Source organism: Anguilla rostrata, chromosome 3 (genome assembly GCF_018555375.3).
Source record: "Anguilla rostrata isolate EN2019 chromosome 3, ASM1855537v3, whole genome shotgun sequence".
Lineage (NCBI taxonomy): Eukaryota > Metazoa > Chordata > Actinopteri > Anguilliformes > Anguillidae > Anguilla > Anguilla rostrata.
Window position 1 is genome coordinate 18,446,656 of NC_057935.1, and position 288,358 is coordinate 18,735,013.

A 288,358-nucleotide genomic window follows, 5' to 3' on the forward strand; every position below is an offset into this window, starting at 1 on the left:
ACACGCAATTGGGGGATCTGGATCCTCATTTCAGAAGAGGATTTACAGCCTCATATCAGATGTACATTTATATAATATGATTTTTCGTCCTGTTTGAAACCCACCATTTAACCACCACATTACAGCCAATTTCCTGAACAATAATGAAACTCCTCAAAACTGGGATTACTCAAAGCTCTCTTGTTGAATTGATAGTTAATCCCCTTATTTTATGTTGGTGTGTTTAATATGGCACGCCATAATGGAAGATGAGTTATGTATTTTTGATTTGTTAAGCATACAAAATATAGAAATATCAGTTGAAGGACACAGTCTGCATGGGAAATGATAAATTAATGTTTTTTTTGCTAAGTAAAAATATGTTGCAAAGAATTTGCAATCTAAATATGCTTTGTTCAGAACAAATTCCAACTTTAGAAAATGTATTTCTGCACTTTCCAAACTCTGCTTTCTGAACAACATGCACAGTTCTAACCTCACAACTGGGCAAAGCAAAAGGAATGAGTCTTCCAGTAAATGTTCTTCCTACTCCAGCCTAACTATCTAAAAATGTGTTAAAATATGAAAGAAAACATCCTGACCACCCGGAACCTGCAGCACAAAACATGGTAGCTGAGAATTGTAACACACAAGGAAGCAAAGGGAGTTTTTAAAAAGTAATCTCAACTGAGTTGTCTTCAGGCTTTATCCGCTCGGCTTCGGCCCACATCGTTCATGAAACAATTAAAAAACAAAAACAAAAAAAAATAATAAAATAAAAACATTAAAATACAGCAGTGTGTAACCCAGGTTCCTTTCTGTTCTTTAGACATTTAAGAGGGGAATGTAGTTCATTCTAAAGTCATTTTTATGCTGTTTTTAAACCTTGAATTAAAAACATTCATCAATGTAGCCGAGTGAATTGACCACCATCTACTAGGTTATATAGGTTTGGCTTTTTATTTAACTTTTTGAACTTAACTTTAGCTCTCTATAATAATTTAGTAAGGCTTCTGTCTGGGTGGTATTTATTGAAATGTCCAAGCTGAGCCCACACAGTAAAGAACTTTAGCAGCATGTCGCTCTGGGCAACAGACCAACCTATCTGCCTCTAATATGGCTGTTCAGGCCTGCTTTAAACCGTTCCTATTTTAATAGGGTGCTGGCATCTACTCGCCAATTTCGGCCTTTTAAAAATTGATTCTGATAAACAGTTAAGCCCAGTAAGTCTGTCTCAGCTTTCAGACGGCTGCATTCTGTGAACGATTCTCTCCCATTCTCTTATTAGGCTTCTATGAATAATACATGTTTTAATGATCCAGTGAGATTCAAATCGGTGGCTAATTATAATCTGGATGCACAATGATAGCACGGCAAAGCACTCATGAGCAGACAGTTAACTCAACCTTCAATTTTCTTGACTCTTCCTTAAGTTTTACCCCCCATCTCCTTCTTTTTTGAAGGTAAGACTCAAACTATGCAATGTGGACCATTCAAGTTCTTCTGATTACAAATAAATGCTGTTTATGCGTTCCTGAAAGCATGGCGTTTAAAGTGAAGTGTAACTCATGTCGCACTATAATGCACATTTTCTCTCATATGTTAGAACATATCTTGGTTGATCATGTGCCCCTGACACATGTTCCATCCCTAAAGCAAGTTTTACTCCCTGAAAGCGAAAGCAAGCATTTGAGTGACAACCATTATTAAACACTATTAGACCACAAGAGTCATATTGTACTACAAGCAAAAAGGAATACACATCTGTTTATTCCTCAGACTAAAGTAAAGTCAAACGCACACTAAGTGTCAGAACCAGGGGATAACATTCTCTGAAAAAGAGATTTAAGCACTAGGTTAAGAAAGGATTGTTGATTGAACACTCTCAGCACGCCTCTCTAAAGCAAAAATAAAATATAAATAAAAAACTGGGCATTCAATCAAACAGCAACTGCAGCTTGCATCACAAAGGCTACAACACACAAATACATCTTTCTTATTTTGTGGCACAAGAGGGAACTTGGTGGTGTGTGGAATGCTAAAATGCAATTCATCATTTGTCTTCAGCTCCGCATTTGTCTTTCACTGTTGCGAAACTGAATTGCAAGTATGAATTTGAACATTCAGCCCTAAAGAGAAATGTGGAAAGGATTTTTATCTGTACTGTGCACAGGTTTAATCTCTGCAGTACATTCTCATAAATGCAAATCCCATGACTGTAAACCTAATAGTATAACATCTAGAACTGTGTAGCTTATACTTACAGTATAATTATTTCATACATCATGTTGGCAGAGTTATTTTAATGATAAAATTAGTGATGTAATAAAATAAAAAAATACAGTTTTCCCAGCCTTTCATTTTTTGTTTTATGTATAATTGAATAACCAATACCTATGTAGCTACACATAATGTTGATTCATGTAACATTTAAAAATGATTCCCCTGAAATATTAATGTGGGGTTGTTTTTCCCCCCACAAACCCAGGCAGGCTCTGTAGTTTGGATGAACTTGACTGAATTCACTGCAGCACGCTTCTCCTTGGGCCACTTTTTAACCTGATTAAAAACAACCCTCCTAAGCTGCTTCAAATGCATTATTTAAAGCACAAATTCCAGTCTGTATCTTCGCCTCGTAAACCCCTGATCCTATGATGGATGATTACTTCTTTTTTGTCTTTGAAAAGGTAATAATGCAAGCAGTCTGAATGCTTCAATGGATGGGTTCATTTTGCTGTCTCAGCTATAATGCGAATGACCTCTCCTTAGCAAATTTTATATTGAATAGTACACAGTTTTAAAGCTGGTAATCACTTGATGTGACACAATGCACAGTGTTTTTCTGCCGTTCTTTTCTTGAAGTCAATGAGTGTCAAAGGCATCATTTCATTGACAAAAACCAAAGGCTCATTTATAAAAAATAATAACACAAAAAACTATAAAAATAATTATAAAGACCAAACACTCCTGACTGCAATACAGGCATACACACAATAAGGTTTACTTGAATTGCCTGGAAGTGTATCCCACTCTGTGAAAATGTGCAAACACTGTTACAGTATGTAAACTGACAGCTCTGAGAGAGGCATCTCCGCTTGGACATGGCAGATATTCAGGATCAAACAGAGGCAGATCTGCCCCAGGTGTGAAATCAATCTGATAGGACCGCTGCATCTCATACTTCAGCAGAATCATGCCAGATCAAACTGGCCTTATTGTCTCTTGCGGATGGGGTTGAGGAAATGTTATGGGGGCTAAGGAGAACGTTTGTGTTTCTATGGGAGAGTTGTATGCTGAAAGCATAAGGTTAACCTTCTTTGAGCAAAAAAATAAAAAAGCCGCAGGACTGTATAATTAAGTGCAATGACGCAGACCCACTGAAAAAAGATCAATTATTGAACTCCATGTCTCATCTCTCCAAGTTGGAGAACGTCACTATTCCTTACCATTCTGAACCTGTTTTTGCCTGAATGATTAACAATCATTCCTTTAAATTTGCGATAGGCCATTTCAGTGCAGCTAGTCAGCTCAGCGGTGCAATAGTTTTGGTCTCATCAGAGGCAATTCAAGAAGATTAATAGGTTTTGTGTGGTAATACTTATTTGAGCATCCTGGGGCAATACAAATGACCTTCCCTCGGTTTTGTTTTTTACCTCATGATTCATTGTTGAGCTCACTGAAAGTAAGTAGCCTAAGTAATAGGAATGGCTTGAGCAGCTGAAAAAAGCCAAACTACTGACGTCACAACCTAACCTGTTTCAAGATGGCTGCGCCCTAGTTCTAGTAGCTTTAAAAAAGTAAACTTGTTTATTTTTCTAGCTATTTCTGATTTGAATGCAGGGCAGAGATAACATACAAATAACCAGAGCCATATATAATTGTCTTATAAACTTTCACATATACTTGTCTGAATTTCATGAATCATGAAAGGAGCCAGTTAAAGTTAAATGTTTTCTGCTGCCCAGTTCTTACTCACATGATAATAGTGCTCCTGAATTATATGTGGTCTTTAAATACATGCAGTTTATTTTCAATAGTTGCATTATGTTTTTTTTCCTAAGCTTGAGTGACACTTCAATGCCCTCAGAAATGAAAACCTTTGTATATAATTTCTTCTACCTAAATGGGCATTAATGCCTCATTTTGTTGTAGGTGGACAATATTATTTTTTTTTCAGCAGTAACACCATACATTCCACACAAACACAATCTTCCTCACTGTTGTGGCATCATTGAAATAATATTACTTCAGTTGTGAATCTTCTTTTTTATTCTGAAAAATATCAACCAGATTTTCTGAGAGTGCAAACACAGTCAGTGTGTATTCTGTAAAGGAAAAAAAATGAAACTGAGATATTTATAAAACCATAATTATATAAATAATTGGTTAATATGCGGCTTATTTCAATTGATTTAGTGGCAATATGAATTCAAAGCGACTTTTCTTCTTCCTCGAGGGATGTTTGACTTTTCATCTGAATCTTGGCCGTTGTTGATAGTTAAATAATTAAACAAATAAATACCAGCTTGGAGAGGAAGGAAGTCAGCCTTCTGCTAATTAGAAACTGTTTTCATCAGGCAAATGAGGTCATTGTTTAATCATAGGATAATAAAGTGGTTGCGGGGACTTGCGTAAGATGTCCATTTACATACTTGAGTGATTTGTTTTCCTGTTATCTGTTTTCAACAGTATGGTCCCCTGCAATACAATGAAGAAGAACTTATTTTGTTTTTTGGTGTAAAGAAATGCAACTACTGAAAGCACTGTGCATGGATGAGCCCCACGGTCTGGTAACGAATCTCTGCCATACCAGTGCTGACTGTGGCTGACAATCCCACAGGGTGACACAACTGTCTCTTGCATTGCCCAGAGAAAAGAGGGTATCAGTTGCAGGCTAGCCATCTTAGGGGGGTCAACTGGTCACGTTGTCCCAGGCACTGGAGGAAGGGGGCACCCGATAGCCCTGACCAGTTGGCCTGGATGACAGCATCTCATCGCATAGTGGCAATCCAGACTGTCTGATTGGGTGCCTGCCATTTGACGTGTTGCAAGAAGAGTCTTCCTCCGGCTCATGTCTGTATGTGCCCAAATTTTGACGTACAATGTGATAAGGTGGTACGGAGGTGGAAACTTTATGTTCTTGCCATCAGTCTTGTCTTCAGAAAGTAAAATGCATGTTCAATTGGATTCGGGACAGGTGATTGCCAGTCAAGATCATTCCACTTTTTATTGCTGAAAAACTCATTGGTTGCTTTAGCAGTGCATTTGGGGCCCTACTGCAAGGTGAAGTGCCGTTCAATGAGTTTTGAAGCTTTTGGTTGGATCTGTTTCTGCACGCTTCAGAGGTCATCCTGCTGCAATCACCGCCATTTTTTCTCCACAATTTCTTCTTCCCATCACTTTGGTAGTAGTTAATAAGTCTCATCTGTCAAATGGCTTTGTTCCATGTATGTAAACACCCTCAAAATAAAGCCGGTCTACACTTTAACCTAATATTCATTTTTTTATTTCAAATGTGTTGGAGTACAGAGTTAAAGAACAGAAATGTCCCTGAGGTAAAAGACTTTGCATTTAACAAGCTCTAATTAGGCATTCCAAACTGGGGAGAAGGGGGGTGGGGAGGAGCATTAAAAATAGGAATTAAAATGGCAGAAATCACATAATGCTTTGTCTGCCTGTTTTTCTTCACATTTTCTGGTTAATGCTTCCATCCATTTGCTGTTCAATACATGAAAAATCCGTCCAGCCTCAGGCACTGCACTTTCTTTGTGTCAATACATTCCTGTCAATGGAAATGGAACTTTTAGTTCAAAAGGAATTTTTTATTTGGCTTTTAGTTGGAATTACCTTTACAGGAATAAATAAAACATTTGCCCTCCAAAATAATACCGCTGCACTTATTTTTAATATTTCAAGAATGAAATGAAAGTCGTGATGAAGGGCACTTCTCTTCAGCTCAAGCAGTTATCTCAGGGGCAGCCAATGAAACAAATATCTGGCCGTAATATTTCATATTTCACATTCAAAGTCTGGGCCTAGCTGGTATTTTTAACTGCAGCTTGGCAAAGTTGTTTCTGCTCTGATTCTTTCCAGTGGTGATCAGAGACCCCCCCCCCCCACCAATGCATTCGTGTCACCACTGAACCCCACCCTCACTGGCTCCAACAGCTGCAGATACTGGTGTCGGTGTGCACCACTGGTTAGGGCAACTGAACCAGAAAGATGCAGGTTTCAGCTTTGGCACATGATGCGGAATATGTCTGTGTAAATGCTACATTGCTAAATTAGCATTTGCTAAGCTATTAAATGTATTAAATGTGCAGTAGCAGATTGGACCACTGAAGTAACTGCCATCTTTGTGATGCTTAGAGCTATGACATTATGTCTGATAGAGACCCTAGTGGATGTTCTTGAAAGACAACAGTATTAATATGAAAAACCCAATAATTATCTGATATAATCTTTGATAGTATTACAAGCAAGAAACATGGAAACCCTGAGATATATTCACTTTAGATTGTTCAGTAAAGGTATCCTTTTGGAAAGAAATTAGAGGAAGATGATAAAATAAATGATTTCAATTAATCTATAAGAAAGCATTATGTTTTAAATTTAGCAGATGCTCTTATCCAGAGCAAGTTACATTTTACAGATATTCTATTTATAAGGCACTACATTTACTCAAGCAATTCAGGTTAAGCAACTTGCTCCAAGCCACAACAGCAGTGCCCCACCTATGAATCAAACCTTCAAACTCCTTGGAGTTGCAACCCCAGTTCCCTAATTTTTATGCTACACCTCCACCACATAAAAAAAGAACTGCCCCAGATACACTCAGGAATATTTTTGTATGCCATTATGTGGCCATATTCACATCATTAAAAAGCACATTTCTACACAACTGTAAATCTCTTCCCAACTGCATTTTACAGAGGTAATCTCAGAAATATTAAGGTGGGATGTCATATAACAAGATGTTACAGGGTCAGTTGGCTGTTTCTATTCATTTTGGCCTAGTTAGCAATTGTAAGGCTTTTATTATAACCTAGTAATGGCTAGGCATGGATTTGTGTTTTTTTGCGAATTGGCACGAGTTTGTGCTATGAAGTTTTACCTTCTGTATCAAAAAAAAAAAGAAGGAATGCAATTAGAACAAATAATGGATTAATATCACATCATTCAAGAATATAGAGTTGTAATAGGATGTCTGTTCACAGTAACATAATGAACAAAGAAGCAATGCACAGTTTCCATTTTTTAATGGCCTTGAGCCAGTTTTAGCATTCTGAAATGTGTTAATCTGACAGCTCTTATGACTATTTCACAGCTTGTAGGCTACAGTGTCATAGGTCCTCCCATGGCTCTGGGGTGTTGCTGTCCTGAGTTGGAGTCAGAGCGGAGATATTAGGCTGTCAGACTTTCAGGTGGAAAACAAGCTATTTAAAGTCATGAGATGAAACGTGGGGGGTGTTGAAGAGGCAGTGCTGAAGAGGCTTGCTTTGGATGGAGCATGTGCCGGGTACAGTAAACTGTCTAGCTTTGAAAATTTGGATTTTTAAAAACCTTTCAGCCGTGGAATGATCGTTAAAGCAGAAGATGGTGGTGGGTGAAGGTCCCCTTTGTGAAATATCTGTATCTTTGACAAAGCTCGGTTTCACCATCACCACTGGTTGCCTGGTCAAGAAAGAGAGACCTTTATTAATTTTTTATTTTATTGAGAATAGTTTCAAAGTGAGTTGACTTTTCTTTTCATCTTATTTCACGTAACGTTCGGAAAGGCATAGAAGAAAACACTGAGTTCCTGAAGAGCACTGTAGAACACAGAAGAACCTTATTGTTAAAAACATATACTGGCACTATGACTCTGAAACCTTATAGTTTCAAACACATACTGCTAGTCTGGTCCGACATGGGTTTGACAATGAAAACCTTCATGTGGAGCTATATTTCCTTGTAAGTTATTGCTCAACTATGTTGTAAATTTAATGTGACCATTGAATTCACTGTGAATCGTTTGTAATGATTTGTAAGAAATGTAACGTATATTAAAATTAATTATAACTGTAAAATGACTGTCAACTTCCACATGTTCCATTTTTGTTCAGACTGTAAGTTAATGTGAGCAATTTACGACAAAAAGAAAAAAGGAAGAATTTGTTAATTAGCTCACATTCACCTTGTTGAATATGCCCACACATCTCACTGTTTTTACTTGTACAGGCTGTGGAATATTTAGGAGCTTTCCTTTTCACCCCTTCCAGTCACACATGTGCTTGTGTTTTTTTTTAAGTGCCACACTGCTCTTCAACTGCATTATTCTTGGCATACTTGAATAAAAAAATGTGATTTTAAGATCAATATGTCTCTTTGGTGCCATCATAGCCACCATACTTTAGTTGCACTTGTGTGGGAAGTCAATTAACATTATGCTTAATATCACAGTGATGCATTTTTGTTACCAGGCAATTGAATTGAATTGAAGCAGAAGGCTTTTATTTGAACTTTTATGGTTTTTCTCTGGGCTATTATTGGGGACTTGGAGGGTCTTTGTTATAGACGATGCATCTAATAAAAGTTTTACATGTTTCTGTAAATGTTTCCTTTCTACGGAGGCACTTAAAAAGCACCATCACACATTCCAGGGAATAATAGCATGAAATGTGATTATACCTTAAACAAACACAATATCCCAGAACTTGCACATGCTGGTATACAACCCTCATGTTTAAAATGGATTGGGCATTGAAACAAACGCTGGTCTCAACTGTTTGTATCAATATGAGCGGACTTCAACCTTTCTGCAAAGAGCTTGAGGCCAGGCTAACCATTAAACTTGTGAGAAGTTTCAGTCACAACTGACCTTTATGGTCCAACTTTCCATGAAGTCGACCGTGATGGAGTCTTTAAGGAGAGGCGTAGCCAATGTATTTGAATATTTTCAGGTAGAAGATATTTGAAACTCCATGAAGCAACCTAGTCGCCAGTCCTTCAAGTTGAAAGGATGAAGTCTGATCATTGTGACTGGAATTAGATGAGACCCTGCCTTCTGATAACCCACAGAGAAAACAAGCTCCAAGTTTTTCACACTATAATCATTAGAGATGTAATTCTGTAGGTTTGAATTACATGCAATACATTTCCTTCTGAAATATAACTCAGGGAGCCACATTGCAATGAAAGACAAATAATCCTAATACATTTTAAAGGCAATACTGGTCATGGCTTATGAGTATTAAAAAACAATAGGTAGTTCCACTAAACAATATAATTACAGATGATGACATCACAAAAACAAAGCGTGGCAGTGCCAGTTGTCTCAAGAACAGATTGTGAGGCACAAGACACTCCAGTGCACAGCCATTTTAGTCTCTAGCATCAACGCAGAAAATGCAGATTATGCTCCCAGAGCAGGTAACTGTACGTTATTTGATGTGTTCATGGCACTAAGACCGTAAGGCCTTTGTTGGTTTTTGAAACCATTTCTGGAAACGTGGGACATGGCTAATACTTTGAGATTGACATGCGCTTCTTCAGGTCCTTGCTTGTTCAAGCTCAGCATATCCCTACGGGCCCAGTGGACACCTGCAGTTGTCTGCATTAAACACAACCCATGTATTGCCTTGACTACCGTTTTTATGCTAGAGGGCGACATCTTCACAAAGGAGACAGTATCTTTAATACAGGAGACAGTGATATTGACCGCACCGCCCTCTGCATAAAATAACAATCACATTACATTTATTTTCTTTATTTTAGGTTTTTCCAGGAGTGACTGACCAGTGATGGATTAACTGCACAGCTAAGACCCAACACAGGTGACATGCTCCCCGGTTTTAATTGTGTAGCTTCCAGTTGGCAGAAGAGGAAATAAATCTGTTGAATTAGACTAGGATGTGATCCCAGGCTTTTCAGAGAGTGATGGCACACTGCAGTCTTGGATCTCCCAGTTTCCTGTTTTTGAGGAATAAAGTGTCTCAGCTAATGTAGGCTGGTTACATATCATGGGTTTATTTTCCCTGTGGTAAAATGAAAGACATATTACATAGGGGTTTGCACTAACAAAAGATGTACAGGTTAATAGAAAGTTCAAAATGTCTTTTCATTAAGCATCACATGGTTCTTAGCTGCAGGTGTTGCGGTTCGGGGGCAGGAGAAGTGCACAAGGCAACGGTTTCCACAGTAACCCAGGCCGAGTGGCAAGCGTGGGCTCCCTGTCGGGACGTCCCGCTTCAGATGAAGTACTCCTTCTTGTTCTCGTCGACGGCATCCTGCAGGGACGGGTCATTCTTGAGCGCAGCGTCAGCCGTCTCTGCAAACTCAGTGCCCTTGGCCTCGTTGGTGTGGTAGGTCCCCTTGTGCCGGTACATGTAACGGAGCACTGTTCCCACCAGGCACAGTAGAACCAAGATCACCGAGGCAATGACACCTAAGAAAAGGTGCATGTATAAAAAGGGCTGTAATTTCCATGTGGTGAGATCAAAATGTATAAAAATGGCCTTCAATGAAAGCTGAGAATCACTTTACCCACATGGGAATTGTTTGATTAAAATTTTGGAGTACAGAGCCAAATCAAGAAGGAAAGAAAAGTCTCAAACATTATGGAGCTCACTGTATATAAGATATGCTTGTTTGCTTTGCTTTGCTTTAGCCCAGGGTGTACTGGGAAGTGCATTGTGATAAATTATTTGTAAAATGTTCTATCTAAATAAAATTCAATAGATTTATTCATATTTGTCTTTACATTTGAATTATCTTAGTGCTCCTTATCAAAGGTGACTTTCGATTGCAGCTGCTGAGCTCAGTCTGAAAATGGTACTGAACCTACTTTTCATCATTAATAAGATAAGCACAATTACCAAACATCAGTAACTGATTTATTTTTACTTGTGAGCAATGGGATAGCATTGCCTACAAAGGTGACACAAGCACAGAGAATGAAGTTAAGAAAATATCAGCAGCTGGAGGGGGATGCTCTTTAAAAATCTTGCACCGTTGTTAACCATGTTTAACAACCCAAAGTGGGTTAAGGTAATATATTGGATACATTCCCCACCTTGTCACATTATAAGGCACTGTGGGTGAAATTTGATTATTCGTGAAGTAATTGGGTTAAGCATTTTGTTGCGTATGAAATGGAAGCATTTTTCCTGAAGTAGAACCCACAGCTTCTTGAAACTGGCATTGTCCAGTCTTATAAAAAAGGGTTGATTCTGGGTTTAGGTTTTTGCTTTAGCCCAGCACTTATCAAGGTTTGATTAAAGACCACGATTAGTTAATTAGTTGAATCAGGAGCCAAAGTGCTTGGCTAAAACAAAAACCTGCACCCTCATTGGTCCTTTTCGGATAGGAGAAGATCAAATGTGACATTGCAGGCTATGATATGACTGTCGGGGTGGTCTAACAATTGAATTTTTCTCACTTACCTCCCAGAATGGCCTGAAAGGATTGGTCGTTCGCACTGTTGCCTGTTGAGATACACGAACAGCCAATTAGAAACTAGGAACAGGAGGAAGCCTCAACACACACACACACACACACACACCTTTGAACATAAATTCATTTTTTGCCTCTTGCCAGCTTGTTAACATGCAGAGAGCCTGCATATCACCAGCAGGAGTTTATTTAGTCTCTCAGACAGATCTCAATTTTCCAGGCCCTGTGTAAGATCAGGCTTGTGTGAATTATTATTTGATTGTCGTTACAGGGGACATTTTGACTGAGGTAAAACAGGCTCGACAGCTGGTCCCCCGCGTGTGATATGTGTGGTTCTGTATATCCATCAAAAGAAGAATAGCTGCTAATTAAAGAAAGCAATTAAGGTGTGGGTGATCATAAATTAAAACGCAAGAACATCTGTCTGCCCTGAGTCTGCTCCCTCTGAAGGACGGTACACACTCCTAAGTGCGCGTATCATTTCTCTCCAGTACCCAGACTCTAAACTGTAAACTTTGGCAACTCATTTCAGGTGCAAAAAAACAAGAGCTGGCTCCTTCAAAAGTGCTGCAAGACTCGACACAATATGGTAATCGATCCACTAATGCATGCAATTATAGCATACCTCATTAATGCTTAATTACTTGTAACACCTAGGTGTTAGGCAATCATTAAAGCTTCATTAATCAACATTGTTTAAACCACGACTCCCTCACGGTTTAAAGAACCCATGTCAGTTACAGACTTCTTTCAGGTGCAGATAGAGAGAGGGAGCGCACTGGGATGGCTGGCAGGCGAGAGGAGATGTTGACTGTAGGACGTGCGGTAGCATGGTTAGGCCAGTACACAGGTGCATCGTTATCCAGAGCGTGGGGGCGGGTCCCAGAAAGGCCTCTGTCCAGACTTTCCTCACCTCAAACACTCAAGCCTCATTTAATTTGTCTTCTGCTCTGCGTTTTCCTGCGGTTTCCTCATTTGCATGCTTCTCTCGGTCGTTTCCTTCTGAAGACCCAACGCAGGCCTCGTTATCCCTGGTATTCTGCTGTCTTTACGTTTTTTTATGTAAACGCGTTACTTCAGGTGCTTTTCCGTTTTTAAATTCTTTTATAGGTCAAGGCTGAATTGCCAATTGCCACAGACGTTCTAGTTATATAATTATATCCATATATTTCAGTAATTTGTAATATAAACATACACTCAATATTTTCCCTGTAAAAAAAGTTATATATGCAAATCATATACTGAATAGTCATAAATCGCAACTAAACTTTCACCAATGTGTTTCACAGCAACTAATCAAACGCTATTACAAAGCAATTCTGCCCAAGTTTTCCAATGTTGCTTCAGGTCTTTTCCCCCTCTTCATCTTGGCATCTCAATAAACTAGTTTTAATATGTGCAATCAATATGTGCTAGTGCACTAAAGCTGCAGTGAAGGTCTGTTTTAGGCCGACATCATTGAAAATGTTCACAATTTCAAAGTCTTTCCAGGCAGGGCCACAGCTATGAATTCTCAGACCAGGGACAATATATATTGGGAGGGCTCCCACCAATATATTTAAATATATATATAATTTAGAATATAAAGTGCACATTCCCAGTATTCAACATTTACACAAATAACAAGAGCAAACAAATGCAGAACATTTACTTTTCCTTTTACAGCATTTATAGCCTTAATTTTATTACATTTATAGAATTAATGAAATATGCATTCAAATGCAAGAAAGCAAATTACTTGTATTATTTATGAATACATTTTTCATTAACCTCACCAGCTCAGGTCATGACAAAAGCGATAAATGCTGTAAAAAGTAACCCTATTACCTCTATTTAAAAGTACAGAAAAAGTGAACGATATCAAATCTGTCTCAATTTTACATCAGTTATGATTATGTTTGTGGAATAGATACTGTACATTCAACCTCCTTGAATGGGTGCAGGCGAGTATCGAAGAACAGAGTACATAAGCCCTTGACAGATCTGTAGCAGGATACACAGGCACCATCTTGCCCTAGAGGGGCCTCTTATTAGCCTGATCTCATTGTGGTTCTTGGCACCTGGACTGTCTGGCTGCTGACCAGATCCAAGCCTGCTCCACTCTGGGGGGAAGGATGTCCTGGCCTTTGGCCGTAGCTGAGGGAAGCGAGCACGGGGGAAACGGTGTCACGCTCCAGATAGCTTTTTGGCATCGACGGTCCAGCAAATGGACGAATGTTCGTTTCGCCGCTTTATAGACTGCGGGCTGTCAGTCGGCATGCGGGAAAAAAAAGAGAAAAGACACGCGCCCGGGGGTTGAGTGTTTGCTTTCAGTGCGCTCCCGGAAGCGGTGCTAATCTGGACTGAATGCAGCGCAGCACTGAGCCGCGCTCATGAGTTTCTCCCAGCAGGACTGAGTCCCAGATTAACTCTGCCTCTTTTAGCCCAGTGGCTGGCATCCTGATGATATGATTTTTTTGAATAAGAAATTAACACTCGGTCCAAGGGAGAAGGAAGAGAGATATTTTTGAGTCCTCGGGCGTTTCAGAGGCGTTGGGAAAAAAAGAAAAAAAAATCTGGAGCAGAGCAACGTGTACTGCAAACAATTATGGAGAATCTCAGCAAACAATTATTCTCCATGAAGTGCTCTATAGAGTTTTCTGCCTTTGCTGAAATGTGCTCCTAATGGCTGGGCAACACAGACATGGCAGTGTCTTGGTTGGGGTAGAATCACAACCCATTTGCTAGTGGCATGGAACTATGGCACATGTCGACAGTTTGCCCACTGCACCTGGTATGGAACAGAAACCTCACCCTCCGAGAAGCAACAGTTTTTTAATATTAAAAGAGCAAACAAGACACCCTGACCTAACCAACCTGGCCTGAAAGCTAGAGCTAGCGGTGCTGCAGGTGCAGCCAAAACCCATCTGGAGAAGGTTCCGGTGCTTGGGGGGTTCTGGAGAACAGAGAAAGTAATAACTTTCCCAAACAAAAATACATCCAATATAAATAATCATTTGTAATTTGTTGTTTATTCAGCCAGTGGAAACATCAACTGCACTGATATTATCAATGTTTTTTTCCCCCACTAATAGAGGAAATATGTTAAGTTATGTAGAATTGCACCAATAATTTAATAATTTCACTGAATAGCACATTATAAAGTTTTTGTAGGAATGATGTTCTGCAGTACTACATATCAGCGACAGCTGTAGACCAGAATTTTTGGTGAAGCAAATAAGATCAGATCGTTTTGAATCGTGGTAGGGTGCATCCCATTGCTTGAAAAATGCATTCTCCTTTCCTCCGCTGCCATCTCGTCTCCTTATGTGCCCCGGAAACTAATCTTAGTGTCCTCCCTCCAATGTTCCAATATTGGAGGAGACAAGCGAATCAGCTTCAAATTGGGCTCCTTGCCTCCTCCCAACGAAGAACACATCAATGTATGCTACCGTGGACGTCTTTTCACATTTTAAGGTAGCATCATCGTGCTGACGGCCACACAGATTGAAAGACCATCCCACAGAATCTGGCACAATCCAAGCTTTAGAAAGCATAGATGGCAGAGCACTCACATTTCCCCAGACATGCTAGATATTTGCCAAATGGGTGTGTGGTTCTGTAGGTAATATCACACATCATATCTGTAAGCTGGATTACCTATAACAGAAAACAAAATGTCAGTTTGTTTTTGAGGCTCATATGCTACAAACAAATTTGGCATTTGTTTTTTTTTTGCTTTTATATGAATATTAAACAAGCACGACTCTAAACATAAACAATGTGCACCTTCATCAATCAAATGATAATTCTGACATTTCCCAAAAGACTCGGTCGCACGGTTGCACTGACATGCTCCTTCCATTTTGCATGAATTTACAAAGCCATCTTGCAAACACACATGGCCAGAAATACATGCGATGTGTCAGCAAGCTCCCTGTTAGCTAGCCACTCCACCTTGTTGGACCATGAGTTTTTCAAACTCTGACGTACTGGGCCCACTTGCTCGAACAGGCTGATAGGAGGCATCGGGTTCCCCTCTGCCTTCACTCGCATTCTTTCTTCATAATTTAAGGACTGAAAAGAATCCTGCAAACTGGCAGAGAAAACTAGTTGTTTTTTTTTTGGTGCATGAGCTTTGTAATCTTGGGCAGGGCGGAGGAGGCATTTTTGATTGTAAACACAGGAGAGAAGGAAGGAAAGAAATCCTGCATAGTATGCCTTTAAATTCAGACTGTCAGCTGTAATTTGAAGGCAGTTACAACTATAAAGGGTGATCACTAGGAATTACAGTCATTTTTATACATGGTTTCCCCCCACTCCCCAATGCAAACAATTCCTTTGTATAGTTTTAAGTATTAACCAGTTGTTTAAGGAAGGATTGGAAACAGCTATTGCTTTCACGGGGCTATACACAATCAACTTCAGCACTATAGATCTGAACAGAAAAAATATTTTTCGAAATAAAGACATTGTTTTATGATGGTGTGCCAAAAGAGAAAGTATTTATAATTATACGCTTGTCAGAAAGTCTTTCACCTTGTCAAATTTATACCAAACATTGCTGGAGGTCTCCTAGATGACTAAAAAAAAACAGAAAAACTGTAATTTGCCTATTTTTATGTTTAACAAGGTATCTAATTTTCTTAAATATACTTTAAGCCTTGTTATTTGGTCACATGGCTGCACACGTCAAAATCTGACCTGAACATATCTATAAATAATCACCTAGTGTGAGGTTCAGTACTGAGAAAACAGTAGGTAATTTAGCTATTTTCAAAGCAATCATCACATTGACAAAAGTGTCAATAAAAACATGTTCTGTAGATTGTACACAGTGGCACTTTTGAATCAAATTAATGTAACTTTTCTCTGCCTTGACTGTTAACCTCTGATAACATTGGGAATTGTGTATGGTGTTTGTTGTGATTTCCTGTTGTCTTTCTTTTCCAAGTTTGTGCAAAACTGCAAAAAAGATACATTTTAAGAGCAAATCCATTGTACCTCATGGTGCCAGTAGGAGGCAGAAGGGACATTATTTCTCTTCCTATTTTTATTCACTCCCATATGCAGTACTGACAACAGTGGTTAGCGTTCCTGGTGAATTTACTCTTTGCCGTTGCCTTCAGATGCAAGACAGAGTGCTTTGTTGTGGGGACATATATATCCATTTTTGAAGGACCATAAATCAGAAATGTTGAAATATTGATCTTGACTTTGGCGGTATTGCTGAGGGCAGACACATTGTTGGAGAGTCAGGAACTTTAAACTATTGCAGTGTTTCCCCAAGAACATTTTTATTAGTGGGTGACGGTGTTGACCTTGTGTATACGGTCCAGACTGGGGTGATTGCACCAGCACAAAACATATATTGTACAGTATACAGTCTTGTCCAGAATCAATGGTGACACCACCGCTTAGGTGTGCAAACAGCTCACAGAAAAGTTAGATGAAATTAAGAAACAATGGTAAATCTAGGTCCTTGCACAACTGTGGATAGGGCCCTGTGTACTGGCTGCTGAAGCACCTATGGCCACCTGCAAAGCCTGGATGTTCAGCTCTTAAGAAGCCTTGCTTTTATTAGCAATACTGCTGCTACAGCAAGCATCTCACTATCGCTACTACTTTGGTCCATTTACGTTATATGGACCGAGATATTTGCCAGACGAGTATTGTAACCAACAAAGAAGTAACTGTAAACACGGAACTGGAGCGTCATTGCTATGGTACCCACAAACAGCATCTCATGTCCTCACTTTGAATCAAAGTTTGATGTGAACATATCAGTTTTAGAATTTTGTAAGCCGGTTTTGTGAAGATTTGCCAGTTACATGTTGTCACGTGAAATCTACGGGAGTAGATTTGAGGGACAGTTCAAGTGCACATGCATTTCACATGTAGTGGAATATAATTGAGACTGATGAGATGTAAACTACACATTTAATCTGAGATCCAAAAAAAAAAAAAAAAAGAATCGACATTTACTGGGAAAAGGAAGGATCTCAGTGTATATTTTCTTCTCCTTTAGCTCCAATTTATAACTGATATATGCTTGCCACTTACTCTTGGACAGGGCAAATACTGATTTTTGGGGGCTCTTCCAAACTCCAAACTATGTTGCAGAATTTGGATACTTTGCTTTTGCAGGCTATTTATGTTTTTTTTTTAAGGCACAGAAATCTCTGAACGCTCATGTTGAAGAGACCAAGGCTATTTCTTGCAGTCTAATTGATTGTATTACTTTTTCAACATTGTTAATTATTTATGTATTACATTTCTTGGTAGGGAGAACTAGGCATTTCAGGCACTACATATTTCTATTATTGGTTCTTACATGTCTTATGTAAGAGTGAAAGATGAAAACATTTTTTATTTATCATTTGAGGTAAAGAGAATCACAGAATAACTACAAATTTGAGCTGGAAATGGCTGTTGCTATTGCTTTCATGCAGAAGCAAATACACTTGAACCTTGAGTAATGTGACCATTAGGGCTGGTACTGAACCAGTATGTTGACCCAGTTTCGAAATGTGAATCTACAGAAGTGAAGGATTTATATTTGGACAAAGGCAGATGACCCAAAACCAGCAGCAGAACAGTTTTTTTGAATTAGTAGCAGGTTTTTGGGCTAATTCCAGGCCAAATATATATATTTTTAAATAGTTGGGTTATACCTTGTGTAAAACTAAGGAACAGTGTGATTACAGGGAATTCTGATTGGTTATCTACTATAATCCATCTTTCCATGGTGAAGAGATATTCATCTGTCTCTTTTTTCACATTAAAAATGTAATGATTTCTCATTGCTCAACTGCATCCGTAGTGTCCGATAAGCCAGCTATTGCCAAAGACAGTCCAAAGGATGGGGAAGGGGCTAAGTGAGGCACTCTTGACTTGACTTTGGGCTTTGCCCATAGCGAAAGGGAGAGGGCTTTACAGTACTGAGATCATTTTGGGGCTCCCGTCATTTTGGAGAAGTTAATGGGGTGCAGATGGGCATTTGTGAGTTGCAGAGCTGCACCACATATATCTCCTCACTGCCTTCCAGTTATGTCCAGGGAAGAACGTCTTCTAAACCATATAAAGAAACACACGAACATTCGCATGTGTGCACACACATAGACACAAACATGCACATGCACACACACACACACACACACACACACACACACACATACTTTCCTGTTACTTTCTTCTAGGAAAACTTGTGATACCAATCAACACATTCAAAAAATATTACATTTTTTTGTTATCACAACTGTGCTGAAAAGGTGTGCCATCACAGTTTAAATATGTAGTGTGAGGAACATAATTTTTATGTACTTTCTTGCAGTGGCGTTCTGCTACAAACTGAAGGGGTACATGCCCTCAGATTTCTCAGATATACAATTAGCATTGATGATGACTACTGCATATTTGAGTTAAATCATTCTTCTAAATATGTCACGGAACACACAACGGTAAACCCCTAATGAGGGATGCCTTTTGGAGGCATGCAGACACACACACAGTATATTGTTTGTACAGTATAAATCCACTAATTCTTTCAATGACTTTGCTAATTAATGTTATGATTGTTCTCATGATTTACAGCAACACCATTTAGTACATTATGTTGTTCAAATATTTAGTGTGTGCTGTTACTGTTGGAAGTGTAATACTGTCACTATTGGGAATAAAATAGGGGAAACAAAAGATTGAAGAAAAAATATTTGTATTGTGGACATACATTTTACACATTTTTTGAGTTTGTGTTTGTGTCCTCTCAAAAATTTAGAGTGCAAAACGGACATGCTTGCTTGTAACTTTTAGAGATTACTTCTGGGCAGAGAAATCTCAATCAGTCTTTTCAAGATCAGATAAAATTCCTCCTATGCATCCGCCCTTTCACACAGAGTCATATGCATGAGGAACAGAAGGATGTGAGCCATTTAAGATCCACTCTACACCTACTCTCAACAGACCCCTCTGTTTATGCGGTGGTCGTAATGAGGAAGTCTTGAAGATATCCACGTTCAGCTGTGAGAGACAGCTGTCAGCTCAGTTTTGCAGCTAGATCAAATACCTGTACCAAAACTACGTGTGAAACCCTTCTTTACAGCATGTGAGAAATGTTTGTATGTACTTTGATTGATATATCAACTATTAAATATACAATTATTTAAAAATTATTTTTCATATTATTTACAATCATGGAATGAGTTCATTCCATGAATGTAAATACAATTGTTGTGCTTGCTTCAGTACACATATAACTTTTAAATTATATAAAATTGTTTCCCCTTGCTGGGACACATCAGTTGGAAGTTTAAAATTCTGTAACATTGTTTCCCTGCTGAGCTGATGCTCTGCCGTGATAACTGCTCCCCAGCATGTTCTCCGACTCTCCAACGCCCAGTCTCTACGGACTGCTTTTCTGCTCCTTCCGCCAGAGGTTCTGGAAGCGATTACTCTGTCCTCTGATCACAGCACAGGGCCCCTCGCTCTCCGCTGACATCATGTTCAGCTGAAAGCGTGGGACGCTGTAGAGAGGCTCCTTTCACATCCCTGGCCCCTTATGGGCTCAGTTGGAACCGTATCTGCCCTACCCTCTCCAGTCCTCATGTCACTAACAACTCCCACTAAGGTCTGAATTGCACATCTTGGTCTGAGACTGCGTTTTATATTTAGGTTTTTCTGTTTTCAGGTCTCTAAATCCTAGCAGCTTGGTGATGCACCTGGTCTTTACTGTTTGTTTGTTTTTTTGACTTTGTGAACTCAAAAGTGGGGCTGGTGATATCCAGTCACAGTGTGGATAAAGTGGAGCACATCCAAAAGATGAGTGGCTCATTGGTGTCAGTGAAACTGTCAGATGACAGAATATGGTGGCTCCACTCACTTTGGGATTCATGACACCTCTTATCTCTGCTATTTGGAGAGTACTGCCAAGTGTCACCAATCACACTGTGGTTTACCACAGTCCACTCAGATAAGCCACTCCCACCTAACCCCTTGTTAGCCAGAACTGTTTTTCTTTGATCCTGCCATTTTGGAATCTGAACATAAAATTGCTTCAGGTCTTTGCATGGAATGCATGACAGAGTAAAAGTGTGGTGTATGAAAACTGATCTCTTCAATGGAGTAATGTCCTCAAAGTTTTTTCCAGGGTTTGCACCCTTGGGACAATAACGGTTGGACACAACAGCTAGTGGTTGCCATGGTTATAACTGAGCATATCTGAACTTCATGCACCTAGGGACGCAGTGTTCTGTTGGCGCAGTCTGCTGTTTATTATCAAGTGAACCATTGCAGCACATGTGCGGCCTCTCCCTCTCCCCTAATGTCATTACACAACATTTCAAATATTTGGCAGCGCCCTTGTTTTTTCTTTCTCTATCTGGCTCTCCACTTCCTCTTTCTCCCTCATTCTCTGTTCCTTTCTGCCTTTCTCTGACAAGTACTGTGAAAATGTTATAAAACTATAGAAGTGGTTTTGCCATTACCTATGACTACATCAAACTTTAACTGGTATTGAGATGGGTGATATGATAATATATCTATATAAAACCACAAAGGAGCCCTTGTTTGAGCTGATAGTCACATTTAGGCTAGTCCTGTGCAAATATAAAGAAAGACATTACAAACCTACTGCCAATCCTGCCCTTAATAAGACTGAAGACATTTCTGCTGATTTCCCAGCTGTCATTGTGGGTTTCCCATGCTGCTCTCGAAGGGCATGACCCCCCTGCTGGCCTCCAGTTTTGGGGTGACCCCCTTGAGGCTGACTGGCCCGCAAGCCTGACAGACGCTCTCATTCCTTCCATTCATTAACTTCTGAGATATAAAGAGAATCAAAATCTCATTTGAAATGGGTCTTGAACAGGGCTCATGCAATTTTAAACACAGCAATCTCACAGAGTCCCTGAGTTTGACCCAGAATACTGGCAACCAGCTGATAAAAAAAATACAAAAGATTCTTTGGCTTAATAAAACCCGACATAATGACAGCACTTTGAGAAGTTGTTATGGGATATTTATTGACACAGAATCACGATAACCTTCCATGCATTCATTGATATTTAGCATTCACATATGCAACCTTCTACTATCATAACATAACTCAAATGAAATGTGTGGAGTATCAATAAAGAATGTCATTTGAACAAGCATAATGTGAATATAATAAGACCCAGGGGACCACTGTGTTTTCAGGACCTCTTTCACCCTCTTCAAGATTCTGTAGAAATATTGTACAGTACAGTTTAGAACAACAGCAGAAATTAACCCTCGCAAGATAATTTGTTAATTTGGCCAATTCAATATTTTAACTTAAAATATTGTGCATGTGTAAACCCTTCACACAGTCATGTGAATGGGTCTCTGATGTGTTATATTAATTGGGTGTTTTTCTGTATTTGTGATCAGATATCTGATGGCTATATTAGTCCCATGGGCTGAATGCTGAACAAAGCTGTCATCATCGCATGACAGAACATTCAGTGCAAGACAGTATGCATTGCACTTTGCATCTCTCTCATTGGTTTGCTATGCTTTGACAGATGGCCAGGTTGTCAAAATGTCACCCTTTCCTAAGTTTATTTTCGGGGAGTGAAAGCTCATTTAGAGATGGCAGCTGGTTGCTTCCAAACTAAGACTAAGTTGCTTACACTTGGGAACAATTATATAACCGCATCGATAAAATACCATCAATTGATTCAGAATTGAATTAGTTACTGTTGATTTTTGTTTTGTAATGCGTATGTTTTGAGAGTATTTTAAAAATGGAATGGATACATTTTGATAGAATGGTATTAATTGATGCATTTTGACAATGAGAAACTGATAGTTTCATGCCAGTATTATGAAAAATTGACACTTCATCTGAGAATAGACAAGAGCCCCCTATGTAAATCATTCACAATTGAACAATAAATAATTTTATTTGGTTTGTCTTTTATTTTGCATAACTGCGTAGTAACAGCAGTTGTCTGAGTAGAACATTATATTGTACATCATTTTGTACCTCTAACTGTGGTTCAGCTTTGAAAGAAAATACCTCATGTTTGGACTTTGTTTTTCCATTTCTTTGAACAATGAACTTGCTCTTTTTTCCCGAGAAGTGAATTTTTTCATCTCCATTTAAAGACATTTCTGTGTTCACTTCTTAATATTGCTGTCATACCCCTGGCTAGAGTCCACTGTTTCAAAGAATGATCAGGCATTTTAAGAAGTGAAAGATCTTGGAATGGAAAATTGTAACAGCGTTTTTTGCCCAGAATCGTAGACTATGTAGGTAGGACCGCTACCATAACACTAGACGCTGGCCTTCCTGAATAACTTGTGGATCTCTTCCATTGCGGTTCAGCTGGAGAGATACGTCTGTGCCATAAACGTTTGCACCAGAAGCTTCCGGGCCGCCTGACAGCTCCTCAGTTAAGATGCGTCTCCCTGGACTCTTTTCTGTTTTTCTAACCCTCTCTGCAGATGGGTCTGTCAGCCTCGCGTGACGTCTCCCTTCGGCACCCTGTCAGTACGCTGTACACAGACTCCGTCCCCGCCCGGGTCTGTCCAATCAGCTCCTGCGCATCTGCATGCAGGCGGCAGAGCCTTTGTTGCAGACGCACCTGTTTCCCATCTCTGCGTGGGGAGGAGGAGGAAGGGAAGGAGGTCTGGGCTGGGTCCCGGTGGCTGCGCATCCCTTGTGACGCTACCCTTCTGACATCCCTCATCAAGCAAAACCGTTCCTTGCCAACCAGACCTTCTGTTCTTCAGTCGAACGCGCTTTTCTCATTTCCCATTAACTGATGGCCTCTGCCGCATTATTAAAGACCCCTGCTGTTCTTTTACATAGCGAGAATAATCAATTTCTCCATTTCACAGACACAATGAACACGCACACACAAATGCATGCACACACAAGGTTAATCAGAAGATTGGAGGACTGGAAATTAATTGGGAAAATTCAACACCTCACCCTCTGTATAGGATCTTGAATGATAAACTAAAGGGGGGAGGGGCAATATTCACTCCTTCAAATGTGACAAATTGGGTCACTTCCCAGGTCATGAGTTTTGGCATTGGGCATATTCTGTCACATGGCCACTGTGCCTCATCCAGTAGGAACTTGAAGAGAAAATGCAGTAACTTCAAAGCGGAAGCAGTATGGACACAATTAATGATTAAATGTTAAAATTGGAACCAGGAAGCGGGTATATGTAAAATTGTTTCCTCACTCATCTTGTCAATTATTCCTGCTCATCTAAGCTGGTTCAAAGGCGAGCAATCATGACCCATATTAAATAAGGAGCTGAAATATAATTGGAGGCAAAAGGTTATTTGCAATGAGAGAACCATCTCTTTCTATCTGGGGAGCTTAATAGTGCCGTATCTGAAGAAGGAGATAAGCCCAATACATGTGATATAATTTGACTAAGACAGTTACTCCTTGGACTGAATTCATAATTCCCAGCCATTCATTGTGATTCTACATCATTTTGTCAGAGAGCATGTCAATAAAATGTTACAGCAATTTAGCATGCTGTCATTTTCTCACAGAATGACAGGAACAGCTCCATTCTTCATCTAATTTAGTGTGTACGCACGCATGCATATGTGTGGTAGAGGTGGAGTTTAACACACCTCTAATGTGTTAAAACACACACAGACGCATGCACGTGTGCACACACACACACAGTATGACAGATGCATACAGCTTTACAGCACGGTCTCTACAGCTGCGAGACAGGCACCTTTAAGGTATAAATTGAGAAATACTGAGAGAGGATCGAAACACATGAACAGAAGGATGTTTTAACTGCTGAGAAAGACTGAAGCACCGCTAGCTAAAAGAACACACTTCTCAGAAACACCTTAAAAACATGTAGGCAGCGCACACACTGCGTGGATAGAGGCTGCCGGCAGGCGTTGGCACAGCCGAGCATGCAAAGTGACAAATCCAAACTACCGAGGATGCCTGCCGCACCCGCCCCCTTTCTCACGGTTCTGCTGATCATTCGCTGGCACGTCAGAATCATCAGCGAGCTCACGGCGCCGCACTGTCGCACCTCTTTCACTAGCGCTTGCGTTCATCAGAAATACGGCCGGTGCGGGCGGGACTGGGCCTTAAGAGATGGCTCCCGTAAATTTGGCGAACGTCTCTGACTCGCTGGGCGTTTATCAGCGCGGAGCAGACTTCCTCTTGTAGGGCTCGGGACTGTGCCCAGACTGGGAGATGGGCTTCAAGCACAATAGCAGGAATGCTACACACCCCCTCCTCCCCTACACTTCCTGGGCTTCAGCAGAAAATCAGACCTTTCTCTTCCTCTCTCTCCCTCTGGCTCTCTTTCTTTCATCTTCCCTGTCCTCTTGTGTTCTCTATCTCTTTATCCCCTTCTCTTTTTCCTTCCTTCTCTTTCTTTCAATACCAACATCAGTTCATTTTACAGTTCAGGGATTTAGCATCCACTCTCTACCAGAGTGACTTGCGTAGCTTACATTCATGGGGCGACATAGCTCAGGAGGTAAGACCGATTGTCTGGCAGTCGGAGGGTTGCCGGTTCAAACCCCGCCCTGGGCATGTCGAAGTGTCCTTGAGCAAGACACCTAACCCCTAACCCCTAACTGCTCTGGCGAATGAGAGGCATCAATTGTAAAGCGCTCTGGATAAAAGCGCTATATAAATGCAGTCCATTTACTATTTACATTCTGTACCTGCAATCCATTTCTACAGCTGGGTATTTACTGAAGCGATGCAGATCAACTACCTTGCTTGAATACAATAGCAGTGCCCCACCTGGAAATCAAACCTGCAACCCTGGAGTTAAGTATTAAATAACAACTTATATGTTACTAACCATTATGCTGCAAACAGGAAAAATATCATAAGACATTTAGAATTATATTGAGATATGGGTGATCTAAATGTATGGCTGAAAGAAAAAATCACCCAAACAAACATAGCTGCATTACAGGCCATGCGGAGCATCACCAGGCAAGATACCCAGCATCTGATGATGTCTATGGGTCATAGACTTCAGGCAGTCATTTAATGCAAAGGATTTGCAGCCACATATTAAATATGATGACTTTATTTAAGATTATGTTAATTTGTCTCATTACTTTTGTTCCCCTAATTCCTACATGGATTACTAGATATGGGTGTAAATATCCTTAAATTACAGCAGACAGTCTGAACTTTAACATCATATTCATTGTTTCATTTTCATTCCAATGTGCGAGAGTACAGAGCCAAAACGGAAAACATTGTGTCACTGTCTGACTGCACTGCATAATATGTATGAATAGTATGCAAAGGCATGCAATATTTATTAGCGTTATTAATTCAAATGAATATCAAGACACATCTTGACATCTGTCTTACTACGCCATGGGTCGTAGCAGGCTGGAGTTTTGAAAAATTCAGTGAGAACAGTTAAAACAGAACCCCTTTTGCCTGTGATTTTCATCCAATGCTGGTGTAAGGGTGCCTTATCATGCTCTTGATTGGTCCTGGACCACTTTGTTAACTGGCGTAAAATTGTGTGATGGAATCAGATGACCTGCAGTGGTAAATGCAGGGTTGACCTCACTGTATCTGGTGTTGCCAATTACTCCCTCTCCCCATCTTCTGATACTATTCGACCATTTCAAAACAGGCTCTGTTTTAGGTCTTCACTGAGAAGTTGGTGCTGTAAGTAAATAAGTTAACATGTTAAATATGTTAATTAATTGAATGATAATAATGTATTTCATATACTGTAAATAGCGCCTGTGATGAATTTCAAAGCTCTACAAGAGCTTCACTCTCATGGGGAGAGACACACACACCTCAGAAGTCCTAGGCTAGCACCCATCTGGGTAATTGTTGGTCAGCCATTTTTAATCATTAGGATTTTATTTAGAATAAGTACAAATATAAATATAAGTTTAATCTTTGTGAGTCAGGTTTCCTTTTCCAAAAGAAAACATATCCCTGCATGTCTTTGTCAATGTGCCTGATAAGTTGTTATTTTAATCGGCTGAGAGAAAAGACTGTATTCAATTGGTCAGTCAGTTGATAGAATGCAGAGAACTCCCTTGACATTAAATTCCACCCATCACCCCTTGATACAAAAAATGTGACCGTTACTGTCTTGCAAGCTCGGGTTGATCCTTAGATTTCCCATGATAAACTGATGTGTATTTCCAAACGCACTGCATGAAGGAATGCTTTGCACATGTAGGGCTGGGAAATTACTTCTTGAGTACCTCAGGAACCCCATACTCTCTTGTAAGCACAGGCTTTCAAACAGAGAACATTGCGACAGTCCCCTTCTCTGAACAGTGGGAAGACGCGTGGCAATATGTCATTCCATTAACGGTGTAGTGAGACCGCACCACAAACTGCGCTGCGGGATGGGAATGCAATTATGCTTTACCATTGCCATATGCACTTAATTACACATGGCTGAATCTCTCAACATGGTGGCTCCTTTTACAACGAGATGGATGTAAAATAAAATAGTTTTATTTCTGAGTGGAATGGGTTGAATGGGAATGTAAAAATGTATTCACAGGTTTCTTCTAAATCCAGTAAACGGCCATTAACATCCCTTTCAGATCATGCCCACTGCACGCCCTCAAGACACATGCATACACACAGGCACACACAACACAAACAAAATGTACATCTTTGAGATATCCTAGCAGCACTAAAGGCAGACTTGAATGGTGGAATCATTAGAGTGCCTTTGTGCTTGAGCGCTGTACATATCTGCGCAGTAATTAATGTACCTATCAGTATTTCCTGGGGTTTTCGCTTAAAGAAATAGCAAAAAAAAATATTTCCCCTTCAGGTATAATGAGGAGTAACAGTCAACACAAGTACACAATTAACATCAGAAACAAATTACCCTCATCGCACCTTGGGAAAACATTGGCTGCTGAGCGTGGGATTAATCTGTGCTTCTTTAATCACCCACATTCAGACAAATAGAAGAAACAGCAGCTCAACTAGTGGGAGGCCCAACGCTTAGCTCATGGAAACTGTAACAAACCGTTTACTTGATAAAATTTAACATTCAGTCATTGTATACTTTTCCTGTTTTGCTTAAATAAATGAAAATCAGTTTTAGGAAATCTCCTGCCACTGACCCATTACTCAGGCTGTTAGAATGCTACAGTGAAAGGCCAGTGAATATTGACATAAGGTGCAGTGCATGGCAAATGTTTTAAATAATGAAACAATGGCATTCGCAGCCTGATAACTGAGAAAACAAAGGCAGGAAACACTATGTGGAGAAAAAGTGAACTGCACACAATCCCAGTCGCCTAGTTTTTGCAGGTATTCTAACTCCACAGAGGGACCAGCACTGGATTCATTCCATGCACTGGATCCGCGCACCCTTCCAGAACATTCTCCAGAGTAAACAAGGTGGCATTGTCAAGAAAGAGGCCATCTTCATCCTTTTTGCGATCTCATGTTTTTAGGTATTAGTGTACCCGGTTCAAGAAGCAATGAATATGGCTCTTACATTACAAGAGGCTCAAGGATATGATTTCAAGCTTCAAGTGCAAAACAAATTATGAAGATCATCTTTTCTCTGTCAGTATATTATCATGGGTGTAACTTATTCAGTAAATGAATAATGGGTTCTACATGCAACTAGAGAATACAGAGGCAGAGCAATACTTCAAGAGAACTTTAATGATTTTTGTTATAAACTTTGTGAAAGGGAGTAGAATTTAATTGCAAGCATTTTTAGACGCATTTCTCGGAAAACCGACAGGTTTTATATATATATATATATATGTGTGTGTGTGTGTGTGTATACAGTATATACACACTAAATGGTCAAAAGCATGTGGACACCTGACATCCAACATCTCATCCACAATTATGGGCATTAATATGGAGTTGGTCCACCTTTTGCTACTATAACAACCTCCACTCTTCTGGGAAGGCTTTATACCTGATGTTGGAGCATTGCTGCATGGATTTGCATCCATTCAGTCAGAAGAGCATTAGTGAGGTTGGCACTAACTGGCTCAAAGTTGGCTTTCTGATTGATCCCAAAGGTGTTGGATGGGGTTGAGGTCAAGGCTCTGTGCAGGCCAGTCAAGTTCTTGCATATCAATCTCAATTAAACCAATTCTATATGGACCTTGCAGTATGCCCAGGGACATAGTCATGCTGAAATAGGAAAGTGCCCTCCCCAAACTGTTTCCACAAAGTTGGAAGCACAGAATCGTCTAAAATAGAGATTTGCTTTCACTGGAACTAAGGGGCCTAGTCCAAACCATAAAAAATAGCCCCAGATGAAGGGGTGTCCAGATATACAATATATGTATATATCAAACAACAGGCATGCAAAGCCTTGCATAAGCACTAATGACTTTAACTTTTTTCTTGAAGGAAGTTATCACATATAAATCCATACTCTGTAGAGTTTAGAGGAGAGGCCTCATCTGTTCAGCCATAACCTTCACCATTTAACCCAGCTTAACCCTTGTTCTCATCCTACCTGCCCTATAGAGTGGGTAACACAGGTGAAGTTAGGACCTTTAAATGGAAATACAATGAGGTTCTGTGCAGTGTAGCACACGGCAGTGAGAGAGGTGCATTATGTGTGAGGGCATAATGGCGTGTACTCACTGGGGATGACAGCTTGCGTTGCAGATTCTTGATGCCTCATTGAGTTATTTGTTAAGGTGGAGCTTAGATCCATGGTAATTGGCTAATGGGCTTCCTTGGGAAGGACGGACCGCTGGTTTGGAGGGGCAGGAATGGGCAGAGAGCTCCACTGCGGGAAGTCAGAGAGGGCCGGACTGGGGTGTGGGGATACTTTGCTCTGGCATCAGATTGCTACAGAGAGGCGGGAGAGATAAGGGAAACACCATGTGTTATTCCTTCAATCCATCTCTCGCTCTCTGTCTCTCACTCATTCACTCTCTTTATTACACACACACACACCGTCATTCCCTTCAAAGGTTCAAACTGACGTAAGAAAGCCTTTATGACTTCATTTGGTATTTTGAAGCTGGTTGCATGGTTAATGAAACATAAATTACACATAAACAAATGTGTGCATATTTTGCCATAACAAGCAAACGAGGGACGAGAGCACAAACTGACAGAAATGTAACAAGGTAAATATAAAATTATTCTAGCTGGAACCAGAAGAAAAGTAGGCCTGGTTTCATAGTCTTTCAGTAACACCATAAACTGATAATGTTGTTTTTTTCTCAACAGTGACTTGGTAATGCCGTGACCCTCCAACCAACAGGGGAGGATCCTGTGCATAACCGTGCTCAGAGCTGGAGTCACACTTTATCCCTGTCAGGCACAAACCATTAAAGAACACCACCCAGCACCGGAGTTCCCAGACCCCCACCACCAGCACTACTCCCCACCTCTTACATTCTTGGCTCACTCACTTTCTCTCCTCCCTTGAAAAAAGGAGGTTATCTGCAGCTGTGTCTCACTGTATGGAGTCAGGAGTGTAAAAATACAAATGCATATATGTGCATGCTTATGGGCAAGAAGAATCAGCAGGATGTATATGCCTTGCATGATTTATCTAGTGCATCAGGTGATACCGAGGACTTTGTCATTAAAGTAATGTAACACAAAGACTGTAATATCTCGTCCTCAAAAATCTGGGGAGGGTTTTCAAATGGAAGTCTGCAGTTTCATTAGAAGATTAAATGAGGCTAGACCCTAAACAAACTTCATCCAATCACTTTGACTTGAAAGAGAAGATTATGTGTTTACATCAGTGACTATTTGCTTTTTTTGCCTGTCAAATCTTAAGATAATGATTTTGCCGAGAAACAGCCTTTTAAAAACAGATTTAGCATATTTTATGTACTGTTTCAACACAGTACACACATTTTGGCCCTCCCTATAATATATACACAAGGGAAGTAGATCCATGAAGCCTTTGTAGTCCTCATCATTGCTGTTCTCTCAGTTCATTCAACTATGGGCTAATTATAATTTTTCTTCAATTCAGAATTTGCAAGAGAGGGATAGAAAGAAACAAATACTTTGCATTGAATAATAATAATGTTGAGGTCAGCGATGAAACATTTTGCATCTCTGGAATGTGATTTTAGAGCCGAGAGAAGATAATTAATATTTTACTCAATAATTCTCAAATTTGACAAGAACAGATATAGAAGCAAATGACAGTGATGACAACAAGCATGTGTGGTTTTTCAACTTGATTGTCATTGCTGCAGCAGCAGAACAAGCTTGCCTATTAGTCAGTTGATGTTCGAACTGCCTCCCACATTATTCCCCACTGCTATGCAACTTGGCTGCCCAGTATGTGGGGGGGGTGAGAGAGAGAGAGAGACCGAGAGAGAGAGAGACAGAGAGAGGGAGAGAGAGAGAACACTACATTTCAGGGAAAGCTGAAGCACTTAGAAACGGGAGCACTCACCAATGTTTTTTACGCGCCGTGGAGCAACAAGTTTCCTCTCAGCCAAAGTCTATCTGCTGTCTTCAGGAAAATAAAAGTGGGAAAGATTTGGGCTGTAGTGTGAGAAATAGGTCCACTTTCTGAGTTTATGAGACAGTCCAGGCTTCTTTGTTGAGGAACTGTTCTGTGAGCCGCGTGCAGCATGTGTGTTTTCTCTCTTCTTTAGTTGAGGTGTAGAACTGATCTGTTGCCTGCAAACTTCTCTGCATGTTCCCATGCTGATCATCTCCTCCCTTTGGGCCAATGGCTCAGCAGGCCCCTCCCCTGCTATGCAAATGACCTACAGCTGTTGTGTGAGAGATCCAGAAAGAGGAAGAAAGCGCACTGGGGTGCTAGAGAAATTGCAGGAAGACGAGAGGGGGAAGCGGGCGGAGCTTGGGGGTGGTGGGTGTTCTGGCACTGGCCCTCAATTTAAAAAAAATAAAAACCATGATCCAAAAATCATGGAAGTCTAGGAGCTTTGCCCAGTCACACAAAGGTCTGAAGAATGACGGAACATGGAAGGCCTGTTTAGCTTCTTACTGTCATTCTTTAGCATAGCAGGCGCTAACATCAAAGGTAAATTCCCCCAGCATCAATTTCTGCTACTTTTATCAGCACATACAGCCGGGTATTTGCACAAGAAATTCAGCATGAGTTCTGTCCTCCGTAGGGTATAATGGCTGAGCCCAACGCGAGAACTGGACCAAACAAGCAATCTCCTGGTTACAAGCCCAGGTTCCCAACAGCGCATCTCAGTTCACACCGTGGTAGTCCTCTGAGCCTTGAGCTCTATTCTGCATGTGCACATAATCCCAAAGCTCATGAGTAGAATACAAGATTTTAACAATGACAGGTGGGGTGGACGCACTGAGCAGCTTGAGGTTCAGGTCCTGTTGCCACAATGCTGAGTTTGTCTTACCTCCTCACGTCTGCCTAATTTCAGGATAGTAATCAGATGCCACAATACACCCCAGACCAATTTCAAGCTATTGGAGTTGCTTAATTAAATTGGAGACTGTTGCCTTTGGCCTGACACTATTAGAAACTAATTTCATTCTTTAATGGAGTTCTGCTTTGTGGTCAGATTGTCTTCAATGGAACCTCAGATTTTTATTTTTTTCAGCAGAATTTTCCTGTGAAGCAGTGAGTAGGTTTCTCTCTGGCCATGTCCCTCTGTACACAAAGTCCAGATGAAACCAGGCTTTCATCCACTCCCTGAGAATTATCTCAACAAATTGGTAATTGGTGTCAATTATGTCATCTGAGAAGAGAAAAGAAACGACAAGGGAGGAACAGACACCAGTCTGCTCAAGATACGAAGCATTTCTCAGTTACACTATCCTTCACAAAGACTGCATGAAATTAAAATGTATTCATATTTGATTGTTCCACAGTGAGTAAATGACTACATGGTACTCAAAAAGAAAAAAAAAGAAAAAGGCATGCTTTGTTACGCTTCGCATGTCTAGTTGAGAGATGGATTTATTATATGTTCACCCAAAGATTGATGTCTGTTTTTCTACCTGTGTGTACATGCGGGGTCATGTGTTTAGCTTTTAATGTTAACCTGCCTGAGTGTATATTGTGTGTAATGCATGCAGGTGTTAGCGTAGGTGCTCGTGAGTTTTTGTGTGTGTGTGTGTGTGTGTGTGTGTGTATATGTGTTTGTGTGTGGTGTGCATGTACTCTGTGTGTATGTAAAACACATTATTTATGTCTCATGTTATTCATAATCTGTTCTCCAGCCTGTCAGTTGGCGATGCTTTATGTATGTTGATTATAAATGATAGGTCTGAAATTACAGTTATTACATTTATCATTTTTAGTGGCAGTGTACAAACATGTAGATGCACCACAAGAGCTTGAAAATAAGAATAATCAGTTCAAATGTAGATGGAATATTTTTTTAAACAAACTTTACATTACACTTGAATGTCAATTTGCATACACTCATATTTTTTTACACGTTGGCTACTGATTAGATAGCCATCTAAGGGAACACCCTGTTAAATAAGAAAACAACAAATGCTAAGAAGTCATAGAGCATACATTTTGCATGAATAAAAGAAATGGGCAATGCAGCAAAATTAATTTTTCTCAGCAGAGACAAACAACCCACGGAGCATGCCTCAGTGTGCCTTGCAACTCAAATTAAGGCCACATGACTTCCTGGCAAAGGGACTGCCCGAACGTCACATTAAAACATGTGATGACTCCAGCTTCAGAGCATATGGGCTCTTTATAGAACCAGACAGAGAGGGGGGAGACTCCATTATATATATGTATATATATAATAGATGTGTGACAAATTAAAGGAAAAACCTGAATACATGAGTGAAGACACATAATTAATGCAGATGCTTCCATACAGGTGTACTGCATGATACAATTCAGCAGTTAACATACTATCATGCTCTGTGGCATGTAGCAAAATGCTGAGCAGGCCCAGTTGACCTCAGTTTTGGATCAAGATGGCAAAAGGAAAAGATCTACAGTAAGAGAGTTTTAAAGAAGTGTCATTATTGGGGCATGGCTGTCTGAAGCTTCAGTCACAAAGACTGCTCAGCTGGCTAGTGTTCCAGTAGGAACAGTGGCTAAAGTGGCATCTGCTTTTAGATCTATGGGAAAGATATCTGTAAATGGGGTCGGAAATTGTGATTGAGACTTGTACGATCTATGCAAAGGCGCATTGAAGTGACTCTTGGTGGTCCAACACCTTACTAAGACACTTTATGTTGGTTTTTCCTTTAATTTGTCACTCATCTGTGTGCACACACACCCTGTGCAAACACACAAATTGCCCAGAAACCTCTTCTAAAATCTTAACACAAATCATACACAGCTTTAAAGGCCACATCATATTTCCAGTAACGCTGTCCCCCACAACCACTCTCCAGGATTTCATTCTTACTTTACACTGTTAACTTGCACATCTGACATGACAAACACATTTCTGACAGCAGGCATAATCAATGAATACACAGCAATATTCTTGGGCTTTTATGACAGTAATTTTAATGAGACTGGGACATTCTTGAGTAGGACACCCACCAGTGAAACAGTAACTGGACCTCTCTGACCCCTCTAATGGGAGAAAGCAAGCATCTAAGAATATGTTTGTTATTTTTGCTGTAAGAAGGCCAAAACTAAAAGCCATTTTCAGATTGCACACTGGTTCTTCATTAAGGAGACAAAGCATCCATTTATCATTTTTCCGAAGGAAGAAGTCGATAACAAAACAAAGTAAAAAAAGAAAAGAAAACTGTGCTATGTGATGAAGAGAGTCAATTATGCTTTATTTAATGCACTCCTCGAGTCGAACACAGGGACCGGAGTCCCTGTGAGCTATCACATCTCATCGACTGACTGTAATGTAAATGCGAGAGAGCTATCTGTAAACACAATGGCTTTTTAATTGCCACCATTTCCTATAAAAATGAAACTGATGTTTGTTGTCAGGCCTGCAGATGCTAAGCGAATGGTTTGGGGGCAAAATGCGCGCTGAAGGTACCAGATGTTTTTCAGTTGTTCGGGCTATCGCATTAATTACTTGGAAAGCACATTGTCCCACTGAACAATGAAGAGAAAACCACATTGACGTTCATTAATATTTCACATTTCAAAATGTGCCATTTGTATGTTCAGGCTAGCATAGCAATTTAGTATGTTTGAGTGAAATTCATATAAAATAAATATATATTACTCAAAGAAACAGTAATCAACATACATTCAATTAATTTATAATTTTACAGGACAAACACTTGTATATGCATATATTTAGTTCTGAAGATTTGATCATTTAGACTTTTATATAGTTTTTTTATACAGTTTTTTGATCACACATCAGACTCATGTGCATAGAACTGTTTGGTTAGATTGCAGACAAGTACATGTGTTCTGCCATCAACTTTTTCTTTTCACTCTGTGCTCCACCTGCTGAGTTGCATAGCTGTTGTGGAGGATTCATGAAAAGCATAGCAGGCATGCTGCAGTTCCTGGACTGACCAAAGGAGTCACTAGTGTGTGATTAGGAGTGGGTTAAGGTTGGGACTTGTAACAGAAAGGTGGTAGGTTTGCTTCCCAGCTAGTGAACTGTTGTTGTACCCTTGAGCAAGGTACCTAACCTGAATTACTTCAGCAAAAACAACCAGCTGTATAATTGGATTGTATGCAAAAATGTAACCTGTGTAAGTCACTTACACAAGAGCATCTGTTAAATGATGAAATGTAAATGTAATTAAACTGTTGGAGTGCACCACTGCACCGTAAGTCAGTCCCTTAGCTGGCTACATCACCTGATGCTCCACATTGACCTTTTTCAGAAAACTTCAATTAACCTCTAGATTATTCTACTGCCTATCAGTCTAGATAAGAGCAGATGTTAAGTGATTTCACTGTTATGTAACATTTATAAAGAAATATACTTTACTTATATTACAATGCATGTATACTAATAGTCAGGTAAAGTATTAAGAAATTTCTTGCTTGCAAACCAGCAAAGTCTTTGTTATTAACAGTAAAAGCAGATGTTTTTTGTCTGCAAAAAACTGAAATTATTATTGTTGCAATTATTCATGGTATCACTCTAAATAATTTAGGTGCGATATATTAAATTAAAAGCTTTTAAAAATATATATATATATATATTTTTTTTTTACAATATGGGTGCACCTTTCTGAGACACAGTGAGACACAAACCACTTTTGTTAGTTCTGATCCGTTTCAGTGACGTGCAACTACACAAGTGCAACTATCCAGCGCGGATGCTGAGAGGACTGTGCTGCTTCATAAAACAGCTGTTGGGGTACATTAGTGAGGCCGGTGTTTTTTGTCATCGTCACACCAGTGCAATGCCCACAGATCAAGATGCACTGGCCCTGACCTGATTAATACGCATTGCAGAGATTGCTCGCAAGCGCACACGCTGGAAATCAATCGGGGGGACTAAGTTACACAAATGAATCCATTAGTTGTCCATGAATCCTTCACTCCCCGGGGTAACAAATTTTCTCTGACGCTCTGGCTTTCATTTAAATTGGTACTGTTGGAGGGGTAGCACGTCATTACTAACAGTCAACAATGTGGAGTTTTAATGTAGAGGGTTGATGTTTTTTTTCAATTTCAGCTGACACCAGCCGTGAGATGGTAAAAATAATTAATTTTTTCTGAACCTTCAGGCAATTTGGAAGTTCATTTTCTTGCAGAGGCAACATTGCAACAGACATAATGTGTGCTATCTAACAGAATGTGCCAATTTCTTAATTATATTAGAATTTACAGATCACTGACACACCATTAACAGGTGCCCTATGTTTAACCAGGGTTATTAGATATGGCTTGAATGCATTGAGACAAATGCATTTTAACTTCATTCAATGAATTGGTTATGTGAGAGGTGAAAAGCTCTGACATATTGCAAATTAGGTGCTGGCCATGGATGAGTTATTTTGTCATTTTTAATCTTCCTGATTATTTTTAATTGTTTTCATCATTTTCAGAAATGCGACCCAAAAAAGTATTGAACTTGTAGCCACACAGTCACAGCTATGATGCTATTTTCCTCACCCTTCTTAAATGTCTGTGTTACTGTAGCAGGGTTGCACAGTGCAGTGTGTAAGTTTTTAAAAAATGACGCCATTCTTTGTTGTTTTCTTTGTTGCTCTATACTACAGCATATTGTACTTGAAATGAAACAATGAATATGAGGTTGAAAGTACAAACTGCCAGCTTTAATTTGTGGGTATTTACATCCACATTGGGTAATCCATGTAAGAATTACAGTCCTTTTTATACATGTTTCCCCCATTTTAGGGGAACAAAAGTAATTGGGAAAATTAACATAATCTGAAATAAAATTGTCATGTTTAGGCATTATATTTTAAGGCTTTTGGAAGGATCTCAGCAGATACTGTAAAATATTTCCGTACACTACAGAATTCATCCTGCTGCTGCCATCACCAGTAACACTATCAATGAAGACAAGTGAACCAGTTCCAGTGGCAGCCATACATGTCCAAGCCACAACACCCCGACCACCATGTTTTACAGATGAGGAGAGGGGTGTTTAGGATCTTGGGCAGTTCCTTTTGGCCTCTACACTTTTATCTTGCGATCACTCTGATACAAATTAATCTTAGTCTCATCTGTCCACAAGACCTTTATCCAGAGCTCTGCAGGCTCTTTCAGGTACTTCTTAGCAAACTGTAAGCTGGCCATCCTGTTTTTGTGGCTAACTAGAGGTTTAAATCTGACCGTCTGCCCTTTAAACTTCTATTTATTGTTTTATTTCAAAGCAAATGTTCTGGAGTACAGAGCAAAAAACAAAAATTGTGTCACTGTCCAAATACTACACACAGCACTGTAGTTGCTGTTGTTTTTGGTAAGCTAGGAGGAAAAGAGAAAATTTAATGAAGAAGCAACTTGTGGCAGAAAACATGAAATATGAAATATGAAAATCCTAATATAACTCAGAGAGCAAAGATAAATATAGACATTGAACCATCTTGAGGTAAAAAAAAAAATGTTTTCACAGCTTGGAGAATATTTTGCACTGCCATCTGACTTTGAAAATATGAGAAATTTCAAGTTAATTTGGCCCTCATCTAACATCACATCAAAATCTCACACGGTGCTTAAACATTTCAAGGAATGAAAAATTATACAGGGAGAAACTTTACTTCCAAGTGAAGTCATTTTTGATGTACATAACAGAACATTCTCAAATTATGTAGCAGCTATAGCTAAGCATTACAATGCTAAACATTTTGGCTGTCTGTTAGTTCACTATGACTGTAGCTCAGTATGTACTGTTGTTAATGGGTTTTAAAAAAAGAAACCCCAGGTATTATGGCCTAATTGGTTACTGTATATTGCCAATGTCTTCCCCCTGTGAGTTGTTTTGTTCAAGTGCAATTTTATAACATTCTGCTATGGATGCCAATGGACGTTTTTCCTTTGCCTTTCATTGCAATGAGGGATTCCATTGCTCCTTATGTTTCTCTACAGTATATGCACAGGTTGAGAACAGATCCAGAGCAGGGTATCAGCCATCTAGATCATGTATCTTTATATGTACGGATCTGTGAATCCATACACAATGTCCCATCCCCATCATTCAGGAGCTATGCCACTATATATCCTGCCCACAGGCTTGGTTAGTGTTTGGATGAATGACCTCCTGGGAAAACTAAGTTGCTCCTAGAAGTGGTGTTGCTGGACCAGTCAAATGAACCCTAATGGCCCAGTGCAGTGATACAGACACTGTGCTGTAGGAGACACTGTCTTTCTGATGAGATGTTAAACCGATGTCCGGACTCATTGTGGTCATTAATGATCCCATGACACTAATTGCAAAAAGTTGGGTTCTTCTGGTGCCCTGGGAAAATTCCCAAATTGGCTTTCACAACCTGCCACCTAATCATCCTCCAGTGTCACTGGGGGAAAAAATTCTCTCCCTCTCCATCTCAGCTGATGTGTGGCCCAAACGGGTGGTGCACATTGGTGGTGGCTGAGAGCTTCCCCCTCATCACTGTAAAAAGTGCTTTGAGTTTTGACAAAAAAAAGCATTATATAAATGTAAGGAATTATTCCTACCTTTAGTTAGCTTATGGAATTTTTAATGGTTTTTAGTTTCACTTCAGTTTCTGTAATGGATATAATCTACATGCATTCTGGAATTTATATATTTCTTTGGCTCAATTAATTAATAGTATATACTGATCTGGGGATGTTATAAGAACTCTGGGGTTTATACCTGTGGCAGTGAAATGAAATTGTGCACTTGACAGCTTTCAGTGTCTGATTACAAAGGATAAGAATAATGGGGCACTTTAATTTGATTTAATTGGCAGGCCCAATACCTACAGTGACCTTGACAAACCATAAAATGGAATCTATTTCTCACATTTAGACATATTTCCATCTTTCCTAATAGAATCAGTCTCATAAAATGCAACAATAATAATGACCTAACAATTTTAAATGAAGAAAACTATAGCTGGTCACAGTTCAAGCCAATATCAAAAAATCTATAAAGTGAAACCACCCTAGTCAGAACTCAGAACTGAGGCCCAATAAATCACAAAGAAAGTAAACGATATCTAATAGAGTCAGAAAAAAAACTTTTTTATTTCGTATACCTTATCAACCTCAAATTCCTCGCTGGACTATTGATTATATTCACAGAACATGAAACTCAGGGTGTGACAGGGGTTTAAGGCTTTCACTGTTGGAAACAGGCTGCGTTTACCTCCGCAGTGAACCAGCTGACATGCGGTCAAACGCAAGTGATGACTCCTTCTCTCCGTCAGCCTGGAGCTGCTACCTGTTGACCTCCAGGGACAGGTGGAGTGACCGCATGTCTGCGTAGCCGTTATGCGCTGGTATCGGAGACAAAAAGGCCGTTTCGCTAGCTCAGCCTTTCATAGTAATGAAAATAGCTCACAAACGACCTTACAGCGATGTGACACTGTGCTGCTCATTTAAAACAAGGTAAAGGGAAGAGAAAGAACATTTGCAGAGGAAAGACAATTGCATAATAAAAGGAGACTATTCATTTCATTCAACTGAAATATTATTACATGTACATTAATTACTTGGATATTGGTGGTTTCTCTATTGATGTGATAATTTTAATTGTTTGAAGAATTAATTATGGTAGATTACTGTGCAGAGGAATCATCCTTGAAAAAGGGTAATGCATGCTCACTAGAAATACGATTTTAGCACTAGCATTATCACTTCCATAATTACCAAGAATAAGCTTCAATATTCGTGAAAATATGATCTAATATTCCATTTAGAACAAATGTTAAGCTTTCTAAAGGCATGAAATCCAGCACATTTTTAAACAAGGTTGATAGGGAAGGTGGGGATTCATCCAACCAGGCCTGGATCAGAGCTAAAAGGAGTAGACCAACAGGGTATTTTAAGGACCTTCTTATATTGCCTTAGATATGGACTTGGAAGGTCTAGGCCCAGAGTGGTTAGAGCTTTATTAATGGTCCAAATATTGTTGCTTCTGATTCAACCTTGTTCCAAAACTGTTGAATCTGAGTGCAGGCCAGGAAATGATACAATCCGATACCTGTATGTTACATTTGTGTTTATACATTTGGGGCATAATGAACTACAAGACTGGTTGTACTTCCTACTGAGGTAACATGAAGTTTACATATCATTTTAAAAAGGGCCTCATGGGCTCTACCATTGCATTAACAAAATTGTTTCTGTCATTCTTTTTCCCTTGTCTACCACAAGGTATTGCAATGACTGATTGTCTCATTATGCACTTTGAAATGGGTCAGTAGAGAGTTGTAGATACACTTCAGCATTTTTCCCCCTGACAGTTGTTTGTTCTGAGAATGTAATTATTCAAGTGGCCGGACAACTGCCTGTACAATGGAATGAAGTTTATGAAACTCTTAATTTGAAAAGTGGAAAAAAAAGAGGCTGGGGCAAACTAAATTCAGCCTATAGCTGCCCGAAGGATTTAAAGATCCCACAATAAAAAGGCCTGTAACAATTGCTAATACATTAAGGCCACTAATGGAACATTTACCACAATGGTCCCTCTACTTAAAATTCTGCGTCAGAAAAGAAGAGAAATTTTGGGTTAAAGTGGTGAAGAGTTGTGTTTGGGTTGAAAGTTAGCTGCCCCCTTTCCGGACTGCATAACACTGCCTCACCGCAAAAAAGGTCACTCTTGATAGATTGAACCATTGGGGTTCAGTTCAATTTAACTAGATTTTGAGGGAAACAAGCTATCCGTAATCTGTGATGCTTAAGCCCTCTTTGAGCCAATTTGAATACCAAAGGCAAGAGGATTTGAGACTGATCATATTCACCAATATGAAGTTACAAAGATTTACTAAAATGAATCCAAAAAAGGACTGAAATCTCTTTTTTCAAACAGTTGGGATAGAAGAAGTAGGATCACTGATGGGCAGTCATCTGTGTAAAGAACAATTTTATGTTCTCTTTGTTTAGCGTTAGTGCATGATATGCCAATGTTTAATCTGATGACTTCAGCAAAGGTGAATTGGGCCACCCATACTGAGCCCCTCTTCCTAAGGGGAAAGGGAGTGACGTTTTCCCATTAACTGAGGCAGCTTGCTAAGGCACAGAGAAAAGATGTCTGACACAGTCAACAAATGTGTCCCCTAAACAAAAATGTTCTTCAGTTAAAAATGCTCCCACTCAATGTGATCGATGTCTTTCTCTATATCTAATGATATCACTGAAGAATTCAAGTGTTGGATTTTTGAGTACTGAATCACACCAAAAAGCCTCTGGACAGTGTTGACCGTGTTGCCTCGCAGTTTTTCTTCTTTAAAGACTGACAAAAAAGGCATTTCTAACATTTAATCAATAGGTGGAGCTGTGGTCCTTTCATCAGGCTTACATGAAAAGAGGGGGCCTGGAGCAATCAGATGGACTTTTAACGGCTGCCATTCTCCTCCTCAATATCTGTGAAAGAGTCTCAACAATCTGAAAGAATAGTTTTCATGGGTGCTACATGCTCCCACAATGCATTGCAATGCAGAACCATGAAAGTACAATTAAAGGTGAACACCGAGCTGAGAAAAGTGTCAGCATATGGATCAAAGATTAAGTTCAAGTTCACTCTCTCAGTCAGAGAAAGTGAAACAGTTTCTGCCTCAATTGAAAATGCAGAAACCACCCATTTCTATACCTGGTGTATAATTTTACAGAAGCCAGGCATTTCAGATAACTGAACTCAGCATCTTGCTTGTGTTGGAGATTGTAAAGAGTGTAAGAGAGAGTTTAAAGCATGTAAGGCAATGGGTTCGTTAAGTATCCGAGCGGCTCAGAGATGCAATGAGACGCTCCGCTAATTAGCAGTTTCCATGGTTTTCACTCTTTCCAAGCTGCTCAAAGCATGCTTGAGTGATTTCATATTAGCGATCAGTATGGGCGCCAAGAAGCCGAGAATGAGCAGAGACACAAATGTTCTGTTTGTTGTTTAATGGACTGTGCTAGATAGTAAATTTGATCGATTGTTGTGGCTAAAATTAGGTTAGCAATAATCACTATTGACTATAGCTGACAGCCACTTTACTATCCGTTTTCCACCTTTTATTTTGTAAATTTAATATACATTGGGGTTTATTTTAATATAATAGCATATTTCGTTTTTGCCTTAGAGGAAGAGGAGCAATGTGTGTTCATCTTAATAATCAGATATTTCCTGCTGGCATTTTATTGCCAACTAACACCTTAGCCTAACACCTTTATTGTGAGTTGTCTTGTCTGCTAACTTGTTTGGAATGCTTGAAAACAACTAATGCCTGGAAGTGGACATTTTTTCATTAGTTGTTCAGTTGCTCAGACCGAGTTGCATACTAAGTGATTTCAACTGTGCATATGGCTCAGAGCTTGGAATGAAGAGTCTTGTTTGCTGTATGAAAACAAGAAGGTGTGAAAGCTTTCATTAAGAATTTGACACCCTTACAAATTGGCATTTCTTAAGCTAGGTTCACTTGAGAGTTGCGGTTGGCTTATCCTGTGTAGCATCTGCAGTCCTCCAGCATGGGCACACAACTGCCTTCGATGTCCTTTGGCCCTGCTGGTCATTAGATCATGTCTGCCAATGAAAAAGTTTCCAAGGAAAATAGATATCTACTTTAGAAAGTCTTATTACATAACATACCCTTTGGAATGGAAAATAGGAAAATTCATTATTGATTGGATGGAGAAAATATATTGTTTCTTACAATACTGGTATTTCATCCCACACATTTGTTATTGAGGTTCCCCGCAAGCAATTTTTTAACCCTTGGGCACAAATGTAAATTCATTGTAACTGTATCCAGAAAAAATATATATATTTATGTAAAATGCACAAATATCAGAATCAGTTTTGCTGTTTTGAAAAGCTGCCCAGAGGCCGTGAGGTAATTCTGTCAGGAATTAAGTTTAAAGTATTTGGAACAGTGAGGGGTGGTTCTGTCATCACTGTGAAAAGAAATGGGTGCTAAGGAGCATGTCACAGGACCCATGTTCACTCTGTTTAGGGCTCCAGAGGGAATCCTTTTGCCCTCGGTGTTTGTTCCTGGATCAGATCGCCAGCCCCTCTGCATGCGGCTGACTGGTTAACAGCACAAACGGCTCAAACAGGCAGAAGTAAGCGCAGCCAGAGTGCGGTGGGGTGGCGGCTCCCAGGCATCCTGCTTCCTGGTTCCCCGTGGGAGGCTTAAGGGCTCTCCTCCACAGCCCCTCAGCTCTAAAATGGAACCTGCAGATGGGGTGACGGTGGGGGGTGGATGCTGGTTGGGAAGATAACTGAAGAGAAGGGCTGCTCGTGAGGAGAGGAGTGGAGCTGGAGAAAAAGGGTGGTAGAGAGAAGAGGAGCTGGTGGGAAGGGTGGTGGAGAGGTATTTGACGAAGCGCCCGCCACCTTCAAAATCGTCTTCCGCCTGCTCAGACACTTTCGGATCAAGTCACCTCCTAAACAGGAGCAAAGCTTTCATTCCCTCATCCTCCTCTCTCCCTCCTTTAATCTCTCTCCCCCTCTCCCCCTCCCTCCCTCACTCTCTCAGTTTCTAACACTTTTGCTGCTTCTCACTTTCTCTCCTTCCCTCCCTCTTAAGTCTCAGAATGATATTCTTTCTTGGTCCCCCGCTGCATCACTGCTCTCTCTTTCTCACATGTTACCCAGGAAGGTGTGAGGGCGAAGGAGGCTGAGGCTGGGGGAAAGCCAAGGCGGGAGTCAGAGGCTAATACCACACGCCTGGAAATCGATCGCGCTCCCCCCCCCCCCACGCCCCCACCCCCCTTCCCCTTGGGGGTGGGAAACTGTGGTGGGGAGAATGCCAATGCAAGTATCAGAAGCAGCCAAGAAACACCCTAGAACAGAAAAAGAGAACAAACCAGGCCGGGCACAGAAACGTGGTGTTGTGTGATCAAGAAACAATCAGCTATTGTGTGAATCTTTCAGATTAGAAATAAACTGTGGCCCCGCCTTGTGTTATGTGTCCACGCCAGCAGCACCCACGTGCTGTGTTTGAATGTGGATCGAGAGAAATGAATGAGTTCTGCTTGTTCTCCTGCTCAAGTGTAGGTATATGTGTTTGTGTGTGTGCGCGTGTGCGTGCGTGAGTGGGCTCAGGATTGTGTGTATTTACGTGTATGTGTGTGTGAGAGTGGGAGTGTGACTGCAGCGGGGAGACTCTACGCTCTTTGCCACAGGGATTCCCAGTCTCTGATCCCTCTTCAGGGCCTTTTTATCACACGTTGAGAATGAGAGGCCAGAACCAGCGACACACCTGCCTCTCTCTTGAGTCCTAATGCAAACAGATGGCACTTTATGTGAGAAACAGCAACTGCTGGCTAGCATTAAAGCCTCACTGAGCATCTGTCATTTCAACACCCCCCTGTGAATGTCTGAGATTGCATTTAAATGAACAAACAGATAAGTAATGGTATGAATATGGCCATAAATCTCTATATAAATGTGATTAGGGCTCAGTCTCAATGGTTGCACTGAGAAGCGCTAAATTAATTATTGGGTTGTTTTGGTCAAACTCCTCTGACCTAGTAAAGAAGGTAGAATTTCTGCTTGCACTAAACCACATGGAACAGTAATAATTATTATGGAAATTTCTTCAATCTGTTTCATATTTTTAATCAAAAGGGTTTAGTATGATCCCTGCATCCTCTGTAGCAATATCAGGCCACTTCAGTATGAAGAAAATAAATTGCTATCACCATTATCTTGTCACGTACAGTAGCATACACGATTATCCATATGATTAAAAAAAGGCATTTTTCTGTAGTAGTATTTTCAAGTGGCTGCTTGCTTTACACATTTCTGATTATTACCCCTATGGATATCATAGGGTTACTTCTTCAGCTAGAGAGTAATATAAGCTGGCTGACTGGGAGCAAAAACCCATTTATGAAAGGTGAATGGGAACCTGCAAGCTGAGTACAGTTACTTCAAGGTGGTGCCTAATGTGTATAGTGGTCCTCATACTTGGGCTGAAGAAGCAGTGATTGGTTTCAGAGCCAGTCTCATGGTAATGGGCTAATAACACTGAGCAGTAAGAGGGACTGGCAGGATAAGCAGAGAGCTGGCTGGAACACTCGGTACATGAAATCAAAGATTTTGATGACATTAACTGAATGGAAAATCAGAGCGGCATAATGCTGGGTTTGTAACTCGCAGGACCTGGGTTCACTTTACAGCTGATAGCACTGCCCTTGCACTCTTGAGTAGAGTACTTAACCTCAATGGCTTCAGTAAAATAGCCACAAAAAATGCAATCTGTGTTGTTCTGGATAAGAGCATCTGCTAAATGTGATGATGTAATGTAATGCTTTGAGTTCCGGTTGCAGTTATGATGTACTGAATGATTTTTACAGTACATCATGATGAAAATCCAGCTGAAATAAGCAATTCTTATAACTCTGATGATATTTATGGACATGGATAAAGTTAATGTGTGCTGGAAAACAACAAATTTATAAAACCATCCAGGGTTGCCCAAGCTTAAGGTCACAGCCAGTGTACTGAGATTCACAGGAATAGGCTATGAGAAGAGCAGAAACTCTGACCACTTAAATACTCCAGGAACATGGACGATTTATTGCCTCTGAGCACAGTATAAAGCTTGAGCAAGTCATTTAGTAATACATTATTTGAGAAGTCTATGGCAGTTCCCTTTTAATACATTTTCAGTCCAGGATGATGCTGAAAAATCATTTCAAAATGTTTTATCATGAAGCTTAACATGAATTTATATGCAGGGGACCTTTTTACCCTAAAAACTTAAAATATTGTAACATAAAATTGCAATGTTGTCACTGGAAAAAAAAATCATGTTATTAAGAGAAAAGATCATATTAAAATGGGATAGCTTAACCTTTATAACCTATACATTATAATGTGGCAATCATTACATTAATACTAGCTGAATACTAGACCACATTAAAACATGACAACTTTTATACCCATACATATCTCCATTATTCCACAAGTGATAACTGATAATTGACTTTTGTTTTACTTTCTTCTTGGTTTGAAATATAGACTGAAAGCTTCAAGTGAAAACAATGAGAGCTGTGGGCTAGGCATTAATATTTATGTATAAAAGTAATATTTTAAAAGCAACATCGCAATGGGGCAGGTAGGTTGGGGGGGGTGATGTGGGAGTCAGGACAATTTCAAAGGCTATGACTGACTGACGGTCCTCAATTGTGCAGGGATGGGCCGGCCTGGGGCGGTGGGACCCAATGTTTCATGGGGCCCAATATTCCTGGCAACACCCCTGCATTTCCATGTGATCTTTTCTTTTAATAGCCTGATACGTAGTTTCAGCTTGCATTAACTTAACAAAATCATTATTACTGACATTAACATTTAAGACTTAAGACTCCTCTCTTGGGCATATAAGTTTTGTTGTCATATTTCCCGTAATCAACCCTGCTGCTATTATGGACCGATACAGATATGACCAACACTATGACCCTGCTTTTATCGTGTATCCTTAATATATACATACATACAGAACATAAGGACTGCCTTTTGTTTTAAAGGTCATTTCTGTACTTCCCTGGTTTCATGCATGTCTAGCGGAAAGAGACACGAGCGGTCTTGGGGCGGCTCTGATGCGAGCAGACCGTGGGCACTATGTAATCAGAGCGTGGGTGAGCATGTGTAGAGGTGATTGTGTGTTATTGATTTACACGGCTCACTCTTCCAGCTCAGAGTTTCTGCCATACCCCTATCTCTCTGCTTCCTGAACAGACTGTTTCCCATGGATCAATCAGCTGACATCCCCAAGGGACTGTGTGTGTGTGCGTGTGCATGTGTGTGTGTGTGTATGTAAGCAGTGACCGTCATGCTACTTCAGGCTCACACAGATGCAGAAGGTGATGAGCTCTGCAGAAAAAAAGTACCGACGATAGACGCAATTAGGCATGGAAATAGAATTTAAAGTGTTCCACTGACAGAAAATGTGACATGAACTTCCTGTAAATTCAAGCTCAGCCCCCTCCCCCACCCCCACCCCCACCCCCACGCCTGATAATGTCTCTCTGTGTTTCTCAGTCTCAAGCATGCAGGAAAATACAACACACTGATCGGATCGCAGATTAAGAGGAGTCTTGCACTGATTACCAGATGAAATTCAGTCCTAATGTCGAAGTGCATGAATTTAGTTGATGTCAGTTTCGTCTTTGAAAGCCTGCCCTTTTCTTTTAATTTTTAATGCTTTCCCCCTTTTTCTCCCCAATTTGGAAAGCCAAGTCGTATTTATCAGTGCTCATTGGCACTCCCCCGCTATTGAGCGCAAACAACCTCAGTGTCAAGTGCACAAAGTCAGCCGCCACTTCTTGTTCGTAAGTCAAGCTGGCTTAAACATGAGTCAACGGAAACACTTCCTGTGCAGTTCTACAGGTGAAATTTCAGGTGCCCCATTGGCCAGTAAGGGTCACTGCCGCACAAAGCGATGATGTCACCCCAAGGGACTGAAACCCTCCCATCCCCAGGCGATGCTACAGCCAATTGTGCACGAAGGTCAGCAGGGGCACAGTCCAAATTCGATACTGCTAGAACAGGGATCAATCAATCAGTCCATTAAACTTCATTTATACTGCACCTGCCATAAAAAGAAATGCAGTTCATAGTGCTTTTCAAAAAAAAAAAAAAAAAATACAAATGTAATTGGCATGAAATAATATACAATAAGAATAATAAATTAAAATGATAAAACAATGGAGACTAGTGCACACCAAAATTTAAGACAACATTTTAAATAAAATGTTAAAATAAATGGACACCTTTTTTAAAATGTGAAAAGAATAAAAGCGTCTGCTGGTTGTTAATGTGTTTCTGCACATTAAGTGCTTAATTTATGTAAATTGATATCTAAAGAGTCTGCAAATCTGGTGTCCAAAGCCTAAATCGGTGGTTGATTTAATGGAGATTCCTGGAGATCCACCATCCTGTAGGTTTTCATTTCAACCCTAATGTGGCACACCAGACTCCACAAGTTAGCAGCTGAACAAGATCTCTAGCAGCTGAATGAGGTGTGATTTGCTAGGGTTGGAGTGAAAACATACAGGACAGTAGATCTACAGGAACAGACTTTGTTACCACTGCCTTTACAGGACGAGCCAGAAAGTGGATCCTTCTTTGTGTTTTTGTATTTAAAATTACCCATTGTGACAGTTATACAGTTCAGTTTGAACTTAAATGCATGACGCACCGTGATGCCATTTTCTTGAATCACGAGAAGTGTGAGTGAATTGTCAGAGGGTGCTATTTGTAGTTTTAAAAGGTTAGATTGCTGCCGGAACTGTGCAGGTTATAGTGATAATTAATGTGTATATGCTGCATGTATCAACAAGACAAATATAATTCTCCTGCTGCCATGGAAATGAACCTTGTAGAATGCTAAATATTGCTGCTTATTTTTCATAGCATTTTGTCATTTTAAATGTGGCATTCAAAGAACAGGAACAGAGGACAAGAACATATGATTGGACTATATTTATTTGTTATTTATCTTCCAATGGAATTATTCTCTCCAGCATGATGAGCTTAAATTGGAAAATTTTGGAGCTCTTAGTAAATCACCATTTTTGCATGCCAAGTAAGGTTGGCTGCTCTAGAGAACAGTGGCATTCAAAATGATTAACTACTACCTACAGAAATATGATGACATACTAAGACCTAAAAAGATTACATTATCTGGTGTTTTTGAGGGCTTTATTACACAAGACCCGCTTTCAGCTATTTTTTCCGGTAATCATTTTAATATTGTAGCTTCCCTTCACAATCATAATCCACACTTTACAGATGACCATTTTAAATATATGTGTGTTGCTGTTCACAGTTTGGTCTCCCTCATCACAGTTTATGAGAAGCTTGTCAGGTCCGGATCACATCTAGTGGGAGGAATTTCATAATGAAGAGAAAAGAAACTGAGAGGAGAACAGGAACTGTCAGCAGCTCATGTGGCTGTTGCACGTTCTAGTCTGGCAGCAGGGTGCCGATAACAAACAAAAGCAGCCAGGAAATACGTAAGATTGGAAATTAGATTTTTGCCATTCTTTGCCGTGATTTGGACCAAATTTACAGCTAAATTGAGTCCGGGCTTTTGAACATTGACGTGTTGAATGTTCTCTCGGGGGACAAGATTGACAAGAAAGATCAGAATGAATTAGAAAAGTAATAAATAAGGACCACACAGATGTAATCCACCTTCCAGTCCAGACCTCCATACAAAGCCTGGCACAGCCATGTCTATTTGTTTCAATGTAATTGCTGTGTTCCTTGAAATTTCACACACGTCCCCTTTCTCACCCCATCAGTAGACAGACAGGGTAACAACACTCTTACAGGTCCTTTCTGACAGCTGCTCTGTCATTGTCATAAATGACATCCTGTGATTGTTAACATGAGTCTGTTTTTTAAGACTCCATCAGAGAACAGGTGAAGCCAGAGATATGGCTATGCATAATCTGTCACAGATATCTACAATATCACTTCAGGGAAGGACTCTATATCTACTGCAGATATTCATTAATGCAGCCCATCAAACTGTGTTATTTCCTGATTATATCCAGACATGCAAACACAATTCTGTTGGGCCATACCACAGAGAATACAATTATGATCATCAGACAGCCTTCTGTTTTTGATTTAATAATAATATGATTTAATAATAACTCAGAAAGCATATTTAGAAAACATGTTTAGACATACAGAGGCAAACACACAGAGTAAATACCAGGGCTTATTTTAATGAATTTATAAAATTAATAAAATGATTTACAAATCCTCACTAAACATAACACACACACACACACACACACACATATATATATATATATATATATATATATATACGTATGATCTCTCAGGAGGATACATATCTGATCTCTCAAAAATGAGAACAACTACATTTTTGCATTTCCTCCAAGATAATTGCATTTCTGCCACTTCATTTCTACCTAAATAATAAATATAATCTAAGTTAGTTTTGTAAATGGTACAACTGTTTTGCTATGTTTTTCTCACATCTGGAGTTATAGTGCCTTACATAGAACACCTCCTAAATGGTTGAGGATTTGGCCAGATTTGGCATCCATGTGAAGGAGTTAGGCCATTTTACAAGTCTCTGGGATGCTCACATTTGGAGTTATAAAGCCTTAAATAGAGCACTACCTAAATAGATGAGGATTGGCCAGATTTGGCATCTGTGCAAAGGGGTTAAGAAGGGAAAAGCCTAGCTTTTGTTATCCCACTGAACATGTTCCTCACTCATTGGAATTGGTCCATGCTCTTGTTTCGTCACACTATACCCTCTTGTTTCTTCTTTGGAAGTTCAAACGGGCCGTGACAAGCAATTTGCTGCATGGGGGATATGAAAAATGGAGCAGAATGTTATTATCTTCAACGGAGGAGAGCAGGCATTAGCCATTTGCTTACATGGGGCGAGTGGGCAACGTCCAATGGTTGGCTTAGCCTCTACTCCGAGTACTAATCAATTTTCTTTTATGATAGTGCTCAGCTTCTTAGCTTGCGCCGCCATCAATACTGACCCAGGGAGTAAATTGCACAGCTGTCACCTCCCCAGCCCTCACCAGCTCCCCACATGACTACACAGACATGACGTGAAAGCACCGGTGCAAGCAATTTTTTATTCACGTCGAGAGATAATCGTTCGGCCGCCTCCCATCCACTCCCACTAGTTCAAGTGGAAGGATCTCCCCTTGAGCTGGAAGTGACATGGAGGCTTTGCAGTGAAGAAAGGGTTTCCTGAATGGCTCAAGAGAGTCGGACTGATTAAGGGAAAAAAAAAAAAAGATTTTATTGAACAGTACGGCTCTGGGAATAACCAAAGTGCATTCTTGTGATATACTGAACATTGCAGGATGAGGCCCTTGTGGAGTTGAGATTTATACAAGATTATATGGGACCTTAATAGACTTGCTTGTCACTAGAGGTACCATTTTGCGATCTCTAAAGTATGCTGCTACCATAATTGCTGTCAGACACGTGATGGAGCCTCCCTTAAGGCTTAATATGGCTGTTCCTCCATAAAAAATATTCCTACCGGCTGGCCCCGCAGTCCCACTACTAATTGCATGTTCAAAGAGCCATGATACCCCACATGCTGGAAAATAAACACTCCCTTACACCAGGTAAGATGTAACGGAAGGAATTTCTCCCTACAGCAAAACATTTTGAAATAAAAATCATGGCCCCCTTACATGGTAGTACAACCCATTATAGCTCGGGGGTCAGAATCCAGCCCTGGAGAGCTACAGTATGAACTGCTTTTCAGTGTGTTTCATGCCAGAGATTCATTTAAGTTGTTGTTTGGATAAGGAATCCACACACTATATTTCCAAGGCCTTAATTGGCTGTTCATTAAAAGGAAACTGCAAATAACTGCAGACACTGCAACATGAGTTTGATAGCCTTGCATTGCAGTGTTTACAACAAAAAACCAGCTCTCACACAATCCTTATTTAGAGCCGATGAGATCTGCGTGTTTACATGGGAGGAAGCATTATTTAAGCAGTATTTATTTCTGAGTTTCCAGTATTGCTCTTCCTCTTAAAATGGCCACCATAGATCACTCCAATCCTCCCTGGATATTTGGAGTGAGGGATTGTGGGAAAATGGAAAGCCACTGCTCATTATAAAAACATCTGACTTTAGGGCCAATAGTCTTTTATATTCCTGTCCTCTAGACCACTACCAGTTTATACTCCCACACATCCTGTATTCAATTTATTGACAAATATTGTACTTTTCCTGCCATCCTCCACCCCATTTTACTCCCAAGACCTGAATATTATTTTGAATTAATATATTTCACCATATGGATTCAATTTTAAATGTACTAATTCGGCATTACATCAACCTTCAGTACGTTTCATATTTCTGTGCAAGCTCAAACATTTGTTTTTAGAACTTAAATATTAAAATATGTACAACTTGAAAAATAACTTTTGGTATTTATGCATGGATTCAGATAACCCTGTGTGTGTGTGTGTTTGTGTGTGTAGAAAGACACACAAAGCCTCAAAAGATATTCTGTCCCAGAGAAGCAGCAGAGTACAGTTACATAGTTCTCCTTCACTTCCCCAAAGATTTCCTTATTATGAGCCATGATCACTGTGCTATTTCAGGGGGCGGAAATGCTAGTGAGAATCCCATAATTCCTTTCAAAAGGAGCCTAGCTGCTGTATCATCCACAGAACATCTCAAAATCTCTCTGAAAGCCTGGGATTTGAATGCAGACGACTCCTCTTACAGTAAAGCCAGTTATGAAATCTCTTCTAAGCAGCATTGCAATACTGTAAGATGATTAACAAGAACAATGAAAAAAGTGGAACTTAAAGATCTGCTAAAGAGATTCTAAACTCATTATGGCATTAAAAACACACAGGAGCTTTGTGTTCACCAGGCAAAATTAATACTGGTATAAATTCAAAGGCCGAGGGTAATGTGCTGTCCTTTGTGAACAACTTGAAGATTTGTTTCCCATTCTAAATTAAAATAGTCTTTGTGATGCCACTCAGGATTGAGTTGTGTGTCCTGTGTTCCAGCTTGGCTTTTGAGAAGAGACGGCCATCGACCCACTCAGGGGGTACAGTAACAAAAAGGAATGGAAAATCAAAGAGCTTACATTGTAGGTTTTGTCTGTCAGCAAAGATGAAGATTCCAGTTTCAATCTTAAACATGCCTAAGACCTGCTAATAACCAACTAATTACATGGGGCCTAGTCCACTGAAATCTAATTTCATGGCACCTTTGCTATCTGCCTTATTTACGTGTTAATCTGGCGAATAGGTTGGGAGATTTTGATCTTGACACTGATTTGCATGCTAAATGCTTATTGATACAAGTTTCTTTTTCATTTTTAATGTTTTCTTAAATCTTCCCATGCCTTATTCAACGCACTGATGGGCAAAGGCAACTAACACAACCCAACTGTGCTCCAAGCATGAAATCATATCAATGTCATATTTTCTCTAGGTTTCACCTAAATCCATCTTCAGTCTTCTTGCTTATGCCACAATCGGAGTATCAGTCAAACTTTAGCAGGGACTCAAGTATTTTTTGTGGAACCCAACTTTGTCAGTTGAGGGTACTGGAGCCAGCCAGGCCATCATGTGACACACCGCTATACAACGCTTACACTTGTAGACTCATGTTTTCACATCAGGGTTCGACATCAGGGTTCACATCGCCTTTCAAAAGTTCAGCTCCAAATGCATCCAAGTACTGACATCCTGCAAGCTCTGCTGTCGAAGAGAAAGAAAGGGAAAAGGTAATGTCAGGCTCCAGGTGTCTGCGCTTGGACAGCCATGTCAGTTTGACAGCCCGCCTCGAGAGTCAGTGAGAAGGCATTCGGACAAAGCAGACAACAGCCTCCTAACCAGTGGGGTACCGCTGCAGGGCAGCCCAGCTGCTGAATGGATAAGATTTCCCCTCAAAATGGATACTACAATGCTATCCTGCCTTGTGTCACCTTACACTGTGAACCATCCTTTCATATTTCAGAGGTAATCTATTTTATCTCCAAAACCTTTCTTTCCAAGGCCAGGGTCAGTGTTTCCTGGGCCGGGGAGGGACAGTGCCATGTGAAGTGGACCAGCACGTCTTCAGCAGAGTCCCTTTGGCCCATGTGTCCTTTGGACTCACTCTGACAGCTAGTAATAACATCGGCCATGTTGTCTTCCCTACTGACCCTCCTCTCCGTGGCCTGTTTATACGTTTCTATTTGTTTCAGTCTGGGATTTTTCACTAACGTATCTGATGTTATGGCCAGGCACATTCATCTGTGCCACTGTTTTCTTTAGAAGCAACAAAAAAAAATGTATGTTTTGATTTACTTGTCATCTTTACCTTTGCTAGTTTGTCACGATCGCTTGGCATTGTCATTTCCACCCCCCAAGCTGAAAGCAGAGGTGGGAGGGCCAGCTCTCACTACCACGTTTCGCGGATTTACAGCTTTTCTCTGGCGCAAGTGGAGGATTCTTACAGCAAGACAGCACAGTGTCAAATGTTTTCCTTTAACAGACAAGGAGGAGGCGAGAACTGGAGGCAATGTTTTTTAGGTTCACATTTAGCCCAAAGCCTTACCACAGACCCATATCAGCCTGATGGGATGTGTGCACACACAGGTTAAATTTCTCTAATGAGCGGGTTCACACAGGTCACAGAGGTGCCTGGCCCCACCTTAGCACATTGAAAGGTTAACGCGATGCTGGGCTCTGCATTATTGATGGTGGAAAACAGCTGCTAAAATAGAACCCCCCCCCAAGACTGTGATATTACCTTCTACCAGCAAACATAGAGAAAAAACGGCAGGACTGGCTTTGTGGTTAAACACAACACTTCCTTTGTCCTAATAATAACAGTTGTGTGTACGGATGATGAGCAACATAAATAAAATAAAATCCTATATAGGTTTGATTAATGTGTAATGGAATACCTATTAGATAAATAAGACAGAACACATAAACACATGACATTTTAAATTTTCCATTATGAAAGAGACTAAAGTATAATAAAGTAATATAAATAAAGTATTTTATATATGTCTACTGAGAAGAAAAAGGGAAGAGTTTTTATGTTAATTTGAGGGAAAAAAATTTCTGAAACCTCAAAAACGATGACTAAGAATGCCAGCACTGATTCAACATCAGGGATCATTACTGGTTTGCATAACTGCAGTGCCCAGCACTGGATGCCCCCAAATCACGGGAGAGAAAGAAATAAAGGATGGAAATACTGTTTTGCTTTCTTCATCTGCAAATGAGGCAATCTGATCCTGGCATTGAGAAAAATTATCCTGTCAATGCTCATCAGGTTCATTTCTCAGAAGTGATACTGTGAGAGTGATGGCTGAATTGCACACAAATTGCCTGTTCTGTTCCTGAAGAGGGAAGACAACTCTTGATTATTTATTTATTTCATTTTTTTGGTTGTTGCTAGGAAGCCATGTGCAGCATTGGCTGCTCCACTCATATCCACGTGTCTGAGGCCAACCGATGCTCCCCAAAAATGGGAGCCATAGGGACTATCTCAGTTTCTCTCACCTATGAATTTCTGTGTGGGTGTTGTGTGGACTGCACAACATACACCAGGTGAAGAGTCATCACACACACCAAGTAAGAAATTAGTAAAATGTTTTAGGTTCACACTGCCTTCACACACATACACGCACACACACAAACAATCTTAATTTGTTATAATATTTTAGTGAGGATATACTCTCTCTCTCTCTCTCTTGTGTACAATGAGATAAAACAAGATTTTATACATTTCTATTAATCTGGGAAAAAACTTTGACTCAAATTTTGTCCTTGGTGGATTGCAAATTAGTAATTAAAACTTTGGAAAATGAAATGCAGTTACATTAAAAAAAAAAAAAAAAAAGATTAGTCATGAGCTCCCAAAACATTCCACGTGCCAAGTTCCTCAAGTGATGAATGAATGAATTTTTGGAGTAAATCAACACCATTTTGATTGCAACAGGAACTTCAGTACATTCATCCAATTGCAGGCCCACTTGTACTTCACAAAGCATGCATTATACAGGAAATGGTACACTATTCATTGCAATTGAAAGAACCCTCACCTAGCTTGTCAGATGAACGTAATGAAGGACACAATTTATTTCTCATGAATCCCTGTAACCTTTCACAGAAATTCCACAAATTGATAGCAAACAGCTCTCACTCTGTATAATCCCACTGTCTGTAGTCGATACTACTGTTGAACACAAAGCATTTTTCTTTATGTTTTCATACGCAAACAGACATCTCTATAGCTATGCATTAATGAAGTGTTACTTTGTCACCATTGTATAACTTACAGGTAGTGCAAAGGTCCTTCATTCCAAATGAATGAAGGAGCAAATAAAAAAAATTGGTCGTACTTACTTGATTGTAACTTTGCCTGTCTCAAGCTCCAGGGATGTTTGCCTACTATGGTGAATGTATCTTTGTAAGTTGCTTCGGCTACATGCATCTGCCACAAACAAAACAAAATTAAATTAAATAAATAAAAAACCCCACCTTCTCCCATTTTGTGAACCAAATCATTTGGAGAAATCCCAATCATTTTGTGGCAGCAATTCTAGCACTCTCCAGCAAGTCACTAAGTAAGGCTGCCTAACTCAGGTGTGCTGCTTCAATCCGTTCCCCATCTTCATTTCCTCTCCATACCCAAATGCTTGTCATCAAGAAAAGTGCTATACTTTTCGCCACAATCCCTCCAATTTAGTCTGCCAGTGGAAGTGGAAAACTTAATTCTGTTCTCAGCTGGAATCACCCTCGACCCTGAAATAATGCAGTCATGGGACTGGTGTAAAATGAGAGCCAAAGTTTTTTTTGTTTAGCTTTCTCCTCCCCTTAAAAAATATCCTGGTTCATTTTCATTCTGTACATCCATTTGTTCTTACTGAACAACAGCAGACGTACATCATAAGTACACTGATGAATGTAAAAGGAAACATCTTAACTACCTGTGAGTGATGCACCTCCAGTTCTGTACCAGGAGCATTCAATCAACAGATATCCAGCTACATAACGTGTGACTTATTACTAAATTAAGCATCTGCATTGAATTAAATGACTTATTACATTACCTTACATTGCATTAATTTAGCAGATGCTCTTACCAAAACAGACTTTTCTTTTCTTTTTTTGTTTCTTCAGGGATCACGCCCACTCTTTAGATAGCTAGAGATAATGAGATGATTGAATGATATAGATTTCTATGAAATTAAATATTACATTTATGCAACCATCTTGACTGAAATCACTAACAGGAGCGTGGTCTTATACCAGTCTCGCTTAAGTGTCCCCTTACGAAAAGTATACATAAACATTTTTTTTTTAAGCATAGGCTACATAAATATGTCTACATCAAGTTTATTTATGAAGTATATATTTTCCAATATTTTCAATACTTCATACAATATAAAACTAATTTTGTCATTTTTCAGTAGCCTAAAGTATATCAAAATAATTTTTTGGAATACATATATCCAGCAGACAATACATATTCTCAAACATATTGAAAGGTGGTTGTTGGTTGCAAGGAAGCTCAGAGCTGTCAACCCTTACACTTTTAAAAAAAAAAAACCTTTAGAAAAGTATGCCTGAAGTATACTTTTTCTGAACCAATTTCCAGAAAGTATACTTAAAGTGCACTTTAGTACTTAAAATATACTTAAATAAATACTTTTAAAATAAACTTGATGTACTTAAGTAGACTATATTTTAAAAAAATAAATGTTTATGTACTACTTATTTGTAAGGGAGATTGACCTAAGAATTATGTCAAGAAGGTCACAAACATAACATTTAATGCCAGGAAAATCTGTGTCGTTTTATCAACATAGCCTATTATAGCCATAGCTATCAAATGGATGGGCACAATTACAGAAGATTCTTTCCGGAGTCTGACTCCGTCTCTGCACAATCAGTGGACGCGCCATGCTAGCAAGGATCCGTGAGTCTGTAGTCATTACACTTTTATTCACATTTCACAAGTGACACATTTTCGTGAGATGCATTTGGACAAGATGTCGCAATCTACAAATTAAAATCCTCACAAGTCAATTTCGTGAAACGATCCCCAGGCTAACAAAATTACTGAACTGGCGTGTGTAAGCAAAACATTACCCAACAACCTGCATTCAATCAGCATTTCTTCTACTTATTAGCAGTTAAGTGCAATATTTCTATTTTCACAGTTTGACATGTTAGAAATCACTAGAAGTATTATGCAGTCAAACAATTTATTAAGAAAAGTGTGATGCTTGCATTTATTTATAAGAGAAAGTTAAGGCCAAATGTTAATTAAGTACAGGCCTAAATGTAAGTTAGCTCATGCTAATATGCAACCATAATAAAAACCATACATTTGTAAAACTAACCTCCTTATTACACCATAAAGCATGCAATAACAGAGAAGAGGGGTGGACATGGGAAGCGAGCCAAGGTGCATTATGGGAAGGACACAGGATGAAGAGGAGGGACTGTGCTTGACATTGAGGGGTGAGAGAGAATGGACATCCTAAAGTAGACCCTGAACAACAGATCAGAGACTGACATATTATCAGTATGTTTGGGGCAGAGAGGCCCAGCGTGCTGCCCCGACTTCCTGAAGACAACTAGTTCTGTAAAGAGGGATAGATTTTTTTTTTTATTGCCGGAGATGGGTGTGACTGGATCCAAGAGCCTTTTTCCTTGCCTTTTTTGAGCCAGAAGACAGGCGGGGGGTAATTTTAATCCCAGGTATTTTTGTTGTGTTTCTTTGGCTCTTCAAACTGACACTCTGGCATATCATTTGCATGTCACCAATGAGATGATTTGTCACGCAGAGTGCTTTCTGCAACGGCAGTTCCTGCGCTATACCCGAAACATCGATGTGAAACAGGTGGCTTTCAGAGAGAAAATCTGTCACAACTGTTCTTGTGGATAAGGCTTTTTCAGTGGGAACCCTCATGTGCTTTTGTACAAGACATGGGCATAGATATAACATGGCAACTCAAAGCCTCTCTTATTTGCATATAAGGCTTTTATTTTTTGGAAGAGTTCAAGGCAAACAACCACCTGGACCAGAAGAAAATATATATATTACCAACGTATGTTCCCTAGGAATTATAAACAGACACTATTTTTTCACCAACAGATGTAAAAGAAAAGTTAACAATCCAACTGAAAAAAATAAATATTTAAAAATGAAAGTTGTTTATCGTGCTAGGGCCCATTTTCGACCTTCGCAAGTTTGCTCTCTTATTTTTGTTGTATTGATGAGTTGCAATCCTACTGTAGCTCCAAAAATTACTTTCCAGAATGAATGACAGGCAATAGGGAAACTGGATGATAAAAAGAGTTGTACAAAGTGGGTGAAAAGCCATGCAATTGATTGATTTCCAGTTACAGTTACACATTTCATTAAATGTTTTTTAGCAGAGAAATATTTGCTGCCACTAACTGCTTGAAGTGCAGCTTGTTACAGATTACAGCATGTACAGTTTATTCCTTGAAGACTGCCAACACACAAAAAAAGCACTGAAAGGTTCTCCTGCTGTAAGACTTTATTCTACATAGCATATGTTGTGTGAACACTTATCTGTCTCCTTCTAACAGTGTATAGGCAAAGTTGATTTACACTTAGAAGTTTGGTGCGTATATTTCTGCTGCAGGTATACAGATGGGTACAAATAAATACTGTAATGCATCAGTGTGGGCAGGAGAAGGGGCAGGCATTTTATGAAGATGATCTGCTCCGCTCCCATCAGCAAATACACCTGCCTGCAGATGAGCTAAGAGAATTATGCAAGATTATTTCCAAAGGGTTAAACGGACTAATTCCATTGGGAGCAGAGGTCTGCTAAGGCTATATTTTTGTACAATTAATTGTACATCAAATCAAAGTTAGGCTCTTTTAAAGTTAAGATCTTTTAAAGACTTTCTAAAGAAAGTATGCATGTATAAAATATTTTTGCTATTTTATATATATCATTTAATTAATTATTTTTGCTGTCATGCCAGGGCATTCAAAAGCTTATATTAAGCAACCCCTGCATCTAATGTCATTCTAAATTGAAAATCTACCTATACATGAATATCAATTACTTTGAAGTATGCCTGTGCACGTATGTATACATTTGTTCATATTTCCTCTTTTGCTGTAGTTAGCCAGCTCTAAATGGAAAAACACCACTATATTTCTATGCTCTCACAAGGATAAAAATGGGTTTTGTAAGAGCTATTCAATAGAGGAGCTCTGCTCGGCCTAGCATGTTACCCTGCAGGTTTGGTTGAACAATGTCTCTGGGACACTAGCGCACTGATCTCCATGATCTCCATGCGGAAGTGCACCTTCAAGGCAGCGCAACAAAGCACACAAACTTTTAAGAGGAGTCTGTTGGATCAAGACAGACAACCTCATGTTGTCCCACTGTGACTGGGGCTCAATTACCTGCTGACAGGATAAAGAACCCACTCAGGTGCCACTATGAAAGGCGTTAAACTTTCCTATCCCTTCCTGGCGTTTTCTGAACAGTTTCCAAGCTGTGTACCGGCATGGCCCCTTTGTCTGTACTGGCTTTTATAGCTCTGTATAGCTCAGTAGGAGTTATTCTTTCCACAACCAAATTCCTACACTCCCGCTGTTGATTAGTCAGTGGTGACTTTCACGCTTCCTCGGGAAACTGTTTTATTTTCAGAAATGCACCCATGCATTCATGTGAATTTGATTTAATGAATTCAGCACAAGCACATTTAAATCTTAGAAATGTATGGATGTATGGTTGTTAACCTTGAATGCCTATTTTCATGTCCAATATCAACAACTGATATTACAATATTAATATCATGCAAAATATAACATAAATAAATAAAATCGACTTTGATATGGGATGTGAAAATTGTAAAGCTTGATATATCAAAATGTTTAAAATGATAAGGTTCTACCAAAATCTGTGGGTAGAACCTTATAATCTAAACTGTCAAAATATCAATATTATTATTATTATTATTATTATTATTATTATTATTATTATCCATCCATCCATCATCTATACCTGCTTATCCTGGGCAGGGTTGTGGGGGTGTTAGCAACAGCAATGAGAGATTGTGACAAAAAATTACTGTGTATTAATTAATGACCAATAACCTGAATTTGAACCAAAAATGTGCCATGAACGATACGAGAATGCAGGGAGCAAAACGCAGTGAAGGTGAATGGTTGGATGTAGAAAATGCTGATTAAGGGGGGCTGAAAGAGCCACTTTCCCTGCATTTCATAATATACTTACTGCACTTCAAATCCCTTATTGATCTGCCAGTTCATCACTGGAAATGTCAAATTGCCTTTGAGTTCCAAACGGGTTGACGTGTTAAATGCTAGAAAGGGGATAATTTCTCAGGTAAGAGCCCTTAATGTCCTTCAGCCAGAGATGCAGTGAAAAGGGTGTTGAAGAGGCACGGAAGGTGATGCTTGAGACACCATTTTTTTTGTTTATTTATTTATGACATATATATATATATATATATATATATATATATATATATATATATATATATACAGGTGTACAGATGTCATTTTGCAGCCTAATCATGTTCAGTACATTTGGGCTGAACCAAAGCTCATCCTTAGTTATATTGAAATTTGATGATTTTCAAACATCATTATGCACAACAGTACCCACAAATTAAAGACATTTTTAATGGAAAAATATTCTCGTACAACACTTGGATAGAAGATGCTTGAATATTTCAACAGGCCACTGTTTGTCAGTACTCCCCAATTTGAATTCTTATTTATGCAGAAACCTTATTCTGGAGCAAAAATTGAAATAAAAGACAAATTAATGGGGAGATAGTTAACAATTATACACTGCCTACAGCCAAGCTTCTCAAGGCACATATCTGAGAGTAGCCTTAAACAAACAAGCCCCCAGCATGTAGATTATATGTGCAAACCCTTTATCACTAACTACTAGATGAAAGAGAATATATTCAAGACAAACACAGAATAATTTATTTGATAAATTAATAGATGGAAACATTATTTCTCATTTTCAGCAATCTGAACAAAAGAAGAAACTTGTTTTGAACATAAAACATGACTGAGGCAGATCAAAAAGAAAAAGTTTTAATGATGAAAATAACACACTTCCCAGTGTAAATGAGATTCTAAAGTACATTGGTAAACTGTGGCATTTTCACAGCTTATCACTGCTGATGTCAGGTAATACAACAAACAGGTACAGGAAAACAATAAAATTAAAACCTTGCCTGATGCAGCTGATGTAGCAGGGTATTGCACATTATAATTCATTATGCAAGTTTAACCATGCTCATATTCATGGGTTGCATAAAACATCAGTTACATACATACATATTAACCCATCTGGATGGTGATGAAATCATATGAAATGTAAGGTGTGCAATTCAGTAAAATGTGCATGCACGTGAATGCACCAAGATGCAGAAAAGAGTGATCATAATATTGTCTGCCATTTATGTTATTATAATTTATGCATTGTTAGCGGTGCTGGTGTGTGTACGTGAGTGCGTGTGCATGTGTGTGTGTGTATGTCTGTGTGTGTGTACATGAAATTGCATATGGTAAAAAATATGTTTCTGCTATACATGTGGCATGAGATTAACTGTACATTTAACAGAATTTGGAAATATTAATTATTGATTGTTATTGATATTATATTAGTAATATTGATTATTTCCAGTTAGGCTGCACCCCTGACATGTACATCCAGATCACTGATATTGAGTTTTCAAAGCAGAGATGGTTTGGGGAGACTAAACTGAGATAATGTTTTAGAATATTGCGTTTCAGAGAGACCCTTGCAGTCCTCAGAAAAATAAGAAGAAGCGATCTCCACCCTGCTGGGATACTTTGTAAATTCCTAATTCTAATAACATGATAGGTCTCAGTGTGGACCCTCGCTGGGATGCTGTACCCAAATGAAACTGCGAGTGCCAGTTTCATCTCCGATCAATTTTTCCATTTCGCTCAGCATAATGGAAAAGGGGCATGGTTTGACTGAGGGCCATAGCTCACAAAAAATATTATCCTTTCTTCTTAAATTTTCTTTTTAAATGAAAGCAAGCGACAAAGTGGAGCAATTGTTTGGGGAATACTCTCTCTGTCCTCCCTCCCTCGCTCGCTCTCCTTCCATCCTCTCTCTCATTCTCTCCCTCCCTCTCTGTGCCTCATCCTCTCTCTCTCTTTCTCACTCTTAATATTTTATGACTGATGGAACAGTGGCACAACAGAGCAGGAGAAAAAGTTATTCCCCCCCTCAACAGTTTTGATACAGTATTTCTTTTTCAGCACCTTAAGTTCTTCAAATATTGACAGAAGGCAAAGTGGAAGGTTATTCCACTAACTCATCTAATATTGGAACTGGAGAGACCAGATGATCCAGAAGTTGCAGAAACCTGGAGCCATAGGCTGTGCAGTAGGGAAAAGGGGGACCCTTGTATAGTCATGTAACGTTCAGGAAGTTTTCTACTCATTCCAGATAGTTCATATCAGGGACTCCCCTGTCAAGGGAATTGGTTATATTAAAGGGTAAGCACCACATAACAGCATCCCCCAAAGATATTAGACCAACTAATTTCAGTCTAGAGGTTTTTCATTGCCAAAGTGAGCACTCCTGCTGAAGTCACACCAGACAGCGCTGCTATTATACCTTAAAAGGTTGAAAAGATGACAGAAATGGACATCATTTGGTAGAAAAGATGACAGCATTGAAATATTTGATTCTGAATCAAAGGACTTTATCAGTGACTCTGACGAGTCTGTAGAAGACTGATTCTGATACTGCAATGCAGCTGTTCGGGTTTTAGCCAGAGATGATCGGAGTTGGAGGATTCTCCCCAACAACCAGAGCACTTTCTGGGAAATTTGCTTTTTAGCTATTTTGTCCAGATTTATATGAGAAGACTGATACCAATTGTGCACCCAATACAGACCTGGGTCAAATACAAATTTGTTTTGAATTCAAATACTTTTCTGCTCTATTGATCTTGCCTGGCATAATTGAGCCTTCCAATATGACCAGAAGGTGGGGTTTGCACTTTTTGAGAGTATTGCATTGGTTCCAATACACCAGACAAGTTCAGTAAAGTGTAGAAAGGTATTTTACTCCAAAAAAAAAAAAAACGTATTTGACCCAGGTCTGCTGAAAACCCATTTGTTTGGTGAAAAAAAGTGTTTTTTCTCCATTAAGCAAACATTTGAGTGCTGTATCAAAATAACATTGCTTTCATTTCCTAGTCACTAGTTAAAACTAGCTTCCTAGCTTCTGTCAGTATCCCAAGTGACATCCATAAAGTCAGTTCATCAATCCTGCTATCCAGAGCAAGTGAAATGTTTTGCAAAATCGTATAAAAGTATTTTTTATAGTTTTTTTTTTTCTCACCCATGACCCTTCAGGGGCTACATACATAGGAACATAAAGTCTAAAGAACATAAAGTGTATGTGATAATATGGTGACATTAGTGGACCTTAATACAAAAAATAAAATAACATAATATAATGGTTTTGCACAGGCAAATGTGCCAGCTTCTGCTTGAGATTTTATTCAGGATGGAAAAAACATCTAATGGCTAATTGCCTAGAAACCATCTTTTGTTCTTTTGTATAAATAACAATTTACTTTTTTATACAGAACATTAAACTATTTCAACATTTAAAAAGGGTGGATACCATTCATAACTTTAAACAAGTTTTTTAGTTTATAAATCTGAACACAGCTACTGGTGGATGATCTTCATTTAAGACGACACATTTCTTAGTCAAACACACAAAAAAATATGCTCAGAATAATTATTAAGGCAAATGTTTTCAGCCACGCCTATTTCAAGATCACAGGCTAACAGTAGGTGCTGCACAGAATTTCCATTCCTTGTGGAGAGCAGGCTGTGTGAATACTAGTTTATTAAAACCACCTTTCAACATTACAGTTTTCCATATATTTAAGGCTTCCTGAAGCAATCTTTCCTCACTTGTACCATGCAATTGTTTTTAATTGGCTAATTCATTTCAACTAACTTTATTTGTAATTGCATTATTATAGTGCTTTCTTGTATTTCTTTTTTGTGAAGCTTTAACATGCGTCACAAAGCTACTTTGCTGTTTGAGGTGAACTTTCTGTCATGCATATTTTTCAGTGTAATTATCTGAGGTAATTAAATCTTAATTTGGCCATGGAATTTCAAGCAACCTAGTTCTACCTCTAGAACTAAGTGAGTGGGCTGCTGTGACTGTCCTTTTGAAGCATCAGGCCAGAGTGAGACAGAAGCTGATAAGCTGATAAAGACACTACAGAAAAGGGACCTACTTTGAAGGCTGAACAAGGTCACTTTACTCACATAATCTTATAAGGCAGGGTGGGGGTGATCGTGGCACTGGGTGCATCTGTACCACACCTCTTAAGTGATAGTTTTCCATTTTTCTGGGGGTCTTAGGCTCAGCTTGCAGAAAATACCAGCTTTATATAATATACTTGATACCTTTGCAATCATAAATAATGGGATTATCCACAAACAGTAATGCTAAAGTTATCCCCTTGTGACAACAGATGTAAAGGCAGCAGACTTTAAGGTTGGCTTCAAGCCTATATATGTGATATATGATAGCAGCAGCAGAATGAATTCTGAAATGTACTGAATGATTTTATCTACTTAAGTTCAACCAAATGGCTCCATATTCATTGTATTCAGCATAGAGGTCTCCCTTGGGTTACCAGGCTCTTTGTGATTTCTGAGCTCACCAGGGTTCTCCTTCTTAATGATCGTTCAAACAGTTAGTTTGGGCAGCAAAAGGTTTTGGTCTATGTTTCTGACTGTTTTTTTCTAATTTCTCAGCCTCATAATGGCTTCCTTGACTTTCACTGTCACAGCTCTGGTCCTCATGTTGACAAAAACCAATAACAGTCTCCAAAGGCAATCAAAAGGTTAGAATCAAAACTAGATATTGAATGCTCTGTTATACCTGCACCAAGGAGGAAATGTATACACCTGACTAATCAGAAACACCTGTGAATCCATTTGTCCCAAACATTATGTCACCCTGAAATGGGGGAACTATTTATTTAAAAAGTGCTGTGCTTTCTACATGATGAAATGTAATGTATAAAAATACCCTTAAATAAAACTGAGAATGTGCACTTCAGCCGCATGTGAATTGTTTGATTACAAATATGCAATTGTAGAGCCAAATCAATAAATAAAATATGTCTTTGTCCCAAATGTTATGGCGCTCACTGTATCCATTGTGTACATTTGATGGACATGCATTAACAGTTGGACCTCAGCATATGTCAGCATGGTACACAGTCCTGGGAAGGAGAAGATATCAGCCCCATATTTCTTGGTGTCCTATAAGGCAACTTTTTGCCAAATAGTGTTTTTGACAGCCAGCCATCTCAGAGCAAAATTTATCACAAACCAAAAATATGGAGGTGCACTTTCAGAAGGTCCAAGAGAACAGCGAATCTGTAGGTGGGTGTGTTTGAGCCCATTAATCTAAAGACTACAGCTTGTGCAGAGTCAGTCGCATAATTAATCATGCGGTGACACCAGGGGACAATAACTTTTCTTTCACATCTCCGGTCTGAAACTCCCTTTATCAATCTGAAGATGTCAAAATGTTTCAGAAAGTTTCTTAACACTTGTGCAGACGTGGTTCCCTGCACAAACTGGGACATCCAAATGGAAATTCTGGCAAAATTCCAGGTCTGAATTACAATGTCAACAAATTGGGTTGTTAAAGCTGCAGTCGGGAACTTTCTCAATGTTTTCAATATCAGGGAAACACCCATTCGCCCTGCTCACAGTGAAGGAGACACACTCCCCGTCCCCACTGCTTCTACACATCTCGTTGTGACCGTGCACAGTGGCGGAGATATAAGCAGTGGTCTGGGAGGGCCCATGATTCTCTTGCAGAGAGCTAGCCCAAAAAGTCTGTTCATAAACAACCCCTTGCATTTGAGACAGTGGCAAATCAGAACATTTAGAAAAATATATTTTTCATGATGCCATTGGTTTTAAGTATCGTTCAATAAGCAAACTCATCTTGATCATGGTTATTACGCTTTCTTTGTAGCCTACAATAGTCTGGGATCATGTCAAACTAGACTATGTGCCCATTCTACAGAAACACATTGTTTAAAATATTCAGCTTAATAATTTGTGATCAGTTCCTTGGAACTAGTGTTATTTTCTGATATGCAAGGTCTGCTGTGAAGTATGTCTATGTGTGTTGTTGTCCAGTGTCAAGTGTCTTTTTTCCATCATGTGATGGCCTAATACAGAATGACTTAAATGTTAGGTAGTTTTGATGGTAACATTTTCAGGTCAGCTAGTTAGAACACCAAAGAGAAAACAGAGAGACGGGTAGCCAAGCTACCAGAGTGGGAACCACCAAACCTGTGACTCAACCATGTCAAAACATCTGTCTGACCGCTACATAGAGATATATTCCCTGTTCAACTGCTGTCACTCAGGACATGTTTTAAAACTGAGGTAGCTAAATACACACCTCAGTCCAGTGACTTGCATAAATACTTACTGTGCAACACCTTCCGGTAACCTTCGATGAGATGTGTAGGCTACTGCTGTTGTTAATAACATTGCCTGTTACAGTCGCAACAGCGGAACACAGTTTAAATGAATGAATCAAGTTTTAAATAAATATTAACCAAGAACTAGCCTACCTGAAGAGCAGAATTGGGTAGGATACTGAATGTACTGGCTATCGGCTACTTTCTATCACTAGCGTCAGAGTTCAGGAGCCAAATTTGAAGGAGATTGCTCATAGTTTTGTAAATGTAGGCTTCTTGGATGCCCTTAAAATGAGTAAGTAGATAAAGTGCTTTTCAAGGGTATTGGTGTTGAAGATGCCAGCCTGTGTCACACGTCAGCATGACACCCCTGGGAGGGAGATGTGGCAGTTCTGGGAAACACCGTTGCTTGCCACATGAAAAGAGAGAGCACGCACCCACACAAACACAAAAATAAAATTAACGAACATCTTCACTCTTCCCCCTCATGGATTCCAGGCAAAAACAATAAACTAAAACAAGCAAAAACAGCAAAGACAAAAGAAAGAAAAACAGAGTGACCACTTTCCAGAGCGCTGCTTGTAGCAGGCCCGCTCCTCCTAATTTGCAGTGGAGGTTTAATTTCCCTATCATGTTTAAAGAAACAGAACTAAAATAAAATGAAACTCCGATAAAGAAACGTGCTCTCGGTGTGAGCTCCCGGTCTCAGCCCCAAACTGTGGAGTGGAACACACCTTTAAGCACCTGGGCTGATTAGTTAATGCAACCCAGGTGCGTGTGCCCTCTCCACCAGCCGGCGTGACCGAGACCAATCCGCTTCTCCGGCGGACCGAATGCCACACTGTTATAGCCTGCTGTAGTTTGAAATGGTCCCCTGCCGTTTGTCAATTATTTTTACAATTGTTAAACAGTAAACCTTAATCATATAATTTTGGATAAGGGTAACCCACTTACATTTCCTAAAGTGAAAGTAGCCAATAATTCATGTAGATTAGGGATGGAGCAATGCCTGCCACCTAGCTAGCCAGCAGGTGAATTTGTAGCCATGAGTTGGGAAATCTGTAAATTAATAACTGCAGGTTTAAGCTAAAAATAAATGTTTAGGAGAGGACATTTGCTTATAGGCTTGCTTTGGAATCTGAGTAATTTATTTGTTTTCAAAAGCACCAGTGATCAAGGTGAACGAGGTTTGGCCAATGTCAGAAATGTAATGAAATGCTGGGCTCCTTTTTAAAAATAACTTGTTAAGTTTCTTATCAAATGGAATTTCTTAATGGAATTGTTGAAAGAAATTCTTATTTGCTACAAACTATTGGGGTGGAGCTTGCAGTACTGACCATCACTGATTGGTCAAATACAACATTTGAGAGAATCTCCTAGCAGACCAAGCGTCAGTACTGGCAACGAAAAAAAAAAAAAATAGCAGCAACTAGAGAGCAAGTGGGGCATAAAAACTGAGAAACAATACTAGACAAAGTCTTGGACCAAAGATGAGATACAAGCTTCAATTGCTATCTGGTCAGAGAACAACTAGTCATCCAGAAGGAGTTTGAATCAGCGACCCAAAAGGAAAATAGGACTGCCACTTTCAATGCAGAAAAAGACAACAATGCGGCTTAATTTTAACCGTCTCTTTTTTCTGTCACCTCCTGCTACTTTTCCTACTCTTCACAAGCTTCACAAGTTCTCAAGCTCGAGTGGGAAACCAAACACGAATGTGCTCCAGGAACTGTGCAGGCCCCATTGTGGATAGTTCCTGCCCTCTTTTATTTCCTACAAACCAGAGGGAATGGGACATATGCTAAGCTTGGGCTGTCACTTAGTGAAAGTCCAGACCTCATAACTACAACCTGGGACACAAAATGAGATCAGACTTTTTAAATAATCGATGTGAGAACATAGTGCTTCAGTCATGTGGAATATTATAGATTTTCCCTTGACTGAATTGCAATCCATGATAACTCAACATTTAACTTTGATATAGTGGATCCCAATTTGGGAGGGGTGCAGTAAGTCATGGTCACGTCTCCTTGCACACCAGTGGACACTGTTAGTCCAGCTGCAAGTTCATCAACTGAGCTCTATTTGCAGTGTCTTCCTCTGACTCACATCTGTGCAAGTATGATGAGCATGATTGGCCATTCGAAATTGTGGATAAAAAGTATTTAAAAAATAGAATATAGGAAACCCTCTGAGTTAGCCCAAAACTCCCGGTCATGCTACAGAACCCTGTAAATGCTTCACTGAATGAACAAGTTAAGAGCCACTCCCACTTCCTGATTATGATGTCATTGGTACAGCAGCTGTTTCCCCCCCTTCTATGCTCTTTCTGCTTTTGGTGTTTGACAAACGGGCCGCCCCTCAACGCCGCATCTGTGCTGTCCCAAGTCAGTGGTGAGGGTGTCGTGTATGATGAAGCTGGTAGGGCCCAAAGCCTTTTCAAATACCCCCCACACACCCCCCGTCCTCGCTTTCTCTCCCAGGGTCATTAGAGATTACAAGAGTGATGAACTGTCTCTCTAATTTCATCTGGCATATGTTCATACAGGGGGAAGGCTCTAAGGCGAGACAATAAAGGAGCAGAAACATTTAAAAAGGGGGGCTTAAAGTATGAACACATGATGTGCCTCAGTTGGATCTGTTGCCTTTGTTTATTTCCCCCCTCCCTCCCTCCCTGGGGTAGGTGTGTCCCATTTCAAAGCAAAATAAGAGGAAGCTCTTCATGAATTCCAACACAAAAATATCCTCTGTTCCACAATACTGAGAATTTAGACAGCCTCTTGTGACATTCAGTCTTTATAATACCGGAATAGCCGCTCTGTTCTGCTGAGACTTGAGAAGTATAAATTAAATTTGTTTCATGCTACACCTGTATGCAGGTAAAAGCCCTACACTATGCATCTTGTTTAGTCTTAGTGCCACAAATAGCAATTTAATGCCTGAATCTCAAGTAATTACATCAATTTTCTGTATTGTAACATGAAGGCCAGTCTCTTGTGTACATAGCATCCATTTCTCCACATTGCTGTTTCAGTAATAGGTTCCATGTGTTATTGGTGTGAATGTGTTGTCCAGCAGTATCATTAATCCTTATGTGTCACCCTGAAGTTATTTGTCATGGCAGCACAGTGGCTTACTTTCCCTGTATTGAATTGAGGAGAGCCTCCATTCTAAGTTGTTCATTACAGACACACTTCATTTGCGGAGTTGGGGCAACCATTTATTTCCTGTTATGCGCCACAGCGTCCCTTTCCTTTGAGTGATAAATCTGGAGGTCACCTTGTGACAGAGTTGGCGCAGGTACTGACTGCTTTCACCTTGGCGCCTTCAGAGACCGCTGCATCAGAGAGGAGATTTGGTGACTTAACTCCCGCACAGTGTCTATTTGGATGAGCCGTTTGGCTCTGTAGCAGAGGTGAGCTTCTCCCCTGCAGTAGCTGCGTGTGTGTGTGTGCGTGTGTGCGTGTGTGTGTGCCCTTCAGTGTCGGTGCCCTTCCAGAAGCCAGAGCCTAGGCATCTGGCTTCTCCCATAAACCAGTGCTCTGGCATCTGCTGTGTGACCCATCTATACCCGAGTGATCAGGGTCATCACTTGGTCACCCAGAGCTCCTCAGTCATTGCATAAATGAATAAATGTGATAGGTGGGCTTGGAAAGCATCATAACAACCAACGAGGCATCCAAACTTTATTTTTCCTCAATATTTTTCAATACATTTTTATGGTGCATTGTAAGTGCTGATGATCTTTGCCCTTAGCTCTCTGAGATACTGATATGTAGGGACCAAAATAGCACATTCAGAAATGCACAGCTAATGTGCTGTGTACAGAATGTTTCTCTCCTTGAACTTGAACGATGATATTCAGAAGCTATTTTGAAGATCAGTGACAAAGTCAGCATTAAATTGAAAATAAAGCAATGGTAATTTGTTGTGTGAACAGAACAGATACAGAAGAGCACCAAAATAACAGCATATGCACACAATGAAAAGGGTGATTTCACATCTTGGATTACATTATTTTCAAAGGTTTCAGTGTTCTAAGTTGAGATCATGACTAAATTGCTCATTTTCTGAGGGAGGAATGCAATAGCCACACACCTTCACATTTTTCCACCCTCATCCTACCCTTTTATTGTTCTCATTTGACAGAGCCTTAAAATATGAATGTTTAATTAAATATTATTAGTTATGGCATAATTATAATGTTTAATAATGTCATGCTGCTGAGCCCTGATTCCTTTAAAGTTTAATTTTGTTCAGAATTAGGACAACCCGGTCGCCAGTCACTTCTGTATCCTAGCTGAAACCATGCGGCCTGCTGAGCTCAGCAGTGAAAGGAGATAAACATTCTCCCTCCCAAGGGAAATTTGTCCAAGACGTAAACGCCGCTGAATTACAAAACATAAAACAAAAATAAAAACGCACACGCCCGTACATGTGACACAATAATGTGCGCTAAAAGATATATGATGTGCACACATCATCACGTAAATAGCACAGCACATGTAAGCACTACTGTTACTGACACCGTAAGCAGTTTGGTGGGGGGGTGGGGGGGATTTTATGTTCGTGGATAGTCCATGCTTTTTGGTGCTTAGTGTGCTGACAATGCAAGTTGAGTAGTCTCTGGAAAGGACTGATTCGCTGGTCTCTCTCTCTGGGTATCTTTCATTAAATTGTGTTATAGTCTATTGGAACCAAATCAACTCTTCTCATTAATTAGTTGCAAGTAGTCAGCCTATATTCACAAATTAATGTGACATTTTATTCTGTCAAACTCTATTGGCATGTCTTATTTGAACCTGTTTGTAATATATTTTGGTTTTTATTTTAATAATAAAAATGTACCAATTAAAATTTTGGACATTTGTTTTATTTGTTAATATGTGTATGATATCTAGGAGTCTTCTGTTAATTTATCCCTTGGGTTATCATTCACAGAAATATGCCACCATAAGGAAATGATCAATAGAAGCTTGGTTCAGAGCACGCCACACGCCAACAGGAATTCAAATCATTTACGTAATCCCATTGGCTTGGAACCATGGAAGAATGGCTTCACTCATCCAGAACAGCTTACAAGGCCATCGTAACAAGGTACATTAAATGCATATGTCAGACCTGCCAACACTGAAAAAGATCTAAACCACCCACATAGACTGAATCACCGTAACATCGAACCAGTCACTTTCAATGATGGAAACGGTTTTCCTTGAAACCAGGGGAGTTGCATGTGCTCCTCTTTTTTTATTAATACAAAAGGTCTGCCCTTATTTTGCATTTTTTCTTTATTCAAACGGGGAAAAACTAGACAGCCGGAACATTACAGCAAGTGCTGCAGAGGAAATAAAACCCCCAAGACGCTGGGGGTGGGGGGTTCTGGGTGCTTAGATAGATTGACAGTCAGCCGCCCTACAAGCTGTGCTGCAAGGTCTTGCGAGTGCGTATCTTGACATCTTGTGAACAATGAAAATAATACAGATGGCTTTAAATGGCCATGGGCTTTGCCTGATGTGTTTGTACTGCTTTCCCAAGGTGGGGGTTTGGGCATGTGCATTACATTCAGCTTTGAAATAACATGAATGGGTTTATTTGCATGCACTGGTTAGCCATCCTTAAGAAAGCCACCATTTACCACAGCAATGGCATGCTCATCCTCAGGAGCACAGCATCCACTACACACATTACATTTATTTATCAGACAATTTTATCCTCAGTGATGTACAAAAGTGCATATATATACACACAACATCCATTATTAACCACATAATTTAGGAGCTGTTAACCACAGACAACGTGAAACAAAACACAAACACAAACTGGAATCACAGGATACGAACAAATAGACAGTGGTGTCGGGTGTGGAAGTTTATATGGAAAAGGACAGGCCAAACTAGGGCCAGCTGACTAATATCCTGATATGTACACAAAAAATTTAAAAACACCGACGGCCCTCTGCAACACCACACAAAAAAGCAAAAGGCAGAAACAAATAGCAAAGGACAGAACATGAACTGGATATATCAAACGCTTGCAGCCTATATAAGCCAGCAGTCTAGTGTGTTCATTCAGCAAAGGAGCGAGGCCTCAGTGTGGGAGGGAGCTATTCAAGCCCCTGAAATGCAAGTAGCCAGGTGTTCCTGATAAGCCATTAATCTCCCCCTGCGTCTCCACCTATAGGCAGAAAGACAGTATGCAAAAAGAAAAGAAACAAGGGAGCAGAAACAGGAATGTGATATAACAGTGACAAGGCTCAACCCCCTGGCTTGTTTAACTTGATTTGTCTTTTTATATATGCTATGTCCAGTTTGGAATTCCAAATATTATTTTTACAGTGTTCTTTGAGGCAATGTCTGCTATTGAATTGAGAGAGTGCAGTGAGCATGTGCTCTCCTCCAAAGCATGTGATGTCAGCCTCCACTTATGAGTCAGAGGACAATCAAAAGCTTGAATAGCACAGCAATTTCAATAGGAATTTCAGTGTAAATGAGGGCATAGACGGCATGGTGGTGCAGTAGATAGCACTGCAGCCTCACACCTCCCGGTATTCTGGATTTCTCACACAGTCCAAAGGTATGCAGGTTAGGCTAATTGGAGTAGGTCTAACTCTCCGTAGGTATGCATGTGTGAGTGAATGGTGTGTGTGTGTGCCTTGACTGGCGACCAGTCCAGGGTGTATTCCTGCCTCTCACCCAATGCATGTTCAGGTCATTCCATGACCCTGACCAGGAATAATCAGGTTAGAGAATGGCTGGTTGGGGGCTGAGGGTCTAATTGCTGTGAATATATGCAATCTACAGAAGTACATTCTCGTGTTGTATTGTGCTCTCTGTCTAGTGTGTTCATTTACCAGATGAAAGGGAGGATTAGTGCTCCTACAAAACTGTTGATGTCATAAGTGCCTTTTTGGCTAAGGCCAAATGTAAAAAAGAATACGTAGGCTACCTTTTTATGTAGCCTCTTTAATTTTTTTAAAAATCTTTTTTTTCTCTTCTGGAGAACTTCCGTTGTGTTGACTGGATATGCAGCGTTTTTCTGTTGAATTTGTTTTCGGAGTTTGTGTGTTTTTGATTTTGCATTGTTTCTGTATTTGCAGCGTGTTTGCTGTTAATGTATTTGTTTTGGCTTTCTGCAGCACGTTTTTTCATTTGCAGCACGTTTCTGTTGTTGTACTTCTTTTGGATTTTCGTATGTGTTTTTGAATTGGCATCGTTTTTGAAGCTGCAGCATGTTTCTCCTAATGGAAATGTTTTGGGCCATTGCAGCGCGTTTGCCCTTGTCGGCCACCGTACATTTCATGTTCTTCATCACCAAATTCAATATAGCCTCTATTTCAAGACATGTCAAACAATCGATCAGTTAATTTGCAGGCATCACCTCAATTATTTGGTCAAATACCAGTTAATCAGGAGCAGTAGAAGAGCAACAGTACAGTGTTTGTTTGTCAACATTTTCTGTGTGAATCAGACAATGTAAAAATGAATATAAATGCCCTCCAATAATATGTAAAATCATTTTTTGAGGAGGTGGGAATTGTTGGTTTAAAATACGAAAACCACTCTACAATGTTAAAAATATATCAAATCAGGCAGAAGAATAAGATTTGCAGCAGGGGCTCATGCAAAAAATAAGGGCAGTTGTGAATTCCACACAATAAAGACAACCATTGTCTACTGGTTTATTGTCTCTTCTTTCATGGATTGATGCCATGTGAATACTTGTCTTTAAGAAAATACATTCCTGTTTCAGCATCAAGAGAATCTGTAATAACCGACATAGCATTTGGCCTTCTCTGCTAAATGCCTACTGTAGAAATATTTATTTGAGCTGTATACCAGAATTGAGCCAAAGACATTTGAGCATTTTCTTGATGTGCTGTTTGACAAGGTCAGAGTGACAGGCCTCATCGAGAGAATCAAGTGAGATGACTGTAGGCATGTTTAGGGTATTTAAAAAAATTAAAAAAATAAAAAACTTGTCAGCTTTCGGAAATTTGTGAGCTTGTTGACAACTGTGTTTTATTTTTCAATTGATTGGGGTCGTAATATTCATTGAGCTTTTCGGTTGCTTCATTAAATGTTCAAACACATTGCTGGCTTATTGTTCTGTCTGTGCAGTGATCCTGGGGCTCGTTTCACTGAAGATAAATTGGAAGATGTGCACAATAAATAAAACCCATTAGTACGCAGTGTACCAGTAGCAGATTGTTTAATTCTGCAAATTTTATTGATACTGTTTACATGCCAATGTTTGAATTCCTCCACTCTTCTCTGTAACGGAGTTGTTTTGTTGATGCACACCTACTTAACTGTATAAGCAGTTACATGTCTGCTGATTGCCAAAAGAATCCTGCCTACAGGGACACCTGAAGCATAACTCCTGAAATTCAGGTTGACGTTCCAGATGGTCACATGCTCAATATTTGCTGGAGGCAAACATCAACAAAATAACCAGGAGCAGGTGAAATGCATAAAATTGGAACCAGACAACTCCACTGATTTGATTTCCCTGAGAGGGAGTCTGTGTCGTAAGATTGCTTGAACAGTGGAGGATGAGCAGGCACTCATAGGGGGGTTGGGGGTAATGATAGGGGCCCTCAAAAATATGATATGGTTACCATAATTGAGCAGGAATTATGTGGCCTGGTGTGGTGGCTCCAGTGTGAAATCTTTTTATTGGGCCTCAAATCCCTGGATGTGGCAGGGAAACAAGGAGTTAAATAAAGTTTTAATTTTTGGATCCATAGGATTATCTAATGAAACCATCACTACCATGTTTCACAGAGCTCTCTTATACCTGCACTAAGGAAGCCATTGAACACACCTGACTTATCTGAAACACCTGTGAAGCCATTTGTCCCTGATGTTATGGTGTCCTGAAAAGAGCTGTAGTTTCTATATAGTGAAACCAAAATGTATAAACCATCAACAAAATACCCTTTAACAAAAGCTGAGGATCTGCACTTTAACCACATTTGAATTGTTTGATTATAAATTAAATATTGTGGAGTACAGAGCCAAATCAAGGATAAATATGTATCCTTGTCCCAAAAATTATGGAGCTGGCTATGTATGTGCTGTTTCTTCAGACAAAGAAAACATGTTGGAGGCCATCATACTGTAATTATCATATTACTCATATTTTCCAAACCAAACACAAATGATAATTCCTGCCAAACAAACAAACAAACAATTAAATAAATAAATAAATAAAATAGATTTTCCAGGTAGCCTGTGACCTTGCGCAAGAATCTTTTCCTCATTTTGAAGTCTATCGGATTTCCGTAAGTCACTGATTTTAGCAGCTAGGATCATCACTAGGATCGGGTCAACTCTAGAAAAGGTTAAATAGCCCTCTGTCTTCAAAACTTTTTCTTCAGAAGTTACACAAATGGTTTCAGTCTTATTAGTGCAGCAACACCGTCTCAGAAGAACTTTCACATTTCATTTTCCCTTTCATCCAAGATGATTTTCAAGTTGAATGTGTCCCTTGACTCATCCATATTCATTGAACACCAGGGTCAAAAGCCTTTTTCCTCAGTCAAATGAGAAGAAACTAAATACAAAGTGCTTTGTTGGTTGACACCAGTTCTGTATGAAAATGCCACACAGGAACACGGGTGGCAAATGTAATATACAGTAATGATTAGGGAACTGTGCTTGAAACGTCAGGGTTGCAGGTTTGATTCCCAGGTGGAGCAATGCTATTGCATGCTCGTATTATATACTTAACCTGAATTACTTTAATAAATGTCCAGCGGTATAAGTGGACTGTAAGTAATGAATGTAAACTGTGCAAGTCACTGATACGAGCATCTGCTAACTAGATGTAATATAATTAATATTTAGTGGGGTCTTCCAGGGTATCGTAAAATAAGACTTCTTGTCATACTGACTGACATGCCTAATGATGACGTGCTCCACTACAGAGGCCTGGACAGTGAGAGGCCACACCTCAAATGGCCTCTAAACCATCACTTGTCAACTACCCTCCCTTTTGACCAGAGACGTTCCATTGCCCATGGGGAGCCAGTTCAAAATTCTATCATGAGGCCCCGTCCTCTTTCACCACTGCCCCACCATCCGCTTGGCTATATTCCCCTACAGAACACTGGAATGTCAACACCACCAAAAGCATAAAGGTCCAGGTGACTGGATTCAAATTGTGGTTATATTCCATTGACTTGACAACTGATTGTCTTCTTAATATTTCTTTCATGTTTTTAACCCAATTATGACTATTAGGTAAGGAATAAACCACAAAAAGCCGTCCCGTAAATAATATACGACGGGGGTGGTGATGCGTCCAAGGTGAAGCCGAGGTTCATTTTCCAATAATTGTACAAATGCGTCTATTTATGAATGCACCACAGGACAAACTTAGGGTTCTGGATCATTTAATTTAATCTTTAAACAGGTTAAAAACTGAATACATGCAAACAATACATGTCATTTTGCCATTCTCCAGTCTCTCAACTCTTGCAATTTTCTCATTTAGTAAAAATCAATTGCGCTCTTCTCAAAAGAGGAGCACTGTTTTTTTTTACTCCACAAAAAAAAGAAAAAAACATCATTACTGACTCTTGAGATCAAGGATTGTCCTCATCAATGGTTTGCTGCTATAGAGAATTTATGCAAATGTTCATTATATTAATTAGATTTTAATCACGTAATCTCAAATGCCCCTGTGCTGTCGAGCTCAAATTTGCAAGTTCACTCTGAGGTCAGTGGTGCATGCATGCATCCTTCTTTGTGGGGACTAGTAGTTCAATGTTAAAAGCTTGTGCAGTTCACATTGGTAGGATTGCAGCATGTTACAAGTTGAGGACAAAGTGTCAGGCCATGATCAGGCCAGGTAGACAAGGAAGAGTCTGTTAATTTGATTTGCATAATTATTTGGGTTGGAGTGCTGGGTACTGACATTGGGTGCACCGTGTGTGTGGGGTCACCAAGGTGAGGGGTGGGGGTTTGGGGCAAGCCATCTTATTGTCTTTATTTATTTATATTTTGTAGAACATGCAAATTTTAATTGAAATTCGATTTTCATTAAATTTATATTACATTTTTAGCTATGCAATCTAATGATTCAATCAGCCCGCATGGGTGGTTATATTGTTTGAGTTATTGCTTGAGATCAGTTGATCACAAATACTTATTATATTCATGAGTGTTTTTATGAGACTGAAGTGTTCATACAGTACTTAAAGACACAATGTGACCTGGTGGATGAGATTAAACACAGTGGGCACGAAGGGAAAGACCCTCTTTCAAATAGTCCTATTGTGCCCATAAATGCATTACATACACATACCACACATACGTCATGTATGGATACTGAATACATTAACTAATTAGATGTCAGAAAAAATGAAAGCACTCATGCAAAGCTTTGAGAATATTCAGCATATCACTAACCAAAATTGATTAAATTAAAAATAATCATATAACAGAAACATTCTGTTATACAACACACTTAAGAACAATGAATATAATATAATTAATTTACAACAATTAATTATCAATTAACCAACACACACACACACACAATAAATATACATAAACTCTTTATGCTCTGCACATAAACAGAACAGAAACAGAATACTGAATACCGAGAGATTTATTTCTCAAAGACAACGGACACAACCTCAAAAAGCACTGTTTCTGCTCTTTAGCCACACAGGTATATGGCACAGCACCAGAGTGACCACTTTTTCTTTGTCCTCGAATAACCTAAGTAATACCAAACTCAAATGTGTACTTTGTGGACAAAAGAAATGATGAGAAACCATGCACAAATGATGATCGTCGACTAAGTGAAAACTGCTTCGAGTGAAGTGGGAAATCTCTGCTGTAGGCTTTCCTGTTGAATAGAGCCATTGACACAGTGTTTTGACATTCTATAACTGGAATAAACTAGAAATGAGTGACATTTAATAATAATGAAAAAGACAGATCTAAAGAAAACATGATATTTAAATTACATGTGTAAAAGCTGTAGCAGTGAGCAGCTGGTATCAATCTACAAGTACTACATCTGTGGAACAGCCAGAGGCAAAAGAGAAGACAAAATATCTGCAGTGGAAAATCAATGGAAATATGGTACTCTATGGTACAAAATCTGCTTTCAAAATAAATAAATAAATCAGAAAATGTATGAAATAAACAGGTATTTTAAATCATTAAATCATACAGAACATGCCTTTGTGATGCAATTTAATGAAAAATAAATAAATAATTAAAATTCATATTGATGTGTAAATGGCAATTGAAGCTCATACCATGCACATGTTCTTTCTCCTTTTCACATCCTATTCAAGCCTACAATCACAACTGATATGCAAAAAAATTGTTGTTTATTAGCACACCCTTTTTCCAGATTACTTTGAGACTGAATATCACCCTTCAAATCAGACTTACGATACCCAGGAGTAGAGCGTCACCCAAACAGGAACGCTTAAATGGCCAGTCATTTACATTACAATTCAGTGTGAATGATGCACACATGCTGCACTTTAAAGCATAGCAATGCTTATTTAAATTATATTAATGCATATAAGGCAAAAGTATTGGGACAATGACACAATTCTTTTGTACACATTTTCATTCTGTACTCCAATGCATTAGGTTTGGAATAAAACAATTAATATAAGGTTAAAGTGCAGACTCTATTTTGAGGGTATTATCATATCCATATCCAGTGATCCATGTAGCCCTTTTATGCGTAATCCCCATAATTTTAGTAGACTAAAAATAATTGGACAAATTAACATAATCTTACATGAAGTCATAATATTTGCAGATCCTTTTCATTCAATGACTGCCTGTGGTTTGTGAGGGGGTGCTTTGGATCATGAGCAGTTCCTTTTTTCTCCACACTTTTCTTTTTCCATCACTTGTCCCATATTATTCTCATATACGATCTTGTTCCAGAACTCTCGTTTTTAAAATGTACTTTCACCAAACTCTAGCCTGGTCATTCTGTTTATTGAGGCTTGCCAGAGATTTGCATTTTGTGGCAAACCCTCTGAGGTTATACTGATGTATTCTTCTTTTGTGGTAGTCTTTGGCACATGTATATCTCTACATCTTGTACACTCTTCTTGATCTGTTCAACAGCTGAAAAGATGTGTCCTTTACAATTGGTTTTCTTTGGTCATCCACTTCAGATGTCTTCTGTGGCCTACCAGATTGATTGCAATTGCCTAGCTCACCAGCGCATTCTTGCTTCATAACAGTGTAATGAAAAAATGATTTTGACTCACCCAATGTTTTTTCCGATGTCTGTAATAGTTTGTCTACTTCTTAGACTCCAAATACAAATGACATGCCTAGAATCACTCTAGATCTTCAGTTAGCTGTTTTGCACATGAACTAATGATGGAATGACACACAGCTAGAAAGGCAGCTGGGCAGCCAAGTGTCCATTTACTTTTGGTCCTCTAAAATGGGGTTGATGTATCAAAGGGCTGTAATTTCTACGTGGTTCATGGATATGGATATATCTAGACTGATATGGATATATATAGACTCAAATAAAAGCTGACAGTCTGCACACAGATATCATATTCATTGTTCTTTTTGTTTGGGAATGAAAATGCTTTACAGAGGAGGAAAAAAGCAAGTATTCTTTTCTTACATGGTTCATTGACATCTGCATAAAATTATCACCTGCAAAAGGGATGCCCCAGGCTCTCTTGAGACAATCCATTAAATGACCACTGAAGCATGCTGGGAAGGGTGCTTGAGTATGTCCTTGCTGTGTACCCTCTCTGATCTTTACATTAAAACGTCTTGTAGGTCACAGAGAGGTGGGCTCTCCCACAGAGACTGTGTACTTTCTACACAAACTGTGACTGAGCATGCACCATCATGTCTGGCAGCGAAGCTGGCCTGTTTGAGCAGCTGGATTAATATTTATATAAACTGCATTTTCTCTCGCATAACTAATAAATTCTTAATACCTAATGAGGATTTCAAATGAGATGACATTTGCATACAGGGTTGATATGTAAAATAACATGTGTGGTAAATCACCAAGTCCTTTTAAAAACATTTGCATTGCATTGCTGCCCAACCCTTTTCCTGGAGAGCTGCCATCCTGTAGGTTTTCATTTCAACCTTGATTTGGCACACCAAAACCTAAAGGATGGTAGATCTCCAGGAACAGGACTGGGCAACCCTGCATTCGTCCATGCATGGAATATCCACTCCATCTCCTGGTGTTTGAAATCCTCAAGCTGGTGGCATCAGGGACTGGTCTTGGTTCCAGTTTAAAGCTTTATATAGTACAAGAAGCAGGAACAGCGATTCCATCTGCATAATTCAAGTTTTGAGAAACATTTGAATCCCCAGACTCAGCAGGGTAAAGCTTCCATGGGCTTCAGCAAAAAAGCCACCAACAGTAAACAACAGTGCCTGCATTTACAGCAAAGCATAGTTCTGTGTTTGTGAATGTATGCCTCTGTATGTTGCATAGTCTAATTTTAATTCCGCCAATAACTTAATGCTGCATGGGGTCGCTGAGAGTCATGAAAAAGCACACTTTCCTAAAATTAAATAAGGGACTCAAAGATGAAAACACCAGAGGCTGCTGCATTAGTAGAACGAGGAGACATAAATGGAAATTAGCAAAAGGTAAATTCCGTACAGACATTAGGAAAAATCTTTTCACGCAGAGAGTAGTCAATGTGTGGAATAGCTTGCCAGGTCACATAGTAGAGGCAGAAACTCTGGGGATTTTTAAGGCTAGGCTTCATGCGGTGTTACTGTAGATCCTATCTAGTCTGTTGGTAATCAGAACGCTAATTTAGTCAGGAAAACAGCGAGCATTTTTGGGCTGAATGCTAATTAAACTGATCTGACATCATGTATACAGGACTTCGGACAACTTCGTAAATTTAATCACCAGTTTCATGATATTTGCCTATGGCCAATGAAACTTATGACAATTTTATAATAGTTATTGGAGGTTTTAGGTTTTAAATTATTTTTAAAATTCCCTTTCTGGCAGACTTACACTGATAAGGAGAACAAATTAATTGTTTTAGAATCATTCACCGTTACAATTTTTGAATACTTGTTTCACCGTGATAATGAAGGCTGCATGGTAGATACCTACGTCTTGGAGAACTTCAAAGCTTGAGATTTTCAGAACTTCTGAATGCTCTCCATCTATATTCATTTGTTATTTTCTTTCAGAAAAAACATGTGTGTGTAGAGACAGAGAGAGAGAGAGAGAGAGAGAGAGAGAGAGAGAGAGAGAGATAGAATTCCCCTCTTCTGCATGTATATTCAGATAAATACGTGTATTAAGGCATCTGGACTTTTAATAAAAAACCTTCAGGTTAAATACCTCACTGAAGGGCACACAATGCTCTGCTCTGGAACCTAATATTTTCTGCTATCCTTACTTCAGCAATCTGTCCCTCAGGATGCACGCATTACAGTAAAATTAGAAGTTAAAAAGGAAAAAAAAAAAAAAACTTAGTATGCAGAGAGGAAAAGTGACCAGATACGAAAAGTGCTGACCTACGGGGTGTGGAAAATAACACTGACTGTGGAGCAGAGCAAATTGGCTCAGCATTTCAAGGGCTGGAAGTATGATAAATTAAACTGATTAGTTTTCTTTCACGGGTCAAAGATGAGCTGTATCCACTGCATTAATTACAGGGATGAAATAGCCCTGGGAGAAACTGTGTAAGCAGTCATTGAGTCATTCAATGAATCTATTCATCTAGGGGTAAGGGTCACCTAATCATTGACTCACAGGGCCTGTTTCACACATGCATGCACAAGCACACACACACAAACACACACACACACACACATGCACAAACGCACACACATACACACACGCACGCACGGACACACACACACTTTAGGTTGATTTGAATTTACTGTTTGTGTCCAGCAGTCTCCTTATAGTAACTAACATGCATTTGGGGGAATACATTCTGCTTTATAATTTAATTTATAACAGAATGCTAAAGGTGAAATTTAAGCACATGACAATAAACCCATGATGAGACCCATTTCAAGAGTGTTATGATCCTCTTAGTGATCTCTATATATATATATATATATATATAATGCTGATATCACATCAGCCTTTATTTGACCAAGGTTCTGTGTGATCTGGTCATACACAGAGCTGGGACAATTTCCATTAGCTCTATAATATTATTCAAATTATGAATTATGTGTTTGTTGAGTTTAATAACAGTTCAGCACAGAGAAATTATAGTACAAGACAGCTAATCCTAGTATCAGCAGGCCTACAGTAGGATCCATTTGTGATTCAAATGTGGCACTTAACATATGTCACTGAATTGCTGAGATGGGCCTCTGCTTATGTAAATTTAAATCTAAATGTAAAACTAATGCATTTTAAGTCCATTTCAATATGGAGTTGGGCCCCATTTTGCTGCTGTAACAGCCTCCACTCTTCTATAAGGGCTTTCCAGTAGATTTTGGAGCATGGCTGTGGGGATTCACTTCCATTCAGCCACAGGTGAGGTTGTGCACTGATGTTGGGCGTAAGGCCTGGCTCGCAGTTGGCATTCCAATTAATCCCAAACGTGTTTGATAAGGTAGAGGTCAGGGCTTTCTCTGCAGGCCAGTCAATTTCTTCCCCGCCAAACTCAGCAAATTTCTTTATGGACCTCGCTTTGTGCACGGGGGTATTGTCATCCTAAAAGAGGAAAGGGTCTTCCCCAAACTCTTGCCACAAAGTTTGAAGTGCACAGTTCTTTAGAATGTCATTGTATGCTGTAGCATTAAGATATCCCTTCACTAGAACTAAGGGGCCTAGCCCAAACCATGAAAAACAGCCCTAGACCATTATTCCACCTTGGCACTATGCATTCCACCAAAGCCAGTTTAGTCCGTCAGACTGCCAGATAATGAAGTGTGATTCATCACTACAGAGAACGCGTTTCCACTGCTCCAGCGTCCAATGGCTGTGTGTGAGTCCAATGGACAGATGATTATTACAAGCTATGTGCTTCAGCACTCGCTGGTCCCGTTCTGTGAGCTTGTGTTTCCTATTGCTTTGCGGCTAAGCTATTGTTGCTCCCATACATTTCCACAGTTGTCTGGGGCAGCTCTAGCAGGGCAGGAATTTGACAGAATGACTTGTTAGAATGGTGGCATCCTATGACTGTGTCATGATGTAAACTAGTCTTCAGTATGACCCATTCTATTGCCATTCTACTGAGATTGCATGGCTATATGCTTGATTGTATGCACCTGTTAGCAACGGGTGTGACTTAAATAGCCGAAACCACTAATTAGAAGAGATGTCCACATACTTTCTGAAAAAAATGGTGTATACATACAGTGGGCTCTATAACATTGGGACAAAGAACTATTTTTTTTTCTTGATTTGGCTCTGTACTCCACAATTTCTTAAGTGCACATTCTCATTTTTATTTGGTCTCACCAGGTAAGGACTACAGCATCTTTTATACATATATCGGATCAGTCTGTATCAGTTCTCAGCATGATTGTTAGAGAACAGCAAAAGCATACTTGAAAAGAAAAAACAGGCTGCATTAGGGACTTGCTTATGCCAAAACCTCATTAGAGGTAGGCTACAAAGAAGCAAAAATGGCAATTTTAATGCTTAATGATAAAATAACCCCAATACCCAAAACTATTAACTACTACACATACCTGGGGAGCAAACATTCAGGTGTCTGCTAGGTAATGACCCCACTCTTGTTCTCTGAAAATCCTAAAATCAGCACTTTCATCAGCGTGATGCACATTATATTGACTACTCTAATGGCTATTCTCTCTCTCTCTCTCTCTCTCAAACTGTAAAACGGTAGTTTTTTTTTAAATAAAAAAAACAAAAAACTGCAAGACCTGGAAATTGAAAGGAACACTTTTTTTGTTTGTAAATTTGGCACTGAATGCGGTGCTGACTTTGTCCAATTCCCACCCCAATTTGGAAAGGTCACTTGTCTGCAACCGTGGCCGCATTCATGAGTGACCCCCACTCCCAATTCAGGAGAATGTAGACATCTATGGTTCTCCTCCAAAACACCTGGTGTCGCCACCTGCTTCTTTTCACAAAACAGATGACTACTAAGCTTGCACAGAGTGGAATCTGAGGATGACCTCTCGTAACTAGTTTCGACTGCAATCTATGCCCAATTGACCAGCAGGGGTAGGTAGTTTAGCGATGCACGCAGAACCCTATCCGACTGAACCCTCCCATTCCCTGGGCGACCCAATCGCTAATTGGGCCTCGCTTCGTGGAACTATGGGTCACAGTTGGCACTGGCACGTTCCGGATTCAATTCAATGCCGTGAGGCTCATCCATGCACCACAGTGTGGTGCCTTTACCCAGTGAGCCAACAAACCCTCAATCTATTTTACCCTGTTGTGAGATCCTTAATTTAATGACCCTAACCCTAACAGCTGCCGCATTACCACTACTACTTATTATAATAATAATAATAATAATAATAATAATAACAACACATTACTTTAGTGGTAACATTACAGATAATACCAGCTTGTTTCCAGAATGTTTGGCAAAATATATTAGCGTACAGAAGTGGCCTTTTCTAGATTCATTGCAGCAATTTGTCAGATGGAGAATTGCTGGCTCAAATGGTCTGCTTTTTCTCACAGCATGACTGTGATTCCAGCCCCAGTTGTTGTGTAATTGCTTATTGAAAATTGGTGCACGTTTCAAGTACTTGACAATGAAGTTGGCCTAACAAAGCAGATGCTGTCCATCTGTGTTTGGGGCAGAGTTAATTGTAGCCACTAGGAGTCTGTTTGAAAGGCTCTTTTTGAGTGGAATGGAGAGGCCCTATTTTAAGGGCCACAGAAAAATAAGTTGATGGTGCCATTTTATTTTTTAATTGCTCGCTCAGAGAGAAATATGCATATTTTGTTATGGAACACATGGAAAATTGTAGTTACCATGGAAATAAAAATGGCTGAGGTAGAGGATAAAATGTTACACTCAAATCTCTAATGTCAAAGTCACAGATGTTAGTGATTTGATGTGGACATCTGGGATTTAAGAGGCAATAAAGATGGAGGGGGGTCTCATCAGAAAAATGCCTTGATAGATATGAATTAAATATAATTAGAAAAGCCTTTTTTCTTGTTGTTCATGCAAATGCTATAACAACCCCTTTTTAACTTATGATGGGGGTCACCTGGATTATTTTCATCCTGGGTGGGGGTACTGGAATCAGAAAGGATTGAAAACTCCTGCTCTAAATGAACACACCCTAAAATCACTGCTGAACACAGGAGACATAAATTATTTTGCACTGTGATTGATCCAGAGTCAGACCTCCATAAGACCCCCTGTAATAGACCTCTATAAGGTTCATTTAAATGCCACAAATGAGACCTACACTTTCTCTCACCCTGTCACCTTCTTTTCAAACAGAAAGGTAAGGGAAATGTGACTACACAATCACAGATTTTTGACATTTTTTTTTCAGACATTTTTGAATCCATGCCGTCATTGCAAGATGTTAAACTTGGCACTTGTAGTATATATGTAGTGTCTTCTGTGTGGAAATATGGTGATACCTTCTAATTCTGATGAAAAGACTGAGTGCTCAGGGGATCAAACATGAATGTAACAAGGTGCTCTTGGTACCAGAGGGAAACCAACTAAACCAAAAAAGGAGGAATCCAAAGCTCATTGATAAGAAGCTTGAAAACGTGAGTAAATATGAATGACCGAACTTACTTTCCAGGTGACCAAGGAAATCTTATGTGAAAGAGGCAGATGTAGAAAAAATATGCTGGCATATTCCACAGGAATATTAAAAGAACACAAAACAAGAATAGCCAATGTGTTTCCACCTAATGGGTCTTTGTTAGGGCCTGTCATACTTACACATTGCCGTATGTTTCTGGCTTTTAATAGGCACTCTTATCCATGTAAATGCAAGTGCAAATAACTTTAATTAATTAATATCATGGCGTCTTCTGGAAAACAGCTTGTACAGTGATGTTATGCTTTTGTTCACACTCTAAACCCAGTTAATATGCAAAAAGAATATGAGCTGATGTGGGACCCAGCAGTGTCAGTAACATCTGACTACTGGTCAATTACTGAGTACCTGCACTATGAGCAATGCACACATTGGGCCACCATGCATAATGCCCAGGACAAAATGATCCCTGTGGGCCTCCTCATCTCAACCCCCTTGCCAGCCAACCCCTTTTTCATCCTACAGTCAAGACTGTGCACAGAATCGGTCATAATGCAGACACAGGAAACCTAGCCTTGGATCACATAAGGAAGATGTTTCAGCGCTCTCAACACAGCACTCATGCATTGAAATAATAAACACGCTCATAATAAACCAGTGGGATCAACGTTTTCATCTTTTTTAATCGTGGCGTCTTTCCACTGAGCTGTCCTCTTCCACCGTATGTGGCATTATCTAACTTATCACCAAACAACAACATAAAACACATACATCCCCATGGCAGTCATGTAAAGCTGCATAATTACTGATCTACATTATAGGCTTTGAGTGCTTGAATTGGGCTGGTGCTCACTGATATGGAATACCAATACTTGATTTTTTCCCCATCTGAGTACCATTACTTACAATACTTTTTATTGCATAGGTATGCATGCTACAGTTATTTACCTCAGTTAGACTAGTTTTGGGCTGCTGGTTTGTATTTACAAACTTTCACAACCAAAATAACGGTAAGTTCCTGTTGTGCTGATTATAATTCTGACTACAGCTGACTCCTCCTGATATATTTATGGAATTTAGAATTCTGAGCATATCCACTTGACATGATTTGCAAGCTGCTTGCAAAACTGTAGATTTCCTGTTGTTAAATGACATGATAACCACTTTCTTGTGGGTGAGGTCAACTACAGTCAGCTATGCTTGCATCACAATGCTCTCCCACTTTTGAAAATAATTTTGCCATTAGGTTTCATTAAATTACTGCCTCCCTTTTTCTTTTTGGTTCTGTGTGCCTGAAAAAAAATCCTAGATTACATGAAGCGAACACTGTGAATGAACAAGTCTGCCTTTGAAAGTTTGTAGTAAGTGTGGAAACTCTTAATGAGACAGCACAGTAGATCAAACCATTTTTACAAAATAAGTAAAAGCTAAATCAAGTGTTGACCTTTAACAGCATGATGATGAATTACAAAGGAAACATTGAGACTATTTACATGCAACACAATAGTCTATACATTTTTAGCCAAGATAGCATTTTGATGAAATATTCCACTTGTCAATGGACCACTGGAGAAACTCCCTCCCCAGCCCAGGACAACGTACGCCCCCCCCCCCAAAGAGCATCCCTGTGAGCACGTGATGTAGCAGAAATATAAAATCCATATTCTATATGCTGCTTTTTAGCCAAACAAGTCAAGTATTTAATACTGTGTGGCAAAAAGGTTTATTTGTGTAGATGACTGCTAATGTGTGGCTATCTTGTGAGAGTAAAAGAGTTCATTCCTTCTCTCAGATTTTCAGATGCTGTGGGATGTTTTGTTGGATTGAAATCCCAATTCACACAGAAGCTAACAGAGAAGCCCTCTTTGAAAATCTTGCCTCAGAAGCTCTGTGGCCTTTGGGCCCACCTTTGCCACTAGTTCATCTTCTTTGTGGACTGAAGCCAGAGAAGACCATATACATTACAAATTGAATCATAAATACAGATATATATTTGCTGTAAATACACCTGTGTATTTATGCTCTGTCTTTATCTATAATCTTTGTGTATAATCACATTTTTCCAAACCTTATCATCGTATGCTTTCTCAAGTAAAATGTATCTGTTTGGTATGATTAGAATTTGCAGTCAACTGTTGCCTGTTGTCCTGGTTGAAGCTGGTGCCCAGCTCGGCAAAATCTTGCTAGCTTCAAAATTCTCCTGATGCCGTTTCAGACCGGAAATAAGTTTTATGCAGATTATGCAAAGCAATAACCCCAACCACAATAATCCTACTAAATGGCTTATTATGCATTGCACAAGTGGCCCATGAAACTGAGATTAACAAAAAGAGGGAAGCCAGGAATACCAACAAACCAGGATCATGATAAGTGCACACACCAATAAATGAAGCTGGAAAATCCTCATGAAAATTCATGACTGGAGACATGATTGTCAATTGCCACTTTTTATGATTGTCAATTGCCACTTTTTGTCTCAACCTTCCATCTTCTTTGCACGGCCAGCGGTGACACCAGTTGCAGGAAGGAGAAAAGTGTTATCTATAAAAGTGGTTAATACGACGAATTACACACTGCAGGGGAAACCCCCGCCAGTCCTTCTGTGTTAACAGCCCGGAGGTCGGCTGTGAATACTGACCCCTCAATACGCAATGCTGAGGGTTTAACAAGTCTCATTTCAGACCCACACAACACCCATAAGGCCAGTGTTGGACAAGGCTATCCTCTCCTGGACTGTCATGTGTCATTCTATAGATGTTTACCACCCCTCTGTAACCTGGCCTTATCAACAAGCTTCTGGAGAGATGGAACCGCTACCTAAATCACTTTTTTCCCCTCTTGGCTTGAAGTCATGTTCTAGGTCACCAGGTCGGATAAATGGCGTGCGTGCTTTGGAACTATAAAAAACACATCTGGTCTTGCAGAAAGTTATTTGGTCCCTAGCTATTTCCACAGATCATACCAAAGTCAGGCTGTCTGGGCCGCTTCTGTGTTAAAGTAAAATAAACCTTGCCACTGGTTTAAAGTAAAGCTGCCAGTGTGGTATTCCCAAACTAATGCTCATAACCGTACATATGCTGGTTTTATTTATTGCTGTAGTAAAGAATGCTCCTGATAGAACTGGTACCAGGGACAGAAAGTATTGACATTGAATGTGAGCTAACAGCCTTATCACAGTGATTTAGAGAAACAGTTGACTCAGCTCAGTGTGCACTTAATGTACGTTCTTGATTAAATTACTGTGATTGAAACCAAATGGATATGCAATGTCCCTGCACGTCAGTATCACAAAATGGCATCCCTATATCCTCCTTCAAAAACATTTTTCAGTCCCAAAGTAATATTTTGCACTCTTAGATCTCAGACCTTCAGACATACCTCCCACAGAAGAGAAATATTTTTTTTTCAATACAGAAACAGGAAAAATACAAAGAATCACAAATCACAGGCTTCTATAACAATCAATGGGAGAGTTGGCAGTGTGCGAGGCAAATTATGACTTATCAGAGCTGTGAAGTGGTTTTTTGTTGTGTGCTACAGAACTGTATTTGTGCATTCCCTTCTGGGCCCTTGCATGTTTTTCTCTTTGCTCATTTCTCACTGAAATCTATCCAGAGGCAGATGAAATACAAGGCAGCAGAGCCCTTGCCAAATTTGCCAGTGTTAGGACAAGGACCCTTAAGACAAATTCCTTCCCCCATCTCAGAGGCACATCACCCAGTTAAAGGCTGCCAAATTCAAAGCCAGTTAAGATTTCAGTCAGTCACTCCTCCGGAGATTCTGCCTCTTTTCAGCGCCTAAAGAACCACGCGTGTCTCCCAAAGATTGCCTTTGTCAGTATACGAGTGGTGCTATACCACAGCTACCCAGCGCAAACCAACAAAAATAAGACATAAGCAGCTTAATAAGCGATTCCTTTGACATCTGCAGATTGAGGCAAAGCTAGCCTTTTACCAGGAGGGTTCTCTGAGCAGCAGGACTGTCTTTTATGCCCTTTAATACACAATCACAGGCTTGAGTGCATCCAGGAATATTTCTGCTTAAAAGCTTGAGTATTTGTATCAAAAAAGTGTCCCCTGTGTGTGATCCTCGTCCATCCCAGTGAAAGTTTGGATTAGAGAAACTCCATTTCTCAGTAAGGACCATTTAATTAATACATTTATTTTTGCTGGGCCAAACCCCCCTGCTGTGTGGAAGCAGTGGAACTAAAAAATGTTTTTCATTACACCAGGGGGTTCTAAACTTTCTGAAACACTATGTAAATGCAGGTCTTTTCTCTGAATTTTCATTTTAATGGTTTTGTTTACCCAAATTAGCATTGCAATCTTTCCACAAACATTCCCCTTAAGAGGTCTGAACTGAAACTCACACGGGCTGCTGACAGCCATGCTTATAATTAGTTATTTTAGTTGATTATTTTATTGTTTGTAAAAATGAATTATAAAGGAAAACAATTCTTTGTTGCCAATATTGCTCTATGTGGATGTATTATGCATTTAATATGTACGAAATTATTGGTTTAAATAATGCATTACTTGTTTAATCACTCTGATAAATACAGTAATCACTACTTCCCAGAAATGTAAGGAATACACCATCACAATGCCAAATTAGGCTATTAAAATAAATTTAAAAGAAAACAATCCTTTGTTGCCAATATTGCTCTTGCTATGCCTGTGAGTAAAAAGGATGCAACCAGCATGAACAAGCAACAGGACGCATTGCTGTATTCATAGTATCGCTTGAGGTACCAGTTCAATACATAGCTCAGCGATGGAGTTCCATGGTTTTACTGCTTCATGTCCATTGCTAAGGGGCTCAGAGCTCAGTGATTCGGATTTCTAACAAGCTGAGCTCTTTAGTTGCTTCGTGTTCAACTACTTCTTTTTGCCATGCCATGCTAAGAATTTGATAAATGTGTTGTTGTAAATGTTGAATACAGGATGTCAAGCAGACAGATTGGTTGAAATCAGAACCAGCACATAAATGGCCCTCTAGGAATTTCATCTGACACCCCTGAAATCCCCTCCAGTGTACACTGACAGTCACAACGGGTCAACCTATGTGTGCATGTGGAACCGTGACACTTCTGGTACTTAAGAAACAGCAGGGAGCGTGTGTATTGGCAGGCAATAGCACTTCTTTGACCTCAGGACCTTGTTTGTTTGCCGATGTTGCGTTCTTGCAGACTTCAAAAATCACACCAGTGCTGACTGTGCTCATAACGCATCGGAAACTAAACGTCAACACAACAGCAGATCCCTCTCTGCAGGGCCATCTTCCTGGGTTCTGCTGGGGTGGGGTTGTGTAGGATTGCCTCCGTTGCGCCGCAATGTCCTTATAAAACAGAACAGTCTAATTTGTAAAGTTCAATACGATTCATTTGGTTAAAACTTTGCGGCCGTTTGGTCCTGTAGTTCCATTGTCTTCTGTGCCCTTGTCATAACATGAACCCCCATAGAGATCTAGTTCTTAAAGTGTAACAGTCTTTATTTATAAATAAATATAAGAAAATGGGAAGAAATAAACAGTAAAGCACTCCCTTGGTGGCCATACTCTTGTTTGAAAGAAAACCAAAGGTATAAAAGCATTGGCAGCACAGCGTTCTAAGAGGCCATTAGGAACCATTAAAATGCCATTCAGCATTTCAGTATGTAAGGTGGGGGTCTGTTCTGTTTCAGCTGCTAAAGGTTGTAGCAGAAATACATTTATGTACAAAATAGGGACAACAATTTCAAAATACACATCGACCCATTACCCACAATGAAATTATTATACCCCTTACAGCAAATAATTTCCTGAAACATCCAGCAGATGAGCTCTGAAAGCTTTTAAAAATGTTAAAGAGCTTCCAAATAATGGGCAAATATTGGTTTACAATTTGTCAAGGCCACACTGGAGCCAAAATAATCAGCCCAGATTGAATTAGAACAGCCTTGGCCGGTGGCATCCTCTGAAAGCATCCAAGTGCAATGCTGATGGTTTAAAGGATTTATACTCATACTTTAAAAAGAACCCAATTTCACGAGATGTCAGCTCAAGGTTTCATTGTCCTCCAACATTTAAAAGGAAGAAATGGGATATTTCTGGGGGCTGGTATCGTATGAATTCTCTAAACTAAGCAGAAATAGATTGAGAACGTAATAACTGACTCTTAATTTTATGTTTCATGCATGACCCCATTAAATCTAAATTAGCTGTGTTTTTTCAGTATGTCATTTATCTGAATCATTTCCGTGTTGCAGCTGTTTATGGGGAAAATAATTTTCCGTTTGAATTACGATTATCTGTTTAAGGTAATGATTAAATGCAGGGCTTTTTCAGTTCTGTAAATGCAGTGTGTTTAAGGTAATTAAAATTCTTGTGAAATAAATAATAACAATAACAACTTTAAATGCATTAAAATTGTTAAGATTATTATTATTTCAAAAGCCAGATTTTTTCAAAGTTGTCAAGGCATAGGAAAACCTCCCAAGTAGCAGTGGAAGCAGAAACCCTTGTGGTATTTAAGTCTCAGGTTTTCTTACTGCCTGAAGCTCTGCTTGTAGATAAATGATTTGCGTGAATGGACTGGCTGGCTCATCATTCTTATGTTTGTTACTGTATGTCTCAAGGAGGTGGACATGGCTGCAAAGGTGTCCAGGCCTTCGCTGTGTGGTGGGAGCCCAACTGTGCTTCTTGAAAACGTAGGAATTTAAATGCAATACATGAAAAGCAAATGTTCATGGGTGATGTTCATTTCTTATAACATTTTATTTTCATAACACACTTGTCACCCTGCTGCATGGATACATTTCGGCTAATGTCTATTAAAAAGTTTAATTTCATGACCCAAAGAACAGTGAAAAATATTTGTATCAAATGTAACAAAATTGTGCTGTCTATTTATTCCAATGAGTGGGCTCTTCTGACTAAAATAAACTCAGATTAGAGGTATTGATATGTTCCTCCTAAATCATTATACATTATTCACGCTAATTCATTAGCTGTGGCTATGCTATTGAATAAATAACAGATATCGTCACTGGGCATTACATGATGGGATTTCCAATGTAGATCTATGATTAACACAGGATCAGTATATGAGCTTTGCCATACATGTAATTAGAATAATTCACAAAAGGTCCCCATGCCTGTTGAACAATGAAGGCTAAAATTGAGCTAAATCATCCCTTTCAGAGATTTGACTGTGAATGCTTGTATGCGTTTTTTGCCACAACAGTTGACTCTGAAGCTTCAGCCTGAAATGCTTTTTTCTATGCCCCCCTCTCCTTTCAGCCAATTGCATGTTGCCAGTCTCTTTGGTTGCACATTTAGCAACTCTAAAGATCCAGTTAACTAGTCAGCTAGCTCGTGCTAATGCCACTGCAAAGGCAATTCTGCTTTTAACTTTCTTGGCTTGCTAGCTTTGATGCCAACCACAAGATCCAAACTAACAAACAAGTTATCTAGTTAATGGACTGGCTAGCTAGCATCTGTAGCCTGGTTTAATATATTGTTTACAAGCAGTATAGTAGCCACCCCAGTCCAAAGAAATTCATTTTTTTTCGTTAAAGGTGACAAGTGGTTAAGTAGCCCCTTAAAACTAAGCCATGTGGCGCTATGCTTTATTCCTTATGCAGATTACATCAAAGCGATCATTGATTTTCACACATTCCATTGCCACATGCCGTTGATTCCCTTGTGGCAATAGTGTTGTCATTGTTCTCTCAGATATCCTGGCCTTGCACATACAGTACAGTAAACCAGCCCAATTAAAAGTCTGAATTTATGTAAGAATATTGCTACAAGTTGTAAAATGCAGTGCAAAATACTTTTTAATGTTTTTACTGGCAGGCCATGGTTGACTGAGGCAAGATGATTGAAAAGTTGTACATCCTGCTCTCCAATGTCTATACTCTTCCTTTGAAATAAGCTGCTGTTTTGGGTTGCTGAACTGTACTGAAGTTTCTGAACTGGCATATTACACACACACACACGCATACACGCACACGCACACACACACACACACACACACACACATGCGTGCGTACCCACACCTTGCTCTCAGTTTGTCCTTGGTGGTTCAGCTGGTCTGTCACTGTGGGGATCATTCTTTAGGAGTGGGTGGAATTTCCATCAGATTGACAGCCCTTGGCGTGCTAATGCTCCCACTTTGTGTAACGAAAAGCTTGAATGACTATGAGTCACAGGAGAAATTTTTTTTCATCCCTTCGCTGACATAACTACGCTCCTCTCTATCCCTGTCATCTTCAGTGCATCCTGAAAACCAGATATAAATTTTCAGCTTGACTAGTTAACATAATAGCGACTATAGATTATGCATGTTATTGATTGAACCGGCTCTGCAACGGCTTTTCTGTGATCATCACAATTCTAAGGCACTGCACATCTTCAAGAGAGGGTCAGTTTGTTGCAGAAACATTTTGTGGGTGGAAAATTAAGCCATCAGACTGTGTGTGCTGTTGACCGGACCATTGTCTTATTTGGATACAAAGACTTGACTGATGGTTCTGTTAAAAAAAAAAGAAAGAAAGAATTTAGGAAAAGAAGCTGCTTTAGACAATACTAGCCCCCAGAAGTCTTAATCTGCCATTTGCAACCCCAGTGATTCCAGCTCCTAAGCTGCTTCTCTTTCTCAGAGAGGGCCTTTGGGGTCCAGATGGTTATGGGAGCCTGAATAAGACTGAGAAAATCATTTATCATTGGGAAAAAGTTTGTATTTTTATATGTGACGCACGTGATGATTCCTATGGCATGGCATGTTAACATTACCGCCAGCAAGTCAAATGTGTTTCATAATTACTCATTAAACATGTGCTGACTTCCTCAAGTAGTTGTTCACATGTGACAGAGGCTGTGGTGGATGCCTTACAGACGTTTTACCATTTTATTTAATAAGTAGGAAGAAACACATTTCCTATTTGATAATATGAATGATGCTTCCTTCTCTTCTTTCTAGTTACACCCTGTGTATGCTGAGATCACGATTACTTATTTGCATTTAGCATGAGATTTGTCACAGATTCTGACTGCTGTTAATTGGATTGTTTGAACAGAATAATGTTTGTGAAGTTGATGCTATTCTTTCTCCTGTACAATGACTTGGCTGAGTACTCAGTTCTAATTGACTTGGAGGTATGTATTATTTTTATATATGCCCTGCAGAGGTTCAATCATTGTTCTAGAGTAATTCACATCAATAGTCAGCCTCATTAAAGCAAACACGGACAATGATGATTTTTGTTTTCATAAATTGCTCACAAGCCAACTGTTACAATATCATACTTGCAAAAGTTAGCTATCTGTGATAACAAACATACTGTGGGATCTTTTTGACTTAAAACCAAACATAACTTTATTATTAGGTAACCTGAGTGATGGCAAACCTAGCATAAAACTAGCTTTCCATCTGACCTGGTTGAGAGAGGAACTACAGTAATTGTTATGGGGTTTGGGGTATGTGCAAGATACTTATATAACATTTCCATTGCAATAGAATTGCATGTTTTGAAATACATGTTTTGAATCTAATTATGGTCTTTGTTTGTATGCTGTTGTATAATTGGGATAATGACCTCAGTGCTGGGCAAAACACAGTCTGAATGCCCTTCGAGGAGGGGCTTTTACTACCTCCGCGTTGGACATTCAAACTGCGTAATGCCAAGCCCTGAGGTCATTATCCCTTACTTAAACATATCTGGAACATAAACAGATTCAGGTTTATTTATTTAAGTGTAATTACATGTTAAACGAGGCATATAACAACTAATTAAACTACAGATTGAGGTTAATTGAGACAGCTGCATATAATTTGTTCAATGGGGAGAGATGAATAAAAGCATATTTGAATAAACCTCTAACAACATTTCCTTCAAAAAGAATGCATATGGTAGATTAAATTTAAACTTAAATACCAAGAATATAAAACCACACATACAAGTAATACTACATTACATATTTGTAATTACCTGTCAAATTACAGCGTGCTTGCAAATGCACCGGTTTGCAGTTTTGCACAGTACATACAATAATAAAACTGGCTTATGAGTTGTATATTTGTAAATTAACAATAACTTGGGCGCAGTTTAGTATTTTCCCATATGACCTACAATGGGCACACAAAGGTAAAAACCCATCGCTACCAAAACTTAAAAGGGGTTGATTAAATGTACCACCCCATCCCCCCAACCATGACAGATCGACCCCCAATAATGACAAAGACAACATGCAAAAATTACCTCATTAATGCCAGAAAGGTCCATGTTTGATCTGGGTAGGTAGTGATTATAATGCTATTTTCATCTCCCATTAATGCTTCAGCTGAGTCCCAGACTGCAATAACAGCAAAGTGTTAATGCCAACTCTCAGGTGTCCAATTAAGGCCCATACAAGCGCAAGCTATATTCCTGTGATATGATGAGATCCAGCCCTCCCACATGCAATTTTAATGAAGGCAATTATTACATTTTCAGGATACTGGTAAAAACGATGCTTAAACGTAGTAATGGATCGTAAAGGGAGAAGCAAACAACAAGGAACGGGCAGTGAAATAAATTGCGAGGCATTTCAAATGATGCCTTTTGAGAACAGGACTGGGTGTTATTGCAGTGAAATGTGTCCACTGAAGGAGAAAATACAACAGAAGCTCTGAGACATGAACCCTTCAGGAATGGGGGTGGTTCGCAACTCTGAAATGTTCGTAACTCTGAAAGTGATGCCAGAATGCCCCGGTTTTATTTTGAATCTTATGCTGGAATTGTTTCTTGCATTACTCTACCCTTATTTCTCTTTTGATATGTACAAATCATCTTAGAAATGAATGACCAATGATCAAAGAGGCTAAATGCTGGATCTCATAAGAATGTATTTTTTTCTTATGTTGGCTTTCTGAAAGACACATAATAATAATAATAATAATAATAATAATAATAGCCAGTCCATCGTTAAAAGTCAAATTAAAAAGGTAACAACACTACCTGTCGTGCATTCTCCTTTCTCTTACGGCTTGTTTATTCTTGGGAAGTGTGACTCCTTTCTATTTAATGCTTACTTTTTGGTATTAATGATAATGACTAAGACAATCTCTGTGTTGCATAATAAGGAGCTTGGAAAGGTGGGTTTTCATATGCTACTCCTGGGTTAATTTCCTGTTTGGTTGATCAGTCAGTCTGTAAGGCTGAGGTTCATATCTGTGAATATCCACAGTGTTCTCTTTGTTGTGGCTTTTGTTTGTTTCTCATATTTGGTTAATGTATTCCAAGATGTAGGCAGGGGGTGAGGTGGAGAAAAGCCACGCATAGCAAAGGAATCCCACGTGTCATCCTTGTGTGAAGAGAGGCAGATGCTACGCCGACACTCCTCTGATGCCGTGGGATTGCCGGAGAAAACTCCAGTCAGGCTTCATCTCTCTACACGCTGTCTCCCGGCAACCTGATGTCACAGCGCGGACCTAAATCCATCCTCTGGCAGTGGGTTTACGGCTTCCACAGCAGGTGGCCATCACCGCAGGCACATCAATACCGTAATCCTCTTCCTGATCGCCCTTCCAGCGAGATCTCTAATAGCTTACTACAGCAGGAGCTATGTGGGCGCATGGTACATGGAGCCACTTCATTAACACTAAAGAGGATGATTAGGCATTTGCCCAATGGTCCCTCATTTTGCGGAAGGCATTTTGAGCTCAACGGTGCTGTTAAAGCTCTGTTTGAATCCATAAAATGAGTCAAAGACACCTGTAGGAAACTCCACACAAACACATTGATAAAATCAGTTGGAACAAAACTGAGCTGTAAGCACACACACACACACACACATACACACGCATACATGCACACACACACATTCCCACCAGACACACTCACAGTTGGTTTTGTATTCACAGCTACTGTCAGATGTGCCCCTAATGGCTTGGCACCAGCTCTTTTTTGCCTAAACTTTTAAAAAATAGTTTTTTTTTTTTTTTTGTCGTTTGGGGTAACTAAGCCAAACTTTTCAAAATGTTTTTAAATGTTATTGTGTTTAATAAATGACACATTCAATAAGTCAAACTGTTTTGGCTGCAGTGCTTATTTTTTTATTGTGTGAAATTTTCCGACTTGCTTCCAATGTTTCCTCCGCCTGTCTTTTCTTTGCAGGCGAGATGCATTTCTGGATCCCCACCGGATTTGTGTCCGTTACATACAGTTCTCACAAACACATGTTCACACAAACGTTTTTAGCAACTCCAACTTGCTAACAACAGCAAAAATGCCAGCATGAACCATAGAAACGCCTAAACTCTACTGTGAGACTTCTCCCCTTCACATAGCTTGGATTTCTTCCTTTACTCTCCAACCCCCCAACTCAAGGACTGGCCTTTCCCTGGGTCACATCTGAATTCTGTCTCAAGGAAACGTGAAAGGAAAGAGGAGGTCAGGAAATGAGGACGGAGGACTGCTTTCATGAGAATCTGGATATCCTCATTCTCTATCCTCCTAAGACCTGACTAATTTGTTTTTGTCCCCTATAGGGGACATGAGTCTCTTGTATCAATCTCAAGAACCATATATTCTGATGTCCAATACAAGGGCCATTCATAAAATATTTGTATCATTAAATTATACATACTATTATTAAATGAAAATAATATTTTTGCTAATATTTTCACTTTTTTTCTCATCCACACTTAAAGATACTTAAACTTTTTTTTTTTTCTGCAGGGTCTCAGGAAGATATTGTGCAATCCGCATGTCATTTTGCTGCTCTCATATGCGTCTGCATGAAAGGTGAAAGGTTCATTGGTTATTTCTGGAGCACTGGCTGCAGACCATTATGTGGCTCCATATCTGAGGCTGAGATTTAGCATATAAATGAGCTACTCAGAGTCACTACACATAAAACCAAACAGATGCATGATGGGAATTTCATAAAACACCTCTCTACCACATTTATTTTTTTGTCTTCTGTTTCTATCCCCCCTGGCTGTCACAACAGCTGGTGTAAGAGGGATGGTTCCATTACCTGCATGTTCTCATAGCAGTCAGTCAACAGTCTTTCTTCTCCCTCTGCCATCAATTTGAGAGAGTAATCAGAACAGACAGTGCAAGCTCAGTTCAACTGCTAAGCTTTCTTCACTGAAAACTCAGGTGTGTGTGTGTGTGTGTGTGTGTGTGTGTGTGTGTGTGTGTGTGTGTGTGTGTGTGTGTGTGTGTGTGGAAACAATGCACCCTATGTCAGTAGATTCACTCATTCATTTACCTCATCCTGCTGCAACAGGTGTCACCCATTGAACAATGCTTGTTTCGGGAAACAGTTAACAGGTATTTTTCCTACTAATATAAATAAAAGGGTTTGTTTGTTTGTTTGAAGCATGTGGAAGTCTTTTTGGCCAACAGGACACAGCTGAAATTGTTAGCAAGCTGACATTGCAAAGCAAGAAAAGTGTGCCAACCTCCAGTTAATGGAAATAAAATGTATTTTTACATAAATTTGTATTTTCAAACATGATCAGAAACAAACTTGCTGACTCTCTTTGAAAGCTAACTTGTTTCCCCAGGCAAGTCCCTCCTGACAGAGAATGAAATCATTTGCATAATTAATCCTCCATATAATTATACTTTTGAAAACCTCTTATGGGAGGCCTACTGTGTCAGGCAGAGGTCCCTGCAGTTCAACCTGCTGAGCTGCTGAACGGCTTTTAAGGTGCTTTTAATTGATTTCACTGCCGAAAGGCCAGACCACAATAGATCAGCTTGCACTTGGGAGAAATCGAAAGTAATACAAAACAAATGTCCCCTTGAAGATCTTCAATCAGTAACCACTTTTCAATGGACATATAGTGGCGGCATCTACTGGGGGAGGGCTGGGATCGATATGCCCTGTCTTATCATGACTCATGCCTGGAGACACACCACACTCCTCTCCGAAAGGTCAAATAGAATTTCAACCCCAGGATATCATCGGACAGTTGTTTTGCAACATTGATAACTGACCCCCTGTTTCTCATTTTGCCTCCTCCACAGAAGGGGATTTCATATGGCTATATAGAGGGGGGTGTGGTCAAAAAGATATAGACTGGAACAGAAAGATAATATACAAGTGTAATCAAAATGGAAGCCAGAGTAGTCTCAATTAACAACAGCAAAGCTTCTAATCACGTAGATCTACTTCAAAGGAAATGTGCACTGATATGTTATCATTTACTGTTTTCCTCAACAGTAGAGACAGTAGAAAATGCATCAAAATTCAAATTTGCCCTGATAAATTCATAATCTGGATGAAAGTTTTTTTTCAAAGCTGTTTTTTTTTGCTGGTAATTCAGAGTTTATTGAAATTATTGCCTCTTGATTTGATATGATTTATTGATTTTTAATTTAACAAATGTTGACACTTCCATTTAACTGCCTTATAATATTGACTTGTCCCGACAGAAGTTTTTCTGATGAATCATTGATGGTATAATTATGTGCTTGTGCTGTTTATTCAATAATTTCTGAGATCAGAGTGTTTACACTGGTGCTTTGAAGATGACAGTTTAAATACTAGTTATGAGCTTCACGAGTGAGATGGTCAGCATTTCTAAGATCCCTATTTATTAAAAAGGGAAACACAGGGCTAAGTGACTTGAAGTGTGTTTCAGTGATATGCACTGGTAAGCATTGTTGTAACTTTTCAAAACTGTGATACAACTATTTGGAATGTAGACATACAGTTTAACACAAAGTATTGGGACATTGGCACAGTCTTTGTTGCTTTGGCTCTGTACTCCAGCATAGTATACTGAAAATGAACAATGAGGTTCATTCAAGATGCAAACTGTCAGCTTTAATTTGAGAGTATGTACATCCATATCAGGTGATCCGTGTAATATATACAGCCCTTTTTATAAATTGTCTCCAAATTTATAAAATTTTGTACATATGTCTCATTACTTTTCCATTTAACTGTAGTTTTAAGAATTTTTCAACAGACACATAGGGAGTATTTTGTATGTTTTTCTTGAGAACTATTAGAGTTGATCTAACATTTTCCTGCTAGGGATGACCAGATCCTACCAACTATCTGCCCAGTAATATCCCGCGAGGTACTTTTTAACTGTATTCAGGGGTATGTGTCAGTCAATGATGAAAAAAGTGATTTATTAGCTTGTGAAAATGCATATGGTCTTTTTTTATATGATGTACTGAGTTGTCAGTTATGTAAATGCTTTTTTATTACCAATCTGTCAGATCATAGCAATACAAAAGAGTTCATTCTGCAATTTTGCTGCAAAAAAATAAAAATAAAAAACAACAAGAGAAATAAATTAATCTAAGCTTTGTCAGATTGAAATGGCTTGCTTGCTTAGAACTCCCTGTCTGCATTGTGTTCAGCAACCTAAATTTTCAGCATAGGAAAAAAAAAAATCCTGTGGGAATTAGAAGATCCATCTTGTTTGTGGTGCACTTCACTCTTATGTGCATTTTGTTGTGGTATAAGGTAAAGTTAAGGCAGAGGAATTTGTATACATCCTTTAAATCAACCGTGGTAATTCGGAGACATATAGAGCCAACTGTCTCTCACTGTGAGTAAACCAAATAATTGCCATTTGCCATATTACTCAAGACAAATTAAATAAGACTTTTATTTTCCTTGAAATGGAACCAGAGCAACATTTAGGAGGATATCTGATCCAAGGCATAACAATTAAAATTCAATCTATTTGCTAAACTAACAATTTGTATTCTGAATGAAACAATTTCCAGAATGGCAGGTTTGCACTTTGACAATTTGTATATATTATTAATCAAGGTTTCGCCGTATTATCATTATTCATGGTGGCTATGAATTCACTTATTGCAATGCATTTACAGCTACATGCCTTGATGCAAAAATAAATTATAGTATAAAATGTATACTAATGGATGTCGGGATTCCAGCTGTGAGGTTGAATGGATTCTTTTTCCCGTTACGGTAAAAATCTAAACTGAAATTGCTTTGTATTGTCACTTTTTCTTTTGCAAAACACTAGGGCTCAAAAGCCATAGGCACACAATCACCATGCATTTATTAACATAAGAAAAGAACATTGAGATGACTCGAGAATGACAGAACACGCATGTAAACCAGATCCGATGGGGTTGGACTTCCTCCAAGCACTCCATTGTGAAGAACTATTCAGTGTGAGGAGTGGTACTCATGTTGGTCAAGATATATAACTTAAGCTCCACCAGTGCCAGTCCTCACATCTTACGAGGTTACGCACACTGATGATACAGATATACTTAAGCCGCGTTTCCACCAAAAGTACCCGGAACTTTTAGTCCCAGGAACTACTTTTCAAGGAACTAAAAGGTTCCTTCAGCCCATGGTTGTCTGCGTTTCCACCGCGGTCTAAAGTCCTGCGAAGATTAGGCAAATTAGCCCACTGACGTATGAAAAAGCGACGTTGTCGTCGGTCCATCTGTCCTATGATTTCTTCTGTAACCCCATACTACCACCAAAGTAGCCTACATTATTTTCTAATAACCGGGACAGCCCGGAGGGGCTTAATCCACTTATATACAACAGGCTACCAACAATGACTGTGTATGGTAACTTTTGTATTTATTGATTTTTATCGATTTAATCACCTGGAATTGAAATATTCTTCTGCAGCCGTTTGGGCATATTTTACCGTTGTTGTCATGGTTCTGTGTTTTCCTGTCTGTGTTTCCCTTGTTGGGCCGCCAGATGGCGGCACTTCTGTTTTGTGTCCTGCTCCCCCCTGTTAATTGTATTATTGTTTTCCATTATTGTCTCGTTATTCTATCATTGTTCCCACCTGTGTCTTGTTATCCCCTCCTTTTCTGGTTTGATTGTTTTTTGAGTTCACCTGTGCCTTGTTACCCCCTGTCTATTTAAGTTCTTTGTCCCATTGACTCGGGTGCTGGTTCCTTGTGTTTGGTTCCTACTTGTGTTTGATTCTGACTTTATGTACCTGCCCGCTTTGTCCTGCTTCCGTTTCGTGTATATGCTTCTACCCGTGTACTCTGCCTGCCTGTGTTCTGCCCTGCCCGTGTTTTGAGTTCCTCTTGTTTTCTGTTCTTAGAGATTTTGTAGTTTGTATTTTTGCCCATCGTGGCCTTTTCTGTTCCTTGTTTGTGTTTACCTTTTTTGTAGTAAAGTCTTTATTTTCCTTTACCTCTTGAGTTTCGTGTGTTTCACTCTGCGCCTGGGTCCAACCCCCTCCGAAAACGTGACAGTTGTCAAGCAAAACTGTCATAGGTAGTTGAACTTGGACCGTTGTTATGCAACAAATAGGATATAACAGGTCAATAGTCAGATTGTAACTGTTTTATATATCCTCTCAAACACATTCATGTTTTTATGCGAACATTCGCTTTCATGTCTTGACATCCGAAGCGACAGAATGCATTCACATTTATATGTATAACTGGCAACAACAGCAGAAAACATGCACACGTTGTAAACAATTTGCTGTTTGATTACTTTCTCATCGTCAGTTCCATATAGGCTAATCGCAAAATGACAAGAATAGAACGAAAACTCGGACTTGCGTGAAAATTTTAATTAGTAGTGGTACAGCCACCGTTTGCTTTCCTTCGAAGTTACTGCTAGTCGAGCAGCGAAGTGTGCCCTCCAGATGTGAACCATGCACCATAAATTAGTCCATAGTCTTCCTGGTCTTTTTGTGGAATTGAAGAATGGCAGAGTAAAATTACGGCAGTCTGAAAAAGCTAAAGGGACGATTACTAGAATTAACCTGTTATTTTACCCTGACAAAAAGTGCGAAAGATGATTTCCAGTTTGCTTTTACTGTATCACCAATGTGAATTACGCAGAACTACCGCATACCTCACATAACTGTATCAAACGTTTTGAGTCAATTACAACGGGCTAACAAAGAAAATCCGGAAGAAAATATTCAGCAACCGAATTAATCCGTTTGAATGTTTTGGTAGGTAATATGCTGTCCCAGCACGAATGCTTAGCATTTTATAAAACAAATACTAAAGCAAGAAAAGAACAGAAGAGCACACGTTATAATTCCAAGACGTTGGCAGGCTATAACCAAAACTAGGCTACTGCACCGCATAACATACAAGTTTGATTTGAAGTTATTATGAAAATAAATTGGTTTGCGGCTGCATATTTTTAAACATGGCGGTTGAAAATAAACACAAAAAAATGCTGCGAGTACTCGACCAATCAGAAATGTTCAGCGCTGCAAGCTCCACCCAAAAGGTTCCTGTACTTTCGGAAAGTACTACCCCCCGAGCAGGAACTTTTTTGGGGGTAAAATAAAACCCCCGGAACTAAATTTAGACCCTAGTTCCTGCGGTGGAAACGCACTGAGTTTCTCAAAAGGTTCCTAGTTCCGAGGTAAAGTTCCTGCGGTGGAAACGCGGCTTTATTCTCCAATAACACACTCACAAGCGCATACACATCCTGAAGTGTGCACAGTAAGAAGTTTTCCCTCTTTCTTTAGCTGTGGCCGGCTTGAACACTCTGTATTGAGTTCACCCTCATGACCTTCTCATATTCCACACAAAACATTGTACGCATGCCATTGGTACTTTATGTACTGTAGCAATTACAGTTTTTTTCACATTGTAACTCAAATTGTAACTTCAAAGATCAAAGTTTGGGGGGTTTTTGATCTTTGTACTTCTGTAAAGCTACGCACATTTCAATGTTTTTAAACTTGTTTTTAATTTTTAATTTAGCAACGTATGGCTATATAATGATACGGCTGTAGAATGTATATTCTGTGTGATGAAATACTATATCAGTTATAGGTAAAACTATATATTGAGCTTGCTAAACTTCTACATTACAATATTAGTTTGAATAACAAGATCACATAATTAATTTGTGGGACATGCAGTAATTGGCATGCTATTATTATTATTATTATTATTATTATATAGCAGTCAGTGTGGAAACAGAAAATAGTGTGTCGTAACATGTTTGATTTAGGTGACATTGTCAAGATGTTGCCTGGTCACTGAGTAAGTATTGGCTGTTGCCACTTCTCTAATCTGCTTGTCTGTTTTCCTTCCGTCACCTTTAGCAGCAGTTCACAAATCATTTTGCCAAGTCACCAGCCATAAAAGACCCCCATTAAAACAGATCCCTGTAAAAAGACTCCAGGTAAATTAAATGTTTTCTCCTTTCTTGATGTTTCAGATTAAAGCGTTGTTGAATTTTGTTCTTCAACTACAGAGAAAGTGTTCTTGTTGTATCTTTAGAGAATGCTTCTGTTTTTCATTGCTATTTTTGTACAACTTCAGTACAGTCCTAAGCCCCTTTACTAAACTAAAAGTCCTTCTTGGGACAAGCTTATGTTACCACACAAAGTGAAAACATCTCAACTACTGTAAATCTCAAACTATGACTTTGCAAATGAAGCGCAGTTTTCCATAGGATAAATTATTAATGCATATTATAATATAAACCCGATTAATTGTATGCTTGTTCTCAGAGCTCAAAGAGTAGGCCTATGTTAGATTGTGCAGATAGCTCTAAATGAGTCCATGCATCTGAGCTGTTTCTCTCTGCTTTTGTATCCTGCAAATTGAACCTGGCAGCTTTCACATAATGTAATTTAGAAACCACAATAATTACTGAAGATAGCACCCACTAATGTGCTGTCACAGATGCATATGGTACAGCTTGTGTTATTCTTTAAGAAGCACACACAGGGACTACTTGTGTATGATAATGGATTTCTTTTTTTGCTTTGCTTAATGCTCCAGATGCAAATGTAATCTGACCAGTGATAAGAAAAGAGATTATGAGAGCAAGCTTATTATCCGGCTCCTTCATTACTTATGTAATTTTAAGGGCAGTGATTGCATTCTCCGAAGATGGTGGGAAGCAAAAATAAATAAATAAATAAATAAAATTCAATTAAAGAAGCTGCTAGATTCGCACACTCCAACCTCTGCCCCTCCCGACACACGACACAGAGGCTTCCTGGAAAACCGAGAGCCTCGCTTTCTCGTGGATGTTATTTCACACTTTCAGAAACCCAGCGGATGGCGTGGCGTTGGAGAGACAGCGAGCGGCTTCTGCTGCAACTGTACGGGCCTGCAGGTCCTGATTCCTATAGGGATGACCACGTTTCCCCTGTTTGTTTGGCTGTTGATGCGGTCCCAACAGAATCTGTTGAAAATCTTGTTCATGCTGTGTCCCTTGGCGAACCGATATAAAGATCTTTACTGACAAATCCTACTTTATGGCCTGACACATATATAACAGTATGATATTCACTTTATTCTCATAAATATTCAGTTGACTATTCTGGGGCTGAGAGCAGGTATAAAAGATAGGATGGAGACTGTCCAGATCAGTTACAGATAGAACCATGAGTTTTATCCTGACTTACTTCCTTAACCTGTATGTCCAACCTCACACACCGCAGTATGGAATAGATGGGGAGGGTACAGTATATTTATTTTCTCATTACTTAACCTGCTACTGCTTTGTATCAGCCTTGCACTGAAATTAATTTGTGTAATTGTTACCTAGCAGTTATGGGTTTTGAATGGGATCTGATTAAACTTTGAATGCTCGTTATCCAAGTGCCTATTTCACTATTACCTGCTTTTAAAATAGATTTGGATTATTCCATTTCTGCACAATACTGTCTTGGATTGCATTGTACGTTCCTTAAAGTTGTCTGTTCATTACCTGCAGATTTATTGTCTTGTACTTGTACAGACTGTCTATTTATTAAGTGAATATGTATCGCCTTAAACATACTTGTACAGACTGTCTATTTGTTCATTTCCCTTATATTTAGTGTCTTGAATGTACAGAGTTTGTACAAGTTTGAAGTATTCTTGTAATTCAAGGACTTTGTGGGATAATTGTGCTCTTGGCTTTATTTGCATAATTCAGTGTTTAGACCACCCCTATTTCAATATAAGAACTGGAAAGGAAACCTGGTCATGTGATTCCATTCAATCTTATTAAATCTGGTATTTTTGCAAGTGGCATCACTGCGAGATGGCTGCCAAAAAAAATAGTATTGCTGATGTATTTCAAAACTAGTATTACTGATGTAATCTCCTAACCACTGAGCAACATGAATTAGCTCACAAATAATCTACAGCTAACTACCTCGCTAGCTACTTAATGATTGCTTACAGTTTAGTTCACTGGTTTAGCTAGCTAACAGCAATTGCCTCTGTGTTGTCATCCATTGTGTTGTTATCTTGTGCATACACAGCCATTACACTGTGTAAAAGGGACAAAATGACCATGTTCACATGACGTTACATTGGCCAAACAGAAAAAGCGCCATTTTGAGAAGGCAGTTTCCTTTCTAAATCTCGTACAGTTCTGCGAAAAAAATCCAGGGTGCTAACTGTAGATCAGTGAATCTTTGCCGTGTCTTTCTGTTTCGGTAGCCAGGCAGTATAGCCAGAAGGCATACTCCAATTGCAGCTGTCATTGCACAATTTGTACTGATCAACATACTCTGTGATTCATGGAGATCTCCTCTCTGGTTTCCAAGTAGATGCAGACAATCATTAATAGAGATAGAGCATTAATAGAGCTGTGTGTACACAGCATTTTGAGTATATAAACGAATGGTATAAACATGTAGAGATTGGAAATGTGTATACACATCACTCACCTTCTTCACACTATCAAGGTGTTCATCAGCAGGCTTCTCTTGCATTTTCACACAATCAAGGTGTTTGCTTACACTTCAATTTAATTTATTCATTTGCATTAGAAACATTTAATTTACTAATTACAAGCTATCCTTGCATATAAATATATTTTTGGCATACACTTGTTTCACATACCATCCCCAGTACGTGCAAACCAAATCACTAACCCTAAAATTCAGTCGCATGCACACAAACACGCACTGGCAGACAAATGCACATGTACATGCACTCAAAATAGGGAATGTACAAAGCAACAAAGGTGGGCACATGCACATGTACATGCACATACAAAAAAACGAGAAAGAGATACACACTGAAAGCTGAGTTTCAGGCATCCCATCACAGTATTTATTTTAGTACTATGTGCTCCTAAGGGGAACTTCTATAGGAGCCGAGCTCATTAGATCTCCTGTTTACAAGAATATACGTAGAGCTTAATGTTGCCATGTCTGTATCCTGCAATAAAACTGTGTCCCTTGTGTTCCGATGCTCAGCACTGCAGTCATTATCAAAAGTGCTGATTCTCATAGAAAATATAAAACAAAGAAGGGGGGAAATCGAGTGGAAATGTGTGTGTGTCCATGTGTGTCTGTGCGTGTAAGGGAAGAGTATCTACTGTTCCATTCCAAGATTTTCCCCAGCTCTGTTTTCCAGGCTAACTGCCATCAAATCAATATTTCACCTGACACAGTTCTTTTTGCACGGTGACGTGCTTCTGATGGTACACGTTAACACCCTGTCTGCCAGCTCCTTCCTTGAGCTGTGTCTTTGTTCCTTTATTCCCCACAGTGAGTTGTGTCAGCTAATGTGGCCGGTACCCTCATTTAAGAGCAAATAAAGCACTTTAAATCTTGGCAATACACTATACAGTATGTGTGATACACAGTCAGGCCTCAGATTTTCTATATCTTATGCCTCAACAGGGTGCCAGCTTTAATGGTTGGGCATGTGGTTAGCAAACATTATTCTAAATATTTTTGAAAATTTATTTTCATTATTTGCATATTTACTAAGCACAAGCAAGGTATTTTTTAAATTATGAATACCATACTCATCTATATAGCAGGACCACACTTGGAATTCAAAATCTTTAAAAAGTTTTTAATGTTTAATTTTTTATTATTTACAAGTCTGATAAAAACCATACTGGGCCCAGATAGTACATAACTCTTGAGTATTGGATTAAAGATTCAGCAATATTGGAATAAAGCATTTGCACTTTCTCTTTTTTGGGACACAAGGAAAAAGGCTGGCATGTATGATTTACTGTGACAGGCTTTTAACTCACCTGAGAAACACAATACTGAATGCTGTACATGAAATATCCTGGAGAGCATTTATTTTTTATTTTTTCAGTGAACCTCATCTTTATTAAGAATAAAAATTCAGCAACGTTGTCTGTTTCATTAAAAATGTATTATTCACAGTCGGAATCATGGCCCAGAACTAGAGGAAGCAAAAACTGTATAGTTTGGTGCCTTATTTTTATATGGTGTCTTGCTTAACATATGTTTAACCCATTCGTGCAAGCTCTCTAATGGCTAGGATGCCAGTGTTCTGAGATTGCTCAACTGAGATCAATCAGAGGCATTTCTCCTGCAACCATTCTACGAGTGGAAACAACAAACAAGATAAACCCAACAATAGCCTGAATGTATGCCGAAATAAGTGTAAGAATTAAGTGTAATTATACCATGTCATTGTACTATCAATATTAGCAACTAAATCGGAAATAAATACACAATACTACATTGGTTTTATGCATAGAGATATTCCTTTCAAGATTTAGTGGTCATTTATTGTTTTTGACAATCCATTTGTGAAATATACACTCATTTGCAATGCCTATATTTCTTTTGAGCTGTGGGTAAAAACACATTACGTCATTATGGCCTTTTCCAATTCATACTGGTTTGATCAACAGTACCTTTATCCAGCAGAGGATAGTATAAGCTTTACAGCGAAGTATTGTATGATGTGTCTAATTAGAAGTTTGGAACAGTGGTTTAAATCCGAGCATAACAGCAAGTTTGGTTGCACCATCACATCTTTATGCATTCAGTCACAGTGTAAGCTGGATAAGACATGTAACTGTTGAAAAAATAATTGTTCTTTTATTTCAATTTTTGAAAAATTTGAATTATTTCGAGAACTTAGCATGGCTAAGGCATATGCTTGCCTAGCTGATATGGATTTGGGCAGTGCGTTGGAAGAGGACAGCGAGGAAGGCTCCTCTGAGCCTGACAGCATTGATTCTTTTGAGAAGGATACATACGGACGTGGCAAATATGTCCTCCTCAATATACAGTATTACTGTTTGAAATAATTCAATTATATATGTTATTTTCTTCCAGTCCACTTTTACCTTTGCCATATTTTTGATATTTATTATATTTGCATTATCAAATTCAAATATACTGTTTGGTGATATGTGCAAGATGAATGTTACATTTCCCTTTGGCTGAATATAAATTCAGGCTATTCCCATTTTCATATTTGCATCTCACATGTTGTATTGTTTTCTTCATTCCATATTAGAAATTTAAATGACCGGTTTCATTGAATAAGAAACACATTTGAGCACAAGGAACAGGAATTTTGAGTAACCCAACTCCTTTCAGAAAACATTTCCAGCATTTTGGATACTAAGAATAACTGTCATTTACATTGTTAGAGAAGGAAAAATAATAATATGTGCTGTTCAAATTTAATTTATTAAGTTTATAAAAATAGCAAGCTTGTAATTCTGCCCAGTTTTGAAACACAAAGAAAAGTCATTCTGTCACAAGACACAATTAAGCAATGAGCAATTATTCTTGGATAATGCTGTGGATATTCAGCTGATTAATTTGTTGAATGTTAAGCCAGTAAAAGAAGCAGACGCAGGTTCAGAGGCCATGGTCAGCATCTTGGTTGATTTGGCAAACCACTCAGTCCTGGATAATTAATGATAAAAATGATGATTGACTGTGCTTTTACAGTTGAGAATTGTGGGAACTGAATTGTGAATTTTGTATCTTTTTTATATCAATGTATACACACACACACACACACGCATGTTTGTATTGCTATACTTGTGAGGATTTCCCATTGACTTACATTCATTCCGTAACCTCTAACCCTAACCCTAACCCTATCCCCAACCACTACATGCTTAACCTTAACCCTAACCTTAACCTAATTGTAACCCTAACCTTAACGCTAAGTCCTAAGCCTAAAACAGCCTCTTAAACTTGTAGGGACCAGCAAAAGGTCCCCACCTTGCGTAATCTTTCTATCCTTGTGGGGACAGTTGGTTCTCACAAAGAGAGTAATACGTGCCCCCCCCCCCCCCACACACACACACACACACACACTCAGTATTAATCATTAAGGGAAAAAAGTATTCCGTTTCAGCACATATTGTTTTTATGTAAAAAAAAAAATGTTTTTTGAATAAAAAAGTCCCAGAAATCACAACCCATGACAAAGCAGACTGAGAATAAATGGGGACCTAATTTGACATTTTAAATTGGATTTAATTTACTAATTCAATTCATATGATCTTATATTATATACTTCCACTAATTTCCCTAATTTGACTGCTTATTGTTTCTAAAGTAAATTATAAAATATTTGAAAAAATACATTTATCTAATGAATAACAACACACAACACTTATGGAATATTTGCAGAACATTTGCCTTTTTTAATTTAAAATGATTTTGTGAGCAACAGAACTTGGTCTACCCACCTTTCAGTCCTCAAGAAAGTGTTCTTGCTTTGTTTTCAGTATTGATTGGGTCCCTTAAATTGTAAACTTGTAGAACCATTCATCTGGATAACAAAAATAATAGTTTCACCTGCACGTATCCTCCAGTGTACTTCTTCCAATAATTAAAAGGCTTATATTTCTTCCTGGTCTGCATTCATATGCTGCCGTGTGTGTAACCGTCTTATAGTCTACAGCATGACTCTTAAAGTGCCGAAACGGTGAGAATGTGAGACAACGCATGCGACGGCCCTCATGGCATCATTCTGTAATGCCATCATTAGCTCTTCATGTTTTATTCAGCGAAAGCCTGTGGCTTTGCATTTGAAAAATTATGGGAAAAAAAGGATATCTAATTATATAGCCCCCCCTCTCTCTCACACACGTGCACACAAGCAAAAAATACTCGATAAAGGAATATGCCTCATAGATGACGTGGTGTTACATGGTGCTAATGCTATAGTCCATTCATTCAGGGTGCAGTTCCTTTAGTCAATCAATAAATCTTCATGAATCTTTATTGTTTCTTTCATGTACAAATAGAAATATGAATAATATGCATAGGAATATATTAAGAATAGAAAAACAATGTACATAATCATTTTGATTATGAACTATAATCAAAATGATTGTCAAATAGGTTACTTTGTTGGTGAAAAATAAATATGAACCATTCTTGATTTTTGGGCTTCATGATCAAAAGCAAGAAAGGATATGACTTGACTAATGCTCTTGAGCAAATCTCCCAGGTAGTGTGATTTAAATCTAGCTTGTGTTTTTTTTTTTTTTTTAACTGCGTTTTCTTTTTTCTCTGTCATGGATATTTCATGTGTAGTAAAGTGTGTGCACCTAATCACCACTGTGTAGGAAACACTAATGGGATAAATTGGTATTTAAAAAAACACTTTTAATGTTTAAATTTGATTTCATTGATGAATCCTGACAATTTGGTCAGTGAGATAAACCATTTAGCTCAGTGGTGCATTGCTTTTGATACTAAGCCAGTTTCTGGCCTTATTCTTCAAAGTACTGTAGAGCTAATTTTATCAAATAAAACAATTTTCAATGCTGGATATATCCCATATAATTTAATAAAAAACTGAAATGAATGTTTGCCATGATCAGAATTCAAGAACCTTCCACACAAGCTGTCTAGACAATTTGTTGGCATTTACATACTGTTGAGAAGGTTTCCAATGAACTTGATATTTGTATGCAGCTAGGACTAAAGAAAACCTATGCATGCTGGCGGCGGCAGGAGCCAGTACACCTGTCTATGATCTGGTTTTGAGAAGACATCTGTGATTGGTGGATCACAAGCTGAAGGTGAATTTCTACCACACAAGTATACAAATTTCATAACACTATGCCCAGAGCTTCTTTGGTTAGAGATCTAAAGATCAGAATTCCGCTAATATTTTACATTCATTAATATAGCTTCTCACTTATCCCATACTAATTTGGCCAAAACAAGGTCAGCAACACGAGTTAGCATGCAAACGTGTGCCACAGAATGAAACCCCTATGGAATAAGCATGACGCTTAGCTGAGGACTATTGGTCTTTAGCACAGTGGGCTAATCAACATTTCCCATTGTGTGGTGCAGCGGTGGTCAGACACTTAAGGCACACCTAGGCCATTACACTAATGTTAGTGGTAACTCACAGTGGTAATGCATGAAGAACTTTCAGCTTACTTTACGTGCTTTCTCCAACAATTTCTCACACCCTGTCCTGCTTGTAAAAAGACTGGAGTAGATAAACTAATATGACTTTACTTAGTAGGTCCTGAAATATTGAGCTGGTCAACCAATCACTAGTCAACTATTCATGTGATATGATACATATCCATTTCTCATGCATGAATTGCTGTGATGTTTTACAATTACTTAAAACACTACAAACATCAAGGCACATGCAAAAAATTAATTGCTGGGGACATTGATTTGCACAATGAAATGTTAATGAGCAGGGCTTAATTTGTCAAACCATTTAGGAAAGATAAAAGAGGAATATGAATTACACATAACAATGAATAACAATATAAACACAACAGGAGCAGAATGAAAAAAACAGATAAAATTACAGTTGAATTATGTTGTGACTCCCGTCCACAAATATCCAATTAAAATGTAATTCCAGAATGATATTACTCTTCCTTTATTCCTTTCGATTCCTTAAAATGCTCTTCTTGAATTGCCTATGTGACATGGTTCACCAGCTCTATGGACAGCTTATCTGTGTATGCAATGAAAAAAATAATAATCGTGCTGTTCATGTTCTCTGAACATTTCCTATAATTTGTCCCAGAATTCATTATTTTTTTCATAGTTATTTTTTATGAGCTGTACTGATAAAAAAAAAAAGAAAAATCTATGTCTTTCAGAGTTAATTTGAACTGGTACCCCTATAATCAAACAGTCACACATTTGTTCATCATTGGAGAAAAAGACATACACATGTCATATTCACTGACCCGATCCAAGCAAAGCCGATTGGCCCAAAAATGTGATATTGCAGAACTGGCGACTGTTAAAGTCTGTTGCTCCAACTCTCATCTCAAAGCTCTCAGCTTGGTCTTCTGAGTACGAAGGTTAGCCATTTTGGAAAGCGCCGGTTGACTGCATTTCAATTTCCATCCGCATCCTCTCAGCAGTATTCTGAATCTCTTGCCCCTGCAGCGCAATTCTCTCATCACGACAAGGCTCGAGAACACACAGACAACTGTCCAAGATCAGAGTCAGAGTGCATAAAGCCAGCTGTGTCATCACAACTGAACAAACTGCTTTAAGTAAGCCAGTGTGGTGATTTACACTGATTAGAAACAGTGGCAGCCTAGCAGAGCTGAGGATTTTCAGAGATATTTTGGATGCTGATGCTGCTGGTATGCCCGCAAGTGAATGAGATGTTCTCCAGTTTGATTGTGTTCTGTGGTGCTACATTTGCCATGCCATGACTAGGCCATTCAAGGTCTTGCGTATGTGCTGACGCTACTGCGTGCACTGCAGACACATTAACTCTGTTGAAGAAGCATGTGCAGGTCTGGCCTCTTCTTTTCACTGTTTCTCATATAGGGATTTTTTTTTTTAGATGTAACATCATAGCCAGCCCAGAAAAGCTCAGACAAGTGCCTGGTTGAAGTGCAGGCTGTTATTTCATGACTTCATTTTTATATTACACTACTTTGCACTCACTTTGCCAATGTTCTTATCCAGAAATAGAGGGGAAAACCTCAGTAATACTCTCATGAATACTAAAGTGTGGTATCACCAAGAAGGCATAGAAGCCCCATTCATAATCAATGGGCCTCATTCACAAAACATGCGAATGACCAGATTTGATCGTTGACTGTGCTAACATACATTTCCACAAACATTTCTCCATTCATTATTGTTTTCTTATCTGAATTTGTTCTTTGATTTGAACAAAACCAAATCTGTGGGTTTGGAAACATGCGTAAAGGCATATGCAGAAGATGTTTCTATTTAAAATATATTATTACTTATGCAAAGTCCATTTTAAGTAGTTACCAACCTCATATTAACAAAATGCTTATCAATACCATTATTATATTAATATTATAATACATGCTTATGAAATTGATTTTTGATTTCAACTACATTAGCTAGCCAATTTGAATAACCTCGTTTTTCTACTAGTTTATATCTTTGTTTAGTTTTCAATTTTGATTTCAGTTTCAGTTTAGTTTTAAAAGTGGGTATGTATTTTTTTTTTTTTCCAAAGCGTTTTTTTAAATTTCGGTTTACAATAATGTTTCTTTAATACTTACTTTTCATCTTAGTTTTAGTTTACAATAATAACCTTTTTGGGAACACATGTAATTCATTTTGTTTATTGATAACCGTGATTGATAATGATTGATAATGATATATATCCTAAGCACACAGCCAAACCCAAAGCTTATTGTAACAATGGTATATTTGCTGCTTTGTTAATTTGCTAATTGAGCCACTCAACCTTGCAGACAGGTTTGCGGAAAACAATCAGTTGCTGATGTTTGCCCATGACCATGAAGTCGACATGCCTTTTTATGGGATTGAGGACTAGGGTGCTTCTTTATACTAATCTACATGAACAAGCATACTCATCCAATTAACTAGGAGTCTAGGATACACACAAAATTGAAGGTCTGTGTACTTTCATCCAACGACTTTGAGCAGATGTTGCTATGGGCAGATGCAACTAAATGTCCAATTGGGAGAATTGTTGATTGTGGGACTGGAGCATTTGTGATGATGAAATTGGCAAGAAAAAGAAAGAAAAAAACACAAAATAACACAAAGTTTTTGGCTTTATTGTGTGGACGTGTCGAGTTGTATCTGAATTGTGTTTACATGAGGTCAGAAGGTACAGAGGTTAATGTCATTAAGAGATAAGAGTCTGTGGTATTGTGGTTATTTCAATAGGAAGCCCTGAAAAGTGCCAAACTCTTGGTGCTGTATAGGTATGGGGCATGCCCTGCCAAGGCATATCTTGGCAGATGGTATACCTGCCATCCCAACCAGAAGGAAATTAAAATGAAACAAAGAAAGAGGATGGGGTGGGGAAGAGGGCCGTTGGTATGGTCTGAATTCCATGCAAGTAGACATTGCAAAACCAGAGAAGGAAGAGATGAAGGAATATTAAGCTTGTTGCCTCTCCGCAGAAAAAAAACGGTAGTACTGAATATTACTGAATCATAGTCAATCCGCCTCCCCAAAGAGGATTTTCATGTGCGCTCAGGGTAATGTAAATGTAAGGGTGGGTAATTTACCCACTTGTCACGCTTGTCAAAATCAAACCTGAATTTGATTTTGGATGAAAACTCTACTCCTGGCAGACACAAGCTTTGGGTCTAGTGGGCAGCATTCACATTCTGTTTGTGTTGACTGCTCACCATACGATCCTTGCTGTCAAGTGTGTGCATTAAGGAAGATGACATTTTAATTGAATCTGAGCATATGCAGAAGTGAATCACAACAAATAAATTCAATCTTCCTGAGATCTGTGTTTCCTCCCTGAGGGTGAATCTTGAGCTAAAGAAGCTCATTTTACATCACTGCCTGTGAAGTAAACAAAAGGATGGGTAGCTGCTGGTAGTTCATTCTGAGATTGTGCTTAAATACCCAAGCTACTTACAAAGTTAGCTACAATAGTCCTTATACTCCTAGCCATTTGGCTTAGAATGCCATAAGCTAGGCAAGTGAACAAGATGAAAGTAATGGTTTACACTGGATAATATGCTAACATGTCTTTCTAGAAATGATAGCTAGCTAGCTACAATATTTAAATGAACATGGTCTGCTGATACACCTATTTTTTTATTGCCAAGCAGGAGAGATGTTTATGCTGCAGGCACAGACTACTGGGATGCTTGAGCTGGTAAACATTAGAAACCACAATCATTTTAATACGGTGCTCCCATCAAAATATTATAATCAGTGCTTTGGGCAGTCTGGCTCTCACACCTAACAATACAATCAAGAGAGAACCAACTGAAGACCACTCCACATATATGACTAGTAATTGTGAAATTGGAAACATGAAGTCCAGTTCAATTCAAAAAGCTTTTTGATATAAAATTGACTGCTAAAGCCATAGTGTTGATGTAAATCAACAAATGCGATTCAACATGATTGGTTGGTTACAATGGGTGAGATATAGGGATAGATAGTTACTCATACCCTTGCTTTGTGACATTCCATGACATAACTTGCTATGATTGGGCCAGTTATTCCCTCTCCCCTCTTGAATTTTTCTTCAGTGCTTTTGTGGGGAAATTCAGGCAATTTATTTCATAAATAATCTCAGCAAGAAGTCATCTGTCAGTAGAAGCATTTTAGGGGTTGGTGGTCAAAATCATAAATGACCATACAAGTTAAATTAAATACATGCCAAAAAATGTAGGAATCTTTGGACACAAAATACACGTAGCTACGTTCTCCACCACTCCCAGGAGGCCAGGCCAGCCAGACAGTTCCATAGTTTATCTTCCGGTGAAACCAGATAAGAGGGAAATCCACCATCCCATGTGAGCCAATTTAAAATAAATAAATTGGCATGAAATTTTTTTTGGAGGAATATATTTTCCCCATGGTATCCTGGTCTGGGGTGACTCCATGGTTATGTAACAGGGATCAATTATGTGTACTTGGGATGGTACTGCAAATGTATTACCTGGCTTTCAGAGGTCATCTGTAACATCTTTGGTGTATAGAAATTGTTAAGAGCTAAACTGTTAAGAGCAGTGTATCAAATTTTTGTAGAATTGTTTGTCCTTGGCAACATATCCCATATAGATCAGTTTTGAGTTTCACTTGAGCTAGGCTTACCTTTTTGTGAAGCGAGGCTGCTGTTTGGCGATTGCATATTCAGCCTATAACAGCATAGGCTATGGGACATGGTGTTAGATGGATCCATAAACACTCCAAAACTGAATGGAAGTAAATAACCTTAGGCTGTTTATTTAAGAAAAAAATAAATAAACAAAATGCTTTAAAAACATATCTGGGCTACAAAATAAATCTCTCCTTTCAAAGAAAAAGAGGTTAACAGTGATCAAGAGAGCCAAGGAACTCAAACCTCTGTGGCTGCATTTCAGCAGTTCTCCCCCTAATGAAAGCAATGGGCCACACCTGAGCTGATTGCTGATCAGCCTCATGTGTGTGTGTGCTTGCGCAGGAGACAGCTGTTGAACGCCTTCCCGGCTGTGGGAGGGAAAAGAGAACAGCAGACAGAGAGGAGGAGCAGACCTCTCTGTACGTCCTCCCATTCCTGGTATCGCAGGCTGCCTTTGCTGTGTGAACTAGACCTGCGAGAAATGGAAATGACTGATTGCATAATATCTATTTGCTCATGTGCTTTATCTATGTCTGGATGCCTCCGCAACACAGTCAACATGTATTAATTTGTATTTTACAACTGTAATCCTTTATCAAGATCTCCGGCATTGCTGGTGGATGCATGAAGATCTTTTTTTTTTCACGGTTTCAAATTATTCAGAACCCTCATATCTGTACTTGTGCAGCTCTGTGTTACTCCAATATATCAACACGCACAGCTGTATTTGTGCAAGCAACAGGTCTTTATGTCCCAAAATCCCATTGGGAGTCACAAGCAAATGTTCATATTTGATCCACACTGTGTTTCTAATCAAATGTTTCTTTTCTTGCTTGTTACAATTGTTCTGAATATAATTTTTGCGAGGTTTTGAGTTCAGAATTATTTAAACAAATATAATCTCTAGTGCTTTAATGGATGTAGCATACTATATAGTCCTCATGCTTTCTTGTTGATATATTAACCTTAATTTCCCTGTTAATTAATTTGTTGCAGATAATTAAATAACGCTGAATATTTGCCAAAAACAATTGTGATTCAGATCAAAGCAAGCCAAAGAAAAAAAAAAAAAAAAAAAAAGACCATTTATGTTAGCAGGATTACTGGCAGTTCCAGTGTTCAAGCCATTTTTTCATTGCTTTTAAAGTTTATAATGCATCCAGATAAATACTCAGGATCTTTTCGATTGCCGCACCAGGTGTGGGTGAATAACAGTACGTCAGGATTTAATTAGCGGGTTCTGAGAGGGGTAGAGACTAGGTACTCCATCACAGAACCTGGCAGAAACAGCCACTCCTGTTTGATGTATTCGCCAAGAGTCATTTCAATCATCGCCCTTCTCCTTGGCTCAGGAAGCTCTGGAAAGTTCCGCCTGAAGAGTGCCTTAAACGTAAAGCTGAAAGGGCCATAACTGCTCCCATGCAGTACAGGGTCATCACTCATAAATATATACTGTGTACTATTCATTTCAAGGGAACTTTCTTTGTTGCTCATACATGAATTACAATGGTGAGGGAATGTGTGTGTGTATGTGTGTGTGTGTGTGGTTTCTGCATGTGGAATGTGTGTCTGTATATGTGTTTGTGTATCAGTGTGTCTTTATATGTGAGTGTGTGTGTGTGGGGGGGGGGGGGGGGCATGGAAAGAGGGACAGAGAAAGGGAGAGAGAGAGAGATTAATGTGAGATGAACAGTATGACAGTGACCTAGTACTAGTTATGAGACTGTATACGAGGTATTATAGAAAGCACCGCATCTTTTGTGCGAGTAAACCTTTTCTAGATATCATTGTTGCCACAACAAGTTATTCGTTTTAGCTTGTACCTTGTATGTTCCATCATGGGAATGCTATTTTTGTAAAAGATCATTTTTAATAATAACACCAATGTAGTATATATAACAGTACACACAAGAACACACACATACTTGCATGCACAAATCTGGAAAATATCTGAGCTCTCACGAAAAATGGCCCAAATAAAAAAGTAAAAACTGACGCCTAATATTTCCTTGTTTCTAAAGGTTAATGGGTATCTGAGAGAAAATAATGTGAAATACTAAAAAACAAAAGCGGCAGCCATTTCTCCATGTTTGCAGCTCCCTCTACAATGTCTGTTCCTTAATTCACTCTGACAGTGAGGTAATGGGTCTCTTCTCCATCTCCTCTCAAGCTCACACCACAAGCACACTCTGGCAGTCAGCTGGGGAAAAAACGAAAGTATGAAACCCACTGCTCGGCTCGCTCCGATGAAGCCTTGACATTTAGCTAAAATCGTACTTGTACACTGAGGAGAAACCATACAAAATACCCACGAGGAGTTCTTCAGTAAAAGTGAACTCTTTCCTACAATGCTCTGATCCTGGGGTCGGTTCGGGTCAGGAGCAGATGCGTAGGCAAAATCTGACTGTTTGCCAGAAATTGTGCTTAAGGTTAGAATAACTTTCAGACTGGCGCTATTTGTAGAACAATTTCTGTACCCACACTGGATGGCGGATACTCACCTTTAGTAAAAACACATCAATACATTTTGCAAGCACAATGTACATGTTAGTAGAAGGCTAGCAGTAAAATTCCTTATTGAAATGAATGTTTTGCATGCTAATATTTTCCATTTTCCATGAATGTATATCATTAATGAAGAAACAGCTCACAATATGTCACCTCTTCATTAGGTTTAGGACTTATATCCATAATAGAAATTAAGGCATTATTCCAAAGCTTATGGACTTACTGAAAGTACAAAGTAGAACTAAAATGTGAAATTTGTAAGAATGAAAGCTGATCATAAAGCACATTTAGCTTTATAGTAAGAACTCGCCTAAATGGCAGGGAATTCGGTGCTCTCACAAAATTACCTAACCGGCTATGACTAACTGTATTTTTACTTTTTAGTTTCAATTACAATGTGTTTAAGATGGTTCTTTTGAGTTTTTCTCTCATTCTGGCTTCCAGCTCTGTTCTGTGAAGTAACATTAACCCAGCTGTATGTCCAGCTGGTGCAACAGTCCCAGCTGTGAGGGAGATGGTGAAATATTATTCTACCCATGGAGGAGGAGGAAGCTCAGGATGCCATTACAATGCACTGTGCTCATTAAATTGTACGGGAGAAAAGACAGCGTGATGCTCTGACAAATGAACTGTAAGCACCCTACGAACATTGAAAATGGAGCAGGCTTCGTCGTCTGTGGTAACGTTACCACTGCTCTCAAAAATAAATCTGGGGCTTGTATTTGTGAAAGCTCTAAGTTAGAATTTCATTGCGTTACTTTTTTTTTTTCAATTCAGCACATTAAATATAATTGGATGAATAGAAAACTAATGTTTTTCTGACAAGATTAGTCAAACATTGCAGATGCAATTAATTTAGAAACACAGCACTGTTTTTCTAGGCCGTGGTTTAGATAATTAAACACTTGGTTGCTGCGGATGAATAAAGACAATGTGGGTTTGTTTCAAATAAAGACCTTGATGGGTGAGCATGACACCACTGGTAATATGCTATTGCATACAAACCTTATACCATAGACATGCATACATGCACACTGTATGTGTGTGCATAAAAAAACAAACACACACATGTATGCACGCACACACACACACACACACACACACACGTTTGTGGCGTTAATGACAAGCAAATATTTCTTCATATTACATACATGTTATGTAGGCTAATATTATTTTTTAGTTCAAAATTAGTATCACACAGTAATGTATAATTCAACATGAATGTTTGTGAGTATTTATATTTTATAGACTACATGTTTCCCTGGTTCCATGCCATACAAGTATTTTATTCTCAGTGGGGGAATGTGTACATGCCATTTTTAAATTTCCTAGTGTGAAACAAATTCAATGAGTACACACAGTAGACAGTATTTCTTGCACATAAAGCAGTAAAAATGCATTTTCTTTATTAAATATACATCTATTTACAATATACCTGTACAATTATTATAGCCATATAAAACAAACCCAAAAAATAACCACAATGTTAATATTAATATAAAGTAATAAACAGCAGATTCTGCAAAGTTTGTACAAGTCTTTTTTTCAGTTGTTGTAATTAATTTTAAGAACATAATGCACTTCAATAGTGTTTCGGTGACAGGATTCATTCTGTTCAAGTTTTTCTTTCGTTTTTTTGAAAAGAATGAGCCAGCCCAGTGATTACAATATGATATAATTTCCTTCACAAATCAGTCTCTTCACATTTGTTCATACTGAAGTTCATATGGTTTCAAAACACACTGAACAGCAGTGATACCCAGTTGCCTTTTGCTAAGGCCACTGGCATAATCCACACCATTGTCCAAACTGCACTGAAAAGCAGTGAACAACAACAGAGGGCCACTGAAGGGCAAATAGGTAGGGTGATAATATCTGTAATAATGCTTCTGCAAAACTACAGTGCTGCATTGTACAGTGAACAGCATAAAACCACAAGCAAAATTACAGGTTTCTCCACAGAAATGCAATATTTCCTCTGACACTTCCTTTGCAATCTCCAGATCTAGTTTGCACTTCCTTTATTATAATTAACATGGAAACTTACTACTGTACTGTACATGCTGCACACAATTCAATTAATTGCATCTTGTGCATTTAAAATATGCAAATTGAGCGCTATTTAATTTTATTTACCAGCAGGTAGTATGCTCTGATGTACTCCTTATGCATTACAAACTCTATAGACCTGCTAACATACACATTACTCAGCATACCTTTCATGAAGATACTTTCTGCAACACAGCTTTACTTTTCCACATTATTCTATTCTGTCTTACGATTCAATAGAACTGCCCTGCCTGTTCTGAAACTCATTTTCCTGAGGTCTTTTTGATCTTAATGGGTAGCATTTCAGACACTGAACAGACAATCATATGAATCACAAACAGAACATATATCTAACAATGTGCTTTCCTCTTTCGAGCAAGAGGGTATAGATCTGTCCTAAACAAATAAATGAATGAATAAAATGATCAGTGACTAAGCATTACGATATGCACACCGTCATTTACACATATTGTGTCTATAATTTAGAGCCTTGTATTGTATATTGCCACAACAATGGAGAACACACACTGTACTTTCTAAATACATGACACAAATGATGCAGACCATCTCCATAAAAACTGCCATTTCATGAACAATCTCGAGAAATCATGCTCTTCAGTTTTGTAAAACACATTATCGTAATAGAGCTTTATGATTTATCTATTTGATAGTTCCACTTCAAATAGAATATGGTATGCAGATAGTATAAATCATGTACTCTACCCCAGAGGGAACCAGTGTAATAAAGTGCATAATATTTTTTAAAATTTAATCTAAATTTCATGGTTGAGATGTTCAAATTATGAATGTCTTAAAATACATAATAGTTAATGTCAGTTTTCTCTCTATGGCCCATAAAGTAAAATGCAGATTAATATATCAAATTGAAATCCTGGCCTTGGAATCAGTCAGCCAGTTATATACATAAATGAATGAATGAATTGATTAAGTAATGAATTAACAAATAAATAAATGTGGACAGTAGTAAGGTGTATTCAAAGACTTGTTTGTTTTTCTTCTTGCAAATTTCATAGAACTCCAAAAACAGACTGATGTTCTGTAGTGCCGAAAAAGGAAAGTGTTCAAAAGTCGAGTAGAAACCAAACCGTAGTTAGACTGAATCCAGGTCAGTTTGTCTGTTTTTCCGTCCTCTCCCTTCGGCATGGACACATGGACGCTCGTGCATCTCTCCCTGCTGACAGAGCACTATTGGAGAGAAACTCCATTCTCCAGAACACCCACGCTCAGCAAAAAAAAAAACTGCAGGTTTTATTGTCAGCCCAGCAATTTTCATGCAACTTAGGATCGGCTGCCTGGTCCCCCAGAGAGAGCAGGGAGTGGGTGCGATTCCTTCCTGACCTCACCTGTTCTGAAAGCATCCTCTGGTTCAGTAACCTCCCGAAACATTAGGTCTGCAACACCTGCTGACTGAGCTACACCTAATTTTACGATCCACAACATCAGAAACACATTCAACTGCAATGATTCATTTTAACTTTGGAAATGCTCACTGTGTTTCCTTTAATGTAGGTATGTAAAGCAGAGAGATTTCCGCAACCTCAAGAAAGAATTGTACTTTCTAGGTATAACAGCTGCTTAATGCAATACTTTCGAAAATTGCTGTGGTAATCCGTCTTGATCAGGTGTAACAGTACTACAGAAAATGAATATGGCCAACAATCTGAGGTAACTCCATTTTAACTCCAATGAAGATACAATGAACAAATAAAAAAGAAAACTAATGTTCTCATACAACAAATCACAAAATGTAGCATTACAAAAAAAAAAAAAAAAAAAAAAAAAAACAACTTTCTTTTTTTTGAATTTGTGAATTTATGGCAGGTCTGTGAAGTTTTTTTTTTTTGCAAAGCCATTAGCAGACAGCGGCTTCAGCAGGATTTGATTGGCTGCTCTGCCAGAGGGTATGACAACAGATGTGCCTTAGATGTTCAGAAGCAGCCTAATGGCGGGAGGTTTTTGGCAGATGGCGGGTAGTCACAGATCTGCAGACATCAGACCCAGGATCCTGACACCAGAAGTGCAAACAAGGAAGTGAGCTGAGGCGATTCTTTCTGTCCTCACAACCAGATGACAGAAAAGACTGTGTAAAATATTTGTAGCTAAAGGTTAATTAAGATATCCATTTTTGTGTATACAAATGACGTGCAGGAGTAAGAGTCATACTTCCTTCTGAATGGTTAGTTTCATCTAATTGTCAGTGGTAAGTACAGTATACATAGTACTGGACTTATTAATACTTATTTATTGAACTTTGTTGCTTTGTTTCCCAACACCAGCTGGTATACAACATATTTTTCAGAAGCGCTCTGAACACACTCAGTTGTACTACCGGTTGGGTTCATATATGTGGACCAAATGCTGATAACAGACGGGAAAGACTATGATATACTGTCGGCAAAATATGTATGTCTGATTCAAAACTGTTTCTGACCTAATTCAAAACCAAATTGTTTTTCTTTTTCTTCTCCATCTATCAGCCTACCAATTAATACAGAAACTTATCATCTGAAAGTCCTCTCTAATGTACTTATCCTTCCAGGGTGTGTCCTGATAAAATGCATTTCAAATCCTGGAAGGTTGCCCTTAAGAAACGGAATGGCCGGTGAGAATAGAAAAAGAGACAACAAATCTGAATTTAGAGAGCGGTCAGTCAGGATGACACAGCCTCCGCGATGTCACTATTCTCTTGCTGATTCACCTCAGATGCAGGAAGGACAGCTTTTGATCCTTGGCCCTCTGTAACTTTATAACAGGATTACTATAAGAAAACAGCAGGCCTTAAATGATCTACAGAAAATGTGTAGTCTATACCCCACCCCCTATTTTCTGTTTGTCTAACAAAACTGTGTTCCCTCTCCACTAGATAAACATCAACACACAATCTACAGATTAAATCAGCTCTTCCTGTCCAATCCACAGTAAAATATAGGGGAGGTCTTTCCCTTCCCAGAATTCCCTAGGTGGGTAGTCATGACAGACAAAACGGGATGCATGCAGACGAGGCACTGATCTACTGGATCACGTTCTCTCCCAGGAAAACCTCAGCTTGAGGAGTGGAATAGATTCTTCAGATGTTTATGCTAAAGTCAGTCGCTAAAGTGCATCCTACCTATAAAAAATAATGATAAATAACAGCCCCTCATTGCACCATATGATATCATCAACATAGTAAAATAAAATAATGCTAAAATAATATTCACATATAAATATTGTTCTAAATCTTTATACTAAATCCACACATACTGTTTCATTCATGAACTGGAATGATGTTTTTGTAACGTTTCCATGCTGGGATTAAGCCAGATTGCTTTTTTCTATAGACAGGAAAAAAAAAAAGAAAAAAAAAAGATTTCCCATAAATCTGTTTCATCATTTCAGTTTCTTAATTTCCTTGGATGCGTATTAGTGTTCTACGCTACCCTGCAGTGAAAACAATAATCACATAGTTGTTTTTTATATCTTAAAAAACGTACAGACTAATAAATGTTTTTTTTTTGTTGAGACCATCGCCCTTCCGTTATGCGGTGGCTACATGCCAAGATGTCTCTGGGCGGAGAAGACGAGGTGCAGTTTCCCAAGACGTACAGCACAGGGAGGCCAGGAAAGACGGACTGCGAATGCTGGCGTGTCAGATGTAGTACTCCTTCCTGCTGTTCCGCACCGAGTTCTGAAGGTCCATTTCTGTACAGTAGGCCGCGTTCAGGCCGTGCCGATGGCTCTGATGGTCCAGCTCGGTGCGGTAGGACACCTCCAGGCTGTGCCGGTGGTCCTTCTCGATGGCAGATGTTTGTTCGGCCTGGCGGTACTGGTACAGGAAGCGGGCCATCACCGCGACCACGCAGAGAGTGATGAAAACGACGGCCGCACTCACGCCTGCAAACAGCGGTTGCGGTCCCGTGGAACGGGAAGATAAGGTCAGTGAAACATCATTGGCTGGGTCATTTTGGTCATATTTTAGCCGCATGATTATAAGGAACTGGTTCAATATTCAGCAGGATCTACACTCTCTCCTGCTCATCACATGTAAATGAGGCCTGGATTCAATTAACATTTGTCCTTAAGTCTGACTCATGGTTAAATGTAAATGTAAATTTTTCTATTTCATAAATGTCCAGCAAGTTGATTTTGGCTTGTTGAGCGCACTGTGTGGAGAAATCAATTAACATTGACACTTAGTTGTAATGATAATTCAATCTAGCATTTATATCTGAGTAAAACTAATTAGTATAATTAACCTGAGTAACCTGTTTTTATTAGTTACACATTTTCTGAGTGGGATGTCAATGCACAATATTTAGTTACCCTCCAGGGTGAACTACAGTTTTATCAGTTTGAAAGTTTGTGGTTGGAGAACCTTGATGTAGTACATAATCCTATCCTAACCAGGACACATTATTCCAAGAAGTCGGCGAAAGAGACAGAGATAGCAGGGAGCTCATTTCACAGCAGACTGACTTTAACAATCAAACAAAATAAGACAAAATGGGAACGCTCACCTCCAATTACTGCCGAATCACTCTGAACCCCATCTTTTAATGGCTCCTTCCCTCTGTCAACTTTCTCTGAATGATCTGTAGACAATGAAAGAGGAGAATGAATGAATTAAGCAGCATTTGGGAATGTAATGTGTCGCTAAGCAAGGAATGGGAGGTGTACACAAGAAATACATGAATGAACCTGTCAAATATAATCTTTTTTTTCAGTTTTCCAGAATATACACATTTGTGTGTGGTCAGTGCCCTTCTCTGATCCAACATTGAGATGAAACAGAGCACTAGTCTTGACCAAAATGTACTTAATTTGGTGCAACATTTGGTGACAGCAGAATGTGTTTGCATATCTGGTTTATGTTTTAGATGTGTGTGTGTTGGTATAAATAGGTTGTTTTTTATGAAACTTTTTAAAAGACTGTTACTGTAGGCGGCTGTGTTTTAACAGTGACTGTTGGAGGTGTTTATACGTCATTTGCATACGTAAGGTGTGGTTTAACAGTAATTGTGTTGGAGGTGTGCGTCTGCATTCAAGAAGTGTCAGAACATAAGCATACCTGAGAGGGAGTGTGACTTTGTCATGTCCGCTGACGCCCCACAGTTGGACTCCACTATATGTCCCCGTAAGCTGACCAATGAGCTGCCACGATTCAGCAGCGCCGCTTTCAGTGGAGCCACCTGATTGAACTGGACTGACGACAGGCAGCCAATGAAACCTCTGGATCCCGCCTGCATCACTTCTTCATTCAAGATGTCACTTTCTGTACACATAGAAGGAAAGATATTGACTGCAGTTTATCTGCAAGTTGATCTATGTAAACTGAATGTGAAAATCGATTTAGCTGGACAAAGTTGATTGTTTAAATGAAATGCTAAATAATCATTACGATGCAATAAACCTTGAACACAATGAGTGGTTGTTACCATTGTTCTAACATTTTAAGCATGACAATACTTATTAAATCCCATTGATCAGTTTCTGTGGAGAGCTCATTCAAAGAAGAGCATAATTTTACTAAAACTGATTGTTGATTACAGTTCCTTATTCACATTTGCAATTGAAATGCATGTAAATGCAATTATGGGTCCTCAATATGCTGTGATTTCCAAGTAATCGTAAAGTACATAATATTAGCTCCATTTGCAAATAGAATGATTGCATTTACATAAATATGCTTAAGTACTGAAATACACATTTTTACTCAGTGCTGAGCATAAGAGCATTAAATGGCACGATAATTAGCATTTTGTTGAATGTTTTTTTTATCTGAACAAAAAGACTGCCCCTTTTCTCAGGAAAGTTCCAAAGATATATTTACTTTTGTTGAGTTTTTTTCACCTGGAGGTGACTGAATATAACCATAATGTTAATGCTTATAATAATGAAGTTACATCTGTTAATTTCTTCAAACACACTGGACCACAAATAACATTTGTGTGTCGGAAATTGTACGTAAAGGGGCACAGAAAATGAGTACACCTCATATGAACACATCTTTTTTTAAGGCAAAATAAATGATCAATTAACAACTGTTAAATCTCATATGAAAAGCAGATTGCAAAAATATGAAATTTGCAAGAAAATATGCCCATTTTAAGAAATGTTTTCCCAAGTCTTATGGACCAAAACAACCATTGTTTTACAAACTGCAGCACATAACTAAATTTATGATCACAAAAAACTGATTAGGTTTTTTTTTGGCAGTTAAATCATCTTGGTTTTATACATTGAATTCAATGGGCAGCCAGCTCTTTTGCCCTCAAGCACGGGCAGTTGAGGCTCTTTGCTATTACTTCCTTGGCTTTGCCGCCTGGCCCCTCCTACCCTCTCCAGTTCTTTTGAACGCTCTATAGACCAATCCCCGAGCGAGGCAAAACATCCGGCCAGTTGGCTCTGACACCGAGAGTAGACACCAGGCCTCGGAGCCAATCCATGCATTAGAACAGAGCCTTTATGCCATTTTGTGCCAAATTCATGTCAGTAGTTGCTTCTTCTCTGTTTGTAATCCACATTTAGGCTCACACAGAGCTTAACTTAATCTATCGTAATCATGGTAATTTGAGATGATGGCCCATATTAATTATACTTTTTAGCACATACTGAAGTTTGAGAGTTTGGTTGAATATAATAAAAATATCAGGGCTACAATTTTGTCAGGATACATTTCATAATCTAATTAGCCTATGACCTATTAGCCAATTAATTTTCTCTTTCTCTTTTGTTGCTTCTTGTTGTTTTTTTCTAAACACTTATAAGCTGCTTTATTATATATTTTTCCCCTTATGCAATGGAATCCTTATTTATAAGTATAAACACATGGCATGGACTATATAGCAAATCAAATTCATGCACAGGAATATTGCTTGAAGTCATAAGAGTAATGACATCTATTGATATGATCTGGCAGGTATTAGGTCAGTTTGTGGTTAAGATTGCCTGCAGGCCGGGTTAAGTAACAGTCGCTGCCTGTTTTGGCGTTGGGTTGTGGTACAGATCCCAGTATGACATGGTGGATGCGGGGCTGTGTGCACATTACTGAAAAAAGGACCTACACAGGACACTGCTCCACACAGTTGAATTTTAACGCATAAGCAGTCTTACAGCTGAATCTTACCGGAGCATGTCTACGCTAAGTACCTCCCTCCAGGGTACAACCGCTTTAGCTCAGCTGGGTTTCAGAGCTACAACCTTTCACGTCCTGTCCTTTTACCACTACAGCAGTCAGCTACCCAACGGTATTTGGCCTGGAGTTAAACAGCTTGCAGGCAAGTCCCTGATGGAATGTGACATAAACACTTTTTCAAGGCCACCATCACTGAAATTTTGCCTCAACATCCAGATTCCTACAGATGAACTGGGTAACAAATTTAAGAAAACAACTGGAAGGGGAGAGGGGACCGGATACATTGACGACTGCAATATTTGGAGTGGATTTGCTCTACACTATTTCGTTTTATTTCTTTTCTTTCTTCATTCGTTTTTAAAGAAAATTAATGGTTAGACTAGTAAATGTAGTTGCATGGAATGTAAAAGGGCCTAATAACACAACTAAGCATTATAAAATTCTCAACAATCTCAAAAAATGTAAAGCCCATGTGGTTACATCATATATGCTAGGATTGGGTAGGGCAAGCCCATGGAATAGGTAGCTCATCGAAAAGTGGTGAAGTTGCTATTCTTATAAATTGGTTCTCTTTATTCCAAGTGACAAATACAATGATCAAGAAGTGATACTCTTGCTCATTCCTGGCACATGGGGCTCAAATATAATAACATTTATAGGGATGGCAGGTATGCCATCCCGCCAAGTTACACCTTGTCCCAAGTGCTATTATTCCTAAATGGGAAATAGGGACCAGTGGGGGTTATCTCTGTGTTTTTAGGCTAGTGTTTAAGTAACTGTATTTTCAGTTTGTCTTTGTATTTTGTACTTTGCATGTTTCTTTTATATATTTTATGTTGAACCCAAAGACAAATGTCCAATGTGTGGACAATAACGTTTTTAAAAAATTTTATTATTGTATTGTGTTGTATTATACAGCACTGAGAGTTACTTTTCAGGTTTTCCTACAAAAATAACCACAATGACCACAGACTCTCAGCACTTAAAAAGATTACCTTCTGTACCTTCTGACCTCATGCAAACAGACAGAATTCACAAACTTCACACATCCCCACAATAAAACCCAAAACTTTAGCATTTGTTTTTTCTGCCAATTATATCATCACAAATGCTTCTGTACAGCAATCAATAATTGTCCCCATTAGACATTTAGCGACATTAGCCAATGACGACACCTGATACACATGCAAAATGGACATATAAGTACACACATTTGTTAAAATAAAAAAAAAAAACTTTATCATCTTTGGGTTTGGTGGAGCCTAGCTTGCTTGCTGACTAACAACTGCCAAAAAACTATTGCTTTTACAGCTGTATAATCTTTGTGGGATACTCATTTATTTGTAGCAAAACAATTAGATAATAAAAGCTCACTTATGTCTACACCAAGGAAGCAATTGAACACACCTGACTAATCAGAAACACCTGTGAAGCCATTTGTCTCAAACAGTATGATTGGGACAAATGGCCCTGAAATGGGGAGATGAAACCAACATGATGGAACCAAAATGTATAAAAATACGCTTAAATAAAAGAGTGTGCACTTTAACCACATGTGAATCATTTGATTACAAATCTAAAATTGTGCACAGAGCCAAATCAATAAATCATATGTCTGTCACTAACATTATGGCACTTACTGTTTGTCCAGAATGTTGGTAATCCTCCACCCATACATGAAATAGAAGCCAAATTGGCCAGATACACAAATACATCCATCATATTTATTGGTGGCGATTTTAATTTAGTAATGAATCCAGGAGAAGACAAAACTGGAAAGCAACTGGTTAAACCTTCCAAGGCTAACCTAGTGCATCACGGTTTGATTAACTGAAATAGATTGATAGATATTTGCCAAGTTATCCATCCTACTGAGTGGGATTGAACTTTTTTTACTAAATGTCATCGATCATTCTCAAGGATTGACTACTTTTTTGTTTCTCATGACATACCACAGGCTTGTTATTCATCCAATAATCATTTCAGCCCACAATTCTCTACATCTTTACCTGGTATTCAGATGTCCACTAGTTGACAGAAAACCAATCATTCATTAATAGAAGAGAAACATATTACAGTACAAATTGAGGAGGATATAAAGGAGTTTATGGCTACAACTAAAAACTTAAGACATAATTATTTGGGAATCTCTTAAATGCTGTTTAAGAGGTGAATTAATAAGCAGAGCAAGTCATCACAAAAAAACAAATAGACCATGAGTTGTTATCTTTGACTAAACACATCAGAGCTATGCAGAGTAAAATTGCCCAACATTTTAGTGAAGACCAAGACCTTTACTGGGACCAAGATTCTCAGTCTTCAGCTTCAATATAACAAACTTTTAGGAGCCAGAACAGAATATGTTCTGAACACAGCTCAGCTCAATTTTTTCCAAGAGGGAGAAAAAGCTGAGTTTACCAAACAAAAAACATATGACAAGTAATAACATTTGCAGTATAAAAATGTTAATGCCGCTGTTACCAAAGATGCAAATGAGGTTAACTCAACTTTTGTTGATTTTATAAATTTTTTTCCAAAAGCTGTACTCCTCTGAAGTGTTGTGTTCTTAGTCAGACATACAGGATGTTTTGGGTGTGATGAAACTCCCTAAACTATCAACAGAGGGTGATAACTCTCTTGAGGGGCCTGTCACTATATCAGAGCTAAAGAAATCTATTCATTTATTTTCTTTAAATAAATGCCCTGGACCAGATGGTTATTCAGCAGCATTTTATCAAACATTCCAACACTTGCTTACCCTAATTTTTGTTTAAACCTTCAACAACATATGTTCAACAAAAACAGCATCTGTCTCTTTTAATGAGTCTCTAATAACACGTATTCATAGGAAAGACAAGGACCCACTACTGTGTCAGAATTATAGACCAATACGCCTGATGAATCTAGACAATAAGATCTTAGCCAAAATTAGGATGGGCACGTCCTTACCCAGATGCATTCATTGGGACCAAACAGGTTTTATGAAGAATAAATGATTCGGACAACACAAGAAAACTTTATAATTTAAAATGGGGGTTTAAGCCATTCACTTCAGATCAGAATTTCTTGCTTAGGACTAAGAATTAAGGATAATTTGAAAGCAACCAGAGATATTCACTTTAAAGATCTATCAAATCAAATCAACTCAGATATTAGCAGATGGGAACACTTACCCCACACGCTTATCACACTGTGGGGGCAGAATCAATATAGTTAAACTGATGGTGCTTCCAAATGTGAATTATGTCTGGAGAATGCTACCAGTTCAAATCCCTAAAAAAATGTTTCAAAAACTTCATATAGTTATTCTGTCCTTCGTCTGGGGTGGGAAGAAATAATGTTTCTCACTGGAAAGACTGTGAGCAGAAACAGAGGGAGTCTGAAGCTGCCCAGTTTCTTTCATTATTACCTAGCTATGGGGTCACTACCTAGCTATGGGTTTCATCACATAAATGCTAAATATTTGTTCAAACTGAACACAACTTAGTTTTTTGTTTACCTCGTGGTAGTTTGCCCTTGTTTTGTTCATTGTTTTGTCTATCGATCTATCTATCTATCTATCTATCTATCTATCCTCATTTTTATTTAAGTAGTTAAGTGATATATGATCAAAGATATGGCAAATAACCCTTTGTTCTAGTAATGATACTAATGATGATTTAGGTGTTGCTTAAATGATGTAACTTTGCAGTACCTGATGGACAGGATGTGGGGGACTTCGTGGGATCCAGGTAATCCAGGATTACTTTGAGTACAGAAATTAAATATACTGCATACCGATATAAATATATTAATTAAATATACTAAGTGATACATTTCTGTCCTCTGACTTTAGAATTTAGATTTAAAGAATTTAGAAATAAAAGAAAACTAGCTTCATGATATAACTCTATGTTTGTTGCATCAAACAATAATAACAATGAGTATAACTTTTGCGCCAATTAACTTCCTCTAGATCAAACAATCCTATACAAGGAAAGAAGGGCAATTTCCTCTTGACTTGTATTTCAAGGCAATCATATCCAGATTCATTTTGGTATCCTGTTAGATAAAAGACATCAACAGACAGATGCACTCTGAACAAATCCATTTGGCGGTTATTAAACACATCCTTTACTCAACCAGCACATATGACAAAACCGAATGCACAAATGTGCTACCCGTGGGAAGAGTAAACACTTCATTTATTTAATTATAGTTTAATTATGAACTTCACGCAGTAGCTAATGGAATCCAAAATTAGTCCTTGGGTATTTCCATTATATCACATGTAAACAGCTGATATTATAAGAACTTGCGTCCATTAAAAGTTGCTCTCCATGGGGGCTGCATCATTGCATCATTGACACTGACATGCTTTATTCCAGAATGTGATGACTTTATAAAGATACACATTGCACAGAGCTACAATATCCTTAACATATGGCATCAGGTCTGCCATTTGTACTGACTAAGATAAAACTACACCACTTAAAAGAGCTAAAACAGCTGTCTGTATTATATCACCTCTTCTGGAGATAGGACCCTTTGTCAGGATTTATGGGCAGGGTTTTATTACGTTACATACCAAACATTTTGAAATTATCCATGGAGGTTTAATGCCACAGGACGGCTTACCTGTGACTTTGCCCAAAGTCACGGATCTGATTGTATTTAATTCCGTGTTAGATGACAGGCTGTATTTTCGGTTGATGTCCTTGTCAATCTGGTATAGCAAGAAAATAAATTAATGCGTCAAGGCATTCATACATATAAAACACTTTTTAAATCTAAGGATATGAGAAGAGCTGCTGTTCGTTTGCTTTCTGAATCAACAGCAGCCAAGGGCATTTCATGAACACTGGAGAGCAAGCCAATGACACATGCAAATGATTCAATTTACAGATCATTTAAAGTCAGCTGGATTCAATCCAGAGGTTATTCGCAAAAGCCTAAACACTTATTGTATTTATGCCAACAATATAGTATACATCATATAGGTTTGTACATTAAATGTTGGCAGATAAAATCAAAACCAATATACATTTGCAATCAACATTCTTTAATATTTCATTACATCATTGTGCAGATTGGTACGGTACACAGTTAGCTAATTCGAATTAGAGATTACTGATAAAACATTTATAAAGGTATTGTATAAATTGTGTCATTAAGAGCTTTCCATAAATATTAGATGCTGAATACACTGTTAAACCACAGTGGCAATCCATTTGCAAATTGATTATGGTATTGTGACAAAAAGAGCCAAAGCTTAGAAAAAGGACCAATTACCTGGACATAAATATCCTTCCCCTCCCGATGCATTCGAACCCAATGCAGCTGCCCATCAGCCAGGCTTCCATATGTGGGGGTGAACACATCTGGGGCCCTCTCCTTATTGAGTCGGTAGAAGATTTGCAGACTCCCTGGAGAAAGAAAATTAGCAGCCAAGGAACTTTAAGAAATCACCCATGCTAGTCTTTTGAAGAGTAACATGAATCTTCATGATACATGTAGTGATAAATGTAGGTGAGGTAAAAGTAGTGAAATAATTAACAAATGATATCAAAACTTCTTTACATTCTAAATTCTAAATTGTACATTCCACAATGCATTTTGAGGCTCGAACAGCAGGAATCACTCTTCAAATACCATAATTCTAACCATTGAACCGGCTACTTAAAAAAAAAAAAAAAAAATCAGTTATTTGTTATAATTTTATTTTTATAGTTTAATTTTATAGGTGCAAGACAAGTAGGAAATAATCCAAACTGCAAACTTTTGTGTTATAAAAACTTGTCATATTTATACCATGTATAAAAACATCTATGTATAAATGGCAACACAATTTACAGTTGTCTGAAACATTTTTTCATAATATATGGCACAATGTGCTATGCCTCTATATATATGTATATATGTAATCTTCAGAACTATTCTAGAAGAAAGCATTAGCTTCAACTATCACATTATGAGAGAAGTCTTTAGTAGACTGACTCTTTAAAAGTCAAATCTTTGTTTGATTAGATATGAAAATCCTTCACTGATGAGTCCTTGCTTGTCCTTGTTGTTCAAACACTGAAGAGGTAGAAATGCATATAAACCTGCTGGAGTGTTGCATGTGGATGTAATTAAAAGAAGTTCCACAAATCCATTGAGATAGCAGCACTTTCCCAAACATTCAGGCTGGTAATACAGCAACAATTCAATTTATTTCTCTCTCCTCTCTTTCTCCCGTCCCCCACCATGCCTGATAAACGCGTCCTTACTCGAGATTTGCCAGAAATGATTAAGGCCCCTTGATGATAACGAATCCTGAATTGCCACCAAATCTGGAACCGGGAGATGCTCAGTGCATTAGCCTGTGAGGAATTCCAAGTATAGAACCCAGCGGGTTTTTTCGAGCAGCACCACATGGCTGATTCAGAGCGGAGGTGGAAAGTCTCATGTTCTAAGTGGACTGAAAAAGCAGCGATTTGTTCTCAGTCACAGGTACTTAAACACTGCCATAGAGAATCACAGACTCACAGACGTGGATATATGTGCTCGGCTGGACCTTCTTGATTACAGATATTATACTGCCCTTCTTCCAATCAGCAAATTAGCGATTGCCACCTACTGGGGCGTGCCAGCTGCTACTTGATACAGAGACGCAGTGTACAACCCACACTTACAGTGCCGTATCAAAAATCAAGGACCCTCACAATTTCACTTCTGCCAGCCTAACCAGGTAGCTCTTTAGTGTGATATTGCTTCTTTCTAGTTTTGTACTTTGGCCTCCACAGGAATAATTAAGATACTAAAGAGTGACAGGCTGATTTGATTTTACTTGCAAGAAAAAAATGCATATCCAGAGGTGGAAGTTCCAGGGATCACAAAGTAAAAGTCCTGCCACTTGTTTCTTCCACCCAGGAATACAGACTGCGCTAATTAACAAATCCAGGTAACTGGAACAAAATACTGGAGATTACTTTATTTTCTGAGCCTGGATTTTCCACCTCAGAAATCTGAATTCTGAAATGACGAGCAACACAACATAATTGTTGTTCTAGGAGAGCTTGTGATGGCTAGACAGTTAACTACCTGGGCGGCTTGCTGGTTTGCATTGAACAAGCAAAAAAGATTATCTTATCATGTGGGGATATTGAAAACAATTACACACAGTTTGACAGACAGCCAGACAGACAGACACACACTCACACACACACACACACACACACACACACACAAACACAAGGTTATACACACACTCAGATTCACGCCGAGACACACACACACACAGTTATGAGTGTTATACCATTGCGGGCCAAGATGATGGCAATGCCCTGCTGGTAGTAGGAGCTGGCTGAGAGCAGCATAGCGGGTGTCTGGGTGGTCAGGAAGCTGAATGCCACGTTCTCCCTGGGCCTGGCGTTCTCTGCGTAGATGGCGGAGGACAGAGTGCTTCTGTTGCGCATGACTGAGAACGGTTCCTGGAAGGTGTAGGTAACTGAGGACCCGCTCACGAAAGACACAGACACCTCTGAGCGATGGGGGGGGGTGGGGGGGGATGGGGGGGGCACAAGGAGGTGGGGAAAAAAAGAGACACAGAAAATCATTTCACACTGAGATGCGGGATCATTCCACAGCCAAAAAGCGTTCGCGGAAAAAACTGAGAAAAGAACCCGCTCATCCATATGCAAATTCCTACAATAACTCAAAGCGGTATTATAAATCAGAATAAATCCTTATGATAATCTGCAGATAGTAATGACAACGCAGCTGTGCCGAAACATGTAAGGGGCTTTGACTGAAACGCGACTGGGTGCCATCCGCGAGCGGCGCTCCGCGAGGGCGGAGTCGGCCCGTCTCCGCGCCGCACGCGCTTTAATCAGGGCCCCCCGAAACGGCTCGGGCGCCAGTCATTTCTCAGCTCGGGGTTTGAGGAGATAAAGACCGCGGTGACAGCGCTAGGATTCTCTCATTATAATGATGGGTGGTGGAAAGCCGGTGAGCTGGCGGGGCAAAGGCACAGAAACGGGCTGTTTTAAATGAGATTCCTCCCTGCGGAGGATGTGCCGGTAACCCAGGCCCTGGAACCCACGCTCGAGCGGGGAGCGGGATCCACGCGGAGGGGCAGGAGGGAAACGGCAGAGTGCGGGTTCCTCCGTCGCCTTACACATTCACCCTTTGATCCCGCGGAACCAAGTCGGCATTTAGAAAATCCTAACATGCTCCCTTTAAGGGCTAATAAAGTGTGACCACAGTGGAGCAAGACCTTTTGGCTAAGTCTTAAAGACCAAATGAAAGCATTTTTATGCTGTATTGCTACAGTACAAGTTTAATGAAAATGAATGCAAATAGGGTGAAATGTGGATTTGGCCATCAAAGGAAGTCATTGGATAAAGACATTATAGGTATTAGTGACTATCACTGTTTCTCTTTTGGTTTGGCTGGAGTTTACCCCCACAGATGTCTCAATAGGCATGTGTAGACTAGAAGATGAGAAAATGAGAAGGGATATTTAGAACAACCACCCACTAGCTAGCACCGGCTAATTCTGGTTCAACCTCCCTCATGTGGGATGGCAACAATTTGCTCAATTGCTATTTTTATATTCTATTCATATGTATGTGAAAATGTAAACAACGACTGAATACAAATAGTTGTTGCTAAATGGAGTTATGTTGAACAAATTATTTGCTACACAATTAATCACCAGACTTCCAGCTGGTATAGGCCAGCTGTTACTGTTACTGTAACGTATTATTGTTATTGTCTCGTATTATTTTGTCTGTTTGATTTTATTATTTTGTCCATTTGATTTTATGTCTCACTATACAATCTCGTATGTATTTTATGTTTGGACCCCAGGAAGATTAGCTGCACACTGTGTATTGCTAATGGGGATCCTAAATAAATAGTACAGCAAGTTAATGCAGTTAATTGGAAAACTGGCTGCAAAATACTGGTGTTAATCAGAAATTGTATTGACTCTATGATCAGAATTAAAAGTATATGATCACTTTTGCCAAAAGGACAGTAATCACTTCTCAATGTAGTGTAAATTTTTCCCAAGGAGATCACTGTTTTGTACAGGTACTTTGGCCCTTACTCTCATTGGTGCTGGACTGGTAACTTAAATATATCTTAATAACAGGGTGACTAACCATTTGAATGAACTTTCTTAACCGATTGTCTTATACAGTATTTCTACAGCATACATTGTCGTGTAACCTAATCTACTTTTTTCCAACAATTTCCGACTGGCAGTCCAGAGGATTATCTGCATAATCTCAGGATTATTTGAAAACACCCTTTTCTGTTGCATTTAATCATACATGCAATAGCACATAGTTGTTTAGATTTGAGCTTTGTACTTGTTCTATACATTACATACAGAAAATAAACCTGAACACATTTTATTTTATCACAACAACATGTGGGGTGACTTTTGGGGATATTTGTTTGTGAGAGAGCATTATACTTTCTATGACAGAAACCAGAATGGTGAGCTGATAAAAATGTAAGCAAGGCAGTGTCAGAAATACAAAAATATTCTTGAAAAAATGTATCTGGGAGCCTTAAATGTATATACTGTATATTCATAAATTTCACACTAGACTGTTTACATATTCTAAAGCAAACTAAATGGAAGAAAATCTCATAACATGCTCTTCATTGCAGAACAGGCTGCAGTATGTTCAGAGTCTTACCCACACTGCATTAATGTCATTGTGCATGTAAGCCTTCTGGTTTTGTCAGCCAGGCTAAAACAGTACAAAACTGAAAACAAAGTACCTCTATTCACACAGCTTTTCCTTAAAAAGATTCCCACAAGCTATCCTCATTAGTTCAAAGAAAAACTCCATGGTGACTTTAAGATTAAGATGGGGTTTTAAGGATGAATCCTTCAGACTGTGGCAGTTTGGGCATTCAGTCTTGTTTTTGGGGACGTACCTTTCTTGCAGTGGGGTCCCCTGTAGGCAGTATGGGTGCAGTCGCAGACGTAGCCGCTGTTGCTTTCCACGCACCTCCCTCTGTTGTGACACAGGCTACCGTAGCTGCTACAGTGTCCTGGGCACCCAGAGCTCACTCCTGGCGTGACCTTTGCCCTCTCCTGCAAGTCAAGGGTTAGCCCGTTCATGGCCAATGCTCGGATACAGCCCAGGAATCCTCTCTGCCTGGACGCTGTCCCTCCTGCAATGATTGAAAGGAGGATTATAAATGAGTTAAGAACAAGAGAAGAACAAGAAGGAGGATGAACAAACAAAGAAGGATGACTTGGCAGGTATCTGTCTATCCTGTAGCAGGAACAGACAGTTAACAAAAACTTCAACACAATTTAAAATGATGGTGTCAGAAGGTGTGAGAACAGTTCTGAAGGTCTTAGAAGGCATATGTAGGTCTTAGAAGTAGGTGTCAGACTGCTGAATGTGTCAGACGGCTGCAGGAAGCAAGAAGGAGGCAGAATAAGTCAGACGGGTAACCAGGTAACCAGCTCTGTCTGCTCCTACCTACGAAAAGCTGGCTGTTGAGCTGCAGGCGGAAGTGTCCGTCGGGCGGGGCCTCCAGAAACCGCAGAGGCAGGTGATCCACCTGCAGGGACGCCTCCTTCACATTGCGTTCCGCCCGCACGTAGTGCCACTGCTTGTCGTTCAGGGGCACGTGGGACTTTACCGTCAGAACGGCCGGACCATTCCCCACGTCGAAAGTGAAAGTCACGGCAGATGGAGCTGAGTGGATTAGTGTCAAACAGAGACGAGCTTTTAGGGATGTGCATGACAGCACAAAATCACAATGTAATGCTAGCCCGTGCCTGTTAAGAATGAATCTCCAGAAAAAATGATTTAAATGTATCAAAATGTCAAGTTACTCATGCATACAAAGCACTGTCTATAGGTGATTAATTAAAACTGGCAAAATCTAGGTCTGCCTTTGAAAATATTGATATCAAAATTGATATCAAACAATCAATGGTGGCCATCTTAGAATAGATATTTGTAGTTGGTGTTCAGCTCAGGTCCACCTCACTCCTGTTCACAATCGGCAGACTCACAGCTCAGCTCCACCCTGATGAAGTCCTTGATGCCCAGGTTCTCCAGGAAAACCCCAGAGGGCGCTGTAGTTTTGAAGTAGAAGGAAATGTCAGCACTGAGCTCAGCCTGGAAGGTAGGGAAATGGAGGTATGACGACTCCTGATAGAAAGAAGCTGCATTCCAGAAATATCCTGAAAGCAGGAAAAAAAACAGATTTTCAGAGTTCATAATTTAACGACTACTCTTCACTGAACAAACTGTGAATACTTGAATTTCTTAAATATGCTCATTTGTACAGTAAGACAATAGGTACTTTTAAACAATCTGAAATTAACAACAGAAGAGAATGAAAGCTAATGTTCACAAACATTGTAGGTAACTCATAACTATTATTTTGAACTTTCTCCAAAGAACAAGCTACCTACTGTCACCATAGCAACGCAGTGGTCCGATTCTGTACATGACTTCTGAGCCAGTCCTGTTTGTGTCTCCAATCAAAATTTCGCTCACAGGCAAGTGCTCTTTGTAGGAGAGCAGGCCTGTGTCGTTGGTCCTGTAAACACAGACAGATCCCCGCTGAAATCTCACAGACCTTTCCTTCTCTCGCCTATCAAATCTACTTTCACATCCCCCCCTCTGTCCCAAGAGCCTGTCTCTACCTCAGGCTACACAAGAGGGAAAAAACTGGACTGAGGATGTTTGCTGTGCAAATATATATCCCCTGCAGTAGTACCTCTGCAGTTTTTATGAGTTTCATTACAAACGCCCTGCAGAGAACCCTTGGGCCAGGCCCTGGAGTCAGAACCTACGATGCGAATATCTGCAAATACCCCGAGGAGTAAAATCTGCATTGGAAGGGACACTGCTCCCTCACTGTGTAAAACAGGAACAAACAGACTCAATGCAGCAGGGCCAAGCTGCTATTCCACCAGTATTTCCCTGGACTGAACAAGTTTATACGAAACGATGCAATACAATCCGAAGATACTTTACTGTCTGTTTGTTCAGAAATTTGTCTTGCATCGTAGTGTCCACAGTTCCATAGAATCACAAGAGACAAGTAGAGTACTACAGAAGACATTAAAAATAAATACATCTTAATATAATTAAATATAAAAACACATGTTCTCCCATATACCCCCCTAAGCAAGAGTTCCCAATTATCTGCCCTTCCTATACAATATACCTCCTCTCTAATGAAAAAAGCTGGTACTCAAAGTGCAGCACATGGGAACTATCACAAACAATATTATTTGTCAATCGGAATATTCTCAGATTTTACTCTCTTTTTTACATATCTGTATCACTGGAACTCCCATGATCTTTGAGCACATATGAAAAAGACTGAGCTTTGATTTAAACTGAACTGAGATACTATTGTTGTTATATTAAAACAGGAGCTTGCCATGATAGTACAATGGTTAGCAAACTGAACTTACAACCAAAAGGTTGCAGGTTCAATTCCTGTCCACTGCCATTGTGCCCCTTAGTTTAGGGGCAAGGTACATAACCGGTATTACATCAGCATATATCCAGATGTATAAATGGATAGTTTGTGTAAGTTGTTCTGCATAACAGCATCTGCTAAATGGCTGCAATGTAATGTATGTTAGTGTTTGTTTTCTGTAAACCTTTGACATGGTGATAATGCAGAGGCGGCATGCTGTGGCATTACCATGAGTCTCTGTTTGCATCACAGTTGCAGAAGTAGTTCATGTCCATGCAGTTTTCGTTCAGACTGCAGGAGCACTGCTGCACCCCAGGAAGGGATCCACCCCAGTAGGTGCGCCTCTCCCCGTTCCTGTCCACCCACCAGGACATGGGGGTCCCATCTGCAACACAGCCCACAGCACAGAGTAACCCCACAAATTCCCCAAAAAAATGGCCTGGCAGGATTACAGCCACAGTCAGAGATAAGACAAGCCGATCTTCCATAAGGCATTTTGGTTTTCACTTTTTGGACTGAACTATTCTGATAATGCCAAGCTTGAGCAAGGATACCTGCAGGCTTCGTCCCCCTAAGGAGTCGTAGTCATTTGTCACTAGGTCACTTCTGCAGAGTGGGCAAAATACAGGAGTCAGAGCTGCTGGCATCTGGTACCATTGTGTTATTGTGCTGCCAGCTCTGCAGGTTAGCCAGGGCAGATTTATTCATGCGTCCATGATCTCATATCAATATCAGAATGTGATATATATATACACACACACACATACACACACATATATATATTAAACATGTGATTACAGTGCAGACTCTCAGTTTTCATGAAAGCTCACTAGTGCTTTCTTTCTTCTTAATGATGTTCCAAACTGTTGATTTCGGTAAGCCTAAGGTCTGGCCAATGTATTTTAGAGGTTTTTTTTTTTTACAAAATATTTCTCTGCCTCATAATGGCTTCTTTGACTTTCATTGGCACAGCTCTGGTCCTTATGCTGACAAACACCAATAACAGACCTCAAAGGCAATCAAAAGCCTAGGATCAAAATGAGGTACTCTAAACTGTATTATACTTGCAGAAAATAAGCAAATGAACAAACATACCTAATCAGAAACACCTGCAAAAGCCATTTGTCCCAGACATTATGGCACCCTGAAATGGTGGGGCTATGTATAAAAAGTGCTGTTATTTCTACATGGTGAAATGTATTAAAATACCCTGAAATGAAAGCTGAGAATCTGCACTTTAACTACATATGGATTGTTTGATTACAAATATAAATTTTGTACAGGATACTAATAATACAAGAAATTAAATGATATATATATATATATATATATATATATAATAACATGATCCCAATATGATATATCAGCACAGGACTGCAGTCTGTCATACCTCCCTGTTCTCATTCCCTGTGGAACTTCAGCTGACTGGAATAGAATTGCATATTCTCCAATAATTATGAGAGCAAAATCTAACCTTTTTCATTTTTAACAAAGTTACATAGTCCATTAAAACTAGGAGTTGTCGAGAGGAACCTAATCACATTTGACTTTGCCTAGAATTGGATTTAATATCTAAGGGGACCTGCGAGAGGGTGAAATTCTCGTAGATTTTGATGAACTGTCATAGTTGGTGAGGAAGATTAAATGATGAAAAAATCAAATAAACATTCTGTTTATGAGAGTAGGCCTGGACGCTAATGCACCAACAAACAACACTAGCACATACTGAATTCTATTCAAATATGAGCCAATGCTGGAGCTCTGCTTATTATTCTATGTCATTATATCATTAAACTTCAGGCTCCTTGGTGTTTCTCAATAATTCATTGGTTAATTTTCCATTGTGTAAGGTGAGGTTAAAAATAAACAACAGAACATTGCCTTCTCTATTCAGCGTTAAGACTGTTAACATTCTAAGTCTTAAGGTTGGTAGCGTGATAAATGTTCTGTGTAAAAAAGAAACACTTTTTGGGCCATATTTACCAAGAATTTGCAAGGCTTTTATAGATGCTAATAAGACAAATATTGTTTTTCCATATTTACTTATGTGACACACCGAAGGTTTGCGCATCCCTAAAATTTGCGTGTTTGGGTTAATGCATATGTATTTTAGGGTGTTCTGATGCTAAACCGCAAAAATATGGGAATAGATAATGGAAATTAATTCCTATGACCTGCTACAACTGATTTATCATGGCTGCTGGCCGATGCGGCAAAGGTAATTCTGGCTGTTTTTAACATCTGGGAAAAGCAGGTGTTACAAGATTGCTATTGCGGCAGTTGCCATTCTTAGCAGGGGACTTCATCAGCGTGGTAGAGTAGGGGAGAGTAACTAATATATATAATAATGCATGCTGGGATAGGCTCCAGCACTCGCCGCGACCCTGCTCAGGATAAGCGGGTATAGATAATGGATGGATGGATATACATATAACAGTATATGGATTTTGCTCATTTACTCAGATAATATTTAGCCTTGCACTATGAAATTTTACGTCAAATAGTCTGATGTTACATGCATACCACCTAGTCTGAATGATTGTAACAGAGGTGCGGAATAATTATAATAGTAAATATAACGTGTGTGCACAGGTTATTCACAGACTAATGTTAATCAAGGAAACATATTTCCAATAGTGAGGTTTGACCAGCTGCAGCATCAGGTTCTGAAGCATGTGGCTTTATTCATGAAAAAAAAAAAAAAAAAAAACTGCACAAGCAACCACATAACTAACCATGAAGTGAGTTGTGGTACCATCCAAACTGATGAGGAAAGCTTGTTTTTTAACACCCAGGAAAGCTTTTACCGAGCAAATAGCCTACCATACGGAACAGGTGTGTGCTTATTGTAAATGCCTGTGACCAGGTGGCTGTTTCTTTTCCATTAATTACTTAGGGCATCCAGAAGATGAGGCTATGTCAATGCAGCAAGCAAATTGGCTGGACACATTTACCATCAAACACTGAAGAAACTGAGTACAATTAATTTATTTAATACATTTTAAACACCATTTAAAATGCCCAAGGTCTCCCCAAAATAACACTACATGTACTGTAGATGGTTTTCAGCACTATCTATTGTCCCTAATCGCCTGAAGCCCTCTCCATAACCTCCCCATGTACCAACCCTCTTTTTCTTCTTTAGTTGGCATTCATAAAAACATTATTTTGTTATAGCAACACAGAGACTGCATAACTATAACAGCTGAAACCTAGCATCCAATTCCAGCAAGAGTACATTTTAAGGACAGGTAACTTTTTTACATTACTGTGAAAAAGTATTTGCCCCAGCCATTCCTGATTTCCTCTATTATTGCATATTTGTCACATTGACTGGTTTCAAGTCTTTATACATAATGCAATATTATACAAATGGAACCTGAGAAAACACAAAACATATTAAAAAAATAATAATAATTAAAATGTTAGCCTGTGAAAGTATATCATTTATGGCACTACAAAATAATTGACCAGATAACTTCAATGAGAACTGTTGGCTATACATTAGTTTAGATTCCTTTCGTGATTCACAGTGCAGATTTAAAATAAGATACTGAGGGTTGTGGTTTGAGTGAGAGCTTGTCTGCAGTGGCAGAGATTGCATCTCTAGAGAGGTTGACTGCATTCATTTTTCATAAATAGGCAGTGAGTGCAGGAGACCCAACCAGAAGAGGGAACTGGAGAGAGAGAAGAGGCATACTCTTGGGGAGTGTATCTCAGTGAACTGACACTATCATCAGAGAGAGAGGAGAAGATGTTCTCCCAGCATACTCATTTAGTACTCTGCCTGGGGAACTTCCAGGATGTTATCTGTGAGATGTGACAGGCAAAGCCCACAAAACCATAGGCAAGAAACAGAAGTGGATCGAGGGTAGAAGGGCAGAGCCGAGTGGCTAAGACTCACCCAAGTTACTGAAGAGGCGGGACTTCCTGCAGCGGTACACCACTTCCTGTTGACAGTACTCTGATCCGGCCACCAGGGCACGTAGCTGTGGTGGTGAGGTACTGTAGTTGAAGTGCATAACATAGGGCTTCGGCAGCGTAGATCCTTGCACCGTGACCAACTCTGTGCTGTTGTGTGAAACCACTGTCCACACTTTGTCCTCTGCATGGACAACAGAGGGAACACATTTACTTTACATTTCCGCATTTAGCCAATTTAAGGCTACAACAATATCACCTCAGCTAGGAATCAAACCTGCAACCTTTATATCAAAAGCCCGGTTCCTTAACCATTTGCCACACTATACTCCACTTCATAAGAGATAGTAACCCGTAACACATTTTGTTTCATTCACAAATTACTCAATAAATTGTTTCGATTACAGTATTCAATACATATCGGAGTTAAATTGTTTAATAATTTGAATAAAGTATATACTATAACTGATCGAAACACGAGTGTACTGAAATGAATATGCAGGCAAGGGATAGTGAGTTTACTTTGCCTAAATGTATGCACAGATCTATGATTATGCACTGTCAATGTTTGCTGAGCTGAATGGAATGTATATCTCCACTTGTCTCTTTAATTGAAGTCTGCCTAAGCAAACTATGAGTAAATCCACAAGAATTTTTCAAAATCCTCTCTGAAAAAGCTTTACAGTGATCACTTAGACAACCAAAGCACACTGATCACTAATATGATTACAGCAGGTACTGATGCCATGGGTAACTCAAGAAGACTCATTTCAGTTATTTGTTCTTAGTAAATGAGAAGGAATGAGCCATATATAAGCTGTTAGACATACTAATTTGTGCACCTACACACCAACATATGTATTCCCATATGCACATATGCAAATGTTTTCTTTGACATTCTCATAAATGTTTTCTCTCTACCTTCTTTCTCAATTCATAATTTTAAGCATTTGAAAAACTTAAACACATACTGCTATATACTCTCTAGCCCATATTCAATCAAAACTTGTCATTTCGGTGACTGCTGATCAACTCACCAAACTATGGTTGTGAAGAAAAATAAAGCATTGTTAAAAGTTAGTCAAATTTAGCTTTGATTGAATCCAGCCACTCTTCTCTATATTTGTGCAGATCACAGTACCATCCTCCCCTCCCCAGTTCTAAGGGCAACACTATGCACAAAGCATAGAAATTAACACAGGTAGGATAGGTAGATATGAGTTTAGGATCTTTAGGGAGTTTAGGAGCACAATTTGCCTGCTGCTCTTGGCTCCCCATTGCAGAGAGTAAAACAGTGAGTGGGCCACAGAGGTAAGAGGGCAGACCAGTTCCAGGGGTGGATAGCGGGTTACCTGTCATGTTGCAGTACACCAGCGTGGACCCGAGGGGACCGCTCCCGTCAGGATCGATGGAGAAGAGTCCCGAGGTGCTTCCTGTCTGCCTGTATGCCTCGCAGGAAGGTTCATAAATGGCTGCAGAAACAAGGGCAGGATGTACTGCGGGAATTCTCAATTAAATTACTCACCTCACAAGCTGCTCGCTCTTTATTATGCCACTCACACCAAGAGAAATATTAATTTCAACAGAACTATGAAGTTATAGTTCTTATTTTAAAAGCAGTTTTTGATTAGTTGGTAACACAATAATGAAGAAGAAGACGATGAAGAAGTAGAAGCCGTGACATTAGGAACATTTAGTTGATATGTAGAAAAATAGCTTTAAATTAGTGTAACTTAGAATAGCAGGGGTACGTTTGGGGAGTTGCTTATAGAGGAAAAGTTGTAGTATAGGTGTAGGCTGAATCAGGGCTTGACAGCTGTTCATAGTACACGTAGTCCAGGCAGTGGTTCTTTAACTTGGTTCTGGGGACCTCTGTGAATGCTGGTTTCTGTTGTAGCCATGCTCAAATATGTTTGCTGAACACATGTGTTTAAGTTCTTTCATCATTTTTTTTTCCTTAATCCTTTTAATACAATACAGGTTTGGCTCATTATCATTTGCTTTGTATTTTAATTCTTCATAATCTCCCAAATGGTCAGCCAGGTGTCCACAATTTCATCATACTTCCCCCACTGAGGAGCCTACTGATTCAACTCAGCCTTTAATTTGATCAGTTAATTAACTTATTTATTTTCAACTTATTTGCGTACAATATTTAATATGTTTGCAAAATACCACAATAAGCACAATGTGAATATGGGACTTTTATTATTCATGATATGCATAACTATTTCTGACATAATGTGGTTTAAGAGGGTAAATAATCCCTCAAAAATGAAAAGGGTCATTAAGGAAAATTAACAGCTTATTAAAATTCTTGGATTGCAATTGTGGTTGGAACAAAAACCAGCATACACAGGAGTGCCCCGGGACCAAGTTTGAGAATCACTGATCTAGGTGTAGGTTGATCAAGGTAACAAGGTTTTGTATTGGAGCTAGGTGTAGTCTGAATAAGTGTGACATGGTTGTGTATTGGGGCTGGGTGTAGATTGTATAAGTGGGACAGGGATGTCTATTGGAGATGGGTGTTGGTTGAATAACATAATTCAACATAACATAATGACAAGAACAGGCCATTCAGCCCAAAAATATTTGCCATTTTCCTGACTAAATTGTACCTAGTGCTCTGACCACCTATAGACTAGATATTATCTAACACCGTGTCAAGCCTGGTCTTGAGAATCACCAGAGTTTCTGCCTCTACTACGTGACCTGGCAGGCTATTCCACACATTGACTACTCTCTGCGTGAAAAAAATTCTTCCTAATGTCTGTACAAAATTGACCTTTTACCTACCTTAATTTACATTTGTGCCCTCATTCTACTAACAGAACTTAACAGCCCAAAGAATCTCTTGTAGTTCACTTTGTTAATCCCCTTTATGAATTTAAAAGCCTCAGTCAAATCACCCCTAAATCCCCTTTTACTAAGCTTGAAGAGATTAAGCATCTTAACTCTTCTCATAGCTTTTATCTTTCACACCAAGAATCAATTTGGTTGCTCTTTTTTGAACCTTATCCAGAGCCTCTATGTCTTTTTGTAGTACCTCAGAACTGCACACAATACTCCAAGTGTGGTCTAACAAATGTATTGTATAAGATAAGTTTAACCTCCTTGGGTTTATACTCAATAAGACTATATATCCCAGCATCCTTTTTTTTTTTTTTTTTACTGCTGCAGCACAGTGCCTAGAACCTGAAAGGTTCTGATCAACTATCACTCCATAGTCTTTTTTCAAATTGAGCACATTCCAGTTTTGTTCCTCCCGTTAAGTAATCCAGCCTAATGTTTTTTTATTTTCCACATGCAGAATTTTACATTTGGCTATATTGAGTTTCATTTGAAAGGTTTCTGCCAACCTCTGGATTCTGTTTAAATCTTCTTGGATTACTATAGTAGATTCCAAACTATTAGTTGGGCCTCCCAGTTTTGTATCATCTGCAAATTTGACTAATGTACTTTCTATGTCCCCGTCAAGGTCATTGATATAAATGACAAAGATTTGTGGTCTCAGCATCAATCCTTGTGGAACTCCACTTCCCATAGTTCCCTGCTCAGATAATATCCCTCCTACTATTATTTGTGTTCTACCCTGTAGCCAATTCCAGGGTAGAACACCAAGAGTAGGAGGAGGGATATTATCTGAGCAGGGAATTGTGGGAAATGGATTCCCACAAGGACAAGTGTAACAGGATTGTGTATTGAGCTAGGTGTAGGTTGAATAAGTGTGACAGGGTTACGTATTGGGGCCTGGACATAGGTTGAATTAATGTGACAGGGTTGAGCATTGAGGCTGAGCGTAGGCAAGGGGTGGCCGCATGAGTTTTCTATATAAATGAATGAGCATGTGACTGGGAGAGGTGAGGACAGGTTTGTAAGACAGGAAGGGGTGCACAGTGACTCACAGTTGTGACAGGTAGCTCCAGTATACCCTGTCCCAGAACAGTCACAGTAAAAGGAGCTCCAGGATTGAGAGCACTGGCCTCCATGCTCACAGAAATTTGGCAGACACCTAGGGAGAAGACAAATATGAGGAGGAAGAACACCAAAAGCCACCTCCAAAAAAAGTGAAATAATAATTAAATACGCATTTTGAACAATTAAAAAGGTTGCAAGTATTCCCATGGTTTTGAAGCCACCTGGTTGAGAGCAATGGTTGAGATTACATATTGAGACAATCTCTGTGAAGCATTTCAGGAGGAATGAATGATGGAAAAAGATTTTTTCAATCATATTCCTAATGTGCTTTGTGACTTTCATATTCCTAATGTGTTCAGTAGCCATACTCATATCATAGCAGTTTACTATGATACCACTTTTTCAATGTTTTTTTTCATTAATATTGGTGAATGCTGAATTCAAAACACTTTGAAATTTGTTAAGGTCAAATGCTATTATGATCAAAGTATTATGAGCAATGAATGTGCAAAATTCAAGTCAGTCAAATGCAAAATGCTATGGTGGGATTTTTATGCTGGTGATATTAAAATCTGACCCTACTGCTGGGTTTCTCTTCTGCCTGATAGTCTATAGTCCAATAATGTCACTGATTGATCAGAGATTGCACTAACCAGGTGCATCAGTTTTAAACCAGTCAGGGGAGGAATACAAACCAGCAGTTCTACTAGCCCTGAGGGCCTGGTTTGAGTATCCCTGACATAGGTTGCAGTCAAAGAGTTATTACCAGCTTTTTACACCTCCAGAACCTGCTATATAAACATGACAAATGTAAAATATGAATTTAATACATGCTTATATGAATGTATGAAGATACTGGTACATTAACAAAATACATTTGATGCCCATTTTTGTGTGGCCTGTGACCTTGTGCAATCATAAATAAATTAATGAATAAATAAATAAATAAATGAATAAATAAATAAAATGCAACCAGTTCTGTCAAAATGTGAGTGAAAATGGAAAATGAACTATAATGAACTATGAAAGATAGCAGCAGCAAAGCAAATTATTTGCTTGGCCAATTCCGGATTAAACCCCAAATCAAGACTTTATAATATTTTTAAAAACACTATTTTAAAATGTTTCAGTGATTCAGAATAAATTCATAATAATCACAGGATTAGAATGTTGTGCAAATACACTGCAGATATTAAGGACATAAGGAAGCTCACCTGGAGAAGGAGAAGTAAGGTGACAGGGGTGAAATAAATAACCAAAAAATAAAATAAATAAAGTCATCATAAAAATAATGATATATAAAACCTATAGCCTCAACACATAAAGAGGTTGATTAAGCCATAAAGTTTGGGCTGTCAGCTCTGTTGAAATATAATCAAGGGGCTGCCCTTTTTCATGCAAGTAACTCTGATGCTGAAGAGATAACTTTTCTTCAGATGTAATTAAATTGCTGGCCGTCTGACAGGACACAATTCATTCTCTTATAGATGTCTAATGCTGAAATGGTGGAAGCTAGAGAGAAAACAAAAGCCTTCCTGCATCCATAGCGTTAATGCGGCCACGCCTTCTATGGGCCTATGAAGTGTTCTGATCTGGCCAGAGAGATGGAGCAATAGCAACAGAGTTTGTGATCACAGAGAGGTCCTGGACACCTGCTGTCCCACAGGCCTGTTCTGTGCCCCCTCTCTTTGGGAAATGGAATGTTCTTTAAAGAGGCATAGTTGCAACTGAGCCTCAACAGCTAGCACAACATTGTAGGTGGCGCTGGAAGATTTTGCGATCAAACCTAGATGTGGAATAAAGGAAGTTGAATGGAACACTGAGCTGAATATCTAGTATTAAAGTAGAATATCTTTGGGCTGTGTCCAACTTCAGTGTTTGATCCTCTGAACTTACAAGAAGTCCAATACTCGGTTTGGGACATTCAGGTAACCAGAACCAAGAGACCAATTTACAAACTGAGAGGAACAAATAATAATATATTGCTTAGAAAACATAAGTAGAATATAAACACAAACTACACATCTAAGAAAAAAAAAATGTTTATAGATATTGTCTTGCACGTCAAAAAGAGTGACTGCAAAGCAGAAGAAATGCGCTTTGCATTTATGCATCCTGAAAAAGAATGACAATTTCTCAGAATGAGATGCGGCCCTCATGTCGAATTGGTTTGCGCTGTCACCTTCTTGCTCTGCTTACCTAGCTGATATGTTTTATGATGTAATTCTGTGCTCAAAGGAAAAATCCATTACTTTTACTGTGGCCGAGAATAACAAAACACAACGGGCCTAAATTTTCCGAAGTGCTATTGATCTCATATATGATATGCTTCCATAAATGCAGATGCAAAAGAATATGAATACAAACAATAAAAATTGCATTCCTAGCTACACAGGTAAGGCGTGTCGCATTTTATTGATTCGCAGATCAGCATCCGATCATGGTGACCCGCACCTTCGCTGCCACGCCTTTGAGTTATCATCATGCGCTCCTTAGAAATGTGTCTCTGGGAAGAGAATTTGCAGCAGTTTATGCATTCTGCATTCCACAGGAAATGACACGGGAGCCATTGAAGGTATTGACAGGAAGCTGCTTGCAAAGAAGAGCAGGTGCAGTGAGCACACATAGTATGTCATAATCAATACTGAGTGTTCATTTACCTAATCGTTTCCGTTTCTCTGAATTATCAAGGCTCAGATCTGAGACAATACTAAATATGTGGCGGGATACATTTCCCTCAGTTTCCTTTTCAGCATTTTGTGTTTCAGAATTCCAGACGAGACGCTTAATTCCCAAAAGGCAGACCCATTTCAGAACAGTGGACGAGGTAGCCCCGGTGAATCGAGAGAGAGATGGGTGGTAACCCACGGCAATGTTGCTATGGTGACAGACGGGCATGAGATCCAGGAAGAGCTGGAACTCAATCTGTCAAATGCTCTGCGAATGTGCTACTGTTGTGCCATGGGGGACAGCCCTCCTCAGAAAATCCTTAGTCCTCCTCATTGGGACCCAAAAGGTGTCAGGCCACAACACTGATGTCAACAACTATGGTAAAGAAAAGACTGCCCTAAATCAGACACTGTATGGAGTGAAAAAAGCCTCTTATCTCAGAGGATTTCAGACAATTCATGATTAATAGCAGTTTCTTCAAGCCATCTTAATTTACACAATTACAGGCCTTTTAAGCATGCATATATTATTTCATGCTACTTTGTCTGTGGATCAAATCCAAGAAGGCTATCTATTTTTATGTATAACAGTACTTACAGCTTGGATATCTCAATCCCATTTACTGTACAGAGTGAATCAAGCATGGTCTGGATAATGTTTCAGACATTGGTTTAATTACTACTGAGCTATTTTTACTCTCCTGCTGAAACAGGCTCTCATGGACCATAAAATCACAATAACCATTCTGCAGATCCCTGTCTTCGGAATCACCTGGATCATGAAATTTTAGTGGGCATACAGTACAGCTCAGCTTTCCCAAAGCCCTAGGAACCAGACCCCTGAAGCACCTTCCAAAAAGAAGATTTTATTTTTCCATTAAACCTATCCCTTAATGATATGAGTAATGTAAAAAAAAGTTCTTCAAAATTTCATGGATTTCAAAAAGTTTGGCAGATCTTGGTAAGGTCATACATTTATTGTACATTTCACGCTCTCCATATTAAATGAGAAATGCCCTTGGCAAAAAAAAAAAAAATTAAAAAAAAATAAATCTCTTGAACACTTCCGATCCTAAATCGGGGTGCTGCACTCGTCCTCAGCAATTCTGTGCACATTTGCCGGTCCGGGCTTTTCCCAAGAGCGCACTCATCACGCCGGCTGGGCTCGGGAAATCAATCACTCGAATCAATGCCGAGCACACCACACGGGCCTAATGAGACCCACTGAAGCACCGTCACCCCCCAATTCTGGCGGCTCTGTTTGGCAGAGAGAGTGACAAAAATAATATCGCTGCAAGACCAGACCTGCTTTTCTGTCATCGACGAAACAAATTTAGATCCAAAGGGCAAAATGAGAAAACTAAGACAAACACGGGACAAGGACTTATGTGGCCAGACTATGAGCCAGATGGAGTCCTGTTACTCAAAGCAAACAGAGAATATTTATACCTCAGCTGATTCCTATTCCCTGATAAGCAGTCTGAGGCTGACTGGGTATACAGTGTAGGAGAAAAACACATATATATATATAAAGCTGTTTAGAGAAAATGACTAAAAGGCTGGCATTGTATTTAATCCCTGATACAATAACATATTGCAGAACCTATCAAATTGCAGGAAATACAGTAACAGACCACTACCACACTTAAAAAAATAAAAATAGAAGTAAAGCCTTTGTACATTGTACAGTGCAATTATGTATCATCTACTGTTCACAGTCCTCACACACACACAAGGCTGGGTTCTAGCAATGGTTCTATCCCGCCTGGACTACTGCAACTCTCTTCTGGCTGGACTACCGGCATAAGACCCCTGCAGCTCATTCAGAATGCTGCAGCTTGTCTGGTCGTCAACCTCCCCAGACACTCCCACGTCACTCCCCTGCTCACTACCCTCCACTGGCTGCCTGTTATAGCTCGCATCAAATTTAAAACATTGGTCCTAGCATACCAGGTAGTCAAGGGATCAGCCCCAGCATACCTCCACAGGATATTCAAACCCTACATGCCAGCCAGATCCCTCCGTTCTGCTACCTCAGGATGCCTGGCACCTCCCCTTCTTTGCACCTGCGCTTCTAGAACACGTCTCCTGTCTGTTCTGGTCCCACGATGGTGGAATGACCTCCCCGTGGAGGTCAGAACAGCTGAGACACTGACCCATTTCAAGCGTTCAAGCATTACCTCCCTGTAATCTCTTAAATGACTATAAGCTTAGGGTTGTAACTAGGTAGCTGTTTCGTAGGTGACTTAGTTAATGCACCTGTCTTAACTACTGCTTGTATTTTTCCATAGACTGTTGCTGTTCTCGTTTGTGTTAGTGTTAATCAGTTTAACCTTCAGGGTCCAAGTTGAACTATGCGGTTGTTCCCTGCACTTGGACCGGTACTTCTCTCTAGGGTTTTTCATCATACTTGTTCCTGGTTATGGTTATACACTTTGTTGTACGTCGCTCTGGATAAGAGCGTCTGCCAAATGCCTGTAATGTAATGTAATTGGCGGCAGTGTAGCACAGTGAGTAAGGAACTGGGCTTGTAACCAAAAGGTCATAGGTTCGATTCCTGGGTAGGACACTGCCGTTGTACCCTTGAGCAAGGTACTTAACCTGAATTGCTTCAGTACATATCCAGCTGTATAAATGGATACAATGTAAAATGCTGTGTAAAAGTTGTGTAAGTCGCTCTGGATAAGAGCGTCTGCTAAATGCCTGTAATGTAATGTAATGTAATGGGTGATGTCCATTAAAAAATAGCAATATTGTCCTATGGAATGATATATGATACCTTTGTCTCATGGCCAGCTATTGATAATCAAATGCCTTAAGTACATTGCAAAAATAACTAATTTCACTCAACTGTTCCACCATATTTTTGGAGGGCATTGTATATTATATATTCCCTCATAATGTATCTCTGTGATCAGGAAAGGGAAAAGGTGCAGACAAGGTTCAGAGGCACCATGCAGGCGATACTAGTGGTGTGTTGCCTGTTTGATCTCCACCTGCAAAAAGCAGGCATCTAGGGGAGTCTTCTGACCTCATGGAGAAAAGAGAGAGACAGAGAGAGAGAGAGATACAGCTGCCTGGCCATGAGCGCCTCAGTTATCTGCCCAAGCTGATATCGAACGTTCCAAAACTGTCAAAGTCAGCGTGCCAGGAGCCAGTCTGATGCCAGTCCGATGCCAGCTGGTCATGAATGATTTAATAGTGGGAGCCTGTGATGGAGGAGTCCGGACATGTCTGCCATCACTGAAAAGCGCAGCTTGGAGCAAGGCGGCAGTAGCTGTCCAACCTCAGATATTTCTTTTCTTCTTGTGCAAACTATAATTACAGCCCTCTCCAGCAAATCTCCACATTCCTGACTGATGTCTCCTATTGGAGTATGGTGCATGCCTTGACTAAATAAATTATGCAAATTTAAAAAACACAGAAAACACAGAGGAGACAAATATGAAAACATATTAGAGGACAAGGAAAGGTCTGTACCACACTGTCACACTGAATGTGAGCAGCCAGATCACCTGTCATTGCCCATAGGGCTGCTCATATGGTCACAATTACCACAAATGAGCACGACAGCCATGGTGACTCATCAAGTGACTAATCATGTGACTATTTCAACCTGTTACACAATACATTGCCTAGGAATTAGTCACTATGATATGCATTTTTAAAACTAGTTTAACTGTTAGTTGGTTTAGAGAAAAGTTAAGTTGGCACAGAACTTCTGGCAGGCACTGCTGTGCTCACGTGTGCTCATATATCACTGAAGATGAATTAGGTATTGCATTTAATTAAAACATTACAAGAATGAACTCAAATACAACACCAAACCGATACTGTAAGGAAAGTGGCTGTACATTAAAGCACGTTCTATTAAAAAATTACCTCCCCGCTTTGTCCATTTTGTCGGTGTCTATCATTTTCAGGGAGAAAAATAATGTTCTATTTGTTGCCAACATCCTGTAGTCATGACAGCTGTTTACAGTACTAATGAAGGAATATTGTGATATTGGTTTCTTCTGGGGTAGAAACCAGGAAATCTCTCTCTCTCTCCCTCTCTTTCTCTCTCTTTCTTCAATTCAATGTTCTTTATTGGCATAAAATACATTGAGTACATATCGCCAAAGCAAACAGGAAACATACAGCAACAAGTTATGTAACAGTAGAAGTAAAATATGAACAATAGTATAAATAAAAAATATGATAAAATAGTAATTAATGTTTTGAAAGTGTAAACAAAAAAAAAAAAACAACAAAAAAAAAAAGATTTTGTCACTGTCTTTGATGCCACTCTGTCTCTTCTAACTGTGGCCGGTTGAAATATACCGCTCTCTCTCTCACTCTCTCAGTGTGGCGTGAGCACTGGGGCATTGTGGGTGATGACTCACTCTCATGCAGTTGCTCTCAACAGTCAATTATCCATAGGGTCCCAACAGAACTGCTGATAATTAGAGACCAACCAGGATGCAGGACCCAGCTCATTAACAAGCCTTCAGCCAGTGTAACTTTAATGGCTCTCTTTCAAGCTTAATTTGACTTTACTGTCAGTCAACCTTTCACCTGTCAGTCAAAGCACTCCGAAAAAGTGCGGCGAGCCAAATCACAGTAAAAGCTGTCAGACCTATGGAAACATCAAAAGCCTCCTTCCTCAATTTCAGCAGGGCCTGGGAAGTGTGAAAACATGTCCTGACTTTTAACGAAATCCAGAGAGTACAGACATATGTATGGACCCAATTACTTAGTAAACGGGATACCCCCTCTGGACAGGTTATACCCCACTTGGACAGTGCTGCCTTTTGTAAATTAAAAAGCAAAAATATGCGCACAATCACACACATACCCAGGCACATACGGACACACACACGCACGCTTGTGCACGCATGCGCACACACATATATGCCCACTCAAAATGGACATGGTACTGGTAATTTGACTGCAACCTGCTGTGTTAAAAGCAGTTGTGATGCTCATGTGAAAAAGTGGAAGATAATGCAAAAATATATAAAACGTACAACAGCTATATTGCATCAAGGGAATTCAGCATTTGAATAAGTGTGATGACGGCATCAGAAGCCTTTTAATATTAGCGTTTTTTTTTTGTTAAACTGCTGCAGCAAAGCAATTATCTCCATTTCCGAAGAGACAGTGCTTTGCCTTTTAATAGCAAAAGCACATGAGAATAGACTGCTCTGCCAACAGCACTGAATACATGAAGATATCATGTGCCAAAAGCCTGCTGACAGAAAAGGGTCTTAAAGAGACAGAGGCAGAAAGAATGCAGGCTTTAGCCTGTCGTGGCGTCCCAATTTGTGCCATGCTGAAACAAGGTTCCAAACTGTCTTACCTGTCACGGATGCCACAGACATCAAATTGCAACTGGCTGTAGTTCCCCAGAAGGCCCTTCTGCACATGGAAGAGGTTTACGGGCTGGCCGTTGATGAACATCTGACGCATGCACCCTTGAAAGGCCAATGTGGGGTTTTTGCAGCCTGGATTGTTTTGGGTCATGGGGCAACCTAGAGTGACATGGACAAGCTTAACTTTCACTCAAGAAACACTTTCTGGGATAGAAACATCTGGCAAGCTCATAAAGCAGATATCTTCTCAAAAGTTTGAGAAGCAGCTTATAAGAATTCTCAAGAAGAACAAAAGAGTGGATATTCATGAGCTGAGTTTGGGGAACTCGGGATTGCAATGATCAGCCTTCGTATGGGAAAAATTCAGTCACTATCACCACAGTTGTGGGGGATGCAAATCTGAAGCATTTCAAGCTTACATTAAAGAGAGATTGAAGCTGTCCACCAATGTAACAATTATGCAATTTAGTGTCAGCGCGTTTGATCGACTGAGCGCATGTAGAGTGTAATTATAGCACTCTAGAACATTTCATTTACCTCTGTTGAGGTATTGCAAGCAGAGAGGGTTTCCTTACAGTATAATTTCTCTCAGTGGGGTATGGTAGGCAATAGAGACTGGGCTTAGTCCAGAAAAGGCCCAAAAGTCTGGATTTCTCTGATGTGTGAGGCATAAGGGTTTTAGTCTGTTACTAAGCCTCCCACGCGCAAGTAGGAAGTCGGAGGTGGACACAGTGACAGATATAGTAGTGGGAGGCGGGGCCAAAGACTCATAGTTTAAGAGGGTTGAAACCACAAGCAGTGATGAGCGAAGGGACAGAGTGTGATCCTGGGCAGAAAAAGGGGGGGGGGGGGGTGGGAGTGTTAGGGTGTAGTCAGGTCAAGGAGGATCATGGTGAGTATGGGGTATGGGCCAGGGGTGGAATGAGATGTGACATGGTGAGTTTTAAATAGGGCTTGTCTTCTCAGGGAGTCTTTATTTCTGTAAACATATATCTATGCTTATCAGCCATTTCTATAAAATTACCTGCTGTGAGTTTGGCCAAAAACATAATTTAAGTAGCTACTTGTGCATTGGCCTTTTATACCAAGAAACTTGCCTATCTTTAGACATTAATAGACATCTTTCTTAATAATATGTTCCATTAGGCAGGTGAAAAAACGTCAGAACCTACCCCCGAAGAAGACATCATATCCAGAGTCAACGTGGTCTCCCAGCTCCATAACCCAAGATGGCTGGTCATCCAGAGTTAGGGACACCTGCTGTCCCCTTGCACTGAGACTGACTGAGTGCCACTGTCCATCGTTCAAACTGTGACCTGCGGACAAAGGCATTGTTTGGACTACTGTCCAGGACAGAAGGGAGTTATGGGATTGCTGAATTATAGTACCATAGATTTACATGTAACACTAGCTGAAAAAAAAAAACATTTTTTTCAACACCAGCTGTGTAAATTAAGTTGACTCATAATGTTGCAGGTCTTTCAATGTGGGGATTTAAAAGGGTATCTGATTGAAACTATGCTATTCTACAGAGGTGATTTTTTTTTAAACTTTACTGTTCTTTTCATATTAAAAAACCCACTATAACTATTGGGATGGTAATGCTTGATTTAAGAGTGAATCTCAGATTTTAATGAATCAAGTTCTGACAGTGAAGGGATATTGCAGTGCATGTCTGCTGTGTTTCCTCAGAGCCTTATGTCCCTGCCATCTGCTGAGATATCTCATCAAACCTCACATAGTCTGAAAAAATACATAAATATGTTGATATAAAAGTCTTGCATTAAACCTTTACCAACCATTATGGAAATGTACACGTATAGGTTAGACGTATCATAAAACCCACAGTTCTCTGCTGCTGAAAAATCAGATCTGACTTTGACTGATGCCTCTCTCCATGCCTGAAGACTAACCTCTGTAGTTCTGCATCACTCAGTGAAACAAACCCTCAGTCCAACCCTGACAGACACAAACTGAGTTCTCTCATCCCTCTTTATTAAAAAATAAAAAATAAAATTAAATCCACAAAGTGTGTGCTGATAACATGTAGTTTAATTGAAGAAACTACGCAGCTGCGCCGCATGGCATCTATGGGGCATCACTGGTGTGTCTCTTGGTAAATGGTAAATGGACTGCATTTATATAGCGCTTTTATCCAAAGCGCTTTACAATTGATGCCTCTCATTCGCCAGAGCAGTTAGGGGTTAGGGGTTAGGTGTCTTGCTCAAGGACACTTCGACACGCCCAGGGCGGGGTTTGAATCGGCAACCCTCCGACTGCCAGACAATCGGTCTTACCTCCTGAGCTATGTCGCCCCAGGTCCCACCTCTTGGCTATGAGCATCCGTGGGTTCACAGAAACATATTATGTTGGAGGCCAGGGCCTCGGAAGCAGTCATGGCTGTGCTAGAGTCTTGCCTGCTGAGGCGCTGGCCCTCACCTGTAGATATCTCTGATTTCTGTAGGGCCGATCTGTGGTGAGTGAGGTGGAGCCGCCCCTCGCTGATCTGCAGGACCAGGTGCTCGGGGTCCGAGTTTAGCTGCGTGGAGAACAGCAGGCCGTCTCGGTTCCAGGTGCGGAACTGTAAGCGCACGGAGAGCCCTGCAGTCACCTCCGTCGGGATCGTCAGGAAGCTGGCGCTTGCGCTTACGAATGTGGTCGCCACCAGCTGCAGCTCTGAACAGGAAAAGGTCACGTTGCCCTGGAGATGACAAGACACAGCCTTATGCACATTAGAAAAGGATATACACAAAAGTACAAGATATTCACATCACAACTGTCTGTCGCTGTCACATCACGGTATTCCCACTGGTACTGTCTCGCAAGAATTTACAATAAATATGCAGACACACAAATGGTATATAAGCTTTTACAGTGTGTTCCTCAAATGGAAGCCACCTAGTGGCCTAGCTCTATTCAGACATTCAGTGATCCTGCAACCAAACTATGAGTGAAACTCTGTTCCAAACTCTGTGTTCTAGCTTCTTCAGTAGATGATGCAGGACAAATATTTCAAATATGAAGTTTCAAAGTGCCACCATTGTCACATAGTTCATCCATTTAACAAGTACCCCCAGCCCAGTCTCATCTGCAACTAGCGTGACACATTGGACAACCTGTATCTAGGATCTTCACTTTACCAACCAAGTCATATATGAATAATCATTAAAAATGCTTTGCCATATGGTCTTAATTACTACTATTATTGAATGTATTCATTAATAATCTCTTGAAAATCTTAATAAAATGGCACATGCGGCTTATAGCGGTCTGCTTTGTCAGAATTCATACCATTCACAATGAAATTGAATGTCTTGCAAAAAGGTTTGCACTATTCTCTAATGTGGACATTTCTCATACTGTAGTGCAAGCATTCATAGGTGGCTCATTCATGTGTTATGTTTGATGTACTGGTTTACTGTGAAGCTATAACATCGCTATGGAATATTATTTTATTGTGTTCTCATTGCATTGTTCTCATGTGCGGGTATTAGTCTATCCATGGGCTATACTTGTCACTTAGGGCATGTAAAATATTAATTTCAAATTTACTTTGCTTCATAGATCTTTAGTAGTTCTGAATATCATCCTCAGCCATTTAACAATATGTTAAGTCTCTGTGATCCTCACATCTGCCGTTATAAAGCCATACATAGAACACTACCTAAATGGGCAAGGATTAGCATCTGTGTGAAGGGGTTAAAAGATGAATTATCATAGAACATTATAATTAACAAAATAATACCAAGCAGGTAATTTACATGAGATGTAATGATGAGCTAGTAGTTACCCTCATCTCAATACATTCATGTGTTAGTCCAGACATAATGAGGTAGTGTGGGATCGAACTGTCAAGACAACGAAACACAATGCAATGCAACTCACTGTGGGTCATCTCAATCATCTGCCTCACAAGGTCACGTAACTGCCATCTCAATCCGGAAAACATCATTACAATCTGACAGGGAATTTGTCACACTATCATTCATCACTGATTTTAGAGCAGATTATAAGGGACGGTATCTCTTCATTGATTTGAGTTGCATTAGACTCTTGCACTAAGTACAGGCTTCTGATTATATGGTCCACTGAAGGCTCATGTTTCTATGGGATTTGTGGCCTAGTAATCAGAGTGATCAGACAGCACTTTCAAACGAGGGGCTGTGGCTAGCATGACAGCAAGATCTTCTCAGGTCATGTTAACTAAACAGTTTACAATACAGTCACAAGATATTGAATAGCCTTTGTAGTCCACTTAAAATCAAATGTAGCTACATAATGCATAGCTAGCTAGCCACTGACATTTTAGCTAACCTAGCTGTCTAATTTGGTTAACATACTAAATAGGTATGCTTAAGGTGCCTCATTCAACCTTTTGCTAACTGCATTGTCGTGTTGATTCTTTAAACCAACTGGCACAGCAGTGTCCTTTGAATAACTGCTGTACATACACCCAAACTCTTTTTGATTAAAAAAAAAAGACTCAAACATATGATTGCATATAGGCAGATAACAGTCATCATGAGGAAACTGGCCTCAATCACTTTAAATGCAAAATCGAAAAACCTGCACTAATATAGCTAGTGTTCATAGAGAACTGAATTTTAATAAATCAGGATATTATCAGTTTTAACTGTCTGAAATTTTCCTTTGACAGACTTATGATTCACAAAAGCAGACCGGAAGCACATTTAACAGGCTGACAACTGTTTTATGGACCAAATAGGATGTACTGACAGTCAGCCTTTGTTACACAGGGAGACTACTTTACTGAACACCAACCAGGTCAATGTCATTTCCCAGTCATTTCAAGAATTCATTCACTTTCAAATAAAAATTTCTTCTGAGATATTCATTTAAACAGAAAATAGATTTGACTTTGAGTCACAATGGAATTATCACTACCAGAACCTTGGTGGTTTTTGTAATAACGGTGACATATAAAGCTCACAGTAGCGGTAGTTATAGCTATGTGCCAGCTTTTCAAGCTTTGCTGGATTCGTCAGCTTGTGATGAAGAGACACTCGTAATTAGCAGGGTGTAACAGAAACAGCAATATCCCACTCAGTGGGTTTCCTGTCCCCCAGGTCTCATCCTCTCTTTTCTCCAGCCTGTCTCACTATCAGATATCTCAGTTCCCAGCACAGAGCGGGACACCTCACCGCCACCCGCTAATTGGACACTAAAGGACTTCCTGAGAGGCCATCATTAAATCACACAGACGGAATCTGCAATGACTTGAGAAAACTGGCAACAACTGCTGTGAGATTCTCCCAAGACCATCACGATGCAGGATGTTACAGTGCAATTAAGAGAACTTTGCGAACCAACTCTGTCCTTAAACTCTGAGGACCAGGAGCAGGTGTACTGAATTGAGAGGGACCATAAACAGTTATACTACATTGAGCAGGCATAGGAACAGGTGTGCTGAATAGAGCAGGACCATGAGCAGGTGTACTCAATTAAGCTTACTGCATTCTGTGGCCCACAGCTTGAATTATCATGACTGAATACAGGACATACCCTCCATCTCTCTGAACATACTGATAGATGGAGTCATTGAGAACAAATTCATTTTGTGGCTGGCAGAACATTGATCGTTCGTGTTTTCCTGGGTTAGATCTGCCTGAAGTTGCTTGCTGAAGCACTATACGCACAGCTGACAATATGTGTCAGAAGATTATCCTAAATAACACATCTCTCCAAATGCAAGGGTCAGGCTAGTGGTATGCGTCATTCATTTGGTTCATGGGGGGAATTATATTAAACAGCAATCCCACAGGATTGGATAGGGCGTATTAAGCAGTAAGATTTATTTGTTCCATCTTGAGTACCTCTACATAAGATATACACAAGAGACTCAGACAAAAAACACAGTACCAGTAAAGTGAAACCTCTTTTAAAAACACTCCCAAAAGATGGAACTGCTATAAACCAGACATGAAGATATAGTGCATATATAGTGTAAGTATACATCATGGCAGACTTGGTTTTGCACATTGACTTCCACATCTTCCAGAAGCCCCAGAAGGTTCTTTGGTCATGTTATGTGTGCATGCTAGCTCAGCTCTGCAGACGAGAGAAACCAGACATTGGTTTGAAGGTCAAGTAAGGATTGCGTAACATTAACCAGCATGCTTAAATTGCTTCAGTAAAATTTGCCAGCTGTGTAAATTGGTAATCTATACAATGAGATCGATACAGGCAATTATGGGTAAGAGTACCTGCCAAGTGAATCACAACAGATTTGCCATTAGTAATTTTTCAAGTGCCAGGCTAACGTGTTATTTACTGTGAGTCTAGTGACCGCTGTTCATTGATATCTGCAATGCGACTGTTTGGGGAGGGGTCCTACCACACTGTAGATCTGAGGTTTTCGTCTCTTAGCCAGGTCAATGATGTTCATTCCATTGTAGTAGAGGTTCTCTATGCAGCCATGGAAGTTCTTCCTGAGGAAGGTCCCTGGTTTGCCAGGGAGTGGAATTCCTCCAATGCTAAGCTTTGAGAAAGAAACAAAGGGTGAGAGAGATGAAGATGACACATTACATCTCCTTTGTCTGTCTTTACAGTTTAGTTGTGGTCTCCTGGGTTGGTTCATTGCAGTATACAGACTTGATTTATCATTGTGAGTCAGGCAAGAGAGAGAGTCTTATACAAAACAGAGTGTAGTAGCAACCTGTGCTTTAAAATGGCATGTACTATTTAAATATCACCGCCAACAGTTGGAAGCCAGTGGATGGGGGGGCGGCGGTGTTCTTTGCATGATGTAACACAACACTGCACATGATGACTTTTTATCAATACCGTAGCTGCATCTAAGGAGACAAATTGATCTGTGATTTGTAGCGTCGACCTCAGTATGTCATTGCAACGCATTCATGACTAATTCAGACACTTTGCTTAATTTTTACAAACAATAGCAGCGGAGGTTTGAAAGCAATCATCACTCGGAGAAGTAATTAGGTTTGAACCTTAGATCTAAAGTTCAAGGCTTTTACAGGGAATTGAGTTGCTGTCGGTTCTTTTCTTTCTTTTTTTGACGAAAATCAATAGACTGTACTGAGTGTATTGTGTTTATAACCACAACCGGAGTCCTTTTTTTTTTTTGCTTTTTCAGCAGGAAGAGTGAGAAGTCGGACTTCAAAGGTTTGATATGAACAACAAATTGAGTTCCTAACTGTACAAGAATGCTCAAAGTAAACATAAATCGGTCTAAGGCCCTCTATAGAAGAGGTTCTGCTAAATACTGTAATGTAATGTCATTTGTAATAAAAACCAACTGTAAGTTTGTTCACAGCATTGATGCTTTCCATGCTGACACACTGTGGCTGATGTAATATTTTGGATAAGTACAGGATATTAAATCTCTTTCCATTTAATTCAAAAATAACTTTCTTACAATAAAGATGTTGCACAGAGACACAACTTTAATAGAAATTGGTTAGTGCATCTGTGAGAGAGAGAGAGAGCAAGAGATTATGTGTGTGCGTATGTGTGCGCACGTGATTATACATTGATGCAGGTGTGTGGAGTGTGCGTGCGCAATTGTGTGTACATGGATGCACAAGGATGTGTATGTGTGTGTGTTTGTGTGCGTGTGTGTGTGTGTGTGTGTGTGTGTGTGTGTTTGTGTGCGTGTGTATGCATCTGTGTGGCAGGGGAGGATGCAGAAGCAGACCATACGTGTTAATAAACAGCCGGAGGAGGAGGGGGTGCACATTCTCACCTCATAGTCAACATCCAGTGAGTCTCCTTCACCCTTGGTGCGGAAATGCTCCGTGTGTTTGTCGACTGTGAAGTTCACCAGCTTGTTAAACCGCTCAACAAGGACAGAGTGCCAGTACTGATCGTCCAACAAGCTGCCTAGGGTGACTGACATGCGACCACTACTAGAGTGGAGCTTGGCATCATCTAAGTGAATAGAGAAAGAGAGAAATAAATTGATAGAGAGACAGAGAGAGAGAGAGATGCAGTAGAGAAAGACCAAGCATATAAAAATAATGTATACAGTGAGATGACAGGGGCTATTAACTGGCTTTTCAATTTAAAATGAACATACATTTACACCAATGCACAAACAGCAAATAAAAATGCACAATAATGGGGACGTAATAGCACATGCATCAATAGAGTAGATGCCCCTGATGTGAATGTAACTAGCTGAAGTTTCATTCAATCTCTGTCTCCCTCTCTGTTTTTGACCTTTGACCTCCGACTTACCGAGGTTCAGGTGTAGGGCCAGCCTGCCTCGATGCAGCTCCAGGGTGATGTAATCCCCCCTCTGTCCCTCCCCATGAACTAGCACCCCCTCCCCTTGCTGGCTCCGGAACTTGAGTGAAATCACATCTTTAACGGTGCTCATGGACTTCTGGTTAAACCGGTACAGAAGTGAGCTTCTGCCATCAAAGTCTGCCACATCTGACTCTGCACAAGAGAAGAAACAAACATATGAAAAGTTTATGGGTATGAACTCATTAAAATAATAAACCGTTGAGTATAAGTTAATATAGTTGCCTGAGAGAATGAATGCAACAATTTAAAAAAATGAAAGAAGGAACCAACAAACAATACACATACACACAGTCAGATGAAAGATTGCTAAAATGAAGTCTTAATGACTAGGAATTAAGTATGCTGAGTATGAATGAAAATACGCAATTATGTTAGTTAATTGTTAATTGGACTAATGAAACCTTTATTTACCTCCTCTGCTTGCCTAAATCTGGATCTGCCTCTAGTTCACTAGTGTCTGACTAACTACTTCCCTAAGGAGCTTCAGCAGGACTGCAGCACAAAAACTCCTGAATGTTCAGACCGGCTTTCCAGTGGGCCCAAATAAATAACTTTTGCTTCTGCATCTGTTGCAGGATTACTGTCAGAAAAAAATACTGCAATCGGTGATGTGCACCTGTTCATTTTCTGTAGAACTAAAGCAATATTAAGTACTGGGTATGAGCCTTTGGGCAAAAAGATGTTGACATGTTGATATGTCTGAACAAGCTGTCAAACGCAGACTTGACTTCATCAAAAATGCATGCACCGCTGTCTCTTAAATCTCCTGCCGCATCCAGCTCCTGCCGACAAACACAGAAACACACACGCTCACCATCTCACACCATCTCTGCTCTCCACAGACAGACAGACAGACAGACAGACACACACACACACACACACACACAGTACATTTGTGTGTCCAACACAACCAATCAGGCACAAACATACTCAACATAGCTAATCAGGGACGAACATATCGAACACATCCAATCAGGTGCATACCTACCCAACATAACCAATCAGGCATACACATACCCAAAACAACTCCAGGCAGCTCCCCATAACCCTCCGCACTGCTGCTGTAAGCCTGAGGGAGGGAAGAAGTGACTCTCTGCCTGTCTCCTCACCTGATTAATGACCTCACCGGAATCAGCATGTTTAGAGCCAGTTCCTAATGAACAGTGAGAGTGCCGTTCACCCTAACCCTGGGGGAACCCCTTCTTTTTCCTACTTCATCTCCCCCCAATGAGTCATGCGCTACAGGCTGGCCAGTGTTGCTAGGCACACTGCCAAATTTCACAGGAGCCCTCTCAAAAAATTGGCCAGTATACAGGGAAGTGTATATCTGCATACACATGCAGCTATTACCATACCCTTGGTTATTGATAGAGATGCCCAGTAAAATTATTACTGTACTTTCAAGAAAACTCTTATATGTGAATGTCACTGTAAGTGTAAGGTTGTTTATCTTACACTTCATCTTTGAAACTCAGAGCCAATAACCCACGCTTTGAAAACATAACCCATACCCTTTCATCAAATAACATCCTCTGAGTGATGTTGGATCCACAGGTGAAGGCAACAATTTAAACAAGAAAGTCAAGAGGGTACATGATTCAATACAGCTTGCATTGAACGGTCATTTAGATTCTCTGAAATGGTTCAAAACACAATCAAAATTGCTCTCGGATGGCGGTAGACGGTTAGGGGAGAATTATTCATTAAAATGAGGGAAAAAACAAGTTCCTGCAAAGTTAAGGTTGGCACTTTGGAAAGTACAGACTAAAACAAACACATTGTAACTTCTATTCCATAGTGTGATTAGCAAACATGTCTATCTACAGTCTGCTAGTTTACCAGAGACAAGCATTTCTTAGGTACTGTACTAGAAAGGAATGGAGTCAAAAATCAAGACAAGACATATGTCAAATGCAGAACGCCTCTGAAAACTGCCTTGAATCTAACCTGTGACCACCCTTCTGCAGTGGGGATTGCTGGTAAGATGATAAATCAAGATTATCCTGAAGTCTGAGGTCTGAGAACAGAAGACCCATTTTTCACACTTTCCATACTGTAATTTTAGCAGACGTGCAGTTTTCATAGTGTATGGCTCTCTTGACTTAATTTAAAGCACCAACCTAACAAAATATGTAGGATTTAATAATGGGTAAAATTCTTCCATTGTTTTTCTGATTTCACTCCACTAAATTGTTTTAAGAAAGCCATTCCGTCAAATATAATTGATGATGTTATGGATTCATTCATTAATTGGTTGATTCAGTTTCTGGTTGATTGATTTATTAATTAATTGGCTGACTGGTTGTTTAATTTTTGCTGGCGGCTCTAAAGTTCAAGGAAGGTTGTGCCCCCTCAGGCATTTTTTTGACATTTATTAGTTGAAGTGAGAAGCTTCCGCTGCAGTGTTTTTTCAGTAAAACACAGTCACTCGGCATTAATACAGGGCTATAGAGTGAATCTGTTCTGCTTAATGAATGTGTTCACTGAAGATAATTGGATAAGAGCAGTAATCTATGGACTGATTCATTTAATTTAATGCCTCTTAGGAACTTGCATGAGTAGCATCCCAGTTACTCACATTGATTTATTCAGAATCAGCCTGACAGGATTTGACTTTGAGCTGGCTGGTCCTTTATCACCTGCTCCAGTCAGAATAACTGAATGAGGACAGAAGCTGCTTTAATTAAATTAAGTTTGATCAGAGGCAAAGGGAAACTACTCTCGGTTACAATAGGTCAGTGTCAGTGTATTGCTATTCTGAGACTACCACCAATTGGGCTAACAATCTTTTTTTGCATTTGTCCAAAACTATAAAGGCCAAACTGCACTTATCCTCACCAGTTTGTTGGTCAAGCCTCTTGTACATGCATGCTTTAAAGTAACACAAAATGATAACACAAAAAAAAATCCCTTATCCTATTGCTAACCTCTGCACACAACACACTACTGAGAGAGAAAAATAACACAGAAAAACTCACTGTATGTGCATCCGTAGACCTCCACCCTGAGTCCCACCCAGCCACTGGCACTCCAATCCAGGGGGACAAAGCGCAGGAACCTGGTCCTAAGGGAATGCGGGAAGCGATGGTGGACAACGCCGTCCGCGTTTGTGTTTCCAGTAAATGTCTGGTGAGAAACGGTGGGAGACAAGTAAGTGTACCTCTTCATAACAAAATCCTTTTTCTTTTTTGTTAAATAGTATGGAGCTGGTACTCATTCAATCTCACTTTACTTGCAGAACCCCTTTCATGTGCACACCAATTAAATGCAAGTCAGAATCCCCGCACTTATCAGGAGTTGACGATTCATATCCCATGCATTGGGGATATGATCCATTGTAATATAGTATATAGCCATAAAAATGAAATAAAAATATAAATATAAACATGATTGTGTCCTATCAGCTTTCCACTAATCAGTTTTGCTCATTTTCTAGATATTTAAAATTGAATCTTTTTTTTCTTTCTGTTTTTCCGTATTTTGCCCATTCTTAATGTTTTAGAATTCCTTCTGAGATATTATCGTTTGAAGAAGGCTGCCTCTGACTCTTGAACAGATCTACAGTATAACAAAGTCAAATCACATTACAATACAAACTTTTTGTGTGCTACTGGTTTTGAAACTTGTATTTGTTAATAAAGAAAGGAATGATAAACCTCCAGGTACGCACTGTGCACACTCAGCGTATAGCAGCGTACCTCGGGAGAGAATACGGCAGGCGCCACTGATTGCTTCTGTAGCTAATAATAGCAAAATTACATAGCACCTTGCAGTACATATAAAAATTTTATTTATTAGGCTATAAATAAAAACAAACAAAGAAGCATGTCAAAGACAAAGACATTCAGGAACAGGCCTGAAAATCAGGGCAGGATTGCATGAATCGCGTATTTTATAAATCCCATATACAAGTTTGCAATAAAGCGGGAAAGCCCCACTAATACATTAAAACTGGTTTTCATTAATAGCCTAATTGTACAATAGAAAATATAATTGTGAGTGCTGTTCTTTAGGTTGCACAGGCCATCTCCAAGTAAATTACTTGTGTATAAGTGTGCTGGCTGCTTTTGTGAAATTAAAAAGTATATGTTATTTAAATAAACACTGAATCCAGTCACTCACTGGCCACCGTAGGCTACATACTTCATGTAGGCAGGGCAAAATGGAGCTTTAGAACATAGACAGTGGTTGTGCACGAGATTGACTATACAGTTCTCACAAAAATCGTAGTTTGTTTACAGTTTTAAATTAACTGCAGTGGTGATCAAACGTACACGAAGCAAGTTCTAGGGCGTTGTTAGCCTTTGATCACAGTTCTATGAGACCGTATGATGCAGCCTATATAAGCCAATAGCACTGACCCATAAAATTGATTTTTAGCATTACTTGTTCAACTGAATGTTCAAAGGGAAACAGTTCAATATTTATATTTATGTTTTGTTTTTCTTGTTTTCAGTTATCCTGGAAAGTTTTCCTGAACAGTTCTAAGTTGTGTTGGTATTTTCAAAGCATGAAGAAAGGGAAATGGTTAGGCTATTTTTAATTTTCATACTTCTACATAAAGTAAAATGCAAGAAAAGAAAAAAAAAAAAAGTTAATAAAAGCATATTGCATAATTGTATTTGTCGTATTTTATACCACCTGTTCTGCCACCACCCTTCGCTAACTGAAATTCCCCCCAAACCTTTAAAATCCCCCAGAATGTTGTTCATGGGGGGGCAGGAGGGAAATCCCCCTTAAACTTAAAATGAATTTTAAACCCTACAGTACATATTTTGACAGTTATGGATTTACTTGACAGCTTCCACCACCTGTGCTGCCTTGTTAATTGGCAAATTGTTTGCTAATTATTTCCCATTCACACCTTCCCAGCTGTTCCCACAGCTCCAGACAACTTGCTTCCACAAATAATGCATTTATCACACTGTAACCTGACTCCAAAACCACATATTCAAAGAGTAAAATCTGAACAAGAGGAAAAAGTTAGAACATGTTATAAAATAAATTGACATTTTCATTTTTTAATTTAATAACTATGCACTATGAACATGATTGAAGTTGGAATTTGAGGTTAGACTGCATAATTGAGGTTATTATTGACTTTCTTATCAACTTGTTGCAACTGGACACCCTTCCAAGGTTGAGCCATCTATTTGCAATACCAACCAAAAAATTAAAGGCAGAAATCAAACTGTGTAGAAATGAGATTTTTTTAATTACTTTTTTAAAATCATGTCGCACAAGCATTCCGGCATAATGCACAAGTTAAACTCTGTTTTATTGGATCTAGCAAAGAAAAAAAACTTGTCAGATTAACAAGTAAATTAATTCAAGTTGTATGTTAATACATGTTAATGCGAAAAAGGAAACATGTCAAGGCAAGTAAATTAGCAAATGCATGCACACAAAATGTGTGCACAAAACAAACAAACAAAAAAAAAAGTTCATCAAAGCAGATCTTGGGACATAAACAACAAAATAAGCCAAGGGCATGCAGGCACAGATCTGAGGAAGGAAGCCTTTCTTCTTATAGCACGTAAAGACACTTCACTCTCATTGACTTCAAAGACCTCAGCGTCAAATTCAGCAAAGCCATTAGAATGAAAATGAGAGTTTAAAATCCCTGTGGTATTACAGTGTACTGCCAACTGGAAAATCAGAGCCACTGTGAGAACAAGTAAGAAGTATTTGATTTGTGTTTCAATGGCATTAATGTAAAACCTCTTAGTCTTGTACTGAAGGAAGTCTGCTCTTCTCATTTTCAGCAATGACATGGTCCTATTGAAATATAGATTCAGGAAACGAGTGGCTTGATTTGGGAAGATATTTTGGAGAGAGAGGAGGAAGAAGATCTGTAATCAATGACCCACTTTCACCATATTGGATTTGAGTCTGCTGATTTAATTTAAATCTTACATTTTATGCCTTACAGATTTAGGGAGAGTGAGATTGTGGGATTGGAATTTAGGCCTGGCCTCCCCAAAGTATCCAATATGGGCTGGGGGGACACTTTCTAGAACTACAAATGGAAACAAGGGCTGATAAACTGTCTTTTGAAATAAAATCTGGAAAAAAAAAACCCACCAGGAATTCTATCACCAGGAATTTATTTTAGATAAATGTTTATAGCTCTTCGCTGAAATTTAGCTGTTTATATACTATATATTCTTAAATTGAATTACCACATGAGTATTACCTAGATTCTGGATGAAATAAAGGCACTATCCAAGGCCAGTTCTAGACATAGGCACTATAAACGATCGCCTACGGCACTAACCGTCTCGAGGGGTGGAAAATGAAGGGGAAAGAAAAATAAAAATAATAAATGTGTTGTGTCCCTGATAGTTGGCACCCACTCCCCCAGTCTGCAATCTTGCCTAGGGCAACAGAAACATTACAGCCAGGTTTGCTTCCCTCTGGGTTTCTCCAAGGAATATTAATTGATAAATGTAACTATTTTTCCATTTTTCCATTTCACCTCATGTCCTCATATGGAATTAAAACAGTCATATGTCCCAGTGAAAATAAATAGTGGAGTCTGGAATATATTGAAATAATCCTATATTATGTACATTTAGTGTATATGCAGGTTGTGGGGAAAAAACAGAAATCTTGAGTTAATGAAGGGCAGCAAGTAGTTCTAAAGGAAATACTACAACACAGATGTGATAGTTCAGCAGAAACAAACATGCAGGACAGAACTGGACATACCTATAAGTATATTATGGCTCTCACGGCTATAAGAGATCTCAGTAAATTTTAAAGAGGGGTGATTGGTGGGACACAACATGACGTGCTGTTGTTTCATGAACAACTGTGCCACAGTTGATGTCAGCATGTCCCTTTTCCAAGAGAAAGATAACCTCAGCAAAGGGCTGCAGTTTGCAGAAACACATGCTCTGGGATTGTGATAACCACACATTAATTCGCCTAAAGCAAGGCAAAACGGGCACTCAGTCACTGATCAGTGGGACTGCAGTTTTAAAATATGGACATGTGCTCAACATCCTCCTAATTTGTTTCCTTTGCCTAAACATATACCATCGTTTAGTAAATCTATTGCTTACTTCAAGCATTTTAAAAATTAATTTCAATTAATTTAACGCAAAGGCAAAAAGCTTAATTTATAAATTGATGCGTGGAACGGCTTGCCATCATTGCAGTATTTTTGTGTTATAACGCTCTTTCAAATAGTGAAGCACCGAGATGAACACATTTTTAAAAGGACGTTCAAAATTCCGGGGATCCTTAATAGTAGGATTTTTTTTCTTTCTCTTAGAGTGATTAATGTTTGCTTGCCTTGCTTCCAAATAAACCTGCAGCCAATCACATCAAACATGGCAGACAAGTGACCTACATAAAAATGACCTACAGAAAATGAGGGCATTTTCTGTTTATATATATATATATATATATATATGCAACAGGGGGCATTTCTATATAGCTTGAGATTCAGTTGCACTATGGGCTGCTCCACACATCTCATCTTATGACCTAGATTCACAAAAATAGGAGTCCTCTCCCACAGCTAGGAAGTAAAGATCAGACAAAATAGCCCTGAACTTTCTGAGCCTGGGGTGACGAACATTGGTATTACTTTAAAGATTAATGTAACATTACAATAAGGTTAAGGCAATGTCAACAGAAGTTTGAATTAAAGGCACTGGTGCAGGTATGACTCAATCTAAGTAATGTTAATGTTTATTTAATCAAACTGAACCCCCCTACAAAGTCAACTGTATAAATGTATCATTTGCAAAAAAGGTTTTTGTGTTAGAATTTGTGTGCACTGTATCAAGCCACCCCAGATAAGTCAAATAAAAAAAAATGCAATAATAATAATAATAATAATAATAATAATAATAATAATAATGCATTAGTTGTGGCCATATTTTCCCTCTGTGCCTCAATTAAACCGATAGGTGATGCTACAACTTCAAAATGAAAAAGCTCAGTCAAGACTGCAAAAAAAAAAAAAAAAAAAAAACCCTGAGCCCCATAGAATTACATCAGCATCAGCCCTGGGCATCCCTGATGGCTGGTCTATTTTGTGAGGTGCTAAGAGAGAACCCAGTCCCAGGATTACGCATTTTCGCCTTCGGAAAAAGACAGAAAGAAAAAAACAGCCAAAGTGTATCCTCACAACGATCCTGCAAATATAAACATGTGTCTTTGGATGGGACCCATGGGTCTCCTCCTCTCTTCCATTAGATCACAGAGCCCAGGTTAGTTACCAGTCATGTAAACAGGCCTTCACCCACTGTGATTTGGATATTTATATTCCTGTAATGAAGACATGGAGATGGCTGCCTCTCATTCATTAAGTGTTTACTCTCCCCACTGATAGAGTCCCTGTTAGAGGTTTCATCAGCCGGATATGTGCACCTCATTCCTAAGGAGACAGTTTGTCTTGTTTAGCGATGCTACCAGTGGAGGGACCAGATTCACGCAATGGTGCTAACAAGCTTGGAAAACGGGCTTCGAAATATTCATGAGTAAACACAGAAAATTAGCATAACAATAAGAAAACAATGCAATCTCAAAGCACGCCAGCGTACTGTTCTATGCTCAGCGGACAAAGGGGATGTGAATATGTTGTAAATTAAAGAAATAAAACAGATTAAAGAAAGAAAATGTTGAGTGTAGTAATATGGGTAATGAAAGCAAATTTTGAAAAAAAAGGTCTTTAAGCAAGATTTAAAAGAAGACACAGTCAGAGGCCCTGATAAAATCAGAAACATTCCATAAAATTGGAATTATAGCTGCAAATGCCTTGCCTACTCTTGTCTTAAAGTTAAATAATATAAATTATGTTGCTTATTTTTTGGCAGTTCGCTGCTTATGAGAGGGGAATCAGTGATCTTTAGTGAAACTGGATGCCAGCTTTGTTAGTGCAAACCACTGACACATTTATGGGTGAAGTGTTATCAATAAATGGCAGTTGTTTGTGTACCAGATTGCCGAAGAACAAGAACATCTTCCCTCCAGCTTCAGTCTTGATAATTAGTCCACCTAATGCTCAATCAACAGCTGTAGTTCTGCCATAATTCTACCAATCCGTCCTTCATAGCCTCGGCTCCAACTGAGCATAGCACAGATGCTTCATTATTTTAAGTCAGGAAATGATGCCCAGGCTTTCAACTGACAGCAGATGAAACCAAACTGCACCACAGTACAGTACATCTTGCCCTAAGATTGTAGCCAAGAAGTTTGAACAGTTTGAACACAGAATATTGCAGAAGGTTTTCAGAGAAAGAGAGAGATCAGGTGAACATTACATTACATTACATTATAGGCATTTAGCAGACGCTCTTATCCAGAGCGACTTACACAACTTTTTACATAGCACTTTACATTGTATCCATTTATACAGCTGGATATATACTGAAGCAATGCAGGTTAAGTACCTTGCTCAAGGGTACAACGGCAGTGTCCTTACCCGGGATTCGAACCTGCGACCTTTCGGTTACAAGCGCAGTTCCTTACCCACTGTGCCACACTCCGTCCCTGGTGAACGATATACCAATTAAACAAAAATGTCTGTCGGAACTAGAACTCTTACTGGCTGTATAAGTAAAACTTACGATGTCAATGACAGGTGGAATGTTGCAAATTTGGAACATTGTCAGGCTGCTTTTCATGTTTATATAGCTTTCATTCACCTAGGATTAAATATTGTCCCAATTTTTTTGCTAATTATTTAATGGTTATGGCATTGGTGCTGCAAAGAACAAAAAAGCTAAAAACTGTTTTAAAAGTTTTTTTTATTTTTTTTTCATGGAGAGTGTGGGGTGATAATTGTAGCTATGGTTATCTGTCGCCATTGGGACACAATGTCAAAAGTTCCGTTTTTAAAGTACTTTACTCAAGGGAGCCCTAAACGTCCTATCAGATCACATCACTGAATGTTCCAGGCCACGGTGTAGTGGATAGGGAATTGGGTTAAACTAATTTTGACCTATGGTTGCACCACTGACTGATGAGCACTGGGTGTCAGAGAATAACGTAGAACTCATAAAAGATGCAACATTAGTACACCCTCTGGCTGCTTCACCCTGTCATTCATTTGACTCGTTCAATGGCTATATCAACGGCATTGATCTGAATGGGTATTTGATGAGCTGCACCTGGACACCACGGGACCTGCGAGCAGTCACCTGCGCGCTCCATTGATGCTGCCTATTCCCTCGACCTTTACCGCAGTTAATGGGATCATTAGCGCCACGCCGAGAGGAACTTCTTTGTCACCTGATATTCTTAGTCCGCCTCTCCTCCCCCGTGGCCGGCTCGCAGGGCGACGGGCCCAGGAGGCCGGAATAGAACACACCTCAGCACCACCGCAGCAACCGTGTCTGACGGGGAAGGTAAAACGGTCCGTTCCCATGAGGCCGGGCAGCCTTCTCTGCCTCTGATTAAGCCATTAGACTACGCGCTACAAGAAACGTACAGAGCACACAGCTCTGTCCTCACAGAAGCAGATAAAAAGAGCCCTTTTATTCTTACCTTGTTTTTTTAAAATGTTTTTATAGAGAGGTCCCATTATTTATGCAATCCTTATAATTCTGGTCTGATAAATTACTGCATCATTCAAGCATGTTTCAAGGGAACTGAACGGAACTGAAAAAAATAATGCTTTGAAAGACTGGTCAAATTAAATTAAATAGGTTTATCAGGGATAAGACAAAATGGGGTTTCCTTGGGACATCAATATGTATAACATATTAACCTTTTGTTTTGAGCTCAAAAATGAGCAAGGAGACAAACAATGTTCCTAGGGAATTATAAGCCAACCTGAAATACCTGAACAAAGCAATCTCACAGAGCCTTCCAAAAATAGCTGTTTACTGAGCAGGGTGGCAAATCCCCTTACAGACTGCATGGTGTTGAAGTGTGGCACATGGAATAATCCACCACAAATGGACAGGATGAATTCTGTGTGGTGCTGGCATCCCTCTTGTGGTTAACTAGCTTCCCTGAGTCACTCTGAGTGGAAGCCGGTGATCGATTTCCCCGTAATAATATTATAATATATATATATATAAATATATAATTATTATATATTAATATATATTAATATAATATATATATTAAGATCATAATATTATTCATAATTTGTCACAATAATGAATATGCACAGAAAGCAGAGTTGTGAAGTATGTGGAGTTTCAACTTATCTAAGAAGTGAAATGCAATGATACTTAAAGGTCTGTTTTCTAGACCCCACCCCCGCATCATCAGGTATCATCGCACTCTCACAAAGGTTCTGTTTCACACCCAACCACTTCTGCAAAGGCTTTGTCTGACAACTTACTATCCTGTGACATTAAAATTATCCCAGCAGTGATTATTTGAAAAGAAAAAATAATAAGATGCTTTCTGAAAGACAGCTGGGTCGCTTTTACATTTCAACAAATTGAATTTGGTCAAATTAAAATTGTGTGGCAGGAATGGCAAATGCACCAATTAAATCACGGAATAGCACAGTTTAAATTACACATTTTAAAATGACACTAATTTACTTGAATGCAGTGGCCCTGCTTTGAACTAAAATTTGAAGTACTGAACTACAGCGCCTGTAGCAAGCATTAATCTCCTCTGAATATATGGTGAACTATCAAATGGACTGTGAAATCCTGAATACACAATGAGCCTGCAAAAACACAGCTAACCCAGGAAAACACATGCCTGCCAACCTCCAAAAACACAATTTACCTGTAAATACAAATGTAAGACCCAAATATGCCACTAGTTCCCCAAAATGCACAGCTGAACCTGAATAAACGGACCTGACTTTTCCCCAATTTGCAGTCTCCCTGGAGGTCACTGGGCAGTTCAGACCTCCTGACAGGATGTGAGGTCAGAGACCATGATGGGCTGGGAGTACACAGTGGAGCAGGTGGCGGGGTCACCTCTCGGATGGGAGGGGGGTGGGTCACTTCACGGACAGGGAGGCCACTAAAAATGGACAGCAACACCATCTGTCTACCCCGTTTGTTGCGGCTGAATTTTTTCAATCAACCGAAGTGGCACGGGGGCGAGAACTGTCCTGCAGACTTGGTCAGATGCCAGCAGGACTGTCATCTATGTATCATCCAAGGCTCGGAGGCCATAATCATGATTAGCTCTTTTGGTAAGCTTCAACTGACAGTTTCCATGCTAATTACCAGCTCTGCCCCTTGTTCATCTGGATTCCACCAGGGGAAATAAAAATGGGTTACGACAGACTGCAATGTATCAATGCATTTGCGCTGCATCAGAATTCAAATAGCAACACAAATAAATGGAGTTGAATAGTTCCTGTTTAGCATGAATGCGTGAATATGTCAGTTTGTACTACCCTCATATTTTTAAAATGGTCTTGGACTTGCCTGACTTTTCCCAAAATATTTTCAGGCATATTTGCATATTTGCAGTTCTTTGTGTCTTACCATGGATCAGGACCAGTAATAGTTGTTAATGAATTTATGCATAATAATGATGTTGAGAATGCCACTGTGATAAATTTAACAGCAAAAATAACTTCACATATATAATCTTTTCTCTCCCGATATTTCCTCGAAAAACTTTTTGTTATGTGAAGGCAGGCATACTTTACAAAAAAATAATCAGTGGCGATCACAAAAAAAAGGTGTCTGGTTGAGATATGGAATGTTTTTTGTTGATCCATTCAACTGAGATTTTAGGAAAGACACAATGAGTGCCATACTAGATGAAAATATGTAAGTTGGTAAATATATGTCCTTAAGCGTGAAGAATTCATATTTTTAAATCTTGGAACTTCCAGACATTAACATCTGCTGACCCTAGAAATTACAGGCAGTATTAATTTGAAGGAAAACTATTATTCTTTATCATAAGTAACATTGTGCCAAATAGAAGAGGATAGGAATTAATTATGATAATCATAAACCTAGGTGCACTGTTAAACACAATATTTGATTTTAATCAGGGAGAAAGGGGCCCACATTTGTTCTATTTAAATAATACTTAATACATGTAATATTTATATTTAAATACATAGGAAAAAGACAATTCACAACAGTACTCATTACTTACAAACTGCTCCTTGCAAAATAATAATAATAATAATAATAATAATCTGCATGTGCCTTAGTCTTCCTTGAAAGTAATCTTGGGTCAGCCACATGTGTTCTGGCACATTCTGTCTTCTTTGTTAGATATAATGCCAAGTGAAACCTTTATTTATTGATACAACTAGTTCATTGCGCAGAGATTGTTTATCTGCACAATCTATTAATGTTATAGCAGTATTTACAATACTAACAAAACAAATATATAAAAACATATCTCAGTTTACAACTGCTTACATGCTTTTTGTTCTTCTTATGAGCTACCCCCCTCAATAATACAAAGCCAGTACATTCCATCCAACCCTGCAGTCAGACCCAACTGCAAATAAATATATCCTGCTCTCTCATGCACTCTGCCTCTGTAACCTCCAACGCATGATTTTAAAAAAATTCTGGGCTCAACGTATGGAGTACTTAGTATCTTACACGTGATGGGTGTAGAGCCGGTCTTTGTGTCCTTGTGTCTTACAATCAAGTAGCTTCACTAAATAGGCAGCATTGAACTGAATACTTGAAATGCAAGCTGTGTTCAGCTATTAAAATTGAAATAAATGAATTTTTTGCATATCTTCTTTATGTTCATGCAATCATACAGCGTATGCACATTCATAACGCCAACAGAATGACACAATGCTGTCTCTGTCACTATCTCTCTCTCTCTCTCTCTCTCCCTCTCTCTCTCACACACACACACACCTACATGCACACATTCACTCACTCTAGATTCTCTGCTTTACATCAACACTTGCACACAAAAAATAGATCTCCAGACACCTCTGTTCCACAGCAGTCTATTCACACAAACAAAAAACTCCACAAATCTTTTAAACTATCAATCATGCTCTCACACTAAAAGCAATCTGCTCAGCTCATCTTAGTGCCACAAATACACGTATACATCGTTGAACGTCAATTATAAACCCAGGCTTTGCTGAACTCCTTTACCAAACACAGTTTTCTATTTTTGTCAAAACCATTTCATGTAAACATAGTAATGCCTTCCATTTTTACAAAAATGTCTATTTAAGGCAACTGGATAAATACTGAAGCAATTCAGGTTACAGTAAGTACCTTGCTCAAGAGTGCAACAACAGCTCTCAGCCAGGAAATGGACCTAAAAACCTTAAAAACCCAGTTCGTAGCCACTCTGTCACGTACTACATGCTGCATGCATCAGGAGTGACAGGGATATTGTCGACATTTTTTCATCAATCTCAGTCAGTTGAGCTCTGCAGCTCTTGGCCACACGGGAGACACCTTTATTCATTCCTGCTGGGCTGCTCAGATCCGTGGGTCAGCTTGATCTCGGCGGTGACTGCGTAGCACAATGCACCTACCCTCATCTTAACGATGACTCTTCTACGCTCCAAGTGATATTCGCTGATTTTTTTTTCATAACCTCTACCTTTCTGAAACTTGATTCCCCAGTGATTTTATTATTTCATGGTCTCGGGCTAAAGCACTTTTTTTTTTCTTTCTTTTTTTCTTTTCCATTGAATTATGCACACAATTTAGCAGTGATGCACGCAGAAAGAGCCAGCAGGTCTGTCAGTTCCACCGGGGACATTACCATACACATGAGTCAGCTGTGTGTAACTAGCTGCGTAAAGGAATCGGTGTGACCAGCATGCAAAATCGGTCGACATTTGAGAGCACAGGAACTTGTTTTCACATGCACACCACCAGTCCCTCCAGACAACAAAGCACTGACCGATTATTTCAGAGATTCACTGATCAAACTGCATGTTAAAACATTTATTTCTATCATCTAAAATATGAATTATTTTCAAAACCTCAACCCTGCCACCCCCAGTTTTGTTGTTTAAAATGTTATAAACATGAAACATAAAAAAGCATTATAGAATTACTTCACACATGATACAGCATCCTCAGAATTCCCTAACTATTGACAGAACTCTAACATACACAAATCTTAAAGTATTGACCCTGGTGGAGCGCAGCTGGAACACTAATAGGCCTGTACATTAATTGGCAAAAATGAAAGGAAAATGGATTCTTGGTTTCCGTAATGCAGCAGAAGTACAGGATGAGAGCAGCGTTTTGGAACAGCGTGTCCACGCGTTCTGTTCCAGAGCAGCTTAGGAGCAGCACTCTGCTCGCCCTTTGTGTCAAGGTTTCAGAGTGCTCTCTGTCTCTGAGCCAGAGTGCCTTTTATGTGTGCCACTTTACAGATTTTCCGGGAAACATCTGATTGATGTGACCCCAGTGTTTGTAGGCAGTAGCAACAATAATGCCCATTATTTTAACCCTGCCAGAGCTGTAACATTTATTACTTCCCATACTGAAGAAGGTCTTATAGATGTGTTAGCGTATACTATAGGTTGCTTCTTCCAACTGAAAAGACTAAGAACCATGTATAAATTAGAAGGGGCAAGCAAACACAAACATCCTTTAAAACTTAATAGAGGAGAACAAAATATACATTTTCAAAAATGTCAGATGTTTTTATTGTTACATAATTATTATGCATATTTAAAACAAACAGCTTTGCATATGCTTATAGCTTTTATTTTTGACTTGACTTATTTGCCCGAAGTAGCACCATTTGTCACTGTTAAAAATGATCTTTGTAAGTTTACATTGACCTGTGCCAGCCTGCCTTCACATAACAAAAAGCTTTTCGGGGAAATATCGGGAGAGAAAAGATTAGATATGTGAATTTATTGTTGCTGTTAAATTTATCACAGTGGCATTCTCAACATCATTATTATGCATAAATCCATTAACAACTATTACTGGTCCTGATCCATGGTGAGACACAAAGAACTAAAGTGCAAATATGTCTGAAACTATTTTGGGGAAAAGAATGTGTTGCTGCTTAAATCTGAATTTACATTGTATCTGAGCATGGATGAGCAGAGATCCCTAGAAATTCTTAGAAATAAAGCTATGGTTGGAGTTTAATGGCAACACATTTCTCTGTTTTCCACACTGCCTTTTAAAGGTAGTCAAGTCAGGAGAGGCCCTAAAGAGATTTAATCTACCATGACGTTTAAGATAGAAAACAGACCTGGAAGAGTCTCAGAAGAGCTAAGAATCTCTGGTATATTTTCAGTCTAAGTCTGTTCAGTCCTTCATTCATCTTCAGATTTTCATTTCAAACACAGATTAAAGTACTTATTCATCATCTTCCGCAATCCTCTGGAAACTCCTTGACCGTTCAATACTCTGTCTTCCGAGAGGGGAAACCGTGACCCACAAAAGTTGAATATCAAGTTCATGGCAGTCTCAGTGAAAAAGGTAAGTTAATGATTGTGGTGCCAACTTTGGGCCTTGAAAGCAGAAAAGCAGGGTACGTGGAGGGTAGGGTTTAACAGTTGTACATTCTAGTACTCTTTTCGTAATAATGGCTGCACCATAGTGAGGCAAGGCTTTATAGGTATTTGGATTTGAGACCTCTCATAAAGTTTTTTATTTTATTTTATTTTTTTAAGTTTCTTGATTGCCTTAGGTTATTAGGGATCCCATGGAACTTCCTGACTCGTGGGTGTCCAGGAAAATTTAATAAATTGGTTCTATAAACATTTGTATACATTACATATTGCATATGTGTGTTATTTATAGTTTAATTGGTTAAATGATTCCCCGTCTTGATGGGATCTCAAGTACTTTAAGGTGGAAGCATACCTGCAGTAAATTTGAGTCAAACTCTCTCTTCAAATGACACAATACACACACACACGCACACACACACACGCCCGCACTCATGTACGCACACACCCTCAAAAGGGACTGCAGTACTGTAAAAGCAGTGGTGGTATAATATAAAAAATATACTCATACAGTCAGAAGTGACAGGACCTACCCACAGACTGTCTTCTTGTTTGTACTGCTTCCAGGCTCCGCCTGTGTCACTGAACAACAGGAGATAGCTGGTCACCCAATCTGAGCTGCCATAGCGCCCCTGTGTGGCAATGGCTGTGATCTCCACCCTGCCCCGTAGGTCCACCTGCAGCCACTGGTGCCGGTCTGTCCTGCGTGGTACCCAGCCCCCGCCTCCTAGGGAGAAAGGACAGGCAGCATGTTGGTGGTGGTACATTTGTTGCTGGTATAGCTGGATGTTTGGCTGTGTGAAGTGATCTGTTGCTGGTTTACCTGGATTTAATGGTGGCGTGTGCGGATTTGTTGCTGGTGTGAGGGTATTTGTTGCTGTTGTTGCATAACTTGCCCATAACTGTATAGTTAGTAACATGTCTGTGCTGATTGCTAAAAGATTGCTGAACTGGTCATGTACTTTATTGCTTATCCAGGCCATTGTAATGATGATGATGATGATGATGATGATGATGACAATGATGATGATGATGATGATGATTAAGATCTCTATTAAAGTGTAATATTTTCCTCAGTTTATATCAATGGAAAGGCTAAGAAGTCATGACTTAATTTGAGTCTGATTTTACGGAATACGTCTTACTTGCATAGATAAATTGATACTTTACAAGTCTGCCCTATTTAACTGTCAAAACAAATAGCTATTCAATTGTAAGATTAGAGTATAGCTTGAATATGAGGGGCTAAGTAAAACAATGAAAAATAACGATTGTGCATGTGTAATCTTAAATCTTATAAATAAAATATCAAATTAAATTTCCCTGCGCTTATATAACATCACAGATCACAATAAACTATATTATGAAGCAAAGAGTGTTTTTTGGAACATAAGGAGGAAAACAAAACACAAGGCGTAATACTTAACCACATATTGACAACTGAAACAACCGCAGTCTGGCCATTGACAAAGGCCAATATTAAAAAAGTCCACAAAGAGGGAAGAAAACAGCGTGCGGTCACAGTGCAACAGGTGGAAACGGATACAGTTTCTCTAATTCACATTAAACACTTTCTGTAAAATAATAAAAAGCAACACAAAATGAAATATCACTGCTCACACTCTAACAAATGATGAAGCCGAGGAAAATACACTGCTTATCGGATGGGTACAAGCCACTGACAACAGCCCCTACGCATCCAGCCCACTGTTGACACCAATGATAGGGCATCACATCCTACTGATCGGAGAAATGGCCATAAGGAGGAATCCTGTTTGCAAGGCTTCAGTCCCTGAAGTCTCACTAGGCCAAATAAACTTCTCAACCCAGTGTACTGTATTTAAAAGGAGTGACTGTGAATAGAAATTTGTTTAACATGAATACATTCATTAAAATGCTAGTCATGTAGACAACAAACTGGAGTGATAAACTTTTACATGTACAACAGAACATTTGTACAAGTTGAGTTTTCATTAGAAAAAGTGACAATTTTCATTCATTTGTGAAATAAATGAAAGGACAAATTATTATGTAGTCCACGTCAATACATTTTAAATATGATATAATAATGCAAAAAACAAATAAACAATGCAAACTTATGTTTTTCAATCACATGTATAATTATATATGTGTAATAAAAAAGTACACTATGGTAACATACTTCTGAAATCAGCAGCCGTTTGCACACATTCAACTTTCTCCTTGTTCAGACGGCACAGTACACTCCAAGGACATGAGTTTGATATGCTGTCTAATCACACACATCTACAAGAAAACATGACTGTCCTATTCCCCAAACAAAATGTCATTTCCCAATGGCACTCTCCAGCCGGCACTGCTATCGATTAAAGTAAATAAGATGTCTTGGGCATCACACGAAGCAGAGATTATTCATTACGTTACTCACCTTCTCTTCTATTAAGTTTGGCGAAGCGAGGAGAATGGTTTTCAGAGAACACCGAGGAACTCTGAAAGGATTTTTGCGGGAGCACTGACACCAAGGGTTCGTCGCAATAATCTGTAGGAGAGAAGAAGATAAATGGTGCCAAAAATGTATTTCTCAGTGGCTGATGATGAAGTCGTATTTTCACGATCACCATACTTACCTCTGCTCCCTTCTGTGAGATTGAGGTGACGGAATTCATTATGTGATAAATGTAACAGTGAATACTCTCTGAAGACTCATGCTTTAGTCTGCTATCCCCAGAAAAGATATCAGGACAAATCAGTCAAAGGCAAAACATCGGTCTTCAGAGGGCATGAATCATTCTCAATGCTCCACATATACAAACGCAGGACACAAACTTGATTTATCAGAGGAAAACTCATGTAAATCCACCATTTTGAGTTATCTGTGTGACAGTCACAAATAATTATTCAAATTTCAGGTGGTTTAGGTCTGCCAAAAGTTCCGAGGGAATTACAACCTCTGCCTTGAGTGGAGATGGTCACAGTGCTTGAGCCTTCATGAGAGGAGAAGAAATAGGTTGCTACAGTAACATTGTTTTGCTGATGACATTGTCCCTGAATACAACTGAAAACACTTCAGTTGCATTTCAAAGCAACTGAAAAGACTGTTCAGGTTAAAAGACAGAGGTGACTTGGGCGCTTATGTACTTGGCCCATAAATGGATTTCACTCTGAATGTGACGTGCCTGATGCACTGTCCTTACCCACTATTCACGAGAATGCTGAGTGTGATTTGCTCAACAATGAAAAACCAGACTTTTTTATGCATTGAAATACATATCTCTTAAATATTCTTTAGTCACAGTTCTCCCTCATCATTTTGACTATGAGCTTATTTGCTGTCTGCCTTTGCTTGTCAGCCATATCTTCTAGTCCTTAGGTTTTTCAGATATTAGTGCAGCAGATCTAAGAGAAATTGCAGCAGTGATTAATTCCAAACATGTGTAAGGAACAATGAACATACAATAATATCTCAATGAACCAGAAAATTAAGAAGGGATGACTTTCAGAAAAAGGATATATTCTGACTATAATGCCGTTTATGTCACGTATGTACAGCGTTTGTGTGTGAAGATGTTAAAAAAAGCAGTTTGGTACATTCTACAATGATTTTTTTTTGTCTGCACCATTTTATTTTCTCCCCTCCATCTTTTCATTCTCTCTTTATCAGGTTAATTTAATTCAGTTTCATTTCAGCATGCTTCATTGACATGGCAAACAAAACACCCACTTGCATTGCCATACTACATTAAGTTGTAACAAACAATATTGACTATTGCTATACAAATTGAATTTCTAATTTTGATTAGATTAATTCCTTCTTTCCTCAATGAACACACACACACACACACACGCACACACACACACACATATACACGCCCGCACATATTCTTGTTATTATTGTCCCTTAGCCTTTCTCTGTTTATATTAGTATAGTTTTAAACACTACTGTTTATACACAATACTCCACGGAATTGCAACATACTGACCCCAACCTACCCCCTGACAGATCAATTCTGCATGCTTGAGTGTATGACAGACACTCATTTCCCTGGCAGCGTTTCCCCGGTAACCGTATATTAAGTATGTGTTTGGTCCCCTATGGATAAATATGAATCATACAGTAAAAGTAAGTGTGTGTAGCCCCCAGAGTCCTGATTCTAGTACATTTTGATTAAAGCAAATTAGGGATGTCACGATACCAGTATTTTGGTAGTTGATACCAATACCAGTGAAATTCTCTCACAAAAATTCACGTCAAATTTACCTTTTCAATTTGTAACAAAATATGTGACATGAAAGCACATAAAATTCCACATTTTCACACTTAATTCTATACCATGGTAATAAACGAGATGTACTTCAGCATATACTCCTTTATTAAAAGTTATGTATGAACATAAACAAAAAAAAAAAAAACTAGAACAGTGGCTTGTAGCCTTCAAGTATTAAATGGCAGGCATGTAGCCTTCAACAGTTAAAAGCAAACAGCAGCTTTAGAGTATCTCCTTCCAGTACCAACCGAGTACTTATATTCGAGTAAACAACATTGTGCTTAGTTGTTATAGCTACATTTGCAATGGTTGTCAAGATCTTTATTACAGCCAGTTAAATGTGCTAGATCTACCAATTTATTCTGTGTGGCCTACATACACTCATCCACAAACATTTTCTTGCAGGTTACTATCTCCAAGGACTCATTTTGTCTGTTTTTTATTTAAATGTTTTTAAATTTCACTTGCTTATTGTAGGCTACAGAAAACGAATGTAATCCAAAGCGAGTCCTCTCCGAATCTCAAAATGATTGACGTCAGAAGGGAACACCCACCTTACCAACTTGCTAAATTGTCTTTTTCAGTACCAGTGCCACATGCTTTTGGGGTAAATCTGGCATTACCGTTATTCTCTCGTGTGGGTGGGCATTGCCAATGCTTTCCAACTTTCCTAGACGTCTTCCTCTGCTTGTTGTCAGTCAGAAAGGAGTGCAGCAGAAAAACTAGTACCTTCATGTTTTCTGAACTTTGGCTTCAAATTGGTACCAAAGTATCGGTTTGTGTGACATCCCTAAAGCAAATTAAAGCAGCTTAACATTTAAAAAGCATCTTGAATCCCTTACATTCAATTTGCCTTTTCACATGTGAAAATCACAATTTCACATACAAATTTTACATTTTCATATGTGAATTAAAATGTATTATTATATGTATTATATAATCTATTATATATAGGTGAAAAGAAAATGCCACATGTGAACTGGACATTATCACATGATTGGCTTTTTCTACCTGTGAATGAAAATGTCTACAGGTGAATAGAAAATAGGTCCCAGGAAGCTGTGTTGAATTTGTATTTGCATGTAGTTTTTGAAATGTGAATTACAATTTCCACATGTGAAACGTGTTTGTTCCGCTCTCCTCTTATACGTGGGATTATTTTCATAGTTCACACGTGTACTCTTCACATGCTGTGTGACCGCATGCTTTTTGAACACATGTGGTTATTAAACATGTGATTTTTTCATAAGGGTAAAGAGGGCAGGCGGGAAGAGAAAAGGTAGCGACTGGTGCCCATTATGTGGGTCAGAAAGACAGCCGGTTCACCCAAAGCTCTGTTTCTAATTTTGCCCTGAAAAATTTTAAAACTGTGTTAATCTTATTCTGTGGTCAAGGGTACTGCATGACTGTTTGGTAACCAGCTCTAAACTCCAAATAAGGAGCGGAAAAAAATAAATTAAGCAAAATGTTGGAACCTTCCAGGGCTAGTGCAGTAAGCTGAATTAACTGGAGATGCTCTCAGGGTGAGAGTGGGACAGAAGGGCTTCTGTTTCTGGGTGAACCCTTCACACATCGAAGCTGTGCCTGCCAGCTGAGCAGTCTGCTGATGCCGCTTCAGAGCAGAATCTCCTGGAAAAAGAGCTGCTCTGTCTCCTGATTGGGTTGTACTCTTTGTGCGTTTTATGTTTGTGGGTTAGACAGCCTTTCAAAGCCAGATAAAGTCAGTGGTTCTGCTAATGAAGCGCAGTGTTTTATGGATGGGAAAAGAGGGAGATTTCTAGGGGTGAACGGTCCTACAAATCCAGCTAACCAACATCATTTCCCCCAATGGCCTACTGCCTTCCTATTATTGTGAAAAACAAATAAATCATTTGTGAATCTAGATGGAGTACAAGTTACAATATGTAAATACATACAATATATATATTTAAAAAAAAACTATAGTAAGAACAATTTTCTTATTATTCTTTTGAGAACAATCTTTATAAAAATAAAATGAGCAACCCAGCCATTTGAAATGACACCTTAAATCACAGCCCCATATAATTTGCAACTCTGAACCTGGTGTGGGAGGTGCCTATTGATCTATTCTTCATTGTGGCCTTATATCTCTCAGGGTTAGTACATGGGGACAGAATAAAAGATAAGACAGCAGCCAAGTCCAAATCAGCACACTTGCATACTATTGTGTATACCTGAGCACACTGGATGAGATAGTTGTAAAGTAGACAAAATTATCTCTAAATGTAGTGCACTTAAGATGATATACTTATTTCCAGGGTTTCGCTGAGTATATTCGGGACCGTACTTTTCAGGAAGTAAACAATCATTTTGGTCCCATAGATATGACACAAAGCTTAAGTTTAGAAATGAGCCACAGCTTCACTGATGTTTTCATCATTAACAACAACAGTGACACGTGAGCATGGCCGCACAACGGTGGTACATCTCACAACACTCCCACGTTGGTTAGAAAATAGTATGGAGGATTCTTTTTGCATACTGCCCATCCTGTACTAAAACATACGTGCTAAACAGTACTGCTTAGTGGACAGTGCATACATTGAAGACATGGTAGTTAGGAGGCCGAGGGTGGTCCTGGAGGGTGGATGTCTTTCCAGTGTGACTTAGCACTTAGTTACACACGTCGCTTGGTCTCTTGGGTCTGAACTGGATGGTGAGTCTAAGGTGAATATAAAAATCAGGATCACCATTCAGCCCTTGTGAGGTAGTCCTGACCTACAGTCTGGTACAACATTAGGCTGATTACTGCAATTGTCTCTGTAAGGCCCATTATAAAGACACAGTTCCCTAACCTGCTGGCATTGCCTTCCGTGTTGCCTTTGGTCCATTTCTGTGTGCGTATTGATTTTTATTTTTCTGTATTTTGAACGGGTGAATAAACGGGCCATTGGCCATTTCAAAGGCATCATTGTAAACCAAATCATCACCATGTACAGTGAACTCTCCTGTCACTGCTCCACAGAAACATTTTATTAAACACCAGGAAAATTGCAAAGTGAATAACATACTGTAAGACAGACTTACACACTGCACTTATGAAACCATTTACAAACACTGTTTTCCTCTCAGTCGTTATGTTCTTTTTTATCAGCCTGCCTTCACTGAGCCACAAAGTGAGCAATGGCCTTGCCATGAGAGAATGCCCCAGCAACTATATATATTTTTTGTTGCTATTGTATTACTCATTGTTTTACATGCCTGAAGTTCAGCCAGATCTCTATGGTTTTTGTTAATATGCTTATTGTCTTCTGCATTATGTTTTTTGTTTAGTTTAGTTTTTTCTTAATTGTATGCAAATTGATAAAGCTTACAAATTAATTATAGTCTGGGGATGCATACACTCGGCCTTGCCATGAAAAAATCCAGCAAAGTCCTCTCCTGTTATAAAATTGAATATGTTTAATGCATCTGCGTGACATTTGGACTATCATACCGTACTCTGTAATGAAGCGATGTATTTTCTTTCCTCCACTTAACCCAGAGGATTGCAATTTTGAACTAAAATGCCCAGTCAGGTGCACACACTTTGTGAAACTCCATGACTGAGTGAGTTTAAGATTTACGGAGCCTGGCATCATCCTGAATTAAAAAGCCATTAAGGGTATAAAATGAAAATCCCACAGGAAGGGCAAGGTAAAACTGTATGAATGGGCTAATTTCAGAGAGGTAATTGCACGAGGCCTGGACTCAGATGGCTCTGTTGTATTTGTCAGTGAGCATTAACTGTGCAGCAGGGTGGCAGTGTAGTATAATGGTTAGGGCTAGCAACGTAAGTTTGTACATTTGCCCTAGTACCCTTGAACAAAGCACTTCATAAATGTTGCTTCAGAAAATATCAGCAAATATTCGGCAGTATAAATGGATTTTATGTAAAGAATGTAAGCTGTGCAAGTCACTTTAGATGAGAGCTTCTGTTAAATGCCTAAAAGCAATATACTGTAATGTAACACACACACACACACACACACACACACACACACACACATATATATATATAATTTTTTTTTTTTTGCATAAGCTGTTCATTGAGTGGGGTGTAGAATAAGGGTGTGCCCCAAGTACAAGACCGTATTCATAAAATCCCAAATAATGACATTGTAACAAATTATAAACAAAGAAATATTAATAAATATGAATAGAATTATTTGGATTTTTTTCTTATAAACAATGGCAAAGTAATAGTGCATGCTTTTCTGTCGCTGCTGTTTTAACTGGCATGTTTTGATTGTTTCCTTGTTTCCCAAACGGTTGATAAATGACTGCTGTCATTTATGCTTTAGCCTGACGAACAAGAATAAGAAAAATCAAGCAGTGTGATTCATACATTTGTCCAAAAGAGAGGTCATGCGTTTCTTTACCAATAATGGCAGCCAACTTCAAGCAGCCCCTCCCCTGCTAAGCTGTCGTCAAAATAGCCAGCTGGTGACCCAGAGATAGCGTAGACTAGTTCACATGCATTGCTACTTCGTCACCAAAAAATCTAAACTAACCTAAACTAGAGTAGCATGAAGATAGAGACACAATATGTGTATGTAATCTATCTTTAAACTGTCAAATGTCTGTCCATAATATACTGTGTGTATTTGTGATCAAATGGCCTACCCAGAATCACTAAAGTCAGCATTTACTCCTCAATAGCAGAAGAGAAACACTTTCCCATTTTCTGGTTACAACCATGCCAAATTTCTATCCAGTTTCTATCTGAATACAAATCCACATTCAAATACTTTTTATCAGTCGAACAAATGCAGATACAAATAGTGGCATCTCCGCATACCCCTAATGTAGAAGGAATAGTATCCCAGGCTAGGAGAATGGCTCAGTGTCGCTCTGTTTGATGTAGCGTAGGATTTCTCCGAGGTCAGCACGGACAGGACTTATTTTTAAAGCCAGGCAATGCAAGAGTAATGGTGCAGCCTTTCAGGGTCCTGCAAAACTGCAGTAAAACCTTTATGGGTCTGCTGCAATAGAAGTTATGAGAATTTAATGTCCCACTAATACTGCAGATGTGTAGACATTGCTGAGCATTCTAATCAACTATTATTTGACAGTTAATGTCAAAATTAGCCCTGCTAAATTCAAAATAAATGTTGTGGTAAACAGGGGCTACATCTCATTCAAATTATTCAATATTTACAGAAAAGCCCTGTTAATCATTCCTTGAAATCGTCCATGTTGGCTTCTTTGTACCACATCTTCTTATCTAGGCTAGCTAATGAGCACAATGAAAGATAAGTACTGGGAATGTCAAGAAGTTCATTGGTTGTTTCAGCACACACTCATTCTGATGTCAACTATGGCCAACAGGTTCTGGTAAACGGGCTACATCTCAACTAAATATTTACAGATAAAGCGTGTTAATGAAGTCTTCCATCAGGGGCGCCCTTTTCAGACTCTGATGTGACAGAGACTGCACCTAAAAGGCAGGTCAAATGCTTAAAAGGGAACTTCATTACCATACATCAGTTACATTATCCCCCATTGCAGCAGACATGGGACCAAATGCAGTTCATGGGTCATTGTAAATTGTAATACCATTTCCAGTGTAAAATCCACTCTAGTAAATTATACAAACAAATCATACTGGACTTATCTAACCACTGAAAAAACAGTCAAATAATGCTGAAAAGGACTGCTAATTATCTTGTGTCTTCTCTATCCTGGGGCAAAAAAAATAAAATCTAAGAAGTCTGCTTGCTTCCTTGATATTTTGGAAATGATATTCAGAACTTACTTTGGTAGTTCAGAGAGATGATATAAACTTTAAAGTTACAATCTCGAAGATTTCCGTTTCGTTCTCTTTGGCGGTACCAATGGCGAGAAGCGGTAATTGCAGGTGTGTTTTTGGACCTCACTTCCCAGAGATCCAACCGGATCCAACCAGTGTCACCTGTGTGACGTCAGTCAGTTGGCACCTAGGCCATGCCAACTATAACACTATTTACTGAATAAGAAATGGTTGCTATAAAAGTAACGTTATGTGCATACTCATTCGTTGTCTAACATTAAGCTAACTTAAACTGTCTTCACACTGCCGAGCCGGGTTAAAATGCTGTAGCAGACCTGGAGTAGAATTAGTGATGATCAATTTCCACAAATGTTCTTTATCCTTTTGCTCGGTCTGAACATCTTTACACTGCAGAGAAACTGCAGTGCAAATAGCTATGTAATTTAGTAATGTTACATTGTCATCAAATGTAATACGAAATCTACATCAACAACTAATATGACCTGTCATGTTACACAAAAACTTTTTAGGGTTCCATAGCCACCACCCCCGACCCCCCCCCCCCCCCTTCTCTGCTATTGTAATGCTGGCAGACACCGGAAAAAACAGTACGCCGCTCACACACAAGTGAGCTGAAGAGCGAGCCTGTTGCGTTAGCTCCGCCTACCCTCTCTGGCGAACCAACCACTGATGGGAAAACGCGTCACTAACTATGCGCCCCTTGTGATTTTTTCCCGGGAATGTCGCCACAGACACCCAGTTCTTTAATCATAAATTATTATAATAATAATTATATAAATTAATATAATAATTGTGTTACCTAATTCGGCGATAGATAGTGACTTAACAGACATTTATTTTAATGAAAATCTTCGAGATTATTACTAACTGTAATTTATGTAATCTTCCCCGAAACCTATGGTCACTTGACTCTATCTCAAAGAAACTGCGAGGCACAGCATGCATGCCACAGACAGACAACCCTTAACAGTTACAATGAACTACTGTCATGATCAATGCACTTCTTCTGATTAATATTTTAGAGTGAGTACAAAAAAGTCTGTTTCATTTCAAATGGCTGCTCCTCCCTCAGGTTATCTCCCTTTTAAATTAGCTGAATGGCATCTCAACATTTTAAGATTCTAAGCAGCCAGTACAACAACCTGACATTTATCTGTTATGAAATGTGCATGAATCTAGAGAACCTACAAACACAGATGTGACATTGGCACTCATTAAAATGTATGTGTGTGTGTGTGCACGTGCGTGCATGCGTGTGTGTGTGTGTGTGCGTGTGTAGGTGTGTGTGTGTGTAGGTGTGTGTCTGTGTGTGCACTTGTCACACAAATGGAAAATGCATATACTATACAGTCATACTATATATGGGAAAAATGACCTTGGAACAGTGGCCCAGTCTTCAATAAATTCCATTCAATAAAAGGCTTTTATTTGAGAACAGTAAGACCCCAGGCTCAGTTCCCAGCGTGTCACTTATTTGCTGTTAATTTAAAAGAATGTTGGGTGAGAGAGAGAGAGAAAAAAAAAAAACCCTGTGATTGAATCACCCACAATCCACAGTCAGTCTGCAGGGTCAGTCGTAGTAACATTTCCTGAAGCACTATGGTAAAAACACTGAAATAGCTCTATTTTTACATGAAATACATGCTTTATTATTTCAAAGGCATTTACTTGGCTTACTTAGTAGTCCTAGTTCTACTTGGTGAAGTAAAGCATTTGTAAATCAGGAAAATTGCACTCAATATGGTCTAATAAATGAACATAATAATAATAATAATAATAATAATAATAATAATAATACATTTTTGTATTTTAAATTTTTCATTCATTTGTTGCAACTAAAATCATGAATCACTATTTCAGGTGCATTAGAACTACATCGGCTGAGGCCCACTGATTTGTTCTGCTACAGTCATTACGTATGTACCATAAAAATTCTATAAAGTGAATTCATGTTGTATTTTTAGCTAACAGAAGCTTAACTCTATATTATACAATTCAACAAATGTAGAAATAGTGAACCATTTCTGGTCATCTTTGTGCATTCTCTTTCATAAGTAACTGCAAGCAAATGCATTATTATAAACACATATTTACTAATATGGTTTATGCACATATATTCAATTCACATAACATGTTTTATTTCTGTTCATATTGCTCCATGTTTTATTTTTATTTTTTTTTTCCAGAAAAACAGATTTCCTGGGAATTGTGCTTTTTTAATCTCTGATATTAAAAGTAGTACATTTTAGGAAAATATTAAAATACTAATATTATAGGACTGAGTAGGTGCAAGTTTAGGTTTTTACACCTAAATATTTTCCCTGGTTATCGCCTCAGAAACTTTTTTCATTCAGGAAACATTGCAATGTGCAATTAGATATGCTTGTAAAACAATGAACTGTATTATTATTTTTTCCCAAGAATGTCCTCTTGGGCAACATCAATGATGCCCTTTCAGCATTAATCAGGTTTTACAGATGATGTGAAAAATGTTTATGCTGATGGAACTCAAATCTATGTTTGCATAATTACAGTTGATATTTAAATAGCCTTTTCAAAGGCCAAAACTTGCAATATAATCAACTGCCAGCAAAGTGATGGGCAATTAATTCTGTCATTTACAGAATAAATATGTGTATTACTTCCTGAAATCAGAACATCATTTTCTTTCATAGCAATGAGAGCATTCATTTGCAAATGCCATAGAGGTCTTTTTCATAGTGCCTGGATCAATAAGCTGTGACAGAAAGAAAAATTATCCCAAAACAGGGAAAATTATTGTTGTTTGAGCTACAACATTAAGCAACATGACCCTTTTTGCATTTGCAGTCCAAACTTTCAGCAGACACTCTTATTTAGAGTGGCTTACACAGTTTACACGTTTTCTTACATACAGTGTATACAGTAGGATAGTACTCTTAAGAAATCTAAGTACTTTGCCTCCACTAGAAATCAAACTCAAAATCAAATACAACAAATTCAATCCAGCAAACCCCAGGCCTTTAACCATTATACTACACTGCCACCTGAAAATAACTGCCCTAATATGAATTCTATCGGTACCAACATGGACGCAGGCTAAATATAGTAGCTACCTACTGTATGTAAGACAACATTTTCTGTACTAGAAAAAATTCAATGAAAAATATATAATTCAGCAAAATTATTATGCAGCAAAACAGAAAACATACCATAAAACTTAATTTAAACATGAGTCTTATAACAATTAAGGAAACAAAAATTGTATAAGGGCAGAACATAGAAACACATCTTGCCCTACAGTATGTCAGCATATCTTTTACTTGACCTCTGTTAACCTTAAGGAAGGAGCACTCACTCAATGAAATTAAGTAATCGATTATTAGGCAGTGTTCATTTACATTTTCCTGGAGTGGATTTACAATTATGGAGACATCAGCAAACTTGAGGATGTACTGTAATTGCTTCTACAGTCTTCTACACGATTGTAATGACTTCTTCAGTCGTCAGTTTGTATTTGAAATGCACACAAGAGAGAATGCAACCCTGAGATGGATTTTGGTGTTTTATTCTTCCAAATCAATAGATCCCATTCAACTCACTCTTGGGATCTATTGATTTGGAAGAATAAAACACCAAAATCCAACCTTAGAATTCAAAATAGAAAATTAAAATGATGCAAGTTTTAGCTGAAAGATGTAGTTGGTCTGCATTCAATGCAAAGGGGAAGTAAAAAAAAAAAAGAAGCAGTTTAGAATGTTCTCCATGGGTTTTCCCTCCAGTGGTAAAATGAGCTTCCCATCATAAGCATTGGCCACATGGGTGCACAGGAAGCATACCAAATGCAGCGCATTATATGAAGCAATAAATCTTTTATAAGGCTACGGAATTTGACGATTTCATCTTATCATGATGGAAATGGTTTTATCCCATCTTCTGACATTAGTCCATTTAAAATATGGAGGAATAGGATTGGGTTTTAAGAACAGCCTCATCTTCAAAGGGCTGCCTTTTACCATCCATTGTCAGCAGAGCACAGAATGATTAGGAAAGGTCCTTCTCTGTTCCTCTAAAATTAGGACAATTCCTGAGCTATTACTGAACAATTAAGGAAATCATTAAGGTTGGCAAAGGCAAGCCATCTTCATTTATCACAGCCTATCTGTCTGGCAGTGGATTTGTTTCATTCACAAGGTATGTTTGCTCGGTCTGCATTTGCTCAAAGTTATTTTTGAGTATTTGCAATAGCTAACAACGAGCCTGAGAGTGATGATGTTTATCAATGACACTTAAAATGGAAGCCAAGCCTTCTTTTCACACGTGACCACCACTGTGAGTGAGGCATTTAATCTGACCTGATTCATCTGCTTGTCAGATTGTAGTGGCAACCTTCTGCACTGAGTCAATGTAAACTGGGGATGTTGTGGATTAATCAGTTGTTTAATAGACTGATATTGAGTGATACAATATGCCCATCTATACATTACACTCATCAAAGCAGAACCCCAGACAGCATGCTAAGGAACATAATTCCAGTGTATATTTTAAGTCTATGTATTGCTTTTTATAATTTAGTCTATTCCAATAAGTGGTGGATCATTAGCAATGGTTACCTGAGCTTAGGCTAGCAAGGACTTTATGACACACACAAAAACGAGAAAGTGGGACATCTATATAAATGTGCTGTATTAGCTAAATGTTCCCTAAATTTACAGTTCAGGAAAATGAGAAATAACTGGTTTAAATTTGCATTAAGGCTCAATTGTCCTACAGCTTACTGTGCACCTTGTCTGCATTACAACTCCATCATTGTACGATATGAAAGATTGATTCAGGTTACTGATAACTGCAAGATGTGAGGATCATGGAAACTAGATGATTCTACTCTTTTTCATCAAAGCGCTTGGAAACATTTGTCTTTATGGGAGGTACGAGCACTTGAAAAAGTCAGCACTCAGTGATAAATTCACTGTGACATTTTAATATTCTCCATGTGCGGCCTCTGTGTCTCATCAGTTTCTGATCTGCTTTGTAAGGCAAATGGCTACTTAAACGCTGAATGTGCGAGAGTGTTGATGTTCAAGATTAAACAACTGACAGGTTGTAGCACCGGTCATACATCACAAGGGAGGGTCTCAAATCTTGGTGACTTGGAACTAATAAATAAATGATCTAACTGACACCACAACATAACAAACTCCACAAATATACACCATCATAATTTGAGGATGCTTGTGGTATCAGTTACACCAACAAATTACTTTCACAGCTTGTGTGTCATGACCACATTAAGAGTTGCCTTTGACATAATGAAATACATTGCTGCACACAATACACAGATCCTGCAGAATAATTTCATAGGAAAAAAGACCATTTAAAATAGTGGAGCCGGTAAACGTTTTTGCTTACTAAATTTGCAACATTGAACAGCCAGAACCTATTCAGTAGCTAACCCAACTAAACGCTTACACAATATATATTATTTTACACAAAAGTTTCATATTTTGTGTTCTTTGCATTTAAAAAGAAAATACACCTCTTCACTTTATTCAGCCTATGTAGTGATTACTTCTTTGGAGTCATGCTTACATAACTCTCCCCATATCCAAATATTATATCATATATTGGGTCGACTCTGGTGTACCTTCATTTTTTAGAAGGCAGAATTGTATTAAAGTGGTTTTCCAAAGTAATTCGCTTGCCTAATGTGGGTTCAGCTGCACTATCAAGTCTACAATTGGAGTTGCAGCAAATCTCCTGTTAGCTCCAAATGACATGGTTATGATTTGCTAGTGTTTATGCCCTGCCACTGCAGATTTAATGTAGCACACAAAATCTTGTCTTGTTCTATATCCAGGAACTAGAGGGAACCTTGTGTTAAATCCGTGTTAATCTCCAACAATTAGTACATTGCACTTGATCAAAAATTTAAACAAAGTAGTTAGAAAGCCTTGGAGGTGTCTTGTGTGAAGGTGAAGCACCTCCCAGGTTCATGAATAGTGAATTGTCAGACATGCCTTGTGACCATCAGTACTTAGTTATATCTGACAATACTGTGGTGAGTTAATTTAGCTATGTGGCTTATCTAGCCAAACCAAAGCTACTACACCAAAGCTAATTGCCAGCACATAACCTGAAACTACACAGCAGAATGACAGGGAGAGGGCAGAGCTAAAATAGAACACATCTCAATGAAGATGAGTGGGTGGAGATAGTTCACAGCAAAAACATAAGGAGAGGGTGGAGCTAATGTACAACACATCTAATTGAAAAAGAGTGGGAGGAGCCAGCTCACAGTTGAGTGATGGGGAGCAGATGGATGACATTGAGTATGGAAGCCTGGCACTGAGAATCATATCTATTTCTCTCAGATTCTTTGGGCTGTAAAAGTGAGCATGCTATGCTGGGCATGTCGAGTCGAGCGCTAGGACTTGTACAAATAGGACTGCTCATGCCCAGCTGGTGAAAACAAACACAAAAACATTCAGAGCTGAGCCAGAACAAGCACTCCCTTGGTGGTGATCTGGGATACAACAAATACATGCCCAGTGCTGAGCTGAGTTTCAACAAAACAGGTCACAACCAACACATGCTAGCACAACTGACCTAAGCCCTGCTTTCATTATAACCATCAATCTCCATTTCTGTAGTCATCCTCCCCAACATGTGCTCATCTCCATCTGCATGTTCACCCAAATGTAAATGTGAATCCTTCTTCATATTCATTTTTTTTTTAATCGTGGTGTCAGTCACATGAAGGGCAGGCACACAGCACCCAGATAACAGACAAGCTGCTATGCTAAGACACTCCAGTTGGCAAATGTACCAGTGTAATAACAACGTTTCCCAAATGAAGCTTATATTTTGACTATCAGTGGTGTGAATTGGCAGCATTGGGGAATATTTCCATGTGCTCTCAGTTTATTTTCCATTCTGAAATTTAATTAGGGCTGAATTTGACCTCAGAGGTCTGCTGTGCCAGATCTGAGTGTGAAGTCAGCGGCTGGTACTGGAACTCAGGTCAGAGCTCACTGGCAAGAGCATAATTGCATTTCTCTAACGTCAACTCACCGGGGGAGAGTGTGTCATCTAGATGTGGAGTGCTTTAATTATGGATATCATCCTACTCTGTGTATAATATTTCATGGTTGGGCACTCTGTCTTCAGGATGGTTTTAAAAGGATGCATTACCTTGCCCTTGTGCAAAGCTGTGTGAAGGGTTCTTTTTGACAATGCAGAGAAAGTTAACTTTTTTTAATGAAAGGTCATCGCGTTCCCCTAACAAAAACAATGTCATTATAGCTACAGAGTTCAATCGAAGGACAAAATAGACACTACATATTTACATTGTTTTGAATTGCTATGCTGCTCCTGTTAGTGTTACATTGCCGTGCATTTTATGTTATTTTTATGTTATATATGATGTATATTAATCATATGTATGTTGTATGATTAAGAGATGTGTTTACCTTTGGAGGTCAGTCAATGGTCTTTTGTAAAATAATTTTATTTCATTCATTAAAGCCCATATCATAAAATCTTGCCCCAAAGGCTTAATTGATTTTCACCAATTGACCATATATCCCATCCATCTGGTGTTCCAGGTAGATCTAAATTACCTGGCATCACAATTACTGTAGGTCTAAGTCACCTGGTGTCCCAGGTAGTTGTGAATCACCTAGCAACCAAATAACCACATAACATATCAGTAACATTTAAACTGACTTCTAAATGTGTGCTTCTTTAAGCTAGTAAAGGAATTTCAAATTCAAAGTGTTTAAAATTTTACATGGTCCTGCACGACTAAGGTCACCATTTTTACAAATCAGGGCTGCGTTTCCCAGTTTCGATGTACCTTAACGTTCTGCAAATATTTCTAAGGTATACCTTTCAAAAGGAGCTCTCTTCTCTGCGAGTGTTTCCCAGACCCTACCTTAGCAGTTGCCTAAGGGACAGTTTCAAAAGTACATCGTAAATTGGAGCTGTCCTTCACTGTGATGTTGAAAAGTGTACCATTCGATACCACGCAAATCGATTGTCTCACTTGTAAAGGCTTATGAATGACGTTTTAACATAATAAGTGTTGTCATAATCATTTTACATCAATCTAATATTGCAGAAGAGGAAGCTATGCCTACTAAAGATAATCTGCTAATCTCTTTATGAGTCAAAACGAGACCTTGTGATAGTTTCAATAAATACATATAGGCTACAAAAGATAAAATAAAGAGCATCAATCGGGACATATAAGCCATACTCTGGGACTTCTTGGAAGCCCAGGAAAAAGGATATAGGCTACATATGGGTGAATAATTGTGTTCTTATTGAAACAAAGGTCTAATGTTAATTTGTGTTTATCACACAATATATAAGCAACTGTAGCAGCATATCCACTGATTCCCACTGACTTTTCTCTGCAATGCAAAAATGATCGTAGATGAAAGGCAAAAGCGCGTCTGTGGAAATTGATCATGATTAATTCTATACCGAGTATGCCTTATGAATAGGCCTACCTGTTAAAGTGATATGTTCATCCACCTTGATTTGCTGTTGGATAGTCTTAAGTTTAAATAAGAATATCATTATTGGGTTGTTCACTAAAAATCGTAAAACATGGTAAGAAATAAATGTTCTGTAATGTTAATATTTACCCAGTGCTATTTTGCTATATATAGGAGTTGTGAGCTAAAGGAAAGGGATGTAGATCATTTGGCTAAATGATTGTCCTGTTTGTTCATTATGAGCCACCGTACCTGTATGTGTTTATGGCTAGGCCAATCAAGGTGCTCTAGTTCCGTCTAGTTTGATCATGCAAGTAGACTCACTCAATGTCGGCTTTGCTCACACGGGTTTTATATTCTTAATAAACCGGTGGTTTGTTCCAAGTCAGTGTGATCATTTACTCACACACAAACAAACTAATTTCTACAGGGTATGCAGTCAGAAAAGCCATATCCACAGTTATCCGCAGCTCCACTACGTAAATATAAGCTTATTTTTTTTTCAGAAATTTGATTAGTATTATGTATAGGCCCTATACTTTATTATCATCATGATGGGAACAGACAGGTGAAACGAGAACATGCCTGTGCACAGAAACGTTGTTTGAATAATTAATTTTCATAATATTAAACTATTTATGTCATTTGTGCATGCAGATGTAGGCTACTAGATGCGCACTGTAGTACAACTGTCGATTTGAAAAGCAAAATGTTGGCCTAATAAGGCTAAAACTGTGACAGGATGAGGGAGCGCATCGCTAAGGGACAGCTACGAGTGCCTCAGACCAGAAGGTATACCTTAGCTAAGGAGGCTCGGGGAAACAGTTCGAAAACTAAAGGAAGACCTTAAGGTAGACCTTACGACGCACGTAGCGCTAAGGAGGCTTTGGGAAACACAGCCCAGTTTCCTTACCCGCATTTCAGTCATTCCCAGCATGAGGTCACTAGGGCTTGCTTTGAATTGAGTCCAGAGTGAGTTTTGTCAAGTAAAGTGTACAGAATCGCTTGGGATAAAAAATACTAACAACCTCAAGGAATTAGTGTGCTGCCTTAAAGAAATTCTGTTTATTTTGGAGTGCATCAGGGTTGTAATACATTGTCAATTTCTTTGCAAGTTTTCAAAATGTTTTGATGCATTGGCTATCTATTGTTTCGACTGCACTGTGTGTCAGCAGAGCCAGTGTTTGTTTGGTATTCATCTATAATTCAATCTTATTGTAGCTTTCATGCATTTTCGTTTCTCTACTCAAACAAATAGATCATTTCAACGAGGCTATTTCCATGTTTTGCGATTAACGTGAGCCTAACAACTCCCTGAGCTGTTCCAGCAAAGCAGCATTTGCTGAGCTGTCCATCTCCAAGTCCACGAATCTGGAATATAAATTGTGATACTCGGATTGGTATGACATAGCAGAACACCAAGTGCTCCATCTCATTTTGCATGGCTCAGGTGGGAGTTGCCTTGGTAGGCCTGAACCTGGCTACATTACTGTGTGTCTTAGAAGTGCTGTCTAGCACAAATTTCTGATTATGCAATGCTTAAAAACTCCCAGGCGTTTGTCAACTTTGGGGAAAACACTTTTTTTTTGTTTGCTTGACATTCTGTCCATGTTTACTTTCCTTCAGCTCTGTGTGTTAGTAAAGATTGCTTTTATGAGGTCACAATTAACCACTAAAGGTATGACTAGTCAGGTGATTTTGCTACTCCAGAGCCTATGGGGACCCCCACAATGATACAGATTGTTATGCAGGTTTAAAGCCCTGTGGTTCACATTGCTATAGAAAAAATTGTGATCCTATGCATGACATTTACTGATGACAACAGTAGCTATAGTAATTAGCGTCTACCATACATAGACCACAGGGAATCTGCAGCCTGCATTTTAAATCAATATGAAGTCAGGTCATGGTGAACCCAACAGGATAACTTTAAAGCCTTCCCATGAATCATTGTGCAAGGATGACAGTCTTTGGGGAATAGAACTAAACATAGGCTTGTTTATCTCAACCCAAACACGAACACTGATAACCTTTCCATGTATGGGTAGAAACGGGAGCATTGTCTCACAGTATTTCAGAAAATAGATGAAAAATGACTTTTTTTAAAATGTAACATGATATGCAATTAGTGGAAAAAATACTGTCTACATTATGGAGCTAAATTGATTATTCTTATTTGCACAATAGCAATAAATCACAACTACTGATTAATATTACTAAATATGTTAAATGATAATTTGGGTGATCTCACTGACATTTTTTCAGAGATTCCCATGCACATATGTCCTGCTCAGTTACAGGTCAGTGATAACTGAGAGTTATTATGATCTGTCAACACAGTAATTTGTGTGATAACAAATGTATGCAGACTTCAGGCCACGTATTCTTTATTTATACAGGGTAGTTTGACTGAGCATACATGCTCTTTTGCAGCAATGCTCAGCGAATGCCTCTCTAATAAGCCTAACCTGCATGCCTTTGGGTTGTGGGAGCAATCTGGAGCACCAGGAAGAAAACAAGCTCCACACAGAAAGGCTGCAGCCAGGTTTTGAACCCAGGACCTTCTTGCTATGAGGTGACAGTGCTCTCCGCTGCACCACCATGGCATATGCTGTGCTTGTTATGTTGAACATGGGCAGTGCTGGACATTACAACCTTTCTGCCTTATTTTTTAACTTTCAGACAGGATCTCATCCATCCCAGGCAACTCTATGGCTAAGTGTGCAACAGCCTGTATGGCTGCTGGCCACAGTCAACCTTTGCATATTGAAGATTGTATTCAAGACTGTATGTTAGCCACATTACGAAGCTATTGCTTTACTGTGAGCCCCAGAGGTTGATAGCAATATTGAATATTTCCTCTTTTACTTAACGTCTGATTAGCTAGTGGGGGGGTTTCCCTGCCTTTGCTGATGTCATGTCTTCCCCTGCTTGTCATCCCAGACAGAGATGCTATTACCCCTAAACCCACCGACCCCCCCCCCCCCCCACCCCCCCATACATACACACCTTGTTACTTGTGTCTCATTCTGACTGCATGTTATAATAAATCCCAAACAATAGCTGCACACTTTTTTTCATTCTGATTGAAATCATTCCGATTGAAGACTTTGGGTCAACTGTTCACATGGGATGTGATCTAATACGGTCTGGTGTTTACATGCGCTGACACATTTAATTGGAACAGCTGTGTGACATGCGCAAAAGTGATGAATACCTCACATGTTTTATCAGTGGAGAGAAACGTACATCACCACTCATTTACGTCAAGACGGTGGGCATGCGCAGAAAGAACGCAGCCAGAAAATAATCAGTTTCATCGTTTACATTGTACAGTTTTTCTTTTGATCAGTTTATGAAAAGGTTTAAACTACCCCTCTGCAACCGACTGAAGTTTGGGCCTGTTTATTCTGATTAAGGTGCTTATATGGAGCATTTTCATTCTGCTTGGGCTTTTAAACTGATATTAATTGGAATATTAGGCTCCATGTAAACCCTGCTATTGTTACCTTTCAGATGATGATTTTTTATATGCTATTGTTCTGAAGTGATCAGTTGGGCCATGATTGCTGCTGATGAACACAACAACTCCCCCTCCCCCCCCAGTACCGAGATTGGTTGTGACAAACCCCTGGTTCCCCCTCTCTGTTTTCTTCACAGTTTGCACTCTGTTCTCATCCACTTCTGGAATTGTAAAATAGCCTGTCACTCAAGTGTTTGCTATTGCAGTCCCTGGTTAAAATTACCAGCTAAATAAACAGTCTACTGTTTCACGCCCACTGCCTGTTTAAACTGTCTCCTATTACCTTGCCAGGCAGTACACTACTGCGATGCTTCAGTGTGAAAATCTAATTATAATGATGAAGAGACGTAGTGCAAAATCCCACATCCAAGTATGCAAGTACAGACTGCACTGCAATTGCTCAGAGCAGTAAGGCCGGTCCTCATGAAACAGCACTGTCCAGTCCCCTGTGCACATTTCTGGATACTATCAATTATATTAATGATAATTAGAAATAGATTAGCTGTGAAATTGCAAACCATGTTCCTGTACCAGCATGCAGTTTGTATTCTCTCCTGGTTTGTGACCTGAATTAGTGGGGACAAGCTTTTAACCAAAGCTAATACATGAAATCACGTACACATTCTAAATCAGAGTAGCAGACTATTCTTGGTTAATAAATCATGCAAGTAGGGGAGGGTGGAGATGGCCAGCTATATATATATATATATATATATGGATTTAAGAGGAAATACATTATCAGAGGGATATAAAATCCCTCCAACAAACAATATGCCATACAAATCTATCTTCCCAGCAACCAAAAATGCACAATTTTACTCAATTTTTCGTAAGTTAAGACTGATCATGTTCTCATTGACAGAGAGCAACATAAAGTTATGAACTGTCTGAAAGTTAGCCCGCATTTGCTAAAGGTTTTTCTTAGGATATTGCAAAGGCTTTCACATTAATGCTGACAAAGAGAAAACCATTTTTTTAAAGAATCGAGTGGTAGAGTGCAAAAACATAAAACATGCCATTGAGATCAAATCATATACTGCTATTGGGGTGCACTGATGGATGCAGTCATTCTCAAAGTTCTGCAGGGAACCGAAAGTTATTCATATTTAGAAAGAAGACAGATACTGCAAGCCCAGCACTATAAATATATTTAAAAAAATATATGAACTTGTTAACACTAGACAGCATTGAAACAGCATTTTAGTCTGAGATTCTGAAGGCATATTGCTTACTGTGTACCAATGCTTACCTACTGCAGTCTAGCTTAGCAAGACTTCAAGACATTTATTATACTTATTTCAGACAACATGGTCTCTTTATCTCTGGTCAGTGCTATCAGAAAGGTTTATTTAAAGATTTAACATAGAAAGCACATGGAAAGTATACTACATGGTTATAAGTATGTGGACACCTGATATCCAACATCTCGTCCAAAATTATGGGCGTTAATATGGAGTTGGACCTCCCTTTGCAGCTATAACAATCTCCACTCTTCTGGGAAGGCTTTATACTAGATGTTGGAGCATTGCTGCAGGGATTTGTTTCCATTCAGCCAGAAGAGCATTAGTGAGGTTGGGCATTGATTGGGTGATTAGGCATGGCTCGGAGTTGACTTTCCAGTTGATCCCAAAGGTGTTGGATGAGGTTGAGGTCAGGGCTCTGTGCAGGCCAGTCAAGTTCTTCTACATCATTCTTAACAAAATAATTTCTATATGGATCTTGCTGTGTGTCCGGGGGTAATGGCATGCTGAAACAGGAAAGGGCCTTCCCCAAACTATTGAGGAAGCACAGAATTGTCTAAAATGTGATTGTATTAAGATTTGAGATTAAGACTTGCCTTCACTGGAACTAAGGAGCTGAGCTCAACCCATGAAAAACAGCTCCAGACCAAGGGGTGTCCAGATACTTTTAGTCATACAGTGTATATGCAGAAGCAATGTGCAAAACACTACGTTTTTTCTTCCAGTCTTGACCAAAAACTGTTTCCTCTACATTGCTGGCGGTATTGACAATCCAACTCTATTTTAAACAAACATAAAGATAGCACTGCATCATTTCACTAGCTAAAAGGACTGGTTGCCGGACAGCAGCTGTTCCGTGTCTACCTTTTCTGTTTGTGAACCTTTAAAAACACAGTTGTGTGTCAGCATCGAACAGACCCTTGTCTAATGAAAGTGCCACCCAGGCATCGGATAGAGTGCTGAATCATCAGCTGCCCCACTCTCTGTTCTGCTTTAGAGGGAACCGAAGCTTCTTTGCACATTAGTTCTGGCGAATATCGGATCAGTGGAGTGAGATTCCCAGTGTGGTGGACGAATATCGGATCAGTGGAGTGAGATTCCCAGTGCGGAGGGTGAATATCGGATCAATGGAGTGAGATCCCCAGCGCGGGGAGCTGACAGTTCTACTCTCGTGTCCCAGCAGTCCCAGATGTAGGGGGTCAAACGCTGTGACCTCATGCTGGTCTGTGGAAATGTCACACAGCTCACTCAGGTCTAAACACACTGAGACACTGAGTCAGTGCATCTCCACTGGAGTTTTCAGCACCCACAGAGGAACTAAAATGAATACGTTGATTTTATAGACTGATAAGCAGTGATTGTTTATAGAGAACATTTACAGATAAATACACAGAGTGAGAGAGAGAGAGAGAGAGAGAGCTAAAATAAAATAGAGTCAGCAAGACTGTTTTTAGCTGCTAAAGGTTTAGACACCAAACAATCCAATGAAATTTACCATGGTCATGAAATCTCCTCCACAAATAAAAAATTATAGGCAAATCTGAGACAATGTGGAATGTTTGGACAATGGGACTCCAAGTAGTTGGGTTTGAAATGAGATTATAACTGGCCTGGTCCTACCTCTTGTTCTCAAACTTCATTTCCGGAGGGCAGCCACAGTGTCTGGAGGCTTTTGTGATTTTTTCCAAAATGCAGTCAGTTTAGGCTTTGGAAATGAGGTGTGCAGTCTCTAAATGAAGCATTTTAGTGGTTACATACGTGGAAAACCAGCAGACAATTCTGCCCTCCATGAACTTGGTCTACTCCGTTCAAGGTCATTACCTCCAAGGTCTGTCAGGCTGTGCACTTGCTACATGTAATATTTTTTTTTTTTACGTCTTTAAAGATGCATTTCATAAATTCCAAATATGAAACTAGACGTGAAGGTCTGCAGTCCAGTATTCATTTTTCTGAAAGTCAATGTTTGAAAGAAAATGTATTTTTGGCTGGGAAGCAAGAAGATGAAAAAAAAGCTCATTTTATATAGCATCTCCATGAGTGCATATTCCAGCCCAGTGATTCTTAGTAACGCTCATAGTCTTAACTTCATGGGGGAAAAACAACAAAGTGAAATAGGCTATATTTTGTGATTTTAATCAGGACAGAAGGTTCTGAAGATATATTTTTCATAAGCTCTGCCAAAATCATTTGACTCCAGAAATAAATATCCGTCCACACACCCACTGCAGACACCGCAAACATTTCTAAGTCATGTTAATCTTTGATAAGGTCTCATGTTAGCACTCACAGCTTGGTCTACACAGAGCATGGTCTTACTGATGTAATGATAAAAAACAGGGAAAGCACACAATATATAGAAAATGAGGCAATGATTTTCTATGAAATGTTTTCCCTCTGATACTTCTTTACTCTGATCTCCACTTTTCTCATTCTTATCCCTTACATATTTAAAACTGCTGCATAACTTGTAAACTGGTAATTGCATGGATCTTAGTCAGTTCAGTATAAACCAGCATTTACAGCACTTTGAAATGCCTGCACAGCCTTTTTGAAACCGGAGGAACAATATTCATTTTTCCATTTGTCCTTGTATAACTAGTATTTGCCCTTGAATAACCAGTATCATAATTTACATTGAAAATTAAGTTCATCATCATTTATCAAGGAGTTTTGTCCGAAATAAAATCAATGATCTTCAAATACGTATTGTAAAATAGCTCATATTCTCCCTTGTATAATAGTGAATGATAAAATATGTTTCTCATAGTAATTAAACAAGAACAATGCAAGTTAGTTGCGAAGATTTGTTAAATCTGTTTTGAACTGATATATATGCTTCCAAATTTTTCCATTGTTCTGAACAACACTCTAATCTGTTAAATGAATGAATTTATTTTTTAATGAATATATCCCCAGAAATATAAAAATGCACATAATGGAAGCTACAGTAGGCTTTCTGTATGTATACGGTATGTTGTTTCAAAAGTTCATGGCAACATGTAAATGTATTTCACAGGTCTGGAAAGATATGGTGGCTCTTTGATGATTTCAAAACACACTTTGGGGGTTTGTTGTTATGAGATAACAATTGCACCGAGAACATTTGATAGGCAATAGTTTGCCATCTTCAAATTCAATATCGTGACAAATCAAAATGTTTATCCCAAAAATATGATGATACCATGTCCATGAAACCCAAAAGCCAACATAGGGTGTTAAGCCTGGGTAGTGTATTGTTGATTAGTGAGGCTACATTTAAAGGGTCAATTCAAGAGCTGCACGTGTTTACAAGTTGAATGAGAATTTTGACGGGTTTTAAACCTCTTAACTGTTAACAATAACAGCAAAAATAGTATGAGACAGGGCTATTTAAAGAACGTATGGTATGGGCTCGAGAGAGAGAGGAGGGTTTCTCAGCGTGTGAATGATTTGATTGGAGAGAGACAGGGCTGTACTGGCGCCATATTCATCAGGTGAGACAGCTTTTTCATTGCTTTTCCGATAAGCCTCACAGGAAACATATAGCTCTGAAGTACCTTGTATCAAATTTCAAGAGATTTGTAATTTTTTTTTTGGCGTGGGTGGGGGTGTGTTTGGGTGATGCATCATTTTTTGTGACTTGAAAATCAATAATTGTTCGCATATATTTTGCAGTCCTTTCTGACATATTATACATGGAAATTAAAGTGTTTCTGCTTTGGCACATTTTAATGAAAATATTAATTCTATAATTCATATCCAAAAACTGAAATAATGCCATCAAGGGACAAAATAATGAGGTTACTTCAACTAAATCTAGCAATGATTTTGCAATTAGTGAAACAAATGCTGTCAGGCAGCAAAATGAATGACTTATAGAAGAACAGATATTTCAGTTGGCTGAATGTGTGTGTGTGTGTGTGTGTGTGTACGCGCGTAAAAAAAGCGAATAAGCCATTTTGTGCTAAATGGCATTTTATCCCGCTTTTATGGGATTCTGGGAATGGAAAAGCGTACACAACCGTAAATGCCAAAAACCCCTGACAGACTTATTGTTGACAAAATACACAGTAATCCAATTGTGAATTGTATTGTATTTGAGAAATTAAAATTTAATCCAGGCAAAATGCAGAAAGCACTGCTATGGCTTGCCACATTAACAAAATGTCTACTTCCACCAAAAATGTAACAGGATTGCTCTGTATTCATGGTTGATCTTGTCCAGAGAGCAGGACAGAAACCCACAGAAAAGGGGGAAACATTCATTACAAAGGAGCAGGATACACTAGACAGAATGCAAAGATGCTGTGGAGATGTTCTCAAAATGCTTGGCAACACAACATAGCCCTATGCTCTAAGTCCAGCAATAGTCTGCTTTACATGTAAAACCAATACAGTCCCAGCCATTCTGCCACAGTAAATGTTAACGATCTAAAGGCAGCACAAAGTAGGAGGACAGTGATTATGATGACAATGATGCGGATGATGCGGTGGATATTAGTAATCACTTTAGATTAATCAACAAGAATTAATAGATTTAGCTAATTGCTTTGCTATAGAACAGGGCTATTACTTATATTATCCACTTCAGTATGGAGCCATGCACTGTGTTTTCAAGGTCAATGACTTAGCTGTATCCAGAGCAACACTTACTGTAAAGGACTGTCCACAGTGCATCTGTTCTGGTAGCGAGGGGAACTATTAAAATGTTACACATTGTAAATAACTGAAGGTCTGATAATTACAAGATGATACTTTATAGTTTCCCTGGGCAATTCTCCAAAAGGGGTTGCAACCCAGATTGTGCAGAATTGTTGCATGGTGTTCTGGTACACCTAGTGTGTCCTACACTGTACTACAACAGTACACTACTCTTTCAAAGAACACTACCTAGTATTCACTACATTATACTACACTTCCACAGTACACTCAACAGTGAGGAAAAACCTGCAGAGTCGAGACAGTGGAATGGAAAGTCACCTATGCTTTCACTGGAAAGTCACAACAGAGGTAACATTAGTGATTGATAGACAATAATAATGAAGTTATCTACTCTAAAATGCCAGATAATTAACTATCATTATACATTGAATCTATACATGTTTTGTAAAATGCATTATTTTTGTTTCAGATTTTTTATATTTCTGGGATGACAAAAATGATGAGCCTCTTTGCAAATAGCCTCCGTCCTGCATGATGTTCCAGAGAAAAGTGTGTGTTGATGTGCAGGAATCAGTTTATTACAAAATGTTCACCACTTGCACTTCCCTGCCCTCAGAGCAACAGACAGCTAGGCACATATCTAAGCGAAGGTCCATCAGAGGTTCCACTTTGAGAATGAGTTCCTGTAATGAAATGTTTTTCTGTTTCAGCCTGGGGCTCCTTCAAAATCACAGTCTCTCTCAGCAGGGATGCTTCATCACAGCTTTAGACTTGTGCGCTTGTAATAAATTACAAAAATAAGAATGAAGAAATGAACAAAATGACTTTCTGGACCTAATGCCCTGATATAAAAGACAAGATTCACAGCTGAGCTGTGATGTGATCTTTGTCAATTTCATACAGCCATTGAAAAGAACATATGTCTTCTGGCAGAGAAAAGAAACTGAATGCAAATAAAGGTCTCTATTGAGTCATCTGCGTCTTTCTGCTTGGTTGAATATGTGAGTTCAGCTCGTTCAGCGTTGGCTCTGAAGTCACGATGATGAAGAAACAATCATTTTCACAATTGTCAAGCGAAGATCCAGATTGCATAAATAGCAAGTACTCTGCATTCTGTGATTTGTAGTCCGTGGAAGTATAACTCATCTAAGAGAAAACCCTCCAGCCTACTGTATGAGACAGAGGTGTGGCTCCACAATGAAGCTCTATCCCGTAGGACCTATGAAGTCAGACAGAGGTCTCAATGGGGGAGTGGAGTAAAAATAAAATGCTCCCTCTAAGGGAGACCGAGCATGTGCAGACACACTCATCGCAGACACCGCAGCTGCCACTGATTCTCCCTCCTGACACAGGTGACCTACAAAGGCGAAGTAAACGACTGTCCCTCTTTTTTTCTCTTTTCGAGGTCTGAATATAAGAGCCTCTCCAGTCATCAAGTAGAATTATCCCACAGCATAAGACTGCCGGACATCCCTGCTCACAGGGCACTAAACACCAGAGAAACAGCACTGAGAGTAATACAATTTGTCTCTCTCTGAACCCAGAGTGTGTACGGCCCATAGCATTTCACGCATGTAAATGGTAAAATCACAAACCTTTCTAAGGATAGAAGGCAAATCAAATCGGTTGCTTACCCAAAGATGTATTACAACAGTGCCTCACCTGGGAATTGAACTCTAAATCCCCTTAACCGTTACTCCGCGGCACTGGCCAGATGGAGGAAGGATACTGGTGGCCGGCAAGGAAGAGCCAGGCGAACATATGCCAGAATCTCTGTGTCTGTCCGAGCGCCATCTCTACAGCTCAGCCCTGCGTCCAAGGACAAAACTTGCCCCCACTTCCTAAACTGAAGGCAGACCAATGACGGGTCAAACGGGTAGGACTGATGGGCTTCATCAACCAACCATCCAATTGCCTTCAAATACAGTACCATTAACTTAAATGCTTAATTATTGTTTCACTATTTCCACATAGAAGTACTCCGCGAACCTATCAATAGCATCAAATGGCCAAGATGACTCCCTGGCCTCTGCTCTGTTATTGACATTTAATGTGTTTATCTCGGTGATAACTTCACAGATCTAGCTGGGTGCATTTTAATGACATTTTATTGTCTGCACACAAATGTACCGAGGATCGATAACTAAGCTTAAATCATGCTGCTTCTCTAACTATTGATTGCTAAGGCTCATTGCTGATATTGCAGCACTGGTGTCATTATGAAAGTGCTATCAGTCTCTCAAAGGGGTCCAGTTCACATATTTTATACACAGCTTGGCAATGAAACATCCATGTTACTGAAATAGGACTATTTTACAATGAATCTTTAATGTTACAGGCCTCCTTAGGAATAGTGAATACACATGAAGCAATTTGCAATGTGTTGTATGCTTTCATAAGGTGAACTGTGGACAGAGCAGATGCCTGAGAAGATATTTGGCAAATGAGATACCCTTTGATAAATAATTTCTCATTTTCATTTGGCATCAGAAAAACTGGTTCAAAACAGTTTCTTCTCAAAACCGCATCTGAAAGGCATCCGGAAAACTAAAGCAAAGCCTGTCTGAACAGAGAGGAATTGCCTCCATTCCACTGTGGGCATCACATCAGCTGTTTAGCAGCATTTGAAAAAGACTGCAGTCTGATTTTTTTTATACGTGCAGCATGCGATTCCAACCATATACTTTTTTTTTTTTTTTAATCTTACAACTAATTTGAATCAAACCCTGAAGGAATCACTGCACAAAGAGAGCATATTCTGACAAATGGGATGCTATTTGTCCACTCTTTGCTTTGGCAAATTACACCAAAGGAACTATGGAACTATGGAAGGCAGCTGACTGTTAGCTGCTCATTAAGAAGGCTTGCAAAAAGACCGGCCTGCCAGACTGCATTGCCAATACAAAGACTGCTGATATACGGCGTATACACAATAACGCTAGCTACAAAACAACTACAGCACGCGCAACACACATTGACCATTCAGCAAGGATAGACAGGACGCATGCCGAGAGTTTAGACAGAAAACTATTAGAGGAGAAACATCGCGTATTCAACACTTGACAACCTTGCCAGCATGCGCTGATGTTCTTTCTGACCACATTAATCGAGCCGCCCACACTAATCACCGAGCTGGAAAGTGCCGCCCTCGCAGTCTCTCCATTGTAACTCCAGAGTAACCGGGAATACAGACGGGCACTTAAATTAGATTTATTGACATGGCTGTAGTCTTGTTCAGTTTTATCATGGATGTACAAAGACATTATTATGGAGTATAAAACACATAAAAAATGTACTCTGCGAAATATATTACAAATGTATATATGATTCTAATACGATGGGGCTTGTATGCCATGCATATAAACTTTATAGATCACACACAGACTGACGCACTTGCACGTGCGCACAAACACATATGAAAGAAACATGCTACTACTACTACTACTACTACTACTACTACTACTACTACTAATAATAATAATAATAAATATATACACGTAGAATTAGCCAGCATACTATTAATCATACAGGTATAGTACATGGTGTTTTGGCGCGTCAGTAGTTAAGCAGAAGTAGCCTACACCCTATTTTCCTGCATATGACAATAAATGTGCTGACAAGGAAAAACGTCCCTGTTTAAATTTTGCTTAAACATGTTTTTCTCACTATATTTATTCTTTGGGAAATATTTTTACATGCTGTAAATTCCACATCGTATGGACAGTTATGCGTATTTATCAGCAGTACTGGTTAAGGGGATCTCAGTTTGTGCAATTGCGGACTCTTTCTTTCTGTCGCTGTAAAATTCGTTCTGGACGAATACTGACCTCTAGTGACGACGAAACTCATGTGAAATCAGTGCTCTGCTTCACTTTTGCGCTGAATTCTTCAACATTTGAATAATTTCAAAACCTGGTACTGCGATTCTGACCAAATGTTACTTTCTAAGAGCATCCACAGAAAATGTAGAGACATTAGAGACCTTAAAGCTCCACAACGATTACAAAATGTGTTTCTGACAAGTTAAAAAAGATGACAATCGGCAAAAGTTACGTTTAGCGTTTTCAAAGTAATATCACGTTAGGGCAAGCTGTACCACACATACTGCCGTACGTGTAAATGATGGATTCAATGTCGTAACAGATTTCCAAATGAACACAGATGCTTGTGGTTTAAAACACTGAGCACAGAGGAAGCGCTGCAGAATGGAGACTAAAGACATGCAGCATCTTGTGCGACGTGAGTGACTTCCATGCTGGAGATCCACGCGCAAAGCCCTGGAGTTGCAGAAGCGTGACATTTACAGGTCTTCAGCGTCCACATTTTTATTTTAGTTTGGAACTGATTTTGGATGTAGACAACTGTGTTTTCCCAGTTAACTTTTGACTCCAGTGAAATTGACCGTCATGTTACATCTTAACATACACCAAACGGGTCTACAATATAGGAACACACAAGGATATTTGACATCTAAAATGTTCTAAAACGTTTTATATAGGCTTCGGTGGCCTTCCGTTCATTAATCGTAACTGAACATAGTATGCCTTCTGGACAGTTAAGAAGAACTTGAACATTTACAAAAAAAGCCACTTGTAACACTGACAAACAAACAGTCACATCGAAAGCCTAAAACGTGTTTACGGAATCACTTAGTTACTTACAATTGTTGGCTGCCATCACGGAACTAAATACACTCAACACGGCCACGCCGAGGGCATAGACCCAGTACTGTCTTCGCGATTCCATCTTCACCAACTGAGAAGAGCTACCCAGGTACCGTTAAATCCTTTGTCTGTGGGAAATAACTCCAAAGTGCGCCGCCTCCGAGTGTCTTAGTTCCCGCGGCGTGTGCTGTCTACCCTGCAGCCAGGGTTTCACTGATGAAATAATGGAGACACTCCCCCTCAGATCCTCTTAAAGACGCCTGCTGCACCGCTCTCCGACACTGTCGGCACCGGCGCCCTCTCTCTCTCTCTCTCTCTCTCTCTCTCTGGCAAGACAGGATTCGTACGCAATATACGACAGAGCAGAACTGCAGCTAACTACAGTTTATTCACATTTCACCGTTTTATAAATTACCAGGATTTATTATTCTCGACATTAGACGAATTTTTAGTACAGACCAAGAAGTAATAAATAAATAAATAAATACGCCTGTAATTGGGAAGGTGGGGGGGGTGGGGGGGGGGGGGGGGCTTCTTGTGTACAACCGTTGCAGTAATGCAAATCAATTATGGTACTACGGCTGCGCAAGTCGTTTTTCGCATTCTGTCCCAAGTGCAGTGGCTCCCATTTTTTTCAGAACCACCGCAATGGACAGCACTGGCTGCTATGTTCTTAGGCGCATTAGTGTCCGTTTGTTGACCGAAATATAGAAATACAACTTTTATACAGCTTATTACGTGGTCGTTTACTATAAAACCAAAAATCTGTAAAACAAGAATATTATACAATTTACTTTTTACAATATTTTTTTTTTTACAATTTTTATTTTTTATTTTTTTATTTTTGTAACTTCGCTGGGACGACGTTCGCACACATACGGTCTGTTGTAGATACATATTCAAAGGTTTTATGTTTATTTCCTCACATACCAGCTATAAAAGCACACATAACCCCACCGAAAGTTCAAAGCACCGTTTTATTGTGCAATAAATGTGATCAGAAATGTAACTTACTTTTGAATCTGACCCTCTGTTCACCAGAGGTAGTAAATAGGTAACACTACTACAATAAGTAGTAAATTAATTCTATAAACCCATTCTGGCGTGACCAGGGTAAACTTTTAAACATTTTTGAAAGTAGACCTAGCTATTTATAATCTGAAAGATTAATGTATTTACTTTTATTTCACAAGGGTATATGAGTGAGTGGTCTCAGCGGGAACTGTGCCACTGGCTGTATGTCTAACATCCATAAGGATTAAACTACTAAGACACCATTATTATACCAGCTGTGATTCTCCTCATCCCCTTCAATCAACTCAAGCACCCAGAACATTTGTCCTCTAACACTGCCTGCAGGCAAGCACTTGGTGTTTTTCATAGATAGAATAGGTAGTCACTGCATAATTATTAATATTTCTCATTGATACAACTCCTCTATAAATATTAGTCAGCAGGCCTTTCTGTAATTGTAATATAATGTATACAAGGCTGCAATTGCTGTTGATAACGGTGCATTCACACACACGCGCGCGTGCACACACACACACACACATACCTATATATGGAAGTCTTTTGATGGGACTGAAAAGGACAATGTGTCCGCCACTGTGCTCGATCTAAGTGCGCCACTGACAGGAATGAAGGATGCTTTTGTTTGCGTGACCCAGAGAACACCTCTACACCTGATGCCCATCACGTCTGAGACAAACCCAATCGATACCCATCAAGATGCTCTCTGCCAAATAAAGGCTGAGAGGAGTATACTGGCCAAGAAACGGAGCCAAGTGGTTCATACCGGGTTCACTAGCCTTACTAATGATGTATTACAGCAGTACAATAACCTAATGAGGGTTACATTATAGTGTAACAGTACAGTAATCTAGAAATTCTAAAGGCTCAAAATAACAGTTCAGCTGCTTAAAAAAGGGTAGCACTGAGAGAGAGTAATAGACGCACACGCAGACAAAATAGACAATAATTAGCAGTGATAGAAATGAATTTATAGGCAGAATGAGAAAGACAGAAATGGATATGGAGACAGGAGAACGAAAATGAACGGATGTGAAAATGTGTTGGTAGTCTCAGCCCTTGTGTCCCAAAATAATCTTCAGGAATAAGACAATGCCCTCTGCAGCTGTGAAGGACAAATTGTGTTCCTAGAGGACCAGAGAGAGACATGGTGAGAGGTTAACCTCCATGCCTTTAAACCCACTCTATACACTCTCTCTCGTTCATAACATACAATGGACTGATTCCCTTTACCAAATTGTCAACTCTTACTTGATATTAGTTTCATTAATTAGTTTGAAAAGACACATTTAATTCAATATTATGCACAGTCACACTTTTAATGATGATTATGACTACCCAGTTAAAGGTCTTGTCAAGTTTTGACAGTGTTTTGATTTGTGTTAGACAATAGAAAGCCCTTAATTTAACACTTGACTTTTTGCACCAAAGCTTGATATTGATAAGACATAATAGTGTATGCTTCTTCACGTTCAATCACATTTGATTGGCCAGTCAGTCTGTAATTTGTAACCTTGAGTTTTGTTTTTAACATTCACAAAAATCAAGTTGAGGGATTTCCCATTTCTCCGTAAACCACTGTCCTCTGAAACTGTACCACAGATGTGCAACCATTGTGTGGAAATGACCAAAATTGAATTGGACATGCTTTATTTTGTCACCGTCCTGAATTAGCCCCACTGTTTCACAGTTGTGCCTCAACAGCAAAACTAGAGCCCAAAGTATGCATAAATAGATCCCGCTCCAGCCGTTAAAGAGAACAGCAAGTACCGCAGCATGTCAGGCTTCCCTCTCTCTTTATGAGTTAATCAGTCCTCTGTGTTTTCTGTAAAGTTGTAAAGTTTGGGTTGACAAAGCAGGTACTGTTGAAACACACACCCACCAGCCCTGCCATATATTGCTTCTGTAACTTATTACTTTAGCACCAGAGAGCACCAGAGCTAATAAAAAAAGGCTAATACGGATCTGATTAAATGACAAATCCACCCTCTATTTCTGGATCATTCCAAAGGCGAAAACTCACACTGTTCCAAAATTAAAGCAAACATCAGTCTGGCAAATCAGAGTCTGAGACCCCTGAGAGTATGTCTAATGGCACATTGCAGACACAAAATGTGATCTTGTGCTAATATTTGAGCGCAATCTATTAATACTGCAGCCTCTGCTAGAGGAAGGCTGTATAAACAGAAAGCCTCCAGTAAGTTATATGTAGGATCAACTCAAATCGTTGCCTAGTCATAGTCTATTAGAGGGCTGAAGAATGTAGAAACAGCAATGATATAGACTCATGCTATATAACATGATTTACCCATGTTCACTAAGAATGAATGGCTTAGCCCCTGGTCACATTATCGCAAAATTTACTATTTATTTATGTATTTATTTATTTATTTATTTATTTGTTTGTTCACTTTGCTTGTTCACCTTCACTTTGCCATGTATTTGTTATTTGTGGTATATTATGTACCCACTATATTTACAAAGGCATTCTCAGACAGCTGGGGGTATGCCATCCAACAAGATATGCCTTACTGGGACATACCCCATACATATATAGCATTGAGACTGTGTGGTCAGCATACATATTTGTCTGGGAAACACAGACATAAGTTTAAGAACTCTCACTTCTTGCATTATCAACTTCTGACCTCATGTAAACACAGAGAATTCAGATAACTTCACACAGACACCTAACTAAATATAAACCCAAATAAATAAATAAATAATAATAAATAAATCACGTGTCCAAAAACCACATCAACACCAAACATGTGAAGAGTACACATGTGAACGATAAAAATAATCCTAGTGCTTATTCTTTTATAACATAATACAGCTTTAGTGGATTATGTATTTTGGAGAAAAAAGACGGCCTAGAGGCAACCAACAGTGTCGTCTGACACGGTAACATTGAGCAACATATCAAACCTCATTTTAAAAATGCTTTTTGGATTTTAGGCACTTGCTCTTTCACACTTGGCATGGAAGATCCTGTGTGTGCATCATCACATTTGAATACTTGGCGGGATTGTCGCACCTGACACTAACAGTGGAAAATAGAGGTGCAAAATATAGAGGAGCAATTACAGAACACAAATGCATTGAATCAATATTGCTACGAAAATGGCATTATGAGAATATATCAAATGTGGCATTTTTTTTATATGACAAAATGAAGGATTGACACTTTAACAGGTTTTTTTTTATAGAAAATGCTATTTCCAGTTGCATCCATAAAAGGATTTTAATGACAATATGGCCTGGTTTGTCAGTCAGAAAAGGCTGGATGGGTATTAAGTCAGACAACACTGATATCAGAGATGTTTCTATATTATTAGATTTGCAGCTTTTTCCACTCACAGGGAAAATATGCTATTTTCGAAGGCTGTGTAAGCATTGTGTTAACAGCTAAAAGTGGCCTTAAATAATGGCACAAAATAATTAGATTCTCTTGCACTTGCCTGGAGTAGGTCATATCTCAGACCTTTAAACATGCCTTTGCCTTTCATTTAAAAGTCATATTTTGGATAATAATATTAAACTGCTTCTGTCTACAGAAATGAATGAGTCATGATCCTGGTTGTAGGCACGGCACGGTGGTCTGTCGCCTCACAGCAAGAAGGTCCTCGGTTCGAATCCAGCCTTTCTGTGTGAGTTTGCATGTTCTCCTTGTGTCTCCGTGGGTTTCCTCCCATAGTCCAAAAGACATGCAGGCAGGCTAATTGGAGACTCTAAATTGCCCATGGGTTTGAGTGTGTGAGTGAATGGTGAGTGAATGCTGTGTGTGCCCTGCAATAGATTGGCGGCCTGTCCTGGGTGTATTCCTGCCTCTCGCCCAATGCATGCTGGGATAGGCTCCAGCACCCCCCACGACCCTGCCCAGGATAAGCGGGTATAGATAATGGATGGATGGATGATCCTGATGCATACAGGGGTGGTGCCATATGATTTTAATTCTCTGGATAATGTGTGAACAAAGATCCAAATGGCCACTATACACCGTTTCATAGTTCCTCCACACATCCGCACTCTTTCATTTTGAATGTAACTTATCTCTTGTCCTCTTTCATCCCTCTAATAAGCAGAAAGACAGCTGAGTGTGAATATAAAAGAGAAGTAATTTGAAGAGGAAAGCATTTAGGTAATGACTGCCTGTACAAATTCTCCTAAATCAAAGCAAGCTTCTTGCTAGTGATGTGATACAAAAAAGTTATACATTTATGTGATACTTATTTTATATATGCAATGAAATTGATAATATTCTGAATACTATGTCTGTGAATAATGAATATTTAAAGCTTTAAACTAGTATATTGCACACATTATTTATTATTATTTACAAAAATTGTTTGCAAATAGCTATTATTAAATTATAATTTATTATTAAATGTATAACTGAGTTCTTATAACTGAGGTCTGTTTGCACTGGTCCTAATTCCTGAGAGCAAAAACGAAGATTTAGCTGGTTCTTTTTTTTTTTTTATCAAAGTGCTTACTTTCCACAATCAGCACTCCAGGGGACATGGGCAATGAATTGCACATTTGCTTTAAATATGATTTGTGTTGAATATTCACAGGCTGCTAACATAGCACATTTTCCAATGATTATTAATGTTAATTAAACATGAAAATGTATTTTTAAATGAAATATGTAGTTAGAACCATCTAATACATTAGTAATACCTGCTCATTTATTCTCAAGGTTATAACTGGGCTCAATTCCAATGTTACTTTTTCCTTGTGAAGATACTTCCTTGTGAAAATACAAATGGCCTACGAACTGAAGGAAACATGTTGTCTATTACATCCCACATGTTCTTTTATCTTGCCACTGATAAAAGCAAGTCAGATTCTTTGTAACCTCTCTATGTTCTTTGCCTTGATACATCCTTCACCGAGTTTCTGCAAGCCAGTCACCTGCTTCTGAACACTACCATTGTTTTTGTGTAAATCATCCAAAACTCCATTATCAGATTCAGCCAGTCAAAACATTTCTCCATGGTCTCAGTAAGTTTATTATTATGGCCTGAGTCAATCTCAATATGAGACGGTCTGGGATAATTTGGCATAGTAAGAGGATTGCTTCTTCATAAAGCAAAAACATAAAAGAGATAGGAATAAAATAATTGCCACATATTTATAAAAGGCAATGTTACTATTCTCTACAAATGCTGATAGCTTATGTCTAGTGCTGCTGTAAAATTTCTGTTTCTCCATTCTTCTTCCTCTGGAAAAGATGATCAAATGGTGCCAAAGGTGAACCCGAACTAAGAAGAAAAAAAAAAGAAACAAAATGATGCATTAATAAATGAAGAGAGTCACTTAATTATTTATTCAGGGTAATATTTCAATTCTTTTTTGTTTTGTGCCTGCACTTTTATAATCTTAGGTTTTTTTCTCATTAAATATTAATGTGTGCAATCTACAATTCCATAGCTTCGATATCTGCAAGTTTTATCAAGTGGAACAATTTATACAGTTTTATCACCGAGCTCTGTTGATATTGTGTGCCTTTATCTGATCGGTGAGCTCACGGAAGGTCCTGTAAACTAATGAGCTTTTACCTGAGTCCTGGAGATAATGCAACAAAACACCAGGTGAAATATCTCTCCCACCCTCAGATGTCAGGGTAAAAATTAGTGCCTCATTACCACCCAAATTTGCACTGTACCCTGGCTGTGGGCAAGCCCGGTGTGACTCCTGGCTCTCTGTCAGATTTTGAGATTGCATTTATCTATTTATCAAAGATTCACTTTCAGAGAGGGTAAGTGGTATACCCCCACATCAAATGTATCCAGGGAGACACCCGGGAGACTTGAGGTAGACACAGAAAGCTACATGCTGGGCTGATATAATTGCATGAAAAATTCCCAGACCTTAATATAACCAGGAAATGGATATCAGGCGCAGACATGTCTAAGACTGCAAGCATAGCAGAATGGTTAAATGAACTCTGATTGAGTATAGTTTTATCCCTTGTGGATTCTTATACATATTTTTATAGTGGATTAACGCTGAACATTCTACATAGCATGATAACAGAATGTGATCTCATTAAGGTTAAAATAAGAAACGTTACAATGCAACAACTTTCATATCACTGTAATTTAGGTTTTCCTCACAGCCAAGGACCATCAAGAGATCAATTTTGGCTAAGTGTGTTTAACTTTCTTTCACCTCCCTCGTGCATGAGGAACATATGAATGTGTTTTAGATCATTCTTTTTATCATGCAGATTTAGATAGATGATCATAGATAATTCTCAATTGCAAATAAAAAATCAAATCATTTAATGAGATTTTATATCATGCATTTAGACTTGGTTCCTATTGGTTGAGAACATGTTATTTGGCCGAAATGTTAATGCACTTGCAATAGAGATGTCTGAGTAAAGATGACCTGATCTTTTTATCTTTCCAAACTCAGAATTAATTTACACCCTTGAACACTTCAAGTGCTACATGCTCTGACAGCTATTCCAGCTCACTCCTCAGTCTGAAATTATACGAGTAGTCATATTTCACTTGGATCGAGTTTTGTCAAGCGCAGTATATCTTGCCTAATTCTTGTCTTCATGAGGTGGCATGAATTCACTTTCTCTTCTCACTGAGCTCTTCCATAATTAGGCTTGAATTAGATATGAGTGAAATATTTGAGTCCAGGTTTTGAAGAATTGAAATAGTACAAAAAAAAAACACACACTTTTTTCCCCTCTTGTGACTTTCCATTTCCAACTCAGGTCCAAAATAAAGCTCTGTTCAGGCCTTGCACTGTGTCCCACGTGGCCTGCTTTGATTGCAACATGTTGAAACCATTACGTCTAGGGCCTTAACCTGGAGCGTAAACAGAGTTTAGAAAATGTTTTACACTTCAGTGACTGAGCACGGTTGTTGTCTTTTTAGATGGAATGCATTAAAATGACAGAGGAGTTATGGTTGGCGTTTTGTGAGCAGGAGTGGCGAAGGAGTAGCAGATGCAAGGCTCTGCAGTATTCATGAATCTCAAAAGGAAAACACTCAGCATGTTGTTCATCCTCGTTGTTCACACTGTGGGAACATTTTGAGGTCCTCTCTGTCAGCACCTCACCACCCCTGAGTTTAACGCAGACATCTACTAGGGATGGTGCCAAATACAAATACCATATTAGGCAACAAGCTTCCTTAACACTAGATAGGCCAGAATGGTTCCATTAGGCTTTGGGGACTTTAAAAGTGAAATTACTCCAATGCTGTAAATGCTACATCCCCCTTCTTCCATGGCCTTCCTGAATATTTGGGCTTAAAATAACTGCAATAAAAACAGTGCTGCTAGATGATCTCTCAGTGGTCAAAGAAGTGTAGCTTGAAATAAGGGCCTACCTTTTGCCTATTCTCCACGTCAAGCTTAGGAGCTCACTCTGAACTTGTGCTGAGTCAGCATGGGCGAAAAACCCACAATATGTGTTTCTGAAGGTTGAATCTGAAATTTGTGTGCAGAGGGGGAGGTTATTAGATCAGCAGAACCTGGTGCATATAAACATATTATTTTTTCATATATCATATGGGTTGAATCATCCTCCTGATTTGGTAAATCTCAAAACGATACCTAGGAGCCAACCGGACTGTGGCTACATTCAGTTCCACTTTAACACACTCCCTTTCCTAGTTCTCTTCCCTTGAGTGAGCTATTTTGTGATAGAATTTGTGATGTGTAACAAGTGAATTTAACAGGCGCTCAGCAAAGGTGGATAAACAAGGAACGAACGAAAACGGAACGCCCCTTACAACTTATATAGGAAGTGCTACCCCATAGCAATCTCTGCTCCATGCATAGTATTTTTTTTTTTCATAGGATGACTTTGGAAGGTTCATGAATAATTCATAGCAACCTTACCCTAGCTTATCTTGAGTGATAATAAAAACACACCTGCCGGTCTTATAAAACTCTATCGCCGGTCTTTGTGGTGCTTTTAGTGGGGATTTCTCGTAAGAAAACCTCACTCAAAAACACAAACAGAAAAATGTGTTGGCTAAAAGATCTCACAAAGTTCAATTCTCAGTTCCTAATCCCCCTCCCATCCCTCAACATGTGCTCATGAATTATTCACAAACATCCAAACTCATCTCACAAAAAAATCACCTCCTCCGTTTGACAGCACACTGATTCATCCTCTTTTCTCCACGTGTGGAGTATTGCATTGTGGGATTCCCTTCTAGCTGGGAGCTTGCATTTTATACCCTTGGCAGCAGGGAGAGGGAAAAATGAGGGTGTGAGGGAATATTATTGCTCCCTCCCCTTTCATAAATCGGAACCGAATGCCACTTAGTGTGTCTGCCATATTTCATCCTAGCATTTTGGGGAAGCAAGGGAAGGGAATGTCCGGAAGACTGCATAAAACTCACATCCGAATGCAGCCTGTGTGTCCTGCTAGTCAGCCCAGGAGAGTGTGGCTATCCCAGAGGCAGGAACCACAAACCGCAAGCGTCTGGGAGCCCTCATTGGCCCGTGTGGTTGCAGAGCACTGGGTTATCACAACACCGAGGATCTGAACACAGGACACGTCTGATAGGATGACAGTGCTGAGGCAGAGCTTCTGTCCTGTCTGCATCTCTGTGGGATTTACACATGACTACACTGCCTGGCCAAAAAAAAGTGGCACACTCTAATATTTTGTTGGGCCGCCTTTAGCTTTGATTACGGCGCGCATTCGTCGTGGCATTGTTTCGACAACCTTATGCAACGTCACAACATTTATTTTCGTCCAGAATTGCATTAATTGCATTTTTGGCCGAGATCTTGTATTGATGACGGGAGAGTCGAACCACTCCGTAAAGTCTTCTCCAGCACATCACAAAGACTTTCAATGGGGTTAAGGTCAGGACTCTGGTGGCCAATTCACGTGTGAAAATGATTCCTCGTGCTCCCAGAACCACTCTTTGTCGCACCACGCATTGTCGTCCTGGAATATGCACGTACCGTCAGGGAAGAAAAAATCCATTGATGAGATAAGCTGGTCATTCAGTACATTCAGGTACTCAGCTGACTTCATTTTATTGCCGCATAATGTTGCTGAGCCTAGACTTGACCAATTGGAGCAACCCCAGATCATAACACTGCTTCCAGAGTCTTGTACAGTGGGCACTATCCAAAAAAATCCAAACAGCGACTTTTTTTTTGGCCAGGCAGTGTATAATATAACACAACTGTTATTCTAACACAAGCTGAAAGCTTTGTGTTTAATTCAGAGTCTCCAGTCTCGTCTGGGCTCACCTTTGGAAATTCACCTTTTTAAGCCCTTATTTTTGGTATTTTGTAAGATAATTTGATAAATAACTCAAATCATCAGTCAAAATTCTCAGTTCATGTTCATCATTGATTTCTGTCTTTTGTGTCTTAGACTGCTATGCAGGTGTGGACAATGTCTCATCATCACAAGACATCATATAATTGTGGTCCAAAAAGGCTGCAGATTTAAATCCCAGATGCGGCACATCTAAAATTTTAGTAAATATTCAGCTCTGCATATGGCATGAAACACCAAGAACAACACAATGTACAATGGACAGTGTTACTCAAATAATTCAAAGTAACGTAATGATATAATGCATTTTAAAAAAAATTAAAATAAAATAATTAAATAAATACATAAATACATAAACATTAGTTTAAATTCATTTATTGTATAGTGCAGATATAATGTGTGTTCAGAGATGGTCTCTTACAGGAATACTGCTGATCGTCTGCTCTGCTTCAGAAAGACAAACTGTGCATCCTCTGGTAGAGGACAAAGAGCCCGTAACTTGGGTCTAAAGTAAACTTCAGACCCATTAACCCCCCACACCTGCTCCAAAGCTCCCAGCTGCTTCTCTGTGCATTGCACCAGAACCTATCATACAAGTCCAGAATTCAATACCTGAAAAATGGAGGGGGTAAGCTTTATATGAGAATGGCCTTCAATAGGTTTCCTACTTATATACAAAATAAAATTGCTGCTTTGGCCATGGTTTGGTTGGAAAACTACCCTGCAGTTATGGTTTGTTTTTTTCCGATTCTTAGCCTTGTTTTCATTATCCTTTGTAAAAAGACACAAGTTGTAATAGATATACTTAGACTTAGGCTTTTATAGGTTGGCTCTGTGCTGTGGTTTGACAGTTGTGGACAGGTAGCAGGTAGAGAATTATCATGCAAATTGAATTTTGTTGCCCAAAATAACAAAACCTGATCAGTTTTGCAGTTATTTTCAGGTATCTTAATATCAAAATATAAATGGATAACACCATTCGTGTCATGGAGATCCAGGCTGCATGCTTCTTTCCCACACCGCACATATGATATTAAACCAGTGATTTCAGTCAACTCTTTATATTGCATTACATCACATGTTTAGCAGATGCTCTCACCCAGAGTGACTGACATGTTTAGAAAATGCTCTCACTCAGAGCGACTTACAATGTAAGAGAAACGTATTTCAACTCACCTGCTTAATGTGAGCAATAGTGGCTAACCTGCAGCAATAAACCACTAGTGCAAGGTAAGTATGCTAACCAAGAAATAAAATGCTAATTCTAAATACATAGATGCAATCTAAATATGTAATGACTAGATCCATAATAAGCCTTAAGAAGAGAAATATACAAACCATAACCTGGCAGGGCACTCCAGGGCGTTATACTTAACCCCTGTTCATTCCTCTTTTAATTGAAAAATGCTCTTTTAAAGGCACTATGGCTTCAGTGAGCAGACAGAAGACTCATACCACCTCCTGTTTAATACCCTGTGTGAAAAAGGTCAATTATAGTTTCGATCTTTAGTGGCTCTGAATAATATGTACGCATAATTAAAATATTAAACAGAGGCGGGATGGGGCAGCTGATTTACAGCGGCAACCGAAACGAGGTATAATTGTCCTCCTGAGATTATGTACAGTATGTAATGTATAGAAATGCAGCACATTCATGTGATTTTCCCATTCCCATCTGCTTCAGGGGAAAGAACAAAAAACATGGCAATTTAGAGGAAATGGGAAGCACTTTGATGCATTCAACCTGGGAGAAGAGAGAGAGAGAGAGAAAAAAAAGATCCAAAACTAATGAGCAAGGTGACCGATGTAATCCCTGGGAGAACTGTACTTTATTAAATTCCTTGTTTCTACAGTATAAGCAATTAAAGCGATAGTGTTGCTTTTAATTGTTCTTATTAATATCAGAATATATTTCACTGTGAAGCAAGTACTACAGTTGTGCACCTGATATGTTTTGCTTTTGCAAACTTAGAGACTGTGTGGGGGTTGGTATTTTACCATGCAGTATTAATGAGTCGGGAAGCCAACTTTCTTTTTATGTTTTAGGATACTGCCCCTTCAGTTTCCTGAATAGTAAATCCAGAACAAATCAGCACTACAAAGCAGGCTAAATCAAAGGTCCGGAGTTACACATTCAAGGCACAAGTGCAGAACACTATTGGTAATTCAGGACAATGGCAGTTTCAAGAGATTTGTTTAGGAAGGCTAAATTGCCTGTGGGTATGGTGTAGGTTTGGTTTCATCATGGCCAATCAGATCAGAGGGGTCTTTCCCTTCAACCTTGGTGCATTAGTGCCAGGGTGAACTGGTGATGCTGTAATGTCTGATGTCTGAAATTTAAGTCCTCAAACACACCTTTATATGCCACCTCAAACAAGTATTGTCAAACAACTGGTGTTGTGACAGCTTGTCTCCAGAGAAAGAAGAGATACAGTGCACATGACTTTAGTTTGTCCCTTCTTCAGTACAGATAAATATGGCAATACATATTACAGTTATCGTATACCCCATCCTTTTTAATATGCATTTTTTATTGTTTATTGTGTAAATTGATTATGGACCCCGATGGCCTGCTTCTGTAATGTATTGCATTATATAATATTGACATTGTTATTTTTTATTTTACTGATTAAAATATGCAATTAAAATAGGCTCACAGCTTGCTTGTTCCCCCATTTAGAAGTTATAAAAAACGTAGAATGAAGGTTGTACCTTATTTCAGCCAAACTTGTACAAAGCATCTAATGGCTCCCATCCATCTTTGTAACAAGTTGAAACACTCATTTTCGTGAAACCAATGGTCGCTGGTTTCACTGTGATCTGTCAGCCACACTGGTGCTAAATGGCTTTGGCAGAGGAGTTCAATGGTGCTTGATGTGTGTAATGCTGAGTACGCCCAAAATGTATTTCCTTATGAAGTGCTGTCAGTTTTTAGTATTGCTTTTGGAGACTGCTACCTATATGAGGCACCAGTTAGCTAACTAGTGATTAGGAAACAGCCCATGTCCGCCATATTATAATAATAATAATAATAATAATAATAATAAATCCTACAGTTTATGGGGCTAAGAGACTTTGTCCACTACGTACCCACAGAAAATGATACACAGACAAAAATCTTTCCGGGATCTCAGTTGAGTTTTCATTCTCAGGACACATATTTTTCACGGAGAGTGAAGTTAACGGCACACTCTTAACCCCTTTGTGAAAATACCAGATCTTGGCAATCCTCACCCATTTAGGGGATGTTCGATTTAAGGCTTTTAAACTCCAGATGTGAGCATCACAGATACTTGAAAATCGCTTAAAATGAAGCAAGATATGTGTACCATTTACAATACTAATTCAGTAAACTGGTGCTTCAAAGATAACTCATGACTGAACCTATGAACGCTTACACTACAATACGTGAAATCCCCGCATTAGAGAATAGTTCACACCTGTTGAAAGATACTAATTTTCATTGTGAATGCTATGTAACTTCAGACTATTGTAGACTTAATCTTGTTGTTATGACAGAATACAAAATATTTGGTGGCGAAAGAATATTTTTTATCAATTTCCAGATGCTATTGTCCAATGTGTCATGGTTGGGGGGTGTAGTTGCAGATGAGACTGCAGGGAAGAGGTGCTTGTTAAATGGATGACCTACACAACAATGGTGCGACTTCAAAGTTCAGTATTTGGCATAGCTGTCGTGTATCATCTACTAATAAAGCCTGAATACAGAGTTTGTTGTTTTCGCTCATAGTTTGGTTGCAGGACCACTGAATTTCTGAGTTGAGCAATCTCAAGACGCTAGCATCCTGGCCACCAGAGGGATTGCATGAATGGGGTTAAAAGGAGAAGGGCCCGAGACAAGTAACAGCCCTTATTAAGAACAGGGATTTATTTAAATTGCAGATGCAAGTGGGAGGAATCTAGATTATATTACAGAATAAATCCATGTAATTTTCTGCAAGTCTTCACGGCTTCCATGTGACTTTGAATTGAACAGAAATGCAGCAAAGAATGTCCAGAGGGATTGACCAAAAAGGCAAAGCTGGGAGAGAGTTCACAGTGTCTCAAATTATTTTACAAGAAATGTGAAATTGATGAGAACCCAATTCCCCTACAGACTGAGCCTGTTCCCTCATGACCGTGAGCGCCAAATTAATACAGCAGTGTTGTCCCTCCCAAGGAAGTGCTGTCAGAGAATGACAATTCAATAATCTTTATTTCATTTACCAATAGTACACATTTTTTAAATTTTTTCCAAGAAATTAAGCTAGCAAATATTCCTCAGACGTACTTAATAAATATAACAGAAGCCGTAGTGATATGAATACCTTAATTCAGAAGAAGAAGCTGGTTGTTTCCGCTCCCTGTTCTATTACATTAGGATTTTTCTACCTACACCTACATTTTGAGGGCTCTAATTTTTACTCAGCTATTCTAATTAGCATAACTCTTCAGCATGATAGGAGAGCTAATTATTGTAATCAGCTGGTTTAGTGCATGTTGGTGGAGCAAATACATGGTCAGTCTTTTACTCTTTGAAGCCAGGTTACCCACCTCTGGTTGTCCGCTGTTTTTGGTAGCCAACTGAGTAGCCTTCAGACAACCTTGACTTGAGACATGGTGCCTCAAAGTCATATAGTTCTTCTTCTATTAGTTTAAGTTTTAATCCCTGCTGAATCCATAGTCACAGGGATTGTTAAAAAAGACCTTAAATGCCGTGATAACACCAGGAAACCTGGGCAGAATGAGTTCAGCAAGATCAGCAAGATCTTGTCTTATTCTCTTTAATTTCCGACCTCAGTTTATTACGGAAAGTGATTAACTGGGAAACTCTGAAGACAGTCTGCTCCAACGGAGGAATTTTGTCAGTCAATGTGGAAGCGCCTTTGCCTTGTTGGTCAAATTTGCAATCTTTTTGGGTGCCACTTACTGTAGAGGCTTTTAATTAATCATCTTGAGAAATAAACCACTCACTCTCTGATCTGTTTTACTGAGTGATGATATTTTTCCTGCTTTGGTTTATTAAGCTCCACATTTCATTTTAGTTGACTTTTGTGAGATATATTATTTTCATTTTAAAAATAGACAGAGCTTGTCAGTAAAAGAAAGTAACAGCCTTTTTCGTTATATGTTCTGAACGTGATATCCTACCCACCCATTCACATTGGTCAGTCTCAAAGAGTTATGTCCTGCTTGGGTTTATAAACCACACATGATTCGACGGTAGCATGATAGACGTGTAGAGGGCATCATTATGATGTAGGGTGTTGGCTACTCAGGATGGTCAGGGGTACAATGGCAGTGTCCTATCTGGGAATCAAACCTGCAAGATTTTGGTTACCGGCCCAATTCGCTTATATTCGATTACAGCAGCCACCCATGACATGACTGAATGACTGACTTCTTGGCATATTTGCTTCTGTGGTCTCGTGCTATCAACATGAGTCAATTTGACTATGGCAGATTGCCTCTGACACTTGAATGTTACACATTACACTATTATTCACATGGGTCTTTTGCTGCACCATTTTGCTCCAGCCTCACTACTTAGCTCTCCGTGCTGTACACCTATTTCTGATTCAACTGTTTATTTTCATCTCTGGCATCTGTGGCCAGGCCTGGTAGCCAAACACGGCATGTTTAACCAGGTCCTAAAGAGCACTGAAGAAACAATAAACTGAGCTAACAATATGGTGCACTGGGATGCCGTTCCGTTGCTCTACAATTTCAGATGGTTACATTATTGTTTTGGTACTTAGGAAAATGAGGATTTTCAATCAAGTACACTGAGTTAAGCAGTCTCGGCATTTGGAGCATTAGCTTACAAATATGAAAGACGGGTACCTATTTTTTGAGGATATGAGAAACAGCCACAGACTGGTTTACAGTTGAAGGAGGGAATGATTAGTACTCAGACAATGTCATCATGTTTGACAAAAAAAAAAAAAATAGGCAAAGAAAAAAAGCGGCATTTGCAAAACAAAGCAAAGCTGCCACTGTGATTAATCTTACAATTACAGAGCGGGCCTCCTGGATAAGGCTTAGTCCCGCTTCAGTAAAGGCGATGAAGTACTTGGCGGCTGGTTATCTACTATGCCTTGTATTCTTATAGTGAATAACCTCTTGCCATCTTAAATTTTGATCACAGGACCTGTTTGCTTTAAAACCCATCCCTTCATCTCTTAATATGACTGTGCTTTGTAGAAAGAGGCTTTGTGGGTAGATTTCTTTAAAGTCCATTTCTAATTATAGATAAACACAGTTATAAAAACATCACACGGTGAAATCGTGCGAGCAGTATGTGTCATAAATGTTATAAAATGCAGGCAATCAATGGCTTTTAAGAGACTTAAAAACATTTTGTTCTGTGATCTTTTTGATAATTTACTGAAAAACAATTCCAGTAAAAGTAAACTTTCCTTTCAAATAAGCTACTACTTTAGTAAAGGTTTTTAAAATAAATCAACTTTAAAATTTACTCAAGTACCAAAAGTAAAAGTGCCCTATGCCCATAAGAAGGGTGACCATATATCGCATTACAAATAAGAGGAGGCAGGCGGGGGTTACACTTAATACTCACCAATTTGTTTGCTTATATATGGTCTATGTAACGAGAAAATCCTAACTGGACAATTTAGGGATTCAGAAATCCCGCCATGATATTTTCAGTTCCAAAAAGATGAAATATCCAGGAAAAAGAGGATGTCTGGTCAGCTAACGTGGGAATCAAGCATTAATTAGAAGCAGGAATCAACATCATAAAAAGGGCAATGAATGATAAGTGCAAAGTATGCATTTTTCCTGCTCGGGGGATTTATATCAAAGGCAAACTGGACAGCATACGATCCACAAAAACAGCTGATTGTCTTTTGAATAGGTTATGACCCTGCGTGCATTGCTCGGGAAAGCACCAAAATTAGCAACTCGCCATATGCTGGGCTGCGACTTGCACCTTAGACCTGGTCTGAACAGGTGGGCGGAACAGGCGCAAATAGCAGACTACGCCGACGCCAAAATTGCAGTGCCTTGCTTGATCTTCACTGACACACCCCGCTTCGATAAACAGTGAGTCACAAAATTACCAAAGGGGCTCAGGTGCATCAAAATCTATGACAAATATACCACTTCACCAGTGTGATGGCTCGCCAAACTCTATGTGCCGGCTGGAAAATAGAGCCCTAAATGTCTCTTTCTATGTGTGTGTGTGTGTATGCGTGTATGAAGGGACAGAAGCATCTGAAATGGACCAGACGTTTCATTTACAACAGTGGTAAGCATCCTGGAGATCTACCATCCTGTAGGCTTTCATTCCAACCCTAACGAAGTACACCCCATTCAACAGCTAGGGATCATGTTCAGCTGCTTATTAGTAGAGTCAGGTGTGCCAAATTAGGGTTGAAATGAAAATCTAAAGGATGGTAGATCTATGGGAACAGGGTTGGCACTGATCAACGGTGACTTTTGTCCCAAGCGCTCCACCCATTTGTCCCAAGCGTCTCAAACGGGAGAGAATCTGTCTTTCTCATGGTGAGCAGGTCACAACTGCCAAATCAAATAACTCTTGAAGTGACATGAAAGGTTTGCAGTAACATAATGTAGCAGCATGGAAAATAGTCCTGACTCAGCATTCCTTAAGACGGCAGTAGAACAAGAAGAATCCCATATAAAGCATAGAAATCTGTTTCATTTAGTTCCTTACAACTATTACTAAACACTCATCAACCTTCCATGCTCCTCAACTCAAGCACAATTTTCTCAGTAGGCTGAGTAAAAAAAACCTACAACAGATTTTATGCGTTACAAATGTACAAGTGGGCCCTGGAATCATTCTGATTATGTTCTCAGTTTGCAAGCTGTTTTGACTCTCAAAAGGGGTTGAGGACCAAGACATATTGCCATTTTTTGGCTTTGAGCCCCCCCCCCCCGCCTTATCAGAGCTCTCTTTATCATGGTCTGAATCATACTCAACGTCTGTTTGGAGGTAGACTCCAAGGATAATCTTGTTTTATTTAAAACTGATTAACAGGATTACCCATAACTTTTCCATGCTGCATGCTGTACTATCAACAACCAATTTTTTATATATATATATATATATATTGAAGTGGATTTAATCAAATCATATTTGTTTAAACATTATCTTCATTTACATTGGAACTACTGTAAATGACCCTCATCATCAAATGATGCTTCTGTCAACATGGGCAGATTAACAGCAAAACAATCTCTGTGTCTCCTCTGTTTAATTCTAAATTAAAATTGTATGTTTTGATATTAATATTGAAACTGTATTAATATTAAAAGTATCTCCTCCATTAAATCTGTCAAGTCTCGACCATTTTGGTCTCAGTAAATATAACAAGAAACATGATATACAACAAATGGACATGTTTCAAACTCAGGCATATTCGACACAACAAAGGTTATTTCGGCGGATGTCATACTGTCAAAGTTTTCTATTCATAATCCATCAGTGGCATATTTGGATTACACACACTTTCCCAAATTAAGATCTACTCCCTTTAATGCCTGCCCTTGATTTACTCTCTGATTTGTAGTGTAATAAAATTGTGGAAGAAAACATCCTCCTCTGGGTGCATTTCTGAAGGAAAAAATGACCTTAATTGGTGCTCTCCTTTTCTTAGTGATGGTTAGTCATTTGTCACATTGTTGAATTCAAGTCCCTTACAGGGTTGATGTTTTCAGCACAAATAGAATTTGTGCAAGGCACCTGTTATTACAGGTTTTTTTGTGTGTGCATGCGCACAAGCATTCTTGCATCTTGTGTGTGTGTGTGTGTGTGTGTCTGTGTGTGAGTATGCAATTTTGTTTTCATGGGCTTATTTAATTCTTAGAAGCAAAATTATGAATTGAGTTTTAAGGGTGAGTACATCCTGTCTGAAATTATGCAACATGTCTGAACAGTAACTTGAGCTCCAACACATACATTTATGTGAGCTGAACCTAGAGAACACGTCTCACAGTAATTGGTTTTTGAACTACAGCAACAGCAGAAGCACTACTCTCAGTGTTGAATCGCCAGCATTGTTGTTTTATTTTTATTTTTACCACATGGTCTCTGCAAGCTATGTGTTCACCACAGAAACAAAACAACTTCTGTTGCTTCACAGAACATCTGTACAGGTAGTGCCATCTCCTTCATTTATCAACAGCCCCCAGTTACAACAGCTGTATGTCTGTCGCTGGTTGTGCAGAAAGTTGTGGTAGCTCCTGATAGCTCCTGCTGCTGTGAAAGCATCTTAAATTTCAAGTAAAATCAGAATCAAATGCCACCTGTCTGAGGCAATTCCCCATGATCTCAAATGTTGTCAGTGAAATGCATCTCCCCTGTCCAATTGCTTGGAAAGCAATGTAGAATTTGGAAGCATATTTTGAGAAGTGAGAATGAGCAAAAATGGAAGAAGAGAATGATTCACAACCTGATGAATGCATGTCTTGACAAAGAGTAATTTTCATTTGTAGTCAAGCACTATTCTTGCACATTTTGATTATCATCAAATTCCAAAATGTTATTTGCATAATATTTGTAAAATCAAATCAGCAATGCATATTATCTACATGTGCCAATGTCTCAGTTACAAAAAAATACAGAGATTGTCAGAAATTCTAGCCGCAATGAAGTTCAGTGTTTCAGTTGATTCAAGAAGACTTCACACAGCCAGTAATCATCCGTTAACATATTCAAGAGACAGATGCAACCTGTTCCACTCCACATCATATCCTGACTTGTGTGCTAATTTGTGACAGATTTATTTTTAATTGTATCAGTAATTAGGTAGTGCCTTTTTGAATGCTAGAAAAAAATGTACACACAAATGAAAATTACTGAGCACATTGCTTATGTTAATGAAGCTCACTTTTGAGAATCACCAACCAGCTAACAATTTATCTGTAGCACTGCCTATAAAACTAAAAGTCACTAGCTATTAAAATAAAATATATATATTTTTTTATCTTCACAGATTTTCTTTTTCAAGGGACAACATGTCTAGTATGTGTGACATGATATGTGCTGTTTGAATATAAACAGCAGCTGTTTTTGGAGCAGCATTTTTTATTACTTTGATTAATTGGGGAAACCTATTTAACACTGTTGCTATTTATTTTGACCCTGATATTATAAACTAGAGTTGTTTATACAGTAGTAACATGGATTCAGCTTCATGTGGATGTTTGATCATAGCAACCATTTAAATCTGCTTCATCACTTATTTATTTATTATGAACATAATAACAGATTATTGTGGTGCTACTCTCAAGTAAGTGCTTAAAAAATACAGCACTGTCGACAGCCTCCTTATTCAGGAACCAGGTATGGCACAGCTTTTAGATACAGCTTCCATTAATCTCTGTAAGTGCTCTCACTTTTTTTACAAAAGTACAATGAACTACATTAAGCCGCATTCTTATAAACAGCATTTCAGTCTTAACATATTTATTAAGGACTCTATTTAATGTATTTAAATATTCACATATTTGTTCCAGAAATCTTACGCTTTCATGTTGCTCAGATAAACTAATAAAAGGAATTTCTACAAACAGTGCTATTTGTAATGTGTTATTTTGGAACATATGCTACAGCTGCTATTTATAATAAGGTGTCACGCTGTTTTGGAAATGGAAAAAAGATTCTGCAGACAATCATTACACTGAAAGGAAGTGAAATACATTATTTTTTTTTCAAACGATTTGTGAAATAGCGCATATGCGGAATCATTAAAAGTAATAAATAAATTAATATTTATTTAAAATGCAATTTAAAAGCAATGCTTCTGCACAGTTATGTCTGGCACCATTAAAGGCAGAAGAGCTGGACTGGTTAATTTGATTAATAACAACAGAAAGGCATTTAAACTGTCAGACTTTTGGGTAATACTTAGTAATTGGGTGTCAAATAATCTAATGGGATGTAAAAGTAAAATTCAAGGGCGATTATTTTCTATTCAGCCCCGCACTGTACTGTCACCACAGACACTGGAAGTAGTTAACCAAGGTAACACAGCCCATCAGCAGTGGCGTCAGTAGGGTTGGTGACACCCGATATTGTCGACGGGGGGGGTGGGGGGCGGGGGGCAAAGAATTGCATGTTATACTTTCAAATGACAAAGTGTTCTCGTCACATTCATGCCGCTACCGCTAGTTAAATCAACCGGCAATAAACTGCATCGGAGAAATTTGCTGTTTCAACTCGTCGCTACACAAAACACTGCACAAAATATTTGTGACAGGAGCCAGAAAACCAGCATAAGTGAAGGAAAGTTGATTTTGAGTTTTTTATAGCATATGCAAGCAACAGAGAAACAGAGCTTAAAATAGATGTATCATACATGGAGATTGGACAATTACTGAGGAAGTTCTGCTGTTTTGAAGTTAGACATTTATGCTGAATGGGCTGCCAGAAAACCAGAGATTTTCACTTCCAAAGATTGACAAGGGATTCCCACACTTTTGTGACATATTTCCTTAGCAACCATGTGTTTAAATAGATACCAGTTACACCAAATTACACATAATGCATTGTGGTGGTATATTCTACACCAACTTTATTGTAGGTTGAAAGCAGAAGTTGGGATCCTCACTGCCTCTTGTTCACACCCACTCAGACTTTGAATTAATTTATTCAGCCTTAGTCACACTCCTCCCTTGAATAACAATGATGCCTTTGACAAGCTGTCAATAGCTGCTGTCCTACTACTCACCAGCGAAAAGTAGTACTTTACATCATTCTGAAAGTAATTAAGCTACCACAAACTACTGGGATATGTAGCTAGTAGAGCTTAAATAGATACCAAATTACACATAATTCATTGTGGTGGTATATTCTACATATTTGATGTTAAATGCATGGAATACGTAAGGAATAAACAATGACGGGCAACTAATTCCTGAAGGAATTGTGTGGGCTTGCTTCAAATTCCAACTGGCACTGTCCTCAAGCCTCAAGCATCTGTATGCGCTAACTAGGTTAACTAAAGTAGGCGAAACGTTAACATGTTGAGATGTTATCTTCTGTACAGATGGGATTTCTGTGAGTTCCCGCATGTTTGATGAATGGTGCTACTCATTTCAGCAAGGCATCAAAACGCCTAGCACACATTCGGAAATAAGAGAAGTGGACCCATACCATAACTCAATCAAATACATCTCCCTAGCTCTGTCTTGCTTTTTAAAATTGTGCGGTCACGCACTGTACAGCATTTTTCCAAGACCCCCTGAAACTGGGTTTGAATGCCAGCTAGTTTTATGATAGGTTCGCCATCACTTGTTACCTAGCCAATATTAAAATTCAGCTGGGTTTTAGCTCAAAATGGTCTCATGGCATGCATTTTATCCCGGTTAGCTAACTAACTACTGAATTATATTAAAAACAGCGGTTAATGTAAACGCAGTCGTTAACAAAGATAGAGAAGAAAATGCGTCCCGACCGTAGCCATGAGTTAAATAAGGAACGCCTATTTTACCGCCCAAATAAGAGACGATTCAGTATTTTGCGCAATATTGGCAACCCTAAATGAAGCCAGTAACTAGAACCGTGATTCAACGTTGCCATCAATTGAGAAATTGGACACTGAAATAGGGAGGGGACGTAACAACAATTCAAAATCGAAAGAATAATGTTGCTGTTTTAACTGCGTTAGAATTCTGGATTTTGTAGCGCATTGATTTTAGAACTGTTAAAAGGCCGAGGTATCCCTTTACTTCATTTACTTTTACCATGTCAATCCATTCGTTCTTGTCACTGGCACTATCTAAATTCAGCTCGGTAATTTGGCGGAGAGCATTTGCCACGTTACCAGCGTTGTCACACATGATAGAATCTCCCGCGACACTCGTAATCACTCGCAAAAAAGTAGACTAGATTGTAAACAACACAAGGTATTTCCTGACTACTTATGCAGGAATGTCATGCGGAATGGTCATTAATATGGATGTCCCGCCCATTGCCCTGCCCCCTCGCAACAAGCAGACAGAGAGAGAGATAGAGAGAAAGAGAGTTTAATTATTTAACTTTTTCTCATGTTTACCGATCAAATACAAGTTTGATAAGGTATTATAAAGTATACATGTCTAAGAAGTCATTTCTGCAAAAAACAAAATTTTGGTGAAAAAAAGTGTTTTCAACTAAAACGTGATTTCTAGAGAATCACCTCGTGCGACTTAAGCCTGGGTTCAGTGGCTCCTGTCACATTTATTGCCACTCATTTCGGTGTCACCCCCCTCTGATGGTGTCACCCGGTGCGGTCCGCACCCCCCCCCCCCCCACCCCCCTAGTGACGCCTCTGCCCATCAGCAGTGATCTACGGGAGGTGCGGATCCATGAAAGATACTATAACATGGAATTCATTCAATATTTCCACGGTTGATTTTGTGTAAAATCATGTGTACCAAAGCAGAGAAGAGGAAGTGGATGATATTTTGTGTTGACTATCCATGTGAGAGAGGTGTTTGTCTCTTTAAACGGGAGAACAGACTGATATCTCTCTAATTGTCTGTACTGCTCTGAAAAGGGGTCAGGGTTTGTAATAGGAGGCTCCACCCCTTTTTGTGAGTTACTTTAGTAGGTAACATCTTTGGCCCCACCCATTCTTATGTTCATGGTGAGATAGCTTAGCACATTTGTAGACCTAGAATGGTCAGTGTTTTAAGCATACCAAGCTGGATATGTGTTCTGAACATGGAATGGCATCAGCATTATCAAATTCCACCTTCCTCCAAGGGTATGCCATCGCGTTCTTTCATTAACGATAATGCAGATACAAAAAATGTATAGACATCGGCCCTTGAGTGAGTCGGGAGGACAGACAACATATCGGCAATCTTTTCCTTATGTCTGCCAAATCCATCTTTTGTCTCCTTACAATTGTTTCTTTTTTGTTTTTGCATTCATTAGTCATAGCCATTAAGTGGGATACTGCAAACGTAATGCAGTCTGCAAGAGATCTAATCCTCATGAAAAATTCAGTGCTTGTCGACACAAGTACAATTTTTAACCAATCTATCTTAGCCAGGAACAACTTAATAGTTCGTCAGACTGCATTAATGAAAGTTAGATTGGTTCTGAATCTGGAATGTTTAGCTCTTTAACTTCTAATTGCCAAACAACAGATCTTAGAACACCAGGAAAACTTCTATATGAACACCTGGCTTGATGACAACAATGACAACAAACCTCCCACATCACCCTGTGGTTCATCTCTGTGGCCATCACATCCATTGTGTCTCTTCAATTTCCTCAGGAGGTAAGGCAGCCAGTAAAGCCCAATAGTTTCTTTGACCCTCTTGTTAGGCTATAAGCTACACTTGCACAATATGAGCATAGGGGGTGATTGACACCTGGACTGCTAAAGAAATCCTGTCAAGACATCCTGAAAAGGTTACAATGATACCAAAACGATACACGTACACCGAGTGATGTTTTGTTGGCACTGAAAAGGTACCCACAGTTTGGAAGTACACCTGGTAGCACCTTAAGATTTTGGGCAGTCTCAGGCCTGTGGCTGAGTCATCCCTGAGGTGAGCTTAGAAATGTCCCATACTCATATACCCTCCCTCCCCACCACAACCACCAACTCTTTCACACACACACACACACACACACAAACACAAAAAACTTTTTTGTGTGTGGATCTACAGTACAAACTATGAATCTCTCTCTCTTGCTAAACGGATGTCTGACCCTTTCCTAAAACTCAACCTGAATCAGAATAAAAGCTCTACATTTCCTCCATGCCCTCCCCACTGCAAGACTTCTCTTTTCCCTGCTACAGGAAACTTGGTAGCAAGACTCCTGTGGGTAACCCTGGATATCTCGAGGTAACCAGCTTATGTGGTGGCAGTGAGTCATATTGGTAGACTCCTTCTCTGTGCCATTTGACAGATATGCCTCTTTCACACCCTCTACTCTAGTAGGAGGGCCTTAGTCCATGCTCTGGCTCTTATGTTCAGACTGCTGAATTTTTCTTCTTGCTATTCTCCCTGCCTATGCCACTAAACGCCTGTGGTCCAGAACACCTTCATGCACCCCTCCTCAAATCATTTGACTGGCTGCAGCTCAGACCAAGTTAAAAATCTTTGCACTAGCCTGTAAGGCGGTGAAAGAAACAGCTCCACCATACCTCAAATCAATCTTCAAACCATACATGCCAGCTAGACAGCTCTCCATTATGACCTGTTACAGATGCAATTTGCCCAGTCAGGATTTGCACTTTTTCTTTTAGCATAGTTGGCCTGCATTATTACTTTAGTAATTCAGCATATTTTCTGGTCTGCAAATGCTGTTAGCCAGGTCTGGCACTGTTGCTCTTATTGGTCAGGTGAATGCACTTATGGTCTTTTAAACTATAAATTGCTCTGGGTAAAGGAATCTGATAAATGCATGTAATGTAATGTAATGACTGGAAGGCTTACGAACTGAACACATGATTCCACTCTCTCTTATCATGCTGTCCTTTATGAATAAATCACGTGAAATTTGCCTTTTCGCATGTGCAAATCACAATTTCCCAATTTCATTAAAATATTCACATGCAAAACAAAACATGTGATATGAAATCACACGAAATTCCACACTTTCACATGTCACTGACATTTTCAAATGTGAACTACGATTTTCACATGTGAAAACAAAACATTTGACTTGAAATAGCATAGACTACCTTTTCCAACTCTCATTTTAAGTGTTCTGGACAAAGCTTTTTTTTACATGTGTGACTGTATATTTCCCCTTATCTTTAGAAACTGAGAAATAATAAGATTGTTTATGCTTTTTTTTTAGTCAAGCTGATAAAACCAAACCCTTATGTCATGTGGTAGCAGGCACATCCTTTCCTGAGAACCTTTCATTTGAATATCCTGTCAGTGTGCAGTGTTACATGCCGCTTGGGTGAAACCTTGGCCTTGGTTTGCAGCTGGAACGAGGCAGCCGGAAAGTGATCGCCCGCCGTGTCACAGAGGTTAACTTCTGGGAGACTCGACATGGAGGGCCTGTCAAACAGACCCAGTGGCTTGGGGGGAAGCACAGGCAGATCGTCAATAAGACATTATCTGTCCTGTCAAGAGATATGACAAAGGGCCATAAAACTAAGTCTGCACCCACAGTCAGACTGGTAACAGGATTTTAGTATCGCTAACAGCAGTCTTAGAAGGTCTGCAAGCGATGCCAGAGGGGACTGTAGACTTGGAAAGATACTGTATGGGAAAAAATTGCTACTGCTGGCAAATGGCTCTTGGTCACTTTTTGTCAATTCTGCACTTTATGTCCAAACTCTCTAGACTGACTGACTCTGTGCAGTTAGTACTTGAAGAAGAATGATGTCACCGTAAATAACTGAAAAGGTGTAAAACACAGAAAAATATTGGTTGATTATTGAATACACCTGCCTCTCGCACTGGAATCGAATAGACGAGACATGAGATGATAGTAACTGTTACCTGTCACTTTGAAAATGTGTCTTTCTGATAATAAGTTGAAGGCAGTTAAATTTATAAATATATAAATCAGACAATATGAATGACAAACATACAATAAATAAATGATGTAACACCAATGACGAGAACAATAAAAGGGCTTTCTAGGCTTTGTTCTCCAAGGCAGTGGCAGTGCTCGCCATTACCTTTCAGATGCACTGCGATGTCTGCACTTTGTTCATGTCCTTTTCCCTGTAGTATTGCTCTGTGTACACTGTGGCACTGTTTATTATCCTGACAATGGCACTGATCCTTGCTATTTTTGCCACTCCACTCTCTATTAGTTTAATGGCAAATGAAATGCTGTAATAGATTTGGACAATGATAACACTGCTATTTTGTTCTACGCTTCATATTTGCATTATGCGAATCAGGGAAACAAGCAAATGTAAACAAATAAACTGCTGGGGTGATGTTGCTGTTGCTTTGGCAGTAAGTGTCCAAAAATCTTCAAAACAGTATCTATGTTACCAATAACTATAGTATAATAATAGTCTTTATTGTATATACTGTACTGAACAACTTAGCTAATTAAAAATATTAATGTGATAGACCATGGAATCCATTTCAATTTATCTTGCCAACAAAGGGATGTACTGTATGTAGAGTACTAGAGAGCATACTGTATGAATAAATTAAGTTCAGTTTCACAAACACACATTTCTAAATATATACATAGTAATATTCCAGGATTCAGAGACACTGGGAACATTTAGGACCACCCTGGACAGTGGTGGAATCATTGATTTTGGTGGATATTTCATAATGTCATTTATGCATCTTTAAATGTAAGTCTTAGACATAAGTTGTTTTTCTTAAGGCATTTTCATTTATTCTTTCATTTATGTATTACTTTTGTTACTGTTTAGTTATTATTTGATGGAGCTACATAATTCAATGGTTATTTAAATAATTATTTTTTCTTTGGTATGAGAAAATGCATTGTTATGGGAAAAAGGGCCAGGGAGTCTTCATTGCAAAGATGTGGCACAGATTCTGAAATTGACTTCACACTGGATGAAATAGCTCCTTTCCCATCTCCCCCCAATGCGAAAGTACCTCACCAAGAGGAAGATTACAGAGAAAGCACAGTACCTGCCATTGGGGCTGTGGTCCCACAGAGAGCCACCTGCAATCAGTGGGAGATGAGCACACTCTGGAAGGGTTTTATCAAAGAGACCTGTCAGGAAAACAGTGCCCGTACAAAGATAACATCACACGACATATCCAGCCAAGCAGCATACTGACATTCTGGAAATATCTTTTCTCCATGTTACAGCCATTACTTCAAATTACTGTCAAATGCCTTTCGCATCATATGTCCCAGTAGAGATTATTTAGATTTTCCTATGAAATGATGATTGTTAGACTGCACTGGCTACTCTTGGCACTGCAGTAAAAATACAACGCTGTTTGGTGCTGAATTATTCTGCTGTTGCCTAAGCATTTCATGGCTGTGGTAATACCACAGTTCTTGGAGAGCTGGAGTCTGTAATCCTGGAATCATGCAATTTCCTTTACCCCTTGTTGTTTTAAAAAATATTATTATTATTATTATTATTTGAAAATAAAATAGTCAACAAATTAAAAAGGTCTACCCATAACATTACAATATACTGTATATTTCAATCTACAGTCAGTTTCACAAAATCAAATGAAATAGGTGTAGGTATAAATAATAGGGATAGGGTGTAGGTTAATAATATAGTATATTATATAATAATATAACAAAATAATTTTTTTATTAAAGCCAAACAAGAAATTAATTTCAATGCAAATACAGACGCTTGTTTTAATATGGTTTATAATGGCAATCACTCTATTTTTGTTCCTTTACTATGTAGAGCGTATATGTAAATGTGAATGTTTTCAAAACTGGTTATTGTGACGGTTCGGGTGCGGGGACCCAGGCGCAGAGTGGGAAAAAAACACGAAACTCAAAAAGGGGAAAATTAACAAAGACTTTACTAACGGGTAAACAAACAGGGAACAAACAAGGCCACAATGGGCAAAACCACAACTCAGAAAATAACTAAAAGCAGAAAACAAGAGGGACTCACAAATACAGGCAGGGCAGAACACGGTCAGGGCAGAACGCAGGCAGGCAGAGCACAAGGGTAATTCAAACAAACAGGTAGGTCAAACAAATACAAGTCAGAAACAAAACACAAACAGGTAAAAAAAACACAGGCAGGTACAATGGGTTTGCAAACAGAGATTGGAAACAAACACAAGGAACCAGCACCCGAGTCAAGGGAACAGAGAACTTAAATAGACAAGGGGTAACAAGACACAGGTGAACTCAAAACAATCAAACCAAAAAAGGAGGGGATAACAAGACACAGGTGAACTCAAAACAATCAAACCAAAAAAGGAGGGGATAACAAGACACAGGTGAACTCAAAAAACAATCAAACCAGAAGGAGGGGAAAAGACACAGGTGGGAACAATGATGGGATAACGAGACAATGAAACAATCATACAATTAACAGGGGGGGAGCAGGACACAAAACAGAAGTGCCGCCATCTGGCGGCCCAACAGGGGAAACACAGACAGGAACACCGGAACATGACAGTTATAGTATGCAGTATACCTTTAATGTCATGTATATACAATACATGATATGTGATACATTATTAAAAAAGGCAGGGTATATCTATAAATACATTACATAAAGTTCCTAGCATAGAGAAACAGTCACAGTTGCGAGAGAGGTGTATAGAAAAACCCTGAAAGGCAGTTATTATTATTATTATTATTATTATTATTATTAATATTTTATTTTTATTTTAATAAAATAAACAAATGAGATGATTTGCACAGTGGGCGCAATAGGCAAGTTCAAGTTGATTAATTGAGGGAAATTGAAGAAATATTTCATTTATGCCAATATTGGATTTTGGTCAAATCTTCAATGGTCAAATCCATCTGTGTGAAGCATTCCATACATTCTTATTGTCACACTAATTAGATCTCACGATTGGCATAGGCTAATGAAGTGTTCTTAAGCAATTGAAGCCAATTTGAGTTTTCATGAATTTCCTTTTAGGCTATGGAAATCCTGCTCCAATGTCAGCACAAAGTCATATGACTTGATTGGTGGAGGCTCTGAATGGCAAGGGGAAAAAATGCAGTCAAAGTCAGTCAAAAACTTTATCATACATTCGAGTTATGCCATAAACAAGTTATTCTGGCCGACATTGACCACAATTTTATTTTCCACCTTGCCTTTCAGGGCTTGAGGATAATAAAACTTTTTTCATCGCGACATTCCCCTTATGTTTAATATTGTTTCTTTCGGTGTGTGATTCTTCTCCTGAAAAATAAAATAAACAAAAATAAAAAAGGAAATAAAACATGTAACTCTGAAAGGAAAGAAAACATAAACACATAACTGATGGAACCTTGTAGTGATTGGCTGGCTTTCGTATCGGAACAGGATTCGTCATGATATCAGAGTGGCCACACCCCCTCATCCTTGGAATTTAGATGGATCAATTTCCTCCCTGCCAGGGCTGAGTAAAATAGGAACCCACATAAATGAAGACCTGGAAAATTCCATAGCCAAGTCATAATAACAAGAGCCTGCTCTGTGTTTTCAATACACATATCTGAGACAGATCTAAGCAATACTCAAAAAAATAAATATATAACATTCAACACAAATTATGCCAGGTTACAACTAACTCTCAATTGTTTCATAGAAATTAAATAAGCAACTAAACCCATTTTTCCAATGCAATTCATATATATATATATATATATATATATATATATATATATATATATATATATATATATATATATATATATATATATATATATATATATATATATATATATATATATATATATACTTTATTAATATAATTTAGCCCAGATTTTTTTTCATCATCATGACTGTTTGTTTCATTTTAGGGAAAAGTGTGTGTGGGAGGTATCTGCTCCTCGTTTGTGCCACAGGAAGTGCTCCACAACAGGGATTCCGATCACTACCTGTGACAACTCAGCATGTCATGTTCACATCATATGAGAGTTACTGAAATCGGGAGTTACTTCAGACTGGGAAAAACCATTCCAGTCTGCTTCCGAGTTGTAATTCCAAATAGGAAATATGGGAAATTTCTGACAGCCCTGATATCACCTGGCGGTAAAATGCATGTTTCCATCTATGTGATGACGTATGTGAATTGCTTCCTTGACAACAAACTTTTTGTAAGAGTCGCATATGTGTGGGAAGTAGGGGTGCTGAATGCGCTGCAGCACCCCTGCTGGTTGGTAGCCTATTGTCGAGTTGTGATATAGAAAATACCCTTTCAGTCACCGATTCTTAACATTTTACTCACACTCAAAAAATTGAGAATTGAATTACATTTGTGACCCAAACAAAATGAGAGTAGATAGTCTTGAAATGACATAATTTATATTTTAACCTGACCTTTAGCAACCTCAGCCGTAGAGCACAGCAGAACTAGCAGTAGCTTGGCAGACCATTAAGCAGACAAGTGAGAAGAAACAGCGGGCTGCTGCCACATCCGCAGCTGTTACCAGCATTGTTTTCAGCAGCCCTCTCAACCTAATATGAAGTTCTCTGGGGGAAGATTTGGTACTGCGAAATCTGACCAATGCTTCCAACAAGATTGGTTTGCAAAATGGCAGTGGCTACTTTATATCACTGACATTGAGCATGTTATCTGCTTCACCTGCAGTAAATCAGTCAAGAGGAGGTACATGACAGTTCATTTGTAAAGGGGGGATGGGGCTGCTGGCGAAAAAAGGTTTAATGAGCATGAGATGTTGAATCTGCACCCTGATTTACTATGAGCTACATTCAGTAAAACCCCAATTGGTGTTCTACTATCTGTCAGACTGTTCAGAGAATTGTACAATCTTTTTTCTGTCAGCTAACTGGCAGATGTCAACAATGGCAATAACCCAGACAGTGTGTGAATATTTGTGTGAGTGGTAATCACTTGAGAGGCAGCAGATGTGTTTGGTCAATTGTTGTTTAACTAGCTATCAAATTCATGTGTGTATACAGAATAGATAACTGTGGCAGCATAATTTAGGGCATCAAAATTGGTCATCTTAAAATTTGTTTTAAACTTTTCTTTATAAGCACTAGTAAGATACAGCCAGCTTTGAGCATGTATTAACAGCTATCTTTACTGTTTCTGTTTATCAAGCTAGCTATTCAGTTACACCAGTAGATAACAGATTTGTGAATCGCTGAGCCTGTGGAAATGCTTAAAAAGCAGAAGTCGTGGGTTCTAGTGTTGTAAATTATGTAAAGGAAAGATGCTGTGTTTTTGTTTCATTCGGTGTCGTGAATCACTCTCAAGACCCAAACTGTTTTTATTCTGCTTGGATGTGCATGGATTTTTGTTTATATTATATTGTGAAGGAGCATTATGTATCACATTTGTGCAAACTTTTTTATAGTATAAACCTGTATTTTGCATAGTTAAATGAAGTTAAAATGCAAGAAACAAGAAACTAGTTTCAAGCCCCTCCTTGCTAGTTAAAAATATAAATAAACCAACATCACAATTTAGCATTTCCATCAGCAGCACCCTCTGCTCAAAACATCTTCCCGTGCCCCTGCATGACCACCATCTTGAGTTTCCCAACAAGTGTACAGTGTGTGAACACTTCCAAGTTGGACCAATGGGAAGTCTTCCAATCGTTGCTCCCCCCCTTATTATAGTGTTCACAGCCAAACTTGGCTGGTCGGTTTTAACTGCTCTTATATTTACACAAAAACCATAAATCATCACCAAATTTTAACACCTTTTTAAGCAGTGAAACAATGACTTCAACTAGTGGTGGGAGGTGGATGGGTGGGGGTGAGTGGATGTGTGTATGGGGATGTTTTCCATCTGCTGGATGAACAAAATATAGTCTTACCCATTCATTTCCTATGGTGGTCATGTTAGACCTGGGACACCACAGGTGTGACAAAGTTGACTAAACCACTCAAAATTCAATGAAAGTGGTGATCAGCAATTTTATATGTTAAAATGCCTAGAGTGGAGGAAAACATATGGTCTTGAGGCAATCAATGAAAAACACAATATTTATAATTTAGGAAAGTTGTAAATCGGTCAGATTTGACCCGGGCACTGGAAGAAGGTTAACTCAAAAAATGCAAATTATTGCTGAGGATTGGCAGAAAGTAAACCCTTGTGTAGCTGTCAGTAGTACTCCAGTCACGTCGCTGAAATTTCAGATAACGACTTGATGGACCCACCCTGAGGCTCTGATGAGTTGTTTTCCTTGTATTTCATTTCAATGTATTTCTGGAAGCTTATTGAGACTTATGAGAAGATATGAGAAACCATGCTATCTTCAGATAGATATGTTTTCAGCGTAGCTTTAAAATGGCCTTTTCAAAACATCACACACAAAAGAAATAAATAAATAATAGAACTGTTTACACTTCTTCATATTTTATTTATGCTGATAAAAGAAAAAAATATACATATATATACTCCTGTTATGAGGGCTGGATGTATAGTCACTACTACTTTGCTGAAATGTCATGAAAAGTCATTAAAGAGATGAAAATAACAACACACTTAAAGTCTTCCTTCATTAAAATGTTTACCTTGTAGACATACAGTATATTCCATTATACACAAGCCTGTGTGTTTTGTACCAAATTACAGGCATTTCCTGAGTAGTGCCTTACATGGATGGAAAATAATTTTATAATACACATAAAATGCCAGATTATGTCTTATAACCAGCAAAGTTCGGTGCTCTTGTTGTCTTGACCCTTAACTCCCTGCATTGGTCACCCAAGACACCTGTAAAGAAATCTATTTAAGCATTTAAGTTGACCAGAAATAACTTTAAGTCTTTTGCTGTGACTACAGTACAAGGCTAACAAGTGCTTCTCATTTCGAAATGGATGCCGAAATGAACAGTAGAAATGTACTGATAAAATTGATAACTGTTAAAAACTCCTGATCCTGGAACAGTGTCTCACCTCACCTTATCAAACAGGCATTATGTGAGTGATGAATGGCGAAATAAACGCCCCGGCCTTTCACAGCTCTCTTCATCCTTCCATTAAATGTCACCTTCCTACGTGATTAATGGCCACTTCCTGAACGGCCGACTGGGAGAGACGGATTGCTCGAGTGTCGAACCAATAACGTTTCCTTTCCGAGTTGTTAACACAGTTTCTTTTTCTGTGGAGACCCGGCGTCAGGCCCCTTATCTAAAGATTAATCTTATTTTCACATCTCTTTTAGAACTTCCTTGCCGTTTTGAAGTTACAAAAATGTACAACTATGCAAGCTAAGAGTCCCTCTTCCGAGACTCTGGGGGAATAGTGTTTATCATTAATATCAACCTATTCAAAAACTGAGGAAACATCTGAATGGGGATGCCATCCTTTAATCTGAACGGTCTCTGTGTGCGCGATACGTAATGAGTTTTCTGATTAAATTGCCTCACCGTTCCTTATCTTCAATCAAGAATCACTACATATGATAAACCTGCTTATGGATCTGATTCTAAACTCCAAAGCTGCTTGTTTTTCCTATCGTGCTAAGCCAGAACTAAACAAACAGAGTTAGATAAGAACCTAGGGAATATAATTTGTTTTTCAATGGATAATCAGTGATAAATTACGTCATTTCAGTACTGCTATATGTTCAACAAGGGAAAAACTGAACAGGTGTAAAAGTTACAATCGCTACCCTAAAAATGGCCCTTTATATATGATGCGCTGGCTTTTTATGGTGTCCGTCAACAAAGCCTTATTCTGTGTACATAGATCATGCTGTCATTGCCAAAGAAAGTATGAACTGTAAGGTTAATATTTTCAATACTAATGAAACATACGTAGTATATGACCATAATTTTTTCAGCATGTCACACCATTGGTAATCCTGGAGGTCCTAATCTGTGAGGCAGCAATTGGCCCAGCCTTGCCGAGGAATTATAGAGGTAAGCTGGCTAGTTTTGATCTAATCAGTCTCCAGCGGCCATTTCTGGTCAAACCAGTCCCCTCTGGAGACACAAAGCAAGAATATGCTGTGACGACATTGGCAGTATGTAATTGGTGGTACGTTTACAGTTTGAAAACAGAAGTGAGAATAGGCATCATGTGAATCAGGAGTCGTTTGCCTGCCCTGTCCTCCTGAAGTTGGCAGGAAGGGTTGCAACGCGAGATCATCAAGTTTGCTTGAGTTCGGGTTGGGACAAATCGAGGCTAAAATATAAAAAATACAAATAAAAAATAATAAAAATAAAATACTATATATGCAGCACTTTTTTGACATTTACAACCACAATTAGGAACAAACCAGTACTTTACTATAAACATGTATTTACTTCACAGTAAGACAAATGTTGTTTGAATCTAAGCTTTGATTTATGATAGGCCAGCTGAATGAGCAACATAGTTGGTGTTCAGGTAGAGGATTTCTCTCAACATGTCAACATAGCAATGTTAATGAGCAGGACTTATGATCTTGGATCATTAGTATACAAGAAAAAACGAGAACACCTAGTTTCACTACTTGTATTTTCTGGAGATAATGGAAACATAAATCAAATAAAACGTGACTAAACATTTAAACTTATTGTCCAAGAAATCTGTAATATCTGAAATCTACAAGCCATTGGGAACCTAAAAAAAAACATTACTGCAGACATATAGTATCTATATATTATGCAGGAGTAAATACATAGATGGAAACTGTGTCTGTATGCTCCAATAATGAGAGCAGCATTGGGGAACAGAGAGTGGCAGAGTCACATGAGGGTATAAACATAATCAGACTCTACATCATTTCTCTGCTCCATAGCACCTGGTTTCTGACCACGTGATGAGGAAACCAGATAAAAGGACATAGATAAAAGGATTTCTGTTCTATCCTTGCACATTTTTAGCATGAATCTCCACCTCAAATTCCTATTGCAAGTGTAAGCGTACTGGTAAAAAACTCACATGCACCACTGTGCTACAGTATGCCATCACAATCTCGTAAAAGAAAATGGTTTTAGTCAGCCTGAAACTAAAGGCAATTTCCGCAGGACTTACATTGTATCTTGTATCTATACAATAGTAATTCAGTGCTTCTGCAGAAGTGCTTTGATACAATATCTAACAGCTATGTTCAGTTATTAATTAAACACTTAACCTGAACCTCATGGTTACTAATAACCAGCGTGCATAGTGGTTTTTAGTAGTGGGTAAGAGCCATTTTTAACTGGGATGTTTTCAGATACATCATAAAAATGTGCTATACAGTATATCTTGAATACATCTTAAAGAGGTGATATATCAGAATGCCTGAATAATGTCAAGCCAAACTCAAATCATTAATGTCATTAATCATATTACCTGTCTGACACTGAAGGCTGGAGGCTGGCACCTCCATACTGAACAGCCAATTAAATGTCACTCTTTCCTGAGCAAAGTTTTCTCTTTCTGTCCTGTGAAGCATACTGTCTAATTTCACTCAGGAGATCCAATACTGGCAGTCAATGAGCTAATCTAGTCTCGTCACACTCAATTAAGCAATTACCCATCCATGCCCATCACTGTGCTATCCAAAGGCTCGTGTGAAATGTGTTGCTTTTGCTCAGCATTTAAATCGGTCCAGTGTACAGTACTGATCATTAAATATTTAACAAACTAGTATTGCTCTGCTCATTTTATTTTCCCTTGATTGCATAACTATGCAGAGGCAGTGATGTGGAATTAGTTATAATTTCTAACCCACCTTCACACTAGTTTATTAAATAGCCTGTATGAGACAAATACGTTTATTGCTTATTTTTCTTTTCAGACCCTAAATTCACAGTAATCAGTCCACTGACAAGACCATGAAAGTGTCAAATTAATGTGTCAGCTTTGGAAATAGCTTTCTTCAAATTAATTCCCTCAAACTATAACTATGATTTAATCATTATGAATTTGGCTGCTTGAAATGGCATGACCTCAGGAAATAACATCAGACTAATTTTATATAGCTTTTATGCTGTTGAAAAAGTAAAACTTCAAATAAGAATATTTGGAATTATTGTTGTTGTTATTATTATTATTATCTCTCACTCTCAAACACAAGCACACACACGTATACAGCAGTTATTTTTTTAACACTTAATAATACAAATCCAGGAATGATTTGTTCTTATACGCTCTCACCACGAAACCACAAATCATGATGTAAAACAAATCCAGGATAGACAACACCACCCACACACTAAGGTCTGAATACAGTTATATAAGAAACATGAGACTATACATTTCTGATAACAGCAATGTGTACTCCTTGATGCTTGAAGAAAATGTACCTTTTGGAGTGGAAAATGAAAGACGGGGAAAGAGTCACCTTGGATTCTCAAATATCTTGTCTGTTGATATTCCCCAGGTCTCTCCATGCGACTCCCCCCAGGTCCTAAAATTTAATGGGAAGGGGGCAGGTTCTTTGCCCTACTCCCATTGCAGGCTGAATCCGGTGACATTAAAATAGGCCCTCACTCAATCACATGGTTCTGCCCGTAGATTCAAACCATGGAAGATACAATTATGGCCATCAGTCCAGCCCGACAGCTGCATTTAGTCTCAACAAATCTGTGTTTTTCAGAAATCTTAAGTATCTCTCTATGTAACTGCTTATCATCAGTACCCCATTGACTAGACAACTTTGGGTTCCTGTGTTCAGAGAGAAATTAGTACTCAGCTCTTTTGTTACTACTTTGTATGCACACTTTCATGTCTGACAGCCACTCATGCATGCATGCATGCACACAACACAACACAACACACACACACACACACACACACACACCATTTGCTCTCAAATAATAACTATTGTTGTTTTAACGACATAAAAGACATTGCTAATTGAGTCAAAATTATTAATTAGTATTAATCAGACCCACTAATTTCATCCCATATTCATCAGTCACACACACACAGGGTCATATCCAAATCGACCTTTCTCTATAACTTCCAAGAAAATGTAACTGTTTTTTTTCACATTGTTTTGGTGACTGCTACAAAACTTGCAGCTGACTGAGGAGTAATGTTGCTAAGAAAGCTTTTCTAAATGAGTATGACGAGCTGTTAATGGAATTCATTAATGTTACATCTCTATGTTGTTCCATGTTATCAGACTTATAGCGACCATTTTCCTTGATACTGCCGAGCAGTTTCTTTCTGGAACAGCATAGAGAACCCACCGCCTTCTTCTCAAGATTAGGAAATCTATATTTAAATTAATTAGCTTGGTTGTAGGAGGGGGGCATTGTGGGGGAGGAATTCAATCTCTTGCACTGAATGTTTTGGAAGGTTCCTATTATGCTAATAGCAGGAACCACATTGCTAATTGAGTCAGAAACTATTAATTGGACTCACTCACTTCAGCTCATATTCATCAATCACAGAGCAAAGGCCAAGCTCTTTTGTCTTTTACCTTACAAGAAAATTCAACAGTTATTATTATTATTATTTTTTAATGCAAACACATTTTTTTTCAGTTGTGTTCACTATAAAACGTATTGCTAACTGAGAGGCGATGTTGCTAAGCATGCTTTTTCATGTTCTTTTGCACATTAGTATCAAGGGTAAATTAATGCTATCTTTCAATGTTAATCTGTAGTATTTTGTGACCATTTTCCATGTTTTAGATATTATACACTGCAAACTGTGATGTGAAAATGGAGCCTGTTAGAAATCAAGAATAATTGTCTGTCTCCTCACGTCAGAGGGATTTTGGATTTCTCAATTAGGAGAACTCTGTCAGATGTACGTGACAAAGCAAGAGAATGACACCCAATCACGGCACATAGTGATTATAGTTCATATTTATTATCTCATGAGTTATTGCTCCATACTCCATTAACTGTAAGCTTTCTCAGTCCAGAGTTTTTAAAGGGGGCATTTTGCTGATTGTCACCTTCCCCACAGTATTGACTCCACCTAATTTCATACTTCATTGAACACAATATCTAGCCCGAAGTGAACCTGTGTTGTTAGTTTAATTTAAAGCGATGTTGTAGGGGTGGGGGGGGGGGAACGAAAAAAAAAACTATATTATGGCATTTAGAGTTTAAAGAAGTAATATTGAAATCAACTGCTAGGTTACAAAAATGTAGATGTGAATTAATTACAAACAAATCAGCATATCAAAATGTAATTTCTCAAGAGTTTCTTTGTGCTGTTGTCCACAGTGGCTAATAGCCATTTGCACTACTTTTTGTGCTCTGTAAGAACACACACAACAGTGGCACTACAGGAAAGGTCAAAGCTTATGGACATAGTGTATTATGGAGGCATGAGGGACTGGAGTGCTCTAAAAAACACTCAACATCTCAAACAGAATATGCAAATCTGCTGCTCCTTCTGAGTATAAGTACCTTTAAAGCCACATTTGTTAGCACTGCTTATTATAAAATGCACGCCACCAAGACACTTTCATACACAGCAGGGCAGGGTTCATTAAAAACGTGTCAGGTTATTTTTATGGAGTAATTTGTTTGCATTTGTGATTTAAATTATTTAAAGACAATAAAAGACGAGTGTAAATGTGCTGGGTCAGAGAGATGCAGGATTAATTCCCTGGCACCCAGAACAGTGTTGGTAGTAGAACCGTGGGGTACTAGAGACTATGTGTGGCATGTTCGGCTGTTAGAGTCAGCTCAGTGCAAAATTCTCAAAGCCACCATAAAATGGCTGTTGGGGTCAGAGCTACTCTGACCTGTAGTGAGGATCTTGGGAGAGGTCCCTTTGCAGATACCCTCTTGATCCTAGCAATGATGACTAGCGGTGGTGGGGGGTGGGGGCATGGGGTGTTACTGTCACATATTGCCTAGGCTGATAATATGGAAGATGGTGGTTCAGGTTTCATTATAACTGTGGCCCCATCCCCCTGCTTTGGCCTGAAAGATGGCAGGTCCCAACAGAGCTATGTGGGGAAAAGAAAAAAAAGTTTGTGGTCTGCGGTGGAATATCTCTGTACCTTGAACAAGGAGAAACTAGAAGCAGGCCGCAAATACAAATCAAGTGTAAGAGTCAAAAACAGCTAATATCACTTGTTTAGATATGCAGATGCTGCACTAGGGAAGGTTGTTACTAACACATAAGCTAAGTAATTACTGTTCATTGATTACTGATACAGCTGAAAAGGGTATCAGATTTTGACATTTTTTTTGTTTTATTAGAAGCTATGCTCCTAACCTTTCTGATCAAAGACAATGACACTTGCACATGCTCACTCCTTAGGATAGGAAGCTTGCTGGGTTTTAAGTGCCTTACTCTATATTCAGACAAAGCTTGAACTCTTAACCCTGGTGGTTTTTAGGTTTTCCACCAAAAAATAAAAATATGATGGCTAATCATTTATTGCGATTTGGGTTGTAAGTCAAATATACACGTGGTAGAACATTATTTTACCATTGCTTGCTGTTGTGGTGTGTGTGACTGAATGAATCTGAAAGACTGAATTGAATGCTTCCCTTTCCTTTCCTCTTGCGTGGTTGCGCATCTGAACTGCTAAACACATTTGCAATGATTGTGCAAACCAATACATTCCATGCATACTGAATGCAGTGTTAGGTTGCATATTACATGCACGTGTTTTAGTTTTTCTGCAAATTCTTAGCAAATCTCGTTAAGGGGAAAGATCATTTCAGGTGAATATTTTACAGACTGCTACAGACTGATATTTTGAATTCTGAAATAGGAATTTATTTTTTAACAGTTACATTATTTCTTGAATCATATGTGATTAAACCCTCGGGTGTATTATCAAAAGACAAAATTACTTGCTCAAGAACCAATTACTACTTCAGTGGGTCTTCATAGACCTGTAAACCCACTTTAAAGTCACAAAGAGATTTCTGGTTAAACAGAAGCATATTGCTTTGTTCATTTAAACCACATAATTTGGGGACATTGAAAATACCTTCATTAATTAGTGTCCAGGATTTTAATCCAAACCCATGTCCAATTTATTCATGAGAAAACAGAACTATAATTTTCTGGTTAACAGCAATTGTGCAATTCAAACTGAAGAAAACTATCCCCTTTATAAAACACTTAATTAAGTAGGCTGTCCATGTTTACAGATCCATTATTTGTTCAATAAAGCCCCAACCATACTTAACAAGGTTTTGGTCTGATTTCTATGCATGACAGACACATAATTGGAAAATTAAAATCGTATATAGGAATAAATAGGATAAATATTGATTGCCTCTACAAATTCTGACCAGAAACCAGAAAGAACAGAAAGCATGTGTGCATTAATCTTTTTCAATTTGCTTTTTCAATGTACAGCCAGTTCAACAGCTTTCATTTGATCAAACACAAATTTATTTATAGCCTTATTATTATAACAACTAGATTATTTGTGTAGATAAATAAATAAAATTGACTTTCATACATTTTATGCTCATTAAACCATACACTTGCATAAAGGTGTACTCCCAAGGCCCACCGCACACATGTGGTGCAATTTGGTTCCTAGTAAGGTAATGTGAAATTGCAAACCTTGAATACATATGGTATGGTGATTTGTTTGTCCGAGTCACAAAATGTGGTACATAGATATCCCCACAGGGATGTATGCAAATTTAATCTGCTGAATTGCTGCCTCTCATCCTCCTTCCCTTTCCCCAGCTATCCCTCCCTGCAGGACAACGATGGAAATAAGCCTTTGGGGTTTATTGTGTTATCCTGACAGAGCATTTGAAAGTGATGGGCATCACTGTTCTCTGCCTTTTTAGCATTTTTTTTTTTTAATGACTTTTTGTCAGTGTCAAATAAAATCGATCACTTAATACATCAGTCCACAGATATAAAGTTTATCAGCTGGATCTTCCATATAGGATTTTGTGGTACTTTGAAAAAAAAAAAATCTTACAATAGACTGCAAGCCCAATTGACATGCAACTTGGTGTGTGTTATGTTTGTACACTTTTCGTAACTATATTATGAAGTAAAAGTTTTTATGTAAAAAATCACGATCCCTAAAGGCAAATTCATTTTCATAATGTGTGACTAAATATGAAAATTAAGTCATATCTGCCACTGTTATACTGATCTTCCTCAAACATGGTATGCCCAAGGACTAGATTATGAAAAAGATGTGTACCAAGTTTGAAAACATAAAAATGTAGCACTCGCAAATGATTGAATATTTGCTGGGACCTCAGCATTAATTGCTGCTTGCAGCTATATCTAATTTTTTATTAATTATATATTTTTTAACACCATAACTTGATCCGTGAGTCATCATCCAGATTTCCTGAGCCAATCCCCCCCCCTACCCCACCCCGAAACAGATTTTCTTTAAGGTAATAATGACAGTGTCGCATGCTTATGTGCAGGCTTTGTGCAGGGAGGGTGTTTTTAGTAATGGGCTCCAATGGAGTGAAGAGAAGGCAGAGAGAGCTGGGTAAGTGATTGTATGCTTTATAGCCTTAATGTGCCATTTGTTCCCAGTGGCTGCAGAGGAAGGTTCACTGGGGCCTGCCTGCACTATAGGAGGAAATATAGAGCCAATCAGAATATGCCTGTTTCAGCGGCTTGAGCCTGATGGGGGGTGGGGAATGTTCAGAATCACCCTATCACTCTGCTTCAGTGATCAAACGCATGTTGATTGTGCTTTTTGGTAAGGGGTAGAACAGCTGTGATTATGATGGCTTTCTGAAGAGTCGAGGCTAATGTCTTTTAGCTAACGGCTTCATCATGACCAGCTCAGAGGGTGCAACTCAGAATCACCGTTAAACTAACATTAAAGGTATTGCTTAGTTTTCCACCTAAATTTCTATAATTGTTAATATTGATACAATTCTAGGGCACACAACTCTAAATAAATACTTTAGCAAATGCCACGGCAAAATCAATAAATAAATTTGATGGAAATTTAAAATAAAAAAAAGTGAAATTAAGGCCACCCATTATAGGAAAAAAATGGAAACATTAGCTGGCCTGGGTATTATCTCCTTCAGATGGTAAAACAGTAGGAGTGCTATATAATCCAGCTGTTTCTGTGGCCATACCAGATGATGATTCCCCCCTACAGCACCCCGATTCCCATAATTCCTCTAGAGGAAGATGTTCAGCAATCACAGATAAGCAGCCCTGGGCTGTTCGTGTTTGTCCGGAGCAAAACCAACCCCCACAACAGCTGCTGATATATCTGCCCACCACCATGCCACCAGTTACCTCGCCCCCAGAAAACCCGGAGAGAAGGGAATAACATCTGCTGTGAGAGTGCTTGTGCATGCCTTGAGTGAGCTGTTATTAAGCTTCCTACCAGTAAATTTTGGTTTAACTTAATGGGATATCACTTTCTAATCACATTCAAAGTTTGATAACTGGGAATTAAGTCAGTAGCATCCAGGAGGTTTTCTATTCCTGTTGGACAGTACTCATTACAGAGTGAATGAGCAGGGAGAATACGAGAAGCCTAGTGTCAATTGGGGATCCATGGTAAATGACTGGGTGCTTGAAAGTATTTGAACTCCATATCCCTACATCAGTAAACAAACCCTGGCAGACAATGATTGAGGGCAAGGCACTGTGGGACACCTGGAAGAATGGATTTAAGCCTCCAATGAAAATTCCGAATCAAGTATTTGTATTACTGTGATACGGTTTCATTTTTGCTCTAAGTAAAGTAATAAAAACAAAACGTATTATTACGTTTATGATTATATAATAATAATAATAATCATAATCATAATAATAATAATGTTATTATTATTATTTGTGAACCACTGAGGAGAGACTATATCTACCCTTCTCCATCTTTGGATTGCATGGTGCGCACACTGACAATTTCAGGTAAGAAAGCACAAATCTATCTTGAAAACCCAGAGATAACGGCACAGTTTCATGTTCGAGGTCTGGAGGGCAGGCGGTTAATGTAGTCAGCACACACCAGGGAAAATGTCTTTAAAAATTAAAGCTGTGCTTCGGAGAGAAAAGCGTGGTGCCGGTCACTGCCGGGAGAGAGAGAGTGCATTCCTGACCATTAAGCGCCATTCCTCATCAGAAAGTTATGCCAGCCAGACAGGTTGAGTCATTAAAGGCGAATCTCTGAGCCATCTGGCCTTGTGGTCCATATATATAATTGAATATAATGTCTCCATTAATCTTCACTTAAGCACAAGTATCAAAATATTTTTCTTTACCCTTTAGCCCCGGCAACTCAGAGCACATATATCTCTGGCTTATCCATTGATAAGTTATGCCCAGTCTTAAAAATGGGTCTACGAGGTCGTAATGCATGGGAGGCCTTAATTATTTAACCCGTATTTGTCTTCATAAGGCAAGTGAATGTATGCCAGGGGAGGCTCATTATTCATAAGCCCACCAGTGAGGCTGTGACTTATAAATAAGCATAGGCTAGTTTGATAAGCCAGCATTTGATGAGCCTACATAAGGGATTATTAAGAGAGGGCACTTTTTTTAAGCGCTGAAAATAAATGAATTGAAGAAAAATGCATTGCTGTGCTCCCATCGCGAAGCAGCAGAAAACTCCAATAATACAATGCTTCTTCGCCACTGTAGAGCTACTGCAGAACCGCTCACAAAGGCTGATGCCAAATGAATATGGGATAATGGCTTTGACAAGGAAAGACCTGCGAACAGTACAGAAGCATCTCATCACACTTCCTATATCAAGACCACTTGACCACCCAAATTTTATATTTTATTTCTTTGGGGTGGTGCATAGCTTGATTGACAGGAAGTTAGAATGGGTGATTTGCTATATGCATCCTGCCATTTTTAGAGTATATTTACATTCCGCTCCTATATTCTCCATCAAAAAGTGAAGGTGAAGTTGAAGCACTGGTTCAAAACTAAAAATAAATAAATAATAAAAAAAAAGATTTCCAATCTCCATTAGATGGGAATAGCTATGTGTCTCTGAAGTGCACTTACTGACTGATCTCCTACTATCAGAGCCTCTTTTCTGCACATAGGCTTTTGTGGGAAAGGTACAGATCCTGAGAGAATGAGTACTAGTTGTAGGCTTTCAGCATTTCTGAGGGTGGGAACTTGCTATATACAGTTAAGATAACACCTGCCCTGGGTGCATTTGTAGTGGAAGTAAAAAAGATGCCCTTTCATTTTGTTGCATTTCTTTGTTTTTGAATTGTCCTTTGTGCTTTTTGAACTTTAAGTTTAATGATTAGCATTTTTAGTTCGCCCCCCCACCGGATGTGACATTACCTCTCCATACAATTTGCAGAACCTGTTCAATAATTCCATTTATTAACACAGCAAATGCCATGTCTAACAGTGAAATCATTCTGAATGGGGACATGTGCTGTATATAGAGGTGCAGATCATTTCAAGGTGCGAAATTTGAACTCCAGTAGAATTCCAGCAGAATTCCAGCTGCCTCTGTCACAAAAAGAACACAATTAAACAGGAAAAATAAAAATACATCTGACAGACAAGTAAACTGCACAATATACAGCTGAGGTAAGAGAAGCCAATGCACTTCGATAATGGACTTTCAACAGGAAAGAAACTGCAGTAACCTGCAGGTTTGGAGCAGGATTCTGACCTGATGTTTTTGCAAGGTGTAATTATTTGCTCTTTTCAGTCAGGTACAATTTTCAATTGTTCCAATGCACTGGCTCAGCTCAGCATGCCCAACTTCTCTGACCATCAGAAAGGACAGGCACCACTGGCACAGTTTGGAAGGGAAATTGTGACTGTGGACGTGGACACCCATCGTCCAGTGCTACTATGGAATTCTGTCATTATCGTTTGCATTGCTTACATTTGCATTGAGATGGCCGGCTAACTACCTAGCTGAGAAGCTTATCAATTTCTTTGCGATATCAATGTTTGTTTGTCAAAATACAATAGTCTGTTACATGGCCTGTCTCATTCAGTCTCATTCATAATACTCTGTAAGAGTGGAACAGGTAGCAGTCAGTCGGGAGGAATTTCAACCGAAGAAAACCGACTGACCACAAATTCATCGTTTTAAATTAGATGAATATTGTTCCGCCTCCAAATCTCTTACTTGCTCTTAAAAAGACATTATGCCTCAGAACGGTTTGGTTTTTTCCAGCCTTTTTATTTGATCATCTAGCATTTCATTTCCAAGCTCTCATTAATTATGCTGTCTTCATTTGAGCATTTGAGTTATGAAGTTCATTTCAGTATGTGGCTAACAGTCCTCACCAGCTAAACAGAGGGCTGGTTATTAAGATTTATTTCATCCCTGGGGATGAGGACAGACCACGTTTATGTGTGATTTTGGTGGCATTAAGTGCAGCTGCCTAACAGACCATTTCATTTCAGAAACTGAAAGCAGTCCATGAAATTTTTAAAGAAAAGGAAACAAAAGTTTTTTTAATTTTTTTTTTTAATCGCACTAAACAGCTGTTGATGAAATAGGGGATAGATGGAGACATTCATCTCTTTTTTAATTTTATGAGAATCTTCTCATAAGAAAGCAAAGACTTTCAGTTACACATGTACAGCATACACCATAGCTGGCAACAAAAATGGTACATTTTACATGAATGACCATCAGTGAATTTATAGCTTTTTCTTGCATTCCAAACAGTCAGAATATTACAAAACAAGCCTTGCATTAAATTCAGCAAAATACAAAAACAAAATACAAACAGTGTTTGAATGTCTTTATATTCTGTTTATTGCATTATAGCATTCCAAAATTATAAAATGAAAACATGTTTATGAATTGCACTTGTAAGGAGCACCATATTCAAAATGCGTGCTGCATTATTGAGGGGTACATTTAATATTTATGAAGTTTACATATATTGTCTGAGCCGAGATATACACACTACAGGCTTTAAAACAAACACTTTGTTGCATGGTCATTACCATCCCCATATTTTCCTTATTGCTAATACATCCCTTGACAGTTTATTGTTCTGGCTGAAAGCTTTAATGGGAGTTTTTATGGCAAGGCAGGTTAGCTGGTATGTTCAGCAGCCTAGTAGAAATTAAACATTGGGCTCCATTCTTACAGCTAGCCCCGCAAACAGGAATATTCACAGTTCAGAGAAAAAACACAGACAGTACTAGAGAAAATAACTTCTCATGATTTTACACTGGTTTGCTGCTGCCCTCCCGTTTGCATTTCTTGTGTTAATTGCTTTTTTTCAATACGGAGCATGTATTAAATCATAAGCATTGTCCGTTGATACCTCTGGCACAATACAGGCCATGAATTTGACAAAATTAATAAATGAACAATAAAACATGAGAAGAAAACCTGAAACTGGCAGTTGCAGATAAGGCTCTGGCTACTGCCTCGCCACTGCTCTCCATGGAACCTGGATATATGACCGGCAGGCACTTGTAGGTACCAGCTATTAAATGCTAATGCAGCACACCTCGTTATGCAGCTGACATTTCAGGGTAGGCTTGATTGACTGGAGGAGGTGATAGAGTTTATGGGCAAAGGCGTAATGAACACCACACAGAATCGTCAGGAAAAAGCCAAGCGGCTTTGAGTAAATTGAACCTGTCCTTGCCACTGGCTTGTGTCAGTCACCCATCATTCAACCTTCTGTTGGCTGTCTACTCTGTCCACGTTTGGTATGTCAAACCATTGTACATAGACCTTTTAGCAAAAATCAATGGATTTACAAGGTTTTGACACTGTCCACAGGAAAAATATTAAGTTCCCGAGAATCTCTTACATTAATACAGCATGTTTATTGAAACAACTTCCCCTTTTTTAAGGGGTACTGCTAGTTACTGCTGTGACATTTGTGACAAGGGGAATAAATACAGTTGCTGTAACTTGAAGTGCTGCACTTTTTGGATATTAACTCATATGAAGCTTTCTTAATACATTAAACTATGACATGCTTGTTCACATATTCCAATATCTTGCTAATCTTATGGTCAAATACCTCAAAATGGCTTCACAGAAATCCATTATTACACAAACACTGCACTAACCTTATAAACAGTGCAACAGTGTGATTTGTAAGTGTAGCACAGTGGGTAAGGAACTGGACTTGTCACCGAAAGGTCACAGGTTCGATTCCCGGGTAGGACACTGCCGTTGTACCCTTGAGCAAGGTACTTAACCAAAATTGCTTCAGTGTATTATATCCAGCTGTATAAATGGATACAATGTAAAATGCTATGTAAAAAAGTTGTGTAAGTCGCTCTGGAGTGTCTGCTAAATGTCTGTAATGTAAAAAGACATGCGGATTACAATATCAAACTCAATAAATCTCAAAGCTGGAAATCACAGCCAATGTACTTCAAAATGTAAATCAGATGTTTTTTGTTATGACAAGAGTTCTGCACTCCAGAAATATATGTGTGTAACATTTCTGGCATATTAATAACATGCATACTGTATTTGCTAATGAGAGCAGAAGCAATTATCTTTGACCTTCTGGTCATTTACCAGCATTCACCCTGTGAGAGATGTTGGATCTTAAAAAAAGAACAGTCACATGAAGATTAGCGAAGAGGTTTCACAACTGAGGCTGCAGAGTGTGGAAAAAACATCACCAGGACATAAACCATATGTAAGCTTTATGCCTGAACTTTACTATTTAGTAAAAGCACTACATTTACTTTTCTAGGGAGCAATTTTTGAGATGGAATACTGTAAAACACCTGCCCAAGTCCCAGAACAATGTCCACTCAACCTGTAAAGAGAGATTTGTGTTTGTGTGTGACTGAGTGTATGGCTGTGGTTAGTCCTCAGTGACAAAAAAGTTGATTCCAAGGTGTTTAACTCGATGTTGGTTGATACGTCATGGACCTGGAAATAGCACATCCTGGATGCACTCAATCAGGTGATTAATCAATCAGTTGAATCATGAATCAATATATCCAGCACTTAGGCAATCAGCTGGTGTGGCATTCAGCATACGGCAGAATAGTGAAATTCATTAGCATACCGCGGTATATTATAGGCTGGGTAGACCTCATGCTGGAGTGGCACCACAAATTCTTCTGCTTCTGCTGATTGCATCAGAAATCCTCCTGCCCCCAAACTATGAATTCTCCCAATTAACCAGTATCTACTTTTATCAATAGCAACATCCACTGATTACTTCTTCAGCCAGCAACATCTGTTCAAAGTAACCAATTGCAGGATGCACAACCAAACATGTTTTTCACACAAGGGTTGTGTCTGTGTGACACTATTTCCACAAATATAATTTCTGGAGGCAGAGGAGGTTAGGAGTGTTTCGGGACCATGGACAGCAGAAACCCTAAACACAGACAGACATCTTTAATAAGTCATTAATCCAGCTTTTGCTGGCCACCTCATCAGTGGACAAGCACAAATGGATTTCCCAGACCTGGCTGTTTCAGTTCCTCATGAGCTTTGGAGCTTCTGAGGAAAGTAAAATGTTTGGGTAGGTACAATTTTGAAGCAAATTTTAAAAAATACATATGATTAAAGCCCTTTTAAAAAGACGGCTTAAACACTTATAGACTATGTATAGGCTAGGTATTTGTAGTACTTGTAGTAATGAGTACCTCTTGTGTTATTAAATGTCTTTTTTATTTCTGAAAGTGTCTCACTCTACAACTGGAAATGATATTTACTTACCTGTTTGCGTCTGAGTAAACAGACCTTTTCACGCACTTCCTGCCCTCTCGCCGCTGTCTTTTGTTAGGGTAACGAGCATGGGAGGAGGAAGCGTTATGTTCGTTAAATCACAGGTGCGGTTCAGCGCCAGCACAGTGCTGCGCAAGACCTCTCTTTCGACGGATGGCTCGCCCTACCCAGCTTTATTATTAATGTTCTGACCTTTTCAACTACGAGGCAGTTTGACTAAATACGGCTCACGGCTCATAAGCAGGAATGTATCTTATTTTGTGCTTATTATATGCGAAATTTGATAATGGTGGGCTCTTTTGAGTCCACAACTCTTTAACTGTATTGCATTCAATCTGTTATAAGGCACAACATTGCACATTTTTTTTCTTCATGAATAAAATTGACAGATTTTGGGCACCATCTGGGAATGAGCTCAGCGCTGAGGGAAAAATGCAATATTTATACTAGCAGCCATGCACAAATAGGTCAGGGAGCTGCAAGAACTAAAGAACACTTCTCTTATTACATTCCTCAAAAAATGTTTCAGAAATGTTGCCAGCTAACATAACAAATTGTGTAATTTCCACATGGAGCTATATTGTCCTTAAAACACCACCCTTAAGGGTGGGTAATAATACAAATATAATTGAATTTTAGAGTGGTCATGCCAAGAACAATTCTTTATAAAATACCCATTTTTCGTACCGAACGGAATCCCATATCAACTTAATTTGCAACTAAACTACATACTTCAGTCATATTTATTAACACGGCTGAGATGTATTACCTTTTTTTACAAAAGAAAAACTGCAAGAACAAAATAAGATATAAAGTTACACATAGCTCCATGAACTGAAGTTGAAAGTCATGGTTAGAACTAAGTGTCAAGACTGAATGCTGAGGACCAATTGCTGTTTTTTTTCACAAAAACAAATGGCTTTATGGCTTCTTAGTATGTTCTGACCATTCCAAAACCCAAACCTCTAGTGAGGATCAGATACATTTCAAAATCTTTACAAAGTCCATCTCCCATTGCTTCTGACACATGCACATGTACAGTATACATATGACAGATTAAGCATTTCATTCCATGTAGCAGAAGTTTATTAAACTGCAGCTTTTCCAAGTGATCTAGACTTTAAAAGAGCACATGACCTCCTATCTGCAAATGGTATGAAGGGCATATGATAGACAAGTGACAATGATTAAAGTCTTGCATATCCATAAGAGTAAACAGTAACCCCTAGTATTTGCATATCTGCTTATCCTAAATAAAAATAGTAGTTTTAGAAATAACTTTGAATAAACTGGGTCTTCTTTTATTCTCATACTTAGTTTTTATTTTTATTTTTATTTTAATTTTTAAGATAGTTGGATTTTAAATGGGTTTGTGAAAAAGGATTCAGGATTGTGGGCAGAACAAAACATTTAAGAATATTTGTTATGCATTTGACTGTGTTTCTTACTGGTTTTTTTTTACAGTGTCATTTCTTTGAGTTTGCACTGAGGAGGAGAACCATGATTTGTAGTTAAGTACTGAGATAAAGAGAGGGGGTGGATGATCTAAGTGGGTACAGAGTACACCACTGAAATCCCTATCATCTTAATGCTGCCCACACCTCATTCTACTGCATCTCCACTTTTTTCTCCTTCTCAGGGAATTGGGTCTGTCTCTCTCTCTCTCTCTCTAACATCATAGGTCATAGGCCTTTAAAATGCATTAAAATAAAGATATGAAGGAACTACCTCAAGTAAATATGCAACGTTTCTCAGTAGAAAGACAGTCGGAGTCTGTGGGAGTTTGTGGAATCAGCACAGACCGTCCAGGACTGCCGCTTGTTATGTTTTATTTTGTCTTTGTTTTGTTTTACAATTAACATGATGCGAGGCTTATGAGTTGTCAGAGTCGTCACGCAGAGAAAGGAAGTGGAAACCAGGGTGCCAAAACCATTCAAGCAAAACACATTTCATTACTACCTTGTCTGGCCTTTTATTGCATTCATTGTTCTGGAATTGGCAAAAAAACACTAAAATTATGATTACTGAGCTCCATATTATAAATCATGATTATGGAGATTAATTTTCCCTTTTGCATTTTTATGTACTAAATAATCGTCAAATATGTGACAGTTTGGATATTACAGTATTTTTTAATTCTGCAAAGCTGTTGTCTTCAGCATTAAGATTTGTCCAAGAAGAAGATTAAACTTTTAATCATAAAGATTTATGTATGCATTATATGTTTATGGAAAAGCAATAAACTTTAGCCATAAAATAACTCAAATGTAACACACTTTTATTGCATGGTATTCCACGTGAAATGGTGTCCCACCAAGGGTGCCTGTACTTCATAAACACTAGATCCTGCGATCACAATCTGATAATAAACATTTTTGTTAGTCTACTAGATTTTTGTTGAGAGGGCAACAATGCTGTTTTTACAATGTAAATTGCAGTAAATGTGTGATACATTCACCCATACCTGCATATACTAAATCATTTATTAGACCTAAATTTTAAGGAAGGGTTTGAAAAGTGGAATGTTGATGATTTCACATATAGTAAGCTTCTGGCTTCTGTATAATGTGCATCCAGCTAAAGAATTAATGCCCAGTACAGTAATGCATCACATAGTCTGGAATACTAGTCATGCCTGTAGTAGTCGTAATCTTACCCTTACAATTATCTGTAGCATGCCTCTGTGTTCCTTTTTTTGCTCCCCTACCATGTGTTTTGTTTTGGCGCTATTGCGTGTTCTGCTTCTTTTCGTAGCTGCGGCTGAGAACACCGGCATCCCATTGTTGGGCAACCAAGTTGGAGGGTGCCATGGAGACGGGGATGCCAACAATTGCTACGGGGCAAGTGGATTGAGCAACGCAAGATGCAATGCAACACTGATCATCTTCGTCGGCACAAAAAACTCACCAGCTCACGACTTGCTCGCTAGCTTAGGTCTAATTGCTGTTGTGCTTGCTAAGTCTAAGCTGACCTCTGTCTTTAGTTTATGTCACTAAAGGTTTTTCATGGGTTCACAAGTTGCGGTGCACAGGTGCTCTGTCCCCCAGTGGAAAGACTCCCATCACTGGATGATGACTGCGTGAACTGTGCATCTCCCCACAGGGCTGCCAGCCTCAGTCAGCAATGGCAAGGTCCCGATTTGAAACAAGTCTCAATTCACATTGATTGATTGACTGAATCAATCAGTTCAATGAATCAAACAAAAAAGACTTGAATTATGTTATAATAAACCATTCAGAAGACCCCTACTTAACTCTTTACAACGTATCTTTTCTCATTTTAATTTTTTTCAAGCATATATTGAACTGAGTTTTATTTATTTATTTTTTTGGGGGAAATTGTTACTTTTAGATGGCAAAGTATACTGTGTCTTTGTTCAGTCTGGCAGAATTCAGAAATCATTAATGCCTAACAGAGTTCACAGGGGATCTTGATAATTCACAAGCTCGGCACAAAAAAAATATATATATATATTTTAAACAAGCTGGTGACTTCATGAAACAAAACATAAGCAAAGTCCATATGGCTCTGTGCTTCTTCAATTCTTGCATTTGTCAGTGTAATGTAGGGCACTGTTGGTGAAGCAGTGATGATTTTCTAAATGAAACTCCTTGAGCAGGGCCATTTTAATACAATTTATTCAACACACTTCTGCACGTTCTTATTTTGTCCAAGGATCACAGATAATCATACTGAAATTCGGCTCCACAACCCACGTCTCTGCTGGAGACCAAACATTGCATTAAAAAAATGCTGTTGATTATTTATTTGTTATTTGGCAGAATTTGATCTGCCAAGAGGACAGCACTTGCCAAATTCAACATTCCCAGCAGTGATTGGCAAGGAATTATATAAAGTCATGTAAGACGGAGGGTGGACCATCCATTTACCTGCAGCTTCGGTATGTTAAATAACATCACTTCAACCTTGCTGTTCCTAATTATCCTGGTTATTTATTGACTTATGGATATTATTATTATTAATCACGGTTGTAGTCAGTGGTAATATCAGTAGTGGTACAACAGAGGTAGGTTTTATTCACTGAGTAGACTCTTTTAACAGTTCCTATTGATTTATTCGGGTGGATACCCATCTTGTTGAAGGGGACAACAGGATTATAGCAGTTCACTGGATTACCTCTCTATGTTCATTGCAGGGGTCAGTAAGGCTTTAAAGGGCATGGGTTGTGAAACACATGTAGGCAGGATCACATTGCTTTCGTCATTTCGGATGGTGGTAGGTACCTTTCCTGCAGGGCTCTGCCTTTGTACACCCATCGGTAAAGTGCTTCTTCTGAATTGCCTCTGTAAAATTATCCATTTGAGCGAACTGATAGGACAAAACAGCTATAGGATGCCTATACCTGTTCCATTAGTCCTAAAAGAGGTTCTAATGGAATAGCTATTGATTATAATATTGCTGAAGCAGGAAAAATGTGTGTGTGTGTGTGTGTGTGTGTGTGCATGTGGGTGCGTGTGTGTGCTGGGAGTGGAATGGGCTATTTCACTTGGCAACATGAAAAGCTGTGATGATATAGCCCTGCATTATACAGTCTTCAGAAACAGAATTTTTTATCAGAAAGAGTAATCATGCAGCGCCATTAAAACACAAGTTCTTGAGCGGAAGCAAGAAAAATGGCATCGTCTTACCCTCCAGCCGCTGAAATATAATCACCGCGCCCCCTGCGCACTGGAAAGGACTGTAAATAGAGAAAACGCGGAAAAGTGACAGGAAACGTCCAAATAACAGAGTCAGATTTTCGGCAGACGTTTAAACTCTCGGAACTGTAAGCGGAGGGGGAAAAAAAAGAGGCAATTTTAATGGACCTCGATGGCAGGGAGTTTACCATCAGATCGATAGGAAGGCCAGCGCGCGAACCTTTAGTGTCATACATTTGAAATGATGTGACAGCTCCATGAGCTGAAAGCACCGCCGAGTTCGTGGAAGCTTCCACGGGTCGTCAGAGTCGGCTCTGCGGAAGGGGAGCAGGTGACTGCGGGGGAGATTAAAGGCTGCTCCGAAAAAGGACAACAGTGTCTATGTCTCGAGCATCCTAAGGGCACCGTAATGGAAAGTTTGAGCGTGTTAAATTGCAGAAGAAAAGCGCTACCGTGGCACACGGTCAGGAGAAGTAGTCTGAGGCCTTATTTTAGAGAACGGCTGCACCGCGTCCCTTCCGGACTGCGTGAGCAATCCAATCACCCTATATCGCACAAGGTTAAGTTAAGGGTAAATTTATAATTGTTATATTATATATGGACATTTTTATAATGGATGCCTAGAGTGGTTTCTGTCCTTTTCAATTATTTTCTTATTGTTTTAATAAATGAATGGGTAGTTGGTGAGGAAATTGGAAAGGTATCTATCTTACTGTAATATATTCTCACATATGCTTCAGTTAGTGTTTCAGACTGAACTTCAATACATGTAATAAACCTTTGTGAAGAAACAAGCAGAATTGGAATTTTACCTTCACATAAGTATATTTTGGAGCATAAACAAAGAAAAAATAGTTTGGATGTGCTAACAAGCAGCTCTGCCTTCATCTTTGTGTGCATGCATGTTCATTGCTGTCATGCTAGGAACAGCTCAACAAGGGGGAGGACATGCCATCTGTGAAATCATGAACCTGAAAACTCTTGGATTTCAAATGTTTTGTTTCATTCCTTCATATAATATTCTGGGGATCTAACACACCAATCTTACACACATATCCAAGGAAACACAGACATGCACGCACGCACACACACACATAGACACACACGGGCACACAAACACACACGCACACACACACAAACACACACACACACACACTTCTTGTTCAGCTTTTTAGCAAGTGTTGCAAACTATATGAGGCAACAAACAGACTATTTCCTTTCTTATGGGATACAGAGTGACCATACTATGAGGAAGCACAGGAATCAGAAAGAGATAATGTATAATTTAGGTCATATACAAATGGTGATTCAGCTCACGGGTAAAAAATCGTCACGCAGAATTGATTTTTAGTTTGCACATGTATGTTTTTTTTTTTTTTTTTTGAAGCCCAGCTTACAGATGGGCGCAATAAATAGTTATCTACTCGGTCAGCGACAGTTTATTAGCCCCGTTTTTGTGGATACTGCAGTTTCCGGTAAAACAAACTGCAGAAAGAAGACCAGTTGCCTCACCCAGTCAGAGGAGTTATGGCCCACTGACCTCCTCTCAGTTTCCTCCACAAAATTCCAAAAGTTCCATGCATTTTGTTTTCATTTCATGTTTTATTCATTTTTTTGTTCACCTGTCCAAACAAAAAATTCTTTAAAACTAGCAAAGCAGCCTGAAGACTGCTGTGTTTCTCACAGCTGGGGTAAATCTACCAGTACTCTTATTTTGGTTCTTTTTACATTTTTTTTTGTTGTTGTTATACCACATTCACACATATTTTATTCAACCTCTCTCTTCTGGGTGCCAGACCAGAACTGCTCACAATTTGGAGTCTAAAGGGAGGGTCATACGGGTCAGAAATGCCTATGTTGCCTATGCCTATGTAAAATACAACATGAAATATGAGGATGGCACAGGATGGCATGGTGGTGGGCACCACTGTTGCCTCACAGAAAGAAGGTTGTGTGTTTGAATCATGGGTTTTTCCAGGTGGAGTTTGCATTCCAGTGGCTTATTTTCACTCCTTGCATCCTTTCCTCGTGTACTTTTCTCACTCCTTAGCTCCACACAACGACGGACGCAAGTTAAAGATACAAGTAAGGAGGAATCAAGGAATTGTGTATTCAGCAAATCGAATGTCCTTAGTCTTTCAGGCATCAGTTTGAAGACAGGTGAATTATAAATGTGCCAGATGTGGAAAGGTGGATCCACAGGTTGATCATTCATATGTCACGCATTCCGAAAAAAATTCTTGCAAATGATGAACTCATGTAACCTGGCTAGCGCCCTCTGGAAGGGCAAGGCCCCCAAGGTGAGCTTGAACAGGAACAAACAGGTTAGATAAATGGTGGAACTTGATCAGCAGCTAAAGGAACTCCCACAATACTTATCCGACCCAAAGAATGAAGAGAGAAGACTTTCAGAAAGCATGCTTTTCAAAAATATGTTTGGAAATAATTCAGTGTATATCTTAGAGAGTGTTCAATTAAAATAAAGTGCTGGTGTTGAACAAAGTCAAAGCAATATACGATAGTAATATTGGAATATAACTCTAAGTAGCAGGCCGGGGATAAAGAATTGAGATATTTATAATGCAGTAAAACAGTGTGTTTATCATACACTTGCCGGGTTGGAAAATCATAATGGTTGTTAGTAGTATGAGTTTTGTTGAATGCTAAAATGAAAGATGCATACATTTGTTGGATTATTATTGCAGTTTAAGAAGACACTACATTTTCTCCACTTAATCACACAAAAATGAAAAGATTATGAAAGAATCTGGATCTTCAGCAAGTTAAGAGATGGGGGGGGAAGGTAAACTTCCATACATTGTCAGAAATAAGTCCTTACAAATATGAATTGCTGTATCCTCTGACCACAAATTAAAGCCGGCCTTCTTTATTTTCCTCCTCTTTTTAATTTTTACAGCACTACATATTCATGTGGGAGAAGGTCATGTGGAAATCATTTGTTATATATGAAATAGTGTGTGTATATGGGGGGGTGGGGGGGGGGGGGTAATTTGTTAGTAACCAAGTAATACACTGAAAAATAATACCTTGTGTGTTCATTCTGTCATAATCAAAATTCCAAATTATTCATTTTGATATTTATTGTACTAGCTAGACTAGGATAGGTTCTACCTGATATTGAATTATTATACAATGCTCCCCACCATGCACTTGAAAGGTAACTGTTGTTTAAGTGATCATAAAGCCTCTACTTTACATAAGATACATTGTTAATATGATTTGTTCACAGCAGGCTGCTGTGCAATTTACACAGAACCATTCCAACATAATCCTTGATTTAAATATACAATGCTTTGCAGCCAAATATGAATTTCCCTTATGTAGCAAAGTAGGGCAGCACGGTGGTGCAGTGGGTAGCACTGTCACCTCACAGCAAGATCATGGGTTCGAATCCCAGCTTGGACCTTTGTGTGGAGTTTGCATGTTCTCCCCGTGCCCGTGTGGGTTTTCCCTGGGCACTCTGGTTTCCTCCCACAGTCCGAAGACATGCAGGTAGGCTAATTGGAGACCCGTAGGTCTGAATGTGAGCATGTGTGCTCTGCAATAGATTGGTGGCCTGTCCAGGGTGTAATCCTCCCTCTTGCCCAATGCACGCTGGGGTAGACTTCAGGCCCCCCTGCGACCCTGGATGGATAGATAGTCAGCAAAGTATCACAAATATATTTCCCATTGTAGTACAACTGTATAAATGTTTCATCTTATTTGGCCCCCTGTGTGTGTACATCCTCTCAAGGTCCACTGAGGACGACCATTTTTTTTTTTTTCCTCACGCAGACAATGCCCTCTCCACGATCACCGGAGAATCCGCCTGGTTCTGACTACAAGCTCAGTCACCGCGGAGGGGCTCTTTTACGGTTACTCAATGAGGTTGAGTGATGGTGAGAAAGGGGACTTTTAATGACTTTAAAAGCACCAAGACGAATCGATAAGTTATCAAAGTGCTGCTCTAGAGAGCCATTCCACACACCACCGCCTGTCTGCTTTCCACTCAACAATTAGATCCACACGTCCAAAGGGCTGTTACTGTATCTGATGCAACACGCATTAGCGTTCAACACAAGCTCGCAATAGGTTGAAGGAGTATGCTCAGAAACACATTTAATGCATGTGGTAAAAAGAAGCTCATTCTGCATGACTCTTATTTGATTTATTGCAATAAAAACTGTACTGTCAGTCAATTCTTTGCTAAAGACCATTGCCTAATATTTAACCTCTTACCTAATTCTTCCTCTTTGACATTGGTTTTTGCATTCCCTTTGGAGCATGGTTGCTACTAGATTAAAAAAAATAATAAAAATTACCTTGCAGTCTTCTGTGTTTTTGAGCCGGAGACCAGTAACAACAGTCAGCTCAACATCATTTTCACTTCCTGGGGAAGAGAGTCCTTCAGACTGAGTCAGTTCTATGCTGCCTGGGGACCCCATTAATCACAGCCAGGAACTCCATGTACATTTACTTATGTCGTTTCCTCTGGGTGCTGGAACATGGGGCGTTTTGGATCAGGACAGCATGTCATTTATAGGCTTATTATTTTGCCATTATAATTTTTTTTAAAGATAATTTCTCACTGGTTTGGAATGTCTTGTATTTTAAGAGCTTTCCTTGTCATGGTACATTCTCCTTTGCTAAAATTCAAAAAGAAAAAAGAAAATAAAAAAAATACATTACATTACAGGCATTTGGCAGACGATCTTATCCAGAGCGACGTACAACAAAGTGTATAACCATAACCAGGAACAAGTATGACGAAAACCCTAGAGAGAAGTACCGGTCCAAGTGCAGGGAACAACCGCATAGTTCAACTTGGACCCTGAAGGTTAAATTGATTAACACTAACACAAAGAGAACGGCAACAACGCAGTCTATGGAAAAAATACAAGCAGTAGTTAAGACAGTTAATGCACCTAAGTCACCTACGAAACAGCTGCCTAGTTACAACCCTAAGCTTGCAGTCATTTACAGGGGGGTAGGGAGGGATGGGGAGAGGTGCAGCCTGAAGAGGTGAGTCTTCAGTCGTCGCTTGAAATGGGTCAGTGTCTCAGCTGTTCTGACCTCCACGGGGAGGTCATTCCACCATCGTGGGGCCAGAACAGACAGGAGACGTGTTCTGGAAGTGCAGGTGCGAAGAGGGGGAGGTGCCAAATACATTCTAAGTTACCATTACACTATGTAATTATTGCACATTCTGATGGAAATTTATACTGTTTTCTTCACAATCCCAACATTTTTAATACCAGCATTGGCATTTCAAATCATATGCGCTGCGCATATACTCATTTTAACTACTGCCAGTCTTCACATAACCTGCTGCCCCGTTTCACTCTACTTCCACTGCATTGTTTCTACCGTCAATCAAGACGGCTGATTTTGACATTGCTCCCTTGGCACTTCCCCCATTTGTTTGGCCAATCAGAATTTAGACGGCAAAGGTAAAACGGGAAGTTCTTAGCAACTGGAAATTTAACAAACTTTAAAATCGGACTGTCAAAATATTTGCTTGTCCTATTAAATGAATTAGAATAATGATTTGCTTTCAGATTTAAATACCATACATGTACCTGCATGCATGTAACATGCTATATTATAATCAGTCACTTGCCACAGCTGCTAATGGGTGACTCAGAGTAGTACACCCACTTGTCTGTGCTTTCCCTAAAGCCTTAGGATACTTTTCCCCAGTAAACTATTAGAGATATGAATTGGTCTTTGATTTTCTTCTAGGATAAATGTGAAAAAAAGAGTGGCCTTAGAGTTATGGAAACCTACGGTAATGACCTCATTAACTCGACTGCAGACAGGAATCTTGTCCCTGGGCCTCATACTGCACGAAAGCAGCAGGGATTCAGTGATCTTTATATTATCCGCTTGGCTCCCCGTTTACTTTGCCTGCTATATCAGCCTATCTATTGATACATGATTAGTATCTCTAAACCTTTGCACCAGCTTGGCAGCATGCGGCCCTGAAACACAATCAGAATTTTGATTTACCACCTGCTCTCCAGAATCATTATTGACCTGCTGTGTCTACAGCTATATAACATGTGCACATATATGACCGGTGTGCGTTTTATTCTAAAGAAAGTTCTCAGTCTTCAGATCAGCCTTGAGACAGGAGGTATCATTTATTTCTCTGTCGCCCTTTCTCTGACCACCGTGGTTTTCAGACATTTATCTTAGTTTTTTTTATTCTTACATTCAAAGTAGGTTTGCAGTAGCATGAATCATTTCAATTCAATACCTTTCTTCTTGACTGCGTGACTGCTAATGCATCTCTCAAACCCAAACACCACAAATGACAATGCTAGGAACCAAAAAACCCCCGAGTCATCGTTTCAGCTGGTATGACTGATTGTCGTTCATTAAAAAAACCATTAGGATTGTTTTGCGTGTGCATGTCAGCAGACTGGTTTCCTGTTGTCTTTGCACAAGGTATTATCATGTATCCATTACACAAAGTGTAATAAAACAGTGGTTTTAAAATTGACATGTACAGCAGAGCATAGATGACTGAAGAAAGCACAATAACCAAAAGAAAAAATGGCAAATGGGAAAAGTTTAACATAGACAAAATATGTCAAAGAAACAGTGCTGGTGTAGAATAAAATAAATAAAAAATCCTGATTGCTTTCAATTTAAAAAAATTGTAACATTCATTGTAGTTTCAATTGATTGGGGTTCCTTTGCTTACAATTAGTCTCTGTGACAACAGTGTCAGTGAGTACCAAAAGCTCCCTTCCAGTTCAAACCCAAAGTATTACATCCTGTTAAGCAAACATCTATCTGCAGTGCCACTGAACTATGTGTTCACTGCTTTCGAGGACGTCTCTGTTTATAAAGGGGCGGCATGTTCATTGGGGCATTGGTCCTAACAGGCCGATGGCTTTTAGGGTTTTGTGTGTGTGACAACACAGACACATAATCTCACTTCAAAGGATTGCTTACCTGACATCCTCTCTCCGCTGGCATTATCAACACCCACCTTGCTGCCTGCAAGGTGTAGCAGACAACAACCTGCCAATCACACTTAGAGGGAGACTAGAGGGCATGGCTGATAATCAGTCGTCCTCAAAGTGACTGCTGCTGTCCTTCAAAACATGTGTCCTTCCCAAACAAACACAGCAAATTGTACGCCTGCATTTTGACTACTGTGAAACAGTGTCCCCTTAAATCAAAGCCCAGATTAGTGTTTGTTGACAATGGTACAAATGCATGTTCTTGTATTGCTTGACTATATTTGGATGTTCAGAAAGAACATCAGCTCAATCAAGCATGGACCAAAGCTACAAATCAGTTCTCTTGAGAAAATATGCTCCCACAAAATTGTTCAAAGTAATGAAGGGTTACAATTTATATCATGTAGTCTGTGTTAAGTGTCATTAAAATATTTTCATAACTTACATAAGTGCAATCTAATGCAGTGTTATTCAACTTCAGGTCCTACTGGCAGCAGTGTCTGTAGTATTTGTCCAACCAAGCACTACACCAGTGGTAACCAATCCTGTTCCTGGAGATATACCATCCTTAGGTTTTCATCTCAAAAACTAATTTGGCACACCTGACTCTACTAATTGACCAGCTGAACAAGATCTCAAGCTCTGGAATGAGGTGTGCTTCACTAGAGTTGGAGTGAAAACCTACAGCACAGGAGGACAGAGTTGGTTACCACTGCACTAAACCACCTGGTTTCACTAATGAGCAAACTTCCTGCCAGTGGCAGTTGCTGAGCTGAAAATTGGCAGGGAGGAAACCTTCCCATTTAAACTGATCATTAGTCTAAACCCGTTTTCATTCATTTTCATTGATTAACAAGTGTGCTAACGGTCTGAAGAACCAATTGGCAGGTAAACATAAAGCTTCTATCTTCACATCATGCTAGAGAGGTTAAATGATAAATTCAATTAAGGAAAATCAGTTTTAATCGAAGTACAAAAAAAGTGTCCCACTCTGGTAAATACCACATTTGCTTTCAGCACAACCCTCACTAAGCCTGGGCTTCAATACCGTTTAAATGACAAAATCTGTGCATTGCAGATCTGTCATGAATATTCCCCAAGTGTGGGTGCAGAGAACGAAGAGTACATGAATCCACAATTGTAAGTAACATCGACAAAATGTGCACAATTTTACAATGAAAATAAAAAGAGTTTCATTTCTCGCGTAATAGCCTAATTCAGGAGAACTGGCTATACCTGGTTGTATTGAGTATGTTATGAATTGATCACTGTATCATTAATCAAGTTAATCAAATGATGTGAAAACAGATTGAGACCAATAATCAGTTTAAGGGGAAGTTTTCCACCCCATCAGGTTTCAGCTCAGCAGTTGCCACTGCTTCATCAACCAAGGTGTGAAATAATTAGTCAAATCAGGTGGTGCAATGCTTCACAACCTCAATGCTTGGGACAGAGCCCTTGTGTATTCTGGTTTTCTCTCCAACCGTAGCTGCAATCACAGACTTTTAACAAGCTGTTTATTTTTTCTTAATAGAGTTCTTTTCTAGATGGGTTATTTACCCTCTTAAGCCACATTATGTCAGAAATATCTCAAGTTGTGCGTATGCTATATTGCAAACTATCACATAAAGTAATTTAACTGATCAAATTAAAGACTGTGGTGAATCAATAGGCTCCTAATTGGTGAAAGTGTGGAAACCTGGCCACTAGCAATTTGGTAGATAATGAAGAATCCAAAGACAGAATATGATAATGAGTTAAACCTGCATTGTGTTAATTTAATGATTTAAACATATAAAAGATCATATGTGTTCACCAACCTAATTAGGAGCCTATTGATTCACCTAATTTGGTCAGTTAAAAAAAAAAGTGTTACCTTTTTATGTAATAATATGAAAGCTGGCTTTACACCATCTTAAAGTATTTCTAAGTGTAATAAAGCTATTCACAAACTGCAAATGCAGTAATAACATCCACAGAACTAATGTACTCTGACCTGCCTGTTCCCCTGTATTGATTTGTCTCTGATCTTGATCTGAATGTCCTGTAATATACAAGCACATACTTGTGTATACAGATACACCAAACACAACCTTGGAACATTCCATGAATCTTAAGGTTTTGCTATAGCCTCAAATCACCTTTCATTAATATGCATGATGCTAACAACAACACAGTTGGAAAAATAAGTGAACAGAACAGAACAGTGAACAGAATTTCAAAAAAGTATAATTACTTTTGATGCAACAAATGATCTCATCTCTCACATGAATAATCAAAATATATTTTTTTGTATTATTATTTTAATTTTTCACATTTGTGCTTTAGAAAACATAAGACACTTTGAAGGCTTGCAAAGATTTTTATTTGACTGTCCCTACAAGATGTTACACAGACATTATTTATTTCTTTGCCGCGTTAATCATTCTGGCAAGTGTCAAACAAGTATACAACTGACCGAAGGTGTATAACTGATGAATTTTCTGATAAAAAACTTTAGGAATAGTTGTACAGGGATTATGCAGTGGTTTAGTTTCATTTTGATGGACAAATTATAAATAAACAGGACATACACATAGAGGAAAAGAAACACTTAAGCAATATATTTTCTGTCCGTAGCTGTGCCATTCATCCATGTAATCATTTGTGTTTGAATGTCTGCACATTTATATCTAGCAGGAAATGGACAAATCTGGCCTAATTACTGAGTCTGTGTACTGTTCAGCCCCAGCTCAGAAAGCTGCTTAAAAGCTCAATTGCTGAATAACTGCACCTCATTATTTAAAATAGATGATCGACCATTCGTACAGGTACCCACAAAAATGACCAGAACCCAAAGCACCATCTGATGTCAGCTTTGCATTTATGTGGTAACAAGATGGAAGCCCTCAGACAATTAGAAAGTACATCCTCATCAATTAAACTCTGTGGTACATTGTAGTCCCATCATCGGTTAAAATTCCACACAGCTTGCATAATGATCCACCAGACTAGGATAAAATCACTAAATATAATGCCATTATTAAATTTCACCTATGGAAAAAAATAAATAAATAAATGAGTGAAAATAAGACAAATTGCAATATTTCCACACAGGCCCCAAATAGTTTACCTATGTTGTGACAATCTGCCAGTCAATAACAGCAACAATAGAAATAAAAATCCATATTCATTTATTGATGTATTTTTGGTCAACAGCCCTCATCAATATGAACAACAGAACAAAACAAACCTTTCTTTTCAGCTACAGAATGTATAGAGGCTGATTCAGAATTTACTGTGTGTAAAAAAGGAGTCTGCTTTCATAGTGGCTATTTGAGTGGGGAACTGAAATTCCTGGTGCGATACTTATGTGAGCTCCAAAATGTTTGAGACAAAGACATTTTTTCTATTTTCTTTATATTTTTTAATTTACTCTACATTCCACAATTTTAGGATTTATAATCAAATGAATCACATGTATTACAATGCAGAGTTTCAGCTTTTGTCGACATGAGGACCAGGGTTGAGCAAATGAAAGTTGAGCTGATAAGCTAGAAATATTTGAAGCAAATAGAGTATGTTTAGTGCTGAGATGGAAGCGAGTACATCATCTGATCGTTTGTGCTTGGGTGACGCTAGTGATATCAAAAGACTTTCTCATATTAGGACCCAAGTAAACCCTGTTAGCAAGCTACTGAAACGACACTATGTTACCCTGTGCACACACACACACACACACACACAGTCTCTCAAAAGCATTTGAAATTATAGGTAGGGTAGGGTAGCCAGAAGTGAGAGACAACAAATGTAAATACTGCTACACCAAATGTTCCATTGAACGTTCAATACATTTGCAACACATGCTGTAATGAACAGCGGTCGCGGTCTTCAAATAAGTTTTACTGCCACTTGACACATGCAAGAAACACAGATTTTAAGACAATGGAATTAACTGTCCCTCCTCCCTCTTTTTCCCCCATTTACTGGTACCTCTGCCTTTTGAAAGTAATTGATTTTTAAGTTAAATTATTTAAGGTAATTTCCCCAGTGATGTGCTCCCAGGTACAATGTGCCATTTCATAAAAAGGTGGCGGGTGAGTCAGATATGATGAATACCTCATGCATTTCCTTGGACGCTTGCCAATAGTAGCCTTCCATTTGTCTTTGAGCAGGTGTAACTGTACCTCTAATGAATGAAATGCTATATAAATCCCATTATCAATAATGGATGTTATTTGAAGTGCTAAATGGAGGATATTTGAAGTGCTAAATGTAAAGCTTTTGCATGGAGCCACAGCAGTAGAATCAAAGCATTAAGGCACTCTGGATATAGAATTCACAAAAACATATCCTGTATGACCTGCTAAATTTACCACTGGGAATGTTGCCTCTCTAAAAACAGCTACAGAAAACAACACCGCAAACATCTAATTCAATTACAGTAATTAGTTGCAATTTCTGTCAAACCAGCAGTTGCCTCCAAAAGTTTAGGGTCTTGTTGTTATGAACCCAGTTTTATCTTGGCTGAAATTTGTTGTAGACATACATGTATACATTGTAATAATCTCATTTTAAGTGAACATTAAGTGAGAGTAATTGCTGGTTTAAAATGATAGCATAAGGTCAAAATGGCTGTTACATGTAGATTCATAGTGAATCATTGCTTTACTTCATATTAATAGCTTTGACTTTACTTCATTTATTTTACTTGTCATCATTCAAGCAGCCACATTGTCTATGATATATGGATGAGTGACAAACTAAAGAAAAAAACAACTTAAGTGTCTTAGTGAGCCCTGTAGATAGAGGCATTGCCATCCTGGAAGACCACTCCCATCAGGATTGAAATTTTTCCTCATTGGATAAAATTGATCACTCAGAATAACTTTGTATTGATTTGCAGTGACCTTTCCCTCTTAGTGGACAAGTGGACCCAAACCATGCCAGGAAAATGCCCCAAACAGCATAACAGAGCCACCAGACCACCTCACTGTAGGGGTCAATCATCCCGGCCTGTACCGTTCTCTTGGTGCACGCCACACATGCCCTCGCCCACTTGTGGAGAATAGTGGATGATCATTAAATGTCGTTTCGCATCTCTAGACCAGTCTAGGTTCAGTGCCTATGTTTGCACCTCTCTCAAATTTGTGTTTATCTTTGTAATGCGGGGTTTATGCACCGCAACTCAATTCAATAATAAATAAAAAACTCAATAATATCCCTCTCTGTGTAGTTGTCGACAGACTGCTCTTGCTGACACAGTCTGATCACGTCCAGCATTGACATTCTCAGTCACCTGAGGGACAGTTGCTCTTCTGCTTTTCCTTATATATCGCATAATAATGCACAAGCATCACGGTCATCGGATGTGTTCCTTCCACCACAATGTCTGAGCCTATTTACTAATGTCTTTCCCATAGATCTAGATGCAGATGTGACTTTAGTCACTGTTCCTGTTGAAACATTAGCCAGTTGAGCAGTCTTTGTGACTGACACTCCTGCCCTCCGAACCCTCTTTCAAAGTTACTTAGATATTTTCCTCTTGTCATCTTGATCCAAAATCAAGGTCAGCTGTGCCGGCTCAGCATTTTTATACATGGCACAAAGCATAATAGGATGTTAATTGCTTAATTATATCATGCAGTACACTTGTATGGAAGCATGTGCATTTGTTATGTCTCTCCACTCATTTATTCAGCCTTTACCTTTATTTTGTCACCCATCTGTATACGTACACCTTAAGCACAGGTATTTTATAAACACTACACTTTAATGGTATATTATCAAGCACAATTAAGCTCTTAAATCAGTGCTTAACACCAATGGTAAACTTTTTAATTGTTTCAAAACAGTATGTGTTTCAAAACGCAAATCATGCACTCCACATCCTCACCCACACCGCTATCTTATTTATCCTTTTTGGGTACCAACCATGAACATACTGCTATAACCTTTCTCTGATTTAATAGTCAGAGGAAAGTTACTAATTGTCTAATTTAACAGTATCTGTTAAAAACAGAAAAGTTCAAGTGTTTATATCATGAACAAGATTGATGTATAATGAACAAAATTAATTACTTCTTTTTTTTGCTGTTAAAATAACAAACAATGCGTCAAGCTCCAGAGACTGCAGTGATTTAATTAATCTGTAAAGGAGTCCTCAAAACCAGCACAAAGTGTCATTTTGATTAAAAAGTCAACAGACCCATAGATTTTTAACTGGCTATGCACAGAAATTCAGCTAATTTTATTGGGATGTCCTAGAGAGACAACATTTTAATCCACAAGGGAAGTCAAGAACTTGCATTCTGTGTGGACTTTGTGGGGGTGGGACCACAGACATTATGCTGAACTAGCACATCTGTTTAGCAACTACAGCAATTAGCAAACCATATGGAAACTTTGAGAGTTTTCTGTGATGTCAAACTGAATTCAAAATGGCTCGGTGAAGCTGTAATAATGTGACACCGGATTCAATGTACTGTAAAAGCAAACTAATAAAGTTGCTGTGGCTCCAGTTTAAACAACTGGTGTGGATGGAGGGGTGATGGCAGGGTTGAGAGAATGGTTTACTGGGTTCCAGCATTGCCAGTGCCAACAATTTAGCAAATTTATTTTCAGGTGATTTTTTATTTGCTTTTATTGAAAGTGAGTGATTTCCAGAGACTTGGGATGGTGAAGCCATGTTAATGGAGTAATGTATAGGTCCAAGTAAAAGGAGAGCTTACCATGAAGTTCATACTCATTACTGAACACACATCTTTCATTTGGTGATTTTGCAAGACAGAAGCTGTGTACAATATCGGGGAAAACATTTTTAAAAACTGAATTGATTTATATTCTCTGACTCTGCTCCAAGAGGACTAATGCCCTTTACAGTATCATACTGAAATTATTTCTCTGGGCTCTTAAAATGCTGCAGCTACATTTTGCACAGCTAGTAAATACAGTCAAAAAGCACCACCAAATCACTTACTGAGCACATTGCTCTTCACATTACTTGGAGCCCATTATGCTGTGATGAAAAATGGACTCTTGGCTAGAAGCTTCCAGCAAAGCTTCCAAAATTGCACTTCCTGTGTGAGATTTTTTCTGATATATTCATACACAGGGGGGTGCTTAACATTTTAAAATAATACAACTCAGCACCTCAGATGTTGATCAACATAATATTTGGTTTGTAGACTTTTCTTTCATAATAGTCCAGGTTCTTTTTTATTTATTTTTTTAATATATGAAATATGGATTAGCCTTTTTTTTCAAATTTGGTAGAAAGATGAAAAATAAAGAATTCCATACAATAAATCATAGGTGCTCGATCCCTCATGAAGAAACAATCTGTAACAACTGTTGCACAGAATTGCAAAGATGTGTTTCCACACAATGCACAATTTGTTTGAATATGGGATATTCTGGTTTTTTGTTGAAATATTGTAAAAATTTCACCCAGACACAGAAACCAGATGGGTGGTGACAAATCAACATTACACTATCTAAACACTATCGGCCTCCAAATGTATTATGAGTGTACAATTAGATGGAAAACAGGGACAGATGCATGGTGGCATTAACAGTCCAAATGCACACAAAATAACTCCACCCACCCAATTATCGCGGAGGACCACACTGAGTTACAAACCTTCTAATTGTGTGGATGTAAACAAGCATACTTCCTCTAGAAACTGGAAATCAGAAGCATTAGACTGAATTGGCGACATTTAGCAGGATTCACAGTGGTCAAGTCTTGTATTTGAACCACATAAAATACAAGAGAAACAGAGTAAAAGGGCTAAAAGTATGCTTTTAAGATTGCCAATTTCATACACGTGGTCATACATTTTTAAACAGCGTGGGTGTCTGGCTCACAGATGAGCAATTAACAATTAGCAAGAAATCCTTTTTTCAAACTTCATCATCCATGGCTCGCCAACTGTTTCATTTTTTTCATCATCCTTTCTCCAACCGCAGAAAGCCCACATACCATTCAAAAATTCAGGTCTCATTTATCATTTTGATAATGAATCATTCATAGTCAGGACAAGTATCCATTAAAGTTCTTTGATTGCTTTTCTGAGCGATCAGGAAGTGCCTGAATGGCTTACTTTTAATGATTAAAGAAAAGCTACATGAAACAGTTTTGAAAGAAAAAGCAAGCCGGGAAAAATATAGAACAAAAGAACAGTATGAGGTGCACCTTCAGGACTCTCGTACTACACCTGTCTTCAGCCGCACACCTGCATAGTCTTCACTGGCTCAGTTGAACCCATGATGCAGTCAGTGATTCTGGAATGCATTCTCATTTTTAACAATTTGTAGGTTTGTAACTGAGTTGTGGATCTTGTAAACAAATTCATTCATTAGCATACATTACAATTCAAATATCTTTTACTTCAATAGATTCTGTAATTATAGGGTTTCTTTATAGAAACTAGGATTTCCTTTTAGAAATTACAGTTTTTTTTTTTTTTTTTTTTAACAATAAAGAAAAATGGATTACATATCTGGGCCACCATACTACAGAGAGAGACAAGACACATCTTGATTGCCCTTTGATTATTTCAGTTTTAATTAGCATTTCCTACATTTTGTTTCTTGCTAAACACATTGTTAAATATCAGTTCACACAAACATATACAGTATATATGCTTAACTTAACTAATATCTAAATGCAGTGAAATCTACTGGTTGATAGACTGAAGACTCTCTTCAACCATTAATCCTTTGCAGTGTAAATATAGCTTTCTTGCGCTGCAGGGTGGTAGTATAATTTCGAGCATAAATCCACTAGTTTGTGCAGGTGGAATTAGATACAAGTCCTACTTTGTTCAACTGGCCTAAACTATATAGGTTTACAGTAACACCACCACTCAGTAGCAGCAAGCGATAGCAATGGTAACGTACAGTACATGTTCAGTCGGCAGCACATGTGTTTTATCTTCATATCTAATATTGTCAAAGCCATATTTAATCAAAAATAAGAAAAGCATTGACCTTCCTACTTCTTCATCATCACATTCCTCAAGTAAATGATTTAGCCTAGGCTACTGGTGAATTATTAGCATGCCCTGCTGTGGTCAAGATGTCCTTCATACCATAAATAAAATTACAGTGCACCTTGAGTGTCATTTCATTGCTGCAAAACAATTTGCAAAGCATACAACTGTCTTTTAGATATCTAAAAGATTTTTTTTTTAGATTTTTTTTTTCCCAATTTCCAGGCAGCAACTGGTTTCCATTCATTTCTGTACAGTATGAAAATCACCTTGCAGAGACTTGAAAGTTGCTTAAGATATGTAATCCATCATCATGCAAATGATGTCCAAATTATTTTATGTCAAAGTTACTTTATTGTTACATAACAACGCATTTTAAAGTGCAGATTGACATGGAAACTAGCCTGGCTAACTTCCAAGTAGGGAATTCATTTTTCTTTCTTTTCGTATCTGGAATTATGTTGCTAGGGACAACATCAATCAACAGCATCAATCCCCACTCAAAGTATTCTTTGATTGGATTGCAAGGCAAAAAGATGAAAGTGTAAATACCGGAGTGAACTTTTAATCAATTGATGACGTTCTCTACAATCACGTTGTGCTTTGCGTACTGTCAGTCACACATTCCCCAACAATGCAAACACATCACTGAAACAGTTTTATTGGTTGCTAAGTACAATGTATGTATTATAATGTGCATACCTAATGTGGATGGGAATGTATGCAATGTATTTTTACTGTAAGGGTTGCAATTATAGGGATTAGCAAGGAGGGTAAAAGCAGCCCCTTGACCACCCCCCACCCCCCAAAATATTCTCAAACATCATGGCACTCCTTTAACTCAAACTTGTTTAATCTTTTTTAAATTTGGTTATGATCATTCAAGTGGTTCAGAGGCAAAGACGTGAGCATAAATAGTTTTCATTCTTTCATATCATACCTTCAAGGACAAGGATTTAGAAATGTTTTTCTTTTCCTTTTTGGTTCATTTTGATCTAGAGACCTTCCACCTCTGAGAATGAAAAGCTTTGACAATCAAAAACAAAGACAACTTTGGAAGTGAATGTAGTTTTGCGGAGGTGTGATCAATAGAACATCATACAGTTCAAAGTTATCTGCTCTCAGTGTAGAACTCTTCCAACATGTCGAGTAAGAAATAACCATCAGTCAATGCCATGTTGCTATACAAGTCAATTCAATAATTAAAACTTACACTAAAAACTGTGATAATGATTTGTGGAGGAGGGGTGTGGTCACAGATTCAGCTGCAGGCTTCGTCTGCTTTGCCTGCAGTGAGATCGGCAGACGAAAGGCACATATGTAGCTTGATGGAAGTATGCAGCTCATGAACATATCCACTTTCTTAAATGCACAAATATCCTTTAACCTGATCAATGCAGAAATATTAATGCATATGATGATGCACAAATGTTTTCCCAAAAAAACTGAAGGTTGATTGCTAGCCCTTATCGCACATACTTCTCACAGCTAGCATGATTCCGGCTTCAGTTAATGTGAGGATTTCCTCTTTAAGTAAAGTTCTTTGAAGTGCGTTTTTACAAAACTGAATATGCTTAGAAAATGTCAATGAATTAATTTTACAAATAAGAGAAAGTTCTGGGATTACCTGACAATGGGCTATTTAGATAATCACTATCATTGTCACTTTGCAGATTGATTAACAAGGATCATATTCTATTACAGAGGTCAAAATGTGAAACTGAATTCAATTTAGTAAAAATCAATTTTTATCCTATCAAAGAAAAACTTAACAAAGGGAGGAAAACATTTAATTAACTCCATTGTATGCTGTGCTCAAAACTGGTGTGATATAAAGGCTAGCAAACAATTTGTACATATGAGAAATGTTGCACACATGTGTTGTGATATACACAATAAAAACAATGCTGCTATAAACTTGATACTGGTGGTATTGTATACAGTTGGTATTGAATATTTAGAAAAGTAGCAGTTTGGTTGTTTGACAAGAATAATATTCATGGACAGGTTGCAAGTAATGCTTGGTTTAAAGGTATAATTTCTGCCTCCTTTCCCTCAAAATATGCTTAGGAACAGCCACTGCTTGGGCTGGGTATCACTAGGATTCCCATTACAGATTCCCGTGCCATTTCCAATTTCTCTTATAGTTTCCGAATCCTTGTTTATTCCATCATCGATTACAGCTGAGCTAATTGAAAAGGGTAAAACATTTTTTTGATTTATTTGTCAATAAAGACATAATATGTTATATTAAGCATGTGCCAATATTAAAAGAAAACTCAAGCCTAAAACACTTTAGTATCTTTAGAATTTGCATTTGTGTGATGTCAAAAGCAAAACCAAGTCCTGTTTTTCTACTTTATGAAGTGTTTCAATTTTTCACAGTTAAACTTGAGTTCTGTAGATGGTGTTACGTCACATAGTGATATTGCAGTGAAGGGGAGACCAATTATGGGCCTTTGTGTGGCCACAGACTCACAGCACATTCATTTCTCCAACCCCCACAGCCAGCCCCCCTCCCCCACCACCCAAATGGATGGCACCCACCCAAGTGTTTGGCACCTATCCTATGCCTAGAACCCGCTGTGCTTATGAATAATGACTTCTGAGCTTTCATTTTCAGATTGGTGACTCCATTTTCTCTCTTTAAGACTTAAGGGATTTGCAGAAGAAGCATACCCCTTAACTAATCCATGCTAACTGAAATCAAAGCATTGGATCTTATAATGTTTGTAATGATTAATGGTAAGCAGTACCTTAGGAGTGTATAG

At 38.9% G+C, this 288,358-nt stretch overlaps 2 protein-coding genes and 3 long non-coding RNA genes across 10 annotated transcripts; 2 read left to right on the forward strand and 3 right to left on the reverse strand.

Annotated features, from left to right (window-relative positions):
- Positions 1–7,673: 7,673 nt before the first annotated feature.
- Positions 7,674–31,129, reverse strand: gypc (glycophorin C (Gerbich blood group)). 3 transcript variants are annotated; one of them, XM_064326636.1, is made up of 4 exons: positions 30,795–31,129; positions 29,003–29,212; positions 11,403–11,444; positions 7,674–10,405 (listed from the first exon to the last, which is right to left on the reverse strand). In XM_064326636.1, exons 2-4 carry the CDS (start codon positions 29,073–29,075, stop codon positions 10,209–10,211), a joined length of 312 nt encoding a protein of 103 aa, XP_064182706.1. In that variant the 5' UTR covers positions 29,076–29,212; positions 30,795–31,129; the 3' UTR covers positions 7,674–10,208. The 3 variants fall into 3 exon arrangements, with proteins under 3 accessions (XP_064182706.1, XP_064182707.1, XP_064182708.1); XM_064326637.1 differs by lacking the exons at positions 29,003–29,212; positions 30,795–31,129 and adding an exon at positions 14,967–15,048; XM_064326638.1 differs by lacking the exons at positions 29,003–29,212; positions 30,795–31,129 and adding an exon at positions 11,522–11,998.
- Positions 31,130–86,208: 55,079 nt separating this feature from the next.
- On the forward strand, positions 86,209–98,667 carry LOC135250398 (uncharacterized). The gene is made up of 2 exons (XR_010328917.1): positions 86,209–86,350; positions 97,888–98,667. It is a non-coding gene; the product is annotated as an uncharacterized LOC135250398 (long non-coding RNA).
- A 25,741-nt stretch (positions 98,668–124,408) lies between these two features.
- Positions 124,409–215,810, reverse strand: LOC135250396 (contactin-associated protein-like 5). 2 transcript variants are annotated; one of them, XM_064326635.1, is made up of 24 exons: positions 215,600–215,810; positions 185,444–185,554; positions 183,570–183,763; positions 169,631–169,778; positions 166,581–166,784; positions 166,087–166,271; positions 164,716–164,859; positions 160,800–161,061; positions 159,533–159,676; positions 158,348–158,519; positions 150,325–150,431; positions 147,772–147,891; positions 146,403–146,603; positions 142,727–142,883; positions 141,477–141,604; positions 141,072–141,242; positions 140,530–140,748; positions 139,973–140,212; positions 137,331–137,555; positions 135,326–135,459; positions 134,672–134,759; positions 127,988–128,191; positions 127,437–127,511; positions 124,409–126,813 (listed from the first exon to the last, which is right to left on the reverse strand). In XM_064326635.1, exons 1-24 carry the CDS (start codon positions 215,682–215,684, stop codon positions 126,569–126,571), a joined length of 3,963 nt encoding a protein of 1,320 aa, XP_064182705.1. In that variant the 5' UTR covers positions 215,685–215,810; the 3' UTR covers positions 124,409–126,568. The 2 variants fall into 2 exon arrangements, with proteins under 2 accessions (XP_064182705.1, XP_064182704.1); XM_064326634.1 differs by having other exon boundaries at positions 159,533–159,703.
- A 56,772-nt stretch (positions 215,811–272,582) lies between these two features.
- On the reverse strand, positions 272,583–277,194 carry LOC135250399 (uncharacterized). 3 transcript variants are annotated; one of them, XR_010328920.1, is made up of 4 exons: positions 277,058–277,194; positions 276,602–276,646; positions 273,961–274,284; positions 272,583–273,283 (listed from the first exon to the last, which is right to left on the reverse strand). It is a non-coding gene; the product is annotated as an uncharacterized LOC135250399 (long non-coding RNA). The 3 variants fall into 3 exon arrangements; XR_010328919.1 differs by having other exon boundaries at positions 276,602–276,760; XR_010328918.1 differs by lacking the exon at positions 276,602–276,646 and having other exon boundaries at positions 273,961–274,028; positions 277,058–277,179.
- Positions 277,195–277,367: 173 nt separating this feature from the next.
- LOC135250400 (uncharacterized) lies at positions 277,368–281,656 on the forward strand. The gene is made up of 3 exons (XR_010328921.1): positions 277,368–277,500; positions 277,691–277,752; positions 281,498–281,656. It is a non-coding gene; the product is annotated as an uncharacterized LOC135250400 (long non-coding RNA).
- Positions 281,657–288,358: the final 6,702 nt, after the last annotated feature.

Bases quoted from the DNA above. Each gene is read 5' to 3' on its own strand.
- gypc (XM_064326636.1), bottom strand. From the start codon at position 29,075: ATGGATCTAAGCTCCACCTTAACAAATAACTCAATGAGGCATCAAGAA. The intron at 11,445-29,002 runs GTGAGTACACGC...GTATCTCAACAG, and splicing joins AACGCAAGCTGTCATCCCCA to GCAACAGTGCGAACGACCAA. The intron at 10,406-11,402 runs GTAAGTGAGAAA...ACCTTTTCTTAG, and splicing joins CTTTCAGGCCATTCTGGGAG to GTGTCATTGCCTCGGTGATC.
- LOC135250396 (XM_064326634.1), bottom strand. From the start codon at position 215,684: ATGGAATCGCGAAGACAGTACTGGGTCTATGCCCTCGGCGTGGCCGTG. The intron at 150,432-158,347 runs GTAAGACAGTTT...TCTTCTCCCTAG, and splicing joins GTCTGTGGCATCCGTGACAG to GTGTCTGCCAAATTTCTGTG. The intron at 140,749-141,071 runs GTGAGTCTGCCG...TAATCCACTCAG, and splicing joins CATCAGGGTGGAGCTGAGCT to CTCCATCTGCCGTGACTTTC.